Source organism: Nycticebus coucang, chromosome 21, assembly GCF_027406575.1.
Source record: "Nycticebus coucang isolate mNycCou1 chromosome 21, mNycCou1.pri, whole genome shotgun sequence".
NCBI lineage: Eukaryota > Metazoa > Chordata > Mammalia > Primates > Lorisidae > Nycticebus > Nycticebus coucang.
In genome coordinates, this window is record NC_069800.1 from 13,352,823 (window position 1) to 13,641,180 (window position 288,358).

The 288,358-nt window shown below is 41.2% G+C and overlaps 1 protein-coding gene, 1 non-coding gene and 2 pseudogenes across 11 annotated transcripts; 2 read left to right on the forward strand and 2 right to left on the reverse strand.

Annotated features, from left to right (window-relative positions):
* Window positions 1-57,421: 57,421 nt before the first annotated feature.
* KIZ (kizuna centrosomal protein) lies at window positions 57,422-210,630 on the reverse strand. 10 transcript variants are annotated; one of them, XM_053574105.1, is made up of 15 exons: window positions 210,449-210,630; window positions 203,717-203,779; window positions 200,144-200,306; window positions 188,851-188,943; window positions 164,497-165,142; window positions 163,824-164,139; window positions 96,973-97,066; window positions 84,923-85,082; window positions 83,164-83,229; window positions 73,169-73,273; window positions 71,605-71,709; window positions 70,489-70,575; window positions 69,847-69,943; window positions 59,403-59,446; window positions 57,422-57,565 (listed from the first exon to the last, which is right to left on the reverse strand). In XM_053574105.1, exons 1-15 carry the CDS (start codon window positions 210,619-210,621, stop codon window positions 57,459-57,461), a joined length of 2,319 nt encoding a protein of 772 aa, XP_053430080.1. In that variant the 5' UTR covers window positions 210,622-210,630; the 3' UTR covers window positions 57,422-57,458. The 10 variants fall into 10 exon arrangements, 8 of the variants coding, with proteins under 8 accessions (XP_053430080.1, XP_053430081.1, XP_053430082.1 ...); XM_053574106.1 differs by lacking the exon at window positions 83,164-83,229; XM_053574107.1 differs by lacking the exon at window positions 71,605-71,709.
* Window positions 120,915-122,090, forward strand: LOC128573739 (dual specificity mitogen-activated protein kinase kinase 7-like; annotated as a pseudogene).
* On the reverse strand, window positions 165,774-165,882 carry LOC128574301 (U6 spliceosomal RNA). The gene has a single exon (XR_008376678.1). It is a non-coding gene; the product is annotated as a U6 spliceosomal RNA (small nuclear RNA).
* On the forward strand, window positions 177,838-178,318 carry LOC128573740 (protein tyrosine phosphatase type IVA 1-like; annotated as a pseudogene).
* Window positions 210,631-288,358: the final 77,728 nt, after the last annotated feature.

The following is a 288,358-nucleotide window of genomic DNA, read 5'->3' on the forward strand; positions in this document are numbered from 1 at the left end:
GGCTCAGGGAGTTAGAAAGGGTTCTCATTGATTAGTTGGTTGGTGAAAACATGAGCCAAAAGGAAGACCACAGTTAAGTTAGAAATGTCAGACCCACCTTGCTTTAATGTGGAGGAAGAGAAGACTCAGGCCTGGTATACAAGTGGTTCTGCAGAACCCACCTACAGTGAGAGAGCCACAATACAGCTCTTTTCTGGGATATCCCTGAAGGACAGTGGTGAAGCACAAGCCCCCCAGTGGGCAGAACTGTGTGCAGTGTACCTGATTGTTCATTTGCCTTGGAAGGAGAAAGAGCTACATGGTAATTATATACTGGTTCATAGGCTGTAGGAACTTTGAAGGAACATGACTGGGAAATTGGTGAAAAAGAAGTCTGGGTTAGAGGCATGAGGATAAGCTTATCCAAATGGGCAAAAAAGTAAACATATTTGTGTCCCATGTCATTTGGGTAACATATTTGTATCCCAGGTCAAAAAGGATGACCCCAGCACAGGAGGATTTTAATAACTGGATAAGGTGACCCATTCTGTGGATAACAGTAAGCCTCTCCCTAGCCAACCCTCTCTCTGCCCAATAGTCTCATTAACAAAGTGGCCATGGTGGCAGGAATGGACTCAGCAACATGGACTTCCTCTTAACAAGGCTGAGCTGGCTATAACCAATGCTGAGTATCCAGTCTGCCAATAGCAGAGACCAATACTGAGCCCCCAATATGGCACCATTCCCTGGAGTGATCAGCCAGCTACCTACCCTGTTTCCCCAAAAATAAGACATCCTTACTTAAGACCTATTTACAGGAAAGATAAGACGTCCCCTGAAAATAAGACTTAGCACATCTTTGGGAGCACACCTTAAAATAAGACCCTGTCTTATTTTCGGGGAAACAGGGTAGTGGCTGGTTGATTTAACTGCTTCCATCATGAAAGAGGTACTATTCTGTTCTTACGGAAGAGACACTTTGGATATGGATTTGCCTTCTCTGCCTGAAGCACTTCTGCCAAACTACCAGCCATGGACTAACAGAATGCCTTAACCACCACCATCTATCCATTCTGTTGGTACCTGTGAGGTGTGTCCCAAACAGCATTGCTTCTAATCATGGAACTCATTTCACACCAATGAAGTGTGGTATTGGGTCCGTGTTCATACAATTTATTGGTCTTAACATGTTCCCTATCATGTTAAAGCTGCTGGCTTGATAGAATGGTGGAATGGCCTTTTGAAGACTCGGTTAAAATGCCAGTTAAGTGGCAATATCTTTCAGGGCTGGGGCAGGGTTCTCCAGGGCCTTATATGCTCTGAATCTGATACATGGTGTTCTTTCCACTATAGCTGGGATTCGCAAGTCTAGGAATCAGTGGGTGGAAACCACTCACTATTATCTCCAGGGTGTGTTTGACCTTCCAAACTTCCTGTTGAAATTTGATCCCCAGTGTTGGAGGTGGAGCCTGGTGGGAGGTGTTTGAATCCTAAAGGCAGATCACTTATGAACAGGTTGGTGCCATCCTCTTGGTAATAAGTGAGTTCTGATCTATTAGTTTCTGTAGGAGCTACTTGTTTAAAAAAAAAAAAAAAAAAAGGGTCTCTGGCCATGTGACCTCGTTCACAGATGCAGCTTGAGGCCCTCACCAGACGCAAATAACTGATACCCACGCTGCTGCTTCTTTTCTTTTTTTTTTTTACTGTCAAGTATCAGTAGATTAATGGGTTTTTTTTTGTTTTGTTTTGTTTTGAGACAGAGCCTCAGGCTGTCATCCTGGGTAGAGTGCTGTGGCATCCCACCTCACAGCAACCTCCAACTCTTGGGCTCGAGAGATTCTCCTGCCTCCGCCTCCCAAGTAGCTGGGACTACAGGGGCCCGCCACAGTGCCCCACTATATTTTGGTTGCAGCCATTGTTTGGCGGGCCGGGATGGATTCGAACCTGCCAGCTCAGGTGTATGTGGCTGGCGCCTTAGCTGTTTGAGCCACAGGCGCTGAGCCAGCAGATTAATGTTTAATGGTTACACTTAGTAACTGGACATGTAGGGTGTGTAAGAAATCAAAGATGGGGCGGCGCCTGTGGCTCAAAGCGGTAGGGCGCCAGTTCCATATGCCAGAGGTGGCAGGTTCAAACCCAGCCCTGGCCAAAAACCACACATACAAAAAAAGAATCCAAAGCTTTCTCCTGCTGACACTCCCTCTGTGACACAGCCTCCCACTATGACTTTGTCAGAAACCACCCCTCTCTGGCCACTCTGTACCAGCCACACTAGTTCAATTTCTGTCCTTCAAACACCACAAGCTTACTCCTACCTTTGCATCTGCTGCTCACTCTGCCCGGAATGTGCTGGAACCCACCCATTACCTCTTGTCACCTTGGGAAAGTGAATTAGCATGTCTGAGCCTCAGTTTCCCTGTGAAATGGGGAAAAGAGTCTCCTTGTGTGGCTTCAATAGGCAAAGCATAAAAAAAAAAAAGAAATCAAAGATGATTTATTCTAAAAGTTAACCAAACATTATGAAGTTGTATCTCAGTATCCGTGGGGATTGGTTCCAGGACCTCCTGAAGATACCAAAACCCAAATGTCTCAAGTCCCTGATTTAAAATTCATGGTGTTGCTACTCGGGAGGCTGAGGCAGGAGAATCGCTTAAGCTCAGGAGTTGGAGGTTGCTGTGAGCTGTATGATGCCATGGCACTCTACGGAGGGCCATAAAGTGAGACTCTGTCTCTACAAAAAAAATAAAATAAATGAAAAATTCATAGTGTTTGCATATAACCTGTATGTGTCCTTCTGTATATGTTAAATCATCTTTTGATTACTCATAATACCTAATATAATGTAGATGCTCTATAGTTGTTTCACACTGTATTTGTATTTCTTTTTACACTGTTATTATTATTTCCTAAAAATTCTGTTGTTGTTGTTTTTTTTCAGGTTAATGTGAGGGTACATACAACTAATTTACACTGTCTGCATGTGTTAGGTAGAGTCTCTCTTGTACTTGTGTTCTGCACCCAAAACGTGTTCCAATACTGTCACGGTGTGTCCATCAAGTAGCAGCACACCCGTCGCCTCCCGGCCCCCTCCCAATTCCTTCACCCTCCCCCCAACTTGAATTGGACTTTTTCCTCTTACGGGGCTTCTATTAGTTCATATTAGTATTTAGTACTTTGGATATTTGCTTTCCCATACTTCTGATACTTTACTAAGAAGAATGTGTTTCAACTACATCCAGGTTAATCAAAGGATATAAAGTCTCCATCTTTTTATGACTGCATAGTATTCCATGATATACATATACCACAGTTAGTCAATCCATCCCGGATTGATGGGCATTTTGGTTGTTTCCACATCTTGGCAATTGTAAATTGAGCTATAATAAACAATCTAGTGCAAAGTTATGATAAAATGATTTTTATCTTCTGGGTATATGCCTAGTACTAAAATTGGGGGATCAAACGGGAAATCTAATTTGAGTTCTTTCCAAAGAGGCTGTATTAAATTTGAGTCCCACCAACAGTGTAAAAGTGTTCCCTTCTTTCCATAACCACACCAGCATCTGCAGCTTTGAGATTTTGTGATGTGGGACCTTCTCACTGGGGTTAGGTGATATCTCAGGGTAGTTTTGATATGCATTTCTCTGATGATTAAGGATGATGAGCATTTTTTTCATATGTTAACCATTCGTCTGTCTTTCTCAGAGAAGGTGATAGATGGGATTGTTTGCTCTTTTTTGTTGATTAATTTGAATTCTCTGTAGATTCTAATTATCAAGCCTTTGTCAGATTCATAACATGTAAATATCTTTTCCCGTTCTGAAGATACTCTACTTACTTTAATTGTTGTGTCCTTAGCTAGGCAAAAGCTTTTCACTTTAATTAAGTCACATTTGTTTATTTTTGCTGTTACTGCAATTGCCACAGAAATTTTCTTCATATAATCTCTCCCCAGGATGACATCCTCAATAGTTTTTCCCATGCTTAATTCTAGGAATTTTGTCATTTCACATCCTATATTTAAGTCTTATATCCATCTTGAGTCAATTTTTGTAAGTGGTGAAAGGCGTGGGTCCAGTTTCAGTTTTTTGTTTATTTATGTATTTTCGATTTATTCTTCTAGAGATAGAGTCTAACTCGGTTGCCATAGGGTGAGTGCCATGTTGTCATAGCTCACCCCAACGTCAAACTCCTGGGCTCAAGTGATTCTCTTGCCTCAGCCTCCCAAGTAGCTGGAACTATAGGAACCTGCCACAACACCCCGCTATTTTTTAGAGACCAGCCTCTTGCTCAGGCTGGTCTCAAACTCCTGAGCTCAAACAATCCTCCCATTTTGGCCTCCACCATGCCAGCTCCGTTTCAGTCTTTTACATGTGGTTATCCAGCACTCCCAACACCATTTATTGAATAGGGATTCTTTTTGCCAGTGTATGCTTTTGTTTGGTTTATCAAAATTCAAACACATGTCTATGTCTCTATTTTTGCGCCAATACTGTGCTGTTTTGATCACTGTGGACTTGTAATATAACCTAAAGTCTGATAGAGTGATGCCTCCAGGTTTATTTTTATTACTAAGAATTGCCTTGGCTATATGAATTTTTTTCTGGTTCCATGTGAACTAAGGAACTATTTTTTCCAGATCTTCAAAGTATAATGTTGGCATTTTAATGGGGATTGCATAGAATCTATAGATTGCTTTGGGTAATGCAGACATTTTAACAATGGTGATTATTCCCAGCCAAGAGCATGGTATGTTTTTCCATATGTTAATGTCTTCTGCTATATCTTTTCTTAGAGTTTGATAATTCTCTTTGTAGAGATCTTTCACCTCCTTTGTTAGATATCTTCCCAGATATTTCATTTTCTTTGAATCTACTGTGAAGGGTATCATGTCCTCAATTTGCTTCTCAGCTTGATTGTTATTGGCATATACGAAGCCTACTGATACTGATTTTATACCCCGCCATACTACTGTATATCTTAATCACCTCCAGGAGTCTTGTGGTTGAGTCTCTGGTGTTCTCTAAGTATAAGATCAAATCATCGGCAAAGAGCAAAAATATGATCTCCTCTGCCCCATTTGGATGCCTTTTTTTTTTTTTTTGAGACAGAGCCTCAAGCTGTCACCCTGGGTAGAGTACCGTGACATCACAGCTCACAGCAACCTCCCAACTCCTGGCCTCAAGCTATTCCCCTGCCTCCGCTTCCCAAGTAGCTGGGACCACAGGCGCCCACCACAATACCTGGCTGTTTTTTGGTTGCAGCCATCATTGTTGTTTGGCGGGCCTGGGCTGGATTTGAACCCGCTAGCTCAGGTGTATGTGGCTGGCGCCTTAGCCGCTTGAGCCACAGGTGCTGAGCCTTGGATGCCTTTATATCCTTCTCTTGCCTGCTTGCTTTGGCTAAAACTTCCTGCACTATGTTGAGTAGTAGTGGCGATAGAGGATATCTTTGTCTCATTCCAGTTTTAAGTGGAAAAGCTTTCAGTTTTACTTCATTCAGTATGATATTAGTGTGGGTTTGTAGTAGATGGCTTCAATCAGTTTAAGAAATGGGGGTGACACCTGTGGCTCAGTGAGTAGGGCGCCGACCCCATATACCGAGGGTGGCGGGTTCAAACCTGCCCTGGCTAAACTGCAACAAAAAATAGCCAGGTGTTGTGGCGGGCACCTATGGTCCCAGCTACTTGGGAGGCTGAGGCAAGAGAATCGCCTAAGCCCAGGAGCTAGAGGTTGCTGTGAGCTTTGACGGCACGGGCAATAAAGTGAGACTCTGTCTCTACGAGGGAGGGAGGGAGGGAGGGAGGGAGGGAGGGAAGGGAGGGAGGGAGGAAGGAAGGAAGGAAGGAAGGAAGGAAGGAAGGAAGGAAGGAAGGAGAGAGAAAGAAAGAAAGAGCGAGCCACCTATGCCTATATTCTTAAGTGTTCTTGTTTTTAAAAAAGGGTGCTGAATTTTATCAAATACTTTTTCTGCATCTAGATTATAGGATTATATCATCTTTGTTTTTGCTTTTATTGATATGGTAAATTACATTTATGGATTTGCGTATGTTTAAACCAGCCTTGGGACCAGGCACGGTGGCTCACACTTGTAATCCTAGCACTTGGGGAGGCCAAGGCAAGTGGATTGCTTGAGCTCACGAGTTCAAGACCAGTGTAAGCAAAAGTGAGACCTTGTCTCTACCAAAAAATAGAAAAACTGAGGCAAGAGGATCGCTTGAGCCCAAGTTGGAGTTTGCTGTGAGCTATGATGCCACAGCACTCTACCCAGGGCAACAACTTGAAACTTTGTTTCAAAAAAATTTAATTAATTAATTAAAATAAATCAGCCTTGCATCCCTGGGATGAAGGTTACTTGATTGTGATGTATAATGTTTTTTTTAGAGACAGAGTCTCACTTTGTCACCCTTGGTAAAGTGCTGTGGCATCACAGCTCACAGCAACCCCCAACTCCTGGGCTTAGGCAATTCTCTTGTCTCAGCCTCCCAAGTAGCTGGGATATAGGTGCCCACCACAATGGTATAATTTTTTTAATGTGTAGCTACAATATATGGGCTAAGATTTTGTTGAGTATTTTTGCATCAATATGCATTAGTGAAATTGATCTGTAGTTCTCCTTTTTCATTAGGTCTTTTCCTGATTTTGGTATCAGGGTAATGTTTGCTTCATACAACATGTTAGGAAAGGTTCCTTCCTTCTCAATGTTCTGGAATAGGTTCTGCAGTATAGGTACAAGCTCTTCTTTGAAAGTTTGATAGAATTCTGGCGTGAAGCCATCTGATCCAGGGCTTTTTTTTATTGGAATATTTTTTATTGTTTCTTTGATCTCAGTGCTTGATATTAGTCTGTTTGAGAGATCTATTTCTTCTTGGTTAAGTGTAGGAAGAGGGTGTGATTCCAGGTATTGATCCATTTTCTCCACATTGTCAAATTTCTGGACATAGAGTTTCTTATGATATTCGATTTCATTTATTTCTAATTTAATTTTGGTTATTTCTTCTGCTAGGTTTGGGATTGCATTCCTCTTCCTTTTCCATTTCCTTAAGGTGATTCATTAGGTTATTCATGTGCTCTGTTTCTGTTTTTTTAATGTAGGCATCTAATGCAATAAATTTCTTGCTTAAGACTGTCTTTGCAGTATCCCACAGGTTTTGGTAACTTGTACCTTCATTGTTGTTATGTTTGAGGAATTTAATAATTTCTTCCTTTGTCTCTTCCTTGACCCAACTGTAATTCAACACAAGGTTGTATAATTTCTATGCCTTTGTGTGGGGATGAAAATTTTTGTTGGAGTTGAGTTCCACTTTATATATGCCTTGTGGTATGAGAAGATACATGATATAATTTCAATTCTTTCAATTTTGTTGAGGTTTGATTTGCGTTTTAGGATATACTCTATTTTGGAATATGTTCTGTGGACTGATGAGAAGAACATATATTCCTTACCTTTGGGATGGTGTGTTCTGTCTATTAAGCCCCTTTGTTCTAGGTTCACATTTAGGTCCCTTGTATCTTTATTTAGTTTCTGCTTAGAGGATCTGTCCAGTTCTATTAGAGGGGTGTTAAAGTCCCCTGCTATTATGGTGTCATAGCATATCACACTGCTCAGACCATTTAAGGTCTGTTTCATAAATCTGGGAGCATTTAAGTTGGGTGCACAAATATTTAGATTTGAAATGTCTTCTTGTTGTATTGTTCCCTTGACCAGTATGAAGTGACCATCTTTAGCTTTCTTAACTTTAGTTGTTTTAAATCCCCTTGTATCTGAAAATAAGATTGAAACCCCTTCTTTCTTCTGATTTCCATTTGGCTGAAATATCATTTTTCAACCCTTGTTTTCTCCTTTAAGCTTAGATGTGTATCCTGGAGACAGCATATAGAAGACTTGTGCTTTTTAATCCAGTTGCCCAGCCTGTGCTTCTTCAATGGGGACTTCAACCCATTTACATTAATTAAGAGAATTGATAAGTGTGGTAAAGTTCTCTTCATCTTGTTTTGTGAAAGTCCATTGGTTAGTTTTATCCTTTACACCATGTGGAAGCTAGATTGTCCTTTAGTTTGAGTATTTACTTCTCTCTTTTTTTTATTGTTGGGGATTCACTGAGGGTACAATAAACCAGATTACACTGATTGCATTTGTTAGGCAAAGTCCCTCTTGCAATCGTGTCTTGCCCCCAGAAGGTGTGGCACACACCAAGGCCCCACCCCCCTCCCTCCTTCCCTCTCTCTGCTCTTCCTTTCTCTACCCACCTCATTCTTTCTCTCTCTGCTCCCCTTCCCCCACCCCCACCGTGACCTTAATTGTCATTAATTGTCCTCATATCAAAATTGAGTACATAGGATTCATGCTTCTCCATTCTTGTGATGCTTTACTAAGAATAATGTCTTCCACTTCCATCCAAGTTAATACAAAGATGTAAAATCTGTATTTTTTTAATGGCTAAATAGTATTCCATGGTGTACATATACCACAGCTTGTTAATCCATTCCTGGGTTGGCGGGATTTAGGCTGTTTCCACATTTTGGCGATTGTAAATTGAGCTGCAATAAACAGTCTAGTACAAGTGTCCTTATGATGAAAGGATTTTTTTCCTTTTAGGTAGATGCCCAGTAATGGGATTGCAGGATCCAATGGGAGGTCTAGCTTGAGTGCTTTGAGGTTGCTGCATACTTCCTTCCAAAAAGGTTGTATTAGTTTGCAGTCCCACCAGCAGTGTAAGTATTCCCTTCTCTCCGCATCCATGCCAGCATCTGTAGTTTTGAGATTTTGTGATGTGGGCTATTCTCGCTGGGCTTAGATGGTATCTCAGGGCGGTTGTGATTTGCATTTCTCTAATAGATAGGGATGATGAACATTTTTTCATATGTTTGTTAGCCATTCATCTGTCTTCTTTAGAGAAGGTTCTATTCATGTCTCTTGCCCATTGATATATGTATGGGATTGTTAGCTTTTTTCATGTGGATTAATTTGAGTTCTCTATAGAGCATAGTTATCAGGCTTTCGTCTGATTCAAAATATGCAAATATCCTTTCCAATTGTGTAGCTTGTCTATTTGCTTTGCTTGTTGTCTCCTTAGCTATACAGAAGATTTTCAGTTTAATTAAGTGCCATTTGTTTTTTGTTGTTGTTGTTGCAATTGCCATGGCAGTCTTCTTCATGAAGTCTTTCCTCAGGCTGATATCTTCCAGTGTTTTTCCTCTGCTTTCCTTGAGGATTTTTATTGTCTCGTGCCTTAAATGTAAGTCCTTTATCCATCTTGAATCAATTTTTGTGAGTGGATAAAGGTGTGGGTCAGGTTTCAGTCTTTTATGTATGGATATCCAGTTCTCCCAACACCATTTATTGATTAGGGAGTCTTTCCCCCATGGTATGTTCTTGTTTAGTTTATCAAAGATTAGGTGGTTATAAGATGTTAGTTTCATTTCCTGGTTTTCTATTCGATTCCAAGTGTCTATGTCTCTATTTTTGTGCCAGTACCATGCTGTCTTGACCACTATGGCTTTTTAGTACAGCCTAAAATCTGGTCTGGTGATGTCTCCAGCTTTATTTTTATTTCTAAGGATTGCCTTAGCTATACAGGTTTTTTTCTGGTTCCATACAAAACGCAGAATCATTTTTTTCCAAGTCTTGAAAGGACAATGTTGGTATTTTGATAGGAATGGCATTGAATAGGTAGATTGCTATGGGAAGTATAGACATTTTAACAATGTTGATTCTTCCCATCCATTAGCATGGTATGTTCTTCCATTTGTTAATATCCTCTGCTATTTCTTTTCTGAGGATTTAATAATTTTCTTTATAGAGATCCTTCACCTCTTTTGTTAGATATATTCCTAGGTATTTCATTTTCTTTGCAGTTATGGTGAAGGGAGTTGTATCCTTAATTAGCCTCTCATCTTGGCTTTTATTGGCATATGCAAAGGCTACTGACTTGTGGACATTGATTTTGTATCCTGAGACATTACTGTATTTTTTGATGACTTCCAAGAGTCTTGTGGGTGAGTTTTTGGGATTTTCTAAGTATAAAATCATATCGTCAGCAAAGAGGGAGAGTTGACCTCCTCTACTCCCATTTGGATTCCTTTTATTTCCTTGTCTTGCCTAATTATATTGGCTAGAACTTCCAGCACTATGTTGAATAGTAAAGATGACAGAGGACAACCTTGTCTGGTTCCAGTTCTAAGAGGAAAAGCTTTCAGTTTTACTCCATTCAGTAAAATATTAGCTGTGGGTTTGTCATACATGGCTTCAATCAGTTTTAGAAGTGTGCCACGTATGCATATACTCTTCAGTGTTCTAGTTAGAAAAGGATGCTGGATTTTATTGAATGCTTTTTCTGCATCTATTGAGAGGATCATATGGTCTTTATTTTTGCCTCTATTAATAGATAATGGATACTAGATAATTAATGGATAATGTTTATGAACTTGCATATGTTAAATCAGCCTTGCATCCCTAGGATGAAACCTACTTGATAATGATGTATGACGTTTTTGATGATAAGCTGTAATCTATTGGCTAGGATTTTGTGGAGAATTTTTGCATCTATATTCATTAGTGAAATTGGTCTGAAATTCTCCTTTATATTTGGATCTTTTCCTGGTTTTGGTATCAGGGTGATGTTTGCTTTGTAGAACATGTTGGTGAAGATTCCTTCCTCCTCAATTTTTTGGAATAATTTCTGCAGTATGGGAATATGCTCTTCCTTGAAGGTTTGATAGAATTCTGGTATGAAGCCATCTGGACCAGGGCATTTTTTGGTTGTAAGCTTTTTTATTGTTTCTTTAATCTCAGTGCTTAAAATTGGTCTCTTCAGGAGCTCTAATTCTTCCTGGCTAAATCTAGGGAGGGGGTGTGATTCCAAATATTGATCCATTTCCTTCACATTGTCAAATTTCTGGGCATAGAGTTTCTGGTAGTATTCAGAGATGATCTCTTGTATCTCTGTGGGATCAGTTGTTATTTCCCCTTGAGGTTACTAGAGATTTTACTTTTCTATTTCTACTTAGTCTGGCCAATGCTTTATCTATTTTATTTATTTTTTTCAAGTCCTTGTTTCCAAGTCCTTTTTTTCCAAGTCCTTGTTTCATTAATTTTCTGAATGATTCTTTTGTTTTCAATTTCATTGATCTCTGATTTGATTTTGGATATTTCTTTTCTTCTACTGGGTTAGGCTTAGATTGTTCTTCTTTTTCCAGTTCCATAAGATGGCTTGTAAGTTTGTTTATGTGTTTTCTTTCTGTTTTTTGAATGTAGGCATCTAAAGAGATAAATTTTCCTCTCAAAACTGCTTTTGAGAGGAAAAACCACAGGTTTTGGTAGCTGTGTCTTCATTGTTGGTATGCTCAAGGAAGTTAATGATTTCCTCTTTTATTTCTTCCTGCACCCATCTGTCATTCAACAGAAGGTTGTTTAATTTCCATGCCTTTGTGTGGGGTTGAACGTTTTTGTTAGAATTGAGTTCCACCTTTAGTGCCTTATGGTCTGAGAAGATACCAGGTAAAATTTCAATTCTTTTGATTCTGTTGAGGTTTGTTTTGTGTCCTAGGATACGATCAACTTTGGAGAATGTTCCATGGGGTGATGAGAAGAATGTATATTCTTTATCTGTGGCATGGAGTGTTCTATATGTGTCTATCAAGCACACTTGTTCTAGAGTCTCATTTAAATCTCTTATATTTTTGTTTAATTTCTGTTTAGAGGATCCGTCCAGCTCTGTAAGAGGTGTGTTAAAGTCCCCTGTTATTATGATATTATCGGATATCATATTGCTCAGACTGAATAAGGTCTGTTTCAAGAATCTGGGAGCTTTTAAATTGGGTGCGTAAATATTTAGAATTGAAACATCTTGTTGTATTTTTCCCTTGACCAATATGGTCCAAAGTGACCATCTTTGTCTTTTTTGACTGTAGTTGCTTTAAATCCACACATATCTGAAAAGAAGATTGCAACTCCTCTTTTCTTCTGAATTCCATTTGCCTGAAAAATTGTCTTCCAACCCTTGACTCAGAGTTTTAATTTGTCTTTTGAAGCCAATTGTGTTTCCTGCAGACAGCAAATGGATGGCTTCTGTTTGTTAATCCAGTCAGCCAATCTATGTCTCTTCAGTGGGGAATTCAAGCCATTAACATTTATTGAGATAATTGATAAGTGTGGTAGTATTCTATTCATCTTATTTTGTGAGAGTCCATTGCTTAGTTTTATCTTTTGCATCAGTGTGGAAGTTAGGTCTGTCCTTTAATTTCTGAGTTCTTACTTTGCTGCTGATCCATTGTGATGGTCAGTGTGTAGAACAGGTTGAAGTATTTCCTGTAGAGCTGGTCTTGTTGCAAATTTCCTCAATGTTTGCATATCAGTAAATGATTTGATTTCTCCCTCAATTTTAAAGCTTAGCTTAGCAGGATATAGAATTCTGGGCTGGAAATTGTTCTGTTTAAGCAGATTAAAGGTAGATGACCATTGTCTTCTTGCTTGGAAAGTTTCATTAGAGAAGTCTGCAGTCACCCTGATGGATTTTCCCCTGTAGTTCAACTGGCACTTACTCCTGGCAGCTTGGAGAATCTTTTCTTTTGTCTTTTTTTTTTGTTGTTGTTATTGTAGTTTTGGCTGGGGCTGGGTTTTGAACCCACCACCCTCGGTATATGGGGCCAATGCCCTACTCACTGAGCCACAGATTCTGCCCTTGTTTTGTCTTGACTTTGGACAGGTTCATCACAGTGTGTCTTGGAGAAGCTTGGTTAGAGTTGAGCCGACCTGGGGTTCAATATCCCTCTGAAAGGAGTGTGTCAGAATCTTTGGTGATATTTGGGAAATTTTCATTTATAATATTCTCTAGCATGACTTCCATTCCCCTTGGGCATTCTTCTTCCCCTTCTGGGATTCCTATAACTCGTATGTTGTAATGCTTCATAAACTCCCATAATTCTGTCAGTGAACATTCTGCTTTCTCTCTCTTCTTTTCTGCCTCTTTAACTATTTGAGTTATCTCAAGAACTTTGTCCTCTACCTCCGAAATTCTTTCTTCTGCATGGTCTCACCCAGGTGTCCTCAAACTTTTTAAACAGGGGGCCAGTTCACTGTCCCTCAGACCGTTGGAGGGCTGGACTATATTTAAAAAAAAAAACAAAACTATGAACAAATTCCTATGCACACTGCACATACCTTATTTTGAAGTAAAAAAACAAAATGGGAACGAATATAATCACACTGCCTCATGTGGCCCACGGACTGCAGTTTGAGTATCCCTGATCTAACCTGTTGCTGATACTTTCTATTGCATCTTTAAGTTCCCTAATTGACTGCTTCAGTTCCTTCAGCTCTGCTATATCTTTTCTATATTCTTCATATCATTCATCTCTTATTTGATTCTGTTTTTGGATTTCCTTTTGATTATTTTCCACTTTATAGCAGTTTTCTTCATTGTTTTCATCATTTCCTTCATTGTTTTCATCATGTGTATTCTAAATTCCCTTTCTGTCATTCCTAAAATTTCTTTATAGGTGGAATCCTCTGCAGTAGCTACCTCATGTTCCCTTGGAGGGGTTGGTCTGGACTGGTTCTTCATGTTACCAGGAGTTTTCTGCTGATTCTTCCTCATGAGTGATTTCTTTTATCTGTTTCCTTGCCCTAATTTTCCTTTCACTTCCTCTTGTTCTTTAAGTTGCTGTGACTGTGGACTAGGGTTTTGATGAGTCCTTTTGGTACAGGACCAGAAGGATGAGAAGGTTGAAAAGCAAGAAGGGATAAAAGAAAGAAATTTAACTAAGAATGACAAAAGAAAAAAGAGAAAGGAGAGGGGGTGGGTAAAAGGGAATATTGACAAAAAGAAGAGAGGGACAGAAAGAGGGAGACAGATATAGGTATACAGTAGGGAACTTTGACACACCTGAAAAAAAACCCAACCTCTGGGAGTTTTGGGTTGGGTGTTTCCTTTGAGGTCAGCAGCTCTTTGCTAGCCTGATCAGACACAGTACCTCACCTCCACCAAGTAGAGAGGAAAGACAAAAATGCTATAAATCAAACCAAAACAAGCAAACAGAAAACTTTATGGGATAAAATTGGGGGAAAAAAAACAAATAATAGGGGAAGAAACACTAGCAAAAATGAAGTTCTAATTATTGAAAAAGGCAACAATGGGAAATTGTATTTAAACTAGAAAAATGGAGAAAGAAAAGAAAGAGAAAAAAGAAAAGAAAAATCTATAGGGAAAAGGTTGAAATTAAAAAACAACACAACAACAACAAAGAAAACCCCAAACAAAGCAGTATATATATCTTGTTGAATATTTTCTGGGCAACAAGTGATCTTCTGGAGTATGAGATGTTAATCACAATGCTGATATGACTGGAGGCCCCTGTTGATTTCTCAAACCCCACAGGGTGGAGACCCTAAATCTCTCTTCAGCCCTCTTAAAAGGCACTTTAAACTTCTAAACTTGGCTAAGCAAAAGCTTTCCCAGTAAAGCGCTTGTTGCTGGGATCACTGCTGAAGTGGCTATCCACTTACCCAGTGTGCCAAAACCAGTCTCACTCTACCCCTGAGGGTTAAGGCTGTAAGGCGACTCAGTCCCCATTTTTAGGCTGCTCAGTTACTAGATTACTAGCTCCTGCCTGATCCTTGCTCTGCAACCCTGAGGGCGGAGCTTGCCAGGGCAGTTCTCTCACAATGGCTCCATGTGGTCCACAGCCGAACACTATTAGCTCCATCTGGCTCAGTGGCTCAGTCTGGGGCCCTAGACAATGCCCAAAGTTCTCCGCAGTCCTGCCCAAGCTCTCCCAAAGCAGTTCAACTGAGTGCCAAGTCCAAAAACACCAAAGCAGCTCACAGGTAAGGCCTTTCCAGTTTGCAGTCTCACTGCTGCTTTACTTACAGCTGCTGGTAGGATTAGACCGAACCAACACACACAACCATTTGCCAGTTTTCCACTGCTTTTGTCTTCTTCTTGGGGTCCAGAAGTCTCTCGTTGACTCCCTGTGTCCTCACAGGGATGATTATAGGCAGATCCCACCAGCCAGAGATGCCTGGAATCTTGTCTCCCCAGACTCACCGTGTCCAGTTGCAGGGAAGCTGTTACTCAGCCACCATCTTGCTCGGGTCTCCTGAGTATTTACTTTTCTGATGGTCCATTCTGATGGCCAGTAGGGAGAATAGGTCTAAGTACTTCCTGAAGAGCTGGCCTTGTGGCGAATTTCCTCAATGTTTGCATGTCAGTAAAAGATTTGATTTCTCCGTTGATTTTGAAGTGTGGTTTAGCAGGATACAGAATTCTGGCCTGAAAATTGTTTTATATAAGAAGTTTCAAGGTAGATGACCATTCTTTTCTAGCTTGGAAAGTTTCAGCTGAAAAGTTCACTGTCACCCTGATGGATCTGCTCCTGTAGGTCAGTTGGCACTTACTCCTGGCTGCTTGCAGAACTTTCTCATTCATCTTGACTTTGGACAGGTTCATTATAATGTGTCTTGGAGATACTCTATTTGTGTTTAGATGACCCAAGGTTTGACAGCCCTCTAAAAGGTGTGTTTTGGGATCTTTAGTGCTACCTGGGAAGTTATCATTTATGATATCCTCTATTCCTTTGGGACATTCTTTTTCCCCCTTCAGAGATCCCTATAATTCATATGTTTGAGCCTTCGTGAAGTCTCCTAATTCTCTAAGTGAATGTTCTGATTTCTCTCTCTTCTTTTCTGCCTCTTTAACTACCAGGGTTAGCCCAAGAGCTTTATCTTCAAGTTCTGAGATTCTTTCTTCTCTATGGTGTAATCTGTTATTGATACTGTCTGCTACATCTTTAAGCTCCCTGATTGACTCCTTCCTTAAGCTCCACCATATCCTTTCCATATTCTTCATATCTTTCATCCACTTTTTGGTTCTATTTTCCCACTTTCTCATCAATTCCCTTTATTGCCTTTTCCATCCATATTTTAAATTCCTTTTTCTGTCATTTCCATTAAAACTTTATAGGTGGCATCCTCCGCACTGGCTACCTCATGATCCCTTGGAGGGGCTGCTCTGTTCTGGGTTTTCATGTTGCAGGACTTTTCTTGTGGTTCATCCTCATGTGTGTTTTCTTCTTGTTCACTTCTTTTTTTCTCTCACTACCTCCTTTGCTTTAAATTACCTTGGCTCTGAGCTTAGGTGTTGAAGTGGCCTCTAGGTATAAGGCCAAAAGGAAGAGAAAGGTAAAGAGCAAGAAGGGAGAAAGAAAAGAAAAATATATAGAAAAAATGGGGGGGGATGTGAAAGGAAAGACTTGAAGAAAAAGAAGAAGGACAGAAAGAGGGAAAGAGAGAGACAAGATAAATGGGATGTTCGGCAGGAAACTTTGACCCACAACTTCAGGACTTTGGGGAACCAGGCTGGGTGGGTCCCTCAAAATCAGGATCTCCTTACCAGTCTGGGCAAAAACAAGACCCCACCTCTGCCCTCTGCCAAATGTAGAAAAAAATCATTAATGTGTCACAGTGGGGACCTATTAATACCATCTTTCCAAAGGCCAAAGCTAGAAGGACACCCTAGACTATGAACTCATGGCCTTGTTGAGCCAGACCAATGCTGTGACCTCCAAGCCAGGCCAATGCTGTGATCCCCAGACCACACAGAAAAGAAAAAATAATAATACAAAAAGTTAAAGAAAATTTAAAATTATGTAAACTAAGGGATATCTTTGTTGTAATCCCAGCACTCTGGGAGGCCAAGGCGGGTGGATTGCTTGAGCTCCTGACTTCGAGACCAGCCTGGGCAAAAAAGTGAACACACACACATATATACATATACACATACATACATACATACCTACATACATACATGCAAATTGCAATATATTGCCTGGACACCATGTGGCACTGTGTTGTTAGGAGACAGAGATCACATATGCTGTTTTTGCTATATATTATTGGGGGCTGGAAGCAACCCTCCAGTTTCAGAGGAAACCTGGACCTATCCTCCTGACCTACTTACCCTCAATCAGGGGTTGGTCCCTTCTCCAGCAGTCAGCTCCCACAGAATTAGGATCTGAAAGCTTTCACCAGATCACTCAGGTGGCACCTCTTGACCTTTCAAATAGTGCCCCTGATAACAAAGTGGTTTTTCAGAGGTGGGGGCACCCAAGGATGGCAGCCCAAGCTGTGCAATAGGACCCCACCAACTGTTTTCTTCTGCAATCGTTTCCCACAATGGCAGCCTGCCCATAGCCAAGCTGATAGGATCTTCACCCCGCATGGTGCTCAATCTCAGTCAAGACTCTACTTGAGTTCCCTTGCTTGTCCAAGTTCCTCCAAGGCAATCCAAGGAGCAATCTAGTTCAAAAACAAAAACTGCAGGACAGCCCTTTCCCACCTCCAGTCCTCCATGAAAGGGCCTCCAGCCAACCAACCTCATCCTGTACCTAGGCACTCGCTTTCTGTACTGGTTCTCCTTAGCTCCAGACCTCCTTGCTGACTCCTGGACTCTCCCACTGCTTCACTGTGCCCCTAGAGCGATATTTCTGAATGGGTGCACCCAGCCAGAGGTAACTGAAATCCTATGTCCCCTATCTCACCAAAAGTCGCTGGCAAGTCCACCATCTTGCTCTCCTCCCATCCCCCATCATGCTTCTTGAACAACCTGCATGACCAAAATAAATCAATTAAAAAAAGTAAATTACTGAGGCCAGCCACTGTGACTCAGGCCTATAATCCTAGCATCCTGGAAGGCTAAGGCGGATAGATTGCTTGAGCTTAGAAGTTTGAGACCAGCCTGAGCAAAAGCAAAACCTGATCTTTACTACAAATTAAAAAACTAGCTAGGCATTGTGGCAGATGCCTGTAGTCCAAGCTACTTAGGAGCCTTATGCAAGAGAATCTCTGCTTTTTTTTTTTTTTTTGAGACAGAGCCTCAAGCTGTTGCCCTAGGTAGAGTTCTGTGGCATCACAGCTCACAGCAACCTCCAATTCCTGTGCTCAAGCGAGTCTCCTGCCTCCACCTCCCAAGTAGCTGGGACTACAAGCGCCCACCATAATGCCCAGCTATTTTTTGGTTGCAACTGTCATTGTTGTTTGGTGGGCCCAGGCTGGATTCGAACCCACCGGCTCAGGCATATGTGGCCGGCACCTTAGCTGCTTGAGCCATGGGCGGTGAGCCTGTACAGGTGTTTTGTTTGTTTGTTGTTTGTTTTTGAAACAGTCTCACTTGCTTACACCTCCTAGAGCGCTGTGGCATCACAGCTCACAGCAACCTCAAACTCTTGGGCTCAAGCAATCCTCCTGTCTCAGCCTCCCAAGCAGCTAAGACTACAGGTGCCTGCTACAATGCCTGGCTATTTTTAGAGATGCAGTCTCACTCTTGCTCAGGCTGGTTTCAAACTCCTGAGCTCAAGTGATCCACCTGCCTCTGCCTCCCAGAGTGCTAGGATTACAGGCATGAGCCACCACGCGGTATAGGGGTGTTTTAAGGCCAGGCTTGGTGACAGCTTAAATTACTTCAACTCATTATCCACTTAGCCCAAACCCAGTCACATGGCCCCACTGCAAAGACTGGGGAATACAGTCTTCTCAAGTGGTGGAGAATTGAAAGGAGAAGTAGGATTGTGAGCATATAGCAGTGATTTTCAACTCGGTGGGCCATGAAAATTTTTGAAGCTTATTAATTAAATTATTTTTGAAGGGGGGCGGCTCCTGTGGCTCAGTGAGTAGGGTGCCGGCCCCATATGCCGAGGGTGGCGGGTTCAAACCCAGCCCCGGCCAAACTGCAACAAAAAGTAGCTGGGCGTTGTGGCGGGCGCCTATAGTCCCAGCTGCTCGGGAGGCTGAGGCAAGAGAATCGCTGAAGCCCAAGAGCTAGAGGTTGCTGTGAGCCATGTGACGCCACGGCACTCTACCCGAGGGCGGTACAGTGAGACTCTGTCTCTACAAAAAAAAAAAATTATTTTTGAAGGAAGTTCAAATCACAGTAAGTAGATCCTTTTTTTTTTTTTTTTTTTTTTTTTTTTTACTGTTTTTTTTTTTTTATCAACATAATTTAAGTGTGCCATGGAAGTTTAACGATAGGGTCAAGTGTGCTGTGAGATAAAAAAGGTTGAAAAACACTGGCAAATAGCACTGTTTCTGTCACACTAGTTGCAAATCAAATTACCAAATAGTTAAGATCCATAATCTTTGCTGCATATTTTGAGCACATAAGCAAAATGTGTTATTGCCCTCAAAGAGCCTACCATCAGGAGCAGTAACAAGATATAATCACAGAATGTGAAATTTAATAATTAAGCCACAGTTTGACCAACAATAAACAAGTCTTCCACTACTTATTGCTACAGACATTTAGAAAAAGTAGCAATCTTGTTATCTAATGAAATCATTGAAGATAACAGGGAAGAGGTAGGATGACATCAAGTCCCTATTACTGTTAAGATTTGGTTGGAGTGTGGCGGCGCCTGTGGCTCAGTGAGTAGGGCGCCGGCCCCATATGCCGAAGGTGGCGGGTTCGGACCCAGCCGCGGCCAAACTGCAACAAAAAATAGCCGGGCGTTGTGGCGGGCGCCTGTAGTCCCAGCTGCTTGGGAGGCTGAGGCAGGAGAATCGCGTAAGCCCAAGAGTTAGAGGTTGCTGTGAGCCGTGTGACGCCACGGCACTCTACCCGAGGGTGGTACAGTGAGACTCTGTCTCTACAAAAAAAAAAAAAAAAAAAAGATTTGGTTGGAGTGAAGTATGTCAAGAATGGAAGAAAAAGTATCCAATGTACTCAGCCCTACTATAAAACTAATTTATGGCTTTCACATGAAAGCTATAGCCCAGTTATAACCTAAGAATAGGGGGAAGGGGGAGAGGGAGGGGAAGGAGGGGGGAGGTGGGCAGAGGGAGGGTGATTGGTGGGACCACACCTACGGTGCATCTTACAAGGGTACATGTGAAACTTACTAAATGTAAAATATAAATATCTTAATACAATAACTATGAAAATGCCAGGAAGGCTATGTTAACCAGTATGATGGAAATATGTCAAATAGTCTATAAAACCAGTGTATGGTGCCCCATGATTGCATTAATGTACACAGCTATGATTTAATAATAAATAAAAAATAATAATAAAAATAAAATAAAAAAGATTTGGTTGGAAATAAAGAAGTGTGGAAAGAGATGCTGTGAGTTCCTTGGAAACAAGGATGTGACTTTTTATTTGTCTTGTGTTCGGCATTTAGTAGATTCTAGTGGTCTGTTTTCTTGTTTTTTTTTTTTTTTTTTTTTTTTTTGCAGTTTTTGGCCGGGGCTGGGTTTGAACCCACCATCTCCAGCATATGGGGCTGGCGCCCTACTCCTTTGAGCCACAGGCGCCGCCCAGTAGATTCTCAAGGAGTATTTTCATTGAATTGAATTCTTAGAGCAGTAGTTCTTAAAATGTGGTCCAGAGACCCTAAGGCTTTTAGAGAGATTTAGGATTTTCATGAAGTCAAAACTATTTTCATAATAACACTAGGATGTTATTTACCCTTTTCAGTCTCATAAGCTTATGGTAAAAATTTTCAGAGGCTCTGTGGCATGAGATATCATAACGGATTGAATCAGAAGCAGATGGGACAATCCAGTTGTCTTCTGTGAAGCCAGACATGGAAAAGATTTCCAAAAATGTGACTCAGTACCTGTGGCTCAAGCAGCTAAGGTGCCAGCCAAATACACCTGAGCTGGCAGATTCGAATCCAGCCCGGGCCTGCCAAACAACAATGATGGCTGCAACAAAAAAATAGTCGGGCGTTATGGCAGCGCCTGTAGTCCCAGCTACTTGGGAGGCAGAGGCAGGAGAATCGCTTGAGCCCAGGAGTTGGAGGTTGCTGTGAGCTATGATGCCACAGTACTCTACCCAGGGCAACAGCTTAAAAAAAAATTTCCAAAAATGTAAAATAACATCAATCTTCTCACTAAATTTTTCTTTGGGAAAATATAGTTCTTTTTACAAAAAGTTTACTTATGGTAGCCTGTTATGAGTTTCTAATTATTATTTTTAAATGAATCAATGAATTAGTATTTTTAAATTTTCTCAGGTTTGATTTCTAGCATAGTAAATATTGATAGATATAATCTATTTAAACAAAAGCTCCTTCAAATCAATTATTTTTAAGAGTATAAAGGCATCCTCGAGAATCTCTGTCTCAAGGACTGGAATCCATAAGTTTTTCCTCCTAAGAGCCCATCCAAACCTAATTTTTAAAATGTTCCAGGGTTTTGGTATATTCAGATATCATCTCAAAGGCTTCTTATTTCTGAAATAATCTGCCGTCATTATCATTATCACCAAGTGTAATTCACAGTTACAAATGCATGCGATGTTGGTGAGCAAACACACAAGAGATACTTGTCTGTGGTCCTGGGAATGTTGCCCAGAAACGGAGCTAGGGGAATGTAATACAGACATATAGATAATGGAAAGATGCATTTTTAATGCCTTAGTAAGTGTACTTTAATAAATATAATCAGAAAGATTATTTGGTTATAAACTTTCTCTATCTCTGCTCATGCCTTAAGTCAACCAAAAGCATAATAACGTGTAGTGTATCCCAAGATGTATGAGAAAGAGGTTCTATGGCCAAGTAACTGGGGATTCTGGGGTCCACTGGACAGAGCAGACTGCATTTATGCAACCATCTTAGAGGCTTTTTGATCACCTTATTTCTAACTTTCTCAAACCATGAAAATCTTTTCCTTTTCTTTTCTTTTTTTTTCGAGACAGAGCCTCAAGCTGTCATCCTGCATAGAGTGCTGTGCCATCACAGCTCACAGCAACCTCCAACTCCTGGGCTTAAGCGGTTCTCCTACCTCCGCCTCCCAAGTAGCTGGGATTACAGGCGCCCGCCACAGTGCCCGGCTATTTTTTTGGTTGCAGCCGTCATTCTTGTTTAGCAGGCCCAGGCTGGGTTCCAACCTGCCAGCTCAGGTGCATGTGGCTGGCGCCTTAGCTGCTTGAGCCATAGGTGCTGAGCCAAAATCCTTTTCTTTTGCAAAACATTTAGCAGACCTTGCATCCCTAAGATATTCTGGGTAATGATGCTGTAAAGATATAAGTGTACATGTGCTACTGCTGACATGTTTAGCAAGTTTTGGTTGTATGTACCTAGGTTTCAGAGAACAGGATGTGATGAAAACCATAATTCTAGTTTTTTATTAAATCATAACTGTGTACATTAATGCATTTATGGGGTACGATGTGCTGATTTTATATGCAATTCGGAAGGCTTACATCAAACTGGTTAACATAACCTTTGCCTCACTTCTTTGTTGTGACAAGACATTTATTAAAAGGGTGGCGCCTGTGGCTCAGTAAGCAGGGCACCAGCCCCATATACCAAGGGTGGCGGGTTCAAACCCGGCCCCTGCCAAACTGCAACAAAAAATAGCTGGGCGTTGTGGCGGGCGCCTGTAGTCCCAGCTACTCAGGAGGCTGAGGCAAAAGAATAGTCTAAGCCCAAGAGCTGGAGGTTGCTGTGAGCGAGGGCGACAAAGTAAGACTCTGTCTCTAAAAACAAACAAATAAAAAGACATTTATTAAAACCATACTTGTCTGGCGGTGCCTGTGGATCACAGGAGTAGGGCGCTGGCCCCATATGCTGGAGGTGGCGGGTTCAAACCCAGCCCCGGCCAAAAACTGCAAAAAAAAGATTAAAACCATACTTGTTATTACATGGATTTAGATGACAAATCGCAAGCTCTAAATCTAAAACATAACCCTGGTTAATTGGAGCCTGCTAAAACATGATTATTTTATAAAGCAGGTACAAAACATCTGAGATCAGAACTATACACGGATCTTCGTACAGCTCATCCTCTGTTCCTCTATGACATTTGAGAAAATTCTGGCAGATTTCTTTTTTTTTTTTCTTTTTTTTTTTATTGTTGGGGATTCATTGAGGGTACAATAAGCCAGTTACACTGATTGCAATTGCTAGGTAAAGTCCCTCTTGCAATCATGTCCTGCCCCCATAAAGTGTGACACACACTAAGGCCCCACCCCACTCCCTCCCTCTCTCTTTCTGCTTCCCCCCCCATAACCTTAATTGTCATTAATTGTCCTCATATCAAGATTGAGTACATAGGATTCATGCTTCTCCATTCTTGTGATGCTTTACTAAGAATAATGTCTTCCACTTCCATCCAGGTTAATACGAAGGATGTAAAGTCTCCATTTTTTTTAATGGCTGAATAGTATTCCATGGTATACATATACCACAGCTTGTTAATCCATTCCTGGGTTGGTGGGCATTTAGGCTGTTTCCACATTTTGGCGATTGTAAATTGAGCTGCAATAAACAGTCTAGTACAAGTGTCCTTATGATAAAAGGATTTTTTTCCTTCTGGGTAGATGCCCAGTAATGGGATTGCAGGATCGAATGGGAGGTCTAGGTTGAGTGCTTTGAGGTTTCTCCATACTTCCTTCCAGAAAGGTTGTACTAGTTTGCAGTCCCACCAGCAGTGTAAAAGTGTTCCCTTCTCTCCACATCCACGCCAGCATCTGCAGTTTTCTGTTAAGGCTACAGTTGTATTCTCTCTCTCTCTCTTTTTTTTTTTTTTTTTTGCAGTTTTTGGCTGGGGTTAGGCTTGAACCCGCCACCTCCGGCATATGTGGCCAGCGCCCTACTCCTGTGAGCCACAGGCGCCACCCTGGTTGTATTGTCTCTTACTGAAAAAGACAGGAAGTTGACAGAAGCCATATGTTTCAAAGAGTTGAACAGTAATAATTCCCTCCGGGGGGTATAATGGAAGAAGCTGGATGGCAAAGAGCTCATTTAAAGGATAATAAAGTGTAAAGCACTCTGAGAAGTGTTGATGGTCAGACCTCAACCCTACAAGCTTATAAGCAGGCCCATACTTTTATTTATAGTGACATGAGTGACATTTATCTGCCTTTCACTAGAACATGTAATCCACTTGTCAAAGTGTGTCTTAAACGGAGACCTGATTTCTGGTCCGAGTTGGCAGGCTTCGAATACAAATGTGACTGCCCTGGGTGAAGTTCCTGTTTGGGGAAAAAAAATCACTGAGATACGAAATCACCAGGTAATGATACTGATTCAATTTCACTTCGCCTGAAAGAGGATGTTGCATGAAGAAGGTCTTTCTTGGCTTTGCACTAGAAATTACAATCTGTCCATTAAAGAGGGATGGAATGGATTACAGAGGGGGTTCACAAACCTGAACATCTCCCAACTTAGTTTCTAAATGCAATCATGATAGAATTGAGGATGTCTCTTCTGTATCCCAATTGTTAACCCAGTCTAGTTTTAGGAACTGAAAATCAAGATGAATCAAGGGCAGGTAGCTACAGAAACTTCCTGGCTGCTCTGATTAAGGGACTATGGGTTTCAGAGCCTGTCTTCTAGATAAGGAGATAAGGCATAAATACATTTAAAATGAAATAGCTATCAGCAATCTGAATAGCAGCTCAAAGGGGGAAATAGCCATAGGTGTTTTACAAATAAACAGAACTTCCTAGAAGAGTTCAAAAGAGGGAAAGAAGAAAAGGTTGCTGTAGGTGAAAAGCCAAGGTGGAATTCAGGAAGCAGCGGGAGTTAAAACCAGTGTTGACGGAGGAGAAAGATAAATACACTTTTCCTAAAATGATGTATCACTCCTTAACCACAGACTGGTGGCCCGACTCTCTCCCTCTCTCTCTGACTCTCTCCCCTTCCCTCCCTCTCCTCCACTTACTGCCCATGTGCTCAGTGGCCACTTCATCTATTCTCCCATCTGTTGTTCTTAAGCACAGGCCTGTGTCACAGAACTGCACCTCACCTCTGAGTCGCTTCTGTTCCCTCCTCTTTGCCTTGTTTAAAGCTGTGCCCAGATGCAGTTCTCTTATTTAACCAATCAACTTCATTTTGGCATAATTTACACACATTAAAATGCATCTGTAAGGTACAATAAGTTGTTGTTTTTTTGAGACAGAGTCTCACTTTGTCACCCTCTGTAGTGTACTGTTGCATCACAGCTCACAGCAACCTCAAACGCTCAAGCGATTCTCTTGCCTCAGCCTCCCTTGTAGCTGGGACTACAGGCACCAGCCACAATGCCCAGGAATTTTTTAGTTTGTTTGTTTAGCAGGCCGGGGCCAGGTTTGAACCCACCAGCCCTGGTGCACGTGCCTGGCACCCTAACCGCTGAGCTACAGGCACCAAGCCAGGTTCAATAAGTTTTGACAAATGTTTACACTTGGGCAACCACCACCACAGTCAAGATGCAGAGTGATTTCATCACTTCCAGAAAGGTCCCTTGTGTTCCGTGACAGTGGAAACTCCTTCCCAGCCTCTGACCTCAGGCCATATTGATCTGTTTTTTAGAGATTAGTGTTTTTGAATTTCAAATCACTTAAAGTCTTTGTCTGCCTCTTTTTTCTTAGTGCGATATTTTTGACACTCTTTAATGCTGTGTGCGTCAGTAGTTTTTCACTGCTGTGTGGTATCGAGAGGCACACCATACTTTGCTTGCCCGTTCACCTGCAGTTTCCAGTTGTCTGGAATAAAGCTGCAATGGACATTCATGTGCAAGTCTTTTTGTGGAAACACATTTTCATGTCTTTGCACCAAATACGTAGGAATACACATTGCTTGGTCGATATAAGACACTACCAAACCATTGTCAACATACTCGTACCATTTTATCTAAACATATGCTTGATGATCATAGGAGTGACCTCTGTGAGCATTACGGCCATTGTCAAAAACCATGGCAGCCTCTCTGATTTCTGTGGAGTGAGTTCACACTCCTGGGCCCGCCTCCCGGGCTCACTACCACCCGCCCTCGCTTTGCCTTACGACTGCCTTCCCTCAAGGTGGTGTGTGTTCACTTCACTCACTCCCACTGAACTGAGCCATACACCCCTGTCAGTGCTGTGGGTCTGTGGATGGATTCACACTAGCCTGGCTTTTCTTTTTGCCCCACTGCCCAAGTGGCCTATGACATATAATTACCCGCCAAAAGGTCAGAGTTAGGGATTAACAGGATCAGAGTTAGGCAAGCCAGTGTAGATGTGTGACTCACCTCATTCTTAGGACAAATTTCACAGACATTATTCATGGTGGAATTGTATTTGTTTCTAAGGAAATCCACACCAAACATGTTATCTAGGACTTCGGGAAATCTGCTTTTGAAGGGAAGGGAGTACGGAGGAAATTGTCTCTTCCAGATTCAGTCAACAAACACTGAATGAGCATGTGCTTTGAGCAAAGCTTTGCAGGAGACACAGATAGGTAGTGTCTCTCCAGGGTAGCTGAGAGGCATCACAGCAGATGAAAGGGAAGAAATGGCGGGGCTCTCAGAGAGCCAGAAGTGGACTAACGGGTTTTAACTGGACACAAACTGGAAAATTGGAAGGTACAGTTCATGACAATTACAAAGAGGAAAAGAAAAGAACGATGCAACCCACCCTGTCTCATTATTCATTCATTGCTTAAGCAAATCACTTAAATCACCCATTTGGTGATGATGAATTGGAAGGAGGCCTGGGCCTACTGGATGCACCGTTGTGGGCAAGATTTGGTTCCATGGGGCCCCTGGGCTCAGCCTGCGGCTCCGTCCATAAGGTTCCCTGGGCTCGGCTTGTGGTTTGGTTAAAGTGATGCGAACCACGAAGAAGGAAACAAGTATAGGAGAGGGATGGGGGAGAAGAATTACGCATTTTTAAAATCACACCAATGGCCAATTTTGCTTAATAAGACAGTGATATCAACTTGAAGGAGAAAATACATTACTAATTTAGTGTACAAAGCATGCAAGCACCATTTCTCATTTCTCCTGTTTTTTTTTTTTTGAGACAAAGTCTTACTATGTCACACTTGGTAGAGTGCTGTGGCATCACAGCTCACAGTAACCTCAAACTCTTGGGCTTAAGCGATTCTCTTGCCTCTGCCTCCCAAGTAGACTACAGGCGCCTGCCACAACGCCTGGCTATTTGTTTTCATTGCAGTTGTCATTGTTGTTTAGCAGGCCCAGGCCAGGTTCCAACCCGCCATCCTCGGTGCATGTGGCTGGAGCCGTAACCACTGTACTATGGGCGCCGAGCCATTTCTCCTATTTTTTAATCCTGATTCGTGCTGTTCCATGAAGGTCCATACTCTTTTCTGATATAACTCTTCCACCTGAACTAGGTGTTTCTTTGTCCAAACACGTGTTTCTTAAATATAATCCTTCAAGAAACTTAAATAGGAACTAAAACATGAGATTAGACAATTGAGTTATGCAAAAATGAGTCATTATCTGGCTCTGGCTGGCAGTGTGGGAGCCGCGCATAGGCCAGTGTCAAGTGCAGCACCAAAAAGAATGCCTTCAGTTAATCAGCGCTCTCAGAAATGTAACAAACACAAGGGTCAAAAAGCTTTGCTTCAGAGGAATGGCAGGAACATGTTTCTATCTTCCTATCATGGAATCAGCTGCTTAGAGAAAACTGGCTTAGAAAGCTCCACCTTTTATAGGCAGCACGTTAGTTTACGGTTAGAAAAAAAGGGGATATGATGACACCAGAGGACCAGCAATATTTTTTATGTGGCTGATCCCATCACCAAAAGTAAATCCAATGACCTAAAACATTTTCTAGAGAAAATGCATTTATTTTCTGTCTAGCACAAAGAGAACTCACAAAGTGTGAGCCTGACTGTGATGGGCCACTTCACAGAGTCAATCTTCCTTCTGTCATCTCATTTGTTCCCACCCAGCAGCGCTGCCACACGGGGAACACGCCTTTCCCAGAAGATGCTGGAGGGAGGAGGCAGCCTTCTGGGGAGGGCTAAGAGCCTGGAGCTTTAGCTGTAGCTGCTACACCTGCTGCTGTGGGGCCTTGAACAAGCCTCTCATCTCCTTTCTATCCTAGTGCCCTTACTCAGAAACCAGGAGCTAAACCAAGTCACCTCTGAGGATCCTGCTGGCTGTCATGGTTCAGGATGAGATGCTCCCCCCCTTGTCTGAAAGCCTGTGACATCCGTGGCCTCCAGCAGTCTGTGGGTCACCACTGTCATCGGCTACGTGGGCTCCACTTGCCTTCCTCCTTCCATCATTTAACTTGGTGCAGGTGCCAGGTGAGACTCAGCTTCAGGACTGGGCTCTTTAGCACAGTGCTGCCTCCCCTGGAGTTCACAGTTCTGTTGGGATGGCAGGTGGTGGGAGGGAGAGAGCAAATCAGTGGAAGGGCCACAGACTCTGACAGGCTGTGATGGGTGCTATGAAGTGAGATGAAATAGGGAAAAGGTCAGGGAGTGACCCTGCAGTGGGGGCTGCATTTTCAGACCAGGGAGGCTGTTTCTTCATTTCTTACATGGAGGTGGAACTGGCAGACTGCAAGGTGCACAGCTCTGACCTTCCAGTCAGTGAGCTCTGCCAGTTACCGCCCAGAACTGTGCTGGTTCTAAAACGTATCTGACAATTCTGTGACCCTCTTCCCGTCACTCTCACTGTTTCCATCCCTTTCCTTGACTGTTAACTGGCTTAGTCATTTGATTCCAATGCAGAGCCAGAAGGGACGTGATGTGATTTCTGAGACTAGGTTAGATGACGCAATACAACTCCCCCTTGCCTCAATCTCTCCCACTACCACCACCACCCCTTTGCTTGTCCTTAGAACCCATTCGCTGTGCCATGAGGAGGCCACCTGTAGATGCTCTGGCTAAGCTGCTCTGAGGTCCCAGCTGATGAGTGAATAAATAAGCCTTCGGACAATCCTAGCTCTAAGCCTTCAAGTTTCCTAGCTGAGGCCCCTGACATCACAGAATATACTATCCCCACTATGCCCTGTCCAAGTTCTTGTCCTATAGAAATCTTGAGAGATAACAAATAGTTGTTTTGTGCAACTAAGTTTGGGGGTGAATTGTTATGCAGCAATAGATAACAGAAACAACAGCCACACGTCAGTATTCAAAACACAGAACTTCTGTCACCCCAGCAAGTTTCCCTGGACCTCTTGACAGTAATCCCCCTCCACTGGGAGACACCGCTTTCTTCTTACACCAGCAGTCATTGGCTACTTACTCAAGACAGGGAAGGCCCCCTGGGAAATTCATTTAGATTAGTCACCTTCAGGGAGTAAGGAAGTTCATTTAGATTAGACACCTTCAGGGAGTAAGGAAGTTCATTTAGATCAGACACCTTCAGGGAGTAAGGAAGTGATTCTTCAATGCCGAGATCATGAGACTTGGGCAGTAATGTGGCTGGAGAGTTCTGAGGAACAGAGGAGATTGTTTGTTTTTAGATCAAACTCTTGGGCTCAAGTGATCCTCTTGCCTCAGCCTCCCAAGTAGCTGGGACTAAAGGCACCCACCTCAATGCCCAACTAGTTTTTCTATTTTTGGTAGAAACAAGGTCTTGCTCTTGATCAGGCTGGTCTTGAACTCCTGAGCTCAGGGATCCACCTGCCTCGGCCTCCCAGAGTGTTGAGACATTCTTTTTGTCATAAAAATTTATTTTCTATGACATTAACACAGCTATACTAGCTTTCTTTTTTTACTTATCAGATATATCATTTTTTATCCCTTTTCTTTCTTTCAGATAAAAAATGGCCTTCCTTCTTTCTTTTCTTTTTTTTTTTTGAGACAAGAGTCTCACTGTGTCGCCCTCGGTAGAGTGCTGTGGCATCCCAGGTCACAGCAACCTCAAACTCTTGGGCTCAAGCAATTCTCTTGCCTCAGCCTCCCCAGTAGCTGGGACTATAGGCGCCCGCCACAATGCCCGGGTATTTTTTTTTTTTTTTGATCAGCAAAACTGGGTTCACACCAAAAGTCTTTAGCAACTGTTTGCTGGAATAGCAAGGAGGAGGAGAGGCTGATTCTCAGATGATTCTCTCTGGTCTAAACCCTTGGTACAGGCTGGGAAGGGCAAGAGTGGGCCTGACATGGGGAAGCACACTCCCCAGCCCCACCCGTCACAGCAAAATGCATTTTCCTTTTAGGACAGCTGTTTTCGGTTGGGTCAACAGGCTTTCAAATATTATTAGTAAAACCAGGCTTTGTCCTTAACCAGCAGACATGTTGCTTCCTCTCCAGACATTCTTAGAGTTTTTACAAAAATACTCTTATTAGGCCTGGCTTTGGAAATTCTAAAAAGCATTTCTATCTACCTCCTTTTCTCATCCCAATGCAAGGGACTTAGTCACTAACAGTAAACTTGATAGGATGCTCAAGCTTGGTAATAATCATGGCAAGATAAGATAAACTGACGCAGTGATGCCAATTTTTCCACATTAGAATTGGCAATAACCATAAGCATTAGTCATATCACATGTTGGCAAGACAGGGAAGAAAGGATAATTAAAAAAAAAATGTAGGGGCGGCGTCTGTGGCTCAAGGAGTAGGGCGCCAGTCCCATATACCACAGGTGGCCGGTTCAAACCCAGCCCTGGCCAAAAAAAAAGCAAAAAAAAAAAATGTAGGGGTGAAAATTGATGCAGCCCTTTTGCATGCAAACACGCAACCAGGAGTGGGTCTTAGGATGCAGCCCTTTTGAAGGACAATTTGGCAAGTTCTATTGAAATTGCACAAGCATTCTCTCTCAGCGTCTGAAGAAATGCCCTGTGCACAGGCGGCAGGCACAGGGGTGTTCACGGCATTGCCTTTATACATGCAGTAGAAAGCGGATTGCTTAGGTAGATAGGGTGTGTCGGTATGCAGAAATACTCTGCAGCAGTTTTTAAAGGCCAAGGTAGAGCTACAGGTAGTAATATTTTATAATTTGTGGCACTTTTGTAACCCAAACCCTGAAACTTTAAATTCCTAAATGAGTGTATGTTTATAGTCTCAGCACCTGTACGCACTGGTTAGGGTGCCGGCCACATGCGCTGGGGCTGGCGGGTTCCAACCTGGTCCAGGCCTGCTAAACAACAATGACAACAACAACAACAACAACAACAACAAAATAGCCAGGTGTTGTGGCCGGTGCCTGTAGTTCCAGCTATTTGGGAGGATGAGGCAAGAGAATTGCTTAAGCCCAAGAGTTTGAGGTTGCTGTGAGCTGTGATGCCACGGCACTCTATCCAGGGTGACAGCTTGAGGCTCTGTCTCAAAATAAATAAATAAATAAATAAATAAATAAATAAAAATAAAATAACCTTTTATAGTGAAACTAGAAGAAAATGAAGCCAAATACTATGGTGCTTGCTTGGGAAGGTAACACTTGTGTGTGTGTTTTCCTCTGTGTTTTCATTTTTTTAGAATATTTATGTGGAAAAAAGACAATGGTGGAATAATAATATAATCAAGAGAAGAGACCATCTAAAACAATAGTATATGGTTCCCTACCTTTTGTTCCTATGCAAAATGAGTAATTAGAGCCCCATGGGGGCTAAGTAAGCTCTTATGGGCTGAGCTGGACGCCTGCTAGCCACCCAGGCAAACACTGATTGCATTCTGAGGGCAAAAGATACAATTTATGAAGGGACTTGGGACTTTGGAAGATAGGATATTTATAAAATGGGTTCAAAGGTACTTGAACTAATTGGTGAAGTTTCAATTCTCCTTTACTCCTACAATTCTTTTTTTTTTGTAGAGACAGAGTCTCACTGTACCGCCCTCGGGTAGAGTGCCGCGGCGTCACACGGCTCACAGCAACCTCTAACTCTTGGGCTTACGCGATTCTCTTGCCTCAGCCTCCCGAGCAGCTGGGACCACAGGTGCCCGCCACAACGCCCCGCTATTTTTTTGTTGCAGATTGGCCGGGGCTGGGTTTGAACCTGCCATCCTCGGCATATGGGGCCGGCGCCCTGCTCACTGAGCCACAGTTTAACTCTTTTTTTATTTTTATTTTTTTATTTTCATATATACATGTGTTCATTAGGCTTCCACTTTTTGCCTTCACAAAATTAAAAAGGTTTAAAATTTAACAATAACAATTTTTAAGATGGGGACCAGAAACAAAAAACTTAACTCCTGCAGTCAGTGGCAAGTGTGACTCTAGCACATGACTTGGTTCTTCTAGTCATTTCCTTGTTCCACCAGGACTTAGTTCAGAACATAGATAGCTGAGAGGAAAGTTCAGCCTCATACCTTCCCATGGCAGAGGAGTGTGCTCAGAAAACGAGGTGCAAGGGGGCGGTGAGTTATGCGCAGAGGGCTAGAGTGGTGGTTCTCAGAGTGTGGTCCCACAGGAACCTGTGAGAAAGGTCCCATCCTCAGTCCCACCCCAAGTGTTTAGATTTGGATCTCTGGGGCAGGCCCAGGAGCCTAGGATGTAACATGTCCTCCAGGAAATTCTGACACCACTCACGTTTGGGAACTGCAGCTCAGAAGAGGGTGGAGGATCAGAGATGTACCTCTAAACAAGCTGGGTGGCTGCCCAGGACCCAGTGGGCCAGGGAGAAGGAGAGAGCAGCCCCCTCACTACAAGGGATGAGGACTGTTTCCTGCCTCAGGTCTTGCCTAGACACTCCAGGCCAGGTGTTCAGCTGAACCTGCGGGGAAAAGCACTGCAACCGGGGTGCCAGAACCAGGGGCAGAGGGCAAACCCTCCGTGTGGGGCAGAGTCATCCAGGGAGGCAGTGAGATGGGCACCTGCCCGACTCGAGAGCGTGTCACCAAGTTACTGCCTTTCCCTACACACCACCTGCCCTCTCATCTCCACGGAAGGCCTCGGCGTTTGTCACCGTCTCGGCCTGTGCATCTGGTGTGCTTTCTTCAGCCAGGGTCCCCATGTCCTTCACGGTGTTGGAACCAGGGCAGGATGGGCTGACATAAGAGCTAAATCACTAAGTGACTTTTACAGTGAATGAGGGAGGAGTGATTGAGACTGATTCTCCTCTTAACAGTGCCAGAGTCCCCTGTGTTCACGGGAAATCCCCAGTGGGTGGTGACAGCCAAGGGCTGTTGTTATTGCCGGCACCAGTGGTTCCCTGTTTGGCATCTGATTCCATTTTCAGGTGTCAGCTTTTCTTGGGATGTTGATTTTCTCCTGGTTGAGTCTCATTGACAGGTAAAGATATGGGAACTTCAAAGCAGACAGCTGTGAAAAACCCTGTAGAATATTTTTGTAGGGAAGGGGCCAGGGGTTGTAGGGCTGGGGATGGGGTCGGGGAGCCAGAGGGAGGAGCTTCTCCCTGACCCCGCTGATCCCCCACCCACATCCCTGCACTGCGGCTGTGGCTGACTGGGATGGGGTGGGGGAGCCAGAGGGAGGAGCTTCTCCCTGACCCCCACCTGCATTGGGCTGTGGCTGCCTCAGAATTTCTCTTTCTAACCACTAGGATGGTGGTAGATGGCCGTGACCCCAACCTGCTGCTGTAATAATATGTGACATGTATTTTTAAAGCTCAGAACAAAGCTTTTGCTGCCCCAGAAAAGGGACTGTTGTGTTTAGCAGATGGAGGCAAAGTTATCGTGAAGAGGTCGGGAGTGGTCACCAACGAGCCTTGTGAAGGGACCATGAACAGGGACTTGCTGCTCTTCCGGAGTCAGGTGCCAATGTCATCACCCATTTTCTGAAAAGGGAGGCTTGGAGTGTCTTCTGCCTCAGCTTCTTTAGGGAATTATAAAGCTTGGAGCTGTGATGAATGCTGCTCTGACCAGGGTGCCTTGGGCAGCCCCAAGAGCTCCCCACTTATTTAATGATGGGCTCAGGCCAAGACGAGCCTCCAAGGGGAAACTGCCAAGTCTCTTTTCTGCTCACTCCAGAGCAGGGCTCAAGAGTCCTACCAGGCTGAGAGGCTCTTCAAGGATCTCAAGTTTGCCCAGCAGAGATGATATTGACCTTTCATTTTTAATCAATGGTTTGTCCCCGGAGGCCCCACAGAAGATCTGTCCTTTGGCCTTCTTGTCTCTCTCTCAGGTCTGCCGACACTCTTTCCTTGGGAGGAAATAGGAAAACATTTGCATTTGACTCTGAGGTCCTCATTATAGTCAGAGGGTCTTACAGCCCTCTGCCTTCATGGGGTTTCCTGGGAGGGAGAGTGGAGGAGGGGAGCTGGCTAAACCCCTGTGGGCCCTTTACCCCCTCAGAGGATGTGCAGGAAGGGGCTCACAGCCTAAAAGAACTAGGATCAAAAGCCCACCTTTGAAAACTTTTGCGAACAGCTGAATGTTTATTTCAATGAAATAATGACGCCCCGGCGTGATGGAAAGGCCGCGTTGAGCTCATCAGGATCTGTCAACATCCTTTCACACAGTGCCAGTAAGAAGCATAGGGATTTACTGGGCTCTGAGACAGACAATGCCCAAACCAAGAAGAATTAGTGTGTGTGCACACCTGGTTCCTTACACTGGAAACAAGTGGTTTTAAAGCTGTGACTAGCGTTCCTAGGATCCCAAGTCCTGGATTCCTCTCTCGCTCTGGAAGTGTTCCACCTTCTCCTCCCCCCACAGGGCAGGAAAGCCCTTGGTTACTTACCTTCTCTCTTTTGATACCACACTGCAAAAACTGTTTTACTATCTTCCTCTCTCCCTGCCCCACCCCTGCCCGGATCTCGCATTTTCTAAGCACTGCCCTCCAGAAGAAAGCATCTCTACTCAGAAAAGGTACACTGAAGGAGGCAGACCCTTCCACAGGGGATGTGCACAGCTAGGAGCTACAGAAAAATTATCTATCCAGAAATAAAGTAAGAGCATGGATAGGCCCTTGAAGACGCCAAGGTGCCAAATAGCGAGTACACAGGTGCTTAGAGTGCACAAAGGAAAATAATACACATAAAAGTACGTTCTAACCCAGAAGGGGTCAGTTAGGATAATGCCCAGCACAAACAAATGCCTGCTCGTACTGAGCTGCAGAATCTGTGAACAGGTGTCGTTCCCAATTCAGAGAGGAACAAAGACCCGCCCAGAGAGTAACCGTGTAGTGACTAGAACCTCTGTCTTCAGTGAAATGCCTTTCAGGAATCCTTCGTGTCCATAAAAAACAGATGCCATGAGAAAACCTTAAATGACTCCTGAGTTAAAAAAAAAATGTATAAGAGAAGATTTTCATATAAAAAGAAAAATTAGAATATGGATTATATAGTGGATGGCATTATTGAATTAATGTTATCAGTCCTCAATGTGATAAAAGTATTGTGACTAGGTAGGAATATCCTTATTCTTTAGAGATGCTGGCTAGAGGACTGAATTTAGGCCGTCAGAAAATAAAACAAAATCATAGAGGAAAGGAGAGCGAAGGTGGCAGAGGACCCAGGTGGTCTGCTCAGGACTCTGCTCAGAGTATTGAAAACCCACTGTTTTGGATATCTATTGCTGCATCACAGACCAGCCCCAAACACAAAGGCCTAAAACAAGAATTACTGTTTCGTGGGGTATGGCCTGTGGTTCTCAGAGGGTTGGAGCTGAAAAGAGAAAACTGCTGTGGGCGGGATCCCTTGGTTCCCCTCCAAGCATCCTCTCCCTGTGGTTAGCTTACAACATGGTGGTGTCAGAGTGTTGGACTTCTTATATAACAGCTGGCTTTCCCTGAAGCACAAAATTAGAAGTGGCCAGACCATCACAGGGTGGAGGCCTGGAATTGTGGTTCTGTCTGCCACAAGTCACAGGGCCAGGCCAGCTTCCAAGGATTTATAAACCAGAAGGAGAAAAAGGAGAGGCTCTGGCCTGGGGTGGGGGTGGGCACTAAACAGACAGTTTTCCCCACTTGGGTTGAGCAGCTATGGTCAGAGGATATGTCCTGTAGCAACCCCAAGAGAGATTATATTTCAAAATTCCTCAGCTTCTTGGTCATATGGAAGCACCTCAGTTGAAAAGCAGTGATCACACTATTTTGTGAAAAAAAAGGGCAGGAGGGAAATAGGAATTTCCTTACTGCAGGATTTCTGCAAGAATTTAACAAGCTCACGTGCATTAGGGTTATAATATAAAGCATGTCCCAAACCTATCTGACCACAGTGCACACTTTTAATTTTTAGAGATCATTTGGAACTTTAAAACTGTGAAGACTCCAGTTTGGATTCTTACCCTACCACACAAGGAGGATGACTTTCTCATCAGATCATAATCTTGAATTTTCTGCTGACTGTCCTCAGTGCCACCGGGCACCTCCTCACTCATCTTGTGATGCACACTGGTAGTTTCTCTTTTCCCATATTCTCAGAAGGGAATTCACTGAGGTTCAGTTCAATGTCATGACAGGGTCAGAATGTGAGTCTAAGAAGCTTAACATGAGCTCTCTTACAATGAGAAAATTCCAATTGCTTGCAGGTAAAAATGATCTCAGGGTCACACACTTTGTTTGGCACACATGCCCAGAATGACTGGACCCCCAGCTGTCTACTTGATGACCTCTTATGGTCATCAAGTAGATAACCTTTGGGCGGCACCAGTGGCTCAAAGGAGTAGGGCGCCAGCCCCATATGCCAGAGGTGGCAGGTTCAAGCCCAGCCTTGGCCAAAAACTGCAAAAAAAAAAAAAAAAAAAAGTAGATAACCTTTGAGACTCAGCTCAAAGATTACCTCCTGGGCGGTGCCTGTGACTCAGTGAGTAGGGCGCTGGCCCCATATACCGAGGGTGGCGGGTTCAAACCCGGCCCCCGCCAAACTGCAACAACAACAAAAATAGCCAGGCGTTGTGGAGGGCACCTGTAGCCCCAGCTACTCCGGAGGCTGAGGCAAGAGAATCGCCTAAGCCCAGGAGTTGGAAGTTGCTGTGAGCTGTGTGACGCCATGGCACTCTACCGAGGGCAACAAAGTGAGACTCTGTCTCTACAGAAAAAAAAAAAAAAAAAAGAAAGGTTATCTCCTTATCTGAGCCTAACAGGACCCACTCACAGGCAGTCTATCCAATCCTTTAAGTGCATTCCCAAGAAACAGGAGCGAATAATGCCATCAGCTAATATTTATTGGGTGCTTACTATGAATGTGGTAGAGTGCTGAGCCCTGGGACTCTCACGCGGGCTGGTCCTGAGCCTGACTGTTTAACAGCTGCATAGCTTGGGCTCTCCGTGATGTTCCTCTATCAATATTGTGTGGCAAAGGCTGACAGTTTTCTACCAAGTTCATTTTCCTCTTCTTCTTGGAAATATGGCTGGCTGTCCAAATGATGATTGTTTCCCAAACTACCCTATGGCTTGGCCTCACCAATGGGTAGGTAAGTAGGTAGGTAGGTCCTCACTAATGGACTGTGACTCCTTAAAAGGACATCTTTCTCTGAGGACTTCCATTCTCTCCCTCCTCCGGATGCTTGCAGCCCACCTTGGCCATGCAGACCAAGATGGAACCCAGGAGATGGCAGAGGGACATAGGGAAGGGACCTGGATTCTGAATGTGTGGAGCAGAGCCACATGCAAACTTGGGGCTATTAGTGAGAACGAAATAGACTTCTGTATTCACTAAGCCAATGTATTTGAGGGCCCATTTATCACAGCAGCTGAAAGATCCCCTTAAACAAATCACCTTGATATGATCTTGCTTTTCTTTATGAGACAGAGGAGTCCTTAAGGGCAGGGACAGCGCCAAACTCATGTCTCTCTACATCTGGCCAGATACAGTGCCCAGGGCCGGGGGAGTACTCCCGAGTGAACGCTGCCGGGCCCAGGGAGTACTCCTGAGTGAATGCTGCCAGGCCAGTGATTAAACAAGGTGCCGCTTCTGACCCTATTACAAAGATGCCCATGAGGGATGTTTGTGCAGAGACTGGATGCAGGGCTGTTCACAAAGGCAGAACGTCTGGCCCTCAGCAGGAGTTGGGAGCAGGATGCGGGACTGACTGATCTCATGGGCCCTGAGGGAGGGATGCAGCCTGACTTGGGTTGATTTCATACAGTGGCCATGAGTGTGTTTGAAGGTGCCAGGAAGCCCTGGCTGGCTAGACCCTGAGCGAGCCACTTACTGAACTACCCTGGTGATTAAACCGCAGGACACCATGCAGGATGGCTTTTGGCCCTTTGTTTTGGCATGTTCCCTCACGTTTAAAGCACTGGCTTTAAATTTGGGAAGGCCGGAGACAGCAGTCAGGCTGCCCATCAGAGTCATCTGTTGTCATCTCCGAGTTGCCAGCAGGACAGCTGGGGAGAGAAGGATCAAGTTGATGGGCAGAGTGTTTACGTCTAATGACTCTGCGCACAGCACAATAAATAAGGCTCTGGGGGAACTCGGTTCTCACTAGCATTCCAAAGTGAGATGTGGCCTTACTAGAAACTCACAGAGCCATCTGTCACCAAATATTAGTTTTTGGTGGACTGGCTGGACTGACCTTAGGAAATGGAAAATCACCCATGGAACAGGGCAAAAGATGACACCGTGTTGTTCACAGAGATTCAAAGGGGGCTGCCTGGAGGAGCCAAATTTGAAATCTGGGCTGCTATTTTTCTTTTTTTTTCTTTTCTGGTCTTAATCAGGCTCAGGCGAGACTCAAACTCTACCGCTCCAGATTGCAGTACCAATGCTTTCACTACTGAGCTACGGCACCCAGTGGAAACCTGGGTTATGCTGAATGCTAAAGAGTCTTTCCTTTCCGTCACTTGGGGTAAGTTCTTGAGTAATATCATCCTTACCTGCTTGGATTGGGGGCTGGAATTATTGCAGTCTTCCTTAATGTGTTTTTGCCAGTTTGATCCATCAGCATCTGATTGTCACTGACACCCTATGCTGATGACATAGCTGCTAATGACGGGAGCATTGAAAGTAGAGGAAAGCTTGAGAACTGGATTAAAGCTGTCAGGGTTTGTAGTTATTTGGCCTTCTAATTTTTTTTGTTGAGAAACTGGAGGAAGAGCCTTATGAGCTGTCACAAATAGACAATTGGGATCTGAATATGTCTCACCAATCAATAATACAAGTAAACTCTAAGCATCACAAGCCACACAGTGATGAGGAAAAGTCAGGGAGGATAGAGTGGCATGCTGACCATTTTAAAAGGATGCAAAATTAGAAAAGCTATTCATTAAAATGAAAAGTTCAAGCATACCCAAGTCCAAGCAGCCTCAAGTGCAGGAGATTTTATGGACCTTATGTGTCTGTGTAAGGCCTACAGCCAAGTCTTGCCTTGGTGGATTTACGCCTGGAGGAAGTGGGATTTTCCAGTGTTGATGGGGGACCCTGGATTGGCCTCTGCTGGGGAGTAACAGGGATAGATCCCCAGGGACAGGATTCAGTGAAATCGATTTTAGTGCTTTAGACTTACAGACTTCATCTCTGCTGTGGAGATGGTAGGATGGTACTAAGGCCTCCATTCCAGCCTCTTCTAGCATGTCCTGCTTATTGCCGAATCCAGAAGGCTAAACACTTGCTTTCTAGACTCCTTTGCAGCTAGGGTTCTGTTGTGATTTAGGTAGGTCCTACCCTCAGATGGAGAGTGGGAAGCAGGGTGCTACTGCTGTTAGGATTTGGACAGTGGGAAGCAGGGTGGCTGTGTTGCTGTGGTTAGGGTTGCTAGCCTTTTTGTGGTGGCATCAGTGGAGGTGCCAGGGCATCGAGGCACATCACCTGACCTCCATCTTGCTGGTGGAGGTGGTAGAAGGGTAGCTCGGTCCAGGAGCTGGCAGCTCTAAGGGGATTTCTGATCATGGTGGTTTCCTGATTGTGGCTCCTTTCTGACCACTGCGATATCATGACTGTGGCAAATGGCATGTTTCTGGAGCTGGCAGCTGCAGAGTGGCTTCCCAGACTGGCAAGTGGCATCCTCTTTGAGCAAAAGGCAACCAATCCTCTGATGGTCCAGTTCCATGGCCTATGGCTACCTTGGTTTCTTCAGCCTTCCCAATGATTCTTTAAGGCATTTAATTATCTATTGTGCTGGAGAGTCTCCAAAAAGAGCCCCTGTTCCTTGGTACATTCCTGCAGCACCACCATTAAGAGGCAGAGCCTGATGCCCCTCCCCTGCTTGCACTGACTTTCACGACCAGTGGAAGGCAGCGGCAGGGACATTCTGGGCCTTTTTTCCCCTTTACTTTCAGATTCATATGAGGGTACAAACAATTAGGTTGTGATTGTTTGTGTTTGTTAGGTCAAGTCCAAGTTGTAGTTGAGCCCTTCACCCAGGAGGTGTACTGTATAATCCTGCGTTGTGCCTGTTAGGTGAGAGTTCACCAATCTTCCTCTCTCTTCCCCCCACCCTTAAATTTAACGGTTTTTGTCTTGTATGGGTGGTGTAGTTGTTCATCTGCTGGCTTCATATTATTAGTATTGAGTACGTTGGATGCTTGATTTTCCATTCTTGTGTACTTTACTAAGAAGGGTGGTCTTCAGCTCCATCCAGGTTAATACAAAAGGTGTGGAGTCTCTTATCTTTTTAATGGCTGAATAGTGCTCCACAGTGTACACATACCACAGTTTATTAATCCATTCATGGCTTGATGAGCGCTTGGGTTGCTTCCACGTCTTGGCCATTGTGAATTGAACTGCAATAAACGTTCTAGTGCAAGTGTCCCAGGGTAAAATAATTTTTTTCTTCTGACATTTTCTGGAGCTTTTGAAACTAGGTCATGAGAAGCATTGCCGCTTCAGCTTGGGACTCCTGGAATGCCCACTCTTGGAGGACAGAGCTGTTAACCCTCGAAACTGTCATGCTTTGTGGAAGCCCAAGACAGTCCTGTGGGAAGCCAACTTCAGGGAGAAAGCTTGCCAAACAAGAATGGGAGCAAGGGGAGCACGTGGATGAGATTTCTGTGTTGGCATGGTATGTTCCTCTTCACTGAACCTAAAATCCATGACAACTGAATTTATTTTCAGTAGTCGCTGGGGAAATAGAGGAGACACATCACAAATATCTGCCCTTTGGGCTCCCTTCTTGACAGTCCATGTTGGCTATTCATAATTGTGGCAGTGATCTCATGAGTGTATACATTTATCAAAACTGTATACTTAACGTGGAATCATTTTACTGCATATACATTTTATCTCAATACAGTTCACGTAAAGTCGTCAGCTATATCTCTGGAAGCCAAGTCGTGTGACAGTTCTTAAAGGTCTTATATATGTCTTTGGTACCTGGTTTCATAGAGCCCAAATGCTGTAAATTACCAGAGAACTTTAGGGAAAATTCTTTCCAGCTTGTATGTCTATTGTAATACAACCATATCCCATAATCCTTGTGTTATACTCCACTCAGTGAACCCTTTGGTTGTGAAATCAGTGTATAAGGCAGTCAGAGAGAAGACCTTTCATAATGCCGACTCAGCAGACCCGCTGACATTCGAAACTGAGGACAACTTTTATTTGGCCTATCTTGTTAAATAGGCCTTCCCAATAATATTAAATGCCTGATGAATTGGGGAGTTTTCACCTGTTGCAGCCTTAGTTTCTGGCTCTGCCTGGTTTCTTTCCTTCCTCTGAGGATGTTTTCAGATGCCCTCTTTTACTTCAGAGGCTCACAGAAGCCCCATTCTCTTCTGGTGGAAGAGCCTGTGTCTTATTGAACTTGGGAAAGATACAACATTAACTATCTACACTTACTGATTCATTGGTCATGTTTCAGCTCACTGGGGATTTGGCAGCAACTGTGAAGTTTGCCAGCCCAACCCACATTCCCTTTTTCAACCCCTATCCCTTTTATTTGCCTTCCTGTGTCGTCAAGGTGGGAATGTGGAAAATGACCTCTTCTAGACTCCTTTGCAGCTATGATGCCGGCATGTGACCTAGAACCTCCCCATCCAACACACCCTGCCCCCAGTGTGACCTGGGTAGAGAAGCAAACTACAGAATGGCCCTTGTGTGGAATTGGGCCTTCCGGGAAGCACAGTGGCAGAGGTGTTGGCTTCCCCCAGTCAAGTCAGAGTTGGCAGGCAGGGGAAGAGGTAATGTTTTCACTACAATAGTAGCTGGGTATTTTTTCTGGTTCACTGGAGTGGCTGTATGCACATTCATGCCTGGTTAGCTGGTTCTCCTGAAATTCTGCAGCTGTCAGTCCTCAATAAATCCTTTTTGGCCTAATCTAAGTGAGAGTTGACACTGTGGTCTGTAAGTAAGGACTCTGACCCTTACAGGTGGTTACTGCAATTAGGCAATTGCATTTTCAGTGTGATCTCTCCTTGTGAATTACGAGACTTTTTATTCATTGAAAAGAATTTCAGGCATCAACAACAAAAGAAAAGAGAAGATGGAAGGGTCAGGCTAAGGAGTCTCTGCAATAGTAACAGTTGTACTCCTGAGGTCAATTCTGCTGGATTTAATTTGATACTTTTAGGTGAGAAGTAGAAAACAGTTGGGCCCTATGAGGCTGACCTTCACCAAGGAGATGACGTCCCCTCCTCCCACCCTCCAGTTCTTTTCCTAGGAAGGATGGGCTTTTGTGTTGTTGTTGTTGTTTTTAAACAATTTGAAAACAAATGCACGCTGTACGCTGTCTCCTTTTCTTTTGAATTTTTGGCATTATCCCAGATTCCTAGTCACTGAAGTAAAATTATGACTGTTGCTACTTAAAATGCAACGATTTTAATTAATTTCTACCAAATTTAGATTCAAAATAATCACTTATTTAAATATATTTTAAGTCCTACATTCCTTTCCTTTTTTTTTTGAGACAGAAAAACTGTTACTATGTAGCCCTCGGTAGAGTACTGTGCTGTCACAGCTCACAGCAACCACAAACTCTTGGGCTTAAGTGATTCTCTTGCCTCCGCCTCCCAAGTAGCTGGGACTACAGGCAACTGCCACAACGCCCGGCTATTTTTTTTTGTTGTTGTTGTTGTTGTTGTAGTTGTAAGTCCTACATTCTTATGTATTCAACACTTTTTTTTTTACTTACATTTAGTACAGTAGAAGCTCCATAGCTGACCACCTCCTTAAGTTGACCTAATTTTCATAGACCAGACATACACCACACGTATATATCAGTATGGCAGGTCTAGATCCTCATGTTGACCACTTTCATGTGTACACCAGTTTGTTACAGTCCTTTGGTTAATCAACTTACAGAGGTCCTAGTGTATTTTAAAATTATTTCAGTTCACTTGACAACAGTTCACTAAACTATCCTCTCATTATATACTAATTATTTAACTTAAAATGCCATCAATTATAAGGTCCAATGTTATTCTATCACTAAGATGAAGGAAAAATACCTTGACTTTATCTGTGATATAAGGCTTCCTGTTTACTTGGAATATTTGTTTAATATTTTTTGAAAGAGTTTTCAGACTTGAACATAGATATAAAATTATTTTACAAAAAAAATCTCAATTAAAATATGAGCAAACAACTTGAACAAACATTTCTTTATAGAAGATGTACAAATAACCAATAAACACATTAAAATATGCTCAACGTCACTAATCATCAGCGAAATGCAGATCAAACCCAGAATGAGATTTTACCTGATACCCATTAAGATGGATAGCACTAAAATAAAAATAAAAAAGACGGCGGCGCCTGTGGCTCAGGAAGTAGGGCGCTGGTCCCATATACTGAGGGTGGCAGGTTCGAACGTGGCCCTGGCCAAAACTGCAACAAAAAACTAAAAAAAATAAAATAAAATAAAAAAGAAAACGACAATTATTGGTGAGTATATGGAGAAATTAGAATCTACACTCTGCTGGTGGGAATGTAAAATGGCACCATGATGGAAAACATAATAACAGTTTCTCAAAAATTTAAAAGTAATTATCATTCAAACCCTGACATGAAGTTGAGATGGTGTTTTGACCAGAATACATGTTTTTTAATTTATTTATTTATTTTTTGTTTTTGCAGTTTTTTACCACAATTAAAATTTCAAATATGTCTCTTTGTGTACAACAGCAAGAGTTTCCTCTAGCAGCTTTGGGCAATAGAAATATAAAAGGACCATAATTTCAAGTCACGTATGTAATGTACACTTTTCTAGCAGTGACATTAAAATCTGTAAAAAGAAACTATTAAAAAGAAGAAACTAATGAAGTTAATTTTCATGGCATATTTTAACCCAATATACCATTTTAACATATAACCAATTTAAAAATCAACACAGTATTTTATACTGTTTCCAGGCAGTGTACCTCTAGAGTACATATTTAGGAGTGAAATGGTTGGGCCCTAGGGCGGGCCCGTCTGCACCTGTTGGGATGTTGTAAGTGTGCTCTGCACAGTGCACAGAGGTCACCGTCCTGACGTCTTCCCAGGTGATCTGCTCCTTATTGTTGGCAGCCTGTTGGGTAAGAAATGCCCTTTACTGGAAGTTTCTTTTGCAAGTTCCCGTCCTAGTGAGTTTGAACAAGTGATCAATAAACATTGATCAATAAACATTGATCACTTTCATTTTTTTCTATAAATTGCTCATTCTGATCCTCTGTTTTCTCCACTGAGTTGTGTTTTGCTTTGTGTATTCTGGGTGTAGATCTCTGATGGCTGCAGTATCCATGATATCCTGCAAATGTCCTTTCCAGCCAATGATTTGTCTTTTCACATTGTCAGTACTTTTATCACACAGAAGTTTTAAGATTTAATGTGGTGATATTCACCAATATTTGCCTTTATGAGTTTCTGCTTTTTCTGTTTTGGTTAAGAAATGATTCGTTGCTCCGAAGTCATAAAGACCCTTGCCTATTTTTTTCTTTAAACAATTTTAATGTTTTCCTTTTCTCTCTTAGCTCCTTATTCCAGCTGAGATTTCTTTAGTGTTAAGGAGGAGGTAGAAATTTAATTTTGTGCTTTGCCACATGGTCGCCAATTGTTCCAGCACCATTCATTGGAAAGTCAGTTACCACTTCACTGGTTTCTTTTTCTTTTTTTTTTTATTGTTGGGGATTCATTGAAGGTACAATAAGCCAGGTTACACTGATTGCAATTGTTAGGTAAAGTCCCTCTTGCAATCATGTCTTGCCCCCATAAAGTGTGACACACACCAAGGCCCCACCCCCCTCCCTCCGTCCCTCTTTCTGCTTCCCCCCCATGACCTTAATTGTCATTAATTGTCCTCATATCAAAATTGAGTACATAGGATTCATGCTTCTCCATTCTTGTGATGCTTTACTAAGAATAATGTCTTCCACTTCCATCCAGGCTAATAAGAAGGATGTAAAGTCTCCATTTTTTTTAATGGCTGAATAGTATTCCATGGTATATATATACCACAGCTTGTTAATCCATTCCTGGGTTGGTGGGCATTTAGGCTGTTTCCACATTTTGGCGATTGCAAATTGAGCTGCAATAAACAGTCTAGTACAAGTGTCCTTATGATAAAAGGATTTTTTTCCTTCTGGGTAGATGCCCAGTAATGGGATGGCAGGATCAAATGGGAGGTCTAGCTTGAGTGCTTTGAGGTTTCTCCATACTTCCTTCCAGAAAGGTTGTACTAGTTTGCAGTCCCACAAACAGTGTAAAAGTGTTCCCTTCTCTCCACATCCACGCTACCATCTGCAGTTTTGAGATTTTGTGATGTGGGCCATTCTCACTGGGGTTAGATGGTATCTCAGGGTTGTTTTGATTTGCATTTCTCTAATATATAGGGATGATGAACATTTTTTCATATGTTTGTTAGCCATTCATCTGTCTTCTTTAGAGAAGGTTCTATTCATGTCTCTTGCCCATTGATATATGGGATTGTGAAACAAGGAGTTGGTTTTTTGAAAAAATTAATAAAATAGATAAACCATTGGCCAGACTAATGAGAAATAGAAAAGTAAAATCTCTAGTAACCTCAATCAGAAATGATAAAGGGGAAACAACAACTGATCCCACAGAGATACAAGAGATCATCTCTGAATACTACCAGAGACTCTATGCTGACTTGTGGACATTGATTTGACAATGTGAAATTTGACAATGTGAAGGAAATGGATCAATATTTGGAATCACACCCTCTCTCTAGACTTACCTAGGAAGAAATAGAGCTCCTGAACAGACCAGTTTCAAGCACTGAGATTAAACAAACAATAAAAAAGCTTCCAACCAAAATTGCCCTGGTCCAGATGGCTTCACACCAGAATTCTATCAAACCTTCAAGGAAGAGCTTATTCCCGTACTGCAGAAATTATTCCAAAAAACTGAGGAAGAAGGAATCTTCCCCAAAACATTCTATGAAGCAAATATCATAGCCAAACTAGGAAAAGACCCAACCAAAAAGGAGAATTTCAGACCAATCTCACTCATGAATATAGATGCAAAAATTCTCAACAAAATTCTAGCCAATAGATTACAGCTTATCATCAAAAAAGTCATGCATCATGATCAAGTAGGTTTCAACCTAGGGATGCCAGGCTGGTTTAACATACGCAAGTCCATAAACGTTATCCATCCTATTAACTGAGGCAAAAATAAAGATCATACGATCCTCTCAATAGATGCAGAAAAAGCATTTGATAAAATCCAGCATCCTTTTCTAATTAGAACACTGAAGAGTATAGGCATAGGTGGCACATTTCTAAAACTGATTGAAGCTATCTATGACAAACCCACAGCTAATATTTTACTAAATGGAGTAAAACTGAAAGCTTTTCCTCTGAAAACTGGAACCAGACAAGGTTGTCTTCTGTCACCTTTACTATTCAACATACTCCTGGAAGTTCTAGCCAATACAATTAGGCAAGACAAGGAAATAAAGGGAATCTAAATGGGAGCAGAGGAGGTCAAACTCTCCCTCTTTGCTGATGACATGATCTTATACTTAGAGAATCCCAAAGACTCAACCACAAGACTCCTAGACGTCATCAAAAAATATGGTAATATTTCAGGATATAAAATCAATGTCCACAAGTCAGTAGCCTTTGTATATGCCAATAACAGTGAAGATGAGAAGCTAATTAAGGACACAACTACCTTCGCCATAGTTTCAAAGAAAATGAAATACCTAGGAATATACCTAACGAAGGAGGTGAAGGACCTCTATAAAGAAAATTATGAAATCCTCAGAAAGGAAATAGCAGAGGATTTTAACAAATGGAAGAACACACCATGCTCATGGATGGGAAGAATCAACATTGTTAAAATGGCTATACTTCCCAAAGCAATCTACCTATTCAATGCCATTCCTATCAAAATACCAACATCGTACTTTCAAGATTTGGAAAAAATGATTCTGCGTTTTGTATGGAACCAGAAAAAACCCCATATAGCTAAGGCAGTTCTTAGTAATAAAAATAAAGCTGGGGGCATCAGCATACCAGATTTTAGGCTGTACTACAAAGCCATAGTGCTCAAGACAGCATGGTACTGGCACAAAAATAAAGACATAGACACTTGGAATCGAATAGAAAACCAAGAAATGAAACTAACATCTTACAACCACCTAATCTTCGATAAACCAAACAAGAACATAGGGAAAGACACCCTATTCAATAAAGGTGTTGGGAGAACTGGATATCCACATGTAAAAGACTGAAACTGGACCCACACCTTTCCCCACTCACAAAAATTGATTCCAGATGGATAAAGGACTTAAATCTAAGGCATGAAACAATAAAAATCCTCCAAGAAAGCATAGGAAAAACACTGGAAGATATTGGCCTGGGGAAAGACTTCATGAAGAAGACTGCCATGGCAATTGCAACAACAAAAATAAACAAATGGGACTTCATTAAACTGAAAAGCTTCTGTACAGCTAAGGAGACAATAACCAAAGCAAAGAGACAACCTACACAATGGGAAAGGATATTTGCATATTTCGAATCAGACAAAAACTTGATAACTAGGATCTATAGAGAACTCAAATTAATCCACATGAAAAAAGCCAACTTCACTGATTTCTGATGCTCTCACTGTCCTTTACCAGTTTTCATGCCTGGAAATAGTTCTAGAGCCTCTATTCTGCTCTGTGTTTCTATCCCTGAGTCAATAGGATGCAGTCCAATTACTATTCTTTATAAAAATAATCTTGATTTCTGCTACAGTGAGACTCTTCCTCATTATTTTTCAAAATTATCTTGGTCATTTCGACCATTTATTTATATTTTTGAGACACAGTCTGACTCTGTTACCCAGGCTAGAGTGTCGTGGTATCATAGCTCACAGTAACCTCAAACTCCTGGGCTCAAGTGATCCTCTTGCCTCAGCCTCTGTGTAGCTGGGACTATAGGTGTCCGCCACATTGCCCAGCTAGTTTTTCTAAAGTAGAGACAGGTTCTCGCTCTTGTTCAGGCTTATCTTAACTCCTGAGCTTAAATAATCCTTCCACCTTTGTCTCCCAGAGTGCTAGGATCATAGGCTTGAGCCACCATGCCTGACCCATTTTTGGCCTTTTAAATTCCTTCTGAGTTCAAGACCAGCTTGTCAAATTCCTAGAAGTCCTGTTGGGATTTTGATTGAAACAGCATTGACATTTGGATTAATTGGGAGGGAACTGTGATTCTTCATACAGTCTTCCCATCCATGGTTATGTTCTCCATTGTCAACAAATGTTTGAAATTTTGACTTTCTTTTTTTTTTTTTTTTTTTGCTGATCACTGTTTTTATTTTTATTTTTATTTTTTATTTTTTTTCATGGTGGAAGTAATTATTTTTATTGTCACAATAGATTTTCTCTATTAGATATTTTGCAATACATTCAATTTTGATTGGTAAAAATTACGTTAGAGACAACTTACTGTTCTTTCTCCTACACAAAGAAAATGGAAAATATTTTTTTTTTGACACACACCAAGGCCCCACCCACCTCCCTCCTTCCCTCTTTCTGTTTCCCCCCTATAACCATAATTGTCATTAATTGTCCTCATATCAAAATTGAGTACATAGGATTCATACTTCTCCATTCTTGTGATGCTTTACTAAGAATAACGTCTTCCACTTCCATCCAGGTGAATATGAAGGATGTAAAGTCTCCATTTTTTTTAATGGCTGAATAGTATTCCATGGTATACATATACCACAGCTTGTTAATCCATTCCTGGGTTGGTGGGCATTTAGGCTGTTTCCACATTTTGGCGATTGTAAATTGAGCTGCAATAAACAGTCTAGTACAAGTGTCCTTATGATAAAAGGATTTCTTTCCTTCTGGGTAGATGCCCAGTAATGGGATTGCAGGATCAAATATCTTCCAGTGTTTTTCCTATGCTTTCTTGGAGGATTTTTATTGTTTCATGCCTTAAGTTTAAGTCCTTTATCCATCTTGAATCAATTTTTGTGAGTGGGGAAAGGTGTAGGTCCAGTTTCAGTCTTTTACATGTAGACATCCGGTTGTCCCAACACCATTTATTGAATAGGGAGTCTTTCCCCCAAGGTATGTTCTTGGTTGGTTTATCAAAGATTAGGTGGTTGTAAAATGTTAGTTTCATTTCTTGGTTTTCAATTCGATTTCAAGTGTCTATGTCTCTGTTTTTGTGTCAGTACCATGCTGTCTTGACCACTATGGCTTTGTAGTACAGACTAAAATCTGGTATGCTGATGCCCCCAGCTTTATTTTTGTTACAGAGAACTGCCTTAGCTATACGGGGTTTTTTCTGGTTCCATACAAAACGCAGAATCGTTTTTTCCAAATCTTGGAAGTACGAAGTTGGTATTTTGATAGGAATGGCATTGAATAGGTAGATTGCTTTGGGAAGTATAGCCATTTTAACAATGTTGATTCTTCCCATCCATGAGCATGGTATGTTCTTCCATTTGTTAAAATCCTCTGCTATTTCCTTTCTGAGGATTTCATAGTTTTCTTCATAGAGGTCCTTCACCTCCTTCGTTAGGTATATTCCTAGGTATTTCATTTTCTTTGAGACTATGGTGAAGGAGTTGTGTCCTTAATTAGCTTCTCATCTTGACTGTTATTGGTGTACACAAAGGCTACTGACTTGTGGACATTGATTTTATATCCTGAAACATTACTGTATTTTTTGATGACTTCTAGGAGTCTTGTGGTTGAGTCTTTGGTGTTCTCTAAGTATAAGATCATGTCGTCAGCAAAGAGGGAGAGCTTGACCTCCTCTGCTCCCATTTGGATTCCCTTTATTTCCTTGTCTTGCCTAATTGTATTGGCTAGAACTTCCAGCACTACGTTGAATAGTAAAGGTGACAGAGGACAACCTTGTCTGGTTCCACTTCTAAGAGGAAAAGCTTTGAGTTTTACTCCATTCAGTAAAATATTGGCTGTGGGTTTGTCATAGATAGCTTCAATCAGTTTTAGAAATGTGCCACCTATGCCTATACTCTTCAGTGTTCTAATGAGAAAAGGATGCTGGATTTTATCAAATGCTTTTTCTGCATCTATTGAGAGGATCATGTGATCTTTATTTTTGCCTCTGTTAATATAGTGGATAACGTTTATAGACTTGCGTATGTTAAACCAGCCTTGCATCCCTGGGATGAAGCCTACTTGATCATGATGAATGACTTTTTTGATGACAAACTGTAATCTATTGGCTAGGATTTTGTTGAGAATTTTTGCGTCTATGTTCATGAGTGAGATTGGTCTGAAATTCTCCTTTTTGGTTGGGTCTTTTCCTGGTTTTGGTATCAGGGTGATGTTTGCTTCATAGAATGTGTTGGGGAAGATTCCTTCTTCTTCAATTTTTGGGAATAATTTCTGCAGTACAGGAATAAGCTCTTCCTTGAAGGTTTGATAGAATTCTGGAGTGAAGCCATCTGGACCAGGGCATTTTTTGGTTGGAAGATTTTTCATTGTTTCTTTGATCTCAGTGCTTGAAATTGGTCTGTTCAGGAGCTCTATTTCTTCCTGGCTGAGTCTAGGGAGAGGGTGTGATTCCAAATATTGATCCATTTCTTTCACATTGTCAAATATCTGGGCATAGAGTTTCTGGTAGTATTCAGAGATGATCTCTTGTATCTCTGTGGGATCAGTTGTTATTTCCCCTTTATCATTTCTAATTGAGGTTACTAGAGATTTTACTTTTCTATTCCTCGTTAGTCTGGCCAATGGTTTATCTATTTTATTAATTTTTTCAAAAAACCAACTCCTTGTTTCATTAATTTGCTGAATGATTCTTTTGTTTTCAATTTCATTGATCTCTGATTTGATTTTGGAGATTTCTTTTCTTCTACTGAGTTTAGGCTTAGATTGTTCTTCTTTTTCCAATTCCATAAGATCTCTTGTGAGATTGTTGATGTGCTCTCTTTCTGTTTTTCGAATGTAGGCATCTAAAGCGATGAATTTTCCTCTCCAAACTGCTTTTGCAGTATCCCACAGGTTTTGGTAGCTTGTGTCTTCATTGTTGTTATGCTCAAGGAAGTTAATGATTTCCTGTTTTATTTCTTCCTTCACCAATCTGTTATTCAACAGAAGATTGTTTAGTTTCCATGCCTTTGGGTGGGGTCGAGCATTTTTGTTAGAGTTGAGTTCCACCTTTAGTGCCTTATGGTCTGAGAAGATACAAGGTAAAATTTCAATTCTTTTGATTCTGTTGATATTTGTTTTGTGTACCAGGATATGATCAATTTTGGAGAATGTTCCATGGGGTGATGAGAAGAATGTATATTCTTTATCTTTGGGATGGAGTGTTCTATATGCGTCTATCAAGCACAGTTTTTCTAGGGTCTCATTTAAGTCTCTTATATCCTTGTTTAATTTTTGTTTAGAGGATCTGTCCAGCTCTGTAAGAGGAGTGTTAAGGTCCCCTGTTATGGTATTATCAGATATCATATTGCTCAGACTGAGTAAGGTCTGTTTCAAGAATCTGGGAGCATTTAAATTGGGTGCATAGATATTTAGAATTGAAATGTCTTCTTGTTGTATTTTTCCCTTGACCAATATAAAGTGACCATCTTTGTCTTTTTTGACTTTAGTTGCTTTAAATCCACATGTATCTGAAAATAAGATTGCAACTCCTCTTTTCTTCTGAATTCCATTTGCCTGAAAAATTGTCTTCCAACCCTTGACTCGGAGCTTTAATTTGTCTTTTGAAGCCAGGTGTGTTTCTTGCAGACAGCAAATGGATGGCTTGTGTTTTTTAATCCAGTCAACCAATCTATGTCTCTTCAGTGGGGAATTCAAGCCATTAACATTTATTGAGATAATTGATAAGTGTGGTAGTATTCTATTCGTCTTATTTTGTGAGAGTCCATTGCTTAGTTTTATCTTTTGCATCAGTGTGGAGGTTAGGTTCTGTCTTTTAATTTCTTAGTTCTTACTTTGCTGCTGATCCATTGTGGTGGTCAGTGTGCAGAACAGGTTGAAGTATTTCCTGTAGAGCTGGTCTTGTTGTGGCGAATTTCCTCAATGTCTGTACATCCGTAAATGATTTGATTTCTCCATCAATTTTGAAGCTTAGCTTAGCAGGGTACAGAATTCTGGGCTGGAAATTGTTCTGTTTCAGTAGATTAAAGGTAGATGACCATTGTCTTCTTGCTTGGAAAGTTTCATTAGAGAAGTCTGCGGTCACTCTGATGGATTTGCCCCTGTAGGTCAACTGGCGCTTACTCCTGGCAGCTTGCAGAATCTTTTCTTTTGTCTTGACTTTGGACAGGTTCATCACAATGTGTCTTGGAGAAGCTTGGTTAGAATTGAGGCGACCTGGGGTCCGATATCCCTCTGAAAGCAGTGTGTCAGAATCTTTGGTGATATTTGGGAAATTTTCTTTTATAATATTCTCTAGTATGGCTTCCATTCCTCTGGGGCATTCTTCTTCCCCTTCTGGAATTCCTATAACTCGTATGTTGGAACGCTTCATAAAGTCCCATAATTCTGACAGTGAACGTTCTGCTTTCTCTCTCTTCTTTTCTGCCTCTTTTACTATCTGAGTTATCTCAAAAACTTTGTCTTCTACCTCTGAAATTCTTTCTTCTGCATGGTCTAACCTGTTGCTGATACTTTCCATTGCATCTTTAAGTTCCCTGATTGACTGTTTCATTTCCTTCAGCTCTGCTATATCCTTTTTATATTCTTCATATCATTCATCTCTGATTTGATTCTGTTTTTGGATTTCCTTTTGGTTATTTTCCACTTTATTAGCAGTTTCCTTCATTGTTTCCATCATTTCTTTCATTGTTTTCAACATGTGTATTCTAAATTCCCTTTCTGTCATTCCTAACATTTCTGTATAGGTGGAATCCTCTGCAGTAGCTACCTCATGGTCCCTTGGCGGGGTTGTTCTGGACTGGTTCTTCATGTTGCCTGGAGTTTTCTGCTGATTCTTCCTCATGGGTGGTTTCTTTTATCTGTTTCCTTGCCCTAATTTTCCTTTCACTTCCTCTTGCTCTTTAAGTTCTCATGCCTGTGGAAGTTGCGGGCGGGTTTAGACGGATTGAACACACGTGACCTCTTGCCGGTTTTCCACTGTTTTAGTCCTCCTCTTGGGGTCCAGAAGTCTCTCGCTGACTCCCTGTATCCTCTCAGGGGTGATGATAGGCAGATCCCACCAGCCAGAGATGCCTGGAGTCCTATATCCCCAGACTCACGGTGCCCAGATGCAAAGAAGCTGTTACTCGGCTGTATTCGTAGTTACTCTGGAGGTTGAAGCAAGAGTATGGCTTGAGCCCAAGAGTTTGAGGTTACTGTGAGCTATGATTCCACAGCATTCTCCCGAGGTAGCAAAGTGAGACTCTGTCTCTGTGAACTGTTTTGGTGTCTTTGGACTTGGCACTCAGCTGAACTGCCTTGGGGAGAGCCTGAGCGGGAGTGCGGAGAACTTTGGCCTATATCTAGGGCCCCAGTCTGAGCCACTGAGCCAGACGGAGCTAATAGTGTTTGGCTCTGGTCACAGGCAGACATTGTGAGCCGAAATTTTGACTTTCAATTACGTCTTATGTCATATAGTTTTATTGTTAGGATAAGTAGCATTAAAAAAATTCACAGTATGTTTTCCTGTGTATCCCTCTACTGTTGATTTTGGAAGTTGCCCCCTAATCCACCAATTTTGCTGCTGACCTCTCATTGTTCTGAAACTTTGCCTTCAGTGTCTCTGGATTTTCTTTGTTACTCCCCATAGTGTCTGCGAATAATGAACACAAAGTACCTGGTTTCTTCCTTTACAATCTGTACTTAGTTACTCCTTTCTCTTGCTGTACTTCACCTGCCTTCAGAGGCTACTCAGATAGCCTGTGCTCGCTTCCTGTAACAATTAACTGCACTTAATTTACCTTCTTTTGTGCCTCTGAGCCTTGCAGGTGCCATGTCTCTGCCTGGAGTCCCTCATGCCCCCAGCTCCGCTCCATCTTACCTAAATGCCACCGCCTGTGTAACACTTACCTAACTCAAACTCAGGAGAAATTATTTTTCACTATTCTGAGCTTTGGGAATGTATACGGCTGATTCTTGACTTACAGTGTTTTGACTTATGATTTTTTAACTTTATGATGAGCGTATCAGGGTATTTAATGCATTTTTCACTGTTGTATTTTCGATTTAGGATGGGTTATCAGGATGTAACCTCACCGTAAGTTGAGAAGCATCCGTATATGCCCCACCACACACCGCACGTAATGTACTGTGTGGCAGGCTTTGATCCTTCCCTGGGGTTGGGGACTGTGGAAGATTCATCTTCGCCTTGTCAATGACTAGAATGGCAGTGCCTGGCACATGGGCAGTGTCAGGAAAGGACTGCTGAGTGACCGAATGACAAAGCTGTATTTGAACTTCAGGTTGCGGGAGCTGGCGGGCAGCTACTGAAATGTAGAGTTGAGTTCTCAACACTGTGAGTTCTGGTGTTTGAATTCACCAGTTCATAAGATCTTCATGCTGGCCAAACTCAGAAAGTCTTATTAATAAATTGGAAGCTCCTTTTACTACCTTACGCTATGATACTGCCTTTACCTGGGAAACAAAGACTAGCCACGGCCCAATGTGAACCTCCCTAGGAGCCTGACCGAAAATACATCAGAGAAGTACTTGTTAAGTATAGGAGCAGCCTCTACCTCCATCTACTTAGCCAGCCCCTCCTAGCACTTGTATGATTATTTATTCAATATATTTTTGCAAGTCAGTTTTCTCTTTCCCTAGAATGTATTTTAAAAGGGAACTTTATATCATTTTCAAGACATCTTAAATGAGTGTCTCTTGAGATATGTAGAGTAAAAAGAAAAAAGCTAAATTTTAGCTGGAAAATATTGCTTGCTAATGGTGATCGACCTTAGGCCTATTCTCTTGTTATTACAAAGTAAAAAAAGTGCTAGTGAAGGGTTAAAGACCAGTGTGAGCTCCTCCAAAGTGAGGCTGTCTCGTGGGACTCCCAGTACAACTTGTGATCCCCAGGTGAGAATGTCTGCGCAGGACTCTGTACATTCATCCCATCGGCATCGCTGACAAATGCCCAGTTAGGGCCTGTTTGGTTTTCTCAGTGGGCACAAATCTTTTAAACCTGGTAAGATTAATTATAAATAGAAATTTTTAAAATAAAAAAGGTCTACACGCATAGCAAAAGTCTGAAGGGCCATCACCCAAATGTCATTTGCTCATTGCTGGAGACTAGGTTTTTATTTTTTATGGTAAATCTTAGATAGATTATAGAAATTTATAGAAAAGTTGCAAAGATGATGTGGCTATTCTAACCCCTGGCCCCGTCTCGGTTTCCTCTAATTTAGCATCTTACATTACTGTGATTCTTTTGTAAAACGAGGAAACCAATGCTACGGACCCCAGTGGGGTCTGGCCTGGTCTGGTTGCTTATGCATGGAAAGCCAATCTCTGAGGTAGCCAGGCTTTCCCTGGAAGAGAGGGCTCATTGAGGCTGGCGTCAGCCAGGAGAGGGGAGATATTTCTCAGACCTGCCTCCCCAGTGGGAGTAGGGTGTGGGGGAGGGGCCAAGGGCTTTAATAGTATGCTGTGGAGGGCGTGGCAGGCAGGTCTGGCTGGTGGGGCTGAAGTCACAGGCCTGCAGGTGGGCTGATTCAAGAGTCAGCTGTTGTGGAGGATGGTGAGCGGTGGGGGGTGGTGTTAGGCGAGATGCCGGTGCTGTGCCTGTTAGGCTGAGGCTCTGGGAGGGAGAGGGCCAGTTACTCCAGACTCTTCAGATTTCACCAGACTATCCATTAATGTGCTTTTTGTGTTGGGCGATCCCACACTGTATTTAGTTGTGAAGTCTCCCTTTTCTTCCTGATATGTGGGTTTCTCAGGCTTTTCCTTGCTTTTCATGATGTTGATAGTTTTGAGGAATAATGCCTAGGTATGTTGTCAAATGTTACTTACTTTGAGCTTAATCTGATTTCTCTTCATGACTAGACTGTAGGTAAGTCCTTCCTTCTCCACTGTTTGACAAGGAACCGTGCAGAGACGAGGCGCCCTTCTCTGTGCAGCGTGTCGGGGCCCCAGGCTTCCACGTGAATTCTCTGGGTGACAGCAACCTTCGGCACTTAAGGCAGTGCCAGGCAGGTTTCCCTACATTACATATTTCCCTTCCATACTCTGTTCCAGCATTTTTCAACCTTTTCTATCTCATGGCACATTTGAACCTATAGTTAAACCGCAGCACACTTAAATTATGTTGATCAAAAAGAAGAGTTAAAAAAAAGAAGATAATGTGCTTTGAACTTCTTTTGCAAATAATGTAATTCATTATCCTCTCACAGCACATAGTGTGCCATGCTCACCGGCTGAAAACCCCTGCTCTGTTCTGTGGAAGTGGGTCTGTATGTTCAGCCAGCACTGAAGATAGGGTGAGGAGGGAGGAATTAAGTTTCACCTCCTGGGTCAGAGAGTTGGAGGAGTCCAGCTCATCAACCACTTTTAGATGAGATGTTCAGAAGCTGTGCTTACTGTCCCGAGACCCCACAGGGCCTCACAGCGCTGCCGGGGCCCCTGGGGGTGTTCCTTGCCAACTGGTTCCCATTAATTGGCTCCACTGTTCAGTTATATAGATGTCCTCCCCCCCTAAAGTTGGCAACTTTCCTCTTATATTCTGCAACTGTTAGTAATTATAACAAGCAGAAGTAGTCCAATCACAGGTACTTGAAGTTCTCAACTAAAAACACAATTTTTTTTTTTTTTTTTAATTTAGGAGCAGGGTGGTGCCTGTGGCTCAGTGAGCAGGGCGCCAGCCCCATATGCCGAAGGTGGCAGGTTCAAACCCAGCCCCAGCCAAACTGCAACAAAAACAAAAAAATAGCCGGGCGTTGTGGCGGGCTCCTGTAGTCCCAGCTGCTCGGGAGGCTGAGGCAAGAGAATTGTGTAAGCCCAAGAGTTAGAGGTTGCTGTGAGCCGTGTGACACCATGGCACTCTACCCGAGGGCGGTACAGTGAGACTCTGTCTCTACAAAAAAAAAAAAAATTCAGGAGCAAATACATTTTTAAAAAATTCAAAGGTTTAATGTTTTTTTTTTTTTTTTTTTGGTTGTATGGTTGTAGTTGTCATTGTTGTTTGGCAGGCCCAGGCTGGATTCAAACCCGCCAGCTCCGGTGTATGTGGCTGGCACCCTAGCCACTGAGTTTAATGTTTTTCTCGCCAAGCCAGTTTAATGTTTTTTTTCAATGAGCATTTAGGAAACCTTGCAAGTCTCACCATTCCAAAAATCAAATTACACCTGACCTAATTAGAATTTACATAAATGAAAGAGTATTGATCAGGATAGGCCAGAGTTTTCCTGGGTAACAACCTCCCAATTCCAGCGACTTAAACATGCTATTCTGGGTCCTTGAATTTCTGTGTGAATTTTAGGATTAGCTTGTAAGTTTCTACAAAGCGATCGACTTGTCTTGCTGAGCACTGCATTCATCAAAGTGAATATGCTACTTGGTTATTTGTCATGACATTTTTACTTGGATAGTTTTCCTATTATAAGCAGTTAGAAAACTTAAAAGGAACATCACATACAGACACAGGGTTTCAGTTTGTTTAAAGATTTTATTTCCAATAGATGGGACATCTTATGAATCATAAAAATCATCAAAATCATCGATGGGTGTGTTTTGGTTTCTAGGACGTAAAGCAGCTTCAATTTCCGAGTTACTGTCATCAGACTCACCCCAGAATGCTAGAAGACAAAACCAGGTAGCCATTTAACATTCCTGTACTCTGATAGAGTTTACAGAACAGTGTAGCAGGTCTGGCACTAACTGGAGCGCTGGTTTGCACAAGGCCTACCAGGGACACTGCGTGATGTGCCTGGCCAGACACCCCTGGAATGCGTGTCAATACTGTACAATCGCACACGTTTTATGGTGTGTTCATGGTACTACTATAGAAAACACTTGGCAGAATATGTCCTGTTCCCTTGTTGAACCCAGATCTCTACTATAGGATGGGGACTTTAAATCAGGGTTAACTCAGAAGCAGCATGCCTTGGGTGTCCTCTCAGGCCTGATCCCTCCACTTCATCTCTCTCCATTCTTTACAAGAGCAGAGAGGAGAAGAGAAAGACGTGACATCTGCCCTGAGACAGGACTTGGGTGCACAAGGTTTATTTGGGAGGTGATTTCAGGAACTGTGATGCAGCAGGGAAGGGAGGAAGCCAATGAAGGCCACGCTGACCTGCAGGGGCTGGCAGTGGATGGGGTGGGGTGGGGTGGGGTTCACTCTGCCAGGGACGCCCTGAGAGACCACACAACTCTCCTTAGACTGTCCCAGCAAAGAGGAAGGAAGAGTGAAGTTACTGATTCGCCAGTGTCCCTCTCCTGGTTGTTCTCAACCCAGGGCACAACTTCCTGGGTTGTGAGCTGCCCTGTGAGGGCAAAGCATGACCCCGTGGAGAGAGAAAGCCCTGGGCAGAGAAATACAGCTGCCTGATGTGAAAGGCTGAGGGCACAGCTGCGAATCGGAGCTGAGGTGATCTCCAGGTGGTCTGAGAGTGTGTGAGGGGGCACGGACGTCCTCTCCTACATGGCAGACTTCCCTCACTATACTGGCGTCCACATGGCACAGCCTGCCAGCTCTGTGCTGACTATACACGACTCCATTTAATCCTCACACCAAGCCTGGTAAGGTAAGTGTTATTATCTCCATTTAACTGATGGTGAGAGAGGATAAATAACTGGCCACAAACACAGCATTAGTGGGTGGTCAACCTGGGAGTCCCACCCACATCATCTGACCCATGGTCTCCACCATAGCCTGCTGGGTGGGGGGCTTATGGAGGCAGAAGCAGAGGGAGCCCAAGCCCGGAAAGGGCTATGGCACAGTGTTGTGGTGGAAAGATGGTGACATTCGCCCTGCGAACTGGGCATGGAAGGGTGGATCAGAGCCCACTAGCTGATGAGAGGGGAAAAGAACTTCACACAAAAGGAATGGTGTGAGCAGCATAGGTGTGGTGTATCTAGAGAAAGCTGATGTGACAAGACCCAAAGGAGGCAGATCCTAGAAGATCAAGCTGGCCAGACCCGGAACGAAGGAAGTGCAGGCTCTGTCCTGCAGGTGGTGGGGAGGCGCTGGCAGCTTCTAAGCAGGCAGGTAAGAAGGATAAGTCAGGTTTTTTTGGTGACCAGGTGGTCGGGTCTGGGCATGAGGAAACCAGTTAGAGTTACTCCAAGAGCCCTGCCAGGGTGTGAGCCATGGGTACGTGGGGAGCACAGGCAGTGAAGATGGGGAGAGAGGCATGGAACCTTCTGTGGGTGGGATACCGGTGCTGGTATCAGTCAGACGTGAGGCCAGCACCCCTTGCACTTCACGCTTGCAAGCGGGACTGCTCTGCTGCTGTGCTGTGGCCCACAGGACCTGTGCAGCCTTGTCCCTCTGACCCTGGCTGCGAGGGGTGCGAGTACCAGCAGAGGCATGCTTCAGGTCTCACTCGAGGGGGCAGAAAGTGAGTGTACATCACACACAACTTTTTCTTTAAAGCATAACATGAAAATCTGGTGTCCAGTTATTTCTCTTACCTTTAGACTTTAAATTGGTCACTAGTTTCTTTTTGTTTTCATGCCTGTAAGATAAAGAAATAGCCTAAGTTCTGGGGGTAAAACAACCAGACCAGTATTTTTTACAATAAGCCCATTGGGAAAAAGCACTGATATTTACTGAAAGGCCACAGCTTCACATGAAGGTTTTACAAGCAAAAAGAAAATGCTGGGACCTGCTATGCATTGGTGGGAGGGTCACTGCTGCGACAGCATAGCCTTGTCCATGTGTCCCCCTGGTCTGCCCTGCCTGAGCCACCCTGGATGTGCCATGTGTGTGCTGGGCTGTATTCTTGCTGGAGGAGGATGGCGTGGTGACTGAGGCAGAGGACTGCCTTCCCTTCAATAGTCCTTGGAAAACATTCACATGTAAAGATTTAGCTCTTTTAGCCAAGCTAAAAGCAAAATGCCTGAAGTAGGGAACTCAAGATGTTAGAATGCAAGGAGATGTTAATGACAAGGAAGTTAAAATACTTCTCAGTTGAGCCAGTGGCAGCAGTACCAAGAGTTTAACAAAGAAGTTCAACATAAACACGCAGGAGAGAATGCAGGTGTCTCGTGCACCCACACTTAGGAGTCTGTGTATCCAATACATAGAAATCCTAGCGTCTACAGCCCCCAGGACCTACTGACTTGCTGAGGAAAGCCAGCGTGATGAGCAAACTGGCTCTATGGGATATAATTTCTCCGTATGTCTTTACAAGAGCTGCTGTAATTTTAATGAATTTTAAAGTCCCCTCTGAGAGCATCGTTTGATTTTCTTTATTATACTTAGGTTCTTTAAGGCTGTACTGCACAGTCAAAGGAGGTACCGGATGAGAAGCCTGCCTTGTGTGTGGCTCAGGACTTTGCTTCACACTGCGGCTGCCACGGCTCTTCTCTTAGCCTGGCCCACTCCTCCGGGTGCAGGAAATCCTATGAATTCATCTTTTCCTTCCCTTTGGGCCAAGTCTGGTTTAACCTGTGACTTGAAAATCTGCCTTTTGCCTTACTTTACTTTTCCCCCCAGTAAACAAAGCTCTACTAAGGTATAATTTTCCAGCTAAATACCTGTCAGTATCTCCCTTAAATGTGGTGACTGCATCCTTATTGCCATGGCGAAGTAGTGCCCCTGGCCATTTCTCCACGAAGAGCAGAAGACCCCTAGGACCATCTGGAAGCTATTAACAAGTGACAGTGATGGAGCTGCCAGGAAGGTGAGCCTGCATGAATCCAAGCTGTAGAGAGTGCCCACCTGTGCACACACACACTCAGTGCAACTGTGGGTCATATTCATTATTTCCCTACCTCTCATTACCCGCGGACACAGAGCTCGGTGCTGGGGAGGATTATAAGAATGCTGTAGGGATGCAAAGAGAGGCTAATTTGCCAGCACAGTCCAAATATGAAGAGGTGGTGGGTGGTGAGATCAGTGATGGCTGAAAGAATTGAGGTGGCAGGCGAGGGGGGAGCTGCAGGACCCCTGAGGAAGCAGGTGTGTCTGCTGTGAAAGGCAGAGAGGGCTGCTAGGCCCGGAGGAGGGACAGGATGTGGCAGGGTGGGGCAGCAGGGAGCCCCTGACACAGGAGCAGGGTATGGGGCAGGCAAGTTCCCGTCAGGTCCCCTCGGCCCCAGGCCACGTCTCTGAGCTCCAGAAACATTATCTGGTGTCCACATGGTGGCTCTACTTGGCTCCTCCAAAGCACTGCAGGGTCAACACTCTGATCTATGGCCAAATTCACCATCTTCCAGCATGGCCTTCTCCCCTCTCCCAAAAAACCAAAAGCCTTTCCTCCTGTCTCAGCAAATGGAGAGCCTGACCTGCCAGTGCTTCCCAAGCCTCTTTCCATTCCTCTGCTCTCCACGCCTGGTCAGCCCCTAAGTCCTGCCAAGTCACCCTCCAATACTTCCCAGGGTCCTCACCTTTTCCCTATGCATTGCCTCTCTCTCTTATTATTATTATTTTTTTGCAGTTTTTGGCTGGATCTGGGTCTGAACCTGCCACCTCCGACATATGGGGCTGGCACCCTACTCCTTTGACCCGTAGGTGCCGCCCTTTCTTTTCTTTTCTTTCTTTTTTTTTTTTAATAGAGACAGGGTCTCACTTTGTTGTCCAGGCTAGTGTGCAGTGGTGTCATCATAGCTCACTGCAGCCTCCATGGATCTCTTGGGCTCAAGGAATCCTCCTGCCTCAGCCTCCAGGGCAGCTGGGACTGTGGATGTGAGCTACCACAGCTGCCAAGAGTGAGCTTTTTGAAATGAAAATCTGATCACTCCACCTTCTTGCTTAAAACTCTTCAATGCCTTCTTGTTGCTTCCAGCATAAAGATCTGAATCTGGAGCAGTGCGCCTCCAAGGTGGATGCTCCAGACAGGGTGGGCTCTCCCACTGCAGCCTTTCCCCTTCCCACCCCTGCTTATGGCTGAGTCCTCATCAAAGTTGCTACTTCACTCCCATGTGTCGCGTACCCCCCTCTAGATTGCAAGTGCCCTGGGGGCAGTGGCCATGACTGTTTGGGCTTGGCTGGGTAACCCAGTGCTTAGCATGTAAGAGGTGCTCAGCAAACACACCTGGGACAAACAAGCGGCCCTCACTGGCCCGGTGAGAAGGCACTTGACCACTATTCAACAATACCCACATTTGCTTTGCAGGTTTCTACTTAGTTATGTAACTTCAGAATCAGGTTGTTGAAGTTTCTTTTAGCTTCTCTGCTGGCAAAGAAAACAATAAAAACCCAGATAAGCCAAAGGGGGTAAAAAAGAAAGAAAAAGCCAGGACCAGTGCTGTGACATGGCCATGTAAATGAGGGCCAGCAGTCACTTAGCTCACAGAACGCAAGTCAGCTGGCAGTGCTGGGTCCCCCTGTGCGGAGGACCCCCTGAGCATGTCAGCAACCCTCACTTGTACATGGGGCAATTTGGGCAAAGATGAATTCTGGAAGCCATGTCTCCACAGGGCCTCTTGAACTTGTTATTTCTGTTTGTCCTGTGGTTACACAGTATGGCTTTGAGAACATTTCAGCCATAGGAAGCCCGTAAATCTGCCGAGGAAGTGTGAATTAATTGTGTAATGGTTGATAATTGCCTGTTTTATTGGTTTCCCCACAAGAAACACATTTCGGAGTGTCCGTAGTCTATCCACTGGGAAAAGCAGAGGACATTTTCCAGAGTTTTCTGCCCCACCCTTACAACCAAGGGGCGCTTACTTTTCCTTCTGGGAACCCATCTGTAAAAGTCAATGAGACAAAGCAATTCCAGGTTGATTTTTATTACACATAACTCTTAGAGCCAATGTTTCTTTTTCTGGGTCACACCCCACATATGAAGCTCAGGGAAGGCTAAAGGGGAAAGCGTGGGAACTTTCTTTGGAGTGCTGGATAGAGCTAACTTGTTTAGCTACCACAGTGAATGAAAGAAAACCAAAAATAAATTCATTTCAGAAAGCGTAAGAAATGAAAGTTAAAGTTACATATAGGCCATGAGACATGGTCACGCTCCCTGCAGTGTGCTTGGAATCTAACTGCCTAATCTTCTCTGAGTGTGTTGAAGTAACGTTTCTATCTTGTAAGGCAGAAGTTGGCAAAAGTTTTCTGTAAAGAATCACGGATAAATAGTTCAGGCTTTATGAACCTGAAGGTCTGTCACAATTTACCTCTGTGGCTGCAGCACAAAAACAGCCACAGACAATTTGTAAACTGTAACTTACAATTTGTAAAACAGGCACAGACAATTTGTAAACAAACATGGATGTATTCCGAACTTCACTTATAGACACTAACATTTTATTTCCATATAACTTTCAGGTGTCATGAAACATTTTTCTTCTTTGACTTCTCCTCCCAACCATTAAAAAATGTAAAAGCCGGGTGGCGCCTGTGGCTCAGTCGGTAAGGCGCCGGCCCCATATACGGAGGGTGGCGGGTTCAAACCCGGCCCCAGCCAAACTGCAACCAAAAAATAGCGGGGCGTTGTGGCAGGCACCTGTAGTCCCAGCTACTCGGGAGGCTGAGGCAGGAGAATCGCTTAAGTCCAGGAGTTGGAGGTTGCTGTGAGCTGTGTGAGGCCACGGCACTCTACCGAGGGCCATAAAGTGAGACTCTGTCTCTACAAAAAAAAAAAAAAAAAAAAAAAAATGTAAAAGCCAATCTCAGCTTATGGGTTGTACAGACCCAGGTAGTGGGCTGGACTTGGCTCACAGGCCATAACTTGCCTGTTGTAAAGAACTGCCACCTCGAGACCGGTGCAGCCAACTGAGGAGCCGTCTCCCCTGCATGGCCTCTCAGGAGTGTCTCTTAGTGGCCTCAGGGAGTAGACAGGGAGGTTTTTTCTCAGTAAGTTTACAATTAGACTGGAAATCTTATTTCAAAATAAACCATTTTTAGGTAAGACATCACAGACGATTAGTTAAAAATTCAAATATAACCATGTACCTCTGATTGCATTATAAGGGAACAATTATCTCTGCAGATTTTCCCAATAGGTTTGGTAACTTTTTCTCCCAGCTGTACCATGAACACCACACTGCCCACCAGGGAGGTACTCAGTTGTTGCCATCTCGCCGTATTGGCTTCCTCACATACCTTCCCTCTGCCTGTTCATTAAGCCGTTTTATTTTTGGATGCTCTTGTAATCGCTTATAAATTTCCCTGCTGTTGATAAGCCAGACTGGAACAATTCTAATCAAAGTCACTTTTGTTCTTGTCTTGAGTAAATGTAGAGAAGGTGAGGTTTGGAGAGAAACAGGACTGAGATGCATGAGATGTCCTTCTTGAGGGGCCTGATGGCTGGAGCTCTCCAGCTAGGGAAGAGATGAGGAAGCTGCCAAGGGCAGGGGCTGAGCATCTTGCCTGCAGTTTGTTCATCCAGCCATTTGTCTGTCTACCCACCCACTTACCCACTATCCACCCTCTCAGCAAATACAGTGATATGTCAATGGTGACAGCATGCATCAGGGTCCATGCTAGGACTGTGGCAGAGAACAAGACAGACTCTTTGCTCTTGAAGAGCTCACATCGTTTTGGGGAAACTGACACCAAAATAAGAACAGTGACAGGGGCTAAAAAGGGCAACTGGAGGCTGGGTGAGAACTGATGGCACTGAGACTGGGTGTTCCAGACTCCCAATATGTGCTAGGAGGCGGCACACCCTTGTTGAGGTCAAGGCTATGAGCCAGACTCTTTCACAGAAGATAAAACAGCCACCAGGAAATGACCCCAGTAAGGCTCTCTGCAACTATGCTCACCCAGGTTCTGCTTCCTGAAACTAAAAGGGTAGAGTCCATAAGCTGATAGGACAGAATCAAACTTGACTGCCAGAGTCTCCCTGGAAAATGTGTGTTAACACACACACACTCTCATGCAGCTCAAGTATGTGATGCCCTGCAGAGGTGAAGGCACTTGTGCAACTAGCTTTTATAAACATAAACGCTGCAGTGAACAGCAGAGCTGTCTATACTGATGTTCGCTTGCTCAGAAAGTTCAACAGCTATCCAGCACTGGTGATTAAGAAACTGCCTACCCCAAAGAGGAGCCTGTGTTGGGCAGAGGGAGGGTACCAGCAAATGGCTCCTACCCCGGTACTACAGGTGACAGCTGAAATAGCCATGGGGGCCACAGCCAGATCCTCTGCTTAGGAAGCTGTGAGAAAGTTAAGCCCTGAAATATCTACAGGCATCAGCGGGCCAAATGTGGTGGTTCATGCTTATAATCCCAGTCCTGTGGAAAGATCACTTTAGATCAGCAGTTCTCAACCTGTGGGTCACGACCCCTTTGTAACAATGAAAATACATCTTGCATATCAGAAATTTACATTACGATTCCTAACAGTAGCAAAATTACAGTTATGAAATAGCAACAAAAATAATTTTATGGTTGGGGGTCACCACAACATGAGGAACTGTATTAAAGGGTTGCGGCCTGAGGAAGGCTGAGAACCACTGGCTTTAGACCAAGAGTTTAAGACCAGCCTAGGTAACATAGAAAGATCCTGTCTCTATAAAAAAATAAAAATAATTAGTTGGGCATGATGGTATGCACCTCTAGTCCTTGCTACTTGGGAGGTTGAAGTGGGAATATCATAGGAATTTGAGGTTACAGTGAGCTATGATTGGACCACTGCATTCTAGCCTGGGCAACAGAGCAAGGCTCTGTCTCAAACAAATATTTTAAAAAATAAATAAAAGGCATTTCCAGTAAAAGAGTAAGGCAGGAGTATTCTAGCAAAAAGGCAGAAATAAGATCAGGGACATGAAATGTGTATTGTTGTGAGGGCATGACACACAGCTTGGTGCTGTCAAGAATGTTCCTGACACAGTGAAACTGCACATGTACCCCACAAACAAATAAAAATAATGCAACAAAAAAAATCATTTCTGAGCAGGAGGCCATGAGGGAGCTAGCTGGCAAGGGTCCATAGGCCGCCATGCAGGAAGCAGGCCAGGGGAGACCTGCAGCAGCGGGGGTGTGTGTGTGTGTGTGTGTGTGTGTGTGTGTCAGATGCTCATTCCTGCCTCTAAGCAGGGAGGAGTTTGGAGAACAGAGCAGGGGAGGTCCTAATGTTATCAACACATTGACTTTCAACTTCATGGCCAATACCATTTAAAACAAATATTCACATACTCAAGTTATTATGTCTTTGAGGCCTTATCTACTGAGTTTGGCAAAGAGACTCCAAGGGCCCTGCTAACCGCAGGCTATGAAATCAAGGACAACGAGGAACAGCTCCCAGTGGGAAGTGTCCTTCCAGTTCTAAAGTCTTATCATAAGGCTGAAAATCACTAAGTCATGAGATGACATGGTCTCTAGACTGAATTTGAAAATTTTTAGTATTTTCAACTATCAGCTAAAATCATTCTTAAAATTTCTTAAGTGGCATCATCAAGCTGGAATTTTCCTCAAAACAGACATATGTTTCAGAAAACTACAAGGCAAAATATAATCTGGGGGGAAAAACCTCCCAGTGACAGTGCCAACAAATCTCTGTAAAGGCTAAATTTATGTTTTAAGGTCCCGCTGGACTAAGATGGCTTTAATTTGACAAAGTCTGAGCGCCCCCTGATGGCTCATTAGGGGTCCTACAGCAGATGACATTTGCAGCTCCCTGAGGTCAACTTGTTAACTTCTTCCTTTCAAATAACCAAGCAAATGATTGTTCTTATATGCTGTGTACAGAAAAAGTATGTGGGTTTATTATTAAAAATGTGGAATACTGAGGACGCTGTTAATTCAGCAGAATTTAAGGAGAATGTAGATTTGTCAAATCCATGATGGAGAAGGGTGCTTTTATATACGAACCTAAAGGACTTGCAGGAAAAACTGATTTTTATTTCACTGAGACTATTGGTTGCTTGTGATCTTTATATATCCCAGGGAAAATGGCACAGTGACCAGACCGGAAGAGGTGATGCCAGAGACTCAGGGCAGGCTGGCGCCCTCCGCTGGCCGCTCCTGTGGCTGCAGGTCTGGCATGGAATGCCACCCACAGTGGCCCTGCCAGGGTACAGAGGCTGGGTGACTTCTTTACCCCAGGCAATTATGTTGCAAGCACATACCCTTTTTTTTTTTTTGTTAAACATTATCTTGATCCAACCAGTAAGTTGCAGTTACAACGCAGGAACCCGGGAGCTGAAGTTACAAGGCAGGCTGTTAAAATATACTCTCCATTGAATAAATGGATCCGGGAGAGTGAAACCGCTTCCTAGGGAAGGTAAAGCAAGACAATGTCTGCAGAGGAGAGGAAGCTCTGGCATGCACCCCTGAACAAAAGGGAACAAGTGGTTTTTACTTGGAGGACAGCTTCCTATTAGGACTCACTCCTTCGTACATTATGCCTTTCATCCCCACTCAACCACGAAATGATTTTGCTGAAGAAAATACAATGGTAGAAAAAGATTTACACTGAAAGAATCTTTAATAATAAACTGTTGCCGATCTGCCTACTTGCCCGTGATTTATAATACAATAAACATCGGATTCTATTACGACTCAGGGACTGAAGCTTGTAGCTCTGAAAAACGGAATATGAAAGCACCTGGAACCCACCACTGTCACCATGAAATGAGCATGTATAAATGTGCTAAGAGTATCTCTTTACATCTTTTATAGCTTGTGTGTATTAATCTGTAACGCTTATTAAGAAAGTCATTGCTATGCAAAGCAGCACCCAATCCCTTTCTCTGGCTTTTCAACAGGAGTGCACTGTTTAGCCAATAGGACGGACCCTCTGGCCCTCATTCTGCATTCATCACAGGCAACATTTGCACAATGTATCTCTCAAAGGCGGCTGAAAAGAAGGCCTTAATACTCATGTAAACAACTGCAAACCAATTACTTAATGAATCAGGCCCACACATAATGAGGTGCAGACAAAGAGCTATAAATGCATTTTTGCACCCAAGCTGCTGCTTTAAAGTAAAATCCCTCAGCTGTAGTTTGGGCTTAACTAGCACATCATAATTATTGTCTCTAGGACATCCGAGGAAGCCATTTTTTTTTTTTTAAGGTCCAGTGAGTTTTTTTTTTTTTTCCCCCGAGGTTGCTCATCAGCTCACTAACAAAATAGAGCAAAGAAGAATTTTTAAAAGTGCTACAGCAGCACTGAACTGTTATGTTTATTCTCAAGTACTGGGTTTCGAGACCACTTGTAAAAGCAATAAAGCACGAGGAGTGACTGCACTAAGTGGGATCCTTAAACGTAAGCCTCTAAGAAATTTCAGTGAATCCAGGCACAAACAGCAAAACCAGAGCTCTCCAAAGCCCAGGGTGGCGTATTAACAACACCAAACCCAGCACGAGAACCAGACCACGACAAACAGCATGCCAAATCCACATACTCGATGCCCAGACCTTTTCATCACTGGATTATTACCAAGTGTACAGAACCAAAGGTTCCTTGAAGACCTCTGTGGTGTTTTGTTTTTTTTTTTAAAGGAGATGATGAGATTATTTGTAATTTATCAGGAAATTAATTTTATGCAGAAACAATAGTAATAACAAAAGGCCTCTGCCTCAATTTGAAGGGGAAAAAATGTGACTTAGTGAAATGTAAATATTTAGTGAGATACAGAAATATTTTCACAAAATGTGAAATTATCAGACTGAGAAATGTTCTGCAAATTTCAGTTGCTTTCTGAATGCATTTAGAAGTTGCCCAAAGAACAAAGAAAGTTTAGGAAGAAGTGGGTTTTCAGTGCTTCTAAAATATAATGGGAACAAATACTTCTAACAATCTTTAGAAACTAAAAAGATATATTATTTATCTATATGGTTACATTAAACCCTGAAAACTATCTATAGAATTTATTGCCTTTTAAAATTTCTTGTAGAAGACCTAGAGCTTGTATTTATATAATACTTTGACACTCTTTCTGTCTCACTTATTTCTCAATTCTTTCAAAAATACGGATGAAAATATAGGCATTAAAAATACTAGTTTTTGATAATTAAATTAGTATTTCCCTAAAATTGAATTTGTCAAGTTTTTAAAGCAAGAATTTTCAAAAATCAATCTTACTTTAATATATTATAAGCCCTATGTTTTTATAAAATATAAATAAAAATATAATTTTTTTAAATTTTAAAAATGCTACATTTTTGGATTAAATTATTTTATTTTATGGGACATTATATACATATGTATGTGTATGTGTGTGTTGCATTAGAAATATAAAGTTCCTCTTTTAAAATTTCATTGAAGTAGTTAATTCACATGAAATGCAATCATCTAAAGGATACCTTTTAATAAGCAATGCTATTATGAAAGGAAGCTTGTTGTGCTAGTTTAAATGATATTTAGCTCAAGCCAAAGGGTAGGTATTTTACCAGATGATTACTTATACTCCCATCTATAAATCCTTTCTAAGTGACATGAAGCCACTGCATAATTAGTATTTTACACACTTATCAGTGCTTAAACAACTTCTAAGAAATGGTACAATTTAACAAATGTGAAAAGATAAAATATGTTCTTTATGGAAAATAAAGTATCAAAAAGGAAAGAATAATCTAGTCTAAATACTTGGTAAAAAAGTTGACTATCAAAATGAATATCTAGCAATTGCTAGTTTATATATCAGCCATCTCAGAAAGAAGAAACACACCACTTTATTTCTTTTAAGGCCAATGTTTTCTCTCTGCCCTTTTTCTGACAACCTCCATTGTGTGGTCTCTAAGCAGTCCTACTGCGAGCAGCTGTAGACGCTAATTTGTGGTTCACTGAGGTGTCAATTGAGTCTTCAAACAAGGAAACAACAGCTGCAAAACAATACTTGGCTCTGGTGCAAATATTTTCAAAGGTAGACTAAAGTTTCAACTGTTATTTTAGATAAACAAAAACCCAAACCATAACCCTCCAAGTCACAAAACAAAATCATATGCAGCCAGAGTTGATTCACTGCGTAATGACATTTCTCGTCTTGTTTCTGCTATTCAGAACAGCGTTCGTGACTTTACCTTGACAAAAGACTTCCTTCCCTATATGAAAAACTAGCTTCGGAAGCGATTCTGTCAGTTGTCTTTGTCTTGATTGCACTGCTGCCAATATTCAAACCTGTAATGAGAGGCATGTTAGCTGCCATGCAGCAATGAAACGAAACGAAATGAAGGAAGAAGCAGCCTCATGATAACTTTGGTGAAACAAATGCCAACAGAGAAAGATGCCGTTCAGGCCCCAGAAGGGAAGGGAGCTTCTGAGGCAAGGAGAGAACTACTGGTAAAATACTGAAGGTGGGGTAGGGGGGTGTCTTGAGATACTCAAACAGAAGGTCCCAAAAGTAGAAAATAAAATCATCCAAAGAGCTCAATTTTAAAAGGCCAAAACGCATATGTAAACACATGAGTCTCGATTATGGCAAAAAGCCCTGGATAATTCTCATTGTTATGAAATAAACCAGATCTCAGAAATAACCAACACCCTGCATAACAGTTACCCACCTCACCACCCTTAAGCCCTTCTGCCAAATCCTCTATTTACCATCCCACAGAGTCGAGGATGAATGTCCATCGAAACCATAAAGGCCACTCTTAACCAGCCTGCAAAGGCTGAGGGGGAGACACAACCCACCTCCTTCCCTGGACTCCCCACAATGCTCCCACCTGCAGGGGAATCCCTGATCTCTGCCTCCTGGGAGTTCTTGGTCTTGGATATTTCTGCTACAGGTCTGCTGCTTAACTGTCCATCACCTGAGATCACAGAGAGTGCATGGGCATTTTTGCAAAAGGCATTTCCTCAGTTTTTAACCTGCCTGCCTGCATGTAACCTCTGCTGCAATGCAAATCTCTTAACAATGTGTCCACATTCAGCCCAAAGAGGGTGTCCATGTGCTTAACAGGATGTGGTCTTTTAAGACATGAAAACTAAGGTTCAAATAAGTAGCTTTCCTGGGCAACAGATCTAGAGACAGAGGCCTAAAATTGCTGACTCTAAAAATAACTAAAACATGCACTGGTTCTTCATTAGTTAGATTTGGGGGTGGCTCTTTGAGTTGACTGCACATCCCCACCACTACCTGTAACAATGCTGTGAACTTTCCCTCCACTATCCCAACCCACTTTCTGCTTCTCTTTGGAGCTCAAGAGATGTCCCAGTATCAGAGGGACAATAAGGGTGAAAAGGCAACGCACAGCTGAATGTAAAAGGAGTCCCAGAGGTAGTGTCTAACTATAATCATTCCATGATTCTAACGCCAGAATATCTGGGAACTTACAAAGCACACAGTGTAACTTTGCACATGGAGTGAGGGAATTGAATCTAGGGGTGCTCGACTATACAACCCATAGGCGTCATTTCACTTATGAGTAAATCAATAAAAATAAATTATCTGTATGTTAATGGTACCATATTTTTGGATACACATCCACAGGACAACTTATTCATCCTTGGCTTGGTGCCCATATCTCAGTGGTTAGGGTGCTGGCCACATGCACTGGAGCTGGTGGGTTCTAACTGGACTGAGCCTACTAAACAAACAAACAAGCAAACAAACAAACAGCCAGGCATTGTGGTGGGCGCCTGTAGTCCCAGCTACAAGAGAGGCTAAGGCAAGAGAATCGCTTGAGCCCAAGAGTTTGAGGTTGCTGTGAGCTTTGATGCCACAGCACTCTACCGAGGGTGACATAGTGAGACTCTGTCTCAAAAAAAAAAAAAAAATTCATCCTTTGCATTTGTCTAATTAACTTATACTTACCATATATTTACCAAAATATACATACCATAAATAGACTTGTGGAGTTGCCCTCTGAGCTCTATATGCCTGTTAACCAACTGTAATGCTCTAGGGCAGAGGTTCTCAACCTGTGGGTCATGACCCAGAGGAACTGTATGAAAGGGATGCGCCATTAGGAAGGTTGAGAACCACTGCTCTTAGGTATTAGTCCCTCAGGCCTCATTTGTAAAAGGAGGGGGTTGGATAAATACCTCCTAAAATCCCTCTGGATTCTAATTCTGTGACTCAAATGTGAAGAAGGTGACGAAAAGCAAATAGTTAAAACTGTGTAAGTTATATCTTTCCAAAGTGATGACGACTTCTATCAGGACAGAGACTGTTTTACACCTCAATAAATGACAATGTCTTATGTTTGCAGAGTTCCAATAAGCACTACCACAAAGGCTGGCTCTCCCCAGGGGTTTTTTGCTACCTGACACTGTGCTATGTATTTAACCTGCAGTAGCTCACTGAATCCTTGAAACAATCAAAAACTGAATTCTGTAGCAACTGACCCTACCACTAAAATTATCCTGGAAATAGCTCTCCAAACACAGACAGCTAAGTCTAATGCACTTGAGTCTGTCTGCAGAAGACATCTTTGAGGTAATTGGGAAATCTGAATATAGATTGGGAAGAATATGATATTAAAAATCACTTTTCATTCTGATAGATAAAATTATGGCACAGTGGTTATGTAAAAATAAGAAGGCCATTAATGTGTATTTGCTACAATACGAATCCATTTTACTGTCACAAAGGGGGTTAAAGTGACTTTAAAAAATGGTAATGAAAGGCAAATCATTGGAAAATGATAAATGTATAAGGCAGTATATTAAAAAAGAAAATTACAATTAAAACAAAAGTCTAGATCGAAGTGACTATAACTATGCTTAACATTTAGCTTTCCTGGGATTTATGGTCTTTTCATTTAGAGAACTCAAAATCCCCCAACATTCTGGTGAGGGAAGGTAGCCCAGCACAACACTGCCGACTGGCTAATTAAGAGGATAATTAAGAGACCTGGGGAAGAAAAGGAAGTTTTTTTTTTTTTTTGTAGAGACAGAGTCTCACTGTACTGCCCTCGGGTAGAGTGCCGTGGCGCCACACGGCTCACAGCAACCTCCAACTCTTGGGCTTACGCGATTCTCTTGCCTCAGACTCCCGAGCAGCTGGGACTACAGGCGCCCGCCACAACGCCCGGCTATTTTCTTGTTGCAGTTTGGCCGGGGCTGGGTTTGAACCCGCCACCCTCGGCATATGGGGCCGGCGCCCTACTCACTGAGCCACAGGCGCCGCCCAAGAAAAGGAAGTTGAGGCATCTCCTGTGCTGGTCAAGGGCCTGCGAGGGCCATCGCCATGCTGGGGCGGCACATACCCAGGACGAAGGGCTCTTCCAAATGTCTGCTGAGTAAGGATGGGAAAGCACTCACTCATTCTGATCTGGTGACAGCTTGCTACGGAGCAAACTCCTGAAATCTCCAAAGAATGACTCCCTTTCCCTGAATACAGACTGGCTGCTGCCCTGGCCCTGCACACTGGCTTTGAGTGCTTAATCTGCCCTTACTCACCTGACAACTGGGATCCGGAAGCACTGGCCTTTTGAAATCTGTCTTCAGTTTGATTTGTATTATCCTGAAGGGTAGAATTCTTCAGTAACTGGTAGGCTTTTGTTTCTACAGATTTAAAATAGCACAGAAAAGTACTGTATTTTCTATGGCCCAGTGAGAAGTTTCTTAAATTCTTCCTATAAGATTAATACTTTTCAAATGCATGCAAATTATTCTTTTTCATTCTGAAAACAAAAAATAATTTTGTTGAACTCATGTTTTGAGACTGAAAGATAAGTTATATAAGTTTATTTGAGGTGACTGAAGTCCAGTTATTCTTTTGAATGGGTCTCTGGATGGGTTTAACATCATAGTAAAATAGTTTCTTGTCCCTCTAGGCCTTACAGAAGCAGCTAAAGGAAGAAACCAGATGAGATAGCACTAACTTCCCAGGTGGTCAGGTCACCTGAGTGAGCTCTCTGACCTGGCTTTGAGGCTCTCCCACTGGAGTGTGGGGGCTCTGGGAGGGGGCTGGGGAGTACGGGGAGGTGGCAGGATGAGCTCAGAGGCTCACAGATGAGGAAACGTCACCAAGTTGATTTGTAGGGAGCAGCAGCAGCCTGGACCTGGCTCATGTTCACAGGCTGTCCTTGGCCATGCAGGGCTTCTAATGGCATTTGCTATAAACTAAACTGGGGAAGACTATTGGGAAAATAGCAAACAAAAATTACATAAAGAATCCAAGCGACACAATCTTCCTCATTACTGTAAGTCTAGAGGGTACCTGGATGAAACGCTGGACAGCGAATTAGAGTTTTAGTGTAGACACAACAAAACAGCATCTGTGTAGCCACATCTTCAGTGTAGCCACAAAAGGATTCCTGCTGTCAGTAACAGGGTCTGGCAACTGGCTGCATTCCTGCTTTTGTTGGTATAATGTAAGAACTTAACCCTGAGTCCCTTGTTACTGGATTAAAACTACCATTACACTGAAGAATAAAAACATATCTTGCCCCGGTGAAAACCAATCAAAGAAAATAAGCATCATACTTTGGAATATTAGATGTTATATAATCAAAATACATGCAGATCAAGGATTCTGAACTCTGAAGATAATAAATTCTAAGGGCAATACTTTTTTTTTTTTTTGAGACAGTTTCACTATGTTGCCCTCAGTAGAGTGCTATGGTGTCACAGCTCACAGCAACCTCAAACTCTTGGGCTTAAGCAATTCTCTTGTGCCAGCCTCCCAAGCAGCTGGGACTACAGGTGCCCACCACAATACCTGGCTATTTTTTGGTTGTAGTTGTCATTGTTGTTTGGCAGGCCCGGATTCAAACCCGGATTCGAACCTGCCATCCCCGGTGTATGTGGCTGGCGCCCTAGTCGCTAAGCTACAGGTGCTGAGCCTAAGCCACTACTTTTTAATGTTGTTAGATTATGAAACAAGTTGGGGGCATTGGAACTAGTATTTTGAAAAATTAGTGAGGAAAACACAAGATACAGTGCATGTAAAAAGAAAAAGTGCTGTTTCGTGTAACATATAGACGTGTGAGTGAGCATGAGCTGAGTTGGAAAGTGTTCCTAGTGAGGTTGGCCCCACCGACCCAGGATGCCTCTGACAAGATGGTATTGCAACACCCCCTAGCTCATCCTAACATCCATGTTTCTCCGGATGTGCTATAAAGTAATTGTGAGAGAAGGAATATATTAACAAAATCAAAGACAGAGTGTAAAAATAAAGAATCACTATAGAAGAAGTGAAAATGTCCTGTTTTAGTTTATAAAAATTAATCAAAGTTTTCCAGGAGGCCAGGCGCGGTGGCTCACACCACGCCACTCTCCCATCACTCTGGGAAGCCGAAGCAGGTGGATTGCCTGAGTTCACGAGTTCGACACCAGCCTGAGCTAGAGTGAAATAGGCATTGTGGTGGGTGCCTGTAGCCCCAGCTACTCTTGTGGCTGAGGCAAGAGGATCACTTTAGCCCAAGAGTTTGAAGTTACTATGAGCTATGACGCCACGGCATTCATAGCTCACTTTCTTGCCTCTCACTCAGGGGCAAGAAAGTGAGAGTCTGCCTCAAAACAAACAAACAAACAAAAAAGCCCAAAACAACAACAAAAAAAACACCAAAAAAAAAAAAAGTTTTTCAGCTTTTAGAATACAAGTCCAGAGCTTCATGATTATATGCTATTTCTGCATTCAGTTAAACTTATTTGACTAATGAAAAATAGCAAAGACAAAAAACTAAAAAAGAAGAACAAAAATGCAGCTTCTTGATAAAGGCTCCTGGCTACTGGTGGCTGGAGCTGCGGTTTGCATTTCCTCTTGACATTACGTTAAGGTAAATCCTTTGACTCCAGGGAGACAGCTCTCCTGCTTTCTCAGAAATCAAGAAAACATGTACATGTCATTGACTTTTAAGAGGGGATTTTTGTGAGGAACACTGAGTTAGTAGATAGTTTTAGATTTGGGGGATTAAGTGTTCTGTTCAAATACAAGACAGAACGGATACTATTGCTGGTTTGAGTTAACCAACAAGGGAGAGAATTACCAATGTGAAATGAATTCACTTTTTACCAAGGGACCATTTTAATACTCTGAAAAAGATGAGCCTTTTCCATGTTCTACCACTTTCTATCTTAGTCTCCCTCCTTTCCTTCTCAGTGAACTTGGGCTCTGTAATGGGCTTTCCCTTCAAGATCCTGAGTGTGCTTTCAGCTGATGAAAAGTCTTAGAGATGGCTTACTCTCCCGCCCCATTCAGCCAGAGACCAATCCCTTTCCAACCATACCTTCTGAGGTTCTTCTCTAAGCAGAAAGTCACTAAAACCCACTGGAAATTGTTTTTTTTTTTTTTTTTTTTTGCGGTTTTTGGCCGGGGCTGTGTTTGAACCTGCCACCTCTGGCATATGGGGCTGGCACTCTACTCCTTTGAGCCACAGGCGCCGCCCCCCACTGGAAAAATTTTATCTGGGAATCAGCTGCCCTGGCCTCAGTAACAAAGGACTGGTTAAATAGGGCTGAGGACTGCTGGGCACAATGCTCACCCCCAACCCCAGCGTGTGCTTCCTTTAATGGTTTAAGGGCAAAGTGAAATTTACAAGGTATAAGTATTAAGTGCATTCACTTGGAGGGACGCAACTGAGGCAGGACTAGAGACATCAAACAAGCCAGAGAGGGTGGAGCCGCCAGAACTGCGGCCATCTGACAGCCGGATGGATGTCTGTACTAAGGATCAGATGCATTAGAACTGGAGTTGTTCTTCCCATGGCACACATTACACTCTTATTTTAGTCAAATTGCTGCACAAAACAACATATGAACGACTGCAAAATGACCCACATAGGAAAAATCAATTAATAAGATTTGGTTAAAAAAAAAAAAAGAAAAACAACTTCGGGGAGGTTAAAGCAAACACAGCCTGCAGAGAAACTAGGCTGGAGATAGGGAGCGTTCAAGGACATAGATACTGCAAATAGACTGGACAGGGTGGAGGCTGTGGATGCAGATGCCTCTGGGACGAAGTATGTACCACAAATAAGTGACTCTTGACCAGGTGGACGCCTTGGGCAGAGCCAGCCCTGGGGCAGGATAGAAAGCACACGCCATGTCCACAGCAGACAAGTGTCCCTTGGATGCAGCCAACTGCTGCCAGAGGGGAAGGCAGGCCTATTCTTGCAAGACTGCTGCCTTTTCTTTCTCTTTTAAGTAAAACACTGCACTGTCCAAACAGGACATTATGTGTAATCTTGAAACCAGAGAGTAGTGAGAAATTTTTTGTGTTCATTGAAAGTGGCACAAGAACACATAGGGAAACCTGCAGCCAAAGGATCCAAGCTAGAAGTTAGGAAAAGACTTTTCTTTGAAAAGCTTGAGACCCGGGAACATGTCATCCAGGGAGGCTACAAGAGCTAGCAAAGGTTTAAAATAGCTGTCTGTATCAGTGGACCAGGTTTCAGACTCTTTGGAGGGAACAGAGCAAGTATTTTTTGCTAGGAGTTCTTAAATAATTCAACAGCCTGGACTTGACCAGGATGCCAATGTCAGGAAGCCAAAGGGTAAAGCTACGGGCTTGAGGTGTATGGCAACTCAGGCCCAGGTGTTCTTGAAAGGAAGACAGATGGTAAAGAATCAAGTAGTTAAAAGCTATACTGTGCTGCCTCGCAAATTCACAGCTGCTGTGAATGAACAAAGGAGTAAAAGTAAAAATCTACAAGTTCAAGTTAGCCCATTATAAATGATGCAGGGACAAGGTTCACAGATTTCCAAATGTGAAATGAAATGTGGGAAAAGAATTTAGTTTTTTTCAACTATAAGTAAAGTGTAAGTCTGCCAATTTGAGGACTAAGTGGTCACTTAGGCTTAATACTTAATACTTAAGTATCTCCCCGAAGACTTAATACTTCAGGGAGATACTTCCTCCCAGTAGTAAAGCTAAACTCTCAAAAAATACTGAGTAGTGAAAATGAATAGATAAAATATTCTCAAGAATACAATGATTTTCAGCTGGAATGTGCTGGTACACACAAACAAATACACATGCATGCTGAAGCTTTTGGTTCTGAATTTCTCAGTCAAGTATCTATTTATATACTCCAATCTGTGTCAAGATTTAGATTAAAAAGGTAGAAAATATCACAGTTTAAAACATAAAATAAGACAAGGGGTTCCATCCCATGCAGTATCTAGCTCTGGGAGGTTAAATTCTATCCTATTAATTCCAGACTGATGACATAATGAGATAAATATGCTTTTCCCTACTTTGTTACACAAGCTGCCTGAACCCAATCATCTATCTTCCTGCAAAGTGCTAAAGGATCACTGAGACTGTTTTTTTTCTTTTTGATATGCATTTTGTGTCCAGAAAATAGGAACAGCTAGAGAAAGAAAGTGAAAACGTGCTGGATAAAGGGAGGTAGGGAAGAGATGCTGAGGAGAGGAGAAAGAAAAAGCCTCAACTTCTTATCTTTTATTCTCTTTTATATGCAAATGTACACCTGCTATAACACTTCTAAATCTACAATAAAAAGAAAATATCTGATGAACAAGTGCTTTTAACAACCCATTACAAGAGTCAGATAAATGGTGGTTCACCAGCCTCTAAGGGGTGTCTCCAAGGCAGGGAATCTGCCCATTGCTTTTGCAGAAATCTTCAATGAAAAAAAAGAAGAGTTGGGCAAGGAAAAGGAATAACAAAGAGAGATGCAAACAATAATATCACTACAGCTAGAAAAAAACAACCTTGAACTGACAAAGAACTGGGCATCTTCAAGTTAGGAAGGATAATTACTATTCCTATATGAAGAGTGCAGAAATTTAAAAATGGAATTTGAAAAATATTTTCTGCCCACTGAGTTTCCCAGTGCCATTACTTTTCATGTATTTCTATACCTATCTGAGTTTTTTTCACATTATACTACATTTGTTGCTGAGACTGCAAACTCAGTTATTTTTGAAAAACAGAATAAAAACTGTGGACGATAGTTCTTAAATTAACTGATAAGATAAATATTATCATTGTAAATTCAGAAATCATTTGCCCAGTAATCTGTTCAAATAAAAACAGGATATAGGTGCTTTTGTAATTCTGAAAATACAAAAAAGTTATCTATAAAAAGGCAAGTCTGGCGGTGCCCATACCTCAGTGGGTAGGGCGCTGGCCATAGGGCTGGTCGGTTCGAACCCAGCCTGGGCTTGCTAAAACAAAAAAATAGCTGGGTGTTGCGGTGGGCACCTGTAGTCCCAGCTACTCAGGAGGCTGAGGCAAGAGAATCGCTTGAGCCCGGGAGTTTCAGGTTGCTGTGAGCTGCCATGCCACAGCATTCTACCAGGGGTAACAAAGTCAGACTCTGTCTCAATTAAAAAAAAAAAAAGAAAGAAAAGAAAAAGGCAAGTCTATGCAAATATGACACACAGGTTTAGATCAATCACCAGAATCTTTTTTCATGTTCAGATTTCCTGTAACAAACTCCACTCTACTAGTAGATCTGGACCTGTAAATCCATTGTCAAGGTTGCTCTCTGCATGCTCAGGGAGAGGGCTGAGGCTTGAGAAGAGAAGGAGTTTCCCGGGGCTGCTTCAGAAAACTGAGATAGTCTCAATTTCTATGGGGCAACTCAACAAATAAAGCTGAAAATAAACACAAGTAACTGACCTTTAACAAATGTTCCAAAATGAACTGAAACAGTTTGCTGGTATTACTTCCCACATAAATTTATAACTACAGTGCTTGCCACTTAACAGTGTTCAATCTTGGGAGCTGAATTTTCAACTCTTGAACTTGTGGAACCTTTGACTTTTCAAAGCTTAAACAATCTTGATCAGAAAGCTGTATTTTATTGGTCTAGTTATTTTTTTAAAAAGCACTATTTTTATCAGTTTTAACTCAATGACCTATATAATGAGAAGAACCTAGCGCTCTGGGAGGATCATCTGATGTCTGGAGTTTTAAGACCAACTTAGCAAGAGTGAGACCCCTGTCTCTACAAAAAAATAGGAAAATTAGCTGGCGTAGTGATAGTGCCTGTAGTCCCAGCTACTTGAGAGGCTGAGGCAGGAAGACTGAGCCCAGGACTTTCAGGTTGCAGCAGTGAGCTTTGATGACACCATTGCACTCTAGCCAGGGCAACAGAACAAGATTCTGTCTTCCCCTGCCCCCCCCAAAAAAAGAAAACTAACAAAAAAAACAGGATGTCTTTATCATTAAGTAGTAGTACCCTGTTTCCCTGAAAATAAGACAGTGTCTTATATTAAGGTTTGCTCCCAAAGATGCGCTAGGTCTTATTTTCAGGGGACGTCTTATCTTTCCTGTAAGTAGGTCTTATTTTCGGGGAAACAGGGTAGGACTATATAGTAGTACCAGGAATAATTATTGTATAAGATAAATTGCATGATAAAAACACAAAATATGAAGAAAGCCCTGCTCACCACCTGTAGCTTCTTGCCCCTTCCAAATGAACCTCAGAGTGTGACTTAATTTTGGAAATAGGTTCTTTGCAGATGTGTTCGTTAAGGGTTTCAAGATGAAATCATTCTGCATTGTGTAATACTGTGGGCCCTAGATCCAATGGCTGGTATCCTTATAAGGAACACAGATACAGAAAAGCAAGCAATGCAAAGATGGAGGCAGAGACTGCAGTGACGCTAGCACAAGCCAAGAGCCAGCAGAAGCTGGGAAAGGCAAGAAAGGAGTTTCCTCTGGAGCCTTCAGAGGAAGCACAACCCTGGTGACACCGTTATTCCAGACTTGGAGCATCCAGAACTGTGGGAGAATAAGCCTCTGTGGTTTCATGATACTTTGCTACAACAGCCCTAGGAAAATAATACAACCCAGACCCCTAATTTTAATATCTAAAGCCTGACCTTTTTTTCTTTCAAGTTGAGTGTCCTGTGCAAAATAAGGGGGCTGTACAACATGATGAACAAGGGCTCTTTTAGCTTTGAGATCCCTGCTCTGTAGTTCTCAAGCCTAAGAAGTCACCTATATGTGTTATAAAACAGTTATGCCTGTGTCCCCCATCCCCTGAGATTCTGATATAATTGACCAAGGTTGGCTAGGGCATGGATCTATTTTAAATCTCCACATGAGATTCTACTGTACAACCACTGTGAAGAATTTCTCTCGGCACTTAGGAGTTTATTTCTTTGAATGCAGAAGCATGCAGTCAACAGCACCTTTTCAGAAAGGTGTTCCTTTTTATTCTTTCATGGTCATGTTAAATAAATACCAACACCCTGTACTGTAGTAATGATGCTTGGCTACTGCAAACAGCAGGTCGCAGGCCCCATCATGAAGACAGGGCTATGTGGGCGGCAATGGACCACCTGGGTGCAGAAGCATATCATGGTTTCTTTGGTTCTGCACAAATTCCCCAATGGTTCCCTGTCCCAGGCTCAGCAGGTAACACATCCTTACTGATTCTTGTTAGGAAAGTACTTCAGGATAGAAGAAGTGAAGCATGCGTGTTCTTAAGTAAGGTCCCAGGACTGAAGGTGTTATGCCACTATACTTCGATAGCTCAAAGTTGTCACTGCAATTTTTTTCTCCCAGGACAAATCTAGTCACCAATGACAACCTAGCCACTGTATATTTCTAGCTCTTTTGTGAGCTAGATGTAAAACTCAAGCAATATTTTGGGAAGCACTGCTCAGAGCTCCAAGTAGCACCTTCTACATCTTTGCTGACTTCCCAGAAAGATTCTAAATGGATGCCTTGGTATGACCTTTGGTATTTCAGCTTGCCAAAGAATATCAGTGAGGAGCGGCACAGTCAGGCAACCACTTTCAACACAGCTTGACCAAGAGAATCGGTGTCAAAAGAATGAGAGGCTGAATGGACATTCTTAGAGGCTTAATCCTCTTGAGATAAAAGCCGAGAGCCCTTTTCACATGGAGCTTAAGGAGACTGGTTTTGCCGGGATGGGCACGTGGGGTGGGAAAGTATTGGTGAAGTGAATGACTGAAAGAGATAGTATTCTGGCCTGAATCAATAAACAGTTAAGGAAATTCCTTAATATTTCCATTTTAATTCATTTACTTGACAAATTAAGTGCCTACCGTGTGCCAGATACTGTGTTAGGTACTAGATTTTTATGATATTTAGCACAAGCTGCATCATTTGTTAAAACTAACGCTTGCTTAACGCTGAAAATGAAGTTAGTGTGAATACAAATGAAATTGCCAATGCAAGGAATTTCACTTTGGAGATACATGCAAAGGGAGACTTTCTCTCAAAATCTAGATAAGCATCACTTTCCTCCTGGCCTATGTAACACTAAAACACTGACCTGAGTATCCTACCATTTAAACATGGTCTCAGAGGCCTAAGTATGCCCAGGCTTGCTTCACTTTATATAAAGCTAACCTCTTGGTAAAATCCATACTTGGAAATCGTTGCCAGTAGCCCATTTCTCTAGGCCTGGCCCAAGAGAAAGGAAAGGTATGGCTTTGTTCATCATTGCCCTCAAAAGCATTCAAGCAAAGCTCATCTTCTGTTGTAATATACACTAATGTTTAACTGACCCAGACATCCTGATGTAGTTGCCTTTCTGGCAAAATAGAAGCAGCAGCGTTGTGGAATGGAAGGAGTTCAGAGCTCAAATCCTAAAGTTTGTGTTCACTTCAAGATCTAACACACAAGCTGTGTGGCCTTGAGTTCATCATAAAAACATAAATTTAAATAATTAATCATCGTATCATGAATTGTGTTGCCACAACAGCAAGCCATTCTTTTTTGCTTATAAACAAAAACAAGAGTACAACATATGCAGATGCATGCCTCAGTACCTCGGTGCAATGGTGCACTTAACTTATATAAATGTTTAAAGTTAGACCTTTGAATTTATAATGAAGCTGTACACCACATTACAAAATAAGGTACTAGTAAATTTATATGTATTACAAATAGAACTCTGTTCAGCATACTAATCGTTTTTCTATTGTTATGTTAAAACTAAAGAATATAATGGTATCATTCAGATTCTATTTAAATAAGCCTAATATATGTGTAGAAACCTTGATATGTGTTGATAAAGCCTGATTGGTATTATTTTTAAATTATCAGACTTGGTAACTGGGGTACAAAGAAGTCTCCTGTCAGACGTACAAACAGCTGACACATTTTTTCCCTGTTATTATTTTAAGGATCCACACTCAGTTACTATAGGAAAGAAAAGAGTAAAATCAGAAACATTCACAGGTTGCCATATAGTGACCAGGCATTCCTCTTGGAGATGGACATTTTCACATAGACACAGGCACAGAAGGGTCAAGGATGCTTACAGTGTAAACGTGTAATACCATGATGAAGGATTCAATAGACACCATTACTTTCCACCGCAGCTTATGTTAGCAAGAGTGCATGTTCTGCTCTTATGGTGAATCTCCTGCTCTCCAGCATGTAGATAGCTGAACACTTGCTCTTCGCAGGGTCCACAAACCACTGACCTAGTAAGTTCTTATTATATAATAAGGCTAAGTCCTCCCTTGAAACTCTTAAGCACCCACAGCTTTACCTGTGATGGGGATCTTTGCTGAAATGTTTTCTTCCTTGCTTTTGTCTCCACAGCCATTTGAAACGTCTAAAAATTGAACACATAATAAAAATGTCTTTCAAAATTAAGGAACACACATTCAGGTTGTTTGATCCTGAATGTGAAAAAAAAAAAGAAGAAAAGAAACAAAGTTAAGGAACAGATCTTTGTTTGGGTTTTTAAACTAACATTCTCTTTTATTTTCACAGCCTTCCTGCCTCATTTTTTTTTTTGGTTAGTTTCTTATCTGAAATAATACTGTTCCTAAAAGAAAATCTATTCTAAAATTAAGGTATCTAGGCTTGGCGCCTGTAGCACAGTGGTTATGGTGGCTGCCACGTACACTGAGGGTGGCGGGTTTGAACTTGGCCCAGACCAGCTAAATAACAATGACAACTGCAACAAAAAATAGCTGGGCATTGTGGTTGGGTGCCTGTAGTCCAAGCTACTTGGAAGGCTGAGGCAACAGAATTGCTTAAGCCCAAGAGTGTGAGGTTGCTGTGAGCTGTGACATTCTAGCGGGGGTGACATAGTGAGACTCTGTCTCAAATAAATAAAAATAAAACTAAGGTATCTCTGTTGCTTTCAGGCAAAATAATTTAGCCTGACATCTATCAAGTTTAGGTAGGACTTAAAAGAAGTGAGCCTCAAATCCTGCACATGTATACTGACCTAAGCAACTCACAGCTGTCCTATAAATACCACGAAAGCCGTTTACTAGTATGTCTTAGCAGTAATGCTAAAATAATCATAATTTCTGGGTAATAAAAATAGGCTATTAAATTTTGGGGTCATAAATTCATTGATTCTTAATTATCTGTTTATATTTTAATAAAGTTCTAACTGAAAGGCATGTTTAAAATAAGTAAACTTTATTAAATGATATCAAAAAACTTCATAGTACTTTATAGAATCATTTTATTTTACTTTATTTTATTTATTGTTGGGGATTCATTGAGGGTACAATAAGCCAGGTTACACTGATTGCATTTGTTAGGTAAAGTCCCCATTTTATTTGTTTTTTTTGAGACAGAGTCTTTGTCACCCTGAGTAGAGTGCCATGGTGTCATCATAGCTTATAGCAACCTCAAACTCTTGGGCTTGAGCAAGCCTCTTGCCTCAGTGTCCCATGTAGCTGGGACTACAGGCTCCCTCCACTGTGCCAGCTACAACCCTCGGCTAGTTTTTTTTTTTCTGCTATTAGTAGAGATGGGGTCTTGTTCTTATTCAGGCTGGTCTCTAACTCCTGAGCTCAAGCAATCCACCTGCCTTGGCCTCCCACAGTGTTGAGATTACAGGTGTGAGCCACTGCACCTGGCCTAGGAATAATTTTAATAGAGTCATCTTCATCTTCGTGGGATTGAAATTATCTATTGCCAAGTGATTAGTTTTTGTTTATTAGTCTTAACTTATAAACACATTTATTTTGTTAGAAATTCAATAGAACTACAGTCCTACAGTTAGGGTTTCCCATTCCTATTAGACTAAAGGAGAACATATATACTTACCAAAGGTGGTATATAACAAAAAAACACACCACACTTATTAAAATCAGAGGTATTTTCTAGTCGGTGTTATTTTAAAGGTGTGGTGGTATATAACAAAAAACACACCACGCTTATTAAAATCAGAGGTATTTTCTAGTCGGTGTTATTTTAAAGGTGTATCTTGAGAAAGAGGATGTCACACTGACATCTGAATGCCTTTTTTGCTGTAGACGGACCGTTTTGACAATAGTTACCTTGTTCCCTTGTAGGAACACTGTTCAGCCTCACGGCAGGTTTGGCTTCCTTTACCTCACTGTTGTCATTCAGAATGGACAGCAAGCTGCAAGATGATTCATTACTGAGAACAGTCGACCTATCTTCACATTCTTCTGTAAGGGCTTTTTTCAATAGAGCCTGCAGTGTTTCAAAGAGAATACAAGAAATAAAAACAAACTGTAGTCATATACCCCTTGGTCACAAAAATCCTGCCTTTAAATATAATTTTAGGGTAAGCTTTATTTAGGATTTAATTTGCTTCCTGACATTTACATAAAATTAAAATGCCATAAGATAAAATAACATCTGGTTATTTTCCAGCATAATTTAATTATTTCCAATAATTTACCCTCATAAATAATATTTTTTTGAGGACTAAAGCTTATGCAATGCAGAAGTGTTCTCCTCCTATGGCGTATATATATATATGAGACGTGACTACCTCTGTTAATCTGTGCTGGTTTAGTCTCCCTTTGATATATATAAAGTCAGACACACACACCTTCTTCTTGAAGGAAAAAGTTATTCTTTCATTGCATGGATCTTGTTTTCCAGGTATTTAAGACAGATTTGGTTTGGACTGAGACAGAGATCTGGAAAAATGTGACCTTACAATATCACCATCCTCCTGGAAATGACCCTGAACTTCCCTCAAATGGAAAGATTATAGAAAAATTTGTGGCTGAGGAGGATGCACTGAGCAGGAAGGTAACTTTTCTTATTCCAAATCCTAATCTTCAACCAAGGATAAGACAGTCTGCACTTTGCCTGAAGTCTGCTGGAGAGCTGGGGAAACTCACAATAACCTGCCTATTTTTTTCCCAAAGGGCCAATAGACTGTCTTTCCTGTATTACCCCATGTGTCCTGGGCAAGGAGAACGACACAGATTTTTATCACAGCCAACATGATAGGTAGAAAAAAAAGTGGCAGTTAACAGGACCTGCATCATGTTTAATTTCTAAGCAGCACTTTTCCTTCCCAAATAAAATATGCTAGTGACAAGAGTTACACTTAGAGTAGACAACCACTGCTCACATCTTCCTGCTCCAGAGGGCACATTTCTCTTTCACTTCCTACTAAGAAGTGGTGATTTGTCCAGGTAGAGAGGAAACCTTGGTAATGGTAGGGATCTTTTATTGCTATCTGACAGTGACAGTAAAACAGGACAGTGTCCAACCTGTGGGAAATGAACACGAAACATTATAAATTAATATGAAGAGCAGAATTGTACAAAGCCTCTTGGGTCATCTTTAGTCTAAGAGCAAAGTGGTAACGATGTACTTATCCAGTGAACAAGAGGGAAATAATAACCTTTCCTAACATGGAAGAAATAAAGAAGCTGGGACAGGGAGCAGCAGAGCCTGGAAGATCTAGTCTTGCACGTTTGGCTTTTAAGACACTTCAATGTAACTCTCTTTGGCCCTGACATTGGTAGGATTGGCTGGCTTTTGAGACCTACGGCCTATCCTAAGAGGTGGAGCAGTTGATTTGGGGGAATTTAAGGAATTCTAATCTCCTTGGCCAAAGAACTTGATGTCAAGTTAGCCTTGCAGCTAATACCTTTCTGTGGCCCAGCTCTAGTGACCAGGGGCTTTTCTCTAAACTAGACCCTGACTGTACTGCAGTTGTGGTAACTGTTGGGATGACCTGCTCAGTACCCATTTCTGAAGATTACAGAGGTTTGGCCTAGGCCATGGTTGCTTCCTGTCACTAGCCACCGCACTGCACATGGTTCTAGAATTTGGCCAAGAAAAGTGGGGTGAAATATAGATAGAACTTCCTTGCACTGCCATCTGTCAATTATCAGTGTGCTCTCTGGACTGTCTGGGGGTGTTTCTACCCATCCTGACCTAGTCTGTTTGTGCTCAATAATCCTGGATATATGAAAAGTATTTTAAATTATGAACCAAAATAACTAGCTCAAAACCTGTAATGAAAAATCTAATCTACTTTTTCTGAGATTTAAAATAATCCATACCTTCTCAACGAGCCTCAAATATGCATATCTACATTATATTATCTTATGCAGTAGCTATAATTAAAAGTCTTTTGACATGCCCTCATAATGGCCACTGTCTTAACACACAAAATAAAATGGTTAAAGGAATAAAGTTTTCCTTTAACTTTTTTTTTTTTTTTACTGTAGAATTTGCAGACAATGGAAAGAGCCATAAGTTTTTAACAAATAATTGTTTAAATAATAAACAATTTTATCATTCCTTTCTCTCCTGGATGCTGTAACTGTTTTGGAATAGCAATGACTCCATTACTTCTCACTGTTCTTCCAACAGTGACACCGTTGATCTCACTGCTTTACCCTTTCATAGCAGACTCTCTTTTTTGCTTTAGTTGGCTTCCAACTGGGCTTCAAAAGTACACTGTGCCGGGTGTGGTGGCTCACACCTGTAATCCCAGCACTCTGGCAGGCTGAGGTGGGTGGATTGCCTGAGCGAACGAGTTCCAGAGCAGCCTGAGCAAGAGCAAGACCCTGTCTCTAAAAACAGCCAGGCATTGTGGTGGGTGTCTGTAGTCCAAGCTACTCAGGAGGCTGAGACAAGTGAATTGCTTGAGCCCAAGAGTTTGAGGTTGCTGTGAGCTATGATGCTATGGCATTCTACCAAGTGTGGCAAAGTGAGACTCTGTCTCAAAAAAAAAAAAAAAAAAATATATATATATATACATACACACTGAATAAAGTGCTATAATAAGATTGAAAACAGAGGAGGAGGAGAGCCTGCAGCATCTATGGTCATGGTGGCCTTGATGGGAAAGTGTGGCCCATAGATGGGCCAGGGTGGGAAGGGCTGCAGTGCCTGTGGACTGACTTCGCCCCTTCCTGCCTCACTCAGCCTGCTCCCTTCAGTGACCTTTGCACATTCCAGCTTCCCATGCGCCTACTGCCTGGAATCCAACCTCAGCTGTCGGTCGGGCTCTCCAGCCTCTTGTCTGCCACATATGGTATCTTCCTCTTCCCCACCAGCACAACTAAGTCACATATAAAGATGTCCCAATTAAAAAACAGTATTTGTTCCCAAAGCAATCTACCTATTCAATGCCATTCCTATCAAAATACCAACATCGTACTTTCAAGATTTGGAAAAAATGATTCTGCATTTTGTATGGAACCAGAAAAAACCCCGTATAGCTAAGGCAGTTCTTAGTAATAAAAACAAAGCTGGGGGCATCAGCATACCAGATTTTAGTCTGTACTACAAAGCCGTAGTGGTCAAGACAGCATGGTACTGGCACAAAAACAGAGACATAGACACTTGGAATCGAATAGAAAACCAAGAAATGAAACTAACATCTTACAACCACCTAATCTTCGATAAACCAAACAAGAACACACCTTGGCGGAAAGACTCCCTATTCAATAAATGGTGTTGGGAGAACTGGATGTCTACATGTAAAAGACTGAAACTGGACCCACACCTTTCCCCACTCACAAAAATTGATTCCAGATGGATAAAGGACTTAAATTTAAGGCATGAAACAATTAAAAATCCTCAAAGAAAGCATAGGAAAAACACTGGAAGATATTGGCCTGGGGAAAGACTTCATGAAGAAGACTGCCATGGCAATTACAACAACAAAAATAAACAAATGGCACTTCATTAAACTGAAAAACTTCTCTACAGCTAAGGAGACAACAACCAAAGCAAAGAGACAACCTACACAATGAGAAAGGATATTTGCATATTTTCAATCAAAAGCTTGATAACTAGAATCTATAGAGAACTCAAATTAATCCACATGAAAAAAGCCAACAATCCCATATATCAATGGGCAAGAGACATGAATAGAACTTTCTCTAAAGACAGACGAATGGCTAACAAACACATGAAAAAATGTTCATCATCTCTATGTATTAGAGAAATGCAAATCAAAACAACCCTGAGATATCATCTAACCACAGTGAGAATGGCCCACATCACAAAATCTCAAAACTGCAGATGCTAGCAGGAGAGAAGGGAACACTTTTACACTGCTGGTGGGACTGCAAACTAGTACAACCTTTCTGGAAGGAAGTATGGAGAAACCTCAAAGCACTCAACCTAGACCTCCCATTTGATCCTGCAATCCCATTACTGGGCATCTACCCAGAAGGAAAAAAATCCTTTTATCATAAGGACACTTGTACTAGACTGTATACTGCAGCTCAATTTACAATCGCCAAAATGTGGAAACAGCCTAAATGCCCACCAACCCAGGAATGGATTAACAAGCTGTGGTATATGTATACCATGGAATTCTATTCAGTTATTAAAAAAAATGGAGACTTTACATCCTTCGTATTAACCTGGATGGAAGTGGAAGACATTATTCTTAGTAAAGCATCACAAGAATGGAGAAGCATGAATCCTATGTACTCAATTTTGATATGAGGACAATTAATGACAATTAAGGTTGTGGGGTGGGGGAGGAAAAGCAGCAAGAGGGACGGGGGGGGGTGGGCCTTGGTGTGTGTCACACTTTATGGGGGCAAGACATGATTGCAAGAGGGACTTTGCCTAATAATTGCAATCAGTAACCTGGCTTATTGTTCCCTCAATGAATCCCCAACAATAAAAAAATATATACATAAAAAAAACATAAAAAAAAAAAAAAAACAGTACTTGAAGAAAAAATAATACCACAAACACCTTTCTATTAAGTCCTGTATGCTAGATAAGAATATTCCCACAGCTACTAATTCTGTCCTGGGCCCTCTTTTCCAAGGTGAGGCAGGTAACTTGGTAGGTACGCTGTATACCAATTTAATTTACTTCATATACAGATGCTACTACTTGTGACTACTTCCTAATAAACCCATTGTAAGTTGAAAATATCATTAAGTCAGAAATGCGTTCAATCTATCATGGCTTAGCCTTGCCTACCTTAAACTGCTCAGGCAACTTACATTAACTTACAGTTGGGAAAAAGCATCCAAAACTAAGCATATTTTATAATAAAGTATTGAATACCTCATGTAATTTATTGAATACTATCCTTAAAGTATGTTTTCTTCATCATCATAAAGTCAAAAAATCATAAGTTGAACACTGTAAGTTGGGGCCTGTCTATCTTTTATCCCATTTATCTTCATTACTCAATTCTCATCTCCAGGATTTCTTACCTTTTTTTAATAGAAATGTTTGTAAAAAGACTTATCTTTTAAGACCATTCTATAGCTAATTTCTCAAAGATAAGTTTTCATACAATATGAGAATGGCTGGTTAGCTTTATTCCACTGAACCACGGGGCCAACAAAGATAGTGGCAGACCTGCCCATGGGCATCATCCGTGAAGGAATCCACTCTGCCGGTCCCTAACAGACAGGGAAAAATGAAGAGCAAGGACTCATGCAGGAGTCAGCTTCTGGCTCAGCGCCTGTAGTACAGTGGTTGTGGCGCTAGCTGCATACACCAAGGGTGGAGGGTTTGAACCCAGCCTGGGCCAGCTAAACAACAGTGACAACCAAAACAAAAAATAACTGCACATTGTGGTGGGCACCTATAGTCCCAGCTACTTGGGAGGCTGAGGCAAGAGTTCCTTAAGCCCAGGAGTTTGAGGTTGCTGTGAGATGTGACACCACGGCATTCTACCAAGGGCCACAGAATGAGTATCTGTCTCAAAAAAAAAAAAAAAAAAAGAAAAGAAAAAAAGTCAGCTTCTGACAGGGACTGGTCGTAGGCAAAAGCAACTTCTTCAGAGTCAGGGAAAAAATGTATAACACAGTCTCAAAATGTATTTTGCAGATATCCCCACAAAGGTATGTTTTTAAGGAAAACCCCAATTTGAAGGAGCTTGCAGTCTGAGACTAACCACACTAACCCATACCTGCAAAGGGATAAAAGCCCAGAGAAGAGTTAACAGGTTGCCTCATACATCTCATGCAGGGCTGAGTGGGCTCTGCAAAGTGAAGCTTATTCTCTGAAAAATATCACCAGGCAATAATTTTACCATGAGCCTCTGATAATGCTTATGAATGGACTGTGCCTGAGATTTATTTAACTTATCTGTTGCTAATAAAGGCTCTCTGTGAATTATACACATTTAGAACCTAAGAAGGAAAACTGGAAATTATTTCACTGTTCTCTGCAGTCTGAAGCCTAAGTTAGTAACAGCAAAATAGTCTCTCACTTTTCAGTCTTCCCAGGAACCAGGAGAAAGAGAATGGAAATTAAATGCCAGGGTGCACACTATTTGCATAATGACTGACATTGATACCTCCATGTTTCAGATCTTATGACAGATAAATTGTTCTAAGAATTATACTTAGTTCTATTCCCAGAATTATTTGCTCAATTGTACTAGATTTTTTCTGGAAGTTCGGCTTAAATATGAATCCTACTATGTTTAGGCCCCTGAGTTATCTAGGTTAACTCTTTGTTGTTGTTGAGACAGAGTTCTACTTTGTTACCCTGTAGTGTGCCATAGCATCATAGCTCACAGCAAACTCAAACTCTTGGGCACAAGAGATCCCCTTGCCTCCGCTTCCCACATAGCTGGGAGGAGTACAGGAGCCCACCACAAGTTCTGGCTATTTTTTAGAGATGGGGTCTTGTTCTTGTCAGGCTGGTTTCAAACTCCTGAGCTAAGGTGATCCACCTACCTTGGCCTCCCAAAGTGCTGGGATTATAGGTGTGAGCCACTGCGCCTAGGTCCCTATCTAGGCTAACTCTTACTTTATATCCAGAAACTTATCAATTGTGATATTCAATGCATAAATATATGGAGATATTAATAGAAAAAATATTGTGTCCAAAACACTACTAAGAAAAATAAAAGGCAAAAATCAAACTGCTAATAATATTGCAACAAAATCTACAAATTTATACAAAAAAAGTTCTTGCAAGTCAATAAGAAAAAATATTACTAATATAATACAGAAAGAAGCAAAGAACATGAATTGGGAAATTATAGAAGAAGAAATACAAATGGCTCACAAATAGTAAGGAAAAATTTGACCTCAGTTGTAATAAAAAGGTCAAATGAACAAAAATCTTGAATGTAATTTTCACCTCTCAAATTGGTGCCAAAAAAAGTTGATAGTATCTAGTTTCATTAAGAACTCAGACAGATGGTATTTCCATCCATTACTGGTAACTCTGATGACCCTTCCAGAGTGAGATCCGGCAGTGTGTAGCAAAAGCCTGAAAGACGTACACACCTTTTGACCTAATAATTTTACATGTAGAAATTCATTCTAAGGAAATATCATGGATATTTGTAAAAACTGAATTGCATAGACATTCTTTGAAAGTTTTTTACTAAAGAAAAAATTAGAGACAACTGAAATGTTCAACAACAGACAACTGGTTAAAGAGACAGTGGCCAGGATATTGAACAAAAAAGGAAGTTCACTATGCAACAAGTGGGGAAAAAACAAGATTGTGTGTACAAACAATGCAGCCCATTATCGTCAATATACTAAACATTCAAAATCATACAAACCACACTGTTAATAGGGTTATATATAAATAGTAAGATAATGTCTAGTTTTCTTTTCTTCTTTTCGTTTAACATTCCAAGATTTTGTTCTGCTTGTATTTTAAAGAAAACATGCCAGCTTTAAAGGAATCCCATTTCTGCTATGGCTGGTACAAATTCAAAGAGAAAGTGAATGCAAAGCGTTTAATAAAATTAAGTCTCCTTCTATATATAAACAAGTGCTACTAATACAGACACAGAAAATTGAGAGCATTTAAAAAAACCATGGATGTAACAGAGAATAATATTTTCTCCTAATACACAGGTTTAACAGACTCTTCCTCAAGAACCTTCCTTTTAGATAGTGGAAGTAATTTTTTTAGTATTTAAAGAGAAAAGCAAGCATTATCACTCAAGTCATATCTACGTTAAAGGAGAAGGGATTTTATTTATGCAGTAAATAAAAGAAATGGGAAAATATTCATATGAGCCAGCAAATAAGTATTCAAGAGAACAAGAAAAATAGTTGATCATTTAGGGAAAGGGATATTCCTGGTGAATAAAATTGGTGTGTGTATAGTGGGAACAGGACCTGACCTATTCTATGAGTGTCATCATCAAGTTGCTCTACTATGACAAAGTTCTCCTGGTGGAAACAGATATCACTTGGGTGAAAAGGAATATTAGAGCACTTTGTATTTTAATGAAGCACCCAACTCATTTTTTTTTTTCACATAAAGTAATTACAAATTTTCCTGATTTAAAAGCATGTAGCTCAATTATGTAATTGCCTAATAGGCTATGCAGGAGCTGCAGACCTTATCTGGTCTCAAGGGGACATAATTTGAGTTTCTGTGGCTTTGATGGAATATTTACTCAAGAGAAGGGATTGACTCCAGCTGACAGCACAGGGACCCACAGGTAAACATCATTTACATGTGGCTGTTTAATTAGCCATTTACCCAAGAGATCAAAGTAAATATTTCTGAGCTTCATTAGACTCTTATCCAAGTAATTTCTAGTAGAGCTTTCTTAAATTTTGAAAATCACTTACTTTTAAGATTTTATCTATAAGAGAGATATTGAACTCAGAATATTTACTAAAAGACACTTTATTTTGCTAAATGTAAAAGGATGATAGCTAAACCAAAACAGTTCTAGGACCCACAAAAGCATTTTGTCTTAAAGTTCACAGAGCTTGCCATGCTGTTGCCACCACTGTTCTTTGGGGCTGGGCATTTCTTCAGTTATGACCTAATTGTTTGAGGAAACTGCCTGTTTATTTCCAGTTTAAGGGCAGACCTTGTTATTAATTTATGGTTAATTTTTATAATTGTCACTAAAATGAAATCATGATGATTTAAAAAGGAACAAAAACCTATTAGGGGCTTGGCACCTGTAGCTCAGTGGTTAGGGTGCCAGCCACATACCCTAGGCTGTTGGGTTTGAACCCAGCCCAGGCCTGCTAAACAACAATGACAACTACAACAACACAACAAAAATAGCCGGGCATTGTGGTAGGTGCCTGTAGCCTCAGCGACTTGGAGGTAAGGCAAGAGAATCGATTAAGCCCAGGAGTTTGAGGTTGCTGTGTGCTGTGATGCCACAGCACTCTACTGAGGGTGACATAGTAAGACTCTTGTCTCAAAACAACAACAACAACAAAAAAAAACCCCATTAGGGCAGGTAAAATATCATTTTATTTGATTCAATAGTTATTAGTTAGACAGTCGCCTTCCCTGATTATTTAAAAAATTATGAGTAGATTGGTTGGAACATATTTTCTAATATAAACAGTATCTTAAAATATATATACGATTAGATAGCAAAGGACAGCCAACTAACACTGATTTCACCCTTGACATGTCTGAGATGTAATGTACTTGCAGGGAACAAGCGTGGAAAATGATCTTGCCACAAAATAGTGTTAAATAAAAGGGACAATAAAACCTGGAAACCATATCCTTCTTAGGATCTGTATTAATCAGCAGGGATGAATGGATCTTAAAAAAACACAGGTGTTGTTTTTTTGAAGCACAGTTTTAAAAGTCCACACGAATAATGTCATACCTGGAACAAAACAAATTGCTGTATATTATGAGTTGCACATAACGCAGTAAAACACAGATGCCAGGAAGGAGACGTAGGTTATTTTTAAAAAGGGGCATGAAATCTGTGAGAGGCACAGAAAGACAAGCTGCATCTATATCTGCAATAAGTTATTTCTCTTCTGTAAGGAAAAGAGGGAAGGCAGAAGGGTTGAAGAGGACAAGAGGGAGAAGAGAGAAGGATGGGAAGAGGGAGAAAAAATGGATGACAGAAAGGGGAGAAAAGAAAGAGAGGAAAAGGGGGGGTAGGAAGAAGAGGGAGAGGAGAACGATGCTGAGGCTCTGAACAGAGACAGTGCAATGTGAACATGTGTGAATCAGGTTGCTGGCACAGGACTGCTGGGCTCATCCTGTCACTGAATACACAAGCAGGTATGTTTGAAATGCTATAAAAAAGGTCCTTATGTTCTCTTTTAACTGGAGGAGCAAGGAAAGAAGGGACTTGAGGAGGACTAGTGGTACTCTGAAAGGCTGGTAGGGTGCTGCCAGAAGCTCGAGACAGCACAGCCACAAGGGAATGTTACTTCCAAAGGTAGCAAGACTTGACTCTGAGGGCGGCAGACACAGAATCCCTGAATTATGTGAATGACGATAAATAATTTTAAAAAGTTTAGAAAGAATTAAAGACAGAAAATCCTATATTATATATAAGGATGAAAAACATACTTTGAAATAAGACACATTCTTAAGACAGTCAACCTAGAAAAAGAAGGGCTGTCTCCCTGAATGTGGCTGCTCTAGGGAACAATGAACACGTCAGTGCACACACTCTAAATCTGGACCTTTGGATCTTCCTGTCACACTTTCCTTGGGAATTTGCTCCAATTGTTTCCACATTCTTTTTTTTTGAGACAGAGCCGCAAGCTGTTGCCCTGGGTAGAGTGCCGTGGCATCACAGCTCACAGCAACCTCTAATTCCTGGGCTCAAGAGATACTCCTGCCTCAGCTTCCCAAGTAGCTGGGACTACAGACACCCACCACAACGCCCAGCTATTTTTTGATTGCAGCCGTGGTTGTTTGGCGGGCCCAGGCTGAATTCGAACCCACCAGCTCAGGTGTATGTGGCTGGCACCCTAGCCACTTGAGCCAGAGGTGCCGACCCAACTGTTTCCACATTCTATTTAGCATCTTCAAACTCACCCTCAGCAACCAGGCTCCTTCATCAGGCCATGGCAGACTCCCTCCTCCACCATCTCAGTTCCAAACCAAACATGAAATTTCCTTAGAAATCCTGTCATAGCCCAGCTCACAAAGCTCCAGGGGCTTTGCAAAATCTACTAAACACAACACAATCTCCCTAGCTGGGGCCAGACCTGCACACAGGGCCCTCAACTACCTCATGGGTTTTTCCTCTCACTATCCCCAGCCTGGAGCCCACAGTTCAGACACAAGGGCAATTCCATTGCCTAAATATGTTGGGTTTCTAGTGTGTTCTCTGGCTCCAAACAGCCCTTCTTTGTCACTCCCATTCTCCCCTGCCATTCTCATCTTGTCAAAAGCCTGTCTTTCAAGTGTCACTTCACACACCCCTGTACTCCCTCCATTGTAAAGTCTGCCCTTATGCTTCTCCAGAGGCCTGGGCTCCCTTTCCTGAAGGCCTATATTCTTTGCCATTTTCTTTTCTCTCTTGCTTTCTTTTGTTCTTTTTCCCCCTACCTCCTTTCCTCCCTTCTTCTTTCCCTTCCATTTTTTTTTTTTTTTTTTTGAGACAGTCTCATTGAATCACTCTGGGTTTGAGGGCAATAGCCTCATCGTAGCTCACAGCAACCTCAAACTCTTGGGCTCAAGTGATCCTCTTGCCTCAGCCTCCTGAGTAGTTACAACTACAGGTGCCCTCTACTATTCCTGGCTAATTTTCCTATTTTTACTAGAGATGGGGTCTTATTCTTGTTCAGGCTGGTCTAGAACTCCTAAACTTAGGCAATCCACCCACCTCGGCTTCCCAGAGTGCTGGGATTATAGGTGTGAACCACTGCACCCGGCCTTCTTCCCCATTTTCTTATTGTACTCATCCCATTACATCATATTCCAGAAGGGAAGGGCCAGTTTATTTGTGTCTTTCCTGCCAATGGATCTGGGCTGGTATCTGTGCATAGTAAGGGATCAATATATATTTGCTGAATTGATGTGAATGACAGCACAGTATTATTAAAGTGTGGAGTAGAGACAGAAAACCTGAACATTATAAGAAGCTTCTAAATTCCTTGGAAAATGCCATAGTAGATAATGTTTAATTAGGCTACCTATAGGACCTAAATTAACATTACGTCAGGTGTTGGGATTCCTATAGAAAACATCACACAAACTGAGATCAGAAGGTTAAAAACAAACCAACCACTTACTACTTTTCTTATGATCATTTTTTCAAATATTTAAAATTATTAAGAACATAATTATTCCTCAAATGAATAACTTACATATCTCGAAATACATATTTTTAAATTACTAACTTTGACCTCTAGTCCATGTTTTTGATGGGAAAACTTCAGACAGATTAGCTGCCTACCTCTTCCTTGAGAGAATTATCCTGTTCTTTCAAGGTGGCAACATGCTGACCCAGCTGTTCCTTCAATAAGCCTGAGTCTGGCACTCGTTCAGACCTGTAACACAGAAGCAGGAAACACTACAGATTTGTAATACTTAAGATTGGCACGGGAAAAGAAAAAATTATTTATTTTGAAACAGAATCTTGCTGTTGCCCAGGCTGGAGTGCAGTGGTATAATCATAGCTCACAGCAGTCTTGAACTCCTGGGCTTAAGCCATTCTCTTCCCTCAGCCTCCCATGTAGCTGGGACTACAGGTAACTGCCATCACACTCCTAATTTTTATAGAGATGGGGTCTTGCTATGTTGCACAAACTGGTCTTGATCTCTTGGCCTCAAGCAGTCCTCCCTCTTGGGCCTCCCAAAGTACTGAGATTACAGTTGTGGGCCACCAGGTCCAGCCATTTCTCATGTTTTTAAAGGCCTTAGTCAATTTAGAAGATAGTTAATCCAGAAAAGTCTGGAACTTAACATATTCTGGACTAAGGGAATTTGAGTCCAAGTATATATATATATTTTAACTTTTTAAAGTTTGGGTTATGATTTCATTGCTAAGCGAGCTTAGTTTTGCTACATACAGAGCTGCCTGGAGAGTAGCAAAATCTGGGTGCCTAGGGCCACCCTACAGAGTGCAGTTAGACTGGCCTGGGGTGTGGCCTGGCCAGTGGGATTTTGTTAAGGTTCACAGAGTTATTCTAAAGCACAGCCATGATTTCAGATCACTGCATAGACAGTCAGACTCCCAAATGTGGTTAAGAGAAATAGATTACATTTTCATTCCAACAACAGTTTTTTTTTTTTTTTCTGTTATACTCTTACTATGGTCTACTTACAAACAAAAAAATACAAACCAAAAACAAAACAAAACAAAACACTAAAATACTATTAGGAAAGAGTTAAAAAGTAAGCCACCTATATTGCTGCCCAGACTGTGGTATTTATATACTAAGAGAAGCCAGGTTTCTTTTCTATGTCTGGGGAAAATATGTATTAAGATCAGTCTGAATAGCTGGGCATTGTGGCAGATGCCTGTAGTCCCAGCTACTTTGGGAGGCAGAGGCAAAAGAATCACTTAAGCTCAAAATAAAATAAAGAAAAAAAAAAAAAAGAATCACTTAAGCTCAAGAGTTTGAAGTTGCTGTGAGTTGTGATGCCACAGCACTCTACCGAGGGTAATGTAGTGAGACGCTATCTCAAAAAACAAACAAACAAACAAAAAGTTCAGTCTGGAACATCTTGTACCAGAAAGTAGGAAAGCTCTCAAAAACCACTGAGTTATGTTAAAAGGACTTGGGAGAGCAGGTATCTTGAAGGAGCTCCGAAAGGTCAAAGTTGGGACCATTTGAACACCAAAAAGAATAATGACTACATGACTGCAATACACTATACACAGCAAATACATAAAAATTTACAAGTTCACTTAAAAATAAACGTTTTAAAAATAATAAAAATCTTTGGATTCAGCCTTGAAAAGCCGCAAATCCTGTCACATGCTAAAACATAGATGAATAATGAAGACATTATAACTGGCTAACTAAAATAAGCCAGTTACAAAAAGACAAATGTAGTCTGATTCTGCTTAGATGATGTGTCTAGAGTGTCAGATTGTAGAGACAGAAAGTAGAATGGTTGTTGCCAGGGGCTGAGGTGAACCAGAAATGGGGAGTTGTTTAACAGGGATAGAGCTTCAGTTTTGTAAGATGAAAACATTCTGGAGATGTGTTACACCACAAAGTCAATATATTTAACACTATTGAATCATACAATTCAAAATGGTTAAGATGATTAATGTTATATTATTTACCACAACTAACACAAACTAAAAAAAAAAAATTTTAGGGCTGGTTAAGGCAACAATCAATATTCTGAAAATTGGCAAATAAAGGTATAGAACCAATGGGCAGTCATGTGTGGTGGCGCACACCTTTAATTTTAACACTCTGGGAGGTGGAGGTGGGAAGATTGCTTGAGCTCAGGAGTTTGAGCAAGAGTGAGAATCTGTCTCTATTAAAAATAGAAAAAACAGCTGGGTGTCAGTGGCAGGTGCCTGTAGTTCCAACTTCTCAGGAGGCTGAGGCAAGAGGGTTGCTTGAGCCCAAAGGCTTTGAGGTTGCTGTGAGCTGTGGTGCTATAGCACTCCAGAGAGGGCAACAAAGTGAGATTCCAGCTCAGAAAAAAAAAAAAAAAAAAGTATAGAATCAAGTATTTATCTTGCCTTTGTGGTAAAAACATACATTTCAGAGTTACCAAGGAGTGATAAGAGAAAGTTCTTCCAATAAATGTAGAAGAAATGAACAAATTAGAAAAGTCACCATTGTATAAATCCAGATTATGAAAGATTATAGTTCTGTCAAACTTTTATACTGGAGTCACAATCTTCCAACATTTAAACCCATAGAACAGTCTTAATATCACTAAAATGGGAAATCCAGAGCATCACATGCTGTCTGAGAAGTGCTTGTACCACCTGTGATATCCTTCTGCCAAATAACTCACCTGGAACATAATCACATATTTAGATCCAACCAGCAGTTTACAGGTGATAAAGGGGAAAGAGGAACTACCACAAGCCTATAACCAGCCAAATTGAGCATGTGAATACTCCAGAACAAATGGTCCAATGAAGAAATGCCCTTGTATTTCTTTAATACATCAGTAGTATGAGAAACAGAGAAAGGGACTGTTATAAAATGAAAAGAGACTTAAGAAATAACGAATTGTAAATATATAGACCTTACTTGGATCATTAATCAAACAAAAAAAATGTAAGGAGACATTTCTTGAGATAATTGAGGCAACTGATAAGGATTAGTTATTAGATAAATTTAAAAGTTTTGTTGATTTGTGTTAAATGGGAATATACAGAGGATACCAAAAAGTGTATACACATTTTAAGAGATGTTATCTATGTATTACTTTCTGAAGTTGGATTGAAGGTACTGTTCTGGGTCAAGTGTACCTAGATGTGCTAAACACAATCATCCTACCTGTAATTTTTGGGAATGACTAATTTTACTTCCAACAAGATCTCTTAAAATTTGTATACATTTTTTTGGTATCCCCGGTATTAATCCTTACATGCAAGAGATAAAATTGTGAGTGAAATGATATGTTGTTTGTTTTAAACTACTCAAGAAAAAAAAGTGAGTGAGGGAAAGAGATAAAACAAGACTGGCAAAATGTGAGCAGTTGGTGGATCTGGGTACACAGAGCTTTAAATGTTTAAAAAAATTTAAAATAAAGTTTTAAAAAGTGTACTAATGTCTGACTTTTACATGCATAAAAATAATGGATGGATGTATGGAAGGAAGGGAGGATGGACCAATTAGTAAATATGGGAAAGCAATAAAATGCTCATCGTAAAACCCTGTGTGGGCATATGGAAGTTCACTACAGAGTTCCTCTTACTTTTCTGTAGGAATTTCTGAAAATTTTCATAATAAAATGTTTGGGAAAACAAATCAGTCTAGGCATAATACAGAATCTTCTTGCCTCAGCCTCCCAAGTAGCTGGGACTACAGGCACCCGCTACAATACCCAGCTATTTTTTTTGGTTGTAGTTGTCATTGTTGTTTGGCGGGCCTAGGCTGGATTCAAACCCGTCAGCTCCAGTGTATGTGGCTGGCACCCTGGCAACTTGAGCTACAGGTCCCAGAATCTTCTTTAATAAATCTTAATTGTTATAACTTTTACCTGACCTAAACTTAAAAGCTTCCAAAATAAGGCTTCTGACTGGTTTGATAGAAAGACTCTTCAACAACTTGCCTTTCTTTTTTTTTTGGTAGAGACAGAGTTTCACTTTATTGCCCTCGGTAGAGTGCCGTGGCATCACACAGCTCACAGCAACCTCCAACTCCTGGGCTTAGGCGATTCTCCTGCCTCAGCCTCCCGAGTAGCTGGGACTACAGGCGCCCGCCACAACGCCCGGCTATTTTTTTTTTGTTGTTGCAGTTTGGCTGGGGCTGGGTTTAAACCCGCCACCCTCGGTATATGGGGCCGGCGCCCTGCTCACTGAGCCACAGGAGCCGCCCCAACTTGCCTTTCTTGGTTACTACCATACCTCAATGATGTCATAAAACCATCCAATTTCTTTGTTTTGACACTAAAATCTGGAATATATTTGGTTTCTTAATAGCTTTCCCTACTATGAAAATGTACTGACCAGTCATCAGTAAATTTGAGTCCATTCAGCAGGGAAATTTCTTATAAGTAACGCAATTGTGTGTCTGGCTTGAAAGTAAGTTTAACTAGGATGAATTAAATTAGCTAAATAGTTGGGTAAACCAAATTATCAGAGAACAGTTCCCCTGGTGATTATAACACATAACTTTCTGTAGCCAAGAAAGCAAAGCCAAGGTGAGACACTGTTTAATAATACAGTCAGCCAAGTATAACTACCCTTTGGGTCTTGATATAAAAGAACTGGCTAAGGTTTCCTATAATTAATGTGCTAATTTCCCACAAAAGGATAAATGTGACTGACTGAATACTTGCATGAGGTCAAATAGCAAATGAGCTATTAATAGAGGTCAGCATGTAGGATTTATGACTTCTAAAACAGCTAAGGCAACCCTTAAAGTTTGGTTTAAAGAAAGTTGGTTAAAGAAAAGTGGGTTGAAGAAAATCAAACTTTCTTACAGATTCATTTCAGGAAAGATTGGACAAGAAGTCCAAGAGCCACGACTATCCTTGAATGGAGTCTTGCCCATGGCTCTACATAAATAAATCAGAAAATCTGCAAAGTGGCACAAAGGATTAAAATGTTTTTTCTTCTATTATCTACTTCACACTGGAAAGTTTTTTTTTTTTTTTTGAGACAGTGCCTCAAGCTGTTGCCCTGGGTAGAGTGCTTCACAGCTCACAGCAATCTCCAACTCCTGGGCTCAAGCGATTCTCCTGCCTCCGCCTCCCTCTGCTGGGATTACAGGCGCCTGCCACAATGGCTGGCTATTTTTTTTTTTTTTTGGTTGCAGTGTCATTGTTGTTTGGCGGGCCTGGGCTGGATTTGAACCTGCCAGCTCAGGTGTATGTGGCTGGCACCTTAGCCGCTTGAGCCACAGGCGCAGAGCCTGGAAAGTTTGTAACATTGGTGCCACATAGAAAAAACAAAGCTCGATGTCAGCTAATTTATATCCTTCTTCAATTAAGTGGAAGGATTTAAATTCTTAATTTAATATTCTTTAAATTCTAAACTTCATATACTTTAAATGGCTTTCAATCAGAATACTGCAATTTAAACAAATATATCAGCATTTCCTAACTTTAAATGCAGATAAAGTAACAAATACCCTGAATTTTACTCTGGACATATGTAGAATAAAATAGAGGTTTTTACACAGTGTAATCTTAACAATATAAAGCTGACTCCAGTTTTCAGCATGTGTCTGAGAATACAACCGAAGAATCAGAAAGTGGCCACTAATAGAGACGAGTGTTGTACCTGGAAAAAAATAAATAAGGGGTAATCTCATAATTTTTTCATACAAGATAAAACTATTTATTAAGTAATCATTTTTTATGTTAAAATATTTTCCAGAAGACAATGAGCAAAATCTATTGTCAATTATACCCAATGACATGAATTATATTTTAATAATTCATAAACGCATAAAATAACATGGCTTCCACCTTTCATATGAAGGTTTTTGAACACTTAATCTTTGATAGAACATAAATCAACAATGATGACAGCACTGTTTTATTTCCCCCTTTAAGATGTTTCATTTTGTGAACAGGAAATCAGAATCTTCATATTAAAGGAGTGATTCTCAACCTTCCTAATGCCGCAGCCCTTTAATACAGTTCCTGTGTGTCACGACCCACAGGTTGAAAACTGCTATATTAGAGTATGCTGTGGGGCAGGTGTCCCATTTTACAGATCAGATTAAAAAGATAGATGTGACTGCCATAGTTTAGTCAGAGGCACAGACAGGGCTGCTGCCAAACATGGCTCTATTTAGCACGCCTTACGGATTCTTTAACCTGTGGAGCCTTTCTACGTTTAAGGATTTCAGAACCTGTTAGACGAGCCTTTCCACCCTGCCTAGCTTAGGATACTATGACATCAAAGTAATTAGCTACTGAAGAATATGAATAGATCATTCTCCCCAAAACTGTGTTTCTAGAATGGTTTATCAAATTGGCCAGGTCCAGGAAAGGAAATTGGGTCCAGGAAAGATCACAGAGTGGACGGGTAAATTTCATTTAGGAGTTCTCAACAAGAATTCCTGAATTTTGGGCTGGGAGCAGTAGGTCATACCTGTAATCCTAACACTTTGGGAGGCTGAGGCAGGTGGTTCACTTGAGTTCAGGAGTTTAAGACCAGCCTAAACAAGAGCAAGGCTCTGTCTCTACTAAAAATAGAAAAATTAGCTGGGTGTTGTGGCAGGTACCTGTAGTCCTAGCTACTCAGGAGGCTGAGGCAAAAATAGGATCACTTGAGCCCAGGAGCACTTGAGGTTGTTGTGAGCTGTGATGACTTCAGGGTACTCTACCCAGAGTTACAAAACAAGGAGGAGAGGAAGGAAGGGAAGGAGAGAGGAGGGAGAAGGAAGGAAGGAAAGAAAAAAATTCCTGGATGTTGAGGGGCACAGCAGGTAGCTAGAGCAAGGTGGTGATTAAAATCCTCTAGAAAAAAAAATCTGTATTTAAAGACCTGATCACTTGTCTGTCAAAGGTCACAACACTTTCTCCTGTTTACCCAGCTAGAGAGTCAGCCAGTGACAATCAGCATGCACCACACACACGATTCCAACTGCAGAAGAGCATAGCTGACAGCACAAAACATCCCTGACTTCTTATCTGGTCTTAAAAATTGACTGTGGTAAAGAAACAGTCTTAAAGACTCTAGGCATTAATTTTAAAATTTATGTTTGCCATAAAGACGGATCATTTGTCATGGAACGCTGAATTACACATAACTGTAGATCAACAGTCATGTGAAACACAACCTTTCACAATGCAAATCAATGCACTATTATGAATGCTGAGAAACTAATAATGCTTACTCTGGTAGATGCAAACAGCACAGCTTATTACCCAGGATCACAGTTTGGCAGCCTAGGTTAAGAGAGTCACACGAGGAATCATTTAGTCTAACAAGTCAGAATGCACAGAGAATTATAAATCCATTCATGCTTTCCATGCCACATACCACATCTGCGGTTTATGCTACACAGTATATAAACACATATAAAAGGCAATGAGAAAGAAATTGGAGATTGGTTTAAGAGTCTCACAATGTGTAATCACCTAGTGGCCTCCAGAACTCAGGAGGACTCCTCCCAGGCCAGCTTCTTCCATCACCTTGTAAAGGAGTAATTTAACACTGTCATTTTTATCTTGCATAATAAAGCGAAAGAAGGTTTTCTTGCCCTTTACTGCCTTAGGCTGAAAAGCTACTCACTGAGAAGTTCATTTCTGGCTTTTTCCATAGCTTGAGATGGGGAAGGTAATGTAAAATGGAACTACTTAATCTGGTCAAGTTTTCTTGTGACAAAGTTCATTTAAAGACTATCATCCTGACTTCTACCCATCCCTTCACCTTGATGGCAACCAATATGTATTAGAGTTAAGCTGAATTCTACTCTAAAGAAAATTATTTTACCTTCCCTATTTATATTATTAACATAATGAAAGGTGGGGAAGAGGGTGCTAAATGTAAGCTAAGTAGACCCAAAGCCACCTGCTCACTCAGCCAGATAAAAGTCCCTTCAGATGAGTGTTCACTGCCATTAATCTACTGACCACTCCCAATGTATTTTAGCAAGAGGATGGCAACTTTGTGATCCTTTTGATTTTGAAGCATTTGGGAACAAGAATGGTCAGGCCACCACAACTGCAATTTCATGACAGAAATACCTAACTTGCTTTTCTTTGTTATAGCCTCCACGTAAGTGTCTGGGGAGCTGGTGAAGGACAGCTACTCTGTAAGCTTCAAGGTCTTCTTTTAGAATGTTACTGTGATTACAGAACCTATAAAATATAACAGGTGCTGCAGAAGATGCTTATTTGAGCACAAACTGTCAGCTTCTAGAGTCTATGGTTGTTCCTTGTGGTTTACTGAAATATATCTGTAATATAATCTAGGAACTAAAATGTAGCAACTATACTGTCTCTGGACAATATATAAAATGGGGCAGTTTGAAAAACTTGTTTGTGTATATGTAGCAGTTTTAAATCTATCAGAGGAAGTAACTTTTAACCCTTTGTTGACTTTAACGATGTTCAAATCTAGAGCTGGGCAATCTCGCTCCACATTCCACTGACTGATAGGTATGTGAGATAATCTTAACAGCAGAAAAGGCTAATTTTATATTGTCAATCATAACAAAGTTAGATCTCTACAAGTCATATGAAATTTACTTAATTGTCACGTTTAAGAAATTGAAAACTTCTGGCTGAAGTATAGGTTACATTCTCTATTTCTGCATGTGGAAAAATTATTTTTCCATTCAGATCCCACTGCAGTAAAGTTTTCTTTATTCTTAATGAGAATAGGAAGACACAGAAAGAGGGATTTATTCTTTGTTATCTATTTCTAGTCTACTAAGTGGTAGAGTCTAACAATTTGGCCACTGTTTTAGGTTAGGTCTATTATTGTATCACAGTAGCATCCAAATAGATTGGTAAGTTACTACCTTTTAAAAAATGTCAATTTTCAACCAGGTACAGTGGCTTACACCCATAATTCTAGTTGGGCGTTGTGGCAGGTACCTGTAGTCCCAGCACTCTAGGAGGCAAAGGCAGATACACTGCTTGAGCTCAGAAGTTCAAGAGCAGCCTGAGCCACAGAGAGACCCCATCTCTACTAAAAAAATAGAAAACCCAGCCAGGCACTGTAGCAGGCACCTGTAATCACAGCTACTTGGGAGGCTGAGCAAAGAGGATCACCTGAGCCCAAGAGTTTGAGGTTGCTGTGAACTATGACACCATAGCACTCTAATGAGGGTGACAAAGTGGGACTCTGTCTCAAAAAATAAAATAAAATGAAATAAGATAATAAAAAATGTCTATTGGGGGAAGTATGATTCTAAAAAGCTATGAGAGAAAATATCAAAGACAAAATAGTATTTCTATTTCAAAGGAGCTGATTACATTTGGAGTTGGGAATATTCAAGACATTCCCCAAAAAGAAAATGAAGATTTACAAAGCAACTTACAAAGCAATATGTTAACTTGTAAAATACTACTAATTTGTAATTGGAACTACAGTTTATAAGTTACTGGACTTATCTGATGCCATGTACCTGATACCACAAGGCTGAAGAAGACGCGGCCTATCTACAGCAGGGTGAGTGACAACTGCAGGCTTAGGCCCAGCCCTACTCTGAAGCAGATCTTTACCCTGGGATGGAAATATTAATGGGCTCACTGGATCCAAGTGCTGTTCTTGAAGTGCCTACTCTTTTTTTTTTTTTAATTTGGCTGGGGCTGGGTTTGAACCCGCCACCTCCGGCATATGGGACCGGCGCCCTACCCGCTGAGCCACAGGCACCGCCCTGAAGTGCCTACTCTTATCTGCCCTGTCAGTTCTCCAGTTTGTTGCCAAGTCCCAAGCTTCTGTCTAAACTCTAAGTCTGGATTCTTAGTCTTTGTTGGCCAGACTCAGTGTTGGGTCTTCATTCCCGAGCTACTGCCACAAACCTCCCAGACTCCATGCCTTTCTGCCTTATAGGCAACCTCATGCTGCCTAAGCAAAATCTGGATCCTAATTCTTCCCAGAAGCTTTTATCTTGTGGCCACTCAATTCCCAGAATAACACTTTCCCTTAAGAGATCCCTCCAGTGGTGAACCAATTTCAGAGCAGTAAAAGAGCATGCAATCAGCGGTAGAGGTGCAGGGTGGGTCACTTGATGGTTAGATGGTCAGAAATTAAGCAGTAAAGAGACAGAGAGATCCCTGGGGTCCCAGGGGTTTGATTAAGGAGGAGGAACTTTAGCCAGGCAGGTTTTATAGGGAGAGGGGAATAACATTTGAACCTAAGGAATGGCTCAGGCAAGGTGACAGGGAATGGCAGGGTAAGAGGGGTGTGGGGAGCAGCAAGAGAGGTAAGTCTGGCTGAGTTGGGGTTGCTGCTGATGAGGAAAGAATAGTAATGGGAAATTAAATTAATATGAAACTTTGGAAAGAATACAGCAATAAATTGTGGATTTCCAAGCCATCGCTGGTTTCTTGAAAGCAGTGTTTTTGAGAGGGTTAGTCTGGCAGCTTTGCAAGAAGTTGGCTGAGGAGAGAGACCCAAGGCTGAGCTGTCAGGAGACTGACCTTGTGCTACAGGTGGCAGAGGAGGAGCAGGTAAGAGTGAGAGTCAGAAGAGGAAGAAACAGTCTCTCACCACTCAGCTAGGGAGGCACTCAAGTGCCTTACAGGGAAGGTTACCAGGACCTTCCCAGGCTGTGGTGGGATGGGGCAGGGCTACAGAGAGCCAGGGTCACCCTCAGCTCCCACTGTGGAATGTGTCCCGGTGAGCCTAGATATTCCCAGTTTTTACAAGAAGCTGGAAATTCAGAAGTGTAAGTTTGATTTTCATGTGGCAACTCCCGCTTTATAAACCATGGTGATTAATTCAGAAGAAGTTTCCACGCTGCACTGGAAAGGCAGAATCCATTTGCAACCCACAGAAGGGCTTGTGCCCTCCAACTCAGACTGCCTTTAGAATCACTTTCTGAACCAGGCTGTAAACATGGTGCAAAAACAATGGCTTAAGGTTTTGTATGTCCTCTAAAATGCCAGTATTGCACACAGTGAACACTGGCTGGTGTGGTGGGGGGATCTGGGGGAGCTGCAGCGGGAATAGCCTCCCTCCTTCCTAGGGAGGCATATTTTATCTCTGCCACCCCAAGAATGGCAGTAAGAAGACACACTTACTTTTAGTGATCTTACTACTGTTTTAAAATTCTCCACAGAAGATACGCCCCCTATTACCTGCAGCTGTACTCAGCCTACACCCTGCACTGTCACCTCATCGTGCCAGTGTGCAGTGATGCTTGAATGTCCTGCCAGGACAAATGCCAGGAAACCTTTGTGGTTTACCAACTGATTGGTCTAAATGTCGCTTACTCAGCTAGCTCATCTCACACCCGTCTAGAAGCTTCCTGGACTACCTCACTCACAGAATCTTTCTCATCCTTGAATTACTTTAGCACAATACAGACAACAGCCTGCCCTATACTGTTCTGTAGTTAGGCGATGTCTGCCCCATCTTCTCAACAAGACCAAAAGCTTGGTGAGGACAGCAACTGAATTTTTAGTTTACTGTTTAAACTTCTCACAGCAGTCCTCATAATGCAGAACACATACTTTAATGAGAGTATCTGCTGACAGGACAACATTTAAATCCAGTAATTAAAATTCATATGACATCCCTATTACCACAGTATTTTTTATGGTTATTGTATTAATACCTGTCCAAGACTTCCTGTATCTTTGGCATTTGGTGATCAATAAGATGGCAACAAGCACCGTTTGCATAGAGTTTATAATATAGATTAACTCACAACTTTCTCTGGCTAAAAGATGAGCTGGTCTGTGCCAAGGATTTCTAACAATGCCCTTTCCACATTTTACCAGATTTTAGTTTATAAAATAATCATCAGGTTTTTTGCTGAAAATAACTTTACTAAAAAATGCAAGCATTGTCCAGCTTTCTCATACTAAATTCTTTTTACTTGTAGCAGTTTGTGGCTCTGTATTTTTTTCCTAATAAATAAACAAAAAACTAAAGAAACGTATTTTTGTCAAACTAACATAGTAAAAATTTTTTTGCAGGTGCAAATCAACTAAGGTAAGTTCTTTCCCCCTTTTGTTCTCTTTTGGCACAGGTACAAAGATAACATGCAAGCAAAATGAGTAAGCTTCCTTATTCATAACTTTTAATTTTTAAACTATGATTTCTTTAGTTTTTGTGGGTTGAACTAACAGATTCAGTCACTTCCTAAATCAAAATTTTTGAAAGTGAAAAAGAAAACAAATCTAGTTGTGGTTGCTTTCCTAGAACCACGAAGACTCTGCCTTGGTCTGACCTCTCTTGGAACGCCTGTGCTTTTCCCAGAGATTCAAGACAAGATGCTGTTGTTATTTCCTGGGGAGTCCCTCAAACATCTTCAATCCATTGTATCCAATTCCTTTAACATTTCTTAAAAGGGTGATGTTTATTCATAAACAGGTTTATCTACCTTTCTTTTGCCTGGCATGTTTATTACATGGAAAACCTGTAGACTGCAGTCCTTTTAAATGACTTTTACCATCCTGACCACTCTCTGCAACAGACACAATTCCTTTTACTCCTTGTACAATTCCACATACAATATCACTAATTTCAGTAGTTAGCATAGCGCCTGGCAGGGATACTTAATAAATATTTATTGAATAAATAACTGAACAAGTGTTTTGTGATGGAAAAACTGACAGAATTAACTAGTGACGAGGTGGTTACCAAACTTTTCATTCCAACGAAACATTCCAAACTCTGTCAATTTTCATCTGTTTAATAGCACGTACGTAATACCCTCTCTTCCCCCATACTCCTGATCAGCTAGTTTTCCTCTCTGCCCACCTCCCCCCCCACCCCAGGCTCACTACCTTATAATTAGAACTCACTCTGGCCAATGCTGGGCATCGGAAACTGACTTATAGTTCCAGCTTTATACTAGTGAAAAGACAAGTTTATCTACTGTCTATAGAACAACTGTAAGCATAAACAAGCTTTGATCTTTAATTTTTTTTTTTTTTTTCAGAGAGCACCTCAAACTGTCACCCTGGGTAGAGTGCCGTGGCATCACAGCTCATAGCAAACCTCCAACTCCTGGGTTAAAGAGATTCTCCTGCCTCAGCCTCCCAAGTAGCTGGGACTACAGGCGCCCACCACAAAGTCTGGCTGTTTTTTGGTTGTAGTTGTCATTTTTGTTTGGCAGGCCTGGGCTGGATTCGAACCCACCAGCTCTGGTGTATGTGGCGGGTGCCTTAGCTGCTTGAGCTACAGGCACTGAGCTGATCTTTATACAATGTGATAATTTGATATATAATGCCGAATGCTTAAATCTAACTGATTAACATCGTCATCACCTCACTTATTTGTTTTTTGTGGTAAGACATTTAAAAGTTAGGCTTTTTTTTTTTTTTTGAGACAGCATCTATGTCGTCCTCGGCAGAGTGCGATGGCGTCACAGCTCACAGCAACCTCAAACTCTTGTGCTTAAGAGATTCTCTTGTTTCAGCCTCCCAAGTGGCTGGGACTATAGGTGCCCGCCACAATGCCCTGCTATTTTTTGGTTGTAGTTGTCATTGTTGTTTGGCAGGCCCAGGCTGGGTTCATACTTACCAGCTCCAGTGTATGTGGCTGGCGCCGTAACCACTGAGCTATAGGCGTGGAGCCTAAAAGTTAGGTTTTGATCTTTTAAGTAAGAACACAGGGTCTGGAGAGAAAAGATTACTTTCATAACTATCACTTTATCAAGTTCTGGTTCTGGTTTTTTACATTTGATCCCTAAGGAAATCTGTGGATGAAAATTAACATTTAAAATCCTCCAGGAAGAGGACTTTAATCCTCCAGGAAGGCTCTTATTTGAAACACATGTAATATTATAGAATGTATCCATGTACCAAACATTCAAGGGCCACAACTGCTACAAAATGTAACTAATGAACCCACTGTTGTTGATAGTCAAAACCTGATTATCCTGAAGCAACTTAGCACCTCCACCCTATAAGAGGAAATTTCTAGTGACTCTCCCACCCACAGGTACACAAATACAACTGGAAGCCACAGAGAAGTCCTCAGAAGATCCACCTCCATACGGATGCAAATTAAGGTTTAAACAGTGTAACAATTGGTTAGAGCTAATCCTTTTACAGAGGTGTAAATGGCTATTCAAAACTGAATTCCCAGCTGCTAGTTTTTGTTAAAATAGCATTACCAACAAATTTCACCCAAGAGCAATGCCCAGGCACCAACTCAGAGGACTACTGATATAATTTAGTTTGATATCAAATTTCCTGGCCATAAATCTAACCATGTAAACATAAAACACATCAAGAATTAGTGCCTGGGAAAATAAACTGGAAGCGACTATTTCAGGCCTGACATCCGATGACCAGAACAGCTGTCTGTGAGGCCACAGTGAAGTTTGTATATGGGGTTTTGTTTGCCACACAAAAGTTGTAGAAAGGACAAACACATACATAGTTAAACAGTAGTTTTCTTGTAAAGGGCTGTCTTAACAAAACCTATGTTTTGGTGGCTACCTCGGTCTCCATTGTGCAGCCCCCTGGGTGGTCCCTTCCAGGGGGCCACTTGAAGGGAGCACAATACCAAAAAGGAGGGAAGGAGGGGACAGCAGCACAAAGGCCGACAGAGCGAGGCAGAATGTGGCAGGCTGTGGACCAGGGGTCAGCAAACAGTGCTCCTTCCCTTTACCCAGGAAACAAGGGCTCCTTCTCTTTACCTGGAAACAGTGTGATTAAGCTGACAGCTTGAATTATGGGCTACATTTTGCAGGGTACTGCCCATCTGCACCGAGGTCCTCTTCATTGTAGCACTGGCTGCATAAGCAAAACCCCTGCTTCCCCCCAACCCCACCTACTCCTTTGGCCACCAGACAGACCTCATCATTCTGTTCCACTTAAATTCTCAGAACTATCCGCCTCCCACCATTTTCATTTTCTTTTTTTTTTTAAAGTTTCTTAATGAGGAGCTGGAAGGCCTGGGAGAATTTATAATAGGTGTTTCCCTCTACCCTTAAACAGAGATAACCAGCCTAAACCCATTACCCATTTTTAGAAGCCAAGACTCATCCTTTATAAAATGAGTACATGTTCTCAGTCCCTTCTTTCTGATAAATCTATGGATTCCAAACTTAACACACAGGTTCATAAAAATCTTCCTGGCTGGAAGGATGACTGGAAAAATTTATACTTGCTTCCTTCAGTTTTTTTTTAAATCAGACTGATAGCAAGGTCCAGTCTTTAGGGTACAGGCTCAGTTCCCAAATCTGAGATGTATAAATGGATCACCAGGTCCTACAGAGCCAGTCACCTAAAGCAACCTTGCTTTAAATATCTGCTTTAAAAAAAAGTATGTGGAGGATGAAGGCTGGAAAGGTGGTGATTCCTTTCTTCTCCATCATAAGGGTCATGGCCAACACCCTTGATAGTTTAAAAAGAGAGAAGCAATAATAAATTATTTGATCATAGTTTTCCATGAGTATGGTCATGATCATATTGTACACTCCGAGACAAGGGGAAAACAACTCTTTTTTTTGAGACACAGTCTTAAGCTGTTGCCCTGGGTAGAGTGCCGTGGTGTCATAGCTCACAGCAACTCTTGGGCTGAAGCGATCCTCTTGCCTCAGTTTTTCTATTTTTAGTAGAGATGGGCTCTTGCTTTTGCTCAGGCTGGTCACAAACCTGTGAGCTCAAGCAATCCACCTGCGTCGGCCTCCCAGATCCACCACCACACCCGGCCTCTTTTTTTTTCTGAGACAGAGTCTCACCTTGTCACCCTTGGTAGAGTACTGTGGCATCATAGCTCACAGCAACCTCAAACTCTTGGGCTCAAGCAATTCTCTTGTCTCAGACTCCAGAATACCTGGGACCACAGGTACCTGCCACAGTGCTTGGCTATTTTTAGAGATGGGGTCTCGCTCTGGCTCAGGCTGGTCTCAAACCTGTGAGCTCAGGCAATCTACCCGCCTCAGCCTCCCAGAGTGCTGGGATTACAGGTGGGAACCATCACACCAGGCTGAAAACAACCCATTTTTATGCTTAGGTTCAATGAAGATAATAGATAGGCAGGCAGAACTGTGTCTGGATATGGTATGATCTACTGAATGGGAAACTCAGCAAGGCCTGTCCACATTCTTCTTGGCCTCCTTGTGCAGCATTCCTTCCTCTCTGGTATGGGGCAAGATCCTTTCTGGAAGGGTTGGGCAGGGGGGCGTTTATCTTATGACCTACAATCAAACAAGGTAGATTAGAGAATTTCTTTGTGGCCAGTTTTCACACAGAAATGCAGAGAAAAATTAGACTAATATTTTTGGGTTTTATGGCTGGCTTTGGGGAGGAAGGGTTCTGGTTTCTATGGCCTGCTTTAGAGAAGAATGTTAGTTTCAATAGCTTGCCTCAGGAGAGAATGAGGTTGAGGGGTGGACGGCAGGAGAGGGTCAGAGGGAAACTTTGCTTCAGAGGCCTCCACTTAGGGATATCATTTTCTTTCTTTCTTTTTTTTTGCAGTTTTTGCCAGGGCTGGGTTTGAACCCGCCACATCTGGCACATGGGGCTGGCGCCCTACCACTTTGAGCCACAGGCGCCACCTAGGGATATCATTTTCTAAGTCCCAGTTATGGTATATGTCTTATTATCTACAACTTACACCTTCCTTGAACTTAATACAATTTAAAATACTATAAACATTATTTTTTAAAAAAATGTATTAGACCTTACTGTAGTCAATTCTATAATTAAACTCTAGAGGGTGCTTATGGTACAAAGGCATCTTATATTGTCAAGAAGAATCATCTTTGTTGGGGCTAAATGGCTGATGTAAGAACCATAGAACACAACATCAGACTTTGCTGTGTTGTTAACACGTCTGTCTGCCTGTCCACACACACATGCGTACGTACGTAACGGAGGAGACCAGCAGGCTCAGACTGGGCTGGTGAGGGTTATACTACTGGAGCATATTCAAGAAGGGAAATCAGAGGGTGTGATGGGATGGTGGACAGGCTTACTGAAGCCTCAGGCAACATTCAGATCTTGAAACTGATAGAATCAGGTGTACCTGCCCCGCCCAGGAAGGGTCAGACTCATGTCCCTCCCAGGAAATAGTAATGCCACCAACTGCTGCCCTCCCCGCCCTTTAAATCTATAACCCACACGTGGGATTTCTTTCTTGATTTCACCCCACCTGCATCCAGGTGGAAATAAAGACCACATTACTTCTACAGAACAGGGTTTCCATCTTCCTTTCGTTTTGAGCCTTGGAATAATCTTTCATCCTTGGGTCCAGAACCTTTTAGAAACAAGATGCTGTGTTACTCGTCCAGGATAAATGAATCTCTATAGAGGCCAATTAAGTTTAATGAATGGGAATGAGGTGAAGTTATTTTCCACTGACCAGGCGTTCAGAGGAGGAGGGAAGGTTCCTTCCTGGGTTTTCCGACTCTGTTCTGGGCCCACCTCCATGATGACACTGAAACAGGAGTAGCAGTGCCCTGGGAGGGCACAATGCTTAATTATTAATGTTTGTCTCCTGTTGCATGAGTATGGCAGAAATCAAACATAGGACTGCTAAAAGGACTGTGCTGCCTTGTTGTTCAGTCTGAAACAGGCTGAATATCTCTTCTCCAAAATGCTTGAGGCCAGAAAAATGTCTAATTTCTAATTTTTTTTGATTTTAGAATATGAACATCCCAAATTCAAAAAAACTCAAATCCAGGCTGGGTGCAGTGGCTCACACTTAGAGTCCTAGCACTCTGAGAGGCCAAAGAGGGATTGCCTGAGATCAGGAGCTCAAGACCAGTCTGAGTAAAAGTGAGATTCTACCTCTTCTAAAAGTTTAGCCAGGCATTGAAGTGGGTGTCTATAGTCTTGGCTATTCAGGAGTCTAAGGCAGAACGACTGCTTCAGCCCAGGAGTTTGAGGTTGTTATGAGGTAGGCTGAGGCCACAGCACACTAGCCTGGGCAGCAGGCTCTGTCCTTAAAAAAAAAGAAAAAGTTGAAAATAAAACCCTCAACTCTGAAATACTCTAATCAGCATTTCTTTTGAAAGTCACTGTGTTAGCACTCAGAAAAGTGTTCAAGTTTTGAAACATTTTAGGTTTTGGATTTGGGATTTTCAACCTGTACTGTACAAAATTTAAGAAGCTGAATCAATTTATTATTCAAATGCTCATTCACCTAAGAAGCTGCTAAAAGTAAGCCAAAGATAAAAAGAAGAAATAGGAAACAAGAAAGTGAACAAGAACAAATGATAATTATGAATACACCAATGGACTAACTGTGGAACAAAAGCAGGCAGGACACAAGCAAGAAAACAGCAAAAGTTAACTGGCTCTCCTAGGCGGTTCTTTTCTTGTCCGTGTCAGATATGTCAGTTCAGGAAATGTCAGATAAGCATATCTTAATTCTGGATAAGTACACTTTTCAAAACAGTAGAAACCAATTCTAAGTGTGTTCATGATTATAGACATAATAACGCTCCTGCAACAACCATGCCCAGTGATGTGAATACAGCTGACCACCAGGCCTCAGAGCCTATACTGCACATACTATTAGTAATTTGATTGTCCTGAAAAGTAGTGCTTTTCAAGTTTAAGGTAGCAAAGCACCTGAAATCCACAGAACGTTTTGCTCTGAAGTACTTACTAAATACATGTCCACCTTACAAAAACCAAACCACTAACACAGCTGCCCACGATAAAAAAAAAAAAAAAAAATCTATCAAAACTAACAAGATAAGATGCTTCCACACTTCTCGTTATTTTTCATTTGGTATTCTCATTCATTTTATTATCCTCTAGCAGGCAAGTTACAGTGTGTGCCAAAGTTTTAATGGAACAATTTTGAGAAAATTCTTAAAATTACAAAGATTCATTTTACTAAGAACTTGGAAAAGACTTAACTGTAGAATAATTCTACTAAAATAAATCAGAGAATCACTGCAGTAAAAATCAAAACAAAACAACCGAATCTAGCACTGTTTTCAGCAGATTAAACACATTTGATTGAAACCCATCAAAATGATAAGCAAATGGACACGAATTTACATTGACAGAAGAAAACAGAAAAAAGTTAGAAAATGAATTGAGGGCAGCACCTGTGGCTCAGTGGGTAGGGTGCCGAGTTTGAGTCTGGCCCTGGTCAAATTGCAACAAAAAAATAGACAGGTGTTGTGGCGGGCACCTGTAGTTCAAGTTACTTGGGAGGCTGAGGCAAGAGAATCGCCTAAGCCCAGGAGTTGAGAGGTTGCTGTGAGCTGTGACGCCACAGCACTCTATCGAGGGCAATAAAGTAAGACTCTGTCTCTAAAAAAAAAAAAAAAAAGAAAAGAAAAGGAATCGAAAGCCATAAAAGCTGGGGGATTAAGAACTGATTCTCACATGTCTCCTATAGTTAAGGTAATAAACACTCTTAAGTCTCCCAATCCAAACTCAAAATAGTGAGATTCAGTAGAAAACTAGAGACAATCTATTAAGGTCTTGATTTTTGCTTAACTTTCGAGTTTTGACTTGTCTTATTGACTTGGCCTATCTGCACACTGTTCTCCCTCACAGAAGAGAAGTTTTTCCACTCAGTCATCAAGCTTGAATGTTCCTTCCAGAAGTCACTAGTAGCTGAAAGACTTCCTATAGGTGAGAACTATATGTTAAAGAGAATTAAACGGTAGATATGCCCTGAAGAATTGAAGCAGGAAGAATAAAATGACCAAAAAAAGGAAGTGAAGGCAGGGAAGCAGGAGGAAAGTGGTAGGATTTGCCACCTGGCAACCGGAAACAGATCCCAGTTTCGCTCTGATGAACTACCACTCCCCTATCCTATACACCTAGGGAGAGGTTCAAAGTGAAGCATGGGGTCCATGTATAAGCTAATAGTACTCTCCCCTTGCTATGGCAATCAGGTAGGGGCGGGCACCTGATGTGATCAGAATCTGTTGGGCCTGAGAATTGAGCCAAGCCAGAGGGAATGGAAAAAGAAACACAAAGAGAGTCAGAGCCCACCGGCACCATCTGAGCCTCAGTAAAGCTAGCCTGGAGACTGCTGACCTCTGGGTTACATGTGCCACTGAAGTTTCCTCTGACTTAAATCAATTTAAACTGGATCCTTTGTTACTTTACAATAGAAAGAGTCTTAGTGGATTAAAAGAGAAAATAAATTTTAAAAAGTGGTAACAAGGTCAATAACATCCAATAATTCAGTATCAGTTTTATTTTTATTATAAGCATACTAAACCTTTGATTATAAAATATAAAATGCTTTGTACAGCATGAAGAATATTTACCACATATAAAAAAAGGAATAGTCACTAAAAGAAGCTGTGAAGTGAAACACACCGCCAAAGGTGCCCTTGCCTTACAAGGCAGGCACCACAGAGCTGTAGCACATGGTTTTTAAGCTTTGAAATTCAGGCGATTTCTAAAAATTATTTTTAAAACACAGCTTTACTGTGATATAATTCACATATAAAATTCGCCAATTTAAAGTGTACACTTCAATGCAATCACCACACAATCTAATTTTAGAACACTTCTAAAAGATAGTTTGAAGGCTTATTTTACTTTAATTTTTTTTCCTGATTATAAAAGCAATGCCTATTCATCACAGAAAACTTGAATGTAGCATTCTCATTTTAAGCCAACAGAATCATATGTCAAAAATCTTGCTAGGGTAAGAGTTCTGCCCCTAGACCCAGCTCCTTAGGCTATTGGTTACACGTAAAAATTCTTCTTTTGACCAAATTCGGCAACATGGTGGTTGCCTACTTTGGAAGCTGTACTGTCTAGATGAGGCTATTGGCACTTATGTGTCTCCCTGAAGGCACTAAAACAAAATACCATACACTCAGTAGCTTAAAAAACCAAAATTTATGTGTCACACTTGCAAGATCAAGGTGGTGGCCTAAGTGGTTCCCAGTGAGGGTTCACTGCTTGGCTTGCAGACAGCCACCTTCTTAGGGTCCTCGCATGGTGGGAGAGAGGAAGAGCTCCCTTGTATTTCTCCTTCTAAGGACATTTAATTCCATCATGAGAGTCCTGCCCTCATGATCTCATCTAAACTTAATTTTCTTCTAAGGACTCCATCTCCAAATACCATCACACTGGAAGTCAGAGTTTAAACATGAATTTTGAAGAGGACACAGATATTCAGTCCGCTATAGCACTGTTGTTGCCAATTTGCTTCTGGCTTCAGGAAGCTGTCAGTACTGCGGATGTCAGAACAGGGAAATGGAAAGGACCTGGGTCGTTGACAAAAAATGAAAGGCAAGACTAGCCAACTCCAGGGCTTCCTGTACCTCTGGACTTCCAGAAATGAAACATAATAAAAAATGTGCTGAGATAGCATTCCTATTATTTGTAGCCAACGGCATCCTGATACATCAATATAATTATAATAGGTAAATGCTCAACAAGGTCAGAAAGCTAAGTTTGAAAAAAGAACCCCAATACTGGGCCCGGTGGCTCATGCCTGCAATCCTAGCACTTTGGAAGGACAAGGCAGAAGGATCACTTGAGCCCAGGCATTTGAGACCAGCCTAGGAAACAAAGAGACACCCTGTCTCTACAAAGAATAAAAAAAATTAGCTATGCTAATTTTTAAAAAATTAGGTATATCCCAGTATGGGAGGCTGAGGCAGGAGGTTCTCACTTGAGCCCAGGCAACACAGTGTGACCCTGTATCAAGAAAGGAAAAAAAGAAAAAAGAACTCTTGATTTGATGGCTTTCTGTAATTCAAATGTATGTTTCATTGAAAAAAATTTAAAGCGGCGCCTGTGGCTCAGTGAGTAGGGCGCCGGCTCCATATGCCGAGGGTGGCGGGTTCGGACCCAGCCCCGGCCGAACTGCAACCAAAAAAAATAGCCGGGCGTTGTGGCGGGCGCCTGTAGTCCCAGCTGCTCGGGAGGCTGAGGCAAGAGAATCGCGTAAGCCCAAGAGTTAGAGGTTGCTGTGAGCCATGTGACGCCACGGCACTCTACCTGAGGGCGGTACAGTGAGACTCTGTCTCTACAAAAAAAAAAAAAGAAGTATCTTAAAACAACACATATGGAGACAAGGTGGGTGGGTTTCCTAAATTCAGGAGTTCGAGACGAACCTGAGTAAGAGAGAGACCCCATCTCTAAAAATAGCCAGGCGCTGGGGGGTGGGGAGGGTGCCTGTAGTCCCAGCTACTCAGGAGGCTGAGGCAAGAGAATCACTTGAGTTTGAGGTTACTGTCAGGTATGACGCCACAGCAGTCTACCAACAGTGACAAAGTGAGATTTTGTCTCAAAAAAAAAAAACAAAAAAAAAACAAAAAATGAAAATAAATGTGCATTTTCCATCCCCCAAAACGTTTTGTCTTTGTCTTTTTAAAAAATCTGAACAAACAGCACATCCTTGTCCTTGGTGTGGCTAGGCTACCTTGAACCAGGACCAGGTGGCTACTCAAGTGCTAGGACTGAAAAGATAAGATGTCGACCCTGGCAGACCCTGCACACATCCCTTGGTGTGCAGTGGTGCTATACACTGGTGAGTGAGCCACTCCTTTAGTTAGAGAAACAACAGCTCTCAGGCAGGGACCATGCTGGCTTGTCTCCAAGCTCTGCTCACCCTTCAGTTCTCTCCCCAAATCTAGAATGGCTCATCTTCTCCAACCAGCCAAACCAAACACCATGGTTACTCGGTTTTGTAATAAAATAACCCCAATTTAGTGGTATAAGCCAATAGTCAACAGTTTTTTTATTATATTCATGCTTTCTAAGGTTCAGGAATTTGGACATGGGCAGGGGAGTAGGAAGGATAGGGTACCGTAACATTTCATTGGGAGAGCTCCCTAAAATGCTATAATACATATGAAATGGTGAGGAGAATTCTAGCAAAAAAGTCACATAGTTACCACGGTCGTTATCTTTTTAAAAATCTCTCTGAATTTCCTTATTAAAAAAAAAAAAACAACAAAAAAAGAGTGCCACTAGGAGAGCAAACCAAATCCATGGGTTTTTGAGTTAGAAAATTAAGTTATAAGAGGCAGCAATGCACTTATAATAAGACAGTGGACAGAAAAATCAGAAAATCCACGAAGAAACAATGAACTTTAACAATGATACAGTCAAAATGGACCTAACAGACATATACAGAGCATTCCATTCAACAGCAACAGTATTCTTCTCACGCACTCACAGAATATTATCCAGAAGAGACCTTATGTTAGGCCACAAAACCTAACAGTTTTTTTGCAGTTTTTGGCTGGGGCTAGGTTTGAACCTGCCACCTCCGGCATATGGGGCCAGTGCCCTACCACTTTGAGCCACAGGCGCTGCCCCACAAAACAAGTCTTAACAAATTTAAAAAGATTAAATCATATCAAGTATCTTTTCTGACCAAATAGAATGTAATCAGAAATCGATAGCAAAAGGAAAACTGAAAAATTACAAACATACTTTTGACAATCAATGGATCACAAAAGAAATAGAAAGGAAATTAGAAAATATTTTGGGGTAACACCTGTGGTTCAGTGAGTAGGGTGCTGGCCCCATATACTGAGGGTAGTGGGTTTGAACCTGGCCCTGGCCAAACTGTAACCAAAAAATAGCTGGGCATTGTGGCAGGGGCCTATAGTCCCACCTGCTCAGGAGGCTGAGGCAAGAGAATCGCCTACAGGAGCTGGAGGTTGCTGTGAGCTGTAATGCCACAGCACTCTAACGAGGCCGACAAAGTGAGACTGTGTCTCAAAAAAAAAGAAAAGAAAATATTTTGAGACAGTTGAAAACAAAATACAACATAACAAAATTTTGGGATGCAGTAAAAGCAGATACAAAAAGGGAAGTTTACAGCAATAAACACATTAAAAAAGAAGAAAAACTCAAATCAACAACCTAACTTTATACCTGAAGTAACGTGAAATAAGTAGAAAAAAGAATTAAGGACAAAGTTAGAAGATGGGGTAAATAAAAAAGAAAGATTCAAGCAGAAATAAATGAAATAGGAAATATAAAAAAATGGAGAAAATCAGTAAACTAAAAAATTAAACAAATAAAATTGACAATTAAAATAGCTAATATAGCATTAGCTAGACTAGCTAAGAAAAATGAGAGAAAGCTCGAGCAAATAAAATCAAAAAAAGGAAATAGATTCTGGCACAGGTGCAGTGCGGTGTTTATCTGCGTGGCTGACGGGCAGCTGGGCGGTGCACAGTGGAGGTGGGGAAAATGTTAGCGTCCTCCCTGGAGCAGAAGCTGTCCTGCCTAGAAGCAAAGCTGAAGCAGAAGAACCACGAGGCCCAGCCTCGTGGATATCAGCCGCCAGCGGCCCAAGCCCACTCTGTAGCTCCTCCTGGCCAACTACGGGAGCAGTCCCTCACCGTCCTCAGAGAGCTCCCCCCAGTACCCCACACCTCTTGCCCGTCCCTGCCACATGCTGGGACTCCCAGCAACACTATTCACACCCAGCAGCATGGACAGCATTGAGATTGACCAGAAGCTGCAGGAGATCATGAAGCAGACAGGCTACCTGACCATCAGGGGCCAGCGCTACCAGATAGAAATCAATGATCTGGAGAACCTTGGTGAGATGGGTAGTGGCACATGCGACCAGGTATGGAAGATGCGCTTCTGAAAGACAGGCCGAGCAAATGCAGTCAAGCTAACGCAGCGCTCAGGGAACAAGGAGGAGAACAAGCGAATCCTCATGGACCTAGATGTGGTGCTCAAGAGCCACAACTGCCCCTACATCATGCAGTGCTTGGGGACCTTCATCACCAACACTGATGTCTTCATCGCCATGGAGCACATGGGCACATACACTGAGAAGCTTAAGAAGCAGATGCATATCCTGCTGGATGAGTGGGGCCAGATCAAGCTCTGCGACTTCAGCATCAGCGGGCACCTGGTGGACTCCAAGGCCAAAATGCGAGCGCAGGCTGCAGCGCCTACATGGCGCCCAAGCACATTGACCCCCCCAGATCCCCACCAAGCCAGACTATGATATCAGGCTGATGTGTGGAGCCTGGGCATCTCAATGGTGGAGCTGGCGACAGGGCGGTTTCCCTACAAGAACTGCAAGACGGACTTTGAGGTCCTCACTAAAGTCCTTCAGGAAGAGCGCCTACTCCTGCCGGGTCACATGGGCTTCTCAGGGGACTTCCAGTCCTTCTTCAAAGACTGCCTTACTAAAGATCACAGGAAGAGACCAAAGTATAATAAGCTAGTTCAAGATAGCTTCATCAGGCGCTATGAGACGCGTGAGGTGGATGTGGCATCCTGGTTCAAGGATGTCATGGTGAAGACCGAGTCACCACGGACTAGTAGAGTCCTGAGCCCAAACCACCTGCCCTTCTTCAGGTAGCTGCATGTTGGCGGCCAGCCCTACAGGGGCCAGGGGCATGGCCACAGACTCCCCCATTCCACCTGGCCACCCAGCTGCCCGCCAGGGGAAACCTGGGACCTGGACAGCTGCTGAATGCTGAGGATAGAAAGTAGGGGGTACCCACCTACCCCCAACTCCCTGCCCACCAGCCATGGACAGATGGGCCCACCAGGCCCCAGCTCTTCCCACCCTGGGGTCAGCCAGCTGTGTGCCGTACCCCCCTGCGGGCCCCCCCCCCCATCAAAGACACTGTGGACGGACGACAGCAAGCCACAAGCAGACTCGCTATTCATTCAGTAGTAACCTCTGGGCTGGGGCAGCCCCCAGATGCCAGGAGAGAGCCCTCCAGTCCCCAGCACCGCTCCTAGCCTGCTGTTCTCACCACTTCCTACGCACTTATTTCTTCTGTCATCCCCTACCTCTGTCCTTGTCACCCTTCCTGCCTCTCCCACCCTCCTGGCACGAGGCTACACCCAGCCACTCCCTGGTAAGACCCCTGGGTCTGCTTATGTTACCATGGGGTGGAGTCATTGGCCTCCATAATGGCGCTGTGGCACTGAGACTACAGCTGGTGGGGCTGGTCTCTCTCCCTCCCTATTTCAGGGGGTCCTTTTTCGAATTTATTGTATTTTATTGTACTTGTCGGCGGGGAGGGGGCGGCTGTGGAGAGCTTGTTCTCATGGGGTTTGTTGGTACCTTCAGAAACTTTTACCAAAGTCACGTTTAGCTGCATGTGACGGCCTGCCCCCAACCGTCTGTGGGCACTGGGGGCTGGGCTGAGCACTGAGGCTGCGGGGCCTCAGGTGCCAGCCCTAGGTGGGAGACTGACCCCAGCTTGGGGAGAGTTGAAGACCTCAGGGGATGTGGAGGAGGTCCAAGGGCCATTGCCACACACAGGGTGGCCTTCAGGGAAGGTGGGCATAAGGTGTGGTGGGAGCAGGAGGCCAGAGGGAATTGAGGACAGGACAGAGTCAGATTGAGAGCTAAGGGAATGGATGTGGATGTGGGTTCAGGGATGTGTAACAGGCTCCAGTGGGGGAGGGAGGACACCAGGCTGAGAGGGGGAGCAAAGGGTAGTCACCCCCATGGTGCCACTGTGCCTCGTACAGCTGGCCAAGGTCTACCCCAGGTCACCCGCTGCAGCAGCAGCAGCTGGAGCAGGAGGGGATGTTGTTTCATGTTTGTTGGTGGTGCATGCAAATTAAGTGGATGAGAAAAACAAAATAGCAAAACAAATAAGAAAAAAAAAAAAAGAAAAAGTATAACCATAAAACCACAAACAAAACCCAACCAACACCAAAGGTGAGGAGCCTGGCTGAAGCAGCAGAAGCAGCATAGGCTTAGGGTCGCCATATCCTCTCATCTGTTGCATTGAATCTATCCTTATTACTAAAGAGTCACAAAATGCTGAATGTTTAAAAAGTAATAGAAGTCATTTTCTCTCTGCCCCCCAGAGGGGAAGGCTACCTTCTCTTGCCTCTGGTCCCCTTTGTGAGGGGTCAAGGAGCGGGGGTGACGGGTCTGGCCCCCATGCTTTCTCCTGGGGGCCAGCCATGCGGGCCTCTGCAGGTAGCCAGAAGGTCACTTGGCTGGTCCCAAGGCCAGCACAGGCCTGAGGCTGGCTACTTGGTTTTACTTTTATTTAACTTGATTTTCTGTTTTGTGAGTGTGTGCCTATCCATTCCCAACCCCTTCAGTGTTACATGGGAGCCCTGGGGGAGCCTCTCCTACCTCCCACCTCTGCCCAGACCTTCCCCTCGTCACCAGCCATCCCTCTGAAGCAGGCAGAGGGCAGACCTGGGTGGGCAGGAGCCTGGGGTTTGGTCTAGCCCAGCCCATTGGGCTGGACCCCTTCTTAGGCTGCCAGTATTGTCCTATCCCTTTTGAAAACAAAATGTTCTTGTTTGTAAATCCTTGGATGCTTGAGAATAAATCCCTCTCTTTTCTTTCAAAAAAAAAGAAAGAGGAAATAATTGCCACTAATACTATAAAAATTTAAAGTATCCTAAGAGATTATGAACAAATATACACTAATAAACTAGGTAACCTAGAAAAAATAAACATTTCTAAAAACATATGAACTACCAAGTCTGAATCATGAAGAAACAGAAAGTCTGAACAGACCTAAAACTAGTAAGGAGATTGAATTAATAATCAAGAACCTCTCATCAAAGAAAACCCAAGACCAGATGACTTCACTGGTAAATTTAATGAAAGATTTAAAGAGGAATTAATATCAATCCATTTTAAACTCATCAAAAAAAGGTAAGATGAGGGAATACTTCCAAAACTTCCTTTATCAGACCAGCATAACCCTGATGCCAAAGCCAGAGGAAGATACCACAGAAAAGAACACAACAGAAGGGCAGCGCCTGTGGCTCAAGGAGTAGGGTGCCGGTCCCATATGCCAGAGGTGGAAGGTTCAAACCTAGCCCTTGCCAAAAAAAGAAAAAAAAACAAGAACACAACAGAAAAATATCCCTGATTAATACAGAAGCAAAAGTTAACAAAATACTAACAAACCAATTCAATAGCACATTAAAAGAATCATACCCTATGGCCAAGTGAGAATTATCTCTGGGATGCAAAAAATGAATCAACATATAAAAATCAATTAATGTGATATCTACATTAATGGAATGAAGGATGAAAATCATATGGTCATCTCAGTAAACACAAAAAAAATAAAAAATCCTTCATGATAAAAATTCTCAATAAACTAGGAATAGAAGGAAATTACCTTTACATAATAAAGGTCACATATGAAAACTTCACAGCTAATATACTTTGGTAAAAAACTGAAAGCTTTTCCTTTGAGATCAAGAACCAGGGACGGATGTCCACTCTTGCCACTTCTATTCAGTATAGAACTGAAAATCCTAGCTAGAACAATTAGGCAATAAAAATAAATAAGAGCCATCGAAATCGGAACTAAAATTGTCCCTGTTTACAGGCTGACATGGTCTTATATCCAGAAAGTTCCAAGGACTCCGGGAAAAAAATTGTTAGAATTAATAAATGAATTCAGTAAAACTGCAGGATGCAAAGTTAACATACACACATCAGTTGTGTTTCTATACACTAAAAACAATGTGAATAGGAAATTAGAAAAATAGTCCTATTTATAATAGTACAAAAAAGAATAAAAATACTAAGAAATAAACTTAGCTAAGGGGGTAAAAGACTTGTGTTCTGAAAACTACACAACACTGATTAAAGAAGACACAAGCAAATGGAAAGACAACCATGTACATGGATTAGAAGATTTAATATTAATTAAATATCATTCTACCCAAAGAGATCTCCACATTGAATGAAATCCCTGTCCAAATCTCACTAGCATTATTTTTCTGAAATAGAAAAAAAATCCTAAAGGACGGAGGAGCAAGATGGCAGCTGAGTAACAGCTTCCTTGCAACTAGGCAAGGTGAGACTAGGGAGAGACTAAAAACAATGTGAATAGGAAATTAGAAAAATAGTCCTATTTATAATAGTACAAAAAAGAATAAAAATACTAAGAAATAAACTTAGCTAAGGGGGTAAAAGACTTGTGTTCTGAAAACTACACAACACTGATTAAAGAAGACACAAGCAAATGGAAAGACAACCATGTACATGGATTAGAAGATTTAATATTAATTAAATATCATTCTACCCAAAGAGATCTCCACATTGAATGAAATCCCTGTCCAAATCTCACTAGCATTATTTTTCTGAAATAGAAAAAAAATCCTAAAGGACGGAGGAGCAAGATGGCAGCTGAGTAACAGCTTCCTTGCAACTAGGCAAGGTGAGACTAGGGAGAGAAGACTCCAGGCATCTCTGGCTGGTGGGATCTGTCCAGAAACATCCCTTTGGGGACACAGGGAGTCAGCGAAAGACTTTTGGACCCCCTGAGGAGGATAAAAGCAGTGGAGAACTGGCAAGTGAGTGTGTGTGTGTGTGTGTGTGTGTGTGTGTGTGTGTGTGTGTTCGTTCGGTCTAATCCCCCACACCCGGCAGCTGTAAGTACAGCAACAGCGAGATTGCAAACTGGAAAGGCCTTACCGGTGAGCTGTTTTGTTTTGTTTTGTTTTGTTTTGGGATTTGGCACTCATTTGAACTGCCTTGGGAGAATGTGTGCGAGAGTGCAGAGGACTTTAAGCGCTGTCTAGGGCACTAGATGGCATCGCTGAGCCTGATGGAGCTAATAATATTCACCTGTGGGTCTAGCGGAGCCATTGTGGGAGAACTGCCGGGCAAGCTCCGCCCTCAGGGATACAAAGCAAGGATGGGGCAGGATACCTTGGGCCAGTCCTCTAGTGACTGAGCAGCCTAAAGGCAGGGACTGAGATGCCTTACAGCCTTGGCCCTGAAGGGCATAGAGTGAGACCAGTTTTGGCACACTAGGTAAGTGGACAGTCCCTTCAGGAGTGATCCAAGTGACAAGTGCTTTCCTGGGAAAGTTTCTGCTTAGCTGAGGTTAACAGTTTAAAGTGCTTTTTAAGTGGGCTGGGGAGATTTAGGGTCTCTACCCTGCAAGGTTTGAGAAATCAGCAGAGGCCTCCAGTCTCCATCTTGTATAGCTGTATCAGCATTGTGGTTAACATCTCATACCCCAGAAGATCACCTGTTGCCCAGACAACATTCAGCAAGATATATATACTGCTTTGTTTTTGGTTTTTCTTTTTTAATTTCAACATTTTCCCTCTAGATTTTTCTTTCTTTCTTTTCTTTCTTCATTTTTCTAGCATAAATACAATTTTCCATTGTTGCTTTCTTTAACAATGAGAACTTCATTTTGGCTAGTGTTTCTAACTCTATGATTTGGTTTACCCCCCAATTTTATCCCTTAAAGTTTCCTGTTTCTTTGTTTTGGTTTGCGTTATAGCATTTTTGTCTTTCCTCTCTACTTGGTGGAGTTGGGATACTGTGTATGAACAGGCTAGCAAAGAGCTGCTAACCTCAAGGGAACCACCCAACCAGGCACCCCCAGAGGTTGGGGGTTTTTAAGTTTGGGTCAAAGTACCCTACTGTACACCTATATTGCTCCTGTCTCCCTCTTTCTGTGCCTCTCTTCTTTTTGTCAATATTCCCTTTTACTCAGCCCCTCTCCTTTCTCTTTTTTCATTTTTTTTTTTCTTTTTTCCCTTCTTTCTCATCGATCTTCTTATTCTTCTGGTCCTATACCAAAAGGACAAATCAAAACCCTAAGCCAGAGGCACGGTAACTTAAAGAGCAAGAGGAAGTGAAAGGAAAATTAGGGCAAGGAAATAGGTAAAAGAAAACACTCATTAGGAAGAACCAGCAGAAAAATCCCAGCAACATGAAAAACCAGTCCAGAGCAACCCCGCCAAGGGACTGTGAGGTAGCTACTACAGAGGATTCCACCTATAAAGAAATGTTAGAAATTACAGAAAGGGAATTTAGAACACTGATGATGAAAAAAATGAAGGAAATGATGGAAACAATGAAGGAAGCTGCTGATAAAGTGGAAAATAACCAAAAGGAAATCAAAAAACAGAATCAAATAAGAGATGAACGATATGAAGAATTTAAGAAAGGATACAGCAGGACTGAAGGAACTGAAGCAGTCAATTAGGGGAACTTAAAGATGCAACAGAACGTATGAACAACAGATTAGATCATGCAAAAGAAAGAATCTCAGAGGTAGACGACAAAGCTCTTGAGATAATTCAGATAGTTAAAGCGGCAGAAAAGAAGAAAAAGAAAGCAGAATGTTCACTGACAGAATTATGGGACTTGATCAAGTGCTCAAAACATGTAAGTTATAGGTATCCCAGAAGGGGAAGAAGAATGACCCAGGGGAATGGAAGTCATACTAGAGAATATTATAAATGAAAATTTCCTAAATATCACCAAAGATTCTGACAAACTCTTTTCAAAGGGATATCTGGCCCCAGGTGCTTCTCCAAGACACATTGTGATGAACCTGTCCAAAGTCAAGAAAAAAGAAAAGATTCTTCAAGCTGCCAGGAGTAAGTGCCAGTTGACCCACAGGGACAAATACATCAGGGTGACTGAGACTTCCCTAAGGAAACTTTTCAAGCAAGACGACAATGGTCATCTACCTTTAATCTACGTAAACAGAACAATTTCCAGCCCAGAATTCTGTACCCTGCTAAGCTAAACTTCAAAATGACACAGAAATCAAATCATTTACTGATATGAAAACATTGAGGAAATTCCCCACAACAAGACCAGCTCTACAGGAAATACTTCAACCTATTCTACACACTGACCCTCACAATGGATCAACAGCAAAGGCAGAACTCAGAAATTAAAGGACAGAACCTAACTTCCACAATGCTGCAAAAGATAAAACTAAGCAATGGACTCTCACAAAATAAGATGAATAGAACACTACCACACTTATCAATTATCTCAATAAACGTTAATGGCTTGAATTCCCCACTGAAGAGGCACAGATTGGCTGACTGGATTAAAAAACAGAAGCCATCCATTTGCTGTCTGCAGGAAATACACCTAGCTTCACAAAAGACAAATTAAAACTCCAAGTTAAGGGTTGGAAGACAATTTTTCAGGCAAATGGAATTCACAAGAAAAGAGGGGTTGTAATCTTATTTTCAGAGACATGTGGATTTAAAGCAACTACAGTCAAAAAAGATAAAGATGGTCACTTTATATTGGTAAAGGGAAAAATACAACAAGAAGACGTTTCAATTCTAAATATTTATGCACCCAATTTAAATGCTCCCAGATTCTTGAAACAGACCTTACTCAGTCTGAGCAATAGGATATCCTATAACACCATAATAACAGGGGACCTTAACACTCCTCTTACAGAGCTGGACAGATCCTCTAAACAGAAATTAAACAAAGATATAAGGGACTTAACGGAGACCCTAGAACAACTGTGCTTGATAGATGCATATAGAACACTCCATCCCAAAGATAAAGAATATACATTCTTCTCATCGCCCCATGGAACAGTCTCCAAAATTGATCATATCCTAGGACACAAAACAAACCTCAACAGAATAAAAAGAATTGAAATTTTACCTGGTATCTTCTCAGATCACAAGGCACTAAAGGCAGAACTCCAACAAAAATGTTCAACCCCACATAAAGGCATGGGAATTAAACAACCTTCTGTTGAATGACAGTTGGGTGCAGGAAGAAATAAAAGAGGAAATCATTAACTTCCTTGAGCATACCAACAATGACAGACACAAGCTACCAAAACCTGTGGGATACTGCAAAAGCAGTTCTGAGAGGAAAATTTATTGCTTTAGATGCCTATATTCGAAAAACAGAAAGAGAATGCATCAATAAACTCACAAGCCACCTCTGGAATTGGAAAAAGAATAATCTAAGCCTAAACCCAGTAGAAGAAAGGAAATATCCAAAACTAAATCAGAGATAAATGAAATTGAAAACAAAAGAATCATTCAGAAAATTAATGAAACAAGGAGTTGGTTTTTGAAAAAATAAATAAAATAGATAAACCCTTGGCCAGAACTAACTAGAAATCGAAAAGTAAAATCTCTAGTAACCTCAATCAGAAATGATCAAGGGGAAATAACAACTGACACCACAGAGATACAAGAGATCATCTCTGAATACTACCAGAAACTCTATGCCCAGAAATTTGACAATGTGAAGGAAATGGATCAATATTTGGAATCACCCTCTCCCTAGACTTAGGCAGGAAGAAACAGAGGTCCTGTTTCTTCAAGCACTGAGATAAAAGAAACAATAAAAAATCTTCCAACAAAAAAAATGCCCTGAGATTTCAAGCACTGAGATTAAAGACCAATTGTAAGCACTGAGATTAAAGAAACAATAAAAAATCTTCCAACAAAAAAAATGCCCAGAGATTTCAAGCACTGAGATTAAAGACCAATTGCAAGCACTGAGATTAAAGAAACAATAAAAAATCTTCCAACAAAAGAATGCCCTGGTCCGGATGGCTTCACACCAGAATTCTATCAAGCCTTCAAGGAAGAGCTTATTCCTGTACTGCAGAGATTATTCCAAAAAACTGAGGAGGAAGGAATCTTACCCCACACGTTCTATGAAGCAAACATCACCCTGATACAAAAACCAGGAAAAGACCCAACCAAAAAGGAGAATTTCAGACCAATTTCGCTAATGAATATAGATGCAAAAATTCTCAACAAAATCCTAGATTACAAAATCAATAGATTACAGTTTATCATCAAAACATTCATACATCATGATCAAGTAGGTTTCATCGCAGGGACGCAAGGCTGGTTTAACATACACATAGGTGGCACATTTCTTAAACAGATTGAAGCTGTCTATGACAAACCCATAGCTAATATTTTACTGAATGGAGTAAAACTTTTCCTCTTAGAACTGGAACCAGACAAAGTTGTCCTCTATCATCACTACTATTCAACATAGTGCTGGAAGTTCTCGCCAATACAATTAGGCAAGACAAGGAAATAAAGGGAATCCATATTAGAGCAGAAGAGGTCAAACTCTCCCTCTTTGCTGACAATATGATCTTATACTTAGAGAGCACCAAAGACTCAACCACAAGACTCCTGGAAGTCATCTAAAAATACAGTAATGTCTGGGCGGCACCTGTGGCTCAATGATAGGGCACCGGCCCCATATGCCAGAGGTGGTGGGTTCAAACCCAGCCCCAGCCAGAAACTACAAAACAAACAAACAAACAAACAAAAAAAAACAACTCCCAGGAATGTCTCAGGATATAAAAATCAATGTCCACAAGTCTGTAGCCTTTGCATATGCCAATAACAGCCAAGATGAGAGGCTAATTAAGGACACAACTCCCTTCACCATAACTGTAAAGAAAATGAAATACCTAGGAATATATCTAACAAAAGAGGTGAAGGACCTCTATTAAGAAAATTATGAAACCCTAAGAAAGGAAATAGCAGAGGATATTAACAAATGGAAGAACATACCATGCTCATGGATGGGAAGAATCAGCATTGTTAAAATGTCTGTACTTTCCAATGCAATCTACCTATTTAGTGCCATTCCGATTAAAATACCAACATTGTATTTTCAAGACTTGGAAAAAACGATTCTGTGTTTTGCATGGAACCAGAGAAAACCCCGTATAGCTAAGGCAGTTCTTAGTAATAAAAACAAAGCCAGGGGCATTGGCATACCAGATTTGAGGCTGTACTACAAAGCCATAGTGGTCAAGACAGCATGGTACTGGCATAAAAATAGAGACATAGACATTTGGAATCGAATAGAAAACCAGGAAATGAAGCTAACATCTTATAACTACCTAATCTTCAATAAATCAAACAAGAACATACCTTGGGGGTATGTTATAGGACTCCCTATTTAATAAATGGTGCTGGGAGAACTGGATATCCACATGTAAAAGACTGAAACTGGACCCACACCTTTCTCCACTCACAAAAAATGATTCAAGATGGATAAAGGACTTAAATTTAAGGCATGAAATAATAAAAATCCTCAAAGAAAGCATAGGAAAAACACTGGAAGATACTGGCCTGGGGAAAGACTTCATGAAGAAGACTGCTATGGCAATTGCAACAATAACAAAAATAAACAAATGGGACTTAATTAAATCGAAAAGCTTCTGTACAGCTAAGGAGACAAAACCAAAGCAAACAGACAACCTACACAACGGGAAAAGATATTTGCATATTTTGAATCAGACAAAAGCCTGAGAACTAGGATCTATATAGAACTCAAATTAATCCACATGAAAAAAGCCAACAATCCCATATATCAACGGGCAAGACACATGAATAGAACCTTCTTTAAAAAAGACAGATGAATGGCTAACAAACATATGAAAAAAATGCTCATCATCCCTAATTATTAGAGAAATGCAAATCAAAACCACCCTGAGATACCATCTAACCCCAGGAAGAATGGCCCACATCACAAAATCTCAAAACTGCAGATGCTGGCGTGGATGTGGAGAGAAGGGAACACTTTTACACTGCTGGTGGGACTGCAAACTAGTACAACCTTTCTGGAAGGAAGTATGGAGAAACCTCAAAGCACTCAAGCTAGACCTCCCATTTGATCCTGCAATCCCATTACTGGGCATCTACCCAGAAGGAAAAAAATCCTTTTATCATAAGGACACTTGTACTAGACTGTTTATTGCAGGTCAATTTACAACTGCCAAAATGTAGAAATAGCCTAAATGTCCACCAATCCAGGAATGGATTAACAAGCTGTGGTATATCTACACTATGGATTACTATTCAGCCATTTAAAAAAAAGGAGACTTTATATCCTTTGTATTAACTTTGATGGAAGTGGAACACATTATTCTTAGTAAAGCGTCACAAAAATGGGGAAGCATGAATCCTATGTACTCAATTTTGATATGAGGACAATTAAAGACAATTAATGACAGTGGGGGTGGGGGAAGGGGAAAGCAGAGAGAGAAAGGAGGAGGGAGGGGTGGGGAAAGAAAGAACAGAGAGGAAAGGGGGGGGGTCTTGGTGTGTGACACACCTTTTGCGGGCAAGACACAATTGTAAGAGGGAGTTTACCTAACAAATGCAATCAGTGCAACCTGTTCTTGTACCCTCAAATAAAAAAAGAAAAGAAAAGAAAAACAATTCTAAAATTCACATGGAACCACAACCCCCCCCCCAAACACCCAAAAGAACCTTGAGAAAAAAGAACAAGGTTTCAGGCATCATACTTCCTGATTTCAAAATATAATACAAAGGTACAATAATCAAACATTAGCATAAAGATAGATATATGGACCAATGGAATAAGACAGTACCCAGAAGTTATGAATATATATCCAGCTGACTTTGACAAGGGTGCAAAGAATATGCAGTAGAGAAAAAATAGTCTCTTTAACAAATGGTGTTGGAAAACCTGGAAATTCATGTCCAAAACAATAAAAATGGACACTTATCTTACAACATATAAGAAAATCAGCTCAAAATGAATGAAGGTTTAAATATAAGACCTGAAAACATCAAAATCCTAGAAGAAAAAGGAGATAAAGCTTCATGACAGTGGTCTTGGCAATGATTTCACAGATATGATACCAAAAGCAGGCAACAAGAGCAAAAATAGACAAAAGAGACCACATCAAGCTAAAAAGATTCTCCACAACAAAGAAAAAATATTAACAAAGTGAAAAGGAAAACCACTGAATGGAAGACAATATTTGCAACTCATGAATTACATAGGTCAATTTCCAGAATATAAAAGGAGCTCCTACAACTCAATAGAAAAGAAAAAACACAACGTAATAACTCAACTAAAAGATGAGCTAAGACTTGAATAAATATTTCTCCAGTGTCTCCATAAAACTTAAAAATGGCCAATAAGTATTTACATATGAAAAGATGTTCAATGTCACTAATCATCAGGGAAATGCAAGTCAAAAACTACAATGAACTACCACTTCATACCCGTTAAGATGGTTATTATCAAAAGGAACAAAAGACAATTGTTGGCAGGGTGGTGGAGAAAGTGGAGCTCTTAAACACTGTTGGAATGCAAAATGGTATAGATGTTACAGAAAATGGCAGATTCCTTGAAAAATTAAAAATAGAACTACTCTACAATACAATTCCACTTGTAGGCATTTATAGAAAAGAACTGAAGTCAGTATCTCAAAGAGATATTATCACAAAATGTTCCTTGTAGCGCTATTCGTAAGAACCAAGATCTGGAAACAACCTGAATGTCCATCAATGGATGAATGGATAAGAAAAATATCTTTATGGCATATACTATATACAATGGAATATTATTCTGTCTTTAAAAGGAAGGAACTTCTTACATATACTATAACACAGATGAACTCAGACGATGTTATGCTAAGTGAAATAAGCTAGACATAGAAGTTTCTGTTGGCCTATCTTCATGCTTCATTTTTCTATCATGTCTCATCTACTGATAAGCCCATCAAAAGCACTGTTCATTTCTGTTATAGTGTTTTCACTACAGCATTTTCACCTCTAGCATTTCCTTTGGATTCTTTATTATAATTTCCTTCTTTCTGCTTATATTATCTACCTGTTTTTGCAGGTTGTCTTCTTTTTCTTTTATTTTTGATAAAGAGTCTTATGTTGCCCTCAGTGGAGTGCCATGGCGTCACGGCTCACAGCAACCTCAAACTCTTGGGCTCAAGCAATCCTCTTGCTTCAGCCTCGTAAGTAGCTAGGATGAGAGGCACCTACCACAATGCTTGCCTATTTTTTTAAGAGACAGCGTCACACTCTTGCTCAGGCTCTCGAACTCCTAAGCTCAGGTGATCTACCCCCCTTGGCCTCCCAGAATGCTAGATTACAGCCATGAGCCACCATGCCTGTCCTGTCCTGTCCACTTTTTGTATTAGAGCCCTAACTTATCAAACATAGTTATTTTAAATTCACAGCCTGGTAAGTCCAACATCTGCCATATGACAGGTTGGTTCTAAGGTTTGCTCTGTCTATTCAAACTATGATTTTTGCCTTTGGTATGCACTGCAAATTTTTGTTCAAAGTTGAATATTTAGGGCAGCACATGTGGCTCAAAGGAGTAGGGTGCCGGCTCCATATACTGGAGGTGGTGAGTTCAAACCTGGCCCCAGCCAAAAACTGCAAAAAAAAAAAAAAAAAAAAATTGAATACTCCTTTCAGGTAAATATGCAAATAGGGTTTCAGGGTAAGGTTTTATATTCATGTGGGTAGATGAGAAATTAGGCTTGTTTATAGTTTGCTGTGGCCCACGGTAATTTTTTTTTTTTTTTTACCGAGCGCCCATGGTGATTTTTTTAACGTCTCCTATACAGATATCAAGTGACTACCAGTTGCAGTTGCTCATGCCTGCAATCCCAGCACTGTGGGAGGCTGAAGCAGGAGGAGTGTTTGAGCTCAGGAGTTCAAGACTTGTCTGAGCGAGAGTGAGACCTGGACTTGACAAAAAAATAAAAAAAAACCCATCTAGGTGCTGTGGCAAGTGCCTGTAATCCCAGTGACACGGGAGACTGAGGCAGCAGGATAGCCACAGCCTGAGTCTGAGGCTGCAGTGAGCTACGATGGCACTACTGCACTCTGCTCAGGTCATAACGTGAGACTCTTTCTCAACAACAACAAAAAACAAGGCAACAGACACCAAGTGACAATGAATGTCATCACTGCCCACTTTGCTGACAAACAGGTCTCAGGACTATTGCCTTCTTAAAAATCTGGCTTGGCAGACAAAAGCTTGATAACTAGGATCTATAGAGAACCCAAATTAATCCACATGAAAAAAGCCAACAATCCCATATATCAATGGGCAAGAGACATGAATAGATCCTTCTCTAAAGACGACAGACGAATGGCTAACAAACATATGAAAAAATGTTCATCATCTCTATATATTAGAGAAATGCAAATCAAAACAACCCTGAGATATCATCTAACCCCAGTGAGAATGGCCCACATCACAAAATCTCAAAACTGTAGATGCTGGCGTGGATGTGGAGAGAAGGGAACACTTTTACACTGCTGGTGGGACTGCAACCTTTCTGGAAGGAAGTATGGAGAAACCTCAAAGCACTCAAGCTAGACCTCCCATTTGATCCTGCAATCCCATTACTGGGCATCTACCCAGAAGGAAAAAAATCCTTTTATCATAAGGACACTTGTACTAGACTGTTTATTGCAGCTCAATTTACAATTGCCAAAATGTGGAAACAGCCTAAATGCCCACCAACCCAGAAATGGATTAACAAACTGTGGCAAATGTTTACCATGAAATACTATTCAGCTATTAAAAAAAATGGAGACTTCACATCCTTCGTATTAACCTGGATGGAAGTGGAAGACATTATTCTTAGTAAAGCATCACAAGAATGGAGAAGCATGAATCCTATGTACTCAATTTTGATATGAGGACAAATAATGACAATTAAGGTTATGGGGGGGAGGAAAAGCAGAAAGACGGAGGGGGGTGGGGCTTTGGTATGTGTCACACTTTATGGGGGCAAGACATGATTGCAAGAGGGACTTTGCCTAACAATTGCAATCAATGTAACCTGGCTTATTGTACCCTCAATGAATCCCCAACAATAAAAAAAAAAAAAAAATCTGGCTTGGAAGGCCAGGCACAGTGGCTCATGCCTGTAATCCTAGCACTCTGGGAAGGCCAAAGAAGGTGGATTGCCCCAGAGCTCACGAGTTCCAGACCAGCCTGGGCAAGAGAGAGACCCCCATCTCTAAAAATACCCGGGCACTGTGGTAGCCACTATAGCCCTAGCTACTCAAAAGGCTGAGGCAAGAGGAACACTTGAGCCCAAGAGTTCGAGGTTGCTATGAGCTATGAAGCCACAGCACTCTACAGAGTGACAGAGTAAGACTCTGTCTCAAATAAAAAAGAAACCTGGCTCGGACTTTTGAGAGTTAAACCAAAATAAGGATAAGGAAAGTCTTAGATTTTTCAGAACAGAATAAGTAAGCTAATAGGAAAGGCACAGGCAATCCTGGGGAATGAAGTGCCAAGCAGAAAACATAGGGGCTACTCTGATGGCCACACCTACTGTGTAGTAGCACTGGGTTATTCTTCCAGAAGTATAATGCACAATCTTACTTCGGGCATGAAGGCCAGAATCCACGTGGCAACAAGAAAAGGTTCAAGGGCTTCTTGTGTTGAGGGCACAGAGGTCATGTCCAGAAAAAACAAGTGACTGTACTGATGAAAACAGACATGAAGGATGATGAAACAGGAAGATGGCAGCCGAGTAACAGCTTCCTTGCATCTGGGCACCGTGAGTCTGGGGAGATAGGACTCCAGGCATGTCTGGCTGGTGGGATCTGCCTATCATCACCCCTGAGAGGATACAGGGAGTCAGCGAGAGACTTCTGGACCCCAAGAGGAGGACTAAAACAGTGGAAAACCGGCAAGTGGTCGTGTGTGTTCAATCTGTCTAAACCCGCCCGCAACTGTAAGTTCGGTAGCAGGGAGACTGCAAACCGGAAAGACCTTACCTGTGAACTGTTTTGGTGTCTTTGGACTTGGCACTCAGCTGAATTGCCTTGGGGAGAGCCTGAGCCGGAGTGCGGAGAACTTTGGCCTTTGTCTGGGGCCCCAGTCTGAGCCGCTGAGCCAGACAGAGCTAATAGTGCTTGGCTCTGGGTCACAGGCAGCCATTGTGAGCGATCTTCCCCGGTAAGCTCCTCCCTCAGGGTCGCAGAGGTAGAATTGGGTGGGAGCTGGTAACCCAGCGACCAAGTAGCCTACGGGCGGGGTCTGAGCCACCTTGCAGCCCTAACCCTCGGGGGCAGAGGGAGACCAGTTTTGGCACACAGGGTAAGTGGATAGCCACTTCAGCAGTGATTCCAGCGACAAGCACTTCCCTGGCAAAGCTTCTGCTCAGCAAGTTTACAAGTTCAAAGTGCCTTTTAAGTGGGCTGAAGAGAGATTTAGGGTGTCTACCTGCTGGGGTTTGAGAAACTAGCAGCCTCCAGTCGTATCAGAACTGTGATTAACATCTCATACCCCAGAAGACCACGTGTTGCCCAGAGATTACTCAATGACATATACATACTGCTTTGTTTTTGGTTGTGTTTTTTATTTTTTTGGTTTGGTTGGGTTTTTTTGTTTATTTTGATGATGTTAATTGTTGTTTTGTTTTTTAAGTTCAACCTTTTCCATACAGATCCTTTTTTTTTCTCAATTTTTCTAGTTTAATTATAATTTCCCATTGCTGCCTATTTCAATAATTAGAACTTCATTTTTGTTAGTGTTTCTACCGCTATTATTTGGTTTTCCACCCAATTTTATCCCATAAAGTTTTCTGTTTGCTCATTTTGGTTTGATTTATAGCATTTTTGTCTTTCCTTTCTACTTGGTGGAGGTGGGGTACTGTGTCTGATCAGGTTAGCAAAGAGCTGCTGACCTCAAGGGAACCACCCAACTGGGCACCCCCAGAAGGTGCTTTCTCTTAAGGTTGTATCAAATTACCCTACTATACACCTATATTGCTCCGTCTCCCTCTTTCTGTGCCTCTCTTCCTTTTGTCAATATTCCTTTTACCCACCCCCTCTCCTTTCTCTATTTTTCTTATCACTCGGTCCTCCTTTCTTTCATCCCTTTTTTGCGCTTCAACCTTCTCACCCTTCTGCTCCTGTAACCCTTAGTCCACAGGCACGAGAACTTAAAGAGCAAGAGGAAGTGAAAGGAAAATTAGGGCAAGGAAACAGATAAAAGAAATCACTCATGAGGAAGAATCAGCAGAAAACTCCAGGCAACATGAAAAACAGGTCCAGAACAACCCCGCCAAGGGACCATGAGGTAGCTACTGCAGAGGATTCCACCCATAAAGAAATGTTAGGAATGACAGAAAGGGAATTTAGAATACACATGTTGAAAACAATGAAAGAAATGATGGAAACAATGAAGGAAACTGCTAATAAAGTGGAAAATAACCAAAAGGAAATCCAAAAACAGAATCAAATAAGAGATGAACAATATGAAGAATATAAAAAGGATATAGCAGAGCTGAAGGAACTGAAACAGTCAATTAGGGAACTTAAAGATGCAATGGAAAGTATCAGCAACAGCTTAGACCATGCAGAGGAAAGAATTTCAGAGGTAGAAGACAAAGTTTTTGAGATAACTCAGATAGTAAAAGAGGCAGAAAAGAAGAGAGAGAAAGCAGAACGTTCACTGTCAGAATTATGGGACGTTATGAAGCGTTCCAACATACGAGTTATAGGAATTCCAGAAGGGGAAGAAGAATGCCCCAGAGGAATGGAAGCAATACTAGAGAATATAATAAAAAAAAAATTCCCAAATATCACCAAAGATTATGACACTCTGCTTTCAGAGGGCTATCGGACCCCAGGTCGCCTCAACTCTAACCGAGCTTCTCCAAGACACATTGTGATGAACCTGTCCAAAGTCAAGACAAAAGAAAAGATTCTGCAAGCTGCCAGGAGTAAGCACCAGTTGACCTACAGGGGCAGATCCATCAGAGTGACCACAGACTTCTCTAATGAAACTTTCCAAGCAAGAAGACAATGGTCATCTACCTTTAATCTACTGAAACAGAACAATTTCCAGCCCAGAATTCTGTACCCTGCTAAGCTAAGCTTCAAAATTGATGGAGAAATCAAATCATTTACGGATATACAAACATTGAGGAAATTTGCCACAACAAGACCAGCTCTACAGGAAATACTTCAACCTGTTCTGCACACTGACCACCACAATGGATCAGCAGCAAAGTAAGAACTCAGAAATTAAAGGACAGAACCTAACCTCCACACTGATGCAAAAGATAAAACTAAGCAATGGACTCTCACAAAGTAAGACGAATAGAATACTACCACACTTATCAATTATCTCAATAAATGTTAATGGCTTGAATTCCCCACTGAAGAGACATAGATTGGCTGACTGGATTAAAAAACACAAGCCATCCATTTGCTGTCTGCAAGAAACACACCTGGCTTCAAAAGACAAATTAAAGCTCCGAGTCGAGGGTTGGAAGACAATTTTTCAGGCAAATGGAATTCAGAAGAAAAGAGGAGTTGCAATCTTATTTTCAGATACATGTGGATTTAAAGCAACTAAAGTCAAAAAAGACAAAGATGGTCACTTTATATTGGTCAAGGGAAAAATAACAACAAGAAGACATTTCAATTCTAAATATTTATGCACCCAATTTAAATGCTCCCAGATTCTTGAAACAGACCTTACTCAGTCTGAGCAATATGATATCTGATAATACCATATTAACAGGGGACCTTAACACTCCTCTTACAGAGCTGGACAGATCCTCTAAACAGAAATTAAACAAGGATATAAGAGATTTAAATGACACCCTAGAACAACTGTGCTTGATAGACGCATATAGAACACTCCATCCCAAAGATAAAGAATATACATTCTTCTCATCACCCCATGGAACATTCTCCAAAATTGATCATATCCTGGGACACAAAACAAATATCAACAGAATCAAAAGAATTGAAATTTTACCTTGTATCTTCTCAGACCATAAGGCACTAAAGGTGGAACTCAACTCTAACAAAAATGCTCGACCCCACTCAAAGGCATGGAAATTAAACAATCTTCTGTTGAATAACAGATGGGTGCAGGAAGAAATAAAACAGGAAATCATTAACTTCCTTGAGCATAACAACAACAAAGACACAAGCTACCAAAACCTGTGGGATACTGTAAAAGCAGTTTTGATAGGAAAATTCATCGCTTTAGATGCCTACATTCGAAAAACAGAAAGAGAGCATATCAACAATCTCACAAGAGATATTATGGAATTGGAAAAAGAAGAACAATCTAAGCCTAAACTCAGTAGAAGAAAAGAAATATCCAAAATCAAACCAGAGATCAATGAAATTGAAAACAAAAGAATCATTCAGAAAATTAATGAAACAAGGAGTTGGTTTTTTGAAAAAATAAATAAAATAGATAAACCATTGGCCAGACTAACGAGGAATAGAAAAGTAAAATCTCTAGGAACCTCAATCAGAAATGATAAAGGGGAAATAACAACTGATCCCACAGAGATACAAGAGATCATCTCTGAATACTACCAGAAACTCTATGCCCAGAAATTTGACAATGTGAAAGAAATGGATCAATCACACCCTCTCCCTAGACTCAGCCAGGAAGAAATAGAGCTCCTGAACAGACCAATTTCAGGCACTGAGATCAAAGAAACAATAAAAAATCTTCCAAACAAAAAATGCCCTGGTCCAGATGGCTTCACACCAGAATTCTATCAAACCTTCAAAGAAGAGCTTAGTCCTGTACTGCAGAAATTATTCCAAAAAATTGAGGAAGAAGGAATCTTCCCCAACACATTCTATGAAGCAAACATCACCCTGATACCAAACAGGAAAAGACCCAAACAAAAAGGAGAATTTCAGACCAATCTCACTCATGAATATAGATGCAAAAATTCTCAACAAAATCCTAGCCAACAGATTACAGCTTATCATCAAAAAAGTCATTCATCATGATCAAGTAGGCTTCATCCCAGGGATGCAAGGCTGGTTTAACATACGCAAGTCCATAAACGTTATCCACCATATTAACAGAGGCAAAAATAAAGATCACATGATCCTCTCAATAGATGCAGAAAAAGCATTTGATAAAATCCAGCATCCTTTTCTCATTAGAACACTGAAGAGTATAGGCATAGGTGGCACATTTCTAAAACTGATTGAAGCTATCTATGACAAACCCACAGCCAATATTTTATTGAATGGAGTAAAACTGAAAGCTTTTCCTCTTAGAACTGGAACCAGACAAGGTTGTCCTCTGTCACCTTTACTATTCAACGTAGTGCTGGAAGTTCTAGCCAATACAATTAGGCAAGACAAGGAAATAAAGGGAATCCAAATGGGAGCAGAGGAGGTCAAACTCTCCCTCTTTGCTGACAACATGATCTTATACTTAGAGAACTCCAAAGACTCAACCACAAGACTCCTAGAAGTCATCAAAAAATACAGTAATCTTTCAGGATATAAAATCAATGTCCACAAGTCAGTAGCCTTTGTGTACACCAATCACAGTCAAGATGAGAAGCTAATTAAGGACACAACTCCCTTCACCATAGTTTCAAAGAAAATGAAATACCTAGGAATATACCTAACGAAGGAGGTGAAGGACCTCTATAAAGAAAACTATGAAATCCTCAGAAAGGAAATAGCAGAGGATATTAACAAATGGAAGAACATACCATGCTCATGGATGGGAATAATCAACATTGTTAAAATGTCTATACTTCCCAAAGCAATCTACCTATTCACTGCCATTCCTATCAAAATACCAACATCGTACTTTCAAGATTTGGAAAAAATGATTCTGCGTTTTGTATGGAACCAGAAAAAACCCCGTATAGCTAAGGCAGTTCTCTGTAACAAAAATAAAGCTGAGGGCATCAGCATACCAGATTTTAGTCTGTACTACAAAGCCATAGTGCTCAAGACAGCATGGTACTGGCACAAAAACAGAGACATAGACACTTGGAATCGAATTGAAAACCAAGATATGAAACTAACATTTTACAATCACCTAATCTTTGATAAACCAAACAAGAACATATCTTGGGGGAAAGACTCCCTATTCAATAAATGGTGTTGGGAGAACTGGATGTCTACATGTAAAAGACTGAAACTGGACCCACACCTTTCCCCACTCACAAAAATTGATTCAAGATGGATAAAGGACTTAAACTTAAAGCATGAAACAATAAAAATCCTCCAAGAAAGCATAGGAAAAACACTGGAAGATATTGGCCTGGGGAAAGACTTCATGAAGAAGACTGCCATGGCAATTGCAACAACAACAAAAATAAACAAATGGGACTTCATTAAACTGAAAAGCTTCTGTACAGCTAAGGAGACAATAACCAAAGCAAAGAGACAACCTGCACAATGGGAAAGGATATTTGCATATTTTCAATCAGACAAAAGCTTGATAACTAGGATCTATAGAGAACTCAAATTAATCCACATGAAAAAAGCCAACAATCCCATATATCAATGGGCAAGAGACATGAATAGAACTTTCTCTAAAGACAGATGAATGGCTAACAAACACATGAAAAAATGTTCATCATCTCTATGTATTAGAGAAATGCAAATCAAAACAACCCTGAGATATCATCTAACCCCAGTGAGAATGGCCCACATCACAAAATCTCAAAACTGCAGATGCTGGTGTGGATGTGGAGAGTAGGGAATACTTTTACACTGCTGGTGGGACTGCAAACTAGTGCAACCTTTCTGGAAGGAAGTATGGAGAAACCTCAAAGCACTCAAGCTAGACCTCCCATTTGATCCTGCAATCCCATTACTGGGCATCTACCCAGAAGGAAAAAAATCCTTTTATCTCCATAAGGACACTTGTACTAGACTGTTTATTGCAGCTCAATTTACAATTGCCAAAATGTGGAAACAGCCTAAATGCCCACCAACCCAGGAATGGATTAACAAGCTGTGGTATGTGTATACCATGGAATACTATTCAGCTATTAAAAAAAATGGAGACTTCACATCCTTTGTATTAACCTGGATGGAAGTGGAAGACATTATTCTTAGTAAAGCATCACAAGAATGGAGAAGCATGAATCCTATGTACTCAATTTTGATATGAGGACAATTAATGACAATTATGGTTATGGGGGGGGGAACAGAAAGAGGGAAGGAGGGAGGGGGGTGGGGCCTTGGTGTGTGTCACACTTTATGGCGGCAAGACATGATTGCAAGAGGGACTTTACCTAACAATTGCAATCAGTGTAACCTGGCTTATTGTACCCTCAATGAATCCCCAACAATAAAAAAAAAAAAAAATAAGAAAACAGATATGAAGGCATAACTGCATCTGAAGAAATGTGAATGTATAAATATGTTTCCTCCTCCTACAGTAACTTTATGGTAAATTCTAAAAGAATACAGGTTGAACCCATTATTCCAGGGCTGTGATCTCCAGCAGCAAATCTTTCTCAGATGCAATAACATCTTTATTTTATTTAACTTTTAAGAGGAGCTAAATTAAAATCAATGGATAAGATTCAATCCCTATGTGATCACATTTTTATGACCTTAAGAAATCCAGGCATTCATTTGACTTAGTTTAAAAGGCAGCATTATATTCTATTTTCAGTCACACTTCAGGGTGAGCAAGAACAGAACAACTTCGTAAGTAGTTTGTTCAAGCTTGAAGAAAGGCACATGGCACTTTTTTGGTGTATCTGAGGCTAAAAGGCACAAAAATTAATATGGATATAGCAAAAGGTCAAATTGGCACTGTTTAGTTTTCTTTTCTTTTTTCTTTTTCTAATTAAAGAATCTAATTTGCTTCTTAAGCTTCCTATTTAACTTTATAAAATATTATCCTCCAGCTACCTAGGTAATGAAAGAATTACTGGTAGAAAGCACGGGGGACCAGTTAACAACACAGACTATGGACCCAGAAGGACAGTTCAATGTTTGTTGAGCCACTTTATTCCTTTTGACAAGTTAAATAATTCTGTATCTGTTTCCTCATGTGTAAAATGGTTATGATAATAGGACTAAATGATTATGAAGGTTTTACAACAGTGCCTGCCATGGAGTTGGTACTATTGAAAGTTATATTACTATTATTTGTGATCTGGGTAGTAGAACACAGAAATCAAGAGCATGAGTTCTGGCATCAGACTGTCTGTTTGGACCCTAGCTGCATCTCTGACCAGACTTGTGACCTGGAAAGATTAATCTTCCTAAATCATATTTGAAACACTCTATTTGGCATCTATAGAACAACTTCTTCCTGGTTCTCCTCATTCTTTCTTAAAGCTTTTTAAACTCCTTTGCTGATTCCTTCTGATCTTCCTGACCTTGAATGTGGAGCTCGGCCTTTGGCTACTTTACTATTTATATTCACTCCCTAGCAATCTCCTTAGAGCTGATGGCTTAAAAATGCATTTATACACTGATAATTTACAAATTTATTCCTCTTGCCCTGACCTTTCTTTGAATTTCAGATTTATAAAATCTATTTGTCTAGGCAGCGCTCGTAGCTCAGTGGGTAGAGTGCCAGCTACATACATGGAAGCTGGCAGGTTCGAACCTAGCCTGGGCCAGCTAAAACAATGACAACTGCAAAAAAAAAAAAAATAGCCAGCAATAACAATTAGAATCTGAAGTTAAATGCATAATACCTCTTACAATAGCACCCAAAATAAGTATTTAAGAATAAATCAACAGCATATGTACAAAAGCCACATGAAGAAAATGACAAAACTCTGATGATAACAGAAATCAAAGAAGATCTAAATAAATGAAGAGATATTTCAAGTCCATCCACAGAAAGACTCAATATTAAGATTTCGGTTCTTCTCGGCCTCATCTATGGATTCAATATAATCTGAGTCAAAACTCCAGCAAGACTTTTTTTATATTAAAAAACTAATTCTAGGTCAGCAGATCAAGATGGCTGACCAAAAGGATAGTTCAGCTGAGCTCTCCTAGAATAACTGGGGAAAAGAGAGAACCCAGCATAACCTGGTGGAGGGACCTTACCCAGAGTCGTAGATCAGGGAGCACAGCAAGGAGGTAGAGAGGTGGTGAGCTGGATACAACATATGTTCCTGAGTGGTGGAAATCTGATGAATTAGGCAAGTGATTATGACTGGCCAGCATCAGCTGCTCCCTAACAGAGGTCTGGGAGGGGAAGAAGCCTTTCTAGAGTTTTCAGTAGTTGGGGGGAAGCTGCACATTAAGTGGAAAGCTTGGAATAGTGGCAGAACTCTAAGAGTATACAGTAACCAGATTTGAACTGGTTGGAGTGCATTTGCCATAAGTTTCGTCGCTGGCGAAGCAGCCATAACAAGACAGTCTCAGTGGCCAGAGGGCTGACAGTGTGGGAAGGTCGTGAGAATGTCTTAGCAGGTGCCTAAATTACAGTCCTCTTACTTCCACCTGCAGGGATCAGAATGGCACTCTTGGTAAAGGCTGAGGGACTCCTGCACCCCATAGGAACTGGAGTCAGAGAGCACTGTGAGACCTGCCCCTGCAGAATACTTGTGAGCTTTAAGATACCAACCCAGCAGGGTCTGAATGCTGAGGAAACTTAGTTGCTGGTGAACACCAAAGGCAACTAAGTTTGGAATAAGGACCATAGAGGCTGCTGGCTGTGCTCTCGGTCTCCCCTCTAAAAAAACCACATTGCCACCTGGTATCCTGACCACATATTGCAACATACTCTCATCAAGAGCATGGACTTCTGTTTGAAATAAAGGAGGTAGTTAGAAAGAAAAAGGAGGACAAGGAGGTAAACAAGAAGAAAGAACACATGAAGAGGAACGAATAGAAAAATTCGGACAACGTGAGAAACCAAAACAGAGGAACTCCCCCAAGGGACCATGAGGCAGCTACTGCAAAAGACTCCATATAAAGAATTAATGAATTTGATAGAAAGGGAATTTAAAATATGGATGATAAAGACAATAAAATAGACAAGAAAATGGAAATACAGAACCAAAAATCAGACAAGAGATACACAGAATATAGAAAGGATATGGCAGAGCTTAAGGAAAGGAAGGAGACAATCAGGGAATATAAAGATGCAGTAGAAGGTATCAAAAGTAGGTTAGACAGGCTTGGCGCCATAGAACAGTGGTTCCGGTGCCAACCACATACACTGAAGTTGGTGGGTTCAAACCTGGCCTGGGCCAGCTGACCAACAATGACAACTGCAACAAAAAATAGCTGGGTGTTGTTGCAGTAGACCCAGCTACTCTGGAGGCTGAGGCAAGAGAATCACTTGAGCCCAAGAGTCTGAGGTTGCTATTAGCTGTGACACCACAACCCAGGGCAGTGAGACTCTGTCTCAAAAACAACAACAACAACAACAAAATAGGTTAGACCATGGAGAAGAAAGAACCTCAGAGCTAGAAGATAAAGTGTTTGAATTAACCCAGGTAGTTAAAGAGGCAGGGAAGAAGAGAGAAAAAGCAGAACAGGCATTAGAGAACTATGAGACTCCATGAAGCATTCAAACATACGAATAGGGATTCCTGAAGGGGAAGAAGACTGTCCCAAAGGAATGGAAGCCCTACTGGAGACTATCATAAATGAAAACTTCCCAAGTTTTACTAAAGATTCCGACACTCCTTTCAGATGGATATTGAACTCCAGTTCATCGCAACTCAAACAGAGCCTCTCCAAGACACATTGTAATGAACCTGTCCAAAGTCAAGATGAGCTTTTTTTTGCCAAGGACCCGCGAACATGGGCCGCGTTCGCACCAAAACCGTGAAGAAGGCGGCCCGGGTCATCATCGAGAAGTACTACACCTGTCTGGGCAACGACTTTCACACGAACAAGCGCATGTGCGAGGAGATCGCCATCATTCCCAGCAAGAAGCTATGCAACAAGATAGCCGGCTATGTCACACACCTGATGAAAAGGATCCAGAGGGGCCTAGTGAGAGGCATCTCCATCAAGCTGCAGGAAGAGGAGAGGGAGAGGAGAGACAACTATGTCCCTGAGGTCTCAGCCCTAGATCAGGAGATCATTGAAGTAGATCCTGACACTAAGGAAATGCTGAAGCTTTTGGACTTTGGCAGTCTGTCCAACCTCCAGGTCACTCAGCCTACAGTTGGAATGAATTTCAAAACACCACGTGGAACCGTTTGAATCTATCTTCTGTGTGCTGTAATATTCTAATAAATCTGGGACAATGGCGGAAAAAAAAAAAAAAAACAAAGTCAAGATGAAAGAAAAAAATTCTTCAAGCAGCCAGGACTGTGTGCCCACTGACCTACAGAGGCAGAGCCATTAGGATGATAGCAGATTTTTTAACTGAAACCTTCCAAGCCAGAAAAGCATGGTCATCCATCTTCAACATTCTTAAACAAAATAATTTCCAGCCTAGAATTTTGGATCCTGTTAAAATAAGCTTCAAAATCAATGGAGAAATCAAATCTTTTGCAGATATACAGTCACTGAGGAAACTGACACAAAACTACAATAAGACCATCTCTACAAGAAATACTTAGACCAGCGGTTCTCAACCTGTGGCAGAAGACCTCTTTAGGGCTCGAACGACCCTTTCACAGGGGTCACCCTAGACCATCCTGCATATTAGATATTTATATGATTCATAACAGTAGCAAAATTAGTTATGATGTAGCAACAAAAATAATTTTATGGTTGGGGGTCACTACATGAGGAACTGTATTAATGGACTGTGGCATGAGGAAGGTTGAGAACCACTGACTTAGACCTATTCTCAACACTGACCACCACAACAGACCACCAGAAAGGTAAACACCCAGAAGTTAAAGGTCAAAAATTAGCTTCCACAATGGTGCAAAGGATAAAACTACACAGAGGACTTTCACAAAATAAGGTGAATAGAACTCCACCACACTATCAGTTCTCTCAGTAAATGTCAATGGACTGAATTCACCACCAAAGAGGCACAGGCTGGCTGACTGGATAAAAAAAGCACAAGTCATCCATATACTGTCTCTAGGAGATATCCCTAGCCTTGAAGGACAAATCAAGACTTAGGGATAAGGGATGGAAAACAGTATTTCAAGCAAATGGAAATCAGAAGAAAGGAGGGGTTGACACCTTATTTTCAGATACAAGCAGATTTAAAGCAACTAAAGTTAAGAAAGACAAATATGGACATGTTATACTGGTCAAAGGAACAATACAACAAGAAGACATTTCAATTTTAAATATTTATGCACCCAACTTAAATACTCCCAGATTTATGAAACAGACCTTGATGGGTCTGAGCAATATGATATCCCATAACACCATAATAGTTGGGAACTTTAACACTCCTCTGACAGGACTGGACAGATCCTCTAAACAGAAACTAAACAAAGATACAAAGGGCTTAAATGTGATCTTAGAACAAATGGCATTAATAGATATATACAGAACACATCTTCCCAAAGCTAAGAAATATACATTTTTCTCATCAGCCCATGGGACGTACTCGAAAATCGACCACATCCTAGAATACAAATCAAACCTCAGCATAATTAAAAGAACAGAAATGATATCTTGTATATTCTCAGACCAAAAAGCATAAAGGTAGAACTCAATTCCAACAAAAACATTCATCCCCACACAAAGACTTGGAAATTAAACAACCTTCTGCTGAATGACAGTTGGGTTCAGGAAGGGAAAAGAGAAAAAAAACATTAAATTCTTCAAACATAACAACAAGGAAGACACAAGTTACCAAAACTTGCATGATACAGCAAAAGCAATCTTTTTTTTTTTTTTGGCCAGGGCTAGGTTTGAACCCGTCACCTCCGGCATATGGGACCGGTGCCCTACTCCTTGAGCCACAGGCGCTGCCCAGCAAAAGCAATCTTAAGAGGGAAACTGATTGCATTAGATGTCTATATTTGAAAAACAGAAAGCGCATCAACAAACTCATGAACCATCTTATGGAATTAGAAAAAGAAGAACAATCTAGTCCCAAACCCAGCAGAAGAAAAGAAATAACCAAAATTAAATCAGAGATTACTGAAATTAAAAACAAAAACATCATCCAGCAAATTAATGAAACACAAAGTTGGTTTTTTAAAAAAATAAACAAAATGGATAAACTTTTGGCTAGATTAGCTAGAAACAGAAAAGTGACTCAGAAATAATGAAAGGGAAGTAACAATAGATGCCACAGAGATCTAAGAGATCATCTCCGAGTGCTACAAGAAACTCTATGCCCAGAAATTTGACAAAGTGGAGGAAACAGATCAATACCTGGAATCATACCCTTTCCCTAGACTTAATCAAGAGGAAACAGATCTCACGAACAGACTAATTTCAAGAACTGAGATAGAAGAAACAATAAAAAACCGAAACAGATCTCATGAACAGACTAATTTCAAGAACTGAGATAGAAGAAACAATAAAAAATCGAAACAGATCTCATGAACAGACTAATTTCAAGAACTGAGATAGAAGAAACAATAAAAAATCTCCCAACAACAACAAAAAAACAAAACCTTTGTCCAGATGGCTTCACACCAGAATTCTATCAAACCTTCAAAGAAGAGCTTATATCCACACTACAGAAATTATTCCAAAAAACTGAGAAGGAAGGACTCTTCCCCAACATGTTCTAAGAAGGAAACGTCACTCTGATACCAAAACCAGGAAAAGATCCAACAAAAAAGGAGAATTTCAGACCAATCTCACTAATGAATATACATGCAAAAATTCTCTACAAAATCCTAGCTCATAGATTATAGCTACACATTAAAAAAATCATTCATCACAATGAAGCAGGTTTCATCCCAGGGACGCAAGGCTGGTTTAACATACAGAAGTCCATAAACATAATTCCCCATGTCAACCGAAGCAGAAACCAAGACCATATGATCCTCTCAATAGATGTAGAAAAAGCATTCAATAAAATTCAACATCCTTTTCTAATTAGAACTCTGAAGAATATGTGCTTCTAATGGCAGCACATTTCTTAAACCGACTGAAGCCATCTATGACAAACCCACAGCTAATATTATACTCAATGGAGTAAAATGGAAAGCTTTTCCACTCAGAACTGGAACCAGACAAGGTTGTCCTCTATCACCATTACTATTCAACATAGTGCTGGAAGTTCTAGCCAATATAATAAGGCAAGAGAAAGAAATAAAGGGCATCCAAATAGGTGGAGAGGAGGTCAAACTCTAGCTCTTTGCCAACAATATAATCTTATACTTAGAGAACCCCAACAACTCAACCACAAGACTCCAAGAAGTGATCAAAAAATACAGCAATGCACGGAGCCTGTGGCTCAAGGAGTAGGGCGCCAGCCCCATATGCCAGAGGTGGCAGGTTCAAACCCAGTCCTGGCCAGAAACTGCTAAAAAATAAAAAATAAAAAAAATATAGCAATGTCTCAGGATATAAAATCAATGTCCACAATCAGTAGCCTTTGTATATGCCAATAACAGCCAAGATGAGAAGCTAATCAAGGACACCATTCCCCTCACAGTAACTTCAAAAAAAAAAGAGAAAAATACCTAGGAACATATATAACAAAAGAGGTAAAGGACCTCCACAAAGGAAATTATGAAACCCTAAGAAAAGAAATTGCAAATGATATTAACAAATAGAAGAACATACCATGCTCATGGCTGAGAAGAATCAATGTTGTAAAATGTCTATTCTACCCAAATCAATCTATAGATTCAATGCAATCCCCATTAAAATATGATGATCATACTTTAAACAATTGGAGAAAATAATTCTTCATTTTGTATGGAACCAGAAGAAACCCCCTATAGCCAAGGCAATTTTTAGTAATAAAAACAAAGCCAGGGGTATCACTCTACCAGACTTTATATTATACTACAAGGCCACAGTGATGAAAACAGCATGGTTTTGGCACAAAAATGAAGACCCTGACATTTAGAACCGAATAGAAAACCATGAAATGCAACTAACCTCTTATAGTCATCTGATCTTCGATAAACCAAACAAGAACATACACTGGGGAAAAGAATCCCTATTCAATAAATGGTGCTGGGAGAACTGGATAACCACATGTACAAGACTGAAACTGGGCTGACGTGGTGGCTTACGCCTGTAATCCTAGCACTCTGGGAGGTCAAAGAGGGTGGATAGCTTGAGCTCACAAGTTTGAGACCAGCCTGAGCAAAAGCAAGACCCAGTCTCTACTAAAATAGAAAACCTGAGGCAAGAGGATTGCTTGAGCTCAAGAGTTGGAATTTGCTATGAGATATGATGCCACAGCACTCTACCCAGGGCAAACAGCTCTGTCTCAAAAAAAAAAGACTGAAACTAGACCTGTATCTCTTACCACTTAACAAAAATTGATTGAAGATGGATAAAGATTTAAATCTAAGGCATGGAACAATAAAAATCCTCAAAGAAAGTGTGGGTAAAACACTTGAAGATACCAGCCTGGGGAAAGAGTTTATGAAAAAGAATTCCATGACAATTGCAACAACAACAAAAAAATAAACAAATGGGACTTAATTAAACTGAAAAGCTTTTGTACAGCTAAGGAAACAACAACCAAAGCAAATAGACAACCTTCAGAATGGGAAAAGATATTTGCATATTATGAATTGGACAAAAACTTGATAACTAGGATCTATAGAGAACTCAAATTAATCAACAAAAAAAGACCCAACAATCCCATATATTACTGGGCAAGAGACATGAATAGAACCTTCCCTAAAGAAGACAGGAATGGCTAACAAACATGAAAAAATGCTCATTGTCCCTAATCATCAGAGAAATGAAAATCAAAACCACCCTGAGATATCATCTAACCCAAGTGAGAATGGTCCACATCACAAAGTCTCAAAGCTACAGATACTGGCATGGATGTGGAAAGAAAGGAACACTTTTATACTGCTGGTGGGACTGCAAAGTAATACAGCTTTTGGGGAAGGAAGTATGGAGAATCCTCAAAGAACTCAAATTAGACCTCCCATTTGATCCTACAATCCCATTATTAGGTGTCTACCCAGAAGAAAAAAAAAATCCTTTTATCATAAGGACATTTGCACTAGACTATTTATTGTAGCTCAATTTACAATCACCAAAATGTGGAAACAGCCTAAATGCCCACCAATCCAGAAATGGATTAGCAAACTGTGGTATATGTATACCATGGAATACTATTCAGCCACTAAAAAAGATGGAGACTTTACATCTTTTGTATTAACGTGGATGGAGGTGGAATACATTCTTCTTAGAAAAGCATCACAAGAATGGGGAAGCAAGAATCCAATGTACTCTATTTTAATATGAAGGCAGTAGATGAGCTAATAATACAAGTGGGGGAGAGTAGGGGAATGAGCAAGTGGGGAGAGGGGAAGAGGGTGGGGGATGAGGGGTTCATGGTGTATGGCACACTTCTTGGGGGTGGGATATAATTATAAGAGGGACTTTATCTAGCAAATGCAATCAGTGTAACCTAATTCTTTGTACCCTCAATGCATCCCAAACAATAATAAAATAAAAAACAAACAAACAACAACAAAAAAACCCGATTCTACAGATTATATGGAAAGGCAAAAGATCCAGAGAAGCCAACGTAGTACTGAATGAAAACAAAATCAGAGGACCGACACCACATGACTTCACGACTACAACAATCAAGAAGCTGTAGTATAGGTAAAAGAAAAGGCAAATAGATCAATGCAACAGAACAGAAAGCCTGGAAATAGACTCACACAAATGTGATAAGCTGATCTTTTACAAAAGAGCAGAGATAATTCAATGGAGAAAGGATAATCTTTCCACAAAATGGGATGGGAAAAATGGAAATCTACACGCACACACACAAAAAAGTGATCAGACACTAGACATTGTTCTCACACCTTTTACAAAAATTGCTTCAAAATGAATCATAGATCAAACTGGAAAATGCAAAACTATATATAAAATCTCTGGAAGATAACAGGAATAAATCTAGGTGATTTTGGGTTTAGTGATAAGTTTTAGATACAACACCAAAAGCATAATCAATGAATAAAAACATTACCCAGTCTGACTTTATTAAAATTAAAAACTTCTGCTCTGCAAAAGACATTTCTATGAGAAGGAAAAGACAAGCCACAGATTGGGAGAAAATATCTGCAAATGCATCCCCCTTGATAAAGGACTGGTATCTAAAATATAGAAAGAGCCATTAAACCTCAACAATAATAAAATTGGCTAAATCAAACATGGTAAGAGATCTGAACATACTCCTCCTCAAAAAAGATACACAGATGGCAAATAAGTATCTGAAAAAATGGTCAAGATCTTATATCATTATGAAATTGCCAATTAACATACAACAATATTGTATACCTATTAGAAATGCTAAAATACTGACAAGGATGTGGAGGAATAGGAACTCTCATTCTTTGCTGGTGATAATACAAAGTGATAAGACAGCTTGGCAGTTTTTTACAAAGCCAAACATGGTCTTACCATATGACTCATCAATTGCATCCCTTGGTATTTACCTAAATGAATTGAAAACTTATGCCCACACAAAAACTTGCACGTAGATGTTTGTGGCAGTTTTATTCATAATTGCCAGAACTTGGAACCCATCTGGATATTCCTCAGTAAGGAAATGGATAAATAAACTGTGGCATGTCCAGGTAATGGAAAATTATTCAGTGCTAAAAAGGAATGTGCTAACAAGCTTCTCTTCCCCTATCCCTGACACACAGACAAAAAAATGGAGGAAACTAAAATGAATATTGCTTAGTGAAAAAGTCAGTGAAAAGGCAACGTACTGCATGAGTCCATCTATATGACATTCTGGAAAAGGCAAAGCTATAGCAGTAATAAAAGATCAGTGTTTACCAGAGGCTTGGACGGATGGGCCAGAATAGGAGGGATGAGTAGATGGCGCACATGTTTTCAAGCGGTGAAACTATTCTATATGATATCGTACAGGTAGATATATGTCAGTATGCATTTATAAACAAAACAAAAAGCTCTGATACATTACTTTGTTCACTAGAGATAAATCAGAGATGTGTTAGGATGAGAAACTGCTTGTTGGTTAATGCAAATGTGCACATCTACTTTTCTCGGTCCCCATCAGTCTATAATGTTCCAGCACCGCTTATCTGCATGTGGCCACGTGTGAACACACTTGCTCAGCTGATGAGGGCATGGCTGAGGAAAAGCAATGGTTACGGTGGCTGCTGGGCTACTCTCTTGGCTACCCTGTCACCAGGTGTTCCCACATTGCACCCTGAACACAATCTGATTCAGCCTGTTCATGGTCATTATGAGCAGACACTTCCGTCTATGCAATCCTTGCTTCTAATTTTTTGGTTGGATTGTATTAATTTTCTATTGCTATGTAACAAATGGCCATAAATTTAGCACTTAACACACTTTTTTTTGAGGTGGGGTCTCACTCTGTCACCAGGGCTGGAGTACAGTGGCATGATCATAGTTCACTGTAGCCTTGAACTCCTATGCTGAAGCAATCCTCCTGCCTCAACCTCCTGAGCGGCTGGGACTACAGGCCACCATGCCTAGCTATTTTTTTTTATTTTTTATGGGGCACAGTCTCTCTCTGTTTCCCAGGCTGGTCAAAAACTCCTGGCCTCAAGTGATCATTTTGCTTTGGCCATCCAAAGTGCTAGGATTACAGGCATGAGCCACTATGCCCAACCTAACACACATTTATTATCTCATAGCTCCTATGGGATAGGAGTCTGGATTTGTGTTAGTTGGGTCCTCTGCTCAAGGTTTCACCAGGCTGAAATTAGGTGCAGACTACAGTCTCATCCAAGGCTCGGGGTCCTCTTCCAAGTTCACTGGTTATTGGCAGAATTAATTCTCTTGTGGCTGTAGGACTGAGGCCCTTAGTTCCTAGAGTGTACATGCCATTTCTTGTCTTGTGGTCTTTCCTACAAGATGACAGTTTGCTTTGTCAAGATGAAGAAGAGAGTTTATCAGGTGCTTTGAATCTGACTTTACCAAGGGCCCAATCCATCTGATTAAGTCAGGCTCACCCTTAATGATCTTTTTTTTTTGCAGTTTTTGGCCGGGGCTGGGTTTGAACCCGCCTGTATATGGGGCCAGCACCCTACTCCTTTGAGCCACAGGCGCCGCCCCTTTGATAATCTTGGGATATTCATTATATCTGTGCAATCTTTCAGCTTTGTCATGTAACACAGCGTCATCACTGGCGTGAAATCCACAGAACTCCCAGTCCTATGCACACTCAGGGAGATTACATAGGGCATGTACAAAAGGGGGGAGGAATCTTGGGCCATCTCAGAATTCTTCCTATCACAATGATAATTAATCCTGATAAAACTAATGCTGTCAAATTAATCCTCCTTGATTTTATCGCACTGATCACTGCCCTTCCCCTAAAATAACTTTCCATAGTTCTACAAAGTATAGAGGATGAACTTCAAATTCATTAACCTGACATTCCAGGTCTTTCTCAGACTTGCATAAGCCTTGACTCCAATAGGTCTTCCTTTATGAGCCCCCAGTTACAGGGGTTCCTCTGCCCTTTCCATGCCCTCCATGTTCTCTGTGTCTGCATTCCTTCTGGCACACTTTTAGACCTAATTTGTCCTTTCCCTTCTCCTTTTTATTCAAAACCTATATAGCCTTCGAGATGTCACATTGACATCTGTATAAAACCCTTCCTGAGCTCATTTTTGTTTAAATTTGCCCTAAGGTACTATTGTGGATTGCAAAAAATGACCATAAGCTTCCCATCCCTTTTGTTATGCAACTCTGTTGCTCATCTCAAAAGTTTGCTGGATTTCTTTACATTTTGACTCTGGGTTGGGCCCTGTGACTTTCTTTAGCCAATGGGACATTAGTGAACATGATGCAAGCAGATTCTTAAAAAGCACTTGGGGGTTGGAGTTTGCCTTCTTGCTGTCTTGGGAACTCTACTACCACTACCAGGTGACTGAGGCTGAATGAGCCTCCCAGATGATAAGAGACATGTGCCCCAGTCATTCTGTCCCATAAAAAATAACAATTGTCAGGCTGGGCATGGTGGCTCATGCCTGTAATCCTAGCACTCTGGGACACGAAGGTAGGTGGATTGCCTGAGCTCACGGGTTCGAGACCAGCCTAAGCAAGAGCAAGAACCCGTCTCTAAAAATAGCTGGGGGCATTGTGGCAGGTGCCTGTAGTCCCAGCTACTTGGGAAGCTGAGGCAAGAGAATCATTTGAGCCCAAGAATTTGAGGTTGCTGTGAGTTGTGACGCCATGGCACTCTACCAAGGGTGACAAAGTGAGACTCTGTCTCAAAAACAAAACAAAACAAAACAAAAAAACACAACTGTCTGGTGTTTTGAGTCATGGATCTTTGTATCAATGTTTACAGCAAATTATTTACTCTTCAGCAAATTAGTTACTCTTTAAGACTACAAAGATTCCAACTTATCCTTTAAGCCACATTTCTTTTACTCAGCTTCATTCTAGTATGCTTTCTTGTGAAAAGAGTTCATTATAGAACAATGTGCCGTACCACACTGGTATGCTGTGAAAATTTTAAAGATCATTAATTAAATTATTTTTAAAAGAAGTTCAAAGCATGGTTGTTTTTTTACTCTTTTTTTTTTTTTTTTTGGATCAACAGAATTTAAGTGTGCTGCAGAAGTTTAACTACCAGTTCAAGTGTGCCATGAGATAAAAACGGTTGAAAAACACTGTTACAGATTGTGATAGAATTATATGTAAAATCACAGTCTGTTTTTTTTTTTTTTTTTTTTTAGTGGAAAACAGGGTTTTATTGAAAGGATATGTGTTGACATCTCCTTTAGGGGCCAGCTGCTTTCTCTGTCTCTTACCAGCCATATAGTCTCTTTCTTCCATTGTCTTTCCTTTTCTTTTTCTGTTTTATTCTCTTCCCCCTATAGATAAATTCTTTGACTTACTCATAATTTCCCCTTCCTCATAAGTTCAACTTTCATGTATTTCTCCAACACTCCTTTTAGCGGCAGCTCAGTCCTTTTATTGTTCTGAATTAAAGTTGCAGCGTGACATAGAGTATTATGGATTCTAATCCTCATCTCTCCTACAAGACTGTATGCTTCTTGAACGTAAGCTGCCATCTATTTTCTTTGCCACGGTATATCCGTCGTGTCTAGCATAAATGGGTACTGAAAAAATATTTTATGAATGGATAAAAAATGCAAAAATCACCTGAAATCTGCTAATAACTGTTCTTGGTTGGGGGTAGGTTTTTTACATGAGCTGAACTGGCTGAGTCTTCCCAAACATGAGTCACTTTGGACTGAAGTCATTCTATTCTTTTCCTAGTCCTGCTCTAAAGACCTTCAAATGGCTTTCCAATATAGAGTCAAATTTTGCAGTAAAGACTGATATGATGAAACATTTAAATAGTAAATGTTGGGGGAGAGATTGTTTCCATGGTGACTTCTGCTTCAAGGAGCTTTTGTTCTAAGCACCGAAGAGAATGAGTCAGCTGAGACACCACCAACTCCATGTCATCCAGTTGCCATTAACCTAAATCCAGCCAGTGATTTGATTCATTATTTTGATAAAATGAGTTCATAAAAGCAGGTGGATGGTGATGGCAGTGGTGGGAGAGGGGAAGTATTTCAGTACACCTATTGAAAGTTGGATCGCGCTAACACTTAACCTTGCAGAATGGCTTTTCTCTTTGTGAGGTGCCAAAGTTTTCTGACTGCCCTTCCCAAGAGTCTATGTCTCGGGTATATCCTGTGTTCCCAGCCACAATGTAGTAACAGAGGGGCCACTCTGCTCCTCTGGGAAGAAGGAACTTCCTCGTAACAGGCCAGAGGTTGAACAATGCTCTCACTGACAGAGGCATGGACAGCAGATATTTCTTGTGTGACTCGTCACTTCCCCAATTCTACAGTCCTTGTTCTTTTTTAACCATTTCTTTCACAAAATGATCTTAGTAACAAATCACTGTGATGTGGTTTTCTGGTATTAATGCTAAACTTTCTTTCCTTACTGTTTTATCATTAGAGAAAGATAAAATCATTTTCACAAACATTCTGAAAATTACCTAAGTAAATGTTATTCCTTTCAACATAGTTACCTTGGGAGATGAAACGTTTATTCCAATGACATGGTTGTTGCCCAAAACACTTTTAGAAACTATTTTTTCAGTACCATTAACTTGCTTTCCTCTTATGTTGAAGCGAATAGAATTCAACTCTATAAGAATATATGGGTAAATGGGTGGCTACATACAGGCTTTCACTTTTTTTTTTTTTTTATTGTTGGGGATTCATTGAGGGTACAATAAACCAGGTTACACTGATTGCACTCGTTAGGTAAAGTCCCTTTTGCAATCATGTCTTGCCCCCATAAAGTGTGACACACACCAAGGCCCCACTCCCTTCCCTCCATCCCTCTTTCTGCTTCCCCCCCCCCATAACCTTAATTGTCATTAATTGTCCTCATATCAAAATTGAGTACATAGGATTCATGCTTCTCCATTCTTGTGATGCTTTACTAAGAATAATGTCTTCCACTTCCATCCAGGTTAATACGAAGGATGTAAAGTCTCCATTTTTTTTAATGGCTGAATAGTATTCCATGGTATATATATACCACAGCTTGTTAATCCATTCCTGGGTTGGTGGGCATTTAGGCTGTTTCCACATTTTGGCGATTGCAAATTGAGCTGCAATAAACAGTCTAGTACAAGTGTCCTTATGATAAAAGGATTTTTTTCCTTCTGGGTAGATGCCCAGTAATGGGATGGCAGGATCAAATGGGAGGTCTAGCTTGAGTGCTTTGAGGTTTCTCCATACTTCCTTCCAGAAAGGTTGTACTAGTTTGCAGTCCCACCAGCAGTGTAAAAGTGTTCCCTTCTCTCCACATCCACGCCAGCATCTGCAGTTTTGAGATTTTTGTGATGTGGGCCATTCTCACTGGGGTTAGATGATATCTCAGGGTTGTTTTGATTTGCATTTCTCTAATATATAGAGATGATGAACATTTTTTCGTATGTTTGTTAGCCATTCGTCTGTAATCTTTAGAGAAAGTTCTATTCATGTCTCTTGCCCATTGATATATGGGATTGTTGGCTTTTTTCACGTGGATTAATTTGAGTTCTCTATAGATCCTAGTTATCAAGCTTTTGTCTGATTGAAAAGACACAAGCTACCAAAACCTGTGGGACACTGCAAAAGCAGTTTCGAGAGGAAAATTCATCGCTTTAGATGCCTACATTCGAAAAACAGAAAGAGAGCACATCAACAATCTCACAAGAGATATTATGGAATTGGAAAAAGAAGAACAATCTAAGCCTAAACTCAGTAGAAGAAAAGAAATATCCAAAATCAAATCAGAGATCAATGAAACTGAAAACGAAAGAATCATTCAGAAAATTAATGAAACAAGGAGTTGGTTTTTTGAAAAAATAAATAAAATAGATAAACCATTGGCCAGACTAACAAGGAATAGGTAAGGAAAGGTAAAATCTCTAGTAACCTCAATCAGAAATGATAAAGGGGAAATAACAACTGATCCCACAGAGATACAAGAGATCATCTCTGAATACTACCAGAAACTCTATGCCCAGAAATTTGACAATGTGAAGGAAATGGATCAATATTTGGAATCACACCCTCTCCCTAGACTCAGCCAGGAAGAAATAGAGCTCCTGAACAGACCAATTTCAAGCACTGAGATTAAAGAAACAATAAAAAATCTTCCAACCAAAAAATGCCCTGGTCCAGATGGCTTCACACCAGAATTCTATCAAACCTTCAAGAGCTTATTCCTGTACTGCAGAAATTATTCCAAAAAATTGAGAAGAAGGAATCTTCCCCAACACATTCTATGAAGCAAACATCACCCTGATACCAAACAGGAAAAGACCCAAACAAAAAGGAGAATTTCAGACCAATCTCACTCATGAATATAGATGCAAAAATTCTCAACAAAATCCTAGCCAATAGATTACATCTTATCATCAAAAAAGTCATTCATCATGATCAAGTAGGCTTCAACCCAGGGATGCAAGGCTGGTTTAACATACACAAGTCCATAAACGTTATCCACCATATTAACATTGGCAAAAATAAAAATCACATGATCCTCTCAATAGATGCAGAAAAGGCATTTGATAAAATCCAGCATCCTTTTCTAATTAGAACACTTAAGAGTATAGGCATAGGTGGCACATTTCTAAAACTGATTGAAGCTATCTATGACAAACCCACAGCCAATATTTTACTGACTGGAGTAAAACTGAAAGCTTTTCCTCTTAGAACTGGAACCAGACAAGGTTGTCCTCTGTCACCTTTACTATTCAACGTAGAGCTGGAAATTCTAGCCAATACAATTAGGCAAGACAAGGAAATAAAGGGAATCCAAATGGGAGCAGAGGAAGTCAAACTCTCCCTCTTTGCTGATGACATGATCTTATACTTAGAGAACCCCAAAGACTCAACCACAAGACTCCTAGAAGTCATCAAAAAATACAGTAATCTTTCAGGATATAAAATCAATGTCCACAAGTCAGTAGCCTTTGTATACACCAATAACAGTCAAGATGAGAAGCTAATTAAGGACACAACTCCCTTCACCATAGTCTCAAAGAAAATGAAATACCTAGGAATATACCTAACGAAGGAGGTGAAGGACCTCTATAAAGAAAACTATGAAATCCTCAGAAAGGAAATAGCAGAGGATATTGACAAATGGAAGAACATACCATGCTCATGGATGGGAAGAATCGACATTGTTAAAATGTCTATACTTCCCAAAGCAATCTACTTATTCACTGCCATTCCTATCAAAATACCAACATCGTACTTTCAAGATTTGGAAAAAATGATTCTGCGTTTTGTATGGAACCGGAAAAAACCCCGTATAGCTAAGGCAAGTTCTCTGTAACAAAAATAAAGCTGGGGGCATCAGCATACCAGATTTTAGTCTGTACTACAAAGCCATAGTGCTCAAGACAGCATGGTACTGGCACAAAAACAGAGCCATAGACACTTGGAATCAAATTGAAAACCAAGAAATGAAACTAATATCTTACAACCACCTAATCTTTGATAAACCAAACAAGAACATACCTTGGGGGAAAGACTTCCTATTCAATAAATGGTGTTGGGAGAACTGGATGTCTACATGTAAAGGACTGAAACTGGACCCACACCTTTCCCCACTCACAAAAATTGATTCAAGATGGATAAAGGACTTAAATTTAAGGCATGAAACAATAAAAATCCTCCAAGAAAGCATAGGAAAAACACTGGAAGATATTGGCCTGGGGAAAGACTTCATGAAGAAGACTGCCATGGCAATTGCAACAACAACAAAAATAAACAAATGGGACTTCATTAAACTGAAAAGCTTCTGTACAGCTAAGGAGACAATAACCAAAGCAAAGAGACAACCTACACAATGGGAAAGGATATTTGCATATTTTCAATCACACAGTCTGGTTTTTTTAATCTGGAAGCATCTATAGGAGTGGGTCATAATGTTTATCAAAAACATATGGCTTTACAGGTATAAACAGATGAACAGGTAAACAAAATGTGGTATAGCCATATACTAGAATATTATTCAGCCATAAAAGGAATGAGGTTCTGATACTGTATATGCTGCAACATGTATAAACCTTGAAGATATTATGCAATTGAAATAAGCTAGCACAAGAGGAAAAATATTGTATGATTTTACTTATAAGAAATATCCAAAATAGGCAAATTCATAGAGATAGTGATTATTTAGAGATTACCAGGAACTGGTGTGATTGTGCCACAACACTGTGAATATAATTAATGCCCCTGAATTACAAATGGCAATTTTATGTTATACATATTTTACTATAACATTTAAAAATTAACGTAATACCTGGTTTCTTGTACCCTCAATGAATCCCCAATTAAAAAAAAATTATTACAATTTGTAAAAAAAAAAAAAAAATTAATGTAATATTCCAAACCCTTTGAACCGTACACTTTAAATGGATGAACTGTATGTATGTAAATTTTATCTCAATAAAGCTGTATTAAAAAAGAAAAAGAAAAAAGAAACACCAAAAATAACTCCTGGCTTTACTTTTCTCTTCAGATGGGAACTATCCAGCATACTGAACTTCCCTTTGCACCTTCATTGCCAGGAAACTCAAGACCAAGTTTTATGTTCAAGCACAACTCTGGCACACAGATTTGCTAAAACATAATGGCTACTAACATCAACGTTCTCATCATGATCACCAAAATCAGAGGTTCTACATCCCTATTCATATTCTCTTTATGTGTCTCCCTTTCCCCACTTATTTTTGTTAAGTAAAACACAAAACTAGAGATACACACATTCTATATTTGGTAATGAGGCTTCTGATGTTATACTATGTATTACCTGCACCTCTTAAATGAGAGAAATATCATTACTAGAAAAATCCATTTGCTTGCCTTTCCAATAAGTCTGATTTCCCTATGACAAAAACCAGGTTGGTTCTTCCGTCCATAATGGTACTTTGTACTAAGATACACTCTCAATAAATATTTCCTGAGCATCAGTTTGGGCACAAACCATAAATTAAACTTTTCATCATAAATAGATAACAAATGGTCTAAGGCAATATATTAAAAGGTATCAAAGGTGCTCTAAAAGAAAACATGTGCCCTGGTATATAAGAATGCCCACTTGGCCTTTCACTGCCGCCAGAACTATTGGAATTAAAGGGGGCAGCATTAACATGTATCTGGAAGCTTGGGGTAGGGGATGGGAACGCCAGGGAGACAGGGTGTATGGAGGGTTCTGCCCCAATGGCCTACATGGCACTACCACACCTCTGGCTTTAGTTTCCTCATTTGTAAAAGGTGAGAGCTACCTTAGGTTGTTTACTTAGGTTTCTTCTATCCCTAAAACAGTTTTGGTGCTATTAATGCTATTTTTTATCACAGTTTTTATGAGTTAGGTAAGTACTCAAAATGAAATGTATAATACTGATATTCCTATTTAACATTAGAGATTCCAATGTTCTCCTATTTGCATTCAGAAAAGGAAATGTGGCTTAGCTACACAATTAGGAGGACTTCCTAACTCATATTTAATCAGATGATAAAAATGACAGTATGGCAAGGAATATAAAGATTAAGCAAATTACTTAGACACAAACTTCCTAGTCTTTAAAGCTAAATTCCTAGTAAGTTAAATGATTTATTACCTTCTATAGTACCAAAACTTCAAATAGATTTATTTTCTAAAATATTGGAAAGTAGGGGTTGAGGGGAATGACTCATAAATTAACCAGGGAATGTCTGGACATAATTATAAACTACCAATCACCATGATTCAATGATATTCAGACTTTTCTAAGATAGGGTATCACTCTGTTACTTGGGCTACAGTGCAGTGGCATCATAATAGTCCACTGCAACTTCAAACTCCTACCCTCAAGTGATCTTCTTGACTCAGCCTCCCAAGTAGCTGGGACTACAGGCTCCTGCCACTATGCCTGGGTAATTTTTCTATTTTCTTAGAGATGAGATCTCACTTTTACTCCGGCTAGACTTGAACTTCTGATCTCAAGCAATCCTCCCACCTCATCCTCCCAAAGTGCTAGGATTATAGGTATGAACCACTGTACCTGGCCAATATTAAGACTTTTAAGGGTATTTGTTAAAGAAAGGCAGAAAGAAAGAATGAATGAAAATTAGGTCTTATCTAAAAGACTACTTGTAAGACTTAAGAAACTTACACATTCATAGCTAAATGTTCAATAACACTTTCCAGTGAAATGGTCTTTTAAAAAATGTCTACAGTTAAAAAAAAACAGTAAAAAAAAAAAATTGAATGGCTTACTCTCTTGTTGGTGAGTTAGTGGAGGACTCCTTTTTTGAATCAGCAGAGCTTAGCATTTGCAAAATACAATTATTTTTTTCAATGGATAAGGCACCTCTTTCTTGCTCAGCATGGATTAATTTTAAGGCCTCTATTCCATCTTCTCCTTCCATTTTGTCATCTGGATTTGGCTGTGGTTCTGGACTGTTTAAAATCAAATCATCTTCACTTATAGAAACTGTGAGGTCATTGCTGCTACATGAACTTTCCTCCTCCTCCTCTTTCTGCATTTTTCTGAAGGGTTTTTGTGACTTTGGGTCCTCATGATTAAGATGATCTATAAGAGAGGATATGAATAGATTATCAACTGCTAATTTCAGGGAGAAGCAAGGTAATACAGAGTAGAATTACTTATCAGTTAAAAACCTGTAGAAAAATTAATTACAGTATTTAAAAACTTAAAAAATATTTTAAAGTATCAACAGTGGATTTTAAAATCAGCAAATTCACTTGCAAAAGTATTTCCACATACATATTTCAGAGCTCAGAAGAATGGAATTTGTTGGTAAAGTCACTATTTTGTTTCCTATAGAGATAAAATTAGAAAGTATATTGTCCTTATGTAAGAACATTACCATCCAGAAAAACTAAATACCAACAAAAAACAGCAAACAAACTCAGCCTCTTGTCTCACCTGAGACATCTCCCCCGGCAGAATACCTCTCTTGAGCCCACTTATTTTCAGATGCACAGTATTCTGAAACTGATATCGCAGAGAATGGCGGGTTGGCTCTTTCTTCTTCAACTTCAATATGTTCCCGTGTCAGTATTTCTGCCTCTGATCCCTCTGATCTGTGGGAACTGTCACACTTTAAATCAGTGGTTCTGTTCTTGGGACTTAATCTTTCCCATAACGGGGAATGGAATTCAGTAGACTTTTTGCCTTCAGATAAATTACTCTTGCCGTGATATGTGTTGCTGCCTATCTCCAAGCAATGAGTTTGTTCCTTCTCAGACAATACACTGGCTATGACTGGCGTTTTCTCACCAATCTGAAGAGATGTCTTTCCATTTATTTTGTCAGACTTATTTAAGCACTGTGTGTCACTACCAGTTTGTACTACAGAGCTGTCTGTCATATTACTGCTCGGGGCTGTCTGTTGGTGTGAATGTGGATCAGGAATTGAAAAGTTCTTTGTGGGTTGGGAAGATTTCTGCTCTGTACTAGAATCTCCAATGCCTGAGACAGCTGACATTTGGCGGCCCATAAAGATTGTTGCTGGTTGATACAATCCTCTTGACATGGTTGTTCCTGAGATAATTCCTGCCTGCACTACAACCTGCAACACCAAAAGAAATTGAGTTGAACATATTGTATATGAACAATAAGGTTTTTTCCAGAAATAAAAGGAGATAAAGGAAGCATGAACTACTGAAATCAGCACTTACAGTCTTTTATAAAATTCATGGCTTCCTACATAGTGAGGGGGCAAAAAAATAGTATAGCCTATACTATTTAATTTTATAACAATGATGGTTCACAAAAAAAATACAGTGAAGCAACTAAGGACTATATATATATACACATATATATTTTTCCAAGTACAATTTTTTAATAAAGACAATTACAAAAGATGGGAAGATCAGCTCAGAAAGGCCAATTACTTAACAGATCAGTTTTTTGACATAGTAACTCACATCAATTTTAAATACTATCACATAAAGCATGGTAGAAAAAAGAAATTTTGCTTCATAATTAGAAAAACTCACAATAAAACTTGCTAAGAAAAACAAAAATGGAAAAAATGCCATTTGAAAATAAAATATAGACAATGCCAAAGTAGTATAAAATGAAGCCAGAAGTCTTCAAAAGAAAAACATATTCCTCCGAATATATTTTTTTAATGACTTTTCTGAAGTTGGAGAGACTTTCAAATTCAAGAGTTGCTGAGCTGCTCTGATTTGGCTCCTAAAAATACATAAAGCTTCATGAATTTGCATGTCATCCTTGCATAGGGGCCATGCTAATCTTCTCTGTATCATTCCAATTTTTTAGTATATGTGCTGCCAAAGTTAGCACAGGAATATATATTTTTGAAAAAAGAAATGCATGTTTCAGATGACATCATCGGGAAAGTGAAAAGATAACCCAAAGAATGGGAGAAAGTATTTGCAAATCACGTATCTGATAAAGGCCTAGTATCCAGAATATATAAGAAGTCATAAGCAATAAAACAATTAACCCAATTAAAAATGGGGAAAGGATATGATATACAAATGGCCAATAAATATATAAAGTGATACTTAATAACATTACTCATTAGGGAAATGTAATTCAAAAGCACAAGATTCCACTTTACCCCTGTCTGAGTTCTTTCAAGCTGCTATAACAAAATACTATAGACTGGGTAGCTTATAAATAACAGAAATTTTGTTTCTCACAGTTCTGGAAGCTGGAAGATCTTGGAAGTCCAGGATCAAGGCCCTAGCTGGTTCAGGGGCTGGTAAGGGCCTACCTTCTTGTAGGTGGTACCCCCTCGATACGTCCTAACATAGTGGAATGGGGCAAACAAACTGCCTCAAGCCTCTTTTATAAGGGCACTGATCCCATTCATGAGGACTCTCCCCTATGATTTAATCACCTCCCAAAGGCCCCCACCTCTTAAAAATATCTCCTAAAGGGTTAGAATTTCAATATATGAATGGGGGGGGGGTGCGCGCAGAAACATTCAGATCATAGCAATGGCTATAAAAAGATAGGAATTTTAACTTAGGATCTTTAAGATGAACAACACCCCTCCAATAATTAGGAGAGAAACAGATGGAAATAAAGATTTTTGGGACTTACAGGTCCTTTACACAGCATGCCTAGAGGCCAAACACATGGAACCAGATCAGAGTGTAGGCAGGAGAGAGAAAAGGACCTGTGCCTTCACACAGTAGAAGGAAAAAGCACACAGACAGACAGATCCGTAGTCCAACACCTTTACTGGGTCCAGGGTGTTATCCAGACAGGCCTCCCATGGGAAGCGCGGGAAGTACAGGAAGTTGACTTGGTGGGCTCAGAGCACAGGCGTGAGCTCAGCAGGCCCTCTGAGATGGAGGTGCTCAGTGCAGCACATCTGCACAGTCCATGCAGACGGTGAGGGTCGGCAGGGCTAGTTAAGCAGGCTGTGGCTAGCTGTCCTATAGAGAAATGGTCACCAGGGAGGAGGTGTGTGGGACAGATGCCTAGATCAACCTCAGTGAGGAAATGCAGGTGGGGAGATGGAGTGGAACTGGGAACTGTGACAGGATGACCGAGTCCTGCTTCTGGTAAGAGAAAGTCCAATCTATAAACTATTTAAAATGGATGCTGCTGAAACATAAAATTGTAATAATTCACTATGAAGGGCAGTAATAAGTATTATCAAGGGTGCGGAGAAAGGAAGAAAAAAACATTTTTAAAGAGGATTAGGAATTGCAATAGTATCTTGTTTCTGCTGAAAATAAGATGATCTGCTTGCTTTGTGCTACTACAGTATCAACAGCAAAGAAATTCAATGCTTGTCAACCTCACAACACTCATAAGAACCACAAATATTTTAAATTAGAGGGAGAGGCATCAGAGGTTGTAACTGCAGAAATTAAAAGATGAAAAGCGAAAGCAAAGACAATTCTTCCAAGCACGAATAAGACCTGGAAATAATGCCACTGAGGCAATTTATAAAGTAGCTTATTTCTTGGGAAAAAAGGAAGCCATTCAGTGATACAGGAATTGTGACAGAGAGTAGTGTGAAGGTGTAGGATGCTTAGACCCCAAAACATTTCAAAGCACAGACAACTGCCTCTTTTAGGGAGAACCATAACCGTTCATCAGCATGAACTAGCCTTCAACTTCACAGAACAACTTCATGCCATACTTCAAAAGGAATAATATACACACATACACATCTATATATCAAGTATAAAACCTGTGCCAAGTCAGTAAGTAGATCAGTTGATTCATCCAAAGCAACTGAATATTTCTTTGTAAGGTAAAACAAAGTCTATATGATATGTGGCAAAAAATCCAACCATTTTGAAAAAAGCTATCTTTTCTCAAACTAATTCTTTAAAAGGAAATTTCAGATAAACATTTTTCCCAGTTAGCAAAGGTCACTGATAAACAGGATAATATATGCGAATCATATGAAGAATAGAAAGCTATTAGTGACCTATTAATTGGACAATACAATGAAAAATTCACCAACTTTAAGAATAATGACGTCGGGCGGCGCCCGTGGCTCAGTCGGTAGGGCGCCGGCCCCATATACCGAGGGTGGCGGGTTCAAACCTGACCCCGGCTGAACTGCAACCAAAAAATAGCTGGGTGTTGTGGCGGGCGCCTGTAGTCCCAGCTACTCGGGAGGCTGAGGCAAGAGAATCGCTTAAGCCCAGGAGTTGGAGGTTGCTGTGAGCTGTGTGATGCCACGGCACCCGTACCGAGGGCCATAAAGTGAGACTCTGTCTCTAAAAAAAAAGAATAATGACGTCACATTCAAATTTGCATTTTAGCCTCACCTAGTTTATATCACCAAGACACCTGAAGAACTACAGACGGAACTGATTGATTTTAAAGTCAATGTTGATGCTAAGAAAGATCCAGTTTGAAATATGGAAAAATGCAGTGGAATATCCACACCATTGGCAACATGCCCAAAAAATGCTTTCTTGCTTTTTAACCACTTATTGGTGCAAATCTACATTTTCCTACCTAACACAAATCAAGATGCCCTTATAGTCACAAATGACTGAAATCCATCTAGGAGGATAGACTGAAACTGTGGACCTCCAACAAAATATTCAAAGCTTTCCAACAAAAAGACACAACAAAGTCATTAAAAGGTTAGTTAATTTTAACAAATATTTTTCATTTTTTGAAATTACTAAGTACATAGTAGTTAGATTTTCACAAAATAATGCATATTTTTAAATATATCTAAGCTGAAGTTCCTTGAATGTGGCCTTATTTGATTATGGCTAAATTAATACAGCCTTCCAACATGAAAATGTTCCCCATCCCTGATATAGCCTGTTACTGATACTGAATACTGCAGGCTACTATAACATAATAGTCAGTATTTATGTATCTAAACTTTTGTGAACATAGAAAAGATACAGTAAAAATACAGCATAAAAGATAAAAAAAAGATATACTTGTATAGGGCACTTACCATTAATGGAATTCACAGGACTAGAAGTCGCCCTGGTAGTTCAGTGAGTGGTGAGTGACTGTGAAGGCCTCAGACTGCACTGTACACTACTGCAGACTTTATAAACACTATATACACTTAGGCTACACACTAAATTTATTGAAAAAATTTTTCTTCCTTCAATAGTAAATTAAACTTAGTTCACTGTAATTTTCTTGCCTTATAAACTTATAAATTGTTTTTAACCTTGTTTTTAACTCTTCTGTAACAACATTTAACTTAAAACACAAATACCTGTACAGCTGTACAAAAATCTTTTCTTTTTTATATCCTTATTCTGTAAGCTTTTTTTCTGTTTAAAATTTATTTTAATTTTTTACTTTTTAAACTTATTTGTTAAAAACTAAAATGCAAACACACACATTAGCCTAGGCCTACCCTGGGTCAGGGTCATCAGTATCACTGTCTTCTGCCTCCCTATCCTGTCCCACTGGAAGGGCTTTGGAGACATTTAGCACGTATGGAATTGTCCTCTCCTATGGCAACAATGCTTTCTCCAAAATATCTTCCTGAAGCTATTTTACAATTAACTTTTTTAAAATATAAGTAGAAGGAGTACACTTCAATAACAAGTGGTGGTACAGCAAGTACATAAACCAGCAGCATAGTAGTTTATAGTTATTACCAAGTATTATGTACGCACACTATACATAACTACACGTGCTATATATGTTTTTTTATTTTTTAAGTAAATTTATTTCAGGTTAATGTGGGGGTATAAGAAACCAGCTCAAAATATTAGATTCAGTTAGGTAGAGTTTGTCTTGTGGTTATGTCCCACACACAAAAGATACATCAACACCTCTACCTGTGACCATTAAGTGGGAGCACCCCAAATCCTCTCTTTCTACCCTTCCTCATTCTCCCTCCCCCAGTGTGAATTGAAATGAGTTTTTCTCCCATTTGGGCATGCATTGGATTGTCTACTGGCTTCATATTAGTAGTGAGTACACTGGATATTTGCTTTTCCATTCTTGTGATACTTTACTAAGAAGAATGTATTTTAACTCCATCCAGGATATTACAAAAGATATGAACTCTCCACCTTTTTGTATGGCTGAATAGTGTGGTGTGTATGTACCACAAGTTGTTAATCCATTCCTAAGCTGATGGGCATTCATGTTGTTTCCACATCCTGGCAATTGTAAATTGAGCTGTAATAAACAATCCTGTGCAAATGTCCTTATGGTAAAATGATTTTTTTTCTTCTGGGTAAATGTCTAGTAGTGGGACTGTGGGGTCAAATTGGAGGTCTAATTTGAGATCTTTGAGGATTTTCCATATTTCTTTCCAAAGAGACTGTATGCTATACTTTTATACCACTGTCAGTGCCGTAGGTTTGCTTAGGACAGCATTACTACAAACACAAGCAAGGTGTTATGCTATGTAAATGTCACAATGTCATTAAAAGATGGGAATTTTTCAGCTCCACTATAATCTTATGGGACTCCTGTTGTATATATGGTCTGTTGTTGATTAAAATATTATATGGCAAATGACTGTAATTAGAAATATTTCCATGAAAACTTGGCTTCTTAATAAAACAATACTGACTGCCATGTTGTATCAATCTATACTTGTTACACTAAATTTTTTCTCTACCAGGGTCTCACTCTGTTGCCTGGACTAGAGCACAGTGGTGTCATCATAGTTCACTACAATCTTAAACTTCTGGGCTTAAGCAATCCTCCTACTTCAGCCTCCTGAGTAGCTGGGACTATAAGCACGTACCACCAGGCCTAAGTCTTTTATTTTTTGTAAAGATTGGGGGAGGGGGGGTGTCTCATTTTTGCTCAGGCTGGACTTGAACTCTGCTTCAAGTGATCCTCCTGCCTTGGCCTCCCAAAGTGCTAGGATTACAGGCATGGACCACTGCACCCAGCCCAATTACTTTAAAGTTTAAAAAATTAAAATTATAATACTCGATCTTGGCTTGGGTCCAGGAACAGAAAAAGGATATTAACAGACAAACTGGACATGGAATAAAATCTTTGTTACTGAATGCTTGGTGCTTATCTTGAAACCGCATCAAAAGAAGAGAGCAAACGGTTTGAGAAGCAGTAACAGGAAATTTTTTACTTTGCCGAAAGAGGGAAAATGGCAGACTATTCCTCTCAAAATGCCAAATTCCCAAATATAAGCAGAAACAGATTTTTCAAGTGGGAGGGCCTATTATTGTTCAACTATAGTTAATGATTCTAATCTTCCTATCTCTGCTGAAGACAAAGCCATGACCTCTGCCCACCTGGGAGGTCCGTTGAATTCTGCCAGGATCCAGGCCTCATCTCTATCTCACAGAGCTCAACTCAACCATTTCCTGTAGCACAAAGAACAAAAGACATTTCTCTGCCACTCTGACGAAAGCCTGAGTCAGGGATATAGGCCTTAGTTTCTAAAAAGAATGGGGTAGAGACAGAAAACATTTTTGCCATTTTTTCAGACCATTCCCTCTGTTACATCTTGAATCTAGTTAACAGTAACGTTCTCGGATTTGACAAGTGTGACCTGGTAACATAAGATGTTAACAAGGTGGAAACTGGGTGAGGCATACAAGGGAATACTTTGTATCATCTCTGCAGCTTTTCTGCAAATCTAAAGTTATTCTTTTTTTTTTTTGGTTGCAGTTCAGCGGGGCCGGGTTTGAACCCGCCACCCTCGGTATATGGGGCCGGCGGCTTACCGACTGAGCCACAGGCGCCGCCCCAAGTTATTCTAAAATAAAATGTTCATTTAAAAAAAGTTAACTCCCAGTACAAAGGAAAGTTAAGTGAAATAGAAACTCTCACATTGTTGACAGTAGAATAAACAGACAGAATCCTTTTGGAAAACAATCTGGCATCAAAAGTCCTAAATATGTTTGTTGCCTTTATTCAGTAATTCTACTCAGAAATCCATCTTAAGGAAATAAACTTAAGAGAAAAAACACGACAAACAAGTTCATTTATAATATTATTTAAAATCATGAAAAGTTGGAAGCAACCTGTATAATTATACAATAGGATAAGAGTATGAAGTCATAAAAATGAGGCAAGTGAAGACTATCTTCTTATAAGGAAAATGCTTGGATACGGTAAAGGAAATTATCTAGTTAGCATGCTTACACCTATGGAATGCTGTAAACACAGGAAAAAGAAATTCACTAAAAGGTTTGTATAGGATTATGTCAGGAATATGAACATTGTCATTTCTATCTTCTCTTTTTTCCAATTTAACTTGATTTAAGCTTTTAAAAAGTTTCAGATATTATTCACATACCCTAAAATTCCTTTGAAAATATACAACTTGGTGGTTTTTTAGTATATTTATCACCCTAGAAAGAAACTCCATAACTTTTAGCAGTAACTTCTCATCTTCCTTGACTGCTTTCTAAAAATCTGCCAATTTGAGACATTTTATACAAATGAACTATTGTCTTTATTAACTGATTTCTTTCACTTAGCATAATGTTTTCCAGGTCGTAGCATGTATCAGTATTCTATTCCTTTTCATGGCTGAATAATATTCTGTACTATGGATATACCATATTTTGTTTATTCATTAGCATTTGAGTTGTTTCCACTTTCTGTCTATCATGAATAATGCTGCCATGACCATTTGTGTACAAGATTCTGTGTGGACGTATCTTTTCATTTCTCTTGAGATGCACCTATGAATGAAATTGTTGGTTCAAATGGTAATTATATGTCTAACTTTTTCAGAAATTGCCAAACTGCTTTCCAAAGCAGTTGCACCATTCTACATTCCCATAAGCAATTATTTAAACTTTTATAATAAAAAATAGGAGAAACTTATAAAAATTAACTGCTGCTTCCTATACGGTAATGCTACATTTGAACTAGCTCAACATTTGCAAAGCAAAATACTGGCTCCAGTAAAATATAAGCTGGACTTCTGTAGGTTGACAACTTTCCCATTCGCTAAGATCAGGCCCTAAGACGTATCTCTTTTCTTTTTTAAAAGAGTCTGTCATTTTGTTGGCTCAGCAACAGGAAATACGGTGTTCTTTAATCTTAAATTCTGAACATTATTATTCTCAAAACAGTTTCTGAGCTAGGGAAGCTGAAAAGAAAATGCCATGTTTCACATTATTGTTGACACAGGAATAATGTTAGAAATTGAAAAAGTTTTTGAGAGACAGGCGTTATTGACAAATGAGGAGCATGTATCAGTACGTAAAGATCGGACATAATGACCAACTTTTCCACACCTTCCTTTCAATTTCTGCAGTTGAATGCTACAGATACATCTATAATCCAAGATTTAGTTCAGTTCTTACTTTTCCCATCACAGTTATCCACCTGCAAACTTAAAAAAAGGGTCGGAGTTGGGGCAATTTAACTGCAAAGCAGATGAACATGTTCGAAAAGATTTTTTAGTGAACAGAAGGTGACTTTTAAAATCTAAAGTTCATCTTTACTAGGGGAAAGAGGAGGGTCAGACAAGGGGATATCAGCAAGTGTAAAACTGTTATAATGAATTCTTAAATCATTTTGAACTATAGAATTCAAAGCAAGTGGATCTTGACCATTACTGGACTTTGAAAAAAAATAAATAAATGTTATACTTCATATTTTGCAAAATACTAAGGAAATCTTTATTTTTTCTTATTTTTTTTTCACAGATAAGGGAATGAGAATTAGCAAGATGAATGTGGAATGGAAAAAAGCTATAAGACCAAATTTTCAGCTTTTCACATAATATAATTATTGTTCTTTTTTTTTTTTAATGGAGATAGAGTCTCACTCCGTCACCCTGGGTAGAGTACCATGGCATCACAGCTCACTACTACCTCAAATTCTTCGGCTCAAGCAAAGCCACCTGCCTCAGCCTCCTGAGTAGCTGAGACTACAAGTGCTCACTACAATGCCCAGCTAGTTTTTAGGGACAGGGTCTTGCTCTTGCTCAGGCTGGTCTCGAACTCATAAGCTCAAGCAATCCACCCACCTCAGCCTCCCAGAGTGCTGGGATTACAAGTGTGAGTCACCGTGCCCGGCCTATAATTATTGTTCTTAATTTCTATGTATGCAAGTCCTTAAATCACACTCAATTTTTTTAAAAATCCATTAATGATAATTTACATGCGACAATCCTGAAGGAATCAGTTTACTTTGCCATGTATTGTTCTTCCGAAATTTGTATGTTGAAGATCTAGTTCCCAAAGTGACTATATTTGGAGATAAGGCCTTTAAAGAGGTACTTAAGGTTAAATTAGGCCTTAAGGGTGGGACCTCCATCCAGTAGGACTGACATCCTCATAAGAAGAGAGAAAGACCCTAGAGATCTCCCTGTGCACACAAAGAGACACAGAGAGAATTCACTTTCACAATTTAAGGAGATAGGCCTTACCAGACACCAACCCTGCTAGCACCTTCATCTGGAGCCTCCAACCTCCATAAATGTGAGAAATATATTTCTGCTGTTTAACCCACACAGTCTGTGTATTCTGTTATAGCAGCCCTATAAACCTGATATACTGTGCCAATGTGATTATTAACTGTTCTTTGATTTTGCCACCATGATAGGTAATAGTCACACTAAATTCATAGAACTAAGACCACAAAATGTCTATAACCATTAAACACAACAATTGTGGGAACTATCTAATTTTTAAGTCTATCTAAATTAGGCTTCAACTATGTGTTCTGTAAGTTATTTTGTAGGGTAAGTCATTATAAAATTCATCTTTATGAGTTGTCACCATCAGGTAGTATTACTTCTTGTTTTCTCAATTCATAGGTAGAATTTCAACCCACACCACCAACCTCTCCACTCTCTTAGGTAAGTGGCCAGAACCTAAAATCAATGTAAGACGACCCTAATGGAAAATAAAAATGGTGATGATAGTGGTGGCAGGAACCATGAACATTTAGCAAACACTTACAGGTACCAAGCATGACCTAAAAGATTTATATAATCAAAATAACCATTAATACTATTACCCCTACTCTTAAGTGATTTAGCCAGGTTGAGCAACTTGCCCATAGTCACAGAGCAGGATTCAAATCTAGATTCATAAGAACTCCAATACATACCTCTTATGGTACGATATTCAAAACTGAAGCAATTAAATGCCAATTGTATTACTAAATCACAGATTTTTTAAATAAGCAAACATAAAAATCTATGTCTAATTTCTTACTAAGTTCAATGAGTAAAAAAATCAGGTCTCACTAAAACAGACACCTAATAGAATTTATATCTAATAAATAGAGTCAAATCCAAGTAGGGTAAACCAGGGTAAACGGGAAGAGCAGGAGAAAAGCAGATAAAAGCCCCAAGAGAAAGCCAATATTCCTAAGTCCTATCAGTAGGTAACTCTCAAAAAATAAACACATACACCCCAGACCACTTTTTCTCCTAACATTCTTAGGCCTAAGCAACTGCCATAATCAAAGCAAAACAAAGTTAAGTACAGTTTTAAAGTGAGGAAGAGAGGGTTGACTAGTATCTAAAAATGCCAAGGTGACGTCTCTTTCCTCTTATGATACAATTCAGCATATTCTATATATGCTCCATAATTCTCACACAGGGCAGCTCAGGTTAAACTGTGTCTCTTAGAGTTTCCTGTTCATGAAAGAAATGTGCAGAAATCCATCCAAGGGACAGAATGCCAGTATTTTCTATAATTCTGTGGGATCTGAGGAAGGATATAAGCAATTCATACTTTCCCACAATTAAAACAGTCTCATCCATGGGCAGGCTGCTTCTGCCTAAAATAGATTAACCACATCCCCATTCCTTTCTCATATGCTTACTTTTTAAAACTGTATTAACATTATTAAATTATGGAAACAAGACTCAATGCAAGGCATATAAGGAACAAGTTATTTATTTTTCTACATCTCACTGAATCCCTTTCCCTCCTTTATTTTTATTATTATTTTTTTATTGTTAAATCACAGCTGTGTACATTAGTGCAATCAAGGGGTACAATGTGCTGGTTTCATATACAATCTGAAATATTCTCATCAAACTGTTGGGAGAGGGGAGGTTAGGGTGGAGGGAAGGTAATGGATGGGGCCACACCTACGGTGCATCTTAGAATGGGTACAGGTGAAACTCACTAAAGGCAGAATACAAATGTCTACAAACAATAACTAAGAAAATGCCATGAAGACTACCTTTCCCTCCTTTAAACCATTTAGTATGCCTTTTCACACCTCCTAACTCCATGAAACAAATTCCTTACAGATTAGGGTTTGGGTATTTGTACAGAAGTGAGAGCATGTTGCATATAACCCTCTACAACTTGCTTTTCTGTCTTAACAATCCACCCTGGACACCTCCACATCATGAGGAATGCACCTGATTCTGCACAATATATGCAGATTCTGAGCTTCTCAGTTCAACTAGCCCTCTGTGGCTGGTCATTCAGATTGCTTCCATGTTTTTGCTACTAAAAATAATGCTGCAACACAAAGACTATAGTTTTCCATTTTTGAACCAAAGCCTTTATTTCTAGGAGACAGACAACCAAAAGCAAGACTGCTGGGACAAAGCATATATATATACACACACACACACACACACACACACATACTATAATAATTGTGACAGTCATTGCCAGCTTTCTTTCCAAAAAAGTTCTAGGTGCTAAGACTTCTTTTTTTCAGGCTGCATAAAGAATATCTGTTCCTAATTATAGAATATTTCATGAAATATAAGTACATGAAATTTGGAAAGTCTTCTAAAGAACAAGAAATCAATATTTGTTCTCCTGTAGAACTTCCATAATCCCTTGTACTATCTGAAGGAGTATCACAAAAATTAACTTCTTGTTAAATGACTTATGTTTCTCTTCCCCTTCTTTTTCCCTCTTCCCTGTCACTCCATTATAAGAGAAGCAACTGTATCTGAGTTCACTTTTCTCACTTATAAAAGCCTTTGTCACATAATTCCACTGCAGAGGGGAGGAAGGAAACGTCTCCACAAAGGGTAAGTTTTAAAAATGTTGTTTTTCTTACTGGATGTACCTCACCACTAACAGTATCGCTGTCACCTTGGGACCAGCTATATGATTAGACCACAATCTTCAATGAGTAACCATATTCCTCAGTTCTACGGTATTCTTGATCACACATTTGTGGAGTTTCTGAAAGACAGTTGAGATTACTTCCAGCCACAGCTTGACCTCTATGCAGACAAGTGAACTGTAGAAATCCATTACTACTCCATGAAGAAACCCCCATGAGAGTGGTTAACCTGGACACAGAAGTGTTGAATTTTACAAGAGTTCTGAGCTGAATGGGGTAAACCTCAGTGCACTTCTGTTCTGTTGCCTCAGTATTACTGGATTAAAGAATTGCTGATTCCTGTTAGAAAGGTCATTTCATTTATCATTACTTCCAACTCAATGCACTGAGAATTTCAAGTGGGGGATACTGAAGTAGACTTCAGTTTCTTTGCCTCAACCCCCGCCCCCCCAAACAAAAAGAAGTGATGCAAAGTCTCTCTCTCTCGCCCTCGGGAGAATGCCTTAGCGTCATAGCTCATAGCAACCCAAACTCTTGGGCTCAATCGATCCTCCTGCTTCAACCTCCTGAGCAGCTAAGACTACAGGTGCCTGCCACAATGCCTGACTAATTTTTCTATTTTTAGTAGAAATGGGGTCTGGTCTCTTTCTTGGTCAGGATAGTCTCAAACTCCTGAGCTCAAGCCATCCACCCAACTCGGCCTCCCAGAGTGCTAGAATTAAAGGTTTGAGCCATGGTGCCTGGCCCCTTGCATCATTTCTGTATTCAATTTTTAAAATTCTTTCATAACCCTATTGAGTGTTTTTTAACTAAATTAATGAGGTATAAATGAACCATCCAGCTCCTGCAGAAGTCACATACGAAAACATGAGATTTCTCATTACACACGATCCAACCCAATGAGCTTAAACAAATTTACAGAGGAACTTAAGAAGTCTAGAGTTACCACAATAGTAAGAGTGCGTGAAGCAACTTATGACACTCCTTATGAGGAGAAAGATGGCATCTGTGTTTCCAGCTGGGCTTTGATGATGGTGCACCACTGTCTAGATAGCTGAAGACTGGTTAAGTCTTGTGAAAACCAGGTTTTGTGAAGACCCTGGTTGTATTGCCTTATACTGTAGGCCTTGGGAGAGCTCTAGCGCTTGTTGAAGGTAGAAGGAAACATGAAGAGGCAGTACAGCCAACAGGGCAAAGGTGGCAGGGAGCTTTAACAGTAAGCAACTTCAGTATTTGGAGAAGTAGTGTCCTAAGATGTGGCTGTACTTCAGACTCTGACGGTCATAGAGACAACTGCTGCATTCAGTAAAACTGGGGGCCTGATGCTGTTGCCCTAGAAATAAAACTTGAAGATAGGACCTAATCTGTCATATGTGTCAGACAACATGTTGGCTTGTGGGTAAGTCTAATGAAGCTTCATAGGAATATTGTAAAGCAGTTTGTCCAGGCCACAAGCTTGACGGAACTGCAACCTCTCTGGGTTACAGTCAACCTTTTTGGACACTCAGCGAAAGATTCTTGTTCAGCATTTCAAACGTTCTTATCATTTGTACCAAATAACCTTTCCTGAAATCACTGGGTTATGTCTGGTTTAAAGCTATTCCCACGCCAGAATCCTTTTTTTTTTTTTTTTTCCAGAGAGTCTCACTAAGTCACCCTGGATGGAGTGCTGTGGCATCACAGTTCACAGCAACCTCCAACTCTTGGGCTTAAGGGATTCTCTTGCCTGAGCCTCCCAAGTAGCTAGAACCACAGCGCCCACCATAACGCTCAGCTATATTTTTGGTTGTGCTGTCATTGTTTGACAGGCCCGGCTGGATTCGAACCCTCCAGCTCTGGTGTATGTGGTGACACCCTAGCTGCTGAGCTATAGGAGCTGAGCCCCATACCAGAATCTTATCAGTACATACATAAGAAATTTAGATCTGTTGCCAAAATACCAAGCATAATACTTGTATATTTTAAATGTTACACAGAACTAAAGTTCCAGGAACTTTGAACAATCTAGACAACACTCTCTAGACCTTCTGTGGTTCGCCCAGGTGTCTCAGACAGTGAGAGCAGGGCCTCACTTCATGCCTGCTCACTTCATGCTTACATCTCTCATGTTTATACCAGTAGACAGCAGGTTTACTCAACCACTGTCTTTTGTTTTTATTTTTACCAAGCATCAGAGTGATTATTTAATATCTTTCTATAAATCTCATTTTGTGCTATTATATAAAACCTCCATTTTGAAAATCGACCTTCCATAGAAGCATATGTCTCTACTGGTTCAGGTAAAAAGGCTCACAGTTAATTTATTGTTTGCACTCTGGGGTTCAACTTAAGAGGGAGGGCCTGAAAAATGAATAGAAGGGGTTATTAAATATTTTTAGCAAAGTGTTGCCTTTGTCTTGCACAGAATACGTAGAGATATGCTCTTTAATTTAGTAAATATTTTTAAAAGGTAGAGATGCTTTGTTAATTGCATTTGCAAATTACAATTGTAAAATAATTCTTAATCGTCAAATTTCTGAAATATTTATAATTTTTCCTCCACATTTACCAGAAGTTGTTTATCAATTTATTTTTGGTTGAAGCATGATTTTCTTTCCTTCTCTTCTCAACATTTTGCAAAAAACAAAAAAAAAGTGGGTTTCTGCTAATGAAGTAAGCAGACATCTAATTTTTACATATACCTTTTGAGCTGTGTAACTTAATATGTGGGTACTTGTTTCATTATATATTGTTTATTATATATCATTTAATTTATAAAATGGTGATGTGTATTAATGTTGGTTCAACCATATATTTATACTGCCTGGGATATGTGATTATAGTTTTGTGGGAGAAATAATTTGTCAGTATTTACCAGCTTGTAAAAACTTAGTGTTAGAGCTTAAACATCTAAATAAATAATGAAATGCATTTATCAAAAAAGATGAATAAATTGTTGTCTTTCTTCCCCCCCTCCCCCATTTCTGGGTTGGTGAGCATTTATTTATCTTTTAATTTTTTATTAAATCATAACTGTATATTAATTCATTTATGGGGTACAATGTGCTGATTTTATACACAATTTAGAATGCTTACATCAAGGCTATGGTTACCATAGCCTTCACCTCACTACTTACTTATTGTGCTAAGACGTTTATACTCTACTCTTAATAAATTTGACATGTACCCTTGCAATATGCACCATAGGTGAGTTCCCAAGGATTACCCTCCCTCCACCTGACCTCCCCTTTCCCCCCCCTCCTTCATCCTGGGATATAGTTGTGTTTTATCTTTTGTATGAAAGTGTGGATGATTATATATTGGTTTCACCAGATGCTGAGTACAACGGATACTTTTTCTTCCATTCTTGAGATACTGTACTAAGAAGAATGTGTTCTAGCTTCATACTAACTTTGGCAAAGTTAATTACAATGTGTCTAGGAGATGCTTTATTTGGATTGAGTCATGCTGGGGTTCTGAAAAGGTCTATCTGAATTTCTGTTATCTCTTGCCATGCTTGGGAAATTCTCCTCCATTGTATCTTGGAGTAGAGTATTTGTGTCTTTAGGACCATCCTCTTCTCCTTCAGGAATTCCTATAAGGCGAATGTTTGCTCTTTTGGAGTGATCCGCCAACTCTCTCAGGGAGTGATCCATTTTTGCTCTCCACTTCTCTACCTCTTTAAGCATTTGGGAGCATTCAAAAGCTTTGTCTTCAACATCAGTGATCCTTTCTTCTGCCTGCTCCATTCTATTACTGAGGGATTCTACTGTATTTCTCAGTTCTTTGAGGTCTGCAATTTCTTTCTTCACTGTGTCTAAATTCTTGGAGATTTTGTCTTTGAATTCGATTTATTGAGACAACTTTTGAACTACTCCCTGAATTTCTAATTCCAACTTTACTTCCATTCTATTAATCTAATTTCCCATCCATATTCTGAACTCTATTTCTGACATTTCAGCCATCTGGTTTTGAATGGCATCTTCTGTTGTGTTTCCTTTGTCATTCCTTGGGAGAGTTTATCTACTCTGATTATTCATGTTGCCAGAGTTTTTCTGCTGGTTCTGCTCCATGATTATTTTTCATACTCTGGCTAGTGAAGCTGATAAGGTGAAATCAGATTGAGGGCTCCCAAAGTTGTAGTAAACCAACCAGCCCTTTAGCAAAGAGCTGGGACTGGTGACTGTGGCTTTTCTCCTACCACTTTACAAAGGTCCCTTTTAGTCCTGCAGCCTGAGACTCTGGGGACCTGCTTGGTGTGATGGGGCTAGGTAACTCTGTCTTGTATTCAGCCAGCCTCCATCCAAACCTAGTGAATCAGTGGCTTTGGGCTGAAATCTCAGTTGCTCCCCCATGGGCAACAACTGAATAAGAGAGTCAGTCTCTCCCACTAAAAAACAACTGGGGCTCAACTTTGGAGGGTCCCTGGGTGGCTGGCCCAGGTCACAAGTGCCAAACCAATTGTCCTGGGCAGCACAATTGCTATTCAAGTGGGAGAGTTCAAAAGGTTTCCACCAACCAGACAGCAGGGGACCACTGGCAGCTCAAGTGTGACTCTCTCCAGTGCTCTGTGGAATTAGGAAGGCCTGCCTAGCAAAATAGTTAGCCCAGGGGAGTTGGCACCCTCTTCCCCACCTTGCACCTTCACCACGCCCAGTCACTGGTAACTGTAAGACTGTGGCCCAGTTCCCTCCAATGAGCAAATGTGCCAGCGATTTGCACCTGCCTGAGTCAAAGGGGAGTCAATGCCTTCTTGGCCAGGCCACCACACTCTGCCACCAGCCGGCAGGGGGAGTTGAAGCCTGACTCCCTGAGTTTATTCCACGTTGGGGGTTAATGCTGCAGTGTTCTCTCCCTCAGAGACTGTGCCTCTGCCCCAGTCTCATTCCTCCTCTGGTACCCCTATAGGACAAGGTCTGGCTCCCTCTGGCAGTCCACAAAATTGGGGAGGTGTCTCTCCCAAATTTGACCCCCACAGGAGTGTGCCACCATGTCAGAGGTGCTGTGTGAGGATCCCACTACGTGCAGGGGCAGTCCTCCTCCTCTTGTGTGTCTCCGCTTCTACTCAAGTCACAGTTTCAGCACAGCTGCGCCATGGCCCATGCAATGCTCAGCCCTAGCAAGGAACTGCCAGACACTCTGGGCTCTGAAGTGGGTAGGCTTTCAGACCACCAGGAGAGGGGGGAAGGGTGGACTGGGAATTTAGAAAGGCAGGGAAAATATTTGTTCAACTTCTATGCCAGATGAGAGAGTGCCCCCCAAACGGGACCTCTCTGGAGAAGGGATCCTGGCCATCAGCGGTTCTTTCCTGTGTGGTGAAATAAGAGGTCTTCTGTAGAGAGCATACAGCGAGCCACTCACTAAGGGGAGGGGACGGACTCTCGTACTCTTTGGGGTAGGTTTTGTACCTGACATTTGCTTCTTTGGAGTCGCAGCTTGCCTCAGCAGGGATGATGTGCACTTACTCTCTCAGCTCAGGTTCCGACTTTCAGCTTTATTTGGTTCATTCTGGCCATTATCTCTCCTTCTGGACGGGAGCTTCTGTTGAAAGCTGGCTCCAGTTGGCCATCTTATCTCTCCCCCCTTTCTTTCATTCTTGACTATGAAAGAGAAGCTAAAAGTCTTACAGAAAAGCCCTCTCCCACTGTTTTCGTAAGCAAATCCTTTCTTCCAGTAATGAAAGAGCAGGCTGATGTATTTACTTAGTTAAGGCTCTGGACCAGTCTGGTGGAACTGAATCCTCGCTCTACCACTTACCAGTTGTGTGAACTAAGGACAAGTTACTTCATTTCTTTGAGGCTTTATTTTCTAATCCATAACCCAGGTATTAAATCATCTCTTATTTTGTAAGGTTGTTGTAACAAATGTGTGTGTGTATTTATATGTGAATAGATATACAAAGTCCTTAGAACAGAACAGTGTCTGAAAGACCAACATGTTAGCTATTAATCTGAACCACACTCCCACTAGCTACTTGGAACGTATCCCCAAAAGGAAACAGGATGTGGAAAGTGCAAACTTCATTTGAGGTTTCATATGAGGTGCATACTTACTCAGAGAACAGCTCTCCCCTCTTCCTCCTCTCAGGTCAGCAGGTGCAGAGGGGTTAAAGCCCGGGCCTTCTCCTACATGAGCTCATGATCTAGTCAGCTGGGAGAGAATATTTTCTACTCTCTCCTGAAAAAAAGTCTATAGATCTAGTGTTAGGGCCATGACTTGAAAAAGGTAACTTTCATTCAGGTGAATTTCTAATTGTTTTCTGAATAGAAACACATTTAAATAAAAAAGCAATTAATGTAAAAGAGTCCTGTTGAACACAGGGAAACTACCTTCTGACTTGTCATGGCTCTAAGTTGAATACAGCCAAAATACAGCCACAGGATAGCAGAGGTGAAAGTCACCATCTCTGTGAAAGCAACTGCTCAGAGCCTCACTCGAGGGAGATTTTTCTATTATTTATAGTTGAAAAGCGGGTAAAGATAGCGCCATGGGCTAGTAAGGATAAGAAATAAGGCTTACATAGATAACTAATCCCCAACCCTCTACCTCCTTCAGCCACTGTTCTTTCCCTTAGCAGTGAAAGAAAGGCCCATATCCCTGGATCCTTTCCCTCCCAGTATACACCAGTGTCCTCCTGCAAGTACCTGTGCCTCTTGGCCTGAGGACTTCTCTTGGTTCCAGAGGAGAAGCCAGGCACAGCACACAGTCAATACCTGAGATGAATGAAGGGAAAACATTCCCCTCAGGTGGAATACCTCTGATCAATGTTCTACCTATGTAGTCTTCCAAAGTTCCCGAATGGAGCTGCACACCAGGTCCTCCCAGCAGTAACTCACTCAATCACATACTCTTATAAGCTGCTTTCCCTTCCCCATATGACTTTTCCCCCTCTCCTATCTGTGTTTTCTGGGACCGCTTCCCAGATAAAGTATATACTCAAATCCTTGTTTTAAGATCTGTTTCTAGGGGATTCCAATATAAGTCATTTGCTCATTAGTGGAGACATTTCAGCATACTTTTAGGACCCCTTTCCCTCTTGCTATGTTATTTATTTCAATCAGGTTTCCCTTCCACAAGGTCCCTTCATGCTTGGAGATGAGTCAGGCCCTACAGTGGCTGCCTTGGGCCTACTAATACTGCTTCTGATTCTAGAAGCAGCGGTCTGTCCCATCAGGAATGGGAGAACCCTTCCCACTGTCTCACACTGGGGTGTACTCTTCTCTCTCTGTTGCCTGTCCTGCAGTGGAGCTGCTCCTGGTCACAGCTCAGCCATCTCTCCTGACTCACTCAAATCCGTGGCTAAAGCCATCACACAGCTCATCCCTGCACACCAGACACACAACTGTCCCCTTTGGCTGTGATGGCTTTTTCCCTTCAAGTTCTTCAGTAGACTTGTGAGGTATTTTTTCTGCCCAACAGAGCGAATGGAAATGGATGCTCTTTTATTGCAAACGTGAGCACTTTAGAGGCAGGCACTCTGCTTGCTGTGGCTCACCAAATTCAGCTGGAATATTACAGCACCAACAAAGACCACTTCACTTCCTCCCAAGGTTAGATAAAAATGAAGCACTTAAAGCTTTTTTGATTTCGCCAGGAATTTTGAAGAGCATTTACCACTAGAACAGTGGTTCTCAGCCTGTGGGTCGTGACCCCTTTTAACTTTTTAATTAAAGGTTTGGGGCATTAAGAAGGTTGAGAACCACTGCACTAGAAGGTACTGTAACAAGATGATTTGGATCCTGAAGCCAGGTGATCTGGGTTTGAATTTTGGCTCTGCCTAGTACTAGCTGTCTAGTGTTGGGCACATTAACTAACTTTTCTAAGCCTCACTATAAAATGGGGAGAACAATAGGGTCTCTTTCCAGAGTTGTTGAAAGTAAATGAGTGAATGTATATAAAGTGTTAATGCAGCATCTGGCACAGAATAAAAGTGTAGTGATCATTGCTCATCATTACTACTAGTATTAGAAGGGGGAATAACAACCTGCATAACCATTCTCCACGTGATTCTTACTGTGAAGGTTCCAACAATGGAAGTGACACTCTCCAACTAGCCTTTAGCCATGGAATGAAATGTCTTGGTCTTCCCCAATTCTCCAGCCCTAACAGTATAATCAGCCGTTTCTACTGCTAGTAGAATATATCTCACAGTATCGTAATTCAAGAACATTTGACAACTCTCATCCCAAAATTTATACTATCATTCACAAAAGCCATCTCTATCTCATCTGAATACAAGCATTTGATACATTTTTACATATACTCCATAATCACTGCTCATACCAAAAAATTGAGCAACAAGAAGAATATGCCTAGAGACAAAAAGGATTAGAGTTTACCCCAAAATAAAAAATGACGAAAGACCACGAACAATGACTCATGCCTATAATCCTAACATTCTGGGAGGCCAAGGTGGGAGGATTGCTTGAGGTCAGGAATTCAAGACCAGCCTGATCAAGAGCAAGACCCTGTTTCTGCCAAAAATAGAAAAAAATTAACCAGGTATGATGGCAGGCACCTAGAGCCCCAGCTACTTAGGAGGCTGAGGCAGGAAGATTGCAGTGAGGTTGCAGTGAGCTATGATGATGCCACTGCATTCCAGCCTGGGCAACTGAGTAAGACACTGCCTAAAAAAAAGAATACATAACAGAAGGGAAGAATTATTAAATGATAATAAAATCTGTGAGCATTCAAATGGGGCCTGAACTTTGTCTCTTTGCTATCTTTTTAAAAAGTTTACTAAGTAAATTAACAAACTCGATGATTAAATTACTTACTAATCCTTTAAGACAGTCGTCCTCAAACTTTTGAAACAGGGGGCCAATTCACTGTCCCTCAGACCGTTGGAGGGCCAGACTATAGTTTAAACAAAAAAAATATGAACAAATTCCTATGCACACTGCACATATCTTATTTTGAAGTAAAAAACAAAACGGGAACAAATACAATTCACACTGCTTCATGTGGCCCGCGGGCCGCAATTTGAGGACGCCTGCTTTAAGAGAATGCATGATTCTAAAGAGCAGCCCCTGGATGCACGCAAACAATGGATGTCTTATACCAAAACTGAGCCAGGAGTTTTACATTTAAAAAATAGATACTCACTACTTGATAACTTTTCTTGGGGTCCAAGTTACCGCTTATGGTTGAATGTTGTGCAACCACTTTTTAAAAAAATATCTTTTTATAATTCAGAATTACCCCCAATTTGATAGATTCTAATACCCTTCATTAGTGTTTTCCAAGCCAACAACCACTCCCAATACAAGCCCCCAGCTACTTCCTCCTGTCTGAACTGGCCCTGGTTTCCTCAGCTCCACCTTCCGCAGGTTCATCCTGTACAGCCTTGCCACCCTCATCTTCCTACAACTACACACCTGTGCTAAATTCTCTGTTCACAGTTTTTCCTTTATCTGCTCCAACACACACCCAACACAAATATGCACACAGGATAATTCAAGGAAGGAATCTCAGTTCCAGGTACCAAATCCTATGAATAACCTTTCCTAGCTAGTTTTCTATTATTTCCTTATGAGAAGTTTAGACCTCCGCCAGACTAAACAACCCCCCACTGGGTTTCTCTGCTCCTTCAAACACTTCCTACGTCTACAACGTCCACCATATCCCCCACTAACATCCTGCCCATCCTCTGACACCATCTCACACACCACCTCCTCCACAAAGCTTAGGTCACTCATTTCAGAGGAAGCCACACTTTTTTCTGTAGCTCATGCCTGTCCCATGTAAGCAGCACTTATCACATGCTAGCCTGTGCCTTAGAAGAACACTGCTTGGTAAGAAGCACCTGGAGGGCAAGAATTATGGCATTAATGGAAGGCCTACTGTGGCTTCTCAAACAGAACAGTTGCTCAACAAATATGTAGTGAATTCAACCAGTGAGATTGTATTGTGTGTTAGGAAAAGTGCCTGGAGACAATGGCTCTGGCACAGAGACTGCCCCAAAAAGCAGGAACTCAGATTTGCACTAAAAAAATAAAAAATAACTCATATAATAAGAAATCATTCAGGAATTGGTATATAATAAGGATTAACAATCATGATTTTACTGAAATATATTTAACTTTTAATTTTGATCAAACATTACTGGAAAATTGGAAAAGACAAGATATAAATTTCTCAAAATGTTACCTAATTGATCGTGACATAGTCAACAGTCAAAGCTTTTAAGAAGGGTGACTGACATCTTTTGGTATAAAAGACTTCTCTTCTAATTACTACATGTAACATTTTAAGGGATCATCAACTATGTGTCTCTTGCTCTAATTTTAAATATGACTTAAAAGGAGACTCCATAACAGTATGTAAGGAGTCAATAGAGCAAACAGAGGAAAAAAAGAGTCTCCCATTTTACTTAAGTACTATTGACACTGCTGTACTAAGAATGCATCTATCAAGAATGGCACAGAAAGAACTGGCTTATAGATTAAAAACACATCAATTATTTCATGACCAAATGTCAAACAGAAAAACTGCCTGAATGGTTTAGAAGTCTATCACATCGTACCACATTTAACCTACAACATCGAATGGCATATACATCATTTATCATTAAAGGCCTTTTTATATAGGTCAAGGTTGCTGGGTATTTTGCATCTTTTAGTTTAAAGAATGCTCTAAATTCTACGGGTTTTTTTTTTTTTTAAACTTTTTAATCTATGGGGAAGGAAAACTAAAACTTCCTATAAACTCAGATTAATGCCTGCTAATGCACGGAAGAAAGAAAAACTAAAACCTTCCTTCTACTATAAAAACAAAATAGTGTGGCCTCTGTTTCTTTTCTGATAAGAGTCTTAAATACCAAACAGTTAACTGCATAATAACATTTACTGGCAGCCAGGCAGCCTGCTTAGCAGATATATAAAGCAGGTAAAAGGAGAAAAAGTTAATTTCTTGGCTGAATGATTCCATCGGTAGCTATAGGGCAAACCTGAAAGTCTTTTAGTAAAGTAGCAGTTGATTCTTCTATCAATCTGTAGCACACATACTCTTCCAAGGAAAGCATTAAATATGAAAATCATATCCCGTTATCATCTGTTTCCAGCTTTCAGCCCAGTAAGCTTTTCTTAATGAATGCTGCAGCCTAAGGAACAAGCACGCTGTTGGCTTTTCTGAATAATGGAGTGATGCTACCATTTCTGCTTATTACAATATCAACTGGCTGAGGGGGTTTCACACATAGTCACAAGTGACTACTCTTGCCAGCATGCTCCAAGTTATTACAAGATGTTTTTAGACATTTCATCTAAAAGAGCTTTACTGCTTTTAGTGAAGAAAACATCTATGGTCTTGAACAGAATCATTTATATGGAGATAGGCAGAAGGATTAGAAGACTGCATTACAGCAGATACATAGCAGAATTTATTTAAGTATTCCTTGCCGATCTTTTTGTCTGTTCCTTAGATATGCAATCTTTTCTTTCCACTTTCTCTGTGAAAAGGTTAAAATGTACAAAATCATATATACAAAGGAAAAGAATCAAAATGTCACATTTTGTTTACTTTTCATTTAAAACATTTCTCAAACTAAGAAAAAAGCATCTAGAAAGAATGATTTAGAAAAACACAATTTTACCTACTAACAACACCTAGGTTTTCTTTGGAGTTTATCTTTTAACCCTGAAGTGATATGACAGCCTGTCAGCAAATTTAATTAAATTAGCTATTAAAGCAATGCTCTATCAGCAAAATCTTCAAATAATCACTTAAGGTTTAATCAAAAAGATCTTAAAAAAAAAATCAAAAAGATCTTTGTAACAAGATAATTTTAGTTAAAACAATATCTTAAAATATGAACATGCAGAAATCCCCTATTAGCGTAAGTTTATCATTTTAATTTATTACCTTTTCTTGGTCTTCATCCTTTAGTTCCTTTTTTTTTCCTAGGCTATCTTGTGAGAGTAACTGCATCTTCTTAATATGAGTCTCATATTCCATCTAAATATAAACAAAGTTTGATTTTGTGATGAATATTATTACAACTAGCATCTGTCTATACCTTCAGTCTTTATAACATAAAGGTAATGGTGAAGTAGAAAGTAAAAGCTGATGTTGTCAAGAAATTCAATTTATTTAGAAAATAGACATCTCGGGCGGCGCCTGTGGCTCAAGGAGTAGGGCGCTGGTCCCATATGCCAGAGGTGGCGGGTTCAAACCCAGCCCCGGCCAAAAATCACAAAAAGAAAGAAAATAGACATCTCATGAATAACACATATTAAAAGTTGAACTCTATAAGATACTATACATTTTTAAATAAAGTAAGGCTTGATGGACTTTTACTTAGTCTTTTATCAATTAGAGAATAAAACCTTTATATACATGTGTGTACATATATATACATATATTAATAGCTTGAGATTTCATTATGCTATTATGAAAATAGTTACTTTATTATGAAAAAATACATTAGACAGTGTTTCCTTTGAAAACTTTTGTCCTAAATAAAGGGGAAAAACTTAACCCTACTGATTTCCTATCTATTTGATATCTACATAATATCACGGTCCTGATAGAGTGTTTTATTTGCTAGATTATCTCCTTAAAACAAATTCCATTTTCTATGGATAAAAACATACCATAGGCATCAATGATGAGTACTCTAAGAATCAAGTCTGCTATAGCACTAATAACTACATGAAGGTGTCTGCGTTATCACACTATAATTGGCAAAAGTGATTCAATCATAAAACGACTTTTTCTTAAAAGCAAGGCACAAAAAAGCACTTTGATTCAGTACATTAGTAATAAAGCCTTAAAAAAGTCACTGATTGTGATCTATCAAAGATAAGTATTAGAACATTTTCTAAATTAGGCAGTTATGCACTGCAATTAGAAACACCTATGAGATAATGAAATTAGAAAGATGTTTCCTTAGTTCTCAATCTGAACACAAAATAGGCCTGAGCTTTGACACACAAAAACTGAACAAGCAATAATAACCAAAACTAATGTTTCCCACAAAGTATTTTAAAAGGTCTTATATACTGTCTCATTTTTAGCAACAGAGATTTTTTTTCTCTAGCAGAATGCTATTAACATGATAGATGGTAGTAATGATTCTAAACAGATACCTAATTAAATAAAAAATGTAAAAGGCTGGTATAAATCATAAAATAATAAAATAAACTAAGAAAAGATAAAGAAATAAGGCAATTATGAAGATATCTACGATACATATTTCTCTGTTCTGTATCTATTCCTTTGAACTTAGAGATGCTTAATTTTTAACCCAAAGAGCTTTAAATAGGAATACTCGATATATTCCAAGGAGAAGTATCTTTAAAAAAGAGAACTAAAAATTCTTATTAAATACAGAATATAAATGTCTGAACACAATAACTAAGAAAATGCCATGAAGGCTATGTTAACCAGTTTGATGAAAATGTTTCAAATTGTATATAAAACTGGCACATTGTACCCCATGATTGATTAATACACACAGCTATGATTTAATAAAAAAAAAAAGAATTTTTAACTAACCTGTAATTATATGTATATATTTACAGGTTAGTAAAAATCTTTCTTCCTGTGACTACAAATGTTTTCTAATGCTCTTTGACATCGATGGGCACTGTACCTGATTCCCTCATTTATGTGACCGTATCAGAGCCACACCTTTCAAAGGCAGAGCATGTTTTTAGGGAAATACGTGAGTTTTATTCAATTCATTCTGCTGAAGGAAAAAGGATGAGATAAATACATAAAGGCTTCTGGCTTCTTAAAGAACAGTAAGAAAAGTAGTTGAAAAGCTCTCTTTACATTGTTCTCAATACATTTGAAAATTTTTCTGAACCAAGTTTGATTTTGTGATGAATATTATTATTACCCACTACCTTTTCCCCCATAGGCTTCCTTTTTTCATTCATCTTCAGGATTGCAGAGTTAATTCTCAAGTCACAAATAAATTTATATATTTTTATATTTATAAATTAATTTATAAATTTTGTATATTTTTATTTTTATAAATTAATGATGTAAGTGGAAACTGTACAATGTACTTTGAAATCAGAGAGATTCTATGATAAATTGATGACTGATACAAACTGTAACTTTGGCATCCCCAGGACAATGAATTTCCATTTTAAAAACATTTCAGTTTCTTTCTTTGCCTTTTATTTTTACAAATGAAACATTTGGTTATTACTCATCAAATCTACCTCCTGGGGGACAGGGGATTCCCACGGTGCTCTGTGGGGTCTACTTGTGTCATGGAAACCACCTCTCCTGTTCTGAAACCCTTACCCTCCCCCTTCATCCCTGGGAAATCTGTTTTTAAAAACCCAAGATCACAAGTTAATCCACGAGGTGACTTGTTCTGTTACGGTGCTGCTTCATGGCACTGGCTTGGTGAGGCCCACCCACATTTGGGAGGCCCTTCCCATTCACCTCCTCACTAAGCACAAACAATTCATTTCACCTATGTCACTGGAATCTGTGAACAACGATCTGGGGTCATGGGAAGAGGAGATGGAGTTTTTAGCATATGTTTCAGGTCTCTGAGATCTCTCACCATGCTTACAACATGTCCTATTTTCCATTCGCTTCCTCCTTCTGTATTCACACATTCACCGGGTCAATTTTCCCTCCCTCACAAAGTGCCACCACTACCTTTTTCCCCATAGGCTTCCTTTTTTCCTTCATCTTCAGGATTGTGGAATTAATTCTCAAGTTACAGAATAAATGAATAATTGAACTGAACAGACACAGACTGAAGATTGGCTAGCCCTGCCTCCTCAAACTAGAGTGAAGGAAATGGGGACAGAGAGTTACATAAATTGGCCAATTTGATCCTCAGGTGAATATGAGAGGTGGCCCTAAGCAGTGTTTTCTCTTCCCCTATTTTTTTCAATATGTATGCTTCCTCTAAGATGGTTAACTTTTACCAAGGATATAAGGAATTTCTGTATTCAACTAATACATATTAATAGGCAAGACATTGTGGTTGATAAAAAATGGAATTTGCTACAGGCTGTCCTCCAGGAGCCTGAAGTTGTGACGCGCCCACAGTGTCTGTCATAATGCTTAGTAGAAATAGAGTGAGAGCTCAAAAGATTTGCTCTCAAATTTTATCCCCTATAGGCACATGTAACCTAATGATTACATTTTCAAAGAGAATCACATCTTTAAGTAATGACTGTATCTTCAGAATGCCTCTGCTATCAAATACAAATGCTTCCTGGGAAGGTCTAACATAGGGTATAATCAATATCGCATTAGTTCTCACATACATGTTCATGTTCTGTAAGAGAAAAAGACAAAAATTATGGAAGAATGAATTTTCAGTCAAAGGGGAAGTTTCAATGCTTACTGAGTGCCTGAACTCAAGGGGGGGAGTCTCAATGCTTACTGGGTGCTTATTATGTGCCACATTCTGGGTCAGATACTGAGAGCATTGAAATAATAAGACAAGGAGCTCACAGTGAAGTGGGAAAACAGACGCATAAACAATTATAATGCCACGCAGGAAGTGCTTACTGAGATAATTATGACACAGACCTAAGGCAGGGCAGAGGGAGAAAGGCCTTCTAATTGAAAGAGGCATGAGATAATGTGGTACTTTCAAAGCAAATGCAAATTGTTCAGCATGTTTAAAGTACTGTGGGTACACGTGAGTGTGAATATGAGACTGTGTGAGTGCATGTGTACAAAGATAAAGATGCAGAGAGACAGTGGGAAGAATTAGAGAATTTGGAGGAGATGGGTGGGGAGATTTGGAGGTAAGGAGAGACAGGAACAGGGAGGGGAGCAACAGGAGAGATGGGGAGGGAGGGAAAAGATGGAAGAGGACAGATCAGGAAGAGAACGTGCACCTATCTGTGCATTTGTGTGTGAGAGAGAAAGAATTTGCCCTCCCCTTCATCAGGGGAGTCATAGGTTGAGGCTGGGCAGTAGTATGAAAGCAGAGATCACTGTCTAGGCTTTGCCCTGAAAAGCCTGGGCCAACACTTCAGGCCAAAACCAGATGATGTCTCTTATCCAGAATGGAGCCCCTCGCCGAATGTCTTGACACACTAGCCCCATTGCCTGCCTCTGCTGCCACGAGGGAAGCTAAAGCAGATGCTTGCAATGCTCTACACATGGCCTTAGGACATTTCTGGGTACTCCTAAGTTCTCAGGGCTCTATACTTAAAGCTTCTCAGCACCAGGGAGGCTGCTCTGCCCACAGGAGCACACAGTTAATTCCCTACCATCTGCACCCTCGCCCATCAGTCTTCAATCAGTGCTGCTAAGGAGCTGCTGTACACATACACCAAATGCTTCAAATCACTTTGCCAGTCTCCCGTAGAATTAGGTTCCAGTGGCCTACTGTGGAGGGTGGCTTAAGAATACACCCTATCCTCTCCTTAGCTCCCCTCCCCACTAGCCCACTGTGTTCCTTCATCCCAAATAAACCATTTACAGGTGAATCCTCATCTCAGGGGTCTGCTTTGGGGAGAACCCAACATGAGACAAGGACAATGGGCACCTAAAGAAAACCGCTCTAACTTAGGACACACTGAGGCCCCCTCTCCAAAAGCAGCTAATGCAAGATGGAGGGGGGCAGAATGAGGGAGAAAAAGGCCCAATCCTCACAGCAATGATACTAATATTTACATTCTTGAACTGAGTTTATTCTGCTTTGTTATCCAAATGACAAATAGCAGTATAGATGCAACACAGCATTTTCAAAACTGTGTAACAGATGAACATCCTTGAAAGTCCTAAAAATTGGAAAACCTTTCAGTTTTACTACATTCAGTATGATGTTAGCTGTGTGTTTGTCACAGATGGCTTTAATCAGTTTAACAAACGTGTCAACTATGTCCATACTCTTAAGTTCTTGTTAGAAAAGGATGCTGAATTTTATCAAATACATTTTCTACATCTATCGAGAGGATCGTATGGTCTTTGTTTTTGCTTCTATTGATATGGCCAATGCTATCAGGTGAGAGAAGGACATGAAGGGCATTCTAATGGAGAAGGAGGAGGCCAAACTCTCCTCCGCCACATGATATGATCTTATACTTAGAGAACTCCAGAGACTCAACCACAAAATGCCTGGAAGTGATTAGAATATATAACCTGGCTTATTGTACCCTCAATGAATCCCCAACAATAAAAAAAAAAAAAATATATATATATATATAAAATAATGTCTCAGGGTATAAAATAAATGTCCACAAATTAGTAGCCTTTGTATATGCCAATAACAGCCAAGTCAAGAAGCTAGTCAATGATATAATTCCCTTCATAGTAGCTTCAAAGAAAATGAAATACCTAGGCATATACCTCACAAAAGAGGTGAAGATCTTTACAAAGAGAATTATGAAACCCTAAGAAAAGAAAGAAGAAGACATTAAGAAATGGAAGAGCATACCATGTTCCTGGCTGGGAAGAGTCAACACTGTTAAAATGTCTATACTTCCCAAAGTAATGTACAGATTCAATGTAATCCCCATTAAAATACCAACATCATACTTTGAAGAGCTGGAAAAAACAGTTGTTTGTTTTGTATGAAACCAGAAAAAAAACCTGTATAGACAAGGCAATTATTACTGATAAAAACAAAGCTGGAGGTATCACCCTCACAGGCCTTAGGCTGTATTATAAGCTGTATTATCAGTCCACAGTGATCAAAACAGCATGGTATTGGCACAAAATAGAGATGTAGACATTTGGAACCTAATAAAAAAACCAATGAAACCAGTCTCTTACAGCCATCTGATCTTTGAGAAACCAAACAAAAGCATAGAAAAGCATCCTTATTCAATAAATGGTGCTGGGAGAACTGTAACCACATGTAAAAGACTAAAACTGGTTACCACTTATAAAACCTTTCACCACTTACAAAAATTCACTCGAGATGGATAAAAGATTTAAATCTAAGACATGAAATGATAAAAATCCTAAAAGTACAGGAAAAACTCTTGAGGATGTTGGCCAGGGGAAAGATTTTATGAAGATGACTTCAGTGGCAATCCCAACAAAAACAATAAACAAATAGGACTTAATTAAACTGAAAAGCTTCTGCACAGCTAAGGACATAACAAATAAAGCAAGTAGACAACATTCAGAATGGGAAAAGATATTTGTATGTTATGAATCTGACAAAGGTTTGATAATTAGGTTCTATAAAGAATTCAAATTAATCAACAATAAAAAGAGCTAACAATCCCATCTATCACTGGGCAAGAGACATAAACAGAACCTTCTCTGAGGATGACCGATGAATGGCTAACAAACATATGAGAAATGTTCCATCCCTAGTCAACAGAGAAATGCAAATCAAAACCACCCTGAGATATCAGCTAACCCCAGTAAGATTAGACCACATCTAATCTTTTACCTCAAGTTGCAGGTGCTGGCACGGATGTGAAGAGAAGGGAGCAATTTTACACTGTTGGTGGGACTGCAAACTAATACAGAAGCTTTATAAAGAAGTATGAAGAATCCTCAAAGAACTCAAATTAGATCTTCCATTTGACCCTGTAATCCCACTACTCAGAAGAAAAAAAAAAATCCTTTTATCACAAAGACATTTTTATTTGCACTAGATTGTTTATTGCAGCTCCATTTATAATCACCAAGACTTGAAAAACACCTAAATGCCTATCAACTCAAGAACGGATTAAAAAACCGTGCCGTATGTATATCAAGGATACTATTTATCCATTAAAAAGATGGTGACTTCACATGTTTTATATTAATCTGGATGGAGTTGAAATACATTCTTCTCAATAAAGTATCACAAAAATGGCAAAGCACATATCCAACATACTCAATACTAATACGAAGGCAGTAGATCAGTGGTTCTCAACCTTCCTAATGTCACGGCCCTTTAATACAGTTCCTGTGGGTCTCAATCCACAGGTTGAGAACTGCTGCAGTAGATGATCTAATTCACACTCAGAGAAGAGAGAAACTCATTTCAATTCAAGATGGGGGCAGGGAAAATGAGGGCGGGGAGGAAGGGGGGATCTGGGGTGCTCCTGCTTAATGGATACAATGTAGGGGTATGTGGCATACCTTCTGGGCAAAATGTGGGCGTACGTGGCATACTTTCTGGTATGTGGGACAAAACTACAAGAGGGACTCTGCCTAAGAAATTCAAATATTGTGACCTAGTTGTACCTTCACATTATTCTAAAAAACAAATCCTAAAAATTATTATAGACCCCCCAATAAAGTATTATGACTCATAAAATAAGATGAGAGTGTCTTCATGTTTAGTCTATTTTTAAAAATTTTAATAGTATAGAATAAGGTGGACCCAGCCCACCCCTACAAAGGAGAGATTGACTTGGCATAATCTGGGCAAAATCCCCCCTTCTCCCACACTGCCTTACTTTGTTTCACTTTCTAGAATTCTACCATCACGAAGTTCATTTATAATATATTATATATACTATAGTTATTATATATTAATTATATTCTATTCAAGGAGAAATATCCTGGCATTTTGGGGTGTGTGAGCAACGAATTGTGAACATCTTGCTCCTAGACTTAATGGGGGTCAGTTAACAAAGGAGATCTGTTACCTGACTGGGACACCGTGAAGGGGAAGCAAGTGATTCTGGCATGTACCTAAGGCCACAGCTGGACACTGATGCAAAAGGAAGAAATAGAAAGAGATGGAAGACGCCAGAGACAGTCATCCCCTACACTGAAATTCAGCTTCTCATGCAGCCTGCTGAGCTAAATGGATCACTGGCTGCTTTCTGACATTGCCATCTGGATTTCTGGGCACACACAAGCATTGGCTTGGGACTTAATATGACTGTCATACAGTTCTCCATGGAACTCACATCCTTCCCAACTATAGTTACAGGACCTGCTCTTTAGTACCATTAGCAGAATTTATTTTATTTTATTTTTTTTTGCAGTTTTTGGCCAGGGCTGGGTTTGAACCCACCACCTCTGGCATATGGGGCCAGCACCCCACTCCTTTGAGCCATAGACGCCGCCCCATTAGCAGAATTTTTTTAAAGGCATTCTTTATCCAAAACTCAACAAAGGAACATCTATATAATTTTGAGCCATGTTTGTGAAGAAAGCTTTTCAGATTCCTATGTAGTTTGCCATGCTTTTCTTTAACATGGTCCCCAGGCTGATATTCTTTAGCAACTTATCATACGAGTTTTTTTTAACATCGTAGTAAATATGACTAATGCTCTAGTATAAAAATACATACAAAAGATGAATCTTCCTTTCAAATTTCTTCTTCCCACATTTGGTTATAATAAGAAACTAGTAATTAAGGGGGAGGTGGGTGGAGGGAGGGGAATCGGTGGGATCACACCTGTGGTGCATATTACAGGGGTATTTGCGAAACTTGGTAAATGTAGAATGTAAATGTTTTGGCACAGTAACTGAGATAATGCCAGAAAGGCTATGTTAACCACTGTGATAAAAATGTGTCAAATGGTTTATGTAGTGAGTGTATGATGCCCCATAATCATATCATTATATACAGTTATGATTTAATAAAAAAATTAAAAAAAAAAGAAAAAAAGAAACTAGTAATTAAACAAAAATCCCAATACGAAAACGAGAAGACATTTTCCTTCATTATATTGGGAAAGTAAAATTCCTTATTTTGTCCACCGGTTTAGTTTTCTCTATGAAATCTTTGGAAAGTGGTTTACAACGTTGATAAGGACAACTTTTTTTTGAACTTGAAGCATTTTACTTGAAAAAAGAAAAACTGGAGTGCTGAAAGTTGCTATCGCTTGAGCACATCGATCTTGGTCTCTAAATATCCTTCCCTATCAAAAGGAACCATAGCTCCTTGGATAAAAGGCTAATTCCACAACTGAGGGAGGGAAAATATAGGGTAAACCTGGCACAGTTTATACATCCAAACAAAGAAGGCTCAGAATCCAAAGGACACAGAAGCCCATTTGAAGAGGACACAGAAGCCCATTTGAAGAGACTCCCACTGGCTAAATTTAAGACAGCAGGAACAAAGAAAAGAATAATTACCATAACAATAACTGATAACATATGGAATAAACAAAACTCCCAATTCCATTGTGATACTTAAGAAAGAAAGTCTACATCTATACCAACCTGAATGCACCTGATCATGTCTAATCTTGGAAGCTAAGCAGGGTTAGGCCTGGTTATTATTTGAATAAGAGATGGCCAGGGAATACTAGGTGCTTGCCATCAGCTTAAAAAAAAAAAAAAAAAAGATAGAAAAAAGGTAAAGAAGGAAAATAACTCTTTATTAGGGAAGAAAGCCAGTTAATAGAAGATAAAACAGAAAATTACAACCTATGTTGTAACTAATTCAGGCAAAGCTCATCAATGGGTCCTAAAATCTTTAGGTTTGGCCACCAAGGAACACAATATTCCTATAATGCCAAACCTTCACTCCATAAATATCTACTAATTTACAATCGCGACATCTCGAGATCACCATTTTAACCAAGGGCTCAAAGTCAGCCTCACTCAAGTAGGGCTACCTGACATCACGGGCTCCAAATGGGATGCACTTAAAAATATAATCTCAGCTGTGATTATTTGCATTTAAATTAATCTAAATTGATAAAATTAAAAATTCAGTCCTCAGTGTCACAAGCAACATTTTAATTGCTCAATCACCACATATGGCTAGTGACTATTGTGTTAAGACAGTACCAGCTGAATACAGAACAGTTTTAATACTACAGTAAGTTCTATTGGGCAGCGGAAAGCTAGACTGCATTCACAAGAAATATAGGGAGATGCTCCACAAATTAAATGACATCTCAAGTTCAGAATGTGGCTCATTCTACAACTTACTTGTCTTTTTCAAAACAGCCAATATCATTGAAAAAAGAGGAGTGGTAAGAAACTAAAAGAGGCTAAAAAAGGCATAGTAAACAGTAACTACAAAACCAAATAATATGTGAACTCTAGTTGGCTCCTGGTCTGGAAAAATAAACAACTTTACTGGAGAACTGGGGAAATCTGAATATGGGCTGGATATTAAATGATATTATGGGACAGTCTTTAATTTTCTTAGATGGGATAATGGTATGATTATGTGGGAGACTGTCCTTGCACTTAGGAGATCCATGCTTATGTGGCTTAGGTAAGAAGGGTCATGATGCCTGCAGACTTCCAATGGTTCAGGAAAAAAATTTACACCCATGTAGCAAATACAGCAAAATAGTTACAACTGTTGCATCTAAGGAGAATATATGTTTGTGATAATAATTATTTTAATTTTTCTGTGTATTTGAAAATTTCACAAGAAAAGGCTGTGTAGAAAACAACTAGAACCAAAAAAAGGGGGAAACTGCTGCCAACTGCTCCCCTACCAATTGGGTTAACTAGAGCAATAACACCTGACAGTGCAAACAGTGAGGGAAAGGCCTTGCTGCTGGCCCTTCATGCTTGGCATAGCTGGTGGAGTATCTCAAGGGAAAGGATGTGTCAGAATCAGAGAGGGCTGCAAAGAGCAGTCACTCTGGGTTGCGAGGCATCAAAGCAAACTCCTCAGAGACAGTTCTACCCCTCATTGTCTCCCAATGCACTGTTTGACCAGACAGAGGAGCCTCAGAAAAAGAAACCTTTAAAGAGGGAAGCAGTTTCTAGAGTGAGCCCTAATGCTGCTCAAATTCATTCAGCCAACAAATACCATACGTCAGACACTGTACCAAGCAATGGTGAGCGAATTTGCCTGTTATATTAATTCCTCAACTAAAGAAGGGAACTTAGAAAATGCAATTTCAAGTTCTCTGATCAAATTTAGCCATACAATAATTCACAGGGAAAGTTGATACTTAATCTTATTGTATGAACTAAACATTAGTGAGCACCACTGATCTGAAATTCACTGCATATCAGTTCCAATTTTAGCAAAAAAAGGTAACATAAGCCAGGAATAGTAGCATGCACCTATAGTCCCAGCTACTTGGGAGGCTGATGCAGGAGGACTGCTTGAGTCTAGGAGTTCAAGTCTAGCCTGGACAACATAACGAGTCTCCATCTCAAAAAACAAACAAGCAGGGCGGCACCTGTGGCTCAAGGAGTAGGGCGCCGGTCTCATATGCCGGAGGTGGTGGGTTCAAACCCACCCCTGGCCAAAAACCACACAAAAAAACAAACAAACAAAAAAAAACAAACAAGCAAACAAACAAATAAAACAAAATACAAAACAAGATGTCACCTTTAGTTTTTGAAGCTTCTCTGTATTTGTGGTAAAGTTTCCAACATGAGCTTGGACACGCTCAAATCGCTTTAAATATTCTTGGTTTCGAATACGAGCTTTCTTTTCAGATTCACATATTTCCTTTAGGTATTTCTTTAGTTTCACATATTTTAGCTTAACTCTAGAAAAATAAAAGCAGATTTTTAAACAATGGAATTAGACTTTGACAAACCTAAGCAGGAGAATTTTCTTTGACAAAATTGTTAATGAGACAATGAAGTCTAAGATATTTTCCCCAAATCACTGAAACCCAAAGGACAGAACGTATATACATTTTTGGAAAGAGAAAATTAATTAGTACCACTGAGGTATCACACTGGCTATGTGTAGGCATAACTTCTGAGAAATGTATACAAGGCTACCTTATCACATTCACACAGTAAAGATTTATATAGATTTATTTCTCAAAATTAAATGTGACTTCAAGAACAGTATCTCTGTGGCCATGTTCAAATAAATAGCCCATTAGCATTCTTACATATGACAATTTCAAAAGTATCTGCTCATATGGAAATTGTATAAAACTATAAATCACAATCTACAAAATTAAGAAAGTTTGAAATTTAAAGCACAAAAAAAGGACTCATTTGGATAATATAAAAATTATTTGTTAAATACGTCTGTAAATCTACTCATACTGTTAACAAACATTTAGAGGCGCTTATCCAAAGACTGATTTCAGAAGACGTACAGGGTAGTCAAGCTGTACAGCTCACTATTGTTAAGATACCAACACTGCTAATTCTTTCTTTATTACAAGCATTTAACCCATAGAGGAGTATCTGTTATGCAGCATGTCTATTGTCAGCTTAATAAATTGTTTAATACTTTCCCATCAAGCAAAAATAGGTTAAAAAACCACAAAAAAAGAGTCCTCAAAACCACAGATTTGCAAAAATGCTGGAGATGTCCAAAACTGCTCAAGAACAGGCCTTAAAACTTCTAACCCAACAATTTTCAAGTAGGTCTTTATCAAATTAATAATTCTATGCTTTGTCTATGGTTGACTGTCTCCATTTTTCTTTCTGAACAAAAAATTTAAGACTAGTTTTATTGCTGCCCAGGTCTACACTTCTAATACAGGCAACAGTAGTGGACATAGAGGCTAACAAATTGTCTTTCACACTCAGGCACTTAATAAAGCTGTTAGCTGTGTCTAACCAGAGTAGGTACAATATGCCTTCCGCATCCAAATTGTAGTTCCATTCCTGCTACCACATTAACCTTCAAAGCTGACCACACAAGTTAAGTCCTTTATCTATCCATGCAATCATTCACATATTTAGCACACTGAATATGAAAGCTTTCACCTAAGGTCAACAGGGAAAACAAACAATTAAGTAAATACAATGTGATGAATGCTATGAGGGAATCTAAAAAGTACTTAGCACTCTGACCTAGTTGAAGGGGTCAGGAAAGCCTTCCCAGTAAAAATAATTTTTTAGCTGAGACCTGAAAGATGAAGAAGAGCTCATCAAAGTTGGGGAATGTAAGAATAAAAGACCGGGGAAAAACATTCCAGAGCAGGGAAATAGCATGTCAGAAAGTTCAAAGGCATAAGAACAAAGACACTGACAAAAACAGAAGTAATAACTGATGCTTGCTCTACATCAGATACTGCTTTGAGTAGCTATATGTATAAACTCATAGAGTTCTCATAATTACTATTATTCCCAGTAGACAGATGAAGAAATGAAGGTACAGAATTTTGAAGTAATTGCCTCACAAGGTCACAGGAATAAGAGTGGTGAGAGACTCAGAGTGAATTGAGGCACCTGGCAACAGAGCCTACATGCTTACGCTATCACAAAAGATTCTAAGAAGCTGAAGTGTCAGTGCAGAATTTTAAGGGAAGGCTGAAAAGAGGTAGTGATGATGAACATTAAATGGGGAGCAGAAAATGAAGAGTCTGGTGGGCTGCCACACCAGATCCTTCTCATGCCACCTCACATCCTGCTGGCCCACCTTTCTTTTACCAGCCACAGCTACAGCAACCTGCTCTAAGTGAAGAACCCCATAGTATCTGCTTCTGCCTGCACTGCACTTGGTATCTTGCCTTCTCAGGGCTACTTTTCTGAGTTTGCAGCAAGGAAAGCCTGTATGTGAGGAGTTAACTCCCTGTGGGGCTGCCATACCAGTGGGGGTCAGAAGCCAGCAGGAATGCAATCCCCCCATCCTTCACTTGGGTGGACACTTGTGTGGAGAAGTGCCTACACTGCTCCTTAGAAGGCTCCTCTGCAGGTCTGCAGGGATGGAGCCACCAATGCCCATGACAGAGAATAGCTCCTACCTCATTTTCCCCAGCCCTGCTCTATTGCTGAATGTGTTCACTTTCTCAAATAAACTATCACCTATACACAGGCCCCATGTCAGACTGCCTCCTGGGGGATACAGGTTTCAGCAGCCGTGTTAGACAGTTTTGGTTTTATCCTACAGGCAGTCTGAGAGAGCCTATTCTTGGCAAATCATATTCTGAGTTCCAACTCAGCAAACTTAATAAAGGTACCCATTATTCTCTCACACTCCTCCCTTCCACCACCATTATGCCAGGAAGCTGTCCAAGAACAGGCTGCATGAGTAGTCTACATCCTGTTTTCTGCACTTTTTGCCATGGGCTAGAAAAATGGCAACTGCCATGGATACTCTCAGACTTGGGCCCACTCCAGAGGCCATGGCATCCACAATGCTGCTATTTCTTCCAGAAACAAAACAAGATATTTCCCTCTCATTCATCACTGCTAGAGACATATGGCTGTCTATCTTAACTGGAAACATTGGAAATACCTTAAATTTTAAAACCAAAGAATAGTTTTAAAGATAAGGAAATAAATGGACCTGATAAGTAATATTGTTTTAAAGTATTCTTGGCTTCTTTCTCTTCTGGATGAGAGCGTTTCATTTCTCACAGTGTAACATGAATAAAGTGCAAATTGAATACTAACAAAGCCAGAAATTCTTCATATACATATGAATAATCTTTGAAGGTAATGCCATATATTTGGGTTAAGGATAAGGTTCAGTTTTTATAAAATAGAAATTAAGATATTAAAAGCCTTCTCTTAATAGTAAGGCAAGTAACCTAAAAAGAGTAACATGTACAGTACATTATCCACTGCTTAAAGTTTAACCGTCATTCTGATATATCCATGAAGAAAAGAAATAGCAGCTAACCATACCTACAGCAATTTGTTGAAAGATCAGCTATAGTTAATAATGACTTAATTGTTACACATACTCAATATGTTTAAATTGTGACCAAAAAGATAAGACCATAATATGTCTTATTGTAAGATATTTAAGCAAAACAGATTACTGAAATAACACAAATACCAAATAATAAAAATATCTTGTACTATAATAATTTTAACCAAATTTATTCTCAACTTGATAGTGATTATATTAAATTCCATTTTTACTTCAAATCATTATACACTAAACATAGGATAATGGTAAAAGGATCCCAATAATGGTATTAATTTTTGATTAATATACGAAAATTGGCTTGAAATTGTCACCACTGTCATTTCTTACCTGAATGTATCAGACTGATTATACTCATAAAATTTCTTTTCTAGGTCCAATCTCTTCTTTTCACTATAATATAGAAAGAAAACATTTTATAAATAATTACATTAATAAGTAACAGTTGTATTTAGACCATGCTCGCCTTCAAAATCATGTTTGTAAGCATGCTTCTCTGATCTCCCAAGAAAATGCCAAGGTCATGTGGAATGAAGACATAAAAATACCAGTTATCAGGGAAGCCTAAAAAACAAAATGAACCCCAATATTAGGCAAAAGAATCTTTTCCCAAAACAAATAGGAAATGCAATAGGAAGAGGTTCATTCACTGAGTAAGCCAGCACCCAGCCAGGCACATTCTAGGCCTGGAAACCAACATAGTAAACAAGACAGCCAAAGTCCTGGGGGAAGGACACACAATAAACAAGTTAAGTATACAAAATGTAACATGGTCAGACTTTTCTGGGTCACCTTTGAGCAGTAGGGATCCCACCAGGTCTAGACACAAGGCCTCCAAAACTTGGATTAAAGACTGGCAGCTTGCTCTATTACCAACCAAACAAGCCCAGGCATAGGCCAAGCAGATGGATTAAGAAAAAGCCTCTAGAGTGGCACCTGTGGCTCAAAGGAGTAGGGCACTGGACCCATATACAGGAGGTGGTGGGTTCAAACCCAGCCCCGGCCACAAAATAAAAAATAAAAAGAAGAAAAAGCCTCTAAAAAATAAACCTGGGCTCACATTTGATGAAGACCAAGTCTCCTAACATTATCACTTCAAATTTGGGGTACAGGGAGTTCCAGGGTTATGAACAAGATAGTTCTGTAGGTTTGTTCTTGAACTGATTTTGTATGTAAGCTGGAACAGGTACATTGACTTACTAACTGTAATAACCTTTGTTTTTAAGTATAGGTTGTATGTAAGTCAGATGTTTGTAATTCAAGGACTGGCTGTAAATTTTTATAACTTTGTAATGTTGCCATTGTTTGTCACTGACTGATACTTCCCTAAAGCTACTACCAGTGAAGACATGCTTAACCTGTGATACTCAGGTAAGCTAGACGAGAAAGGCTGTTTTATTCCACACCTAAACTGTGCAAGAGGTAGGGAAAACTGTGGCAGCCCCCAAAGCCAAGAGGCTGTGGGATAATGTGCTGAATGGGAAGCTGGTCTGTCCCAACAAGAGTCCTTGGGAGGTTTAACCACAGAGGGTTTCATCTGACCACCACCATTTTCTTCAATCCCACCTAACCAAAGCCAAATTGCTAATCTAAATTAATATTCAGTAAAGGATGAAAGAGAAGCCACATTACATTTAAGAGGATACTAAACGAAAGACTGTGAAACAAATGTAGGGCTCCAAAAGATGGTGATCTCAGGCTGGCTTCCTGAGCAAGAAGGACTGGCCTCACATTCCATTTGTGAGCTCTTGTTAATTTCTGTTTTCCTTCAGATAACTTTCTAAAAAATTCTACCAAAAGTTACTGTTAGCTACATTATAAGCTAAGTAAGTTTTCTTTCTTTAGCATAATGTTAAGTGGAAACTACCATTTAACCAAAATTCTTTTAATGGAAAAATGGGGTCCAAAATCCAAATACAGAATCTTTGCTTGGGGAATATGACCTATTCCTTAGTGGAGTACATTTATGTTAAAAAGGAAAAATAATAGTAAACATATACATTTTTAACTAATAGCTTCACACAGATACTTTCTCATTAATAAGACTGAATTTAGGGCTCAGCACCCATGCTCAGTGATTACAGCACTGGCCACATACGCTGGGGCTGGCAGGTTGGAAACTGGCCCAGGCCTGCTAAAACAACAATGACAACTACAACAACAACAAAAAATAGCAGGCACCTATAGTTCCAGCTACTTGAGAGGCTGAGGGAAGAGAACTGCTTAAGCCCAGGAGTTTGAGGTTGCTGTGAGCTGTGACACCACAGCACTCTACTGAGGGGCGTCATAGTAAGACTCTGTCTCAAAAAAAAAAAAAAAAGACTGAATTTAGAACTGAAGGAAAGGTATAATTGCTTCCATGTTAGAAATATAATTTATAAGTTACTTTTTTCCCTTCTAAGGCTTAATGACCAATTGGGTAATTAGATCATGAAGAATGAATGAATGGATAGTATGGGCTTTGACATTAAATTATGAGAATAGAAAGACCTTTTACTATGACACCATATCCCAATTTAATGTTTCATTTCTGTGGTATTCCTGACAAGAAACCAAGACTGGAGTCTGGGGATAAAGAACCATCAGACAGATCCAGCTGGAGAGTCACCTTCACAGGTGTGTCCAACCTTTTTTTCTCTTCTGCCATGCAATGGGAACACAGAGTTTTGTTGGGCTACGTATTAAATACACAAACACTAACAAAGGCTAATGAGCAAAAAAAAGTCCATGCATACTTTTTGCATTATGATATCTAGCACTATATATAAGCAAAACAGGCCTCAAATAATCTGCATGTGGCTGCAGGTTGGACACTCATGTATGAAAGCTGTACTATGAAATTGTCAGGAACCTAAAAGACAGGAAAAGACTGAGGAATTGTTCCAGAGGGAGACTGAAGAGACATGGCAACCAAATGCAACCTGGGTTCCAGATGACACCTCAGACCAGAAAGAAAAAAAGACATTGTTAAGATGGTGGCTCACACCTGTAATCCTAGCACTCTAGGAGGCTGAGACGCATGGATCCATTGATCTCAGGTGTTCAAGACCAGCCTGAGCAAGAGCGAGACCCTGTCTCTACTAAAAATAGAAAAAACTAGCCCAGTGTCAGTGGCAGGTGCCTGTAGTCCCAACTTCTTGGGAGGCTGAGGCAAGAGGGCTGCTTAAGCCCAAGATTTTGTTATAGTTTGACATCATAGCTAAGAGCTATGATGCCAGGGCACTCTACCCCAGGGCAACTGAGTAAGACTGTGTCTCAAAACAAACCTAAACAAGATAGCTGCTGCTAAAATCTGATGGATGTCTGTGGACTAGTGTATCAAGGTTGAATTCCTGATAGGGAGGGTTGTATGGTGATTATGAACAAGAACATCCTTGCTTTTTGGAGATATGCAATGGAAGTTTTGGAGTGATGCGCCACATCATATCTGTACTTCTCCAATGGTTCAGAAAAAAACTAATAATTTTAGATAGAGAGAATATAAATACAATAAAATGTTTGAGAAATCTGGGTGAGGGGAATATTGGAAGTCATTATTCTGCATTTGCAACTTTTCTGTAAGCTGGAACTTAATTTAAAATAACTTTAAAAAATATTTTAAATAACTTTTAAAATTCATCTAGGACCTCTAGTGAATAATGAGCACTGTCTCTTTGAAAGAGACAAGCAGCCAGTTCTTTTTAGTAATGAATGTAAAGCTTCTTTGTTCTGTCAATAGATGACATCCGCTGCTCATATTTCTTTATCTAACACTTCATAAGAAAAAAACCCCACAATCAAATACCCTTTGGCCTTCTTGTTCGGGCAGAATGGTGCTAATCTTGTTAACTCTTCAACACAGGCCCATTTCCAAACCCTTATCCATGCTGCAGTGACTCTGAATGCTAAGTCCTTCATAACTATTTTAAATTTAAGACTTAAAACCAGAGTTTTAATAACTAATGAAAAGCCAGAGAAAACCTTATTAGTAGGATCACCCTGCAATTCCTACAAGTCTCTATTTCAGAACTTTGAAATGCCCAGCCCTGGGATGCTTACCTACAATCCATGCATCCAGTCACCTGCACCCTACACCTGGACCTTTCAAAGTTTTACACAGCTGAGTGGTTGTGATACGACTGAGTTTTCTCCTTTTAAGCCACAATTTGTCTCAATACCACAATTCTCTACCATCTTCAGCTTTATATAATATCTCAGTGTCAATTTCTAGACTATTATATCTCACCCTGAATCAATATGGGCATTAAAAAATTTTGGAACTGGTTAATGGGTCTTTTAAAGGGATTTTTTTTTTATAATTGTAAGAGTCAGTTCCACTTACATGTTGCTACCATGCCTGTGGGCACTATACACACTTTAACAAGTCACTCCACTGACTGTTACCACAGAGCATAGAAAATGCTATATTCACATAGAAAAACATTCACACTATAAAATTACCCTGGTTACAATGGCAAGGCCTGGTTATTTGACCAGCTAACATTGCAATGACCACTTCTAAAAAGACTGAGAGAAGCTAAGGTTTTTTTGTTTGTTTTTTATGATAAATCTCCCACTTTCCAGAAGTTCTAAATTGATCAACCAGCTGTGACGACACAGGGATGCAATCTCTAAAATGACTCTGGAATTTTAGGAGATAGTGGGTCCTGTGGTCACTGGGATTATTTTTCATGTTTTTTTTTTTTTAAAGGCATAACCAAACACTCAAATTGAATGCAGACAATAATATTCCTTACACATTACTTTGCAAAACTATAGCTTTCAACTTTTTTTTTTTTCTTTACTTCAAGGTCGATTTTCTCTCATTTCTAGCAGAGAGAAAAACAAAAACTGTTCTGGTGAAGAATCAAGGTTCAGAGAGGTCAAGCAACATCCTCAAGGTCACACGATTATTCATGGAAGAATCCAGGTTTCCATGCTCCTGCTCACTTTTCTCTGTAAAATTATTCGCTTCTATAATTACGTAAGATGCATTAATTAGAGTTAGTTATGGATTCTTAAAATAAAAAAAGAATACACACAGCAACAGATTTGTACTGACTTAAAAAATAAAACAAATCTCCAAATGCAGAACCATGAATTTGAAATCTCCAAATGCAGAACTATAAAATTTGAAATCAAACTCCTTACATAATTTCAACAGCTTCACCTTGTTTAATAATTAAAGCAATAAATGTTAATCATAAAGTATGCCATCATTACACAGTTATTACACCATAAGGACTATAAACAGCTAGGTGTTCCTGGCACAGGAAGCAAAAATAAAAACTCACAATTAACTTGGTTCATAAAGAATATCATTTAAAACAGTAACATTTTAAAATCAGGACTTGGGCTAAGTCAAGAGACACAAATAACTAAAGTCTTGGAGTAAGCAAGCCACTCTTCTAACGGAGCCAGAATGCACTTTAAGAAAACCTAAGCACAGGGTGGTGGGTAGAGGGAGGGGGATCGGTGGGATCATACCTGTGGTGCATCTTACAGGGGTATTTGCGAAACTTGGTAAATGTAGAATGTAAATGTTTTGGCACAGTAAATGAGATAATGCCAGGAAGGCTATGTTAACCATTGTGATGAAAATGTGTCAAATGGTCTATGAAGCGAATGTATGATGCCCCATGATCATATCAATGTATACAGTTATGATTTAATAAAAAAACAAAAAGAAAACCTAAGCACAGAGCACATGTCTTGTCTGTTAATTATCAGGTATTTGCAGACACTTAACACCATCTTGGAAATATCAGATGATTCATTTTTCCTGGTTGACCGGAAAAATGGTCATTATTTAGTGACAATGTGTTGCTACTGGGTTCTGTATAAGACATTCATAACTTCTAGACATTACCAAGGTTGACTTTGGGATTTCTTCCATTCAACTAATATTTATTAAGCACCTCCTTTAACATAGGTACTCTATTTCCAGCTAAAGATCCAGTTGGGTATGGTTCCTGCTCTCCTAGAATTCTCATCCTAGGCAAACAGCCAGTCAAGGAAGTCAACATCTAGAGTGCTGTAAGAATGCTGAGGGTCACAAAAGTTAGGGAATGGGTTGGAACACAAAAGCCTCTACAGGAAGAGATTTTTTTTTTGTTTTAAGTTAGAGATGAAGAAGTCTCTGACATAGTGAGCATTGGTACCGTAGAAAAGGGGAAGAGGTAAAATATGATGAGGATAGTTAAAGAAGCCTGTTGTACATGCTCTATAAATATTTGACAAAAATGAAATCTAGCTTACTTTAATGTAATTCCTTTTCAAAATTACTTACTTCTGCTTTTACCTTCCAAGTAATTATTATCATTTTAGAATTGTCACACATACACACAGCACTCCTGTTCACCAAGATGATTCTGCAACTTTTAAGTCATTATCAAGTGATTCAAAAATCTATTTCCTTTCTTGTCAACTAATGAGATTTTCAACCCCAGTTAATTTAGCAGCTAAATAAGAGATCCAACAACTTATCTTCATGCGGTTATTTACAGTAAATTGCTTTATAATTTTCTCTTTTTATGCACTCGCTGTTTTCAGTGGTTCCCATCTTTCATGTCTTAATCAAAAGCATCATGAAACCTTTGGAAGTTGAACCTCTCTCTCTGGAAATCTAGCCAGCCCCAGCTTCCAAAAAAAAAAAAGTCTCCTGCCTTTAAATAGGGCATATATTTGACAAACTCTCTCTCTCCCACCCTCCCGTTTTAAGACCTGTCGTTACTGATGCAGTGCAGCTGTCGAGGTGGGCTGAAAATCTGAAGAGTAGGGAGTAGACGCGAAGAAAGGCACCAGAGAAATTCGCAAGACGTGACGGACAGTCACAGGCAGGAAAACTCCCACTTTCACCTCCGGGCAAATTCAGCGACGCAGCTGCCTCCTCCAGCCGGAGGCCCGGCTTTAGGGCTGTTCCGGGGGAGCCCTCGCTCCACGCCGGCTCCCAACACTGCGGGCGTCTCTAGTAAACGGTCCTCCAGGCCCCACGGGGAGTTGAGGGGCGTCGGGAACGGACCGGGGCCTCCGGGGAACCCTGGGCGCCGGCCGACTCCCCGCGCCCTCCCCTGGTGGCCGTACCTGTCCCGCAGCCCGTCCCGGAGGTGGTCCAGCCTCTCGTAGTAGTCGGGGCTCGCCAGGTGCTCGGAAAAGGCACGAATGTGGCTCATACTGCCAGCCTCGGCGCCGCACCCCGGCCGCGTCGCCTCAGGGTAGCCCTTGTGCCCCGGCGTCTGAGGAGCCTGCCCCACCATGCACCGCGGGTAAACACCGCTCACGACTCCTGCAGGGGGCGGGGCGGGGGCGGGGCGCCGTGGTGGGCGGGCGCCGCGCCGTGCGGGGGCGGGGCGACGTGGAAGACCGGACATATAACCTAGCCGCCGCGCTGGAAAACTTGCAAATGGCCGGGCGGGCCTGGGGGCCTGGTACCTTTGCCACTTTCACCGCATATCGTCGTTTCCTTTCCTCTCACCCTTCAGAGTTCACACAAACTCAATCAGTTTTACAAGGTGAGTTCTCTCCCTTCCTCTTGTCTCTCTCGCTTCCTCCTTCTTCTTTCCCCTCCCTCCTTTCTTGCGAGGATGTGCTGAGTGCCAGGCACTGGGCTAAGCTTGTTCTCCTACCAGCACTCAAAAACAACACCACACAAAAAAGACAAAACCCCAAGTACTAAACAGCTGTGCTCAGCCGTGGCAATGGAACAACGCCGTAAGTGAAAATCCATGCTGAACCTAAGGATATTTATTTATTATTTTTATTTATTTATTTATTTATTGAGACAGAGTCTTATGCTCCCGTGTCGTTATGTTGGCGCCGAGGGAAAAGTTGCTAACTAGTTGCCTGCAAAGCAGGCACTTGTGCTTGAATGAGCAATCCTCCAAATGTTCTGTGAAATCCTCTAGCAGGAACTCTGGAGCCAGAGTGCCTAGGCTCAGATCCCCTCTTGCGCTGCCCACCTGTGTGACCACGTGCAAGTCACCTTCTTGAAGCCTAGGTTTCTTCATGGGTAAAGTGGGAGATTTCTTCATGTATTAATGTTTATAAGAGGGCCTGGCACATTTTTTTTTTTAGACGGCCATTTTTATCATATCACCATCACCAACATGGGGGAAAGGCTTCCTCAAGAAAGCCAATCATATTCTAAGACCCACAGGGCAGAAAAAAAGTATAGAGTTTCCTTTGTCTGCTAGTCTTCACTTTTAGGGTTTTTTCTAAATCACTAATTTCACTTACTATGTGTAAAGTGTGACAAACTGAAATTGATCATTAGTAAAAGAGATAGAACATTTAAAGGTCAATAATAGACTTGGCACTTGTAGCTCAGTGGTTAGGGTGGGGCTGGCAGGTTCCAACCTGGCCCAGGCCAGCTAAACAATGACAACAGCAGCAAAAAAAAAGCCAGGCATTGTGGCAGGTGCCTATAGTACCAGGTGCCTTATTCTCTGAGGCAAGAGAATTGCTTAAGCTCAAAAGTTTGAGGTTGCTATGAGCTGTGATGCCACAGCACTCTACTGAGGGTGATATAGTGAGACTCTGTCTCAAAAATAAATAAATAAAGGTCAATAATATAAAAAAGATGATGATACTCAACCTTCTGTTCATATTTGCTAGGTCCAGAACAAGAGTATGAATGGAGGCCCCCACACCATCTGCCTAAATATTAACAAGTTATAACTCCAAGGGATGTTGTAGATAAAATGTGTGTTCTCCTCCTTACCTTGACCAACATACTTTTCCTAAGAACCTGGAAAGCTAGGGTGGAATTTAGTTCTCTTACTCTTTCCTTTGTCCATCCTACTTCCTACTGCAGGCTCAGTCTTACTTTGGGAGAGGCCCCATACACAGGGATGGATTTGTGTGCCCTGCCTCTTCTCCTCCCACTCTTACCCACAAGTCTCAGCTCTTTCCACATCCCCACTTCAGCAGTTTCTTGGCCTAATAGTGAGCATACCAATGATTGTCACCCTGGAAGGAAAGACCCACGAGAAAAGTCTTTGAAGGTGTTGGAAAGCCTTTAAAGCAGAGAATGTTAGGGTTCTGGGTACCTGGAATGTGTTCTAGAAGAGCGTGTGTGTATATGTAAGCTCCAAGTAGGCATGTTCCCTGGCCCTGGGGTCTTCTTGCCTTATGTGGAGTGGCATGGCCAGAGAAGGGCCAGACTAGGTCCTATAAAATACAGAAACCTTGCCCTAGTATGAAGTTAGCAGTGATATGACTTTTATTTAGTTGTTATATCAAATCATTATGTCAAATTGATTCAGTGGTAGCTAACATTCTACTAGAACCCTGGTCCTCCAAAAAATGCATTTTAATATTTAGGATATTTTATTCAGGCCCATCCCTACCCAGATTAATTTTTTTAAGGGAAAAAAAATTCCCAAACAATAATATAATTAATTATGTTCAGCAAATTGCACAGAGTAAGCAGACGAGGCAGTCATTTAGCATCCCAAATTTTTATTAGGCCAATTCAGAAGAGTATGAAATTTAACATAATTAAGCATTAAGTAGATAATTCAAAATAATTATAATTTGCATTCTGTGGTTGATTCATTAATGACGTATGACAAATCTAGATGTAGGACCCTTTTATTAGCAATAACACATAGCAATCAAAAGGAATATTTCTAGAGTACTTATGCTAAAATGCATTTTAAATGGTGACAAAAATCAATAAGTACAAAATTCTTCACTTTGAATATCTGATTTGCTGGAGCACTATCTTTTAATATTTTCCTTTAATCTGCTTGTATTAGCAGAGGTGATTTCTATAGTCAGCCCTGCTTTTACCTACTGGACTATAGGTCACTGAGTCTTCCTAGATAGTCAAGGCTTCCTGCAAATCAGTGGTTCTCAGCTTTCCTAATGTGGCAGCCTTTTAATACAGTTCCTGTGGGTCACGCCCCACAGGTTGAGAACGTTGCTGTAAGTCCTAGAATTATAGGAAGCATTAGCTAGAAGTTAGAAGGAGTCTAGCCTCACCTCCTTGTTTTATAAAGGAGTAAAAAGGTTCAGGGCAATTAAAGGACTTGGCCAGGACATACAGCTGGCAATCTCTGTAATATTAATTAGTCTAGTCCAAAATATGTCCTTAATAGCCCATCAAGCAAACAGCAAGGGAAGCCCAGTAGTTGTATGGAGCTTAGGGCGTATCATATGAAATTGCTCTTTTTTTTGTAGCTCAAAAATAGTTGAGTTAATGAATGGAAAATTGATTTGGGGAAGTATGTTGAAATTAGAACTTAACATGTTAAAATGTAAACACCATGCAAATTTTTATTAAATGGTATATGTTTGAGTCAACAACTGCTTGGATTAGTTTGCTAGGGCTACCATAACAAAGTATCACAAACTGGCTTAAACAAGAGGATTTATTATGTCACGGGTTCTGGAGGATGGAGATTCAAAATCAAAGTATCTGCAGGTAGTTCCTTCTAAGGGCTGTAACAAAGAATGTTCTCTGTATGTCTCTCGTCACATCTGATGGTTTGCAGGGAACATTTAGTGTTCCTTGTCTTGTAGACACATCACCGTGACCTCTTTTTTTTTTTTTTTGTAGTTTTTGGTGGGGGCTGGGTTTGAACCCACCACCTCCGGTATATGGGGCTGGTGCCTTACTCCTTTGAGCCACAGGCGCCGCCTCATGACCTCTATCTTGATGTTCACAGCATTCTATCTGTGTAAGTGCCTCCAAATTTCCTATCATATTGGGTTAGGGGCCACCCTCTTTCAGTATGATCTCATCTTGACTAATTACCTCAGCAACTACCTTATTTCCAAATAAGGCCACATTGTGAGGTACAGCATATGTATTTTGTGGGGACACAATTCAACCCGTAATAGATAATGAACATGGGAAATGATTTCATTTTGCAGTCACTATGTAGAACTATTAGTCAACCCATCCTATGCCCTTAGACAATTTGATTTGGAAGTACTCGTGAACCAAATATAAGATGTAGGAGAAAGGCCATGATGTCACATGTATACAAGTACATAACTCCTCTCACCATGAACATTTACAGTGGTGGGAGCATTTATTGCCTCATTTAAACCACAACAGTCCTTTGAGGGCACCATAAGTTGAAGCAACTGGCTTAAGATCACATAGCACATTCTCTTCAAGCTGAAAGTAGTGTTAGTATTTGAACACAGGCCTGTAACAACTCCAAGGTCCATTGTCTCTTATCCTCCATTGTATGACCTGAAACTAATCATTTGACAGCTACTGATAATTTTTTTATCTTCCTTATATGAGATATGTAAAATACATATTATGCAACCCACAAGGGTTTTTACGCATACATGCTTCATTGTTTGTGGAATAGAATGTATTTTTCTACATGCTGTGATATAGCATGATGTGTTACCATTCTGTTTGGTTTTCCATCTTGGCACTCAGAAGGACTACATTTACATCCTTTCTAGTAGTTAGTTGGGTGTGTATGACCAAGTCTCCCCCAATGAAATGTGAGGAGTGATGTAGCCACTTCCCCAGGCCTGGTCTCAAAACATTTCTAAACAATCTTCCCCAGTTTTCATGAGTTGGCCAGCTAGATGCAGAGGACCCAAATGAGAACTTTGAGACCCTACTAGAAGAGTGAATGACTGCAAAGATCATAGGACTGGACCTGAGCAAGAAATAAATCTTTGCATGTGGAGCCAGTAATATTTAGAGGTGGTCTTAGCAGCTGGTATTGCTTATCCTGACTAATTCATAAGCATTCTATGCACAAGTTACACAAATGCATCAGCATAATCTTTCCCCACAATTCTAAGTGAGGATTTATGTGACTATGCAGATGGTAGGAAGATTCCAAATCTGTAACTATAAGACTAAGAGTGAATGTCTGAGGAAAGCGGCACAGATAATGAAGGCAAAGCTATAGAGAGGAACTGTCTAGAGCAGTTCTATCCAGTGACGGAAGGTTCCAATCTGCCCTAAGCAATATGGTAGCCACTAGCCACATGTGGCCATTGAGCAACTGAGGAACTAAGTTGCTGGTTAATGCAACTGAGGAACTAACTTTTAATTTAATTTAATTGTAACAATTAAAATGTAAAAGGTCACATGTAGCTAGTAGCTGCTTTGTTAATGCAGACCTAAAGTGGAAAGATGGTAAGCATAGTTGGGAAAGCAGAGGGACACGCATCACAGGGAAGTGGAAAGGCAGGAACCAGAGGATGAGATATAAGTCTCAGTGGGAAGTCAGGTTGGAGAGGAGAGGTGTGGTGGTGAATTTTATGTGACAAATTCCCTAGGCTAGGGATTGGGGGTAGCCAGTTGTTTGATCAAATACCAGGCTAGATGTTCTTATAAAGAAGTTTTCTGAATGTGTATGACACTTAAATCAGTAGACTTTAAGTGAAGCAGATTATCCTCCATAATGTTCCTAGGCCTCATCCAGTCAGATAAAGTTCTTAGGAGCCAATTTCTAAAAATGTTTTTTCACACACACACACACACACACATACACACACACACACGACCGCCACCCAAACCAATAGTTCCAATTCTCTGAAGAACCCTGATGAGTGGAGAAAGGTATGAAAGACAATTGTAATAGCTAATTTTAAATAATAAGAATTGGCTGCAATTGAATCCAATAAATAAAACTAAAATATAGATTTCCTCATTTTATTTCATATCATATAAACCAACAACTATTATATGGATCTATAAAATACCAAGGCTTTATGAAAACTAAAAAATAGAAACATAAATGCATCCAGCTAGAGATGCTGTACTTAAATGAGACGGGCTCACTCTCTCAGTTCTTAGGACATGGGCTGACTCTGTCTCTCTGCTCTTATGAGACGGGCTCACTCTCTCTCTCAGCTCTTAGGACACGGGCTGACTCTGTCTCTTTGCTCTTATGAGATGGGATCACTCTCTCTCTCAGCTGTTAGGACACGGGCTGACTCTGTCTCTCTGCTCTTATGAGACGGGCTCACTCTCTCAGCTGTTAGGACACGGGCTGACTCTGTCTCTCTGCTCTTATGAGACGGGCTCACTCTCTCAGCTCTTAGGACACGGGCTGACTCTGTCTCTCTGCTCTTATGGCTCACTCTCTCAGCTCTTAGGACACAGGCTGACTCTGTCTCTCTGCTCTTATGAGATGGGCTCACTCTCTCTCTCAGCTCTTGTTAGACGGGCTCATTCTGTCTCTCAGCTCTTAGGAGCCAGGCTCACTCTGTCCCTCAGCTCTTAGGAGACAGGCTCACACTTTCTCTCAGCTCTTGTGTGATGGGCTCACTCTGTCCCTCAGCTCTTTTTTTTTTTTTTTATTAAATCATAACTGTACATTAATGCAATCATGGGGCACCATACACGGTTTTATATACCATTTGACATATTTTCATCACACTGGTTAACATAGCCTTCCTAGCATTTTCTTAGTTATTGTGCTAAGACATTTATATTCTACATTTAATAAGTTTCACATGTACCCTTGTAAGATGCACTGTAGGGGTGATCCCACCAATCACCCTCCCTCCGCCCATCCTTCCCCCTCCCCTACCTCTCCCCCTTCCCCATATTTTTAGGTTATAACTGGGTTATAGCTTTCATATGAATTAGTTTAGTTTCATAGTAGGGCTGAGTACATTGGATACTTTTTCTTCCATTCTTGAGATACTTTACATGTAAACATAAAAGAGGTGAAGTCTCCATCTTCCTTTAAGGCTGCATAATATTCCATGCTGTACATATACCACAATTTATTAATTCATTCGTGAATCAATGAGCACTTGGGCTTTTTCCATGACTTAGCAATTATGAATTGGGCTGCAATAAACATTCTGGTACAAATATCTTTGCTATAATGTGATTTTTGGTCTTCTGGGTATATACCTAGTAGAGGAATTATAGGATTGAATGGCAGGTCTATTTTTACATCTCTAAGTGTTCTCCAAACATCTTTCCAAAAGGAATGTATTAATTTGCATTCCCACCAGCAGTGTAGAAGTGTTCCCTTTTCTCTACATCCACGCCAATATCTCTGGTCTTGGGATTTTGTGATGTGGGCTAATCTTACTGGAGTTAGATGATATCTCAAAGTACTTTTGATTTGCATTTCTCTGATGATTAAGGATGATGAGCATTTTTTCATCTGTCTGTAGGATGCCTGCCTGTCTACTTCAGAGAAGTTTCTCTTCAAGTCCCTTGCCCAGCCTGAGATGGGATCACCTGTTCTTTTCTTGCTGATACATTTGAGTTCTTTGTGGATTCTAGTTATTAAACCTTTGTCAGAGACATAACCTGCAAATAACTTCTCCCATTCTAAGGGCTGTCCGCTTGCTTTACTTACTGTGTTCTTGGCTGTGCAGAAGCATTTTAGGTTGATCCGGTCCCCGTGGTGTATTCAATTGCCCAGGGGGGTCCTCCTCATAAAATATTCATCTGGACCGATTTCTTCAAGAGTTTTCCTTACACTTTCTTCTAGTATTTTTATAGTTTCACATCTTAGGTTTAAATCTTTAATCCAGTGAGAGTCTATCTTGGTTAATGGTGAGAGGTGTGGGTCCAGTTTCAGTCTTCTACAGGTCGCCAGCCAGTTCACCCAGCACCATTTGTTAAATAGGGAATCTTTTCCCCACTGAATGTTTTTAATTGGCTTGTCAAAGATCAAATAACAGTAAGTAGCTGGGTTCATCTCTTGGTTATCTATTCTGTTCCATACATCTACCTCTCTGTTTTTGTGCCAGTACCATGCTGTTTTGATCGCTATCGATTTATAGTATAGTCTGAGGTCTGGTAGCATGATTCCTCCTGCTTTGTTTTTATTTCTGAGTAATGTCTTGGCTATTTGAGTTTTTTTCTGATTCCATATAAAACGAAGTATTATTTTTTCAAGATCTTTAAAGTATGACAGTGGAGCTTTAATAGGGATTGCATTTAAATTGTATATTGTGACATGCTGCCTGCCCATCGATCAGATAGAAACTTACTCTATTGCCCAGGCTGGAATACAATGAAACAATCATAGCTGACTGTACTCTCCAATTCCTGGTGTCCAGCAATCCTCCTGCCTTAGCCTCCAGTGTAGAGGCTCCCATCCAGAAGAAGATTTAAAGGACAGATATTTAGCAAGTAACCTGGCGGATTAGAGCTGCACCAAGAGAGAAGGTTGAAGAATGCACATCAACCCTGCTGAGGCCAGCTGTGACCCCAAGGATAGAAACAAAAGGTACGAAATCCATCACCAAGCGGATAGGAGGCCCCTCCCCCATGAGAACGACTTGGAGTACCCCATACTCCAAGGAGCAGAGTTCAAAACTCTTCCCATTATACTCCATGGGAGAGATCCTCTAAAAACCGGACCTACTTCCCCCACTGGGGTGGCATGGCGCTCTCCTGCCAGGCATAAAACTGTGTAAAACTGTCTATATACTCTACCTGCAATTCTGTGCTCCTAGCACTCCCCTCCACTCTCACTCTGAGGTCTGGAGGCCTGCACCCCAGGAGTCTGGATTCTTGGGTGTTTTCTCAAGAGGTATGGACAGGGCTTGGACTGCTGATGGTCAGTGCTGATTGTGTGGCATGGGAGTGAGGAGAGACGGTCAGCTGAGAGGGAACCACACAAGGAGCAGCGGTGCCCCGAGGTGCAGAGCAGCAGCTGTTTTTGGTAATAATACGTCTCACCCATAGATATTCCGGAGTCACACCCCCTGTCTCTCGGGGCAACCAGAGGAGGCTGGGCATCTTTTCAGGTGGCAACCACCAGGGTATCTGGGATGTAAAAGCAGGCCCTGTGAGTAAAAGGTTTGCCTGAGGCGGTAGCGGCCTGGGTGGAGAGCGGGGTCTAGAAAATGCACGCACAGAGTCAGCTGATTCCCAGGGTGGGACTGACCCAGAGAACCACTTTACTGAGCCTAAGATGCACCTGGCCCTCCAGGGACCATCAACCTAGACAAAGGAGGGCAGGAGGCTAGAACTGACAGCTAACTGTGCTGTGAATAGAACCTACCGGACAGCAACAAAGACAAGGCCTGAGGCGCAGGTTCTGTGAACTCAAAACAGCTTCTCTTCTGCAAGGGAATTTAGCTGGGACAAAAACAAATTACACAAAGTTGTTCTGTTCTGTCAGTAACATCAATCAGGGACAGGGCTGGAACTTAGTGAACAGCCCCAGCCTCCATTAAGCCCCCAAGGTTGTCAGGCCTCACCTCCTGCTGGATAGTGGCAGAAAGCAGCGGCCTGGCTGAGGAGACATAGATCTCCTTGTGATTCAGGCAGGTGCAAAACCCTAGAGTTTCTGCTCATTGGACTCAACTGGGTCAGGGCCCTGTGGGGTTATGTGTGATGGAGGTGCAAGGTGGGGAAGGAGGCATCAACCTTCCCAGAGTAATCTGTTTGCTGGGTGGGTCCTCCTGACCTCACAGAGCACCAGAGCAAGTCATATTTGAGTTGTCAGCAGACCCCATGCGATCTAGTTGCCAGATGCCTTTTGAACTCTCCCACCAGAGACAGGTACTGACTGAAAAAATTGATTTGGACCTTTTGAACTGGGCCAATTGTCTGAGGACTATCCAAGTGGTACCCTGGGTGTATGGTTGTGGGAAGATTTGATTTTCTTTTTCCAATTGTTCCCTGTGTGGGGGGGGGTGACATAATTGCTGGTATTTCTCCACAGCTCAGACTTCAACCCAGAGTAACTGATTCACTAGGATCGGACAGAGACTAGCTGAAAACAAGACAAAGCCACTTAGCCCCACCACACCAAGTAGGTCCCCAGTTTCTCAGGCCGTAGCACTGTATGGGTCCTGGGCAAGCTCCAGAGGAAAAGGTACAGACACCAGTCCCAGCTTTTTGACAAAGGGCTGGTTAATCACTACTCCCGGAGCCCCAAACCCAACTTTTCTTTAGCCACTCATCTAGTAAAACGGTGTAAAATAATCATGGGGCGGAATCAGCGGAAAAAATCTAGTAACATGAATAACCATAGTAGATAACCCTCCCACGCCCCAGGGAAAGATACGGCAGATGTAACTGAAGAATCCCATTCATAAATAGATAGCTGAGATGTCAGAAATCGAATTCAGAATTTGGATTGCAAACAAGATTAATAGAATGGAGGAAAATTTGGAATTAGAAATTCGAGGAGTGAGTCAAAAGTTGTCTCAAGAATTCAGTGAATTTAAAGACAAAATCACCAAAGATTTTGACACATTGAAGCAAGAATTTGCGTCCCTCAAATATCTGAAAAATACAGTACAATCTCTCAGTAACAGAGTGGAGCAAGCAGAAGAAAAGATTTCTGACATTGAAAACAAAGCTTTTGAATGTTCCCAAACTCTCGAAGAGGAAGAGAAATGGAGAGCAAAAACGGATCATTCTCTCAGAGAGCTCTGGGATAATTCGAAGAACCCTAATATTCACCTCATTGGAATCCCTGAAAGCGACGAAGTGGCTTCGCAAGGCACAGAGGCCCTCCTCTATGAAATTATGAAAGAAAAATTTCCAGACATGCCAAGAGATTCTAAAATGCAGATAGCAGACAGTTTCAGAACCCCAGCACGACTCAACCCAAATAAGACATCCCCCAGGTTCATCATAATTAACTTCACTAAAGTTAATGTGAAGGAGAAAATTCTGAAAACAGCCAGATATAAGAAAACCATAACCTACAAAGGGAAAAATATTAGAATGACTGCAGATCTCTCTGCTGAAACCTTTCGAGCCAGAAGAGGGTGGTCATTGACTTTTAATCTCCTAAAGCAAAATAACTTTCAACCCAGGATCCTGTATCCAGCTAAACTGAGTTTCATTTATGATGGAGAAACTAAATACTTTAATGACATTCACATGTTGAAGAAATTTGCCATAACCAAACCAGCTCTTCAGGATATTCTCAGACTTATCCTCCATAATGACCAGCCCAATCCTCTACCACAAAAGTAAACTCACTCAGAAACTTTTGATCATACTCCAACTTCCATAATGGTGAAAGGATTAAAAACGTCCATTGGACTTTCAAAAAACTCAATACCCCAAATTTTACCAGACTTATCAATATTCTCCATTAATATGAATGGCTTAAACTGTCCTCTAAAGAGGCACAGGTTGGCTGACTGGATAAAAATACTCAGGCCAGATATCTGCTGCATACGAGAATCTCATCTTACCTTAAAAGATAAATATACACTCAACCAACAAAAGTAAAGAAGGATAAGAATAGTCACTTCATATTTGTTAACGGTAATAATATGATGATATTTCAATTATTAATATTTATGTATCCAACCTGATTGTGCCTCAATTTATAAGAGAAACTCTAACAGACATGAGCAACTTGATTTCCTCCAGCTCCATAACAGTCGGAGGTTTTAACACTTCTTTGGCAGTGTTGGATAGATCCTCCAGTAAGAAGCAGAGCAAAGAAATTTTAAATTTTAGACTTAAACCTAACCATCCAACATATGGATTTAACAGACATCTACAGAACATTTCATCCCAACAAAACTGAATAAACATACTTCTCATCAGCCCACAGAACATACTCCAAAATCGATCACATCTTAGGTCACAAGTCTAACCTCAGCAAATTTAAAGGAATAGAAATTAATCCTTGCATCTTCTTGGACCACCATGGAATAAAAGTTGAACTCAGTAACAACAGGAATCTGCATACTCATACAAAAACATGGAAGTTAAATATAGTGCTGAGTGATAGCTGGGTCATAGATGAGATTAAGAAGGAAATTACCAAATTTTTGGAACAAAATGACAATGAAGACACAAATTATCAGAACTTCTGGGATACCGCAAAGGCAGTCCTAAGAGGGAAGTATGTAGCACTACAAGCCTTCCCCAAGAGAACAGGAAGAGAGGAAGTTAACAACTTAATGGGACATCTCAAGCAACTGGAAAAGGAAGAACATTCCAACCCCAAACCCAGTAGAAGAAAAGAAATAACCAAAATTAGAGCAGAATTAAAAGAAATTGAAAACAAAAGAATTATACAACAGATCAATAAATCAAAAAGTTGTTTTTTTGTAAAGGTTAATAAAATAGATAAACCTTTGGCTACCCTAACCAGGAAAAAAAGAGTAAAATCTCTAATTTCATCAATCAGAAGCAACAAAGATGAAATAACAACAGACTCAGAAATTCAAAAAATCCTTAATGAATATTACAAGAAACTTTATTCTCAGAAATAAGAAAATCTGAAGGAAATTGACCAATACTTGGAAGCATGTCACGTTCCAAGACTTAGCCAGAATCAAATGGAAATGTTGAACAGGCCTATATCAAGTTCTGAAATAGCATCAACCGTGCAAAACTCCCTAAAAAGAAAAGTCCGGGACTGGATGGCTTCACATCAGAATTCTACCAAACCTTTGAAGAGGAACTAGTACCTATATTACTCAACCTGTTCCAAAATATAGAAAAAGAAGGAAGACTACCCAACACATTCTATGAAGCAACATCACCCTGATCCCCAAACCAGGAAAAGACCCTACAAGAAAAGAAAATTATAGACCAATATCACTAATGAATATAGATGCAAAAATATTCAACAAGATCCTATAATTAAGCACATAAACAGATTAAAAAACAAAGACCATATGATTCTCTCAATTGATGCACAAAAAGCTATTGATAATATCCAGCATCCCTTCATGATCAGAATACTTAAGAAAATTGGTATAGAAGGCACATTTCACCTTTTCTTCCCTAATTGTAATGGCTACAACTTCCATTACAATGTTAAAGAGCAGTGGAGACAATGGGCAACCTTGCCTGGTTCCTGATCTGAGGGGAAATGATTTCAATTTAACTCCATTCAATACGATATTGGCTGTGGTTTTGCTGTAGATGGCCTCTATCAGTTTAAGAAATGTCCCTTCTATACCAAGTGCTATGGCCTGGTAAACTGGGGACCTGCTTGGTATGGTGGGGCTAAGTGGCTCTGTCTTGTTTTCAGCTGGTCTCTGTCCAACCCTAGGGAATCAGTTACTCTGGGTTGAAGTCAGAGCTATGGAGAAATACCAGTAATTAAGTAACCCCTCCCCCAGAGGCAACAATTGGAAAAGGAAAATCAAACCTTCCTACAACCACACCCAGGGAACCACTTGGATAGTCCTCGGGCAATTGGCCCAGTTCAAGTGTTCCAAATCAATTGTCTCAGTGAGCGTCTGTCTCTCTTAAATGGTCTCTGGCAACTGGATTTCGGGGGTCTGCTGACAACTCAAGTATGACTTTCTCTGGTGCTCTGTGAGGTCAGGAGGACCCACCCAGCAAATTACTCTGGGAAGGTTGATGCCTCCTTCCCCACCTTGCACCTCTGTCACACCCAGTCACTGATAACCCTGCAGGGCTGCGACCCAGTTGCATCCAATGAGCAGATACTCCAGGGGTTTGCACCCACCTGAATCACAGGGAGATCTATGTCTCCTCAGCCAGGCCACTGCTCTCTGCCACTATCTGTCAGGGAGAGGTGAGGCCTGACAACCTTGGGTGCTTAATGGAGGCTGGGTCTAATCATTCAGTTCTAGCCCTGCCCGTGATTGATGTTACTGACAGAACAGAACAGCTTTGCAGAATTTATTTCTCTCCCGGCTATCTTCTCCTGCAGAAGAGAGGCTGTTAGAGTTCACAGAACCTGCGCCTCAAGCCCTGTCTGTGCTGCTGCCTGTTCTCACTGCTGTTTGTAATCCAGTGGTACACAGTTAGCTGTTAGTTCCAGCCTTTGCCTGCCCTCCTTTGTCTGAGCTAATGATTCCCTGAGGACCAGGTGCATTCCAGGCTCAGTAAACCGGTCCTCTGGGTCAGCCCTGCCCTGGGATCTGCCGGCTCTGTGCGTGTGTTTTCTAATGTCCGCACTCCACCCAGGCTGGTACCGCCTCAGGCAAACCCTTTACTCATGGGACCTGCATTTCAGTCCCAGATCTGTTCTGCCAGTGGCTGCCACCCAAAAGATGCCTGGCCTCCTCTGATTGCCTAGAGAGACAGGAGGTATGACTCTGGAATATCCAGGGGTGAGCCCTATTGTTGCCAAAATGGCTGCTGGTCTGTGCCTCAAGGCACCGCTGCTCCTGTGTAGTTCCCTCTCAGCCAACTGTCCTCTCCTCACTCCTGTGCCACAGAATCAGCACTGACCAGCAGCAGTCCATGCCCTCTCCACACCTCTCAAGAAAATACCCAAGAATCTGGACTCCTGGGGGACAGGCTTCCAGACCTCAGAGTGAGAGTGGAGGGGAGTGCTGGGAGTTCAGATTGCAGGTAGAGAATATATACAGTTTTATGCCTGGCAGGAGAGCGCCATGGCACCCTAGTAGGGGAAGTAGGTCCAGTTTTTAGAAGGTCTCTCCTGTGGGATCTAATGGGAGGACTTTTGAACTCTGCTCTTTTGTTTATGGAGTACTCCAAGCTGTTCTCATGGGGGAGGGGATTCCCGTTCGCTTGGCGATGGATTTTGTACCTTTTGTTTGTATCATTGGGGTTGCAGCTGGCCTCAGCAGGGTTGATGTGCATTCTTTAACCTTCTCTCTTGGCGCATTCTTTAACCTTCTCTCTTCTCTCTCTCTCTAATCCACCAGGTTACTTCCTAAATTTCTGTCCTTTAACTCTCCTTCTGGACAGGAGCCTCCGTGGAAAGCTGTCTTCAGTCAGCCATCATCCATCCCTCAGCTCTTATGAGACGGCCTCTCTCTGTCTCTGTCAGCTCTTGTGTGACAGTCTCACCCTGTCCCTCAGCTCTTATGAGACAGGCTCACTCCTTCTCTCACCTCTTGTGTGATGGGCTCCCTCTGTCCCTCAGCTCTTATGAGACGGGCTCTCTCTGTCTCTGTCAGCTCTTGTGTGACAGGCTCACTCTGTCCCTCAGCTCTTATGAGACAGGCTCACTCCTTCTCTCACCTCTTGTGAGACGGGCTCACCCTGTCTCTCAGCTCTTATGAGACAGGCTCACTCCTTCTCTCAGCTCTTGTGAGACGGGCTCACCCTGTCTCTCAGCTCTTATGAGACGGGCTCACTCCTTCTCTCACCTCTTGTGAGACGGGCTCACCCTGTCTCTCAGCTCTTATGAGACAGGCTCACTCCTTCTCTCAGCTCTTGTGAGACGGGCTCACCCTGTCCCTCAGCTCTTATGAGACAGGCTCACTCCTTCTCTCAGCTCTTGTGAGACGGGCTCACCCTGTCTCTCAGATCTTATGAGACAGGCTCACTCCTTCTCTCACCTCTTGTGAGACGGGCTCACCCTGTCTCTCAGCTCTTATGAGACAGGCTCACTCCTTCTCTCACCTCTTGTGAGACGGGCTCACCCTGTCTCTCAGCTCTTATGAGACAGGCTCACTCCTTCTCTCAGCTCTTGTGAGACGGGCTCACCCTGTCCCTCAGCTCTTATGAGACAGGCTCACTCTCTCCCTCAGCTCTTGTGTGATGTGCTCTCTCTCAGCTCTTGTGTGACACGCTCACTTTCTCTCAGCTCTTGTGTGACGCGCTCACTCTGTCTCTCAGCTCTTATGAAACGGGCTCACTCTCTCTTAGCTCTTGTGTGACGTGCTCTCTCAGCTCTTGTGTGACGGGCTCACTGTCTCAGCTCTTGTGTGACGCGCTCACTCTCTCTCTCAGCTCTTGTGTGACGGGCTCACTCTCTCAGCTCTTGTGTGACACGCTCACTCTATCTCTCAGCTCTTGTGTGACGGGCTCACTCTGTTTCTCAGCTCTTGTGCGACAGGCTCACTCTGTCTCTCAGCTCTTATGAGACAGGCTCACTCTCTCTCTCAGCTCTTATGAGACAGGCTCACTCTCTCAGCTCTTATGAGACGGGCTCTCTCTCTCAGCTCTTGTGTGACAGGCTCACTCTCTCAGCTCTTGTGTGACGCGCTCACTCTCTCTCTCTCTCTCAGCTCTTGTGTGATGGGCTTCTGTCTCTCAGCTCTTGTGTGACGGGCTCACTCTTTCTCTCAGCTCTTGTGAGACAGGTTCACTCTCTCTCTCAGCTCTTGTGTGATGGGCTCACTCTTTGTCTCAGCTCTTATGTGATGGGCTCACTCTCTCTCTCAGCTCTTGTGAGACGGGTTCACTCTGTCTGTCAGCTCTTGTGTGACGGGCTCACTCTGCCTGTCTGCTCCTAGGTGACCGGCTCACTCTGTCTCTTAGCTTTTATGAGACAGGCTCAGTCTGTCTCTCTGCTCTTATGAGATGGGCTCACTCTGTGTCTCATCTCTTAGGAAATGGGCTCACCCTGTCTCTCAGCTGTTGGGAGACGGGCTCACTCTATCTCTGTGCTCTTAGGAGACAGGCTCACTCTGTCTCTCAATCGTTATGATACGGGCTCATTCTGTCTCTCAGCTATTATGAGACAGGCTCACCCTATCTCTCAGCTGTTAGGAGATGGGGTCACTCTTTCTCTCAGCTCTTAGGAGACAGGCTCACTCTGTCTCAGAGCTCTTGTGAGACTTGTCTCACTGCTTTTGATTTCTACTGATGTGCTCAAATTTGAGTGTCCATGATTCTCCTGTATTATCCATTTGAGGACAAAGAGGAGTCCTCAGGGATGACAGAGTTGTAACACCAAAACCTTGCACTCTTTTGTCACCACATGAGTGGTCAAGGTTGGGGTGCTAGGCAGTGTTCTCTCTGCAGCCTGGGTGCATGAGCAATGGATAATAGGTACTGACATCACACATGAACAATCTTTGAATGCAAAGATTCTCCTCAAAAATCATTTGGTGAGTTTCATAATTGTTTGCTACTTGTATGTGCTTCTCATCAGGGTTCAACAAGTACTCCTATCTACAAGGGTTGGAAACAAAGGGACAGTGTAGCCACTGTAAGAATGACTTTGTTACACTTGAGTTGACATGTTACAACTCACAGGAAATTTCAAACCAATGGGTTTTGCATAATAAATACCATTTATTTGACAGCCATGTATTTATGTTTATAAGATGACAGGGCACAAGGTGTAGAATATTCCACTTCTCATTGTCTGTGGTTACCCACAGTCTTTGTGGAAATGTTGGTTTCATTCATTCCTGAGAAACCTCGATGGTGAAGGCCACCCAAAACACCCTCCCTACACTCGATCAACGGACACTTGCTGTTATGTCCTTGAGAAGATGGTGAATGCAGGGATTGAAGATTTTAGCTCACATACCCCATCTGCATCTACCTCCTTCCCTCCCAAGCTGTGTGACATTAGGTAGATTACTTACCTTTGCTGTGCCTCAAATTCCTTACCTGTAAAACAATGACAATAACAGTGTCTTTGTCTCAGGGCTGTTGAGAGAATTAAATGTGGTGATCTATGGGATACACTGGTAGAGTTAGCCCGCAAGAACACAAGCAAACATTGTTTCCTTGAAGGAAAAACCCTTTGGTTGGTGGAGAGAGTTATGTCTGCAGTAAGGCCCAAGTTTGTCTCTATCTCTCAAAAACATTTCCTGAGCTTCCAAGTTGTCCTTCCCCATCAACCCTGCAATGCCTGCACTCACCTGCCCACTCCAGGTCAGGTTCCAGTCACCTGAACTCATCACTGGTGACTTACAAGTTGACATGAATGAATGTCATAAGTGGCTGTTCAGTTGGGAACCTCAATCTTTCACTCCTTTTGTGTCAACCCTGGCTGTTGGAGAGACCCCAGCTTATCAACCTTGGGGGTAGAAATCACCCAAGGGCAGTACTCTGTTGTCTAAAAATCATGTGCTTCAGAATCAGTATAACTGAGTTCACGTCCTATCTCTGCCTCCTGTCAGCTGTGTGGCTCCAAGCACAGCTCTCAACTTGAATGCCCTATTTTGCTAATTTCTAAAATGAGGATAATTATGTGTATATACATATGTATATATATGTATATATGTAACAACAAAATATATATATATATATTTGTTGTTGAGACAAAATCCAGAATCTCATTCAGTTGCCTTGGGTAGAGTGCTGTGGCATTATAGCTCATAGTAACCTGAAACTCCTGGACTCAAGCAATCCTCTTGCCTCAGCCTCCCCAGTAGCTGGGACTACAGGTGCCCACTAGTACCTGGCTAGTTTTTTTATTTTCAGTAGAGGTTGGGCCTTGCTCTTGCTCAGGCTGGTCTTGAACTCCTGAGCTCAAGTAATCTACCAGCCTTGGCTTCCCAGAGTGCTGGGATCACAGGCATGAGCTACCACACCTGGCCAGCAATGATATTTTTTATTTTTGTGAGGAGTAAGTGAGATAACATTTAAGATGTTCTTAGTACAGGCCTGGCCCAGACAAAACACTCAAAAAGCAAATGGTTCCAATTTCTCCAAGGACGAGGAAGCATTTCTAATTTCCCAGGACTTCTAAATGTAACCGAAAAGGAACAGCAACTTGTGTGTGTGCACATGCTCATATGCACCAATAAACACCATCCAATGGCCAGTGTGGTGGTGCCTTACTTCATGCCTAGCTTCTGACATGCACTATCACCATTTTTCAGATGAGGAATTTGGAGCACATCAGGGTAAAGAAGCTGACCAAGGCCATACTATTTCCAAAAGGAGGAGTGGCAATACATGTAACCCACACGATGTAGCACCAGAGCCAATATTCTCGTGATACTCTACAGCTTCTTATAATGACGAGTATTTGTTGGAGCAGGGAAACTGAGGTGTGAAAGTTTGTGTCATGTCCAAGGTGGCTACTGCCACTGGAGTGGAAGTCAGGTGGACCTGTGGAGGTGTTATGGAGGCATTGCTTTTCCCCAGTAGTGGGATTTTTGGGGTTTGACTCATTCTGGAATCTTTTTGTTACTGTGATAACTCATTGGGCATATTTTATAGCCATGTTCCATTACTGCAACCTGACTGTAGGCCTTCTTTAGGGAGGAAGGCCACCTTATATTTCTCTGGTGTTCCTCAGTTCAATTCTTAGACCAGAACCCAGGCCAGAAGTCCATCTAAAAATACTGGATGATATTCAAATGCAGCAACAAGAAGCCATTTATTTTAAATTGAGATATAAAACTCACCTTTTTAAAGAGTGTAATTCAGTGGCTTTTAGTATATTCACAAAATTGTGTAACTACCATCAGTATTAGTTCAAGAACATTTCATCCCTGCAAATAGAAACTCTTTACCCATTAATAGTCATTCCCCATGCCCTAGCCCCTGGCTACCACCAATCTATTTTCAGACTCCATGGATTTTCCTATTCTGAAAATTTCATATAAAAAGAATGATATATGGCTTTGTATCTGAGGAGGCCATTATTTTTAATGCAACAAAGTATTCAGTATGGCCACAGTGTTAGTTTGCTAGGTCTGCCATAACAAAGTCCTGCAAACTGGACAGCTTAAATAACAGAAGTTTATTTTCTTGTGGTTCCAAAGGCTAGAAGTCCAATCTCCGTGTGTCAGCAGAATTGGTTTCTTCTGAGGCCTTTCTCATGGTCTCCCTCTGTGTCTGTGTCCTAATCTCCTCTTACAAGGACACCAGTCATACTAGATTAGGGCCTACCCTAAGGACTCCATATCAACTTAATTATCACTGCTGAGACCCTATCTCCAAATGTAGTCACAGTTTGAGGTACTGAGGATTAGGATTTCATCACGTGAATTTTGAGAGTGTAGAACTCAGCCTGTAACAGCGCCAGTGTTCCTTTCCCCTGACATTCGTGTCCTTATGTAGTGCCCTCCTGCATTATATCAGCCCTGACTCCTAGGACGATATGTGGCTTTTTTTTTTTTTTTTTTTTTTTTTTGAGACAGAGTCTCACTTCGTTACCCTTGGTAGAGTGCCATGGCATCATAGCTCACAACAACCTCAAACTCTTGGGCTCAAGTGATTCTTTTGCTTCAGTCTCCCAAGTAGCTGGGACTATAGGCACCTGACACAATGCCCAGCTATTTTTTTTTTTTTTAGAGACAAGGTATCACTCTTGTTCAGGCTGGTCTCAAACTTCTGAGCTCAGGTAATCCACCTACTTTGGCCTCCCAGAGTGCTAGGATTACCTGTGTGAGCCACCGTGCCCAACCTATGACGTGTGACTTCTAAGGATGGCATACTTGGCGGTAATCCAGCCATCAGATCATGAAGACACCTGAGCAGGCCTGAGGGAAAGGCCACTGGGACGGTAACAGAGGCTTCTTGGTAATAGCCAGTACCAACTTTGCAGCCACATGATTGCATAGACACGGGCCCCCAGCCCTGTCTAATTTTCGAATGACTACAGCTTTAACCAATGTCTGACCGCAACCTCACAAGGGACCTCAAGAGAGAAGTGGCTGGCCTAGCTGCTCTGGAATTCTGACCTATAGAAACCATGAGATAATAAATTATCATTGTTTTGTAAAGCCATTAAGTTTAGAAATGATTTGTTACGCAGCATTAGATAACTGATACAGTTGGGGTGGGATCGTTGTGGTTGAAAATAATTAAGGATTATTATACAAGTATAGCTACTCTCTTTCAGCCATAGAATTATCTGTGGGAATCATTTTCTTCAAGCCTCACCAGAGCTCTACAGAATGTGTGTTATTCTTATTTCAGTGAGGATCAGGAGGGTACAGAATTTGCTGATGGTTTAACTCTAACTTAGCCTTTCTCTAAGGTCCATCAACTTTCTACTATATCACTGGGTCCCTATTCTAGGATACCACCAGCCAAGATTGGTGGATGTTGTGTAGACATTTAGCTACTTGCTATCATTTAGTTACAAGAGTGACCAAAATTATGTCTCAGACTTGCCTTGGAATTCTACTTTGGAAAAGTCACCATTTTGCATTCAACTTTTCATTCCCTCCTTTTCTCACATGCTTCTTTCTTTTCTCTTTTTGTGTTTTCAAACACAAATGACTTATTATTTCTCATGAATCAGTGGGTTAACTGGGCTCACCTGGGTGACCTGGGTCTCATATGAAGCACATTTAGCCAAGAGGCTGGGCTGTCTTGGACGCCTCAGTGTAGCTATTGCTGGGTCTTTCTATCCACATGGTCCTGCATCATTCATTAGTCTAGCTTCTTTCCCTGGTGGATGGCATCCAAGAGAGCTCTCATACATTTCTTATTATTATTTTTGAAACAATCATTATGCAAAATTCCACTGTGAAAAAGGTACACAGGGGAAAAACATTCTTCTCATTGCTGCCAGAAGGCCTTCAGTTTCCTTTTTCATAGGCAATCGGTTAGCACTTTTGACGTGGCCTTCCTGAGCCGTTACAAGCGTATAATTATATCTGTGTGTACATGTATGTATTTATCTCTATGGTTCAATATCTAGCTATTGTATCATTTAAAATATAAATTATAGCATTCTTTATATGTTGTTCAGATCTTGTGTTTTTTTGCTTAAAATATCCTGGAAATCTTTCTCTGTGTATGGAAAGCAAAAGATACCTTAGTAGGTGGTGATCCTCCTGCCTCATTCTCCTGAGTAGCTGGGACTGCAAGCATGTGCCACCATGCCTGGCTAATTTTTCTTATTGTTTTGCAGACACAGAGCCTGCGTCTCTGTGTTGCCCAGGCTGGTCTAGAACACCCGACCTCTAGTGATCCTCATACGTTGACCTTCCAAAGTGCTGGGATGGTAAATGAGAGCTACCACCCCTGGCCTATTTCATTCTTTTTTACAGCTATGTAGAGTTTCATTTTATGAATACTACATGAAGCAATTTATCTATGCAGTCTTCCTTTGATCAGCATTTTTTTTATTTCAAATACTATGATAATGAGTGGTAGCATTTAATGCAGTAACTTCTATTTAATTTTTGAAAATCAACTGAAAAATGTCACAGAAGTAGGCAAAACACAGCACCACTCCACCATAGCTCTACTAATAGGTTGTTTGTCAAATGTGTACATGTGCTGTGCTTATGGAAACATGGTCCAGTAAATGCTGCTGACCGTTACTTGGGGATTTTTAAAGCCTGCATCATTAAGTCATTCTTACTTATGTGCTTCACTGATATAGCCCCCTTCCCCTACTTTCCATGAAAAGTTTTTGAAAATCCCATATCACACCTACTCTGTTAAAGAAATTATCCCCTCTTAACTGCAGTGACCTTCACCTCAGTACCCACTTCAGTCATTAGCTGTTTATATTGCTGCCTGAACAGACTTAGAGTTAGATCCTTAATTCCTAAAACAAACTTAGGAGACTAGCATGGTATGCAGGGTCAGAACATTGTTAATGTTCAACTACATGTGGCAGGATATTGTGTTATCTTCGTCTTCAAGGATATTTATTCCCACATCTGGTAAGACTAAAGAATGCCATAATATATTGCTTTGCTCAAAGGAAACTGTTCAACTCTCCATGCCTAAGATTTGGGTTGAAGAACTCCACGGCACACTCAGGAGCACTACTGGGCATGAGGAGGCGGTCCCATCCCAAGTCTAAGGATGGCCAGTTGGTTGCCTTGTGACATTAGCCCTCCAGTGTCTTCATTCCTAACATTTCTTTATAGGTGGAATCATCTGCAGTAGCTACCTCATGGTCCCTTGTCGGGGTTGTTCTGGACTGGTTCTTCATGTTGCCTGGAGTTTTCTGCTGATTCTTCCTCATGAGTGGTTTCTTTTATCTGCTTCCTTGCCCTAATTTTCCTTTCACTTCCTCTTGCTCTTTAAGTTCTCGTGCCTGTGGACTAAGGGTTACAGGACCAGAAGGGTGAGAAGGTTGAAGAGCAAAAAAGGGATGAAAGAAAGGAGGACCGAGTGATAAGAAAAAAAAAAAAAAGAAAAATAGAGAAAGGAGAGGGGGTGGGTAAAAGGAATATTGACAAAAGGAAGAGAGGCACAGAAAGAGGGAGACAGAGCAATATAGGTGTACAGTAGGGTACTTTGACACAACCTTAAAAAAAAAAACCACCTTCTGGGGGTGCCCAGTTGGGTGGTTCCCTTGAGGTCAGCGGCTCTTTGCTAACCTGATCAGACACAGTACCCCACCTCCACTAAGTAGAGAGGAAAGACAAAAATGCTATAAATCAAACCAAAACAAGCAACCAGTGTATTCAAGAACAGACAGATTTGATTTTCTGACATTTGTTGCGATAAGATTGTACCAGCTCTCTTTAGCCCCAGGTGGAAACTGAAGTCAATGGAGTGAATTTTAAATAAAAAATAGAGAGGATGAAAAGATGCAGTGGTCCAGAGTGACCACATGAAATGAAGTGAGAGCTTCAAGCCAACTGATATGAGAGGTGAGCAGGGCAATTAAGATGGCAGTCAGTCAAAGTTCTAATCACTTCCTCATTTTCAGCATTCCATGGGCTTCCTTCTGCAATGTTCATACATTGCTTCCCTTTCTTAAGCTTCTTTGAATATTTCAGAGCTGAATTTCCATGTAGGAATAAACTTCTGATGAACATGCTAAAACTTGTGATGTTATTGTCTATGGGCCGTCAAAGGACTTATCTGTTGGGGGGTGGAAAAGAAATACAAAGCTCCCTCAGATATGACCGCTCCAGTCAGGAAATGCCCACCATTTTACAAGTAGCAGAATAATTCAACCTCATGTTTCTTCTGTTACAATATTCAGCTAGATCTCCAGAATATGGTGGCCACATCATTGAAAGCAATGGTTACCTTCTTTTTTTTTTTTGGCTGAGGCTGGGTTTGAACCCACCACCTCCAGCACATGGGGCTGGCACCCTACCACTTTGAGCCGCAGTTACCTTCTTTTCTGTAGAAAACCTATTGACAGGGTCAGTATCACTGTGTTTCATACAAGCATCAATAAAAGCTCCCTCATTATCAAACCAGAGAAATATTTTAATGTTTATTTAAGCAGCTTTATAGAAAAAGCAGAATAAAGTCCCTTTCACCTTTATCTACTAAATATCTAATTAACTCTGCAACCTTTTCAGGTCCTACAATTTTTATAATTTAGTACTCTGTCCATATTCTTAGATTAATTTTTATTCATTATTTCACAGTTTGCTTGCCTTGATATATTAACAAAATATGCATTATCAATTTGATGACAGCAAAATGGTTGGTTTTATTAAGGAGTCTTTGGAATCTGAGAATGAGAAAGTTTGAAAGGATCTAAAATGTCAATGTAGGACAAGATATTTACTACAGAAATGATGAAACTGAGGTTCAGAGAAGCATAGTAGAGTAGACAAGTCACTTCTTGTTCGTATTATTCCAATTATCTATTGCTGTATTATGACAATTTTTTATGACTTTTTATGGTTCTGTAGGTTTACTGGGCTCAGCTGGGTGGTTCTTGGCATAGGTCCTTTACCAGCCAGAGTTCTCCAAAGAAACAGAACCAGTTTTTTTAAAAAGGCACATATGGGCCAGCTAAAATGGCTTAGCCTGTAATCCTGGCACTCTGGGAGGTTGAGGTGGATTGCTTGAACTCAGGAGTTCAAGACCAACCTGAGCAGAGTGAGACCCCATCTTACTAAACATAGAAAAGTAGCTGGGTGTTGTGGCAAGTAGTCCCAGCTACTCAGAGGCTAAAGCAGGAAGATTACTTGAACCCAGGAGTTTAAGGTTGCTGTGAGCTAGGCTGAGGCCACAGTACTCTAGCTTGGGCAACAAAGTGAGACTGTGCCTCACACACAAAAAATCCATATATATATATATATATGTATATGTGTATATATATCTATGTATGTATGTAGAGACAGCATGAATGCACACATATGTATGTATTTTTAAAAAGAGTTGGCTCCATATATTTAATTAATTTTTAGAGGCATTGGCTCATCTAATTATAGTGATTGTCAAGTCTGACATCTCCAGTACAGATTGACAGGCTGGAAATTCAGGCAGGAGTTGATGCTTAAGTCTTGAGGCAGAATTTCTTTTCCAGGAAACTTCAGTTTTTGCTCTTAAGATTTTTAACTGATTTGATCAAGCCCACCCACATTACTGAGAATCATTTCCTTTACTTAAAGTCAACTGATTTTCCATATTAACCACATCAATAAAATGCTTTCACAGCAACACTTAGATTAGTGTTTCATTAAGTAACTGGGTATTATAGGCTAGTCAAATTGACACATAAAACTAACCATTACAGGGTCTTTCGTGTGGTTACAGCTAGAGAGGGACTAAGCCACAGTCCTCTAAAGGTTCAACTGGGCTGGGCATCCAAGATGACTCACTCCCATGGTGGTTGCTCACTCTGTACTGTTGGGTGATGCTGGCAGTCAGCTGTGAACTCAGCTGGAGCTGTTGAATTGCATGTCCACAAGATCCCTTTCCAAAGGGATTAGAATTTTCTCGGCATGGTGTCTGGGTTCTGAGGTAGTGTCCCAAAGGACCAGCATTCCAGGAAATAGGAAATGGAAGCTGCTAGGCTAGTTAATGCCTACCACTGGAGCTAGTACAAAGTCATTTTCACTGTATTCTAGTGGTCAAAACAGTCACACAAGCTCTCAGAATTAAAGGGCAGAGAAATGGGTCCTACCTCTTGATGGGAGAGTGACAAGGCCACATTACAAAAAAAAAAAAAAAATGTGGACTGGGAGATACAGATATAGCCATTTTTAGAAAATACAATGGTACTCACCATTTCCACACATACCGGCCCACTATCTGGCTGCCAGCACCTGCAACTCTGCCTCAGCACTTTCTTTGACCAGAGTTTATTCTGCCTTCTCTGGGGCAAGTCTGCAGCATGGGCAATTAATGCTTACCTCCAGCTGTCTGAAACCAGTGACTAGCCAGAGTTGGATACTACAATTCCCTTGCACCTCAAGTGGTTGTAAACACAGTGGAGTTTTTCTAGCTGTATTAAATTCCACTTGTATGAAATAATAACTTGCTTGATAATTGGCTATGCATTGATGCCTTCCCTTCCCTGTTTCTTTTTCTTACTTTCCCTACTATATTGCTCCCTGAGATCACCTCCTGAAAAGTTTACTTGCCATGATCTTTGGCTCAAGTCTGGCTTCTGGGGAACCCAACTCAAGTTAGAAAGTGCCTTATCCAAGATTGTAAAGCTATAACTAAGGGCTGAGCTGACTCCCAGCCAAGAGTACTTTCTGCATTTATTACAACATTTAGAAAGAGGTTCTGAAAATTAAAGCCCACTGAACTTTATTGAGTGATAGAGGAGACCTTATAAAAAAGACAAATTAGAAGTTCATATGTTAGCTATCTTAAACAGATAGATGTTGCTTGGAAAGAGCCCAGGCCTAGGAGTCAAGAAATGTGGGCTATTGCTTTTGCTCTGAGTCTTGAGCAAATTCCATAACTTTTCCAAGCCTCGGGAGGGGAGAGAAATTGTCATTCTGCACTCAAACCTCCACCATTCCTGTAAGCAGTATGATGAAGAAAATGGGCAAATGAAAGGAAGGAATTAATTTTTCCTATTTTTGGTGGCTCCACTCAACAAACCTTTATGTTTTAAAATTTTTAAAAAGCTTTTCATGTAGTCTTGGTCTTTATTCTACGTTTCAAAAGTAGACAATTGCCAGGTCTACCAACCCAAGTTGTCTGGAATAATTCAGGTTATGTTCAAAGTCTCTAGTTTTATTTTATTTTATTTTATTTATTTATTTTTGAGACAGAGTCCTGCTATGTCACCCTTGATAGAGTGCTGTTGCGTCACAGCTCACAGCACCCTCAAACCCTCAAGTGATGCTCTTGCCTCAACCTCCCAAGTAGCTGGGACTACAGGTGCCCACCACAATGCCTGGCTATTTTTTGTTGCATTTGTCATTGTTGGTTAGCTGACCCAGGTCAGGTTCGAACCCGCCACCTTCTGGTATATAACCACTGTGCTACAGGCGCCGAGCCAAATCTCTAGTTTTAAAACAAAGTCTTTAGAAATGATTTTTTTAACAGGCAGGCAGTTGGCAATGGCCAGCTTTAACCAGAAAGAGCTCCTGGGATAAAAAGTGATCTCTCAGTCCCTGACAACAAATGTCGTCATTGTAGAACTATGCATAGGCATGAACTGACTGGAGAAAGATAGTCAAGATTTTCTTCGTTGGCTTATGAAAAAAAAAGTCACACCATATTACAGCGGTCCCGCTCGTCCCCCTCTCTGTACTAGCTTTTTTTTTTTTGCAGTTTTTGGCCAGGGCTGGGTTTGAACCCACCACCTCTGGCCTATGGGGCCGGCGCCCTACCCCTTTGAGCCACAGGCTCCACCCTGTACTAGCTTCTTTAGGATTTATTACCTCTGTGTGTGTGTGTTGAGTTTTGATACCTATCTCTGTGTGTTAGTGGGCAGGGTGGAAAAATGCAGACACCAATTAATGGGAGAGAAAATATCCCATGAATGGTCTTGGACACATTTAATATTATCAGTGATATTCTGTGATAAAAATGTAACCACAGAGTCAGGATTTAAGCACTTATTTGCTTACTAAATTAATCATACTTTCTGGTGGAAAAGTTATGCTCAATTTAGCTGTTAAGGATTTTGTACATGCCCTGAGTTGATACTTGTTTTTTATTTTACATGTTAAAAAAAGAAAACAACTTGAGTTGATCTACTACTTGTTTAGAAAACTTGGCTTGCCAACTTAGTGAAATTCATAGCTGCTTCCTGTAGGAATTGGCCTTCCCCTGCTACATACTAGCCTTGGTTTATACTAAAGTGGGAAGAGACTTAATTAGGGAATTGCATTTTTTCCAGAGACTCATTTCAAACTTGATGCTTAACAACATTTCTTGGTTGACAGATTTCTTATCTATACCATTCCTTTCCAAAAGTGGAAGATGGTTTTTGTTTTGCTGGTGTATTAGAGCCCAGCTGCTAAGAACTCATTTCCCTCCTTTGTGCTAAGATAACTTTTTCATGAGCGCTTGCTTCTTCTATTGTATGGAATTAAATTATAAGAGCTTTCACATAATTGGTTTATTCATTTAAAAAGATGCCTCTAACAGGGAAAGGGGAAAAAATCCTAGAAAATAAAACTTGCTTCTCACCCCTTTAGAGTGAAACGCCTGTATTATTGTTAAAATGACACCCCCAAATTAAGAACTAAATTTAAAAATTCTTTGTTTTCTTCACATTTATAGTATGTGAATGTCAAGAGAGGACCTTAGAGTCAAGGAAAAGTTATCCTTTGAAATGACTTCGGGGTGATCTGGCTCCATCTGTATTTCAAACACACCAACTTCATACCACCCACAGTGGGTAATGAAGACGCGCAGATTCAGATCAAATTTACCCTCCTTGAAAAACTGCAATTTAAGATGCTATTGATACAGGCGGTCTGCTGACTTAAAAAACCTGATCAAAATCCAAATATTAAGGAAAGGGGCCCAGGAAGAATGCTTTTCGGCTTTTGACAAACCCTGGTCCAAACTCGGAAGCCCAGTTTGAGCTTATCCAAAGCTTTTCCCTTTCCAGGGGCTCCGTCAGCCCGCGTGGGGCTCGCGGTGTTCCCTAAGAGTGGTTAGATATCCCCCACCCCTCAAAGCACACACACCCCGACCCCCGCGAACCGTTCCAGGCTGTGAAAACATGTGGCGGCGTATTCAGTCCCAATAACTCGGGTGATGATTAACGAGAGGCTTGATAATTTAATATCCCGTGTGATTAATTTATTAGGCGTGGGGCGCGGGGGAGGGGAGCCCTGCGCTCTGGGCGGCCCGGGCCTCTGCGGACCAGCCAGCGGGTCCGGCTGCGCGCGAAGCCGCGCTCTCCTGCACCGCGCCGGACGAGGCTCCGCAAGCGGCGGATCCGCGCCTTCCCAAGGTCAGTGGGTCTGGAAAGGGAACCGCGGCGGAGGGCGGGGGACCCGGTGGCTTGCAGAGGGGTGGAGAAGTGTGGGCACGCTACAGCTTGAGTCTCCACCGATTAGCAGGGACAGCCACCAGCTCTTCCCCCAGCAAAGGCGCAGAGGAGGCCTTGGAATATCTGTTTTATAAATTCCCTTTCTCTCTGGCACTGGGGCTTAGAGAGTCGCTGAGACCCTAAAACCCCAGGGAAGAGGAAGCACCCGGCAGGACCCCACTGGGTCTCCTCCTGGCCGGCCACCCACACCCGCGCCCTAGACTTTAAGAGGGTTTCCCCGCAGGCGGGGCAGAGGTGGGGGGTCGGGTAGGGCTACCCGAAGCCGCTTCTGAGCCCCAGCTCGCGGACCTCGGCCCTGTCTAGAGCCTGGCTGGGTTCAGGCCAGCCCAGGCTTGTCTGGAGCTGGAGAGGCGGAGAGAGTCTCCCGGGTTTCCAGCTTCGCTCATTGGGGTGGGGACGCGGAATCCGATCTAAACTGAGGTTACACAGGGCCGTCTCTCTTGTCCTGAAGGGGTAGAGCGTGGGTGTGGAGGTGGCCGGCCACCTCTCTGGCGTGGCCACCCCTTCCCCTGGGAGAAGTGGGAAGCAGTGCTGTCGCCAGGTAAAGGGTCTGGCGGCGGTCACCCTGTCCCTGCCGCCGGACGCAGTTCCGCCCTGAGCGAGGCAGGTGACTGCTTTCGCCGCTGTGCACAGCCGGGGTTTGCGCGGGGACAGCAGCCTCAGAGGGGGACGGACAGGCCACCTGCAGAACACAGAGAGCCGTCGCCTTTTATTTCACGATCGCATGGAAGGGCTGAACATTTAGTCGGGGAAGGCAGAACCCCGAGGGGTAGGGATGTCTCCGGGAGAACCTAGGAAAAAGCACCCCGGTTTTTTTTTTTTTTTTTTTCAGATACCGAGCGGGAAAGTGAAAATTAAAGCGCTAGGATCGGGACTCCAGACGGCCCCCGCGCCCAGTTCCTGCTGGGCCTGCAGGGAGAACAGCTGCTAGCTAGATTGTCAGTCAGGAAATGGTCCTGAAGGAGACCCCGCGGGCTGAACCCAGGCTACCCGCCTTCTTTCAGCCTAAGAGGCCGACAGTGACCGCCAGGAACTGGCCCAGTGTCCTGTGCCTTGGGCTCCAGGTACGGTGGCCAAACATCCCTCCAGGAAAGGGTGGAAGATTCCTAGGCTGAGCTCCTGGTATATGCAGGACTGACCACTTCTTCCCCAGCTTCTCCAGATAGTTGGAAGTAGCGCCAAGGAAAGGGGAATAAATATCATGGACCACCATGGGCTTGTAAATAGAGGTTATGGTATAAAAAATACGTGCATATATATGTATTTTTATATATTATATATGTTCAAAACACCCAAACAAAACCTGTCCAGTAAGAGCAGAAACAAGCCACAAGTTGATTCTAGGATGCTTAGCTTGAAATGCCCCAGATTGACAGAGGATATAAGCTTGTAGGCTGTAACTACAATTCCAGGATATGGGGAACACACAAAACGCTTCTTAGGAATATAAAAAGTGTGAGTGGGTGTGGGTGTATGTGTGTGGGGGGAATTCTGGGAAGCTGGATCGCGTCCCAGGCCTGTTGTGGCTGAAAAGCTGTCTGCACCCTTCTCTCGGCAGGGCGCCCCTCTCTGCCCTGGTCCTAAGGCTCTGAAGAGGAGGCCACTCCCCTCAAGGTGCAATAGTAATTAAAGAGGGTTTATGGGCAAGACTGTTGCTTGCGGCTTCCTCTGCAGCCAAGAATACTTTTGAAGAGAGGCAACCTCGCCGGCCAGCGCTGGACCATCGGATACTGACACGGCCAAAGGCTGAAGTGCAGGTTCTAGCCTGTGGCTTTTGTCTCTGTAATTTAAATCGTTCCATAAATTTGCGCCTTTGTCCATGCTTCTCTCATACACAAGCTGCATCTGGTTCCACCTAAAACAGTGCCGGGGCCCACGGAGGACAATTTAAGAGCCCTAGGCCAACGTTTTCCTCCCAAAGGTACCACGTATTACAGCATTAAATAGCATGTGCCTGCTGTGCCAGTATCTTTTTCAGGAATTAAATCTGGGGTTGTGGAAGCTGGACTTGAAAGGTCTTAGATAGAGGGAAATGTGCCCTCGGAAGAAAGGACTCAGTGTCTCGATGTTAACGTGGGGTGAGGAGGAGGAGATGCGGGTGCCAAGCTGGTTTCATTGCCCAGAGTATCGGCATTCTGTTGTGTAACTAAACTGTTGCCAGAATTGTGATTCTCAAAATTGCTAAAGGAGGAAGACTTAGGTTTATCCCATCCACAAGATCACTCAAGTCTAATGATTTCGGACACCTGCACGATGACGTCGAAATCGATGGCGCATTGGGTGGCATGGTTCACGCGACGTGCCAGGACGCGAGCCCAGCTGCCTTTTCCTGCCCCCAGGCGCGAACTGGCGCTCATTGATTTCACCCCTCGCTCTTGGCCTCGCCGCCGAACACCGTTTAGGCCAAGATCGGGCATAATGGGAAACACCATCAGCAGACAATTACCCTTTCAGAGGATTCACTTCTCCTCACAGACACTGTTATTTGAGAAATAGGATCATTTGATTTCATATTGCACTAAATAACACCCAGCCGGTTCAAATTGCCAGCTTCTTAAAAACCGCCCATTGGAATAAATTGCAGTGGGCTCTTTGGCTTTTCAGAGCAATATGATGGGCACCAGGAGAACTTGTAAAAATAACTACAAAGCCAGTCTTCAGAGGTCGCTATTGGTGGGAACGACTCTGCCGCCCGGCAGGAAAATGCATCCAACTATCCAGTTCCCTGCCATAGCCAACTTTGAGATGGTTCACTCATTTGGCTTTGGAATTAAAATGCCCAGCCTCAGCCACATCCCGAAGAAGCGATTCGAGCCACAGGCACGTTCGTGTAGAGCGGAGAAAAGATGGGCGGGTGCGTGAAACACCGATTTCCAGGTGTTCGGCCCGTGCGGCCCGCGGGCTGGCGCGCTCGGAGGCAGCCGAGGGTCGGGGCTCTGCGCCGGGGGCGCGCGGCCTGCAGGAGCGCGGGCTCGCGGTCCTAACGCAGACCGCGCGGGGCCGCGCGAGTCCAGCCGCCTCGCCCTGCATACCCAAGCCCCCTTTTAGTCTGCTGGCTGTGGCGCCCCTCTGAGACCCCAGCACCGGCGCCAAGCGGGAACCGTGGCTTCCAGGGTCGGGCTAAACTAGAGGCAGAAGAAGAGAGGGGAGGGAGGTGAACCGCAAGCAGCAGCTGGAATTCGCTGCACGCCCACCGTCAGAGACGCTTGGGAAAGAATTAAGCCTTTTGAGGTTGGCCACGAGTTGCGGTTTGTTAATTGACACAGTTCAACTGAGTGACAATTGTTCCGCTGGATGGGGGCGCTCTCCCCTTCACCACCACACTTTTAAAATAAAATACGGTTTGACTCTTTGGCCGGGTTAGAGTCTCCCTCTCCTGGGTAAACTGATGGCAGGATCTTGGAGGCTCACCTGCGCACCCCTATTCGGAGCGTGAGCTAGAAAGACCCTTTAAGCGGGTCGCGAGACCTGCAGCGAGTTAGTATGAGACTTTGGGGACAGGTTGGGAGCCTTTCCCCTTCCTTGGCACTAGGAGGAGCCAGGGAGCAGGGGGTTGTGGGTTCGCGCCCAGAGGGAAGGTTCCAGATACATCTCTGGGGTGGGAGCTGGAGTTAGCTCCGGGGCCAGGTCGGTGGTGGCAGGGAAGACGTGGATGCCCACTTAGGAAGAGCTGATGGGAAGGAACGGGCCTCAGAGTGCCGTCATTCTCCTTGTCCTGGGGACCCTGAGCCACGCCATTCCAGATCCCTCTTCTTCCCCGCATCAGCCCCATGCAGGAGCCCCGAGTGCACCCCAACCAAAACCTGAGCCGCCGGCGTCCGCGCTGCCCAACCTCCCACGCCGCGAAATCTGGCCCTGAGAATCCAAAGATCCCAGGCAAGCCTGGGGCTGTCCGACCGAGCCCAGGGAGAACCCCGGAGCCTGCTGCATCGCGAGTGCCAAGGCCATGGGGACCTCACTCGCGCCGCCCCCAACCGCTGCGAGCCCCGACGAGCCTCCAGACCTTTGCTGGCAGTCGGGGCGCTCCCTTCCAAACGCCCACCTCTTTCCCAGGAAGGCGCAGTCGAGGAACCCTTTCTTGCCAAACGCCAAGCCCAAACGCAGAGGCTCTCCCAGGAGGCAGGGCCAGGGCGGTTAAATTCCGAGGAGCGGGAAAACCTATCTTGATCCGCCCCACAGTTCGCTGACCGCGCGAACCGAACCGCAGAGCTACGGTGGAACCGCCGCGCTGTGCGCGTGGCGACTCTCCCGTGGGCCTGGCGCCCTGGACCTGGTGGAGGCTCTTGCCGCAGCGGACTGCGCCCTCCGGGGAACGGGAGGAGACTCCAAGGACAGCGTGGGTGGGCCTATTCCTTCGCACGCGTCTCTCTTTCTCTCCCGGGGCCAAGACTAGGGCAGTGCGTTCTGTTAAGGTCGACCTCCAACACTGGGCGAGGAGTCTTGGGACCGCCCGATCCCGGCCTGAGCGCCCTAGGTGGGAGCAGTGAGAGGCAATTGTCCCAGCTCCCTGGGGCTCTGACCTGGGGCTTTATAGATGGCTAGCAGGTCAGCCCTTTGCCCACTCTTCCAGCCCACTATTCCTGCCCCCAACACCGATCACCCGTCTCGGTGCCGGCCCCGCGTTCCCCTCCCTCGCCCACGCTTCGTCCATGTCGCCGCGTTTACCAGCGCGTTTTGTTCCCCAGTTGGATTCCGGGCCGAGGGGCTGTAACTGTGCTCTTCTCCGACGGACGCTAATCAAGTAATTTCCCCATCCCAGCCCCATCAAATTGCTCTTTAGCTGTTGAACCGCAGAGTTTTGCTCGCCTTTTCACATGCTAATCACGCCCATTCAGCGGCTCTCGGTGGGGCTGTTTGTCGCGGGATAAATCTTCTTGTTTGCCCGCTGCATGATTAATTGATATTGTTGTCTGGCTTTTGAAAGGCGGCGCGTCGTGGCTGCGCCGCGGGCCGCTGGCGACATCATCGGGCTGCCGAGGTCCTGGCGAGGTCGGGCCCGGGCGGATGACATTATGCGGCCGATTTGGTTCTCCTTATTAGAAAGATGATGAAAGGGCCTCCGGTCTTAACAACCCACCACCCGGGCGCAGAAGCCGCACAGCGTTTAAGCGACAAGTGCAGACAAAGCCTGGGTATTTGCTCAATTCAGGGAAAAGAGTGGCATTTCTCCACTCGGGAAACAATAAATCTTATTTCGGCCCACCCGGGATGTCAGTGGAGTTTGAATGATCATGCACATGCTAGCGGTTTGGTTTCCAAACAAAGACCGCCACCTACAACAACAAAAGGTGTTTTTGGTTTTGTTTTTGTTTTAGTTGGGGGTTTCAAAGACTTCAAAAACCTTAGAAGATAAGTAACTGGAAGCCAGAGCTCAGGAGACCTTGTGGGCAGCGGTTCACGAACCTGGCAAAGGCGTTTCCTTGCGTTTGGTTTTGCGAGCGCAGTACTTCTATCGCGTGACCCGCCACCGTGAAGCCCCGCGCTGACCCTGAGTTCGCTTCATCTCTAAGGCCCTCGTCCACCTACAAGCCAAGGTTTTATTTGTCATTATCGGTCCCTGACGGTTGCTGTATTTTCCTGTGGCCGCCGGTGTATGATCAAAACCCACAAATTCCTCCGCCCCCTGTGCCCCTCCCACCTTCTCCTCTGCGCCCTGGGGTTTTATCCTCCATGGACATCCCTAAAAACTTGGAGATTCAATTAAATAATTCCAGTTATGCAGTGCTTCTACCGCCTGCTTATTGCAAATATTTCCTTTTTTCGAGTTCTTAAAAAAAAAAAGCAAAGAGAAGAAAAGAAAGTGTTGCCTTCGCTTTCACTGCGCGCAGGGTAATTGATAGGCGCCATCGGAGGTCAGAATTTGCATAAGAATTAAGAGCAGTAAATTAATTTAATATTCCGTGCACATCTCCAATTATTCCTGGAGACCTTTGTCTCTGCGGCTGCCAGAGAGGGGATTCAGCTGCTCTTCAGCCAAACAACATCTGTGCGGTTAATAATTTGATAAACAGCTCATACAAATAGTTTCTGAATTATCTGGCAGCCCAATGACTATTCAGTTTGGAAACGTTTTGGCAGAGTCTCCCTGAGTCCTCGGAGGGCCTCAGACGCTCGCGAAGACAAATGTCTTCTTATCTTTTAAACATCAGCAGACGACAATGTATAAAATGCGTCATTATCTTTAAGTAATAACTCCAATCCTTTTTTAAACACACACACCCCCAAAGTACCACCTGGGTCATTAGAGTGTCACAAGCCGTCTATTAGACACCCTAGAGATGAGAAAACCCTGGGAATGGGGTTGAACGGAAAAGAACCAGCAGAGGAAGGGGAGACCTGGGTGTTGGGAAGGGACAGGATAGGGGTCAGGAGCCTGGTTCTTGCTTTTTTTTTTTTAAGGTTGTGGATTAAAATTGAGTGACTGGGCTTGTGAGTGGAAATACCTGCAAGGGAGGTTGACACTGCTGCCAAAGGGGAACCAAGAGGTGGGCCGAAGCAGGTTAGCTTTAGGGGAACCAAGGCAGGTGGGCCAAAGCAGGTCAGCTTTAGGGGAACCAAGGCAGGTGGGCCGGAGCAGGTCAGCTTTAGGGGAACCAAGGCAGGTGGGCCGGAGCAGGTCAGCTTTAGGGGAACCAAGGCAGGTGGGCCGGAGCAGGTCAGCTTTAGGGGAACCAAGGCAGGTGGGCCGGAGCAGGTCAGCTTTAGGGGAACCAAGGCAGGTGGGCCAAAGCAGGTCAGCTTTAGGGGAACCAAGGCAGGTGGGCCGGAGCAGGTCAGCTTTAGGGGAACCAAGGCAGGTGGGCCGGAGCAGGTCAGCTTTAGGGGAACCAAGGCAGGTGGGCCAAAGCAGGTCAGCTTTAGGGGAACCAAGGCAGGTGGATTGAAGCAGATCAGTTTCCCTTCACTGCTTCTTGGACCATTCCCCTTTCTCCCCACATGCAGTATCATTCATTCCAAAAATAAATTCATAAAAATAAATTGAGTTTACCAGAGAGCAGGGGGAAATTATTTTGGCTGGATATAGCCCTGAATTGGTTTGTCCCTATCCTCCCCCTGACCACCATCCCTCCTTTCTACCTTCACCCCTAGCTGATGCACCCTCATCCTGACGGCAGAAAGCACAGGCACCTGGGAGAACGTGGGCACAGGGCACACATCCTCCCATAGTTGGGCCACATTGGGAAGGAGGCACTTGTCCAATGATTCTGTCCTGTTGTTAAAACAGGCCCCAATTTAAACACTTGCCTCTTGCTGTCCCCGTGTCTACACTAAAGAGTTCATGGCTGTGATTAGGCTCTTTTATCTTTTTGCCATCCACAGCAGAGCCTGTTCCTGATATAATGTCTGGAAGGGAACCATTTGATCTTGAATGAGACTGAGACTGCTCTAATTCTCACAACCTGCGCACTGCAGCTGTGTGCGACGAGTCTGTGTTTACTGGGGAATTGTCCTGCGCCAACTCCAATATAACAAGATGTTCGACAAGGATCTTTATCTGGCTACACATTCTCACATGTTGGATGCCTACACCTCACCCATTCAATACTCTGCTTTCTATTCCTATACTGCTGACAATCTAAGTACTTGAAGCCACTGAGAACTACCTAGAAGTCCTGAGTAGTGTCAGAGCAGTAATATACTAGAGCATTGTCCTGGTCCTCTCACGAGGCCTGGGTAGCATCGACCTTTAAATACAGGCCAGGCCTTCAGACTGTAGGTTTAAATACACAACGTGACAATGAATACACTGCTTGCCTGGGCTCAACTGAAGAATTACATTTCTGGAAAACAAGTCTTTGTGTCACAAGAATACCACAATAGTATTTCTACTAGGCACATTCATTTCTATTTTTGACATTTTCTTCTTGCATTTCATTAGATTTTTTCCCCCATAGAACTATAGATGCTGCTGGGCCTTGCAGGCTTTTATACCCATAAAAATCATCTCTGTTATTTATGACTGGGGGTCTCTGCCTGCATTCTTTTATTAATTCCTGACTTTGATTCGGGCTTCTCTAGTCAGCGGAGTGATTTGAAAACATTTCTTTTCTTAAATGGAACATTATCAATTCTTTTGGGAACCATTCTAATTTTTAACACCGCCTCATTCAGTTTCTTCCTCTGCAGCCCTGGTGTTTCTCATTTTTATGCACATGGCCCTATCCCCTTTGGCGGTAGTTCATTTATGCTTGATATTTATCTTCTTTACATTTGCTTGACTATTTTTCAAGGCAGTATATGGGCAGAAAATGGCTATTAAACACGAAGGGAAGGAACTCTGATTATATTTTTGACTGTGTAAGTAAAGCCACATAACATGGAAATTTTGAGAATTTTTTAATTTTACTAATGAGCTCTCTCCAGAAAAGCCGTCTGGATACCATTAAAGTTGATGAGTTTGGAAAGATTATCTTGATAAATGCTTGGCTTTTTGGTGATTAGACACACGTTTTCAACACAGTCTACTAATAGAGACTAAGCTTTGCCTTTGAAGGGAGGTTTGTTGAGCTTAACTAGAAATCATTGGCGGGGGAAAAATACCAGTACCACTTGACTGTGTGGAGTTCAAATCAGAGGTAACTGCTCCTCATGTTCATTTGCACAAAGAATACTAGAGATGGGCCTCATGCCAGTAATCCTAGCACGTGGGAGCCTAAGGAAGGAAGATTGCCTGAAACCAGAAGTTCAGGACCAGCCTGAGCAAGAGTAAGATCTCATCTCTACAAAAAATACAAAATAAAAAAAATACAAAAATTAGCTGGGGCTTGTGGCAGGTGCCTAAAGTCCCACCTGCTAAGAAGGCTGAAATAGGAAGATCACCTGAGCCCAGGAATTTGAGGTTGCAGTGAGCTATGATGACACCCCTGAACTTCAGCATGGGTGACAGAGTAAGATCCTGTGTAAGAAAGAAAAAAAAGGAAAGAGAGGAAAGAAAAGAAAGAAAGAAATGGGTAGTGAATCTTCAATAACCTCACACAAACCTTGGTAATTTCCAACCCAACTCAAAAGATACAGACCTTCTATCTTGGGGAAAGTTAAGGAGTAATGATTTAAAACTTCAGTGGTATCTCTATTGAGGATAAAAGATTAAAAAAAAATTGAGATACGAGAACAATCCAAGGCCTGAGTGGTGGCTCATGCCTGGAATCCCAGCACAATGGGAAGCCAAAACAAGTGGATCACTTGAGCTCAGGAGTTTGAGACCAGCCTGAGCAAGAGTGAGACCCCCATTTCTACTTAAAAAAAAAAAAAAAAAAAAAAAAAAAATAGGCGGCGCCTGTGGCTCAGCGGGTAGGGCGCCGGCCCCACATGCCGAGGGTGGTGGGTTCAAACCCGGCCCCGGCCAAACTGCAACAAAAAAATAGCCGGGCGTTGTGGCGGGCGCCTGTAATCCCAGCTACTTGGGAGGCTGAGGCAAGAGAATCGCCTAAGCCTAGGAGTTGGAGGTTGCTGTGAGCTGTGTGACGCCACGGCACTCTACCAAGGGTGATAAAGTGAGACTCTGTCTCTACAAAAAAAAAAAAAAAAAAAAAAAAAAAAATAGCAGGCATTGTGGCAGACATCTGTAGTTCCTGCTATTGAAGAGACTGAGGCAGGAGGATCACTTGAGCCCAAGAGTTGGAGCTGTGAGCCATGATGCCACGATGCCATGGCACTCTACCCAGGCTGACAGAGTGAGACTCTGTCTCAAAAACAAACAAACAAACAACAAAAGAACAATGCAGAGCCATTTAATAAATTCTTCCAATAAGTATATTCTTCCAGTTGATTTGCTTTCATTGCCCTTTAAACAAACAAACAAAAGACAATTTCTACATATAATAGGGCAACTTAAACCCAAATCTAGTCAAAAATTGAATTTGAAAAATCCCAGTTATTATCAAGTTCTGAATAAGATCCACTTAGGTGAAACTGTCTGCTCTCATTTTCTCCTAATGTAACACACAAATTTATAATATATAAGTGAGCTGTGCTGGGGGCCTTACCCTTCTAGCATCCCCATCATGATACTAGGTTCAAAATGAAAGAGTTTTGTCTGCCTGTGACAATTGGGAACCACAGAAACAAGTTCAGATTCTTCAGAGATGACTGTAAGTTGTCTTTGATCTCCATGGGTGTCACCCAGCCCACTGGTTCTCTCCTCTCCCTCTCCTGGCCAGGGTTCCAGTCAGAGAGGCTGAGCTTCACGTAACTTCAGAGGTGGCCTTTACACAAGCTGTGGATAATCTGGTCTGTATGTTTGTGTTTGTTTTTGTTTTTTGAGATGGATTCTTGCTCTGTTGCCTGGACTAGAGAGTGGTGGCAGCATTATAGCTCACTGTAACCTCTAACTCCTGGGCTCAAATGAACTTCCTGCCTCTGCCTCCCAAGTAGCTGGGATAATTGACATGCACCGCCACACCCCCCTAACTTTTCTATTTTTGGTAGAGATGGTGTCTCACTCTTGCTCAGGCTAGTCTCAAGCTTCTGGCCTCATGCAGTCTTCCTGCCTTGGTGCTTTGTGTGGTTTTTAAAGCATTGCTCTGGTGTTTGGTAGTAGTTCATTTGGGAATGCGTTTACATCTGTACCACAGGGCAACCTGGGCTAGCAGTGAGCTGGCTGCTTAAAAGGGAGTGTCATGGACAGTGGAGACCGTGGGCCTCCTGTGCTATATGCTTTGGCCAGAAAGTCCAGTGGAGCACCCTTGTGTAGAATGAACCTGAACAAGTCCAAAGGCTTGTTTGGTTGCTACTTCTGTGATGAGAGGAGATGTATCCTCCAGAATACCAGATTCCTCAGTATGACATTTGGGACCTAATATAGTCTGGTTGGAATCAAAGTGAGAGTAGCAGGAAATAAATACTGTGCAGAAAGGCTCTTCAACCTACTTGTCTCCTAACTGGCTGCAGGCACTTGGGTGCAGAGACAAGGGTCCCTGTGTCAGAGACGTGGGTCTGCCATCTCTCACCAGTTTATTCTCTTCGTCCTGGGCACATGGCTGCCCAGCTTAACTTCATTTCCCAGCCTCCCTTACAGCTACATGTGGCCTCATGACTAAGTTTTCACCAGTGACACACAGCAGAAATGATGTAATTGTCACCTCCTATTTGTACCTCCCTGTTCCTTTCTGCTGGGTGGGAATGATGCTAATGGGAGCCTTGTGTTGAAGATGGCAAAGCTTCACCCATGGCCAAAGTCATCACCAAGATGACTTGGAGAGAAATAAATCCCTATTTTGTTCTAAAAGCTGCATATTTTGGCTCATTTTGTTATAGCACCCACTCAAAATAATCTCTGTCCTGGCTCTATTTTTCTTAATAGTGAAACGAGAGTATCTTAGTTTGGATTTCTCCAAAACCCAGCAATTTGTTATTGGAAGGTGATCTTAGGAGTAGAAGGAGGTGAGCGACAGAGAAGGGTAGGCAGCCATTAAAGTGCATTATAAATCAGAGTACCACTGTGGGCAACCGGGGAATTTAATTCTACCAGGGGAACTCTAGGACGTAGCACGGACCACCGGGCTTACAGTGAGTCCCCTGAGCTAGGATAGTTATTCACCAGCTCTCAGTCACCAGCTGAGATCTACTCTTTGCTAGCCTTATTTTCCCACCACTTCTGGCCTGTTGCTAAGCAGAGTGAGCTTCAAGGGTCAAAAAAGCAACTCTGGGCAGTGAAGCCTGGTGGTTAGACGGTGAGCTGGCAAACACTGAAGTTTGGGGCAAGGAGCTATTAACAGCCCTGACTACAGAGGGCACTGGTGGGCTGCTCTGAAGACCCCTTCCTGCATGTAAGGTATTTGGCTGTAATTTGTGGATCTGTATTCTTCTCGTTGCTAATCTGAAATTCCTGATCTAACCAGAATGGTTTATTTAACTTAGCGTTCCCCAAATACCGTATGCACTCATCTCATGTTTTTAGTGGTATCTTTTCCATGGGGAGAGCAGTTCATCACTCTTGTTCATGCCTTTATCCCTATTCTTTTTTTTTTTTCAATTTTATTAATTTATTTTTTGAGACAGAGTCTTACTTTGTCGCCCTCAGTAAAGTGCTGTGGCAACCTCATAGCAACCTCAAACTCCTGGGCTCCAGCGATCCTCTTTCCTTAGTCTCCCAAGTAGCTAGGACTGCCACAACGCCTGGCTATTTTTAGAGATGGGGTCTTGCTGTAGCTCAGGCTGGTCTCCGACTCCTGAGCTCAGGCGGTCCACCCACCTTTGCCTCCCAGACTGCTGGGATCACAGGCGTGAGCCACTGTGCCTGGCCCTCTTTGTCCCCATTCTATCACTTATCTGTTGCTGCTTAACCAACTACCCCAAAACTTCATGACATAAAACACAACTTATTTTTATTTTTCTACAATTCTGTGGGTCAAGAATTCCAGCAGAAGTTGTGCTCATCTCTCATGGCGGCTCAGCTGGGCTTGTTTATGGAGAGGTCCAAGAACTCCTCTCATCTCCCAGGGTAGACCTCTAGTCACTGGGTAGACCGGCCCCTACTCCTCTATAGCATGGCAGCTGGGCTCCCAGAAGGAGGGAGGAAGCTGCTAGTCCTATTAATGCCTGTTCATCCAGAAGTCCCAGAATGTCACTCCCATTTCATTGTATTGGTCAAGGAAGCCACACCCTCAGGATTCAAGGGGAGGGGAAACAAGACTGTCCTCCCTTGGGAGAATGGGAGGAACCAAGGGTGGCCACAGTTGAATTCTATGTATCAGGCCTACCCACCCCTCTTTCTGCTTACCCTCATTCCCAAGACACACTCCTATCTTACTTCACACAGGAAGCCTTTCCCATTGTGCGAGCCCATGGATATCCTCCACCCTACTTCTCCCAGCTCCTTGGGCACCTAGTATTATACATGCTTGTTATTTTGTCTTTAATCATTATTGTCTTTGGTGTGGTGCTTTTTCTTGCTGCTTATTGTTGGCTATTTTGAGGGCAGAAAATGCAAGTTAGAGCTCCAAGAACACTCCTACCTACAGTTTGGAGTGCATGGTCAACTCTCAACACTTACCTGTGCAAATCCAAAGGAAAGACACGTAAGCAAGGGCTAGCTGGCCAGAGTGACAAGAATGACCAGCAAGCACATGCCCTTGGCTTAACACTAGAGTGGTTGAGCTCATTTCTAGTAGACTTATCAAGAGTCATCAATTGCTTATTCTGAAAATCAAATAATTATTCAATCCTCTCATCCTAGGTGAGGCTTAGGGGACATAAACCTGGAGGAAAGGCCATAGGTCACCTGTGCAAGTACCACCTGTTCGAGATGGAATGGGAAGAAGAGGGTGTAAATTTGCATATTCAGTGTCTTAGTGCAAATTAACTGATGAGAGCAGTATTTCTCTCCTCACAGGAGAAACTGGGGTAGCATGAAGGGGCTGGGAGTGCAGACGCCGTTGCTGCTGAAGGAAGGAGTATACGGAAGCTCCCTGTGCATGGTCACCTCCCTGCATTCCAGCCAGGCCAGTAACATGTTATCCTGGACGTTAGAAAGTGGCCAACATTCTCCTGGAGAAGCAGAGAAAAACAGACACGAGATGGGGAAGATCCCAGAACCTACAAACACAGCCGTGTAGGTCTGCAGTCAGTGGTGGCTGTCCCTCAAGTCTTTGGAATCCAGACTTGGGGATGACTGGACCCATGGTCATTAGGTTTCCAAAGGCAGCATGAATTCCACGGGAGGTGAATTAAGTCTGAATAGAAACAGTAAAGGAAGATTACCAGACAAGTGGGATGAGTGTAAGGACCAAAAGTTGCCAAGACTTCCTCAGATGCTCCTACTGACTAGTGGGGGTGCCATCGTCAGCTCCCTGAACACGTTCTCCCTGCAATGCCCACCACATTTTCTTTTTAATTAAATGGCCTGAATGGCCCTTTTGGATCAAAAATTTCTTTATTATGTCAGCCAAAGAAGGCTTACTTCAGCTCACCTCACAGCCAAGGTAGTTTTGACACATTATTCATTATCACAACTAGCAACACTTTCTGCATTGATGTTAGCTGGTGTGCAGAAAAGGTATTTTACAGGGTTCTTGGGAATTTGTAATGGATGCTGAGTCTGGAGGCAGAATAGAGTGTGGGTCTGCCACGGGTCATACCTAGGGTCACCACTGCCACATTGTTACAATCTCTTTCTTATTAGTCTGTAAAGAAGTTCCTTTCCTTTTGGATGACCCCTAGCCATTAAGAGTCATCCTTTTTGTCGTTCTGTGAGTTCCAACCACATTGAGACTTGCTCCTCAGATAGGAATGTTGGTAAACAGTTCCTCTTGTTCCATCTTTATCCCTTGATCAAACTTCTGCACGTGCAATTGCGTCCCCCAAAATAAATCAGGAGTAATCCTCCCAATCATCTTCCTCTTTCCAAAGGTGATTTGTTGGTTGATGATACTACAGAATTTGTGGTGCTCTTAAACAGTTGGTGGAGCAAACATCTCTCTATTGACGGTCTAATTGTGCTGAAGCACCCTGAGGAGGGGTCTTTATTTAGCCTCTTCAGTTGTCATTTGTCAGAAAGCCAGGATTGTGGGATTTCAGAAGGAACAAAAAGAACCTGATATCTTTGCAAAAACTCCCTCCAAAAATTGGAAAGAAAGAGAAAAAAATGCCTGGAAAAAACTAATTTAAAGAAAAATAAATACCAAACAAATCTAGGAAATTGCTGGAAATGTATGTGCTTACAGGTACCACTGTTATAGCCTTACCAGGGTCATTGCCTGCTGCTCAAGAAGAAACCAACACACAGAGATAGCAGGGGTCACACAGAGACAGCGGGGGTCACACAGAGACAGCAGGGGTCACACAGAGACAGTGGGGGTCACACAGACAGTGGGGGTCACGCTGAGACAGCAGGGGTCACACGGAGACAGTGGGGGTCACACAAAGAGAGTGGGGGTCACACAGACAGCGGGGGTCACACAGAGACAGCGGGGAGTCACACAGAGACAGTGGGGGTCACACAGAGACAGTGGGGGTCACACAAAAACAGCAGGGGTCACACAGAGGCAGCGAGGGGGTGTCACGATGAGACAGCAGGGGTCACACAGAGACAGCGGGGGTTACAGAGGCAGCAGGGGTCACATAGAAACAGTGGGGGTCACACAGAGACAGCAGGGGTCACACAGAGGAGTTTAATATCTCAGGCACCATGAAAAAACATGGTAGGAAACTCTCAAATCTGTCTTCCCAAGAATTTGAGAAGAAGGGTTTTTAAAGATTGGAGGGAAAGGGCTAGGCAGGTGGGTCTGCTGATTGGCTGGATTTGGGGTACAGCCATAGGGGTGCAGAAATTGTCTTCTTGTGCTGAGTCAGTTCCTGAGTGGTTGTCATAGGACCGGTTGAATTAAGTCTTTAGTATGGGCTATTGGTCTGGGTGGGCCATCCAGTCCACTGGAATGCAGGGCCTGGAAGATATCTCAAAACTTACACTTGAATTTTACAAGAGTGATGTTATCTGTGGGAGTAGTTAAGACAGTTAAGAATCTTTATGACCACTAACTTTGCGACTCCTGGGTAGCAACTATAGGAAAGGAAACTAGGGGACAGTGGCTGGTCATATATATTTTAACTATGCCTACACCTTTGCTGAGACCAGGCCCCTACTGCAGTTCTCCCCTGTAGCCCCTTATTAATTTTATAAAGGGCAGTTTCATTACCTTTCTGAAAGTAGATTCTTGAGTCTCATTTCGTGCATTGCAATACGTGCCCATTTGCCGAGAACGTATGCTTCCAGAACAAGTGCAGGCAAGTTTCTTGGCATCTGCTTTGGTACTTCTTGAACCAGAAAACTCATTAAAAGGGCCATTCTCAATGGCAATTGGAAATGTAAATGAAATGGCCCCATTTTCTGTATTCAGTTGAGATGGCACCAATGTTTGACAGAGTCATTAAACTTTCTCTAGGAAATATTCATAAAAATCCACAGAAGTTGTCAATTCTCAACATCATTACAGTTATGTCTGTAGTCACAGCTGGGGAAAAAGGGACGTCAAGTTTGCATTGCAGAGCGCACTCTGTTCGAAACTATGGGCTTATTTCCACATTTGGGGGGAGTTGCACAATCACATCACTGAGTTTTTAATCAAGTTGCTATTCCACTCTTTCTTTTATAGAACCATAGAAGTGTCTGTAATGAAAGATTAAAATGGTCCTGTGCAGTGGTTTGCTGTGGCTATGCCCAAATAAAATATCACAGCTCTCTCGTAGGGCCTATATGTAAGCAGAGGGAGCCGCTAACAAGCTGCATCACACCGTCTGCCGTGCATACTGATTGCAAATTGTGTGGGTTATTCTGGATGCCATGAAAAAAGGTGTGTGTGTGTATGTGTGTGTGTGTGTGTGTGAAACAGAGAAAGAGCAAGAGAGAGTTCCCTAAACGATTATGGGCCTTATACACAGCAAGCAACGGAACACTGACGTGCAGATTTCTCGTAGCGAGGGTCACATGCGTGCACACACATTTGCACACTGACAGGCTAATGGCTACTTTCCCAAAGAGTGGTTAGAAAGAAGTAGTAAATGGGACTGTGTTGATGCCAGGAGAAGACCTGGGCAAAGATCAAGATACCCAGCAACATATCGGATAACACATAATTGGCAGGTCACAGCCAAATGAGTGTAGTCATGCAACTCCGGGCAGGCCTTTGCTGGCGATAAAGACACTTGTAAACAATTCAGTCCCAGAACATGGCAATAATATGTTGATCCGGCGTGTAATGAGGTGTTCCTGGAATCAATAAGCAGTCATGGAGAGCAGGGAGCAAGGGCAGCCGCTGTCTTTTTGATGACCTTTCCTCACCACTGAGGACCTCATCTCCCCTGAAGAGGACTTTTCTCATTTTGCAGCAAGCTCTGAGTGTCAGAACTTCCATTCGCAGCCGGCAAATGAACAGCCAGGCCCTGCATGCTAATGAAGTCCAGGCTATTTTGCACCTTTTCATCCGCACATTATGCTCTTGACTCTGGAGAAGGTGGGAATTAGGCTGGACCCCGGTGTCAGACTGCCTGATGGCTCGGCTCCGGAAAACTGGTAATTGAAGCTGATGACTGATGCGAGGGAGGCCTGAATTTGGAAATAAACAGTTTCAAGCACTGCATGTCATTTCTAGAGAGACTGCTGAGAGAATGGAAATGAGCTCTGTTTCTTGAATCTAATGCAGTTTCTCAGCAGGAAAAACAGTCTTTTAGACAACAATGCCAGTCATTAAGATTTAAATGTTCTGGGGATAATAGAAGAACTGGCCTTCCTGTTCACAAACAGCACTTATGTAAATGTCTTTCAACACCCAGATCTTCATTTAATCCACGCCCAAGAAGATAACTGTTGGAAAGCAGATGCAATTCGGAGTCTATAAATATCCTTCGTAAGGAGAGAGGAAAACAGTAAAATTGTTTGCCAACATATCACAGATCCTTGCCTGTCAGGGCCGGAGGAAACAGCTCTGAAACAATGGAAGGATACTCAGAAGTCTACATAAAAACACCCAAAGCCCCATTTTTACTGGTTATTTTTGCATTGCTGTATTTCATTCCGAGTAATGTACGTATTTCATTCATACCACCCTTTTAATATGGAAATGGCATGGATGTTTCCTACCTTACGCAAAGAACCCATATTTGGACAGTGAATGCTCATGTTTAATATTGCAGTATAAGCCCAGCTCTGGAGCCCTTCACTTGTAATCTTTTAAAAGAAGATTATTGAGTCTTTAAATTTTCTCTTAACGTTACTAGATTGTCATGAAATTGCTGCCCAAGCATGGTAAATTGTTTCAGTCCAGTCTCCCTAGCCTGCTGAGATTAATTGGAGATTGTTTGCTGTATGCAAAAAGAAGGGCTTATAACCCAACATAGACTTTTGTGTTTTAAGAGACTTTAAAAATCATTTATACAAGACATCCCTCTAGCCCAATTCTTCCTTTGCAGGTGAAATACCTTCAGGAAGAAAATTATGAGCCCAGCAAAGAGGAGAACAAGGCCACTGTTATTTATCATGGCAGGCCAGGAATGAATCATGAATAACCATCAGTTCGCTCTTTTCTCACTTCCCTTTTCTACCAGAAGTGAGGTTTTGCTATTTCAGGCCTTTTTCAATTTAATGGTGACATACGGGATTCTCACAGGCAGTCTCTGGTTTGTTAGAGACATCAAAGCTATCAGCACAACTTGAGAGAAACCGAAGATGGCTTGGGTGTTATTGTCACTTCAGTTTAAAGGTAGCAAACCTATCTCGCAAAGGATCAACACTGAATTATTTCAACATTTCAAAAATATAGATAAGTAATGCATTTCTAATAGCGTACTTGTGAATACCAGGTAGATCAATGAATATTCAGCAATCCTTTGCATGAAATATATGAAACTCACCAAGAAAAAGGTTAAATCTTACACACAGACACACACACACACACACACCCCCACCATGACAATGTCTCTCCATTCTGACATTATTCTTGTGTCTCATGGGGTCTCTCCCAACATAATGGTTAAAAAACTGGGAGAAAATTCGGGTAAAAAAAATCTGCTAATTTTAGTCACCCTCATTTTCGTACACTAATTCCTAGTATACCCTAATGCACAGGGTTCTGTGATGGGTTACACATACACTAGGAATTCAATATTCATATAGCAATTCCTTCCATATTCAGAGCAGCATTTTATTTTGAAAAGCTTTTATATATATTTCGCTTCACTGGACTCTCATCACAAGCATGTGGCACAAATATCTATTTTATTAAGATGTGAAAAAAGGGAGACAGACAGAAACGATGTGATTTTTCTAAGGTCAACAGCAAATACAATAGAGAAGCCAGGATCAGAACTTTCTGTTTGTAGACATCGGGCATGTTGTTCTTTTCTATAAATCCACGCTCCCCTGTGCAGACACTATCAACAAAGTTACACAGTGGTAGGCTATTTCTACTTTTACCTTTCACAAGCACTACCTCTTCTATTGCTGTTAAGAGGTTGACGTTATTCTTACTTGGCAACAAGGCTCGCAATGCCAATTGTCCTGAGAAGAATAGCCACAGCAAGATGTGTCCAGTGTGCACTGGCCACAGATGGTGACTTCTTTAATAATTGCATCCCTTTGTAAAGAGTCTTTTCTGGATAAGAAGGAATGACTCAGTACAGTTTAAGGCTCAAGAACATGGGCATGGCTGCACTTCACATATTGGGCAGAGTGGGTTTGCTCATGTAGTGAGAATTCCAGAAGCAGGTATTCTAGGGTGGAAGAGAACAAGCGCCAAGATGCTGTCAACATCCCGAGATCTTTCCACACCACTTTTGTTAGAACCTCAAGTCCATCTCAAGTTTGCCACCCTGACCTCTAATGGCTGCTGCAGTTCCAGCCATCTCATCAGAAGAAGGAGGGAGAAAGGAGGGGAAGGCAAGTGAGCCAGACCAGTCCCTCCTCCTTTCAAGGGATTTTGGGAGAACATCTCTACCTACAACTCATGGCAGTAACTCATTGGTAAGAACGTAATCCTATGGATATTTCTACATATAGGGAAGGCTGGGAAGAATGGCTTTGAAGCTGGACCCCCTGCTGGGTTGCATCTTGAATGGAGCTTCTCCCTGGTGTTAAAGTAGGACTTGTAGACCTCCAGGACATAAAACCACCGCTGCACCAGCGTTGCTGTCAAGTAGGCTGTCTTAGTTTTGTGTTGCTGTAACACTCCATTCTGGAGGCTGGGAGGTCCAAGACAGGGCAGCCTCGGCTTCGGGTGAGGGCCATGCAGTGCACCACGACCTGGAAGGAAAAAGGAGAAGGGCAAGCGTGTATGTGCAGGAGGGAAAAACATGAGAGGCATTCTTCTATTTTAATTTATTTTATTTTTTATTTCAGGATATTATGGAAGTCCATATATTTTGGTTACACTTTTTGCTTTTGTATTTTTTAAGTCAAAGTTAAAGGTGTGCCCTTCACCCAGAAAGTGTGTGGTGTACTTTGCAACATGCCAGCTGGGTGGGAATTTACCCATCCCCTTCTCCCTCTCCTACCTACTTGAATTCTGTTGAGCTTTGGTTCTATCTGAACATATAGGTGTTGATCAACTAGTTCCAATTTAATATTGAGTACGTGTGGTGTTTGCTTTTCCATTCTTGTGTTACTTCACTTAGGAAAATGGTCTCCAGTTCTGTCTAGGTTGTTAGGAAAGATACAGTCCCTTCTTTTTATGGCTGAATAGTACTCTAGATATGTATATGTGGTATACACACACAGCATTTTATTAATCTACTTAGGTTTTGATGGGTACTTGGGCAGTTTCCATGTCCTTGTGATTGTGAATTGTGCTGCTATAAATATTCAAGTGTCTTTATTATTAAAAGTCTTTTTTTTTTTGAGTGTAAATGTCCTTAAGATAAAATGATTTTTTTCTTCTGGGTAGATACCTGATAAAGGGATTGCAGGATCAAATGGGAGGTCTAGTTTTAGTTCTTTGAGGCGTCTCCATACTTTTTTCCATAAAGGCTGTACCAGTTTGGACAAATGTTCATAGCAGCTGTAAGGATGTGGAGACAAGCCAAGTGCCCTTCAACACATGAATGGATTAATAAACTGTGGCATATGTACACCACGGAATAGTATTTGGCCACAAAAAGATGGAGATTTTATATCTTTTGTGACAAGTTGGATGGATTTGGAGAACACTCTCCTAAGTCAAATATCACATGAATGGAAAAATCAAATCCCCCATGTGCTCAATACTAAGTCGAAATTGGTAAATTAACAACAATATGCACATGTGAGAGAAAAACTCAAATTCGAGAAGGGGGAAGGGGAAGATGGGTAAATTCCCACCTAACGGAAAATGGCACACCTCCTGGCTGAAGGTCACAACTACAACCTTGCAAACACAAACAATGTTACCTAATCCTATGTACCCTCATACGAATCAGAGATTTTTAAAAATGTCTTTTTTTTTTTTCCTTTGGGTAAATACCCAGTAGAGGGACTGCAGGATCAAGTGGGAGGTCTACTCTCAGTTCTTTGAGGAATCTCCGTACTGCTTTCCGGAGAGGTTGCCCTAATTTTCAGTCCCCCGGATGCTGCTCTCAGTGCTGCTTTCTCTCTGCATCCACACCAGCATCTGTTGCTTTGGGATTTTATGACATGAGGCATCCTCGCTGGGCTTAGGGGAAATCTCAGTGTGGTTTGGCTTGCATTTCTCTGATGATTGGAGATGCTGGGCACTTTGTGTGTGTTTTTCGGCTGTTCGTCTCTCTTCGTTAGAGAAGTTTCTGTTCGTGTGTCTTGCCCAACACGAGAACCGCTGCTTTGTAGGATGTGTAGCATGCAAACATCTTCCCCATGCTGTAGGTTGTCTACGTGCTTTGTTGAATGTGTTCCTTGGCTGTGCAAGAACCTCGCTTTTAACAACCCACTCTTGTGGTAACTAATCCAGTCCCAGGAAAGTGAGCATTCATTCACTTCCCAGAGACTGAATTAATCCCTTCATTAGGGTGAATTCCTTATGACTCAAACACCTCTTAAAGGTCCTACCATCTCTCAACAGCATTACAAGTGGATAAAGCATCAGCGTGAGTTTTGGTGGGGACATGAGTTTTGGCATGGGAATCTGGGCCACCTGCTTATGTAATTATTTGCCCTCTCTGTATCTTCTCATGCCTCATCCTGGATCTGCCCCTTCCATCTCACTTCTTATCTACTGAGACATAAATGTCACTGAGCGTCTTTTCCCACCACTAGCATCACAAGGTCTGCCAGACTGTGTGGCCCAACTGGCAGGTTGCACCTGCTGTGGAACCTTTTCCTGTTCTAGTCCCATTCAAAGCTGGTAGCCTTTTGCATCATCTGGTAAGTGGGCTGGAGAAACATTTCCAAGTGGGGAATATTTTCCCACCATAACCTGAATAGGTTTATCAGACATTGTGTGAGATGCAATAATTTGTCCTTTTCTTTGGAAAGGATGGCTCAGCATACCTCGGACCCAAAGAAATACTATTGTGTAGATTCCTGAATCTTCCTATTCTCTGGAACCCATGCACTTACCATTCCTTACTCATTTGGTTCTATTCACACAATGCCATTGATATGTGGACCAACGTATGTTTTGCAGATGTCTAATCAGTCAGAGTTTCTATGGACTGTAGAGTAGGTAGTCCACAGATCAAAGGGAGGGAGAGTTTACCTAGCCTTGAGGCAAGGCTGCAAATGTATACCGTTGTTTATCTCATGTGGATTTGAATGGCTTCTGGTCTTCATTCCTGGGAAGTATGGAAAAGAACCCAGTAGAACATGCATGGTTGACCTCCTCCACACCGACTACCTCCTGAAGTTGTCCTAATTTTCATAGACCGGACACACACCACACATATGTATCAGTACAGCAGGTCTGGTTCCTTATGTTGGCCACCTGCATATGTTGACCAGTTTGTGACAGTCCCTTGGGTGGTCACCTTACAGAGGTTCTACTTTATATTCTCTAAATCCATGGCTGCCTGCCATGTACCTGAAGCTTATTAATCTGCTGTAGCAAAGGTCTCCCCTCTAGCACAGTGACTCCAGTGCAGCAGCGAGTCGGTTGGGGTTGTACTCTGGTCACGTCGTTCTCCAGTGTCTGTCTGTGTTTGTAGTGCCAGGTTGCTGAATGAAATGACTATATGAAGACAAACTCTCCTTCCTTTAGATATTTAAGGATGGCAATAATTTCTATCACTTCTCCCAATATAATGTTTCTGATGTAACCACTTGACTTGGTGGAAAGGGGCCTGTTTGTGAGGTTTTTCCTTGACCTCCACTGTGATAGCACTCATTCCAAAGACCAAAATTGGAATTGCACCTAATGCCAAGTATGTCTATTCCATTTAATCAGCTAAGTCTATAGACCCAGTTGATCCCTTGGAAGCCTGGGCCAGGACTCTACTTATATACCTGGCTACCCCATCTATCAGGAGTTCCAGGATGAGGCTTTCACTCCCTGTGTATCTGTCTTTCTGCTGCTATAACAACATGCCTGAGACTGGGCTATTTATAAAGAAAGATTTATTTCTCACAGTTCTGGAGGCCGGGAAGTCCAAGATCAGGTACTGTAGACCTGGTGGCTGGTGAGGGCTGCTTTCTGTTTCCAAGATGACATCTTCTTGCTCCATCCTCACACGGCACAAGATAACGGAAGGTCCAGGAAGCTCCCTGAAGCCTTGTATAAGGGCCTTAATACCGTTTATGCACCTTCTAATAATACTACAATGGGAATTAAGTTTCAACATGAATTTTAGAGAGACACAAACACTTAAGCCATGGCAGCTATCCCTCAACACAATGTTCTTGAGATTAATAGTTAATGCTAGCCAGGCATGGTGGCTACACTGGAGGCTGAGGTGGAAAAATTACTTGAGCTCCAGAGTTCGAGATCTGCTTGGGCAACACAGTGAGGTTCTGTCTCTAAAAAGTAAAAAAAACGCAGAAAAAGAACACTGGATGCTGTGGTGTGCTGCCCAGATCAGAGTTCTTATCTAAGTTCCTTCTCTCTCTAGGAATTGTCTTTAGCTGAAAAGGACAAAAGACAATATATCATTACCCTCCCTCCACCCTTTCTCTCCCCTCCCTTACCTCCCTCTCCCCCTTCCCCATATTCTTAGGTTATAACTGGGTTATAGCTTTCATGTGAAAGCCATAAATTAGTTTCATAGTAGGGCTTTGGGTTTTGGTTTCATTCTCTGACAGATAATTGTATTGAGCCACTATTCATATATCTATTATCCACTTGATTATTTTCTTTTGAAAGTACCTGCTCAAGTCCATTGTCCTTTTTAAGAACTGGCTGGTTCTATCTTTTCTTTCTTTCTTTTTTTTAATTAAATCATAGCTATGTACATTAATGTGATCATGGGGCACCATACACTGGTTTTCTAGACCGTTTGACACATTTTCATCACACTGGTTAACATAGCCTTCCTGGCATTTTCTTAGTTATTGTGTTGAGACATTTATATTCTACATTTACTAAGTTTCACATGTACATCTTGTAAGATGCACCGCAGGCATAATCCCACCAATTACCCTCTCTCCACCCATTCTCCTCCCTCCCTTACCTCCCTCTCCCCCTTCCCCATATTCTTAGGTTATAACTGGGTTGTAGCTTTAATATGAAAGCCATAAATTAGTTTCATAGTAGGGATGAGTCCATTGGATATTTTTTCTTCCATTCTTGAGAAACTTTACTAAGAAGAATATGTTCCAGCTCTATCCATGTAAACATGAAAGAGGTAAAGTCTCCATTTTTCTTTAAGGCTGCATAATATTCCATGGTGTACATATACCACAATTTACCAATCCATTTGTGGATCGATGGGCACTTGGGCTTTTCCCATGACTTATCAATTATTAATTGGGCTGCAATATTGTTCTATCTTTTCTTCTTGATTTATAGGAGTTCTTTGTAAATTTTGTATATGAATTCTTTGTTAGATATGCAGACTGAGACTATTTTCTCCCAGCATGTGGCTTGCCTTCTTACTCTCTTAATGGTTTGTTTGTTTGTTTGAGACAGAACTATGCTATGTTTCCCACCCTGGCTTTGAACTCTTGGCTGCCTTGGCTCTAGAGATCCTCCTGCCTCAGCCTCTTACATAGCTGGGATTATAGGCAAGTGCCAGTAGACTCAACTAATGATGTTTTTTAATAAACAGAAGTTCTACATTTTTATGAAGTCAAATTTATCAGTTTTTTACCTAAACAATCTAGTTTCGTGCATTGTTTAAGAAATCTTTCCCTACTCCAAGTTCATGAAGATAGTCTTCTATATTTTCTTTTAGAAATTTTATAGTTTCAACTTTCACATTTAGGTCTATGATCCATCCAAAGTTGTTTTTGTGAATGATATTAGATAGAGGATTAAGCTTAATTTTTAAAATACAGATTTCAAATTGCTCCATGCTATTTATCAAAAATATTTTCCTTTCCCCTTTAAGTTGTTTTGACATCTTTGTAAATTAATCAGCTATATTTGTGGGTATATTTTTCAACTCTACTCTGTTACCTTGATCTATTTGTATGTCTTTGCACCAATACCACACTTTCTTTTTTTTTTTTTAATTAAATCATAGCTGTGTACATTAATGCAATCATGGGGCACAATGTGCTGATTTTTTTTTTTTTTTTTTTTTGTAGAGACAGAGTCTCACTGTACCGCCCTCAGGTAGAGTGCCGTGGCGTCACATGGCTCACAGCAACCTCTAACTCTTGGGCTTACGCGATTCTCTTGTCTCAGCCTCCCGAGCAGCTGGGACTACAGGCACCTGCCACAACACCCGGCTATTTTTTTTTTGTTGTTGTTGCAGTTTGGCCGGGGCTGGGTTTGAACCCACCATCCTTGGCATATGGGGCCGGCGCCCTACTCACTGAGCCACAGGCACCACCCACAATGTGCTGATTTTATATACAGTTTGAAATATTTTCATCAAACTGGTTAACATAGCCTTCACCGCATTTTCTTAGTTATTGTGTTAAGACATTTATATTCTACACTTAGTAAATTTAACATGTACCCTTGTAAGATGCACCGTAGGTGTGGTCCCACCAATTATCCTCCCTCCACCCATACTCCCCCTCCCCCCCTTTCCCCTTCTTCTTGGGCTATAATTGGGTTATAGTTTTCAAATGAAAGCTATAAATTGGTTTCATAGTAGGGCTGAGTACATGGGATACTTTTTCTTCCATTCTTGAGAAACTTTACTAAGAAGAATATGTTCCAGCTCCATCCATGTAAACATGAAAGAGGTAAAGTCTCCATCTTTCTTTAAGGCTGCATAATATTCCATGGTGTACATATACCACAATTTATTCCATTCATGGGTTGATGGGCACTTGGGCTTCTTCCATGACTTAGCAATTATGAATTGGGCTGCAATAAACATTCTTGTGCAAATATCTTTGTTATAAAGTGATTTTTGTTCTTCTGGATATATACCTACTAGAGGAATTGTAGGATTGAATGACAGGTCTATTTTTAGATCCCTAAGTGATCTCCAAACATCTTTCCAAAAGGAACGTATTAGTTTGCATTCCTACCAGCAGTGTAGAAATGTTCCCTTTTGTCCACATCCACGCCAACATCTCTGTTTTGGGGATTTTGTGATGTGGGCTAATCTTACTGGAGTTAGACGATATCTCAAAGTACTTTTGATTTGCATTTCTCTCATGATTAAGGATGATAAGCATTTTTTCATATGTCTGTAGGCCATGCACCTGTCTTCTTCAGAGACGTTTCTCCTCAAGTCCCTTGCTCAGCCTGAGATGGGATTACTTGTTCTTTTCTTGCTAATATGTTTGAGTTCTCTGTGGATTCTGGTTATTAAAACTTTGTCGGAGACATAACCTGCAAATATCTTCTCCCATTCTGAGGGCTGTCTGCTTGCTTTACTTATGGCGTTTGTGACTGTGCAAAAGCTTTTTAGTTTGATCAAGTCCCAGTAGTGTATTTTTGATGCTGCTTCAATTGCCTGGGGGGGGAGTCCTCCTCATAAAATATTCGCCCAGGCCAATTTCTTCAAATGTTTTCCCTGCACTTTCTTCTAGTATTTTTATAGTTTCATGTCTTAAGTTTATCTTTAATCCAATGAGAGTCTATCTTAGTTAATGGTAAAAGGTGTGGATCCAGTTTCAGTCTTCTACAGGTTGCCAGCCAGTTCACCCAGCACCATTTGTTAAATAGGGAATCTTTTCTCCACTGAATGTTTTTAATTGGCTTGTCAAAGATCAAATAATGGTAAGTAGCTGGATTCATCTCTTGGTTCTCTATTCTGTTCCATACATCTACCTCTCTGTTTTTGTGCCAGTACCATGCTGTTTATATCACTGTCAATTTATAGTACAGTCTCAGGTCTGGTAGTGTGATTCCTCCTGCTTTGTTTTTATTTCTGAGTAATGTCTTGGCTATTTGAGTTTTTTTCTGATTCTATATAAAATTAAGTATTATTTTTTCGAGGTCTTTTAAGTATGACAGTGGAGCTTTAATAGGGATTGCCTTAAAATTGTATATTGCTTTGGGTAGTATGGACATTTTAACAATGTTGATTCTTCCCAGCCATGAGCATGGTACGTTTTTCCATTTGTTAACATTTTCAGCTACTTCTTTTCTTAGAATTTCATAGTTCTCTTTATAGAGATCTTTCACATCTTTTGTTAGGTAAACTACCAAATATTTCATCTTCTTTGGCACTACTGTGAACAGAATAGAGTCTTTGACTATTTTTTCGGCATGACTATTGTTGGTATATATAAAGGCTACAGATTTATGAGTGTTGATTTTATAACCTGAGATGCTGCTGTATTCCTTGATTACTTCTAAAAGTTTTGTGGTAGAATGCCTGGTGTTTTGAGATACACAATCATATCATCTGCGAACAGTGAAAGTTTGATCTCTTCTGACCCTATATGGATACCCTTGATCGCCTTTTCTTCCCTACTTGTGATGGCTAAGACTTCCATTACAATGTTAAAAAGCAGTGGAGACAATGGGCAACCTTGCCTTGTTCCTGATCTGAGTGGAAATTATTTCAATTTAACTCCATTCAATACGATATTGGCTGTGGGTTTGGTGTAGATGGCCTCTGTCAGAAAGAAATGTCCCTTCTATACCAATTTTCTTAAGTGTTCTGATCATGAAAGGATGCTGGATATTATCAAAAGTTTTTCTGCATCATTTGAGAGAATCATTTGGTCTTTGTTTTTTAATTTGTTTAAGTGCTGAATTATATTTATAGATTTACGTATATTGAACCAGCCTTGAGACCCTGGGATAAAACTGACTTGGTCATGGTGTATAATTTGTTGATGTGTTGCTGGATTCTGTTTGTTAGGATCTTGTTGAATATTTTTGCATCAATATTCATTAGTGATATTGGTCTATAATTTTCTTTTCTTGTTGGGTCTTTTCCTGGCTTGGGTATCAAGGTGATGTTTGCTTCATAGAATGTGTTGGGTAGTATTCCTTCTTTTTCTATATTTTGGAAAAGGTTGAGTAATATAGGTACTAGTTGCTCTTTATAAGGTTTGGTAGAATTCTGATGTGAAGCCATCTTGTCCCGGGCTTTTCTTTTTAGGGAGATTTTATATAGTTGATGCTATTTCAGAACTTGATATAGGCCGGTTCAACATTTCCACTTCATTCTGGCTAAGTCTAGGAAGGTGGCATGCTTCCAAGTATTGGTCTATTTCCTTCAGATTTTGGTATTTCTGAGAATAGAGTTTCTTGTAATATTCATTAAGGATTTTTTGAATTTCTGAGGAGTCTGTTGTTATTTCGTCTGTCGTTTCTGATTGATGAAATTAGAGATTTTACTCTTTCTTTTTCTAGTTAGGTTAGCCAAAGGTTTATGTATTTTATTGACCTTTTCAAAAAACCAACTTTTTGATTTATTGATCTACTGAATAACCCTTTTGTTTTCAATTTCATTTAATTCTGCTCTAATTTTGGTTGTTTCTTTTCTTCTGTTGGGTTTGGGGTTGGAATGTTCTTCCTTAGTTGCTTGAGATGTCCCATTAAATTGTTAACTTCCTCTCTTTCCATTCTTTTGAGGAAAGCTTGCAGTGCTATAACTTTCCCTCTTAGGACTGCCTTTGTGGTATCCCAGAGGTTCTGGTAATTCATGTCCTCATTATCATTTTGTTCCAAAAATTTGGTAATTTCCTTCTTAATCTCTTGTATGACCCAGCTATCATTCAGCATAAGGTTATTTAATTTCCACGTTTTTGTATGAGTATGCAGATTCCTGTTGTTACTGAGTTCAACTTTTCTTCCATGATGGTCCAAGAAGATGCAAAGAATAATTTCCATTATTAAATTTGCTGAGGTTAGACTTGTGACCTAAGGAGGTGTGATCAATTTTGGAGTATGTTCTGTGGGCTGATGAGAAGAATGTGTATTCAGTTTTGTTGAGATGAAATGTTCTGTAGATGTCTGTTCAATCCAGATGTTGGATGGTTAGGTTTAAATCTAAAATTTAAAATTTCTCTGCTCATCTTCTTATTGGAGGATCTATCCAACACTACCAAATGAGTGTTAAAATCTCTGACTATTATGGAGCTGGAGGAAATCAACTCATGTCAACTCAACTCAATCAATCAAACTCATGTCTGTTCGAGTTTCTTTTATAAACTGAGTCGCATTCTGGTTGGGTCCATAAATATTGATAATTGAAATCTCATCACATTGAGTATTACCCTTAACAAATATGAAGTGACCATTCTTATTCTTCCTTACTTTTGTTGGTTTAAAGCCTATTGTATCTGTGAATAAAATTGCAACACCTGCTTTTTTCTGCTTTCCATTTGCCTGAAATATAGATGAGCATACCTTCACCCTGAGTCTATATTTATCTTTTAAGGTAATCTGAGATTCTTTTTTTTTTTTTTTGTAGAGACAGAGTCTCCCTTTATTGCCCTCGGTAGAGTGCCGTGGCATCACACAGCTCACAGCAACATCCAACTCCTGGGCTTAAGCGATTCTCTTGCCTCAGCCTCCCGAGTAGCTGGGACTACAGGTGCCTGCCACAATGCCCGGCTATTTTTTTGTTGCAGTTCAGCTGGGGCTGGGTTTGAACCCGCCACCCTCGCTATATGGGGCCGGCACCTTACCGACTGAGTCACAGGCACCACCCGTAATCTGAGATTCTTGTATGCAGCAGATATCTGGCCTGAGTTTTTGAGCCTTTTTTTTTTGTTTCCGCAGTTTTTGGCTGGGGCCGGGTTTTGAACCTGCCACCTCCAGTATATGAGGCCAGCACCCAACTCCTTGAGCCACAGGTGCCTCCCTGGCCTGAGTTTTTGTATCCAGTCAGCCAACCTGTGCCTATTTAGAGGACAATTTAAGCCATTGAAATTAATGGAGAATGTTGATAATCCTAGTGGAATTTTGTGTATCGAGTTTTTCAAAAGTCTAGGGTACATTTTCAATCCTTTCACCACTGTGGAAGTTGGAATTTGATCAAAAGTTTCTGAGCGAGTTTACTTTGGTGGTAGAGGATTTCACTATTCATTACGAAGGATAGGTCTGAGAATATCCTGGAGAGCTGGTTTAGTTATGGCAAATTTCTTCAACATGTGTATGTCATTAAAGTATTTAATTTCTCCATCCTAAATGAAACTCAGTTGCACTGGATACAGGATCCTGGGTTGAAAGTTATTTTGTTTTAGGAGATTAATAGTCAATGACCACCCTCTTCTAGCTTGAAAGGTTTCAGCAGAGAGATCTGCAGTCATTCTAATATTCTTCCTCTTGTAGGTTATGGTTTTCTTACATCTGGCTGCTTGCAGAATTTTCTCCTTCATAGTAACTTTGGTGAAGTTAATTATAATGTATCTGGGAGATGTCTTATTTGGGTTGAGTTGTGCTGGGGTTCTGAAACTGTCTGCTATCTGAATTTCAGAATCTCTTGGCATGTCTGGTAAGTTCTTCTTGATTATCTCATGGAATAGAGCATCTGTGCCTTTCAAAGCAACCTCATGGTCTTCAGGAATTCCTGTAAGGTAAATATTAGTTTTCTTTGATTATTCCAGAGCTCTCTGAGAGAATGATCTGTTTTTGCTCTCCACTTGTCTTCCTCTTTGAGCATTCAGGAGCATTCAAATGCTTTATCTTCAATGTCAGAAATCTTTTCTTGTGCCTGGTCCATTCTTTTACTGAGGGATTCTACTGTATTTTTCAGATCTTTGAGGGCTGCAAGTTCTTGTCTCAATGTGTCAAAATCTTTGGTGATTTTATCTTTGAATTCATTGAATTCTTGAGACAACTTTTGGAATGCTCCTTGAATTTCTGATTCCAACTTTACTTCCATTCTATTAATCTTATTTGCGATCCAAATTCTGAATTCAATTTCTGACATCTCAGCAACACTATCTTAATTACTATAGCTTTATAGATATTCTTGAAATATGGCAGTAACATAAGTCCTCCCTACTTAGTTTTTTCCCCCCTCATGATTGCATAATTGTTTTTGCTTATCTAGGGCCTTTGCATTTCCACATACATTATAAAATCAACTTCCCAATTTCTAAAGATAACTTGCTGGTGTTTTGATTAGAATTACACTAAATCTATGAATCAGTTTGGGGTGAATTGCCATCTTTACATTATTGAGTCTGTCACTCCATAAAAATGGTACATCTTTCCATTTATTCAAATTTTTAGTTTTTCTCAGCAATCTTTTACAGTAGTGTAAATGTTTGATACACATTTTGTTGCATTCATTACTAAGTATTTGATTGTTTTGATGCTATTGTAAGTGGCATTTAAAAATTTACTTCCAATTTTTGTTGCTGGTATATAGAAATACAATTAATTTTGCATATTGACTTTGTCTCCAACAGCTGTAGATTATTCACTCAGTTCTACTAGATTATTTGTAGACATCTTTTGATTAAAAAAAATTTCAGATTAATATGAGGGTACAAATGATTAAGTTACATTGTTTGTATTTGTTAGTTAAAATCCAAGTTGTAGTTGAGTCCTTCACCAGGGAGGCCTGCCATACCCCTACATTGTGTCGTTAGGTGAAAGCATGCCATTCCCCTTTCCATCTTCCCTCTTCCCCTCATTTGAATTTAAATGTGTTTTTCTTTTCTCACGTGGGCATGTAGTTGTTCATCTACTGGCTTCATATTAGTATTGAGTACATTGGATACTTGCTTTTCCATTCTTGTGCTACTTTACTAAGGATAATGTTCTTCAACTCCATCCAAGTTAATACAAAAGGTGTAATGTCTCTCTTTTTTTTTTAAATGGCTGAATAGTGCTCCATGGTATACATATACCACAGTTTATTAATCCATTCATGGTCGATGGGCACTTGGATTGCTTCCACATTTTGGCAATTGTGAATTGAGTTGCAAGAAACATTCTAGTGAAAACGTCCTTATGGCAAAATGATTTTTTTTCTTTTAGTTAAATACCTAGTAATGAGATTGTGGTATCAAATGAAAGGCATAGTTTTAGCTGTTTAAGGATTCATTCTTCCCTGAAAAAAGAAATAGCAGAAGACATTAGCAAATAGAAGAACATATCATGCTCTTGCTGGAAAGAATCAAAATTATTAACATGTCCACAGGTTTAATGTAATCCCCATTAAAATACCAACATCATACTTGAAGAACTAAAAAAAATAATTTTTTATTTTGTATGGAACAAGAAAAACTCCATATAGCCAAGGCAATTCTTAATAATAAAAACAAAGCCAGAGGCATGAGTCTACCAGACTTCAGGTTATATTACAAGTCCACCATGATCAAAACAGCATGATATTGGCGCAAAAATAGACACATAGACATATGGAACAGAATAGAAAATCTGGAGATGAAACCAGTCTCATATCACCATCTGATCTTTGATAAACCAAACAGAAGCATACAATGGAGAAAAGAATCCCTATTCAGTAAATAGTGCTGAGAGAACTGGATAACCACATTGAAAAGAATGAAAATAATGAAACTGGATTTGTGAATGAAGACAAATATATGTCTTTTTCTCAAGAATTAATTCTTTTACTTCTTGAGTTTCCCTCTTCTATTTTATGGTGTTTATTTTTTTTAAATGCTTAGTGCTTCTTTAACGTTTGTTCTTTTTTTTGAGACAGAGTCTTATTTGTCACCCTTGGTAGAGTGCTGTGGTGTCATAGCTCACAGCAACCTGAAACTCTTGGGCTCAAGTGATTCTCTTACCTCAGCTCCTGAGTAGCAGGGACTACAAGTGCCCATCACAATGCCTGGCTATTTTTGGAGACAGAGTCTCGCTCTGGCTCAGGCTGGTCTTGAACCTGTGGGCTCAGGCAATCCACCCACCTCTGCCTCCCAAGTGCTGGGATTACAGGCTTGTGCCACCGCTCCCTGCCAATGTCTGCTCTTTGTTTTCCAGGTTTCTTATCTGTGAGTCCTATATATTATAAAGTAGTTTGTCTCCAGTATTTTGTAGGTGAGATGCAGAAATCTAGACAACTCCCTAGTTTTTGGCTTGGGTAATAGGGTGAGAGTTAGTCACCAAAATAGCAAATATAGAGTGAGAGCATGTTAGAGAGGGAAGAGGAAGGCTTGGCATTTGGACACATTGAATTTGAGGAGTCTACACTATCATCTATACTTATTCACCAGGCTGTTGGTAGAGAACTGATACTTTGGTTCATTAGCCATCAGTGTCGGGATGGGGCTGGATACTTAGATGAGGATGACCTTACCCATGGAGAGTAAATAGAATGAAAAGAGACCAGGAGAGAGAGCATAGGCCTAAGGAACATTCGTGTGAAGTGTCCATTGGATTTGTTAATTAATTCAAGAGAGCAGATTGAGTGAATTTCAGGTTGCAGGGGAAGCACTGTGTGATGGAAAGAAGAAAAGAAAGAGAATGAGTGTTTTGGGCAGGGGATGGATAGGGACATGGGGACTGTAAGGCAATCGGGGTGAGGGAGAAGCAAATGAGAGACATAAATGCAGACTGTAGTTATTCTCTCTCAAATGAAGAGATAGTCTGGAAAGAATACTTGTGTATGGGTTAAGAAAATCAAAGCATTCAGAGGGTTTTAATAAAAAGCAAAATGCCTTTAACAACTTTAAACTTTTTTTGATTTTCTTTCTTCTAGTTGTTGCCTCCATAAGTCTAATTAACATAGCCTCCTGTTAGTTCTTGATTTTTTTCCTTTCTGTATTTTCTACTTGTTATATTGAATATATTGAACTTATTATGTTAGATGAAGACTTGGTTTATGTATATCCTTTCCTCATCTTCCCCTCCAGAGCTTTCGCAGATAGATCTTTTGTGCTTGTCTGCTGGTAATCTTTAGCAACCTTCCTTTTCCTTTATTTTCTACTGTAAGCCACTGCCAAATATTGCTGCTACAGAAAATCTTTTGCTTTATAAATGTGAGACCAGACACTTATTTGTCACATTTCTGGCTGTAAATATGTTTTCCTCTTTTGGATCTGAATGCATTTGTCATCTTTGATTCAATCTGTTTCATTGCAATTAAAGAACCGGAAAAAAAAAAAAACCCACATGGGAATCCTTGTGCGTGTGAAATGGATGCCTCATCAAATATTAAACACACACACACACACACACACAAAAGCAAACTCAACACCTGAGTCTTCTTTTCATCCTAGTAACAAGGGTGAGAGACTCTTTGAAATCCTCTTTGGATTCCATGTAAATGACCAAGACAGTTAGGTACCAATGATCTTCAAAGTAGGCGATCTTCCAACAAATGTTTGCATTGATTTCATCATTTCTAAAGGCTGATTAATGCCAGAAAGAACAAAGAGATAAGGCAAAAACTGTCTCTGATTGTTCCTCTCATCCTGCATTTTATAGTAGAGAATGTAACATTGGACCAATTCTCTGGTCATTTAGTGGATTTTAGACATTCCCTGTCAGAGACTAACACAGCCTGGTGGGTGAGGAGGGCAAATAGCCCTAGGGAGTCAGGTGTCCAGAAGTTCTGTTCTTTATAACATGTGGCGATTGAGCCACTTAAGAAAGGCTAGCGATAACTTACCAGTCACTCTGACCTAATATCAAACCATTTCTTTGTTTGAATTTTTAACTTTTAGTTCTTTTTTTCCTATTTTTTTTTTATTGTTAAATCATAGCTGTGTACATTAGTGCAATCACCTGTACCCATTCTAAGATGCACCCTAGATGTGGCCCCACCTATTACCCTCCCTCCAACAAAATAACTTTTAGTTCTTTAATTTTTCTTTTGTGGGACAGGTCTTGCTTCTTGCTTTGTCACCAGGGCTAGAATGTGAGGACTTCATCACAGCTCCCTGCAATCTCAAACTCCTGGGCTCAAGTGATCCTCCTGCCTCAGCCTCCCAAGTAGCTGGGACTATAGATGCGTACTGCGAAAACCAGCTAATTTTAAATTTTTTTTGTAGAGGCTGGGGTCTGTGTTGCTCAGGCTGGTCTTGTACTCCTGGCCTCAGACAATCCTACTGCCTTGGCCTCCGAAAGTGCTGTGACCACCAGCATGAGCCACTGTGCCAAACCTAATTAATTTTTAGTGCTGTCATGTTAAGTAGAGCATTTCAGTTTTTAATTTGAGAGGGTAATTTACCTGCATTATTTAAAAGAAACCTTCTCATAATTCTTCTACAAAACCTTAGGATTCATTTCCCATAGCCCCTCAAGCCCCTCACACCACAGACATTCTGGGCTGGTAAGTCTTTGACCCCAGGTTGGCTCTTACACTGTGGATGAAGAAATTAGAGTAGATTTTCCATATGTGTCAAACAGAGATTAGGAAACGGTTTCAGATGCCTTTACCCAGGAATTACCCAGGAACTAAGGAAGAAGGACAGATAAAAATAAGGAGGTAAGTGGGATGGAAGGAAAAATTAGCCATGGCATTTTAGGGAACAAGCCCAGGGGCACCAAGATAGCAGCATTAATTAATAAGGAAGAATCTCTTCATTATGGAGAAAATTATTCCTGATTCTTAAATATAGGTATATGTTTTAACAAAAGTTTAATGTTGAAATATTACTAAGAAAATGTACACATATGGTAAGTAATGATAGATTTAGTAATATATTAGTATCCCAGAAGAAATAGTTGATTTGCTTGTTTTGTTTTACAGATAGGGGTCTCACTATGTTGCCCAGTCTGGACTTGAACTCCTGGGCTCAAAGGATCCCCCTGCCCTAGCCACTTGAGTAGCTGAGACTATAGGTATAAATCAATGTGTCTGGTGTTATCTTAGTATAGAGGACACAAAAGAACCTAGAACTTTGGGCATTTTGGCAAAAGGAATTTATATTTTAGTTTATCTATTGACTCAAAGTTAGTGAGTAATGGGATGCTGGAGAACTAAAGTTCTAACCTGACACTGTTCAATAGAAATGTAACATAAATCAGGCATCACATTCTAAATTTTCTAGTAGCCACATTATAAAAAAGGAAAAAAATAGGTAAAATTAATTTTTAACAGTATATTTAATTTGGTCCAGTACATTCAAAATATTTTCCTTTAAACCCATAATCAATATAAAAACTATTATTGAGATATTTACTTTTTAGCACATATCAATTAAGTGCTAAACTGAAATGTGCTAAACACAAACAATGACATTGTCTTCAAAAAAAATCTTTTCCACTTCTTTAGTTTTAAAATTTAAATTAATTAAAATGAAAAAAACAATTAAAAATTCAGTTCCTTCAGTTCCACATATCAAGTGTGCAATAGTCACATTTGGCCATTGGTGGTCACAGATGGCTATAATCTTGGAGAATGTGGCTCTCACTATGATACACCCTTAAGATTTTCAGCAGCCCAAGGCTACTACCAGGCTTCCAGCAAGAACTTCTTGGGCAGAATATTTAAAGTTCGTGCACATCCTGGCTGTTATAGGCTTAGTTATTTATGTCCTCCCAAAACTCACATGTTAAATCCCTAACCCCTAGTACATCAGATTATAACTGTTTTTGGAAATAGGCCCTTTAAAGAGGAAATTATGATACAATAAGGTCGTGTAGGTGGGCCCTAGTCCTGATCTTATAAGGGAAGAGGAGACTTGGACATGTGAAGATGTTACGGAAAGTTTGGCACTTGTTCTTGAGGCTGTATCAGAGAAAAATAAGAACAAGTGGTCTTGAGACCAGGGAAGGGAAAGTTGCCACTTTGTCAGCAAAAGAGGAAAAATGGCAGACTATTCGTCTCAAAATACTGATCTTTCCTGAGCATCAGCAGAAACATGGAGCTTTTAAAAGGGAGGGCTCCCTGTTGTCATTCAACTATGTGATCCTTACCTCCCATCTCTGCTGAAGACAAAACTGACCTCCACCCACTGGGGAGGCCTCCACACTCCTTCCTAGCACGTGCCGGCCTCCAGGCCCATCTCCTGTCAGGCAAAGAACAAAAACACTCCCTTGCCCCTTAGGAGGAGACCCAAGGCGGGGATGCAGATTCCAATTTCCATAAAGAGCAGGGAAAGTTTTAAAGGGAAAACATCAGGCCATTTCCTCTGTTACACAGAGACACCAGGGATGTGGAGGAAAGAGTGGAGACAGGAGGCAGAGGTCTACAAGAAGGCAGAGGTCTGCAAGCCCCGGAGAGAGCTGAGGCTTGAGTGGCCAGACCTGCCCTGACTTGTAGCCTCCAGAGTGAGAAATAAACTGTCATCTAAGACACCTAGTCTGTGGTGTTGTATTAAGGCGGCTCTAGCAAACTAACACGGTGTCCGGTGGATAGAGGGTCAAATCACATTCAGACACGCTCTTCACCATTTCAGAGGTGGTCCTCTGGCACAGCCATCAGCTTCATGTTCAAGTGTCCCTCAAAATCTGAAAGCTTGGCTGTGTGAAAACCAAGTTAGGGAAAAATACAAGTCCATGGGGCTGTTTTTTCTTAGCTGGCCATGTACGCAAGTTCTTCATGGGCTGGTTGGCCGAGATGTGGTGTGTGTTTTCCACTTGGAACGTGGGAAGGGAATGAGTCACACCTGAAAACCACAAAGAGGGCTCTGAGGTTCACAGTGAAGGGCCTGCGCCCATCAAGCAGAGCCTCTTGCCTTTGTCCATCATGACACAGCGCCTCTTCATGATCTCGAACATTTGTTAATAACGTTTGTGTCTATGCTAATACAATCAGAAAATTATGCAGCCCGTCTATTTCCTCCCAGAGAGAACAGGGTGATCAGCCATTAGTGATTCACACTGATGAGCCTCCACTAATTGCACAGAATGTAATTAGTGATTATATAATATTTGAGCTCTTGCAACTGTCATTAATGTCCACGATTCACCAGAGATGCGCTCTGCTGAATGGAGCATGATTGCTGCAGGCTAAATCTAGTTAATCCGAGGTATGTTAATCAGCAAGGATGCACTTTAGGCAGTGGTTAAAAGCACTGGTGACCTCGAGAAAAAAACCCTGCCATCCACCAAAGTCTGAATCGCATACAATAGGAATCCCTTTCAAAAGAGAAATTTAATAATTAACTGGCCTGGAAAATGTGAGGGCATAGTTATTGGACGGTTTTAATATATTTAGATTTTTCTGTAACAGATATGGTGATCAAAATGCTGTATTGGTGCTGGCATTAATTTATGATACATTTGACTACTGACTCAGTGTGCATAAGGTGTAAAAGGTATGATGGTTTTGTCACATGGCCAAGGAGAACTGGATTCAGAAGTAGTTTTAAGAGGAAAGATGACTTCATACTCGCCCACTCTGCTATCAGGGTGCAGCTATCGGAGTTCATGTCATGGAATGAGGTTTTAGAAGCAATCACCTGATAAGGTATTGTGCTTTAAAAAAGTTGAGTTCTAAAATAGATGCATGTGATAATACATTTCATCACATCTTGGGTCACCATACATCTTCAAGACAGCTTAGGGCCCCATCCTGTGTCCCCTCGGTCATTGAGTTCACCTGCAGCTGCAGGGAATAGTTTCCTATATCCTGTGTACTTCTTACCCCAAGCATCTTTATATTTCTAATTTTCTTCCTGCCAATTCTCCAGAACACCATGAGGTTGGTCAACCCACTTGTAAGACAACCTGCAAGTGTCAAGTTCAACACCTCTGAGGTAAGCCTCAACCAAAAAAGGTGGATGGGAGCTGTGGGTATGCACTGCGGCTTCTCGCACCCCATGGTGCAATGATTTTGAAGTCTGGGCTACATAGTTTCTCAGAGGGTCCCTGTTTGCCTACGTGGTAACTGCTCATAACAGCTTCTTTGACTGGCTTTTCTCCCTTCCCCACCTTACTTTCCAGCTCCTCTTTTGCGTTTTTTGGAGCCATCTCCCAAACCAACCACCTGCACTCAAGCCTTTCACTCAGGGTCTGCTATTGGAGAAGCTCAACTAAAGTAACTCTTCCTTCTTACCTTCCAACCTACCCAGCCAAAGACAGTGGTTCTCAACCTTCCTAATGCCACGGCCCTTAATACAGTTGCTGTGGGTCACCACCCACAGGTTGAGAACTGCTGCCCTAAGAGGATGTAACCAACTGTCATGACTCCCAGTAGTCTCTGTCTATGTGTGGCAAGCCCTGAGTAGTTCTCATGTAGTTTTTACTGGTGAATTTATGTGAATTAAAATCTTTTATAACAACCATAATTTATGTTTGGTTTTTTGACATACTCTCACTATGTCACCCTTGGTAGAGTGCCGTGTCATCATAGCTCACAGCAACCTCAAACTCTTGGCCTTAAGGGATTCTGTTGCCTCAGCCTCCCACATAGCTGGGACTACAGGTGCCCACCATAACGCCTGGCTGGTTTTTTTTTGTTTTGTTTGTTTGTTTTGGTTGTACTTGTCATTGTTATTTGGCAGATCCAGGCTGGGTTCAACCTCCCCAGCTCCAGTCTATGTGGCTGGCTCCACTGAGCTACAGGCGCCAAGCCACCATAACTGGTGTTTTAAGTGACAGTACATATAAATGGCTGTTTCCAATGTGGAATTTGCACAGGTTTACACATCTCCCAAGCCTGAATAATTTAATGGGGTCTGGTTTTTCATAAAATAATACGGTGATTGTAGCCCCCAAGGAAAATAGCAGCTCATGACTTATGTGATGTCTTTACATAAACGATGTACACACTGGCATCTTTGCTCTGTAAGGTGATTTCTTGTGGTTGTTCAAGCAGCTCAAAGTCTTTCCCATACTGTTTGCCAGACTCTGAGAAAAATTCTGCCAAATACCAATAATGACAGGAACTTGCTTTACTGCTAACTGTGTGTGCCAGGCCTGTGGGGTGGAGGTGTCTTGCTTTAAAGCCTATTGTTGTTTTGAGGGTGAAAACAGGAGAGACTAGAAAGGTTCCCTGTTTCCTCCTTATTCTCTTTCGCTGGCACACACTGAGTTAAGAGACAGGACCCTGCAGCAGACAGGGCCCTGTCTGTCTGGCATTCTCACGCACAGCAGCTTCCCAGAGCCAGTGCCTGCATCCTCGTCCACAGCTGCCCATAGGGCTCTTCAACCTTGATGGTCATTGGAAGTGTCTTAGGGGCATCCCTTAGCAATATGAGAAGGAAGCAGGGATGTGCAGACTGCAGCCACTCGCCCTGGTCCGGACACGCTGAGGAAGGACTTAGATCCTCCCTAGAGCCCCCGCTGGACTGAAGCTAATCACCTTCCCAGGGGTCTGCTTCCCACTGCACCTGGCGTGGCCTCCTTCCCAATACTACTCCCCACTCTCCCATTCGTGTCTGTTTTTCCTAGGATTGGGGCCTAGTGAGGGGCATTCATGTGACCCTTCATCTCAGGCATTTCTTTTGGAGAACATAGCCTGACACAGAATCTATGAAAGGATCTATCAATTCTAGGAGCCAAAGGCACCCAGAAAGCTATACCTGCAAGGTGACCTTGTATTGGGAAGGACAGGGTCATTAGCTGCTTGAAAGGGAATATGACTGGAAAACAGTTGGTGACAACTTGAATGCCCACCAGTAATGGATTAATTAAATAAATTAATCCACACATTCACACATAGAATAATATACAGCCATAAAAAAGAATGGCACAATTCTAGCTCACTGCAGCCTCAAACTCTTGGGCTTAAGATATCCTTGGCCTCCTGAGCAGCTAGGACTGTAAGCTTGCCACCATGCCCAGCCGTTCTTAAGAATTTCATGTAGAGATACAGTCTTGCTATATTGCCTAGGCTCAAACTCCAGGCTTCAAATATCTTTTCCCCTTGGCCTTCCAAAGTTCTGGGATTACAGCTGTGGGCTATCATTTCTTGCCTAAATTAGAGTTTTCAAATCAAAATCTAGTTCTTTGTAAAGACTGGTAATATAGGCCGATGTCTGATCTCTGCAAATAAAGAATGATAAAGAGCAAATAACTACAGGAATACTGGAAATTTAAAGAAAGTAAGAGAATATTATCATACAAGTATGCTAACGAATTAAAAATCTTACAGAAAGGATTGAATTCCTATAAAAAAATAACAACTCAAAGTTGATGTAAGGAGAAAGAAATAACTTGAAAGACCAATAAATATCAAGTAACTTCAAAGAGGCCAAAGACCTCTTTTCCCTTACACCTCAAATGCCTAGATGGTTAAGGTGAAATCTAAAATGATTCAAGGAGCATCTAGTTCCTCTGCAATGCAAGGTGTTCTGGGGAGTAGTGGAAAGAATAGAAACTGCTGATCCTCTTATGACATCATTTTGCTGTAAGACTTGATGGAGGACAATACCAAGCAAAATCATAAGACCATTTCACTTAAGAACACAAATGCAGAAATCCTAAACAAAACATCTGTTAACTGAATCCAACAGTACATAGCAATACTTCAGGATCAAATAGGATTTAATGCAGGAAAGTAAGAATGGTGCATTTATCATAATAATTAAATAGAGAAAATAATGTGATTTTCTTTTCTTTTTTTTTTAATTGAGACAGTCTCACTTTGTTGCCCTCTGTAGAGTTCAGTGGCATCACAGCTCATAGCAACCTTAAACTCTTGGGCTCAAGCAGACTGAGCCTCTTACCTCAGCCTCCCTAGTAGCTGGGACTATAGGCATCCGCCACAACACCCAGCTAAATCATGTGATTTTCTAAGTAGATGCAGAAAAAAAGCAATTTCAATGGAACAAGGTTCAATACCTATTTGTGATAAATTTAGCAAACTGAGAACAGAAGAGAACTTATTTTAGCTGATGTGTTTTATACCCCAAGTTTTTGCATTTATTAGACTTAATGAAAACATTTAGACTCATTTCCTTTACTAGAATGCCATTATTGAGAGAATAAAGCAGGGGGTCATTAGACTGGAGGATGTCAGGTGACATTAGTGTAAACATGCCATAGTAAACACACAGGGTTAATCTACCAAGTGCTTAGATGAGTGCTACCTGCTGAGATTCTCACTCTTTTTCTGGAGCTTCCCAGAAAGCTGGAAGTCAGACCTGGGTAGAAGAATGGAAAACACCATTCCTGGAAATCTGAGCAACCCAAGAAGAAAAGATGCACATATTGAAGGCTTGTCAACAAAGAATGCACCCAGATCACCTGGAAGTGAGGCTGAAAGTCAACATCAAAACACCAAGGAAGACAGTTCACAGGGAAAATGTCTAAACATGTGAATTTGGGGTCTCCGAGGAAAGAGGGAGGGGATGCCACAGAAGCAGTATTTGAAGATATTGTGGTTGGGAACATCCCAGAGCTGCTGCATGACATTAAGCCACAGATCCAAGAAGCACTGGGAGCCTCAGACGGATGAATGGATACAAGGAAGTCAAACCCAGGGATGTTATGCTAACTGGAACTGGAGACCAAAAGAAGATCACAAAAATAGCTGGGGAGGAGGGTGGTGGCTTATCAGCAGTATCATTCCATAGTTTCTATTGAAAAATTGTAAGAATAATTGTTGTTCCTTTGAAGGTAAAGCACTAAAAGAAAATAGCTGCCAGGGCGGCACCTATGGCTCAAAGGAGTAGGGTGCCGACCCCATATAGCGGAGGTGGAGGGTTCAAACCTGACCCCAGCCAAAAATTGCAAAAGAAAAATAAATAAAAAGAAAATAGCTGCCAATCAGAATTCTTACCCAATGAAAACACCCTTACAATGAGCATGAAAAGACAATGTTTTCAGGCAAACTAAAACTAGACGGATTATTTGTCAAAAGAACCATAACAGGAAAAAAAAATTGAAGGCAGAATGAAAATTATCCCAAAGAAAAGCAAAGCGGCTGGGTGCGATGGCTCATGCCTGTAATCCTAGCACTCTGGGAGGCCAAGGCAGCAGGATCTCTTGAGCCTGACCAAGAGATCTGACTCAGTCTGACCAAGAGTGAGGCCCTGTCTCTACTAAAAATAGAAAAAACGAGCCGGGAGTGGTGGTAGGAACCTGTAGTCCCTTGGGAGGCTGAGGCAGGAGATCACTTGAACCCAGGAGCTGGAGGTTGCTGTGAGCTAGGCTGATGCCAGCACTCTAGCCTGGAATGACAGAATGAGACTCGTCTAAACAAACAAATGAACGAACAAACCAACAAAAAAGACCACAGAAATGCAGGAAGAAATAAAGAGCAGGGTAAGAAATTTGTGTAAAAAAATCAAAACTAGTGGTTTTCAGCTGAAGTCAGTTTTGCCTCCTGGGGAGTATCAGCATTGTCTGGCGACATTTTTGGCATTCATAACTCACTGTGGGAGTCTCACTGTCCCCACTGGCACCTTGTGGGTGGAGAGCTGAGATGCTGCTCGCTGACAATGCCTCGGCAGACCCTATGCAAAAAAGCACCTCGCCTAAAATATCAGCAGCTCCAAGGTTGCGAAACCATGATTAATATTGAATGTATAAAATAACAAAAATAATATTGTTTTATGGGGTTAAAATACTTAACTAAAATAAAATCAATAATAGCACAAAAGATCAGAGAGAATACGTGGAGTTGGTGTTCTAAAATTTTTCAATTGTATGAAAATGGCATAATACTAATTCATAACAGATTCTAATAAATCAAGGCGCATGTTGTGATCTCTAGGTCAACCACCAAAAGAATAATGAAAAAATGCATACCTTATTAACAGTGGGTAAAAGTGGAATAGTAAAGAAAATTTATCTAAAAGAAGACGAGGAAAAAGGAATAAACAATAGGCAGGACATATATAAAACAAACAGCGTGACGATGAACTTAAACCCAAATATGTCACTGTATACATCAAATGCAAACAGACTAAACGTTTAAATTAAAAATAAGGGTTGTCATATGGCATTGAAAATTCAATGCTGGTTTGTTTTCTTTCTTTTTTTTCTTTTTTTTGAGACAGAGTCTCACTGCCCTGCCCTGGAATCATAGCTCACAGCAACCTCAAACTCTTGGGCTCAAGCCATCCTCTTGCTTCAGGCTCCCGAGTATCTGGGACTACAGGTGCCCACCACAACAGCTGACTAGTTTTTCCACTGTTAGACTATAGGCACCTACCACAATGCCCGACTCGTTTTTCTATTGTTATTAGAGATGGGGTCTTGCTCTTGCTCAGGCTGGTCTCTAACTCCTGAGCTCAAGGGATAGACCTAGCTTGGCCTCCCACAGTGTTAGGATTATAGATGTGGGACACCACGCCAGGCCTAAAAATTTAATGCTGTTAAATAATACATAGTTTTAATGTTACTACACAGAAAGTTTGAAAATAAAAGTCTGGAGGCTCAGCACCTGTAGCTCAGTGAGTAGGGTCCTGGCCACATACACCAAAGCTGGCAGGTTTGAGCCCGGTCCAGGCCTGCTAAACAACAATGACAACTGCAACCAAAAAATAGCCAGGTATTGTGGTGGGTGCCTGTAGTCCCAGCTACCTGGGAGGCTCAGGCAAGAGAATCTCTTAAGCCCAAGAGTTTGAGGTTGCTGTGAGCTATGATGTCACAGCACTCTACCGAGGGCAACATAGTCAGACTCTGTCTCAAACAAACAACAAACAAACAAAAAATGTTAGTCTGGAAAAAATATATCATGTAAACACTAACAAAAAGAGAGTTGGTATAGCTGTATTAATATCAGACAAATTAGACTTCAAAATAGAGTAATTACTAGAGATTAAGGGGAATATTCCATAATGATGAAATGTATAACCCAACAGGAAGACATAACAATCTAAATTTATATGCAATTAATAACACTATTATTGTTATTGCTATGTTCTAAACACACAAAGCAATAGAAATATATGAAACTGTAATCAGAGTTATAAATCGATTTTTTTTTATTGTTGGGGATTCATTGAGGGTACAAGAAACCAGGTTACACTGATCGCATTTGTTAGGTAAAGTCCCCCTTATAATTGTGTCTTGCCCCCAAAAGGTGTGTCACACACTGAGACCCCATCCCTTCCCTCCTTCTCTCTCTCTGTTCTTCCCTTCTCCCACCCCCCCTTCTCTCTCTCTCTCTGCTCTCCCCTTCCCCCACCCCTCACCATGTACTAGGTCATTAATTGTCCTCATCAAAATTGAGTACATAGGATTCATGCTTCTCCATTCTTGTGATGCTTTACTAAGAATAATGTCTTCCACTTCCATTCAGGTTAATACAAAAGATGTAAAGTCTCCATTTTTTTAATGGCTGAATAGTATTCCATGGTATACACATACTGCAGCTTATTAATCCATTCCTGGGTTGGTGGGCATTTAGGCTATTTCCACATTTTGGCGATTGTAAATTGAGCTGCAATGAACAGTCTAGTGCAAGTGTCCTTATGGTAAAAGGATTTTTTTCCTTCTGGGTAGATGCCCAGTAATGGGATTGCAGGATCAAATGGGAGGTGTGGCTTGAGTTCTTTGAAGGTTCTCTGTATTTCCTTCCAAAAAGGTTGTATTAGTTTGCAGTCAGAGTTATAAATCTTAAAAAATTCCTCTCAGTAACTGATAGAACAATCAGACAGACAAATCAGTAAAATTCTAAATTTGGACAACAAGATCACCAACATGGCTTACTATATATGTGTGTGTATATATATATATGTATATATACACAAACACTATATATATGTATGTGTAATATATAAAACACACATATATATAGTATAAATTATATGTATATATATATAAAACACATCAAACAATAACTGGAGGGAGACTTGCTTTTCAGGTATACTTTTATGAAACATTAAGGAAAAATGGCTATTGCTGGGTCATAAATCAAATTTTACTTCAAAATATTAAAAACATAGGGAACATATTCTCTGAGTGCAGTGAAATTAGTTGATAATTAAAACTTAATACCAAAAGATAATTAGGAAAGTCTCTGTTATAGATTGTACAACCACTTTTGAAATCTGTATTAATATCTACTACAGAAGAGCACACACACATCTTATGACCTAAAAGTTCCCCGCCTGTAAAGCCAACATAATTCAAATATTCTAAACCAGAAACAACCCCAAAGAATGAATGAATAAGTTTTGCACACACTGAAAAGGCAGGAATAAAAGTATAATAAATATGAAATAAAAATACAATAGAATATAGCAATAAAAATGAAAAAACTATGGGACTATTTCTGCAACAAAGACATGGATGAATCTCACCAACTAATATTGAACGAAAGAAGCCAGAAGTAAAAGAATGTACTGTATACTGCAGATTTCTATTTATATAAAGTTCAGAAACAGGCAAAACTAATTTATAGTGATAAAAGGTACAGTAGTGATTACCTTTGTAGAGTGTTTAATAGGGCGAGGTGCATGAGGGAAATTTATCTGGTTTTGATAATGTACTATTTCTTCACTTGGGTGGTGGTAGTTAGGCAAATATGTTCAATTTTTTTAAATTCATTAAATTATATACGTAATTTGTGTCTTTTTCTATGATGTTCTTTTTCATCAAAAATTTTCTTAAAAGAATATTTGGAAAATTTTAAACATTAAAAACATGGGAACAGACATAAAATCCTTAATAGAAGGCCTGGAAAAGAAAGTTGAGGATATATCCCAGAACCTAGAGAGCAAGGAGATGGAGAAAAGTAGAAAAAGAAAATTAGAGAACCAGTTCAGAGATTTGACCTCCAAATAATGCAATCCTAGAAACAAAGAGAGGAAAAAAATAATTAAAATTATTTAAGAAAAAAATCCCAGACCTGAAGGAGTTGCCAGGTTGAATGTTCCTACAATTATGAGCCTCATGGCATTTCATCACAGTGAAGCCCCAGGGACAGAAGGAAGCTCCTAGAGAATGAAAGACAGGTTTTGTACAAATGACTGGGAATCAAAATGGCTTAAAAAGCAAATATCAGGAGCAAAATGACAATAGAATAATGCTTTTGAAATTTTAAAGGAAAGTGATTTTCAACCTAAAACACTGAAACTATCAAATAAATATGGAGGTAGAATAAAGATGCACCAATAAAGGAAATTTACCTTCCACATGACCTTAACCTTTCTTGAGAGAGCTACTGGAGGATGTGCTCCACCAGAATTCGGGAGTAAATAAAGAAACAGGAAGACACAGGAGCATGAAAATAAGGGAGATCGTTATAAGATGTCTTTAGAAAGAGAAGTATGGAGAACCAGGGTGGGCTCTGTGCACCAAGCACAGAGAGCAGCCATTAGAGATAGGTCCAAATGACTCCAGAGTCAACGTGGTAACAGCGTCATCAAGATACTCACTTGTTTCAGTTTTTTGTGGCGTGAAGACAAATCATTTAGTGAGCCTGGCCCCAGTGTTTATAAGCCCTTGGCTCATGCTGACTGTGTGCTGAAGAAGCTCCCACCCTCCAGTCCATGATCTGTCTGAGGGCACTCATTTAAGCCTATAGGAGGCTTCTGCTTGGACCTTCTTCCTGAAAGACCAAGGCCCATGGTCCCATGTTCACGGACCATTTTCTGGTGAGTTATCCAATATTACTCCAACTGAAGTCCTTCTGGACACCTGACCCTGCTGAGCTCCAGATTTTCCAGTTTTACTCAGTCTTGCCCCTGTGATTTCTTCAAAAGGGACTTTTGTAAACCACTTGGGTAGCTGGTGGCGAACTATATCCCAGAGAGTATTTTCAGTTTATTTTTCCAAAAAGCCTTCCATGGTAATATTGTTTTTTGTTTTTGTCTTTATTTTGTTTTGTTTTGTTTTGTTTTGAGAGAGAGGGTCTTGGTCCATCACCTGGGTTAGAGTGCAGTGGTAGCGTGCAACCTCAAACACCTGGACTTGAGCAATCTTCCCGCCTCAGCTACTCCCAAGTATCTGGACCTACAGGCATACACTACTATGCCTGGCTAATTTTTCTTATTTCTAATTTCTAATTTTTCTTAGCCAGGCATAGTAGTGTTTTTCTCCAATTTTTTGGAGACAAGGGTCTTGCTCTTGGTCAGGCTGGTCTTGGCCTCTTGGCCTCAAGCAATCCTTCTGCTTCAGTTTCCCAAAGTGCTAGGATTACAGATGTGAGCCACTGCACCCAGCCTCTGTCTTTACACAGAGAAATTTGTACTTCTTACATAGTTATAGAGAATGTGGTAATGTATTATTTAGGAATACATGCTTAAGGGTTAGGTGTAGTTAAGAAAAAAACAAAAACAAAAAATGATGGATGTAGAGGTTCTGATGTTGGTTGTCTCCAGGGAGTTGAGAAAAGGAGGATAAGAAGATATAAGAGTTGTGCCCAATTGTTTCTATATCTTAATCTGGGTGATAGGTCCATGGATGGTTATTATTCTTTAAACTGTATATTTAAAACTTTCTATCTATATTATACATTTTATAATAAAATATTATTTTAAAAAAGAGATCTGCCTGTTAACACACAAAAAGGTGAGAACCAGACATTTTATGTATTTCCTGATGGAAACACACAACATTAAAGAAATGTTTCCAGCCAACCAACAAACGAAAGAGTCTGAATTTGATGAGCTTGTATATCAAACTATAATTATTTTTCCAGAAAATACATGAGGAACATGGAGCAAAATCCAGACTATGTGAAGCCATTTGGGCCAATCAACCTACTTTGCTCAACAAATAAATTGCGAAGAAAGATAAGATAGGAGAGAAGACCTACCCAGGACAACAGATCTAAAATACATGACAAGCAAAGCGGGTGTATGGGCTTTGTTTGTTTCCTTGTTTAAAGAAACAACTAGAAATTTGAACACTAAACAGTTATTTGATGATATTGTGGAATAATTGATTTTCGTGAGTGATGTAGTAAATTTGAAAGTCAGATTCTAAGTTCTATTTGTTTTAATTCTTTTAATCTGTTTTTAATCTCTCAAAAAAGAATTTGCCTCATAAAATTTTATACATCCGAGTGGAAGAAGAGTCTGGGTTTAAGCATAGAACACATTTGCAATTAACTCCTTCAATTTTTCAAGAATCTTTATTGAAATTTGGCTAAGTAAACTTTATTTTCTTGATATTGATTTTACAAAATGGTTGAAAGTGCTACATATATACGTATATATACACATACACACACACACACACATATATGTGCATATATATAGTTTGGTTGGTCAGTTTTTTGACACAGAGTCCCCACTCTGTCACCCATGGTAGAGTGCCATGGCATCATCATAGCTCACAGCAACCTCAAACGCTTGGGCTCAAGCGATCCTTCTGCCTCAGCTTCCTAAATAGCTAGAACTACAAAATTTATAAATGAATTTTGAAAATCTTCTCAGAACAAAGAAAAATTCTGTGTTTAAATTTGTACAACAAGTTGAAAATTCTGTTGGTGGAGAGTGCAAGTAGGGGAACTTGGGGTAATAAATGCATTTGTGTGACGACGGAAGTGTTTCCAAACACACACCTTTAAAAACACTTCATTATAGCATGTGTTTCTTTTCAAAAGCAGTTACTTTTGTACTCTTTGACAAGTAAAGGGCACTTTCTTTCTTTTTAACCCTAAAGTAACAGATTACGTGTTTGTTTGTTTATTTGGAAAATAC

What these genes read in the sequence shown, in the direction of transcription:
- KIZ (XM_053574105.1), bottom strand. Translation starts at nt 210,621, where the DNA reads ATGGTGGGGCAGGCTCCTCAGACGCCGGGGCACAAGGGCTACCCTGAG. An exon ending in AGAAGCTTCAAAAACTAAAG is followed by an intron (nt 188,944 to 200,143) that starts GTGACATCTTGT and finishes GTTTATATTTAG; the next exon opens with ATGGAATATGAGACTCATAT. An exon ending in TTCCGGATCCCAGTTGTCAG is followed by an intron (nt 71,710 to 73,168) that starts GTGAGTAAGGGC and finishes CCTTTCATACAG; the next exon opens with TTCCTCTGGGTCATGACCCA.